The sequence below is a fragment of the Microcaecilia unicolor genome, chromosome 5 (assembly GCF_901765095.1).
Source record: "Microcaecilia unicolor chromosome 5, aMicUni1.1, whole genome shotgun sequence".
Lineage (NCBI taxonomy): Eukaryota > Metazoa > Chordata > Amphibia > Gymnophiona > Siphonopidae > Microcaecilia > Microcaecilia unicolor.
The window spans coordinates 55,236,652-55,439,874 of NC_044035.1; the positions used below are offsets into that span (position 1 = coordinate 55,236,652).

General features: G+C 44.0%; 1 protein-coding gene across 2 annotated transcripts; it reads right to left on the minus strand.

Moving 5' to 3' along the window:
- Nucleotides 1-34,512: 34,512 nt before the first annotated feature.
- On the minus strand, nucleotides 34,513-181,093 carry PYROXD2 (pyridine nucleotide-disulphide oxidoreductase domain 2). Of its 2 annotated transcripts, XM_030202911.1 has the most exons (16): nucleotides 180,850-181,093; nucleotides 159,688-159,707; nucleotides 151,502-151,595; nucleotides 147,286-147,359; nucleotides 142,061-142,216; nucleotides 135,519-135,672; nucleotides 135,206-135,267; nucleotides 114,201-114,298; nucleotides 111,754-111,895; nucleotides 105,989-106,123; nucleotides 103,050-103,122; nucleotides 75,132-75,288; nucleotides 73,773-73,927; nucleotides 62,316-62,422; nucleotides 60,595-60,715; nucleotides 34,513-35,103 (listed from the first exon to the last, which is right to left on the minus strand). In XM_030202911.1, the coding sequence occupies exons 1-16, from the start codon at nucleotides 180,977-180,979 to the stop codon at nucleotides 35,033-35,035; spliced, it is 1,749 nt and encodes a 582-aa protein (XP_030058771.1). In that variant the 5' UTR covers nucleotides 180,980-181,093; the 3' UTR covers nucleotides 34,513-35,032. The 2 variants fall into 2 exon arrangements, with proteins under 2 accessions (XP_030058771.1, XP_030058772.1); XM_030202912.1 differs by lacking the exon at nucleotides 142,061-142,216.
- Between the last annotated feature and the right edge of the window lie 22,130 nt (nucleotides 181,094-203,223).

The window sequence follows — 203,223 nt, forward strand, 5'->3', positions numbered from 1 at the left end:
AAAACCCGCCCAAACTCAAACCCCGCCCCTGACACCCCCACCCCCGCGTCATCACCCCCGCCGTCACCGGCCCCGCCTCCCCCGTCATCGACCCCGCCCAAAACGTCACTAACCCCGCCCCCAGCGGCCGAAAAAACCGCCCGAAAAACCGCGGAAAAGAAAAAAAAGAAGCCCAAAAAACCGCCCACCTGGCAACACTGCCGCCCAATGTCAAACCCCGCCCCTGACACCCCCACCCCCGCGTCATCACCCCCGCCCAAAATGTCACAAACCCCGCCCCCGCGGCCGAAAAAACCGCTTTTAAAACCGCCCAAAAGACCCAAAAGGAGCCCAAAAAAACGCAACCCACCGCGGGCAAAAATTTCCCACGGCGGGTCGCGGAAAACCGCCCAATTGCCCACCTGGCAACACTGTGTAGAAGTCTTGCCCAGAACTAGCCCCACCACCCAAACACCAGCCCCGCCTCCCAATCTCGGCTAAGCTTCTGAGGATCCATTCCTTCTGCACAGGATTCCTTTGTGTTTTCCCATGCATGCTTGAATTCCGTTACCGTTTTCATCTCCACCACCTCCCGCGGGAGGGCATTCAAAGTATCTACCACTCCGTGAAAAAATACTTCCTGACATTTTTCGTGAGTCTGCCCCACTTCACTCTCATATCATGTCCTCTCGTTCTACCGCCCTCCCATCTACGGAAAAGGTTAGTTTGCGGATTAATACCTTTCAAATATTTGAACGTCTTTATCATATCACCCCTGTTTCTCCTTTCCTCCAGGTTATACATGTTCAGGTCCGCAAGTCTCTCCTCATACGTCTTGTAACGCAAATCCCATACCATTCTCGTAGCTTTTCTTTGCACCGCTTTCATTTTTTTTACATCCTTACCAAGGTACAGCCTCCAGAACTGAACACAAGACTCCAGGTGGGGCCTCACCAACGACTTATACAGGGGAGCAAATTTTAATGGGGCAGTATTTTTTATGGGCTTTGTAGTGCATATAGCTGCAGATCTACCCTTCCCCCATCTTTACCAGAAAAAAAATAACCTTATAGTGGTACTATAAAGGATGAAAATAAATGATGCATAATAACTTTCCCCTACTTCTCTGATGCTTAGCCATAATTAAATAAGCAGTATACAAACTTCTGTGTTTCCAGTTTGAGTTCTGTCGTTTTATTTTTGCTTCTTCTTCGGTTTCATGCCTCCTGCACAGGCAGTGCAGGCTCCAGCTTTGGGCCTGATCATAATTCTTCTTGTAAACTCATTTCACAGATGTCAAGAAAAGATATTAAAGGTTGCGAGAAACAGTGCAAACAAATTTTTGATGCAAAGAAGGCTGGCCCCTTGACTTTGGCATTGGAGACGACATCAGTCTCTATGGCTCTGAGAGCTTTATCAGACACTGGTGATGGATTAACATCGAGAGGGCCTCCACTTTCCTCAACACTGATAGCAGCAGCCGGGATCAAGCATCCTCTTCCCAAGGCAAGGAAATATTTGTTACCCTGATCAACACTGAGGGACTCTAATACCATATGTCAGGCAGCGGCCAATAAGCATTGGAATCAATCCCCCTCTATGCATGGTGTAAGTACCAAGGCATCAACATCACCCATGTTCTCTAAGCCTCCCCCGACATGAGAGCCACTCATCATCCGGGGAACCAAATGGGGTGTGACATCCTCCACTGAGCGAAGACTAGGTCACCGATTTGGCCACAATGACTTCAAAGGACATAATCATGCTAGCTGTACCCCAACTTTCAGTATTACCAAAACCTCTTTTTGGACATCTTTCTCTGAAGTCCGTCAGAAGGACGTCCAAATCTCAAGGGGGCATGTTCAAGGCGGGACTTGGCATTTCTAAGACATGGACGTCTTTCAGCAATAATGGAAGAAAACAAAGAAGTCCAAGACTAAAATTTAGACGTTTTGAGCTAGACCTGTTTTTATAGTGAATAACTGCAGTGGGAATTAAACCCACTTCCCCAGGATGGAAGTCTGCTGCACTAACCACTAGACGACTACTCTACTCCACACAGGTGCCCCAGATGACCACTGGAGGGACTCGGGGATCACCTCCTCTTACTCCCCCAGTGGTCACTATCCCCCTCCCATCCCTAAAAAATGTGATTAAAAATATTACTTGTAAGTCTCAGATGTTATACTCAGGTCAATTAGAATAGCATGCAGGTCCCTGGAATAGTCTAGTAGTGGTGCAGTGCACTGCAGACAGCTGGACCCAGGCTTCTACCTCCCCCTACTTGTTACACTTGTGGAGGAAACTGTAAGCCCTCCAACACCCACCAGAAACCCACTGTACCTACATATTGGTGCTTCTTTCACCTGTAAGGGCTATGGTAGTGGTGTAAAGTTGGGGGTAGTGGGTTCTGGGGGGCTCAGCAGAAAAGATAAGGAAGCAATGGTGAGATGTGTACCTGGGAGCATTTTATAAAGTCCACTGCAGTGCCCCCAAGGAGGCCCTATTGCTTTCCTGGGCTGTCATTTTTCCACTATTCTCCCTGATGCCAAACTTTTCTATTTTTTTTTATAACATTTGAGCCTTGTGTCTATTGTTTATCATTAGATTTGGGCTTTGAATTCAGATCTATAGATGAAAAGAAGATCTAATTACATATATCTAAATAGCAGAGTGCTGTTTTTCCATACTTCGTAGCAAGAGTGTATGTTCCCTAATTACCTGTCCCAATGCAACTGAAGCTTTTACCTCCTCAGTGCATGTAAATGGTTTCATCCCTGTGTGGATTCTCTGATGCCATCTGAGGCTTTCTTTCCAACCAAAGCTTTTACCACACCCAGGACCTGTAAATGGTTTCACTCCTGTGTGTATTCTCTGGTGCATTATCAGGTTTACCTTCTGACCAAAAGCTTTTACCAGACTCTATACATGCAAATGGTTTCTGTCCCATGTGGACTTTCTGATGCACTTTGAGAGTTACATTACACCAAAGCTTTTACCACACTTAGAACATGTGTATGGTTTCACTTTGTTGTGTATTTTCTTGTGGATTTTGTACGTTTTGCATTTGGATGTATTTGTTTGAAAATGGACCAAAAAATAAAACATCCAAATCACAGAACATTTTTCCAAACAGCATTTTCAAAAGGAAAAGAGACCTTTTTTGTAGAAAATTACCTTTCCTGTTCTGATTTTGGACGTTTTACAAAAAACACTACCTCCTATACCACGACTCTCCAATTTCCGCAGTAGTTTTTCATGAGGTACTTTGTGAAATGCCTTCTGAAAATCCAGATATACAATATCAACCGGCTCAGCTTTATCCACATGTTTGTTCACCCTTCAAAAAACATAGTAGATTGGTGAGGCAGGATTTCCCTTCACTAAATCCACATGTTTGTTCACCCCTTCAAAGAAATGTAGTAGATTGGTGAGGCAAGATTTCCCTTTACTAAATCCATGTTGACCCTTTAAATCCATGCTTTTGAATATTCTCTGTAATTTTGTCCTTAAGGCACCGATGTCAGACTCACCGGTCTATAATTTCCCGGATCTCCTCTGGAACCTTTTTTAAAAATCAGCGTTACATTGGCCACCCTCCAATCTTCCGGTACCACTCTCAATTTTAAGGATAAATTACATATTACTAACAATAGCTCCGTGAGCTCATTTTTCAGTTCAATCTGTACTCTGGGATGAATACTATCCGGTCCAGGAGATTTGCTGCTCTTCAGTTTGTAGAACTGCCCCATTACATCCTGCAGGTTTACAGAGAATTCATTAAGTTTCTCCGACTTGTCAGCTTCGAATACCATTTCCGGCACCGGTATCCCACCCAAATCTTCCTCGGTGAAGACCGAAGCAAAGAATTCATTTAATCTCTCCGCTACGGCTTTGTCTTCCCTGATCGCCCCTTTTACTTCTTGGTCATCTAGCGGTCCAACCGATTCTTTTGTCGGGTTCCTGCTTTTAATATACCTAAAAAAAATTTTTACTATGTGTTTTTGCCTCCAACGCTATCTTTTTTTCCGAAGTCTCTCTTAGCTTTCCTTATCAGCGTTTTGCATTTGACTTGACATTCCTTATGCTGTTTCTTATTACCGTATTTTTCGGACTAGAAGATGTACTTTTTTCCCCCAAAATTTGGGAGGAAAATGTGGGTGCGTCTTATAGTCCGAATATAGCGTACCTGCTCACTGTGGGGGGGGGGGGGGGGGCGGCCAGGGCCGGTCTTAGGCCGAGGCGCATAGGGCCTCACGCTCAAAGCGATGAGGAGGCGAGCCTGCCTGCCTGCTGCTTTTACTTATTGCTGGTTCGCCGCAACTTCAGGTATGCAAATTAAAGATTTCAAGGCAGGGAGCACGGTTGCATGAATGGAAAGTCGGGGAGCTGAGGGCAGACAGGCAGGTGGGCGGGGGTTTGAACGAATCGCTGGACATGGGGAGAAGAATTACTGAACATGGAGGGGAGGGCAGGAGAGAAAGGAGAATCATTGGACATGGATGGCAGGGGAGGACAAATTCCACTGCCGAGCCACACAGGTAGTGCAAAACTACTGTCCCCATACAAGAGTATTGCACAACCTGTGGTCCCCCAACAGATCTCTGCCACACTTTTTGCTTCAAAAATTTTTTTCCTATTTTCCTCCTCTAAAACCTAGGTGCATCTTATGGTCCGGTGCGTGTTATAGTCCGAAAAATATGGTACTTTCAGTCAGTTCCTTCCATTTTCTGAAGGATTTTCTTTTAGCTCTAATAGCTTCCTTCACCTCACTATTTAACCACGCTGGCTGTCGTTTGGTCTTCCGTCCTCCTTTTTTAATACTCAGAATATATTTGGCCTGGGCTTCCAGGATGGTGTTTTTGAACAGCATCCACACCTGATGTAAATTTTTGACCCTTGCAGCCGTTCCTGTAAGTTTGTTTTTCACCGTTCTGCTCATTTTATCATAGTCTCCTTTTTTAAAGTTAAATGCTAACGTATTTGATTTCCTATGTATACGTACCTCCCGCACCAGATCATGCGCTCCACTAAGGACTAGGTCTAGAATTTTTCCTTCTCTTGTCAGCTCCTGTAGCAGCTGCTCCATAAAGCTATCCTTGATTTCATCAAGGAATTTTACCTCCCTAGTGTGCCCCGATGTTACATTTACCCAGTCAGTATCGGGGTAATTGAAATCACCCATTATTATTGTGTTGCTCAGTTTGTTTGCGTCCCTAATTTCTTTTAACATTTCTGCATCCATCTGTTCATCCTGGCCAGACGGACGGTAGTACACTCCTATCACTATCCTTTTCCCCTTTACAGATGGAATTTCAATCCACAGTGATTCCAAGAAGTGTTTTGTTTCCTTCAGAATTTTCAATTTATTTGTTTCAAGGCTCTCATTAATGTACAATGCTACCCCTCCATCAATTCGATCCACCCTATCAGTACGATATGATTTGTACCCCGGTATGATAGTGTCCCACTGGTTATCCTACTACTACTACTATTTAGCATTTCTATAGCGCTACAAAGCGTACGCAGCGCTGCACAAACATAGAAGAAAGACAGTCCCTGCTCAAAGAGCTTACAATCTAGTAGACAAAAAATAAAGCAAACAAATCAATTAATGTGTAGAAGAAAGAGGCGAGGAGGGTCGGTGGAGGCGAGTGGATACAAGTGGTTACGAGTCAAAAGCAATGTTAAAGAGGTGGGCTTTCAATCTAGATTTAAAGATGGTCAAGGATGGGGCAAGACATAGGGGCTCAGGAAGTCTATTCCAGGCATAGGGCGCAGCAAGTCAGAAGGAGCGAAGTCTGGAGTTGGCAGTAGTGGAGAAGGGAACAGATAAGAAGGATTTATCCAGGGAACGGAGTGCACAGGAAGGGGGGTAGGGAAGGACGAGTGTGGAGAGAGACTGGGGAGCAGCAGAGTGAGTACATTTATAGGTTAGTAGAAGAAGTTTGAACAGGATGCGAAAACGGATAGGGAGCCAGTGAAGCGACTTGAGGAGAGGGGTAGTATGAGTAAAGCGACCCTGGCGGAAGACGAGACGGGCAGCAGAGTTTTGAACCGACTGGAGAGGGGAGAGGTGACTAAGTTGGAGGCCAGCAAGAAGCAGATTGCAGTAGTCCAAACGAGAGGTGACAAGGGTGTGGATGAGGGTTTTGGTAGAGTGCTCAGAAAGAAAGGGGCGGATTTTACGGATGTTGTAAAGAAAGAAACGACAGGTCTTGGCGATCTGCTGGATATGAGCAGAGTAGGAGAGAGAAGAGTCAAAGATAACCCCAAGGTTTCGAGCTGAGGAGACAGGGAGAATGAGAGAGCCATCAACAGAAATAGAAAACGGGGGGAGCGGGGAGGTGGGTTTGGGGGGAAATGAGAAGCTCAGTTTTGGTCATATTTAATTTCAGGTGGTGTTGAGACATCCAGACAGCAATGTCAGACAAGCACGCTGAAACTTTGGTTTGGATGCAAGGTGAGATATCAGGGGTAGAAAGGTAGATTTGGGAGTCATCAGCATAGAGATAGTAGGAAAAGCCATGGGATGAGATTAATGAACCAAGGGAAGAAGTGTAGATAGAAAAGAGGAGGGGACCAAGAACAGAACCCTGAGGTACGCCAACAGGCAGAGGAATAGAAGTAGAAGAGGATCCACCAGAGTGAACACTAAAGGTGCGGAGGGAGAGGTAGGAAGAGAACCAGGAAAGGACAGAGCCCTGGAATCCAAGTGAGGACAGGATATCGAGAAGTATGCTGTGATCGACAGTGTCAAAAGCACCGGAAAGATCAAGAAGAATGAGAATGGAATATTGACCTCTGGATTTAGCCAGTAATAGGTCATTGGAGACTTTAGTAAGCGCAGTTTTGGTTGAGTGGAGAGGGCGAAAACCAGATTGTAGTGGGACAGGAATAGCATGTGAGGAGAGAAAATCAAGGCAGCAGTGGTGAACAGCAGGCTCAAGTAATTTGGAGAGAAAGGGAAGGAGGGAGATGGGTCGGTAATTAGAGGGACAAGTAGGGTCGAGTGAAGGCTTCTTAAGGAGAGGTGTGACCACAGCATGTTTAAAGGCAGTAGGGACAGTCGCAGTGGAAAGTGAGGGGTTGAATATTAAAGTCACCAAGGATGAGAGAGGGGGAGGAAGGATCATGGAAGAAGGCAAGCCAGGCATCAAAGTCACTGAGAAAGGATGAAAGGGACTTATTAGGGGGACAATAAATGACCGCTATTCGAAGAGGCAGAGAAGAGAAAAGGCGGATAGAGTGGACTTCAAAGGAGGAAAAACAGTGAGATTGAGGTGGAAGAAGGGGTTGAAATCTGGAGGAGGGAGAGAGAAGTAATCCAACACCGCCCCCACGGCCAGCAGGGCGAGGAGTATGTGAAAAAAGATAACCGCCATGGCAGAGGGCTGCGACTGAAGCAGAGTCATCAGTGCAGAGCCAGGTTTCTGTTATGGCGAGCAGATGGAGGTGACGCGAGATAAAGAGGTCATGAACATATGGGAGTTTGTTGCAGATAGAGCGGGCATTCCAAAGGGCGCAAGAGAAGGGCAGAGAAGAGGAGGGGAGTAGAGGAATGGTGATGAGGTTAGAGAGGTCACGGTGAGATCTGTAGAGTTGGGATAATAGTTGGTGAGGAGGGCCAGGATTGGGATTGATGTCACCGGCTGAGAGGAAGAGAAGGAGTAAAAGAGAGCAGAGGAGAGTAGGAGAGGTGTGGCCATGAAGTTGTCGAAGGCGAGAGGTATTTAGGTGGAATGGGGAAGGCAAAATGGAAGGAAGAAAGAGATGAAGATTAAAAGCTAAGAGGGAGGAAGAGGGTAGGAGAGAAGTTGAGGTGATGAAGTTGATGTATGGGCAGTGAGTTCCTGTAGTGGAGAGAAGTAGGGGGTGAGGGAAAAGATTAGGAAGGGACAGGGCAAGAAAGAGAATGTGTATAGGGGCCATAGCGTGATTCAGAATTAGATATAATTGGGTGAGGTCAGTAGTGACTGGGAGAAAATAGATGTAAAGAGAGTGGATCGGAGTGGACCTGGAAGTCACTCTGATCCACTCCTTCCACCAGGTTTCAGAGATGCCTAGTATATCTAATTTTTCATTTAGTGTAATATATTCTAACTCTCCCATCTTATTTCTTAGGCTACTGGCATTCACATATAGACATTTCAAACTATGTTTGTTGTTTCTATTTACATCATGCTTAGTACTTGACAGTATTAATTTGCAATCTTTTGTCTGATTTTTATTTAAGGACACCTGATCTACTACAGTCTCTTTTGCAACCTCACTATCAGGATACCCTATCTTCCCTGTTTTGGTGATATCTTTGAAAGATACCTTATCCCGAACCATGTGCTTCTGAGCGACTGTCAGCCTCAGGGCCGTGCCTAGGGTCTCTGGCGCCCCTCTGCAGACTATCAGTTGGCGCCCCTACCCCCCGTGAAAATGATCACGCCCCCCCCCCCCCCCCCCCCCCCCCCCCGGTGAAAATGATCGCTCACCACTTGCCACACTGACAGGAATTGTCAGCAATATTCTTAGAAACAAATTGCTATACATTGCAAAATAAGATAGCAGATGTAAATTCTCAAAGTAGACATATTCCAAACGCTATTTAGACAAAAATTAAACTGAACCCCCAAGATGCCAGACTCTGCATACAATGCAACACCACAGAAACAGAAAATGTCCCCTAGTACTGTGCAAAATATAAAGACTGCAGATGTAAATTTGAAAAACACTAACAAGAACCAATCACCACTTTACCAATTAACAAATAGAAATAAAACAAATATAGAAAATAAAATAATACCATTTTATTGGACTAATACATTTAGCTTTCAGAGGCCAAAACATCCTTCCTCAGGTCAATACAGTATAGTGCTGTTACAGTATCCTATCCTGACCTGAGGAAGGGGGTTTTGTTCTCCGAAAGTTAGTCAAAATGTATTAAAATTAGTCCAATAAAAAGATTACCTATTATAAACATTTATTAACACAGCTACAATAATACTATATCCTAAAGCAAAAAAATAAAAGTAAATATTTTATTTACAGTTTGTTGTCTCTGGTTTCTGCTTTCCTCATCTTTTCACTGTCTTCCTTCCTTCCATCCAGCATCTGTCTTTGTTCTCTCTCTGCCATCCAGTGTCTGCCCTCTCTGCTGTCCCCTTCATCCAATGTCTGCCCTCTCTCCCTGCGCCTTCCATCTACATCTACCCTCTATCTCTGTCCCTTCCATCCACCATCTGCCCCTGTCTGCCCTCTCTCTCTCCCCCTTCCATTCACTGTCTGCCCTTTCTATCGCTTCCATCCACTGTCTGCCCTTTCTCTCTGTCCGCTCAATCCACCATTTGCCCTCCCTCTCCCATCCATCTAGGGTCTGCCCTCCCTCTCACTCCCCCTTCCATCTAGGATCTGTCCCCTCTCTCTGCCCCTTTTTTTCAGCCCCCAGTTCCAGCCCCACTATCCCACCAGACCCCAGTTTCAGCCCTAGCCCTTTTCTCCCACCAGTCTTGAGCTTCGGCCCCCCAGCCACTTCTCCCTGTCCCCTTTTCAGCCCCCAGTTTCAAACCCAGCCCTTTTCTCTCACTAGTCCCGAGCTTCAGCCCCAGCCACTTCTCCCTGTCTTCTTTTCAGCCCCCAGTCCCCACAGTTTCAGCTCTTGTCCCTTTTCAGCCCCCAGTCCCAGTACTAGCCCCCTTATCCCACCTACCCTCCTTTTCAGCCCCCAGTTCCAGCTCCCTTCATCCACATGCCTTGCATTAGGGCCTCCCCTTTCAGCCCCAGACCTCATCTGGGCTCCCCTCCCCATCCCCTTCTGTCATCTGGGCACCCCACCCCATCCCCTTCTGTCATCTGGGCTCCCCACCCCACCCCATCCCCTTCTGCCATCTGGGCTCCCCTCCCCATCCCCTTCTGTCATCTGGGCTCCCATCCCCTTCTGTCATCTAGGCTCCCCTCCCCATCTGGGCACCCCATCCCATCCCCTTCCCTTCTGTCATCTGGGCTCCCCTCCCCATCCCCTTCTCCCATCTGGGCACCCCATCCCCTTCTCCCATCTGGGCTCCCCACCCCATCCCCTTCTGTCATCTGGGCACCCCACCCCATCCCATCCCCTTCTGCCATCTGGGCTCCCCATCCCCTTCTGCCATCTGGGCTCCCCTCCCCATCCCCTTCTGTCATCTGGGCACCCCTGATCCGACCCGACTACCAGCTCCGTCGAGATGACAGCGGGTGTGGGGGGGGGGGGTGCTCCGCTCCCTCTGCTCCCACCCTACCTTCTTTTAAAAAATAAATCAGTAAAGCGGCGTGGCAGGCAGCGCAGCTTCGCGTCTGCCCTGCTTGTAAAACAAGTAGATCTCCTCGTCGGGCCTTCTCTCACTGGGTCCCGCCCTCCTCTGAGGTAACTTCCTATTTCCTCGAGGGCGGGACCCAGTGAGCGAAGGCCCGAGGAGATCTACTTGTTTTACAAGCAGGGCAGACGCGAAGCTGCGCTGCCTGCCATGCCGCTTTACTGATTTCTTTTTTTTTAAGAAGGTAGGGTGGGAGCAGCGGGAGCGGAGCACCCCCCACCCGCTGATACCCAGAAGAAGGCGGGACACTGAGGGAACCAATGAGTGCAAGGGAAGGGAGATGTCGGCAGCGCTTTCACCGACGCTGCTGCGACCGAGATAAAAGATTTAAAGTCCTCGGCGGGGCGAGGGTAAGCACCGCGGTGGCGCCCTCCAGCGGTGGGCGCCCCCCTGCGGCGCTTACCGCATCGGCACGGCCCTGGTCAGCCTTCCCCCCGTTTCTAGTTTAAAAGCTGCTCTATTTCCTCTTTAAATGCCGATGCCAGCAGCTTGGTCCTACCCTGGTTAAGGTGGAGCCCATCCTTTCAGAATAGGTTCCCCCCCTTCCCCAGAATGTTGCCCAGTTCCTAACAAATCTAAAACCCTCCTCCCTGCATCATCGTCTCATCCACGCATTGAGACTCCAGAGCTCTGCCTGTCTCTTGGGCCCTGTGTGTGGAACGGGTAGCATTTCAGAAAATGCTGCCCTAGAGAATCTGGATTTGAGCTTTCTACCTAAGAGTCTAAATTTGGCTTCCAGAACCTCTCTCCCACATTTTCCTATGTCATTGGTACCCACATGTACCAAGACACCCTGCTCCTCCCCAGCACTATCTAAAATCCTGTCTAGGTGTTGCATGAGGTCCGCCACCTTCGCACCAGGCAGGCAAGTCACCAGGCGATCCTCACGTCCACCAGCCACCCTGCTATCTATATGCCTAATGATCGAATCACAAACTACAAAAGCTGTCCTAACCTTTCCCTCCTGGTCAGCACTTGGAGACATATCCTCGGTGCGAGAGGATAGTACATCCCCTGGTGGGCAGGTCCTGGCTACAGGATTACTTCTTACTTCACCAGGGTGATGCTCTCCTTCTAGGAGACCTCCCTCCTCCAAGGTAGCACAGGGGCTACCAGACTGGAGGTGGGATTTCTCAACAACATCCCTGTAGGTCTCTTCTATGTACCTCTCTGTCTCCCTCAGCTCCACCAAGTCTGCTACTCTAGCCTCAAGAGAACGGACACGTTCTCTGAGAGCTAGGAGCTGTTTGCATCAGGCACACACATATGACATCTCACCAACTGGGAGATAATCATACATGTGACACTCAATGCAAAAGACTGGATAGCACCCCTCTCGCTGCTGGACTGCTGACTCCATCTTAGTGTTTTTGAGTTTTTCAATAATGTAAAACTTGCTACAGTATTAAGGATATTAGCCTAATATAAAAATGTCTTTTAGTTTATATAGTATAGTGTATGATTTATTTAGCGTTTCCTTCTTAGATGGTAATGAAATGTATTTAAAACTCTGTAAGAGCATTCCTTGCTTGTTACCCTAATTACAATAACTGACTATAAATGAAGAGTTGTCCTAGGGGTGGGAAGACTGAACTAGATCCTGCAGTGCCTGCTAGATTCTATCTGTTAATGCTGTGGTACAAAAGTTTTTAAAACTAAGTGGAAAAGACTGTGGAGATTAGTTGATAAAATTTGCTTTTTATATTTTTATTTTGCCTATCACTAACCTACAATTCCTCCTTTAAACCCAAATCTTTAAGTTCCCAAAGCACAAAGCAAAATAGTGTTCACTTACCAGAGAAATGTCCTCTTCTCTCTGAACTTCTCAGAAAGAAAGGTCAGTGAGATCTTTCCTCTTTATATTGTTTTGAATCTAAGGGGCCTTTTTTAAACAGGCTCTTTGAAGCTGACTCAGCAACCTATGCAAGTATTAATTAACACTTAATTGAGGTCACTGGATGTGCTACCTCTCCAGCAGACAAGGAACAGAAAATAACTCCCTTTTAGAACAAGAGTTTTTGGCTGTTTAGTTTCTACTTCTAGAAAAGGTTTCAGTTTAAAACTATGGGAAAATGCCTATTTCTAGAGAAAATTTCAGTTTAAAACTATGGGAAAAGGGTTTGTACACTATCCTGCTTATTTTCGAAGGAGAAGGCCGGCCATCTTCCGACACAAATCGGGAGATGGCCGGCCATCTCCTAAACCCGGCCAAATCGGTATAATCGAAAGCCGATTTTGGCCAGCTTCAACTGCTTTCCGTCGCAGAGCCAAAGTTAAAGGGGGCGTGTTGGCAGGGTACCGAAGGCGGTACCGGGGTGTGGCAAAGAGATGGCCGGCTTCTGCCGATAATGGAAAAAAGAAGGCCAGCTCTGACGAGCACTTGGCCGGCTTTACTTGGTCCATTTATTTTTAGGACCAAGCCTCAAAAAAGTGCCGCAACTGAACAGATGCCCACCGGAGGGAATCGGGGATCACCTCCCCTTACTCCCCCAGTGGTCAACAACCCCCTCCCACCCCCCAAAAAAAGTTAAACATTTTTGTGCCAGCCTCTATGCCAGCCTCAAATGTCATACCAGCTCCATCACAGCACTATGCAGGTCCCTAGAGCAGTTTTAGTGGGTACTGCAGTGCACTTCAGGCAGGCGGACCCAGGCCCATCCCCTCCCTACCTGTTACACTTGTGGTGGTAAATGGGAGCCCTCCAAAACCCACCCGAAATCCACTGTACCACATGTAGGTGCCCCCCTTTACCCTTTAAGGGCGATGGTAGCATTGTACAGTTGTGGGGAGTGGGTTTTGGGGGGGGGATTGGGGGGCTCAGCACCCAAGGTAAGGGAGCTATGCACCTAGGAGCAATTTATGAAGTCCACTGCAGTGCCCCCTAGGGTGCCCAGTTGGTGTCCTGGCATGTGAGGGGGCCCAGTGCACTACAAATGCTGGCTCCTCCCACGACCAAATGCATTGGATTTGGCCGGGTTTGAGATGGCCGCCATTAGTTTCCATTATCAGCAAAAACCAATGGCGGCAATCTCAAAGGGCGACCCAAATGTTGAGATTTGGCCGGCCCCGACCGTATTATCGAAACTAAAGATGGCCGGCCATCTTGTTTCGATAATGTGGTCGGGTATGCCACTTTACAGGGCCAGCCATATAGATGGCCGGCCCCTTTCGATTATGCCCCTCCATGGCAACTAGTTAATGATGCTTGCTTTTCTCTCTCTCTTTTTATTCCCCCCTTAATACTAAACTAGGTCCTTCTTGCTTTTCCCCTCTCTCTCTCTCTCTCTTTTTATTCCCCCTTAATACTAAACTAGATCCTGCAATGCCTGCTAGATTCTATCTGTTAATGCTGTGGTACAAAGTTTTTAAAACTAAGTGGAAAAGACTATGGAGATTAGTTGATAAAATTTGCTTTTTATATTTTTACTAGTAAAACATGCCCATTTCTGCGTTGTGAAGCCACTCACCGCCATTGCTCCGCACCTCGTCAACGCACGCCACCTTCATCCACTGACGCCATTGCTCCGCCCTCAACATCATCACGTTTGACGCGAGGGCGGGGCTCAGACACAGTGATTTCGATGGCTTCACCACCACAAACCCTTCGAACCCGAAGGAAGTGCCCGCAGGAAGTGACACTGACATCAGTGTCCTCAGAACGTTGAGGGTGAGTTTTATTATATAGGATTTTGCCTATCACTAACCTACAATTCCTCCTTTAAACCCCAATCTTTAAGTTCCCAAAGCACAAAGCAAAATAGTGTTCACTTACCAGAGAAATGTCCTCTTCTCTTGGAACCTCTCAGAAAGAAAGGTCAGTGGGACCTTTCCTATTTATATAGTTTTGAATCTAAGGGGCCTTTTTTAAACAGGCTCTTTGAAGCTGACTCAGCAACCTATGTAAGTATTCTACTTCCCCACACCTTAATTAACACTTAATGAGGTCGCTGGATGTGTTACCTCTCCAGCAGCCAAAGAACAGCAAATAACTGCCTTTTAGAACAAGAGTTTTCGGCTGTTTAGTTTCTACCTCTAGAAAATAATTCAGTTTAAAACTATGGGAAAAATGCCTTTTTCTAGAGAAAAATTCAGTTTAAAACTATATCTATGTAACACTAGGGGGCGCTGTGCTTATGACAACACAAAAGCCACCAGACACAATATGCGGTATATCGCTTTTAGGTTTCAACAGTTTTTATTAATGAAGCTCAAAAATGGTGTTTACAGAATATAAATGTCTTTACAATCAAGCAACACACACCAAGTACTGAAATTGTACGATATTGCTCGTCTCCATTAATCTTTTAACTTTATCCCCCCCCCCTTGTACTGTTAACTAACATGTAATCAACAAGATCTATTAACCACAATTTCCCAACAACCCTTCCCCCCCATCTTTCCATTCAACCAATTGACACCATATGTTCAAATGCTTGCCCCCCAAAGATATAACCACCTTCAGGTATCAGCTGTACATTCACAAAGCCTTGAATTAAGATCAAACCATAATGTGTTAATTTACTCCTCTCCGTAAGAGAGCCAGGGGGCCTGTGGTCTGATGGCCCTCCTACCCCTCTCCGGAAGACGTCCATATCCTGCTGGGGAAGGGCTAATATAACTCCAAATAGGTTCCCCCCCTTTATTACCCCCCCTCCTAAGCCCCCCCTCCCCCCCCCCCCCCCCCCCCCCCCCCCCACCGTGGTCTGCTCTACTGTCTTTCCAATTCCTAAATGGTGGTAGAGAGAGGACTATAATCCCAATTAATTTCCATTAGTTGCCGAGGGAAGTTTGGACAATGCACCAAGTTTATTAATAATATGACTCCTCGCCCTATGGGACAAAGTGTTAATATATCCTTCCCAGGTAAGGAAAAAATTGCTTTGTGTCCGAGGGTTAAGCAGAGAGTCCTGGAGCTCCATCGTAAGTAAATCATGTAGGCGATTCCTCCATTGCCAAAAGGAGGGGTTCAGTTCTTGTGTCCAGTTAACAAGTATGCACTTCATACCCACCAAAAAAGCCTTATGGGCCATTATATTCTGGTATCTCGTACCCCCCTCCACTGGAGCATGGCAACCCAAAAGAATACTCGTAGGCTGCTGATTGACCGTTTTCCCTCCTATTCTTTCTAAATATCTAACTATCCTGGTCCAGAAGGCTGTTATAGCTGAGCACTTCCAAAAGGCATGGTAGAAATTATTGTCCGGTGCCCCACAGCGTCTACATTGGGCAGATTCTATGTATCCCATCTGATTCAGTCGAGACTGAGAGGTATATGCCCTGTATATCACTCTGACCTGGCATTCTCGGAGGTTTGCGTTTTGCGTCCATTTCAGAACTCCCCTCCAACCCTTTAACAAATCTCCCGGGGTGATCCCTCTTTGTGTGTCTGCTGACCATTTTGCTGCCACTCGTGTGAGGTCTCCCTGTGGTCTTGCCAGTAGCAGCCTTTTATGTAATATGGATATCGAAATAGGATCCTCTGATATCATCTCAAATAATTCCCCCATCTTAGTGGTCAGATCAACACCAAGTGCATCTCGGGGAAGTGAAGCTATATAATGTCTAAGCTGTTCGTATGCAAAACATACCCCCCAATCCGCTTCGTCTAGGTTTAATTCGGCCATTGTTTTAAGATTACCACTAGGCTCCAACCAATAATGTAGAAGTACTTTGTCTCCTTCCCCCCAGGATCTCACTATAGGATTTTCAGCCCCTGGGCGGAACGCCTCATTCCCTAGAAGGGGTAGTAATCTACTACATCTAGGATCAAAGGACCACAGCCTAGCCAAGTCCTTCCATATGGCCTTTAAGGGCCCCACTAATACACTAGTCCTCAACCTTGTGGGTAGGTCCTTCAATGTCCCATGTAAGACATACATCAGGTTTAAGGGGCTACACCTTGCTATTTCTATCCCCAATGGGGTATAATCCTCCCTCTGCAGATACCAGTCCCCTAGGTGGCGCAGTAAACATGCTACATTATAGCGTTTAATGTCCGGCATTCCCATCCCCCCGTTCCTCCAAGGCCTCACCAGTTGTGAAAATCGTATCTGGGGTCGTTTCCCAGCCCACAAAAATTTTGAAAGCAGTTTTTGTAAAGATCTCACTTCCTGGTGCTTGAGATATAATGGGATTGTCTGTAAAAAGTAAAGCCATTTAGGGAAAAGCACCATATTAAACAAGGAGATGCGGCCTATTAACGATATCGGTAGCCCTGCCCATCTTCCCAGTGTCCTCTTGGTGTCTTCTAGCAAGTATTCTACATTAGCACTATATAGCAGCTTGGGGTCCTTGGTGAGTTGGATCCCTAGGTATTTAAACGCCTCCCCCACTCTCTTAAGTGGACAACATAGACTTTCCCACTGCTCCTCCCTCATGTGAAGTGTCATAACCTCAGATTTGTCTAGATTGAGCCGAAAACCAGAGTAATCCCCAAATTCAGCAAAAATGTCCAATAGTGACGGTAAGGACACCTGGGGGTCCTGTATTATAGTCAAAAGGTCATCTGCGAAGGCCGAGATCTTAAAGGAAGTTTGCTGTATCTGTACCCCTCTCACCTCCCTCATATTCTGGATTTCTCTTATAAGAGGGTCAAGCACCAACACAAAAAGAAGGGGCGAGAGGGGACATCCCTGTCGGGTACCCCTGGCAATCCCGAACGTCGCAGATGCCTGCCCGTTTACCCATACCTCCGCAACAGGCCCCTGGTACAGCGTTTCTATGGCATGTAGGAAAAACCCCTCCATCCCAAATGCCTTCAGGGAGGCAAACATGAAGTCCCAGTTAACCCGATCAAATGCCTTTTCGGCATCAAAACTAATTATTAAGGCCGGGGTTGATGATTCATGTAGGCTTTCCAACGCTCCCAGAATCTGTCTCATATTTCGAGCTACTGATCTTTCTCGTACAAAGCCCACCTGAGACTCCTCCACTATCTCCGGCAGGATCCGTGCCAGTCTGTTTGCCAGAATCTTTGCCAGTAATTTTGTTTCAAAAGGAAGCAAAGAGATAGGTCTATATGAACTGGCTAAGAGTGGGTCACGGCCTGGTTTTAACAGGACTATGATTTGTGCCTTCCTTAAAGACTCTGGTAGACCCCCCAACTCTATACATTTATTGAAAACCTCTGTCAGGCAGGGTACAATATCCGAGCTAAGGAGTTTATAAAACTCAGAGGAGAGCCCATCCACTCCTGGAGACTTATGCAACGGGCTGGCACGTATACCCCAACTCACCTCGTCCTCTGTTATTAATCTATTAAGGCTACTTTGTTGTATCTCTGTGATCTGGGGCAGTGATTGTCCTGCTAAGTAACACTCGGCTTGAAGCCCCTGATCTTCAGGAGGGGAATATAAAGCTTCATAAAACTGCCGGAATACTTCATTCACTCCCTCCAGAGTATGCTGAGTACTCCCCTGTGCATCTCTGATTTGTGACACATATCTGGAACCACCCATTTGCTGTAACAGTCGTGTCATCAATTTCCCTTGCTTATTTGCGTGTTTATATAACTGATAACGATAATAAAAATTTGATTTTTTGGCTTTGGCATGTATTAACTGGTTCAAAGATGACTGGGCTTCTAATAGTCTTGATTTATTTAAGGGCGTTGGGTTAGCACCAAATCTCTGGCGTGCCTGTCCCACTACCTTCCCCATCCTGACTATCTCTGCCTCTCTAGATCTTTTCTTATAGGAATGATATGAAATTATGGCTCCTCTCAGCACGGCCTTGGCCGCTTCCCAAAATAGTATCGGGTCTAAGTGATAACTATTCTCATTAAACTCTGAATATTCTTTCCACTGGGATTGTATATAGGAGGCAAACTGTGGGTCGTAGAACAGTTCTGTGGGAAATCGCCACCTAGGCTTCTGAGTTCTATCCCCATCACACCCAATTGTGATCCACACAAAAGCGTGGTCTGAGACCTGTGTTGGCCCTATCTCAGCCTGTTGTAACCAAGGAATCCTATTTGCCGAAACCAGGATATAGTCAATTCTGGATAGTGTATCATGTGCCCTAGATAAATGGGTATAGTCCCTCTCTCCCGGATGGTACAGGCGCCATGCATCAACTAGATCTAACATCGAGCACAGCCGTGGGACTCCCTTTGTCAAGTTCACTGGCCCTACTCTAGAGGCTCCAGTACTATCCAGCAATGGATCATATACTGAGTTAAAATCTCCGCCCATAAGTATAGGCATCTGATCAAAAGAGTGCACATGTCTCACCAGGGTCTGATAGAACCTCCTGTCATATTGGTTTGGTGCATATATATTAATTAGTAAGAAAGGGTGGTTATTTACATGAGCTTCTAAGAAAACATATCTTCCTAGCGGGTCCACAATTACTCGTTTTTTTGTAATATGAAGCCCTTTGCGGAATAGGATAATGACTCCCGCCTTTCTATTTGGTGACGGGCTTTCCACGTAGTCTCCCACCCACCATTTACACAACTTCTTATGTTCTATTGCTGTTAGGTGTGTCTCCTGTAACATTGCTATATGTGCCTTTTGTCTATTTAAAGTCTGTAGAATCTTACTTCTTTTGATTGGGGAGGAAATACCCCCCACATTCCAAGATATTAGCTTAACCATAGCCTATCCTATTTGGCTCACGTATGTTATTAAACCTGTTATAAAGAGAAAGGTGTCCCAGCCTACACCTCCCTCTGCTGCCTTGTATACTCTCCTCACTTCCTAATTGACTTCTCCTACCCCATTTACATGCCATACTCACACAGACCTGCTCCCCACCCCTTCCCCTATTCCCCCCCTCCTCCCCTCCCCTCCCCCCCATGAATTCCCTCCCCCCCCCTCCAATCTGTAAACCCTTGAGTTCCAACAGGGAACTCATCACGTATAGTGTCCTTTCCCCCTCTTTTTTAAGTTACCATCTGCTCCCTGGGGAAAACCCCAACATGTATTATTTATGCCTGTCTCCATTTATTGAGACCGGGTGTTTACCTTATGTTTACCTTATACCCCTCTGTCCATTTATTCCCTTGAGACCAAAGATTAGGTATGGAGATATAGTCTCTATTCATACTTAACAGTCTTCTAGTCCATGTCTCAAAGTCTCTTTCAACTCACATGCTCCGTCAAAGACTTTCTTCTTTAAAACACCATTGTTCCACCATCAGGTTGCAGATTCCTGTACAATACTCTTGAGGAATTCTTTAGCTGCAGCCACCTCTGCAAAGAGTTTATCTCCTCCCTCGTACTGCACCTTCAGTTTAGCAGGATATATCAGCGCAAACCTGATTTTTCTCTCATGTAAAGCCGCACACACGGGCGCAAATTCCTTTCGCGCCGCTGCTACACGTGCTGAGTAATCTTGAAAGCAAAGTATCCGTTGGCCTTCACAGCGAAGCTCTCCTCCTGCCCTTACCGCCTGCAAAATCGCCTGTTTGTGGCCATAGTGGAGAATCTTCATTATCACCGCCCGCGGCCTCGCCGCGCCTTGGCGCTTCGGCCCCAGCCGATGTGCTCTCTCGATGCGCAGCGGGCCCGGCAGGTTATTCATTTTTAATGTGCTCTGAAGCCAGGTTTCTAGAAAGCTGCCCAACTCTGAGTCCTTTATGTGTTCCGGGAGCCCAATTAGTCGTAAATTATTACGACGAGACCTGTTCTCTAAATCGTCTAGTTTGTTTTCTAGCTCCACTATTTTCTTCTGTAGTACCTCCACAGGTTGTTCGGATGTCACTGCTCGGTCTTCCAGGTCACTTATCCGCTGTTGCATGTGGTCCAAATCGAGGTGGAACCCGTCAAGCCGTTCGTGGGCAGATTCTGCGCGGTCAAACAACGCTTGCAGTTTTTTATCGAGGGCCGCCTCTACCGCCGCTGTCACCTCCGTGGTAATTTCTGCTGTCCATACTGAGCAAACGCTCGAATTCGGCGAATGCTGTCCGGGCGCCATCTTGGATTCTGCGATCTTGCCTTTCTCTTTGTCTTTTTTAAGCGTTTTCGCCGCCATTCTTCTTCACAAAGTTACCAAACAACAACCACCCGGTCTCCAAGTGTAAGGCTGGCGAAATTAAAGTTTGTTTTTCCCCTTTGAGGCTGTTAATATCGTAAGATGATGGGGGAATCGCAGGAGCTCAGTTCCAACGTGACTTCACTCCTGCATCACACCACGTGATCCCGCGGTATATCGCTTTTATTGGTGATACATATTTGAACACATACACCAAGATACTTACAGCACCCACAATTCAGTCAGCATCTGGGAAGACCACCAGGGAAGCACTGGCTCTCCTCAGAGATTGCAGGGAAATACCCTTCACTGAACAAGGCGTCCCTATGTTCAGGCAAGCTTCTAAAGAAAGTCCCGTGCTCCCCCCTCTTTTATAGTGTGAAACAAAGGTGCCTTTCCCAGACTTGCACAAGCTGGCATCCCTTAAACAACCAGCCTGTTTCCCATAACAGAGAATAACTCCCCCAGCCTTGCACAGGTTGAAGGTGCCTTTCCCAGATGTGCTGGCATCCCTTAAACAACCACCATAACAGAGAATAACTCCCCCAGACCTGCAAAGGTTGAAGGTGCCTTTCCCAGAGGTGCTGGCATCCCTTAAACAACTAGCCTGTTTCCCATAACAGAGAATATCAACACATAATTACAGCCAAAACATTCCACTCATTCCATCCCCAGCTGACCTTCAATCCCATGTATTACAATCTATACTGAATCCTGTTTACATAAACTAATATTTACTTTTATTTTTCTTAGCAAAAGTCCTCATTTTCACGTCTACATCAGAGAAGAGGCGATGTTGGATCTTGTATTCACAAATGGGGAAAATGTGTCCAGGTAGGTGCTGCCCTGATCAGTAGTAATCATTACACTGTATGGTTCAATATAGGAGCTAAAGGGGAGTGCCGACATATAAAACTACAAAGTCCTGCATTTCAAACATGCTTACTTTAGTAAAATGAGAGCGTACCAGTGGATAGAGCTAGCAGGATGGGAGGATATGAGAAGTTGAACATCAGCGGACTAGGTTGAAAGGAGCAATAATAATGGCAACAGATCTTTATGTAATGAAAGTAAACAAAAGCAAGAGGAAAAGGAAACCTATATGATTCATCAAACAAGTTTCTGAAGGAATAAAGGCAAAACAGGTAGTATTTTGAAGCACAGAATAACGCAGAAAGAACACAGAAATGAATACTGTATAAAACAAAGAAATGAAGAGAGAAATACGGCTGGCAAAAACGCAGGTGGAAGAAAATATGGCTAGAGACATAAAGAGAGGTGACAATACATTTTCAGGTATATTGGGGAAAGGAGGAAGGCTAGAAATGGAATTGTGTGACTGAAAGCTGCTGAGAACCATATGTGGAGAGTGATGAGGAAAAGGTGGACATACTAAACAAATACTTCGGTGTTCATGGAACAAAATCCTGAAGGACCTCTGTTGGCTGACAAAGACATATATGGGAGTGGAGTAGACATCATACTGTTCACTCAAGAAAGTGTTTATGAACAGCTGGAAAAACTGAAAGTAGACAAAGCCATGGGGCAGGATGAGATACTTCCGAAGATATTGAAGGAGCTCAAAGAGGTTCTGGTGGGCCCTCTTAAAGATCTGTATAATAGATCCTTTGAGACAGGGGAGGTTCCATAGAATTGGAGAAGGGCAGATGTCCCTCTCCACAAAAATGGTGACAGAGAAGAAGTGGGAAACTACAGGCCAGTAAACCTCACTTCGGTGGTGTGGCCTGAAGTACCCACTAAAAACTGCTCCAGGTACCTGCATAGTGCTGTGATGGAGATGGGTATGACATTTGAGGCTGGCATAGAGGCTGGCACAAAAATATTTATATATTCTTTTTTTTGGTGGGAGGGGGTTGGTGACCACTGGGGGAGTAAGGGAGGTGATCCCCGATTCCCTCCGGTGGTCAACTGGTCAGTTGGGGCACATTTTTGAGGCTTGGTCCTAAAAATAAATGGACCAAGTAAAGCCGGCCAAGTGCTCGTCAGAGCTGGCCTTCTTTTTTCCATTATCAGCCGAAGCCAGCCATCTCTTAACCACACCCCCGTCCCGCCTTCAGTACCCTGCCGACACGCTCCCTTGAACTTTGGCCAGCCCTGCGACGGAAAGCAGTTGAAACCGGCCAAAATCAGCTTTCGATTATACCGATTTGACCGGGTTTAGGAGAAGGCCGGCCATCCCCCGATTTGTGTCGGAAGATGGCCGCCCTTCTCTTTCTAAAATAAGCAGGATGGTTTCACTAGAGACAGGTTTTGTCAGACAAACTTGACTAATTTCTTTGATTGGGTGACTAGAGAGTTGGATTGAGGGAAAACACCAGATATGATGTATTTAGATGTTAGAAAAGCATTTCAGACGGTTCCGTATAGATGACTAATAAATAAACTGAATGCCCGACTGGGTTAGGAACTGGTTGAGTGGAAGGTGACAGAGGGTAGTGATAAATGGAGCTCATTATGAGGAAAAGGATGTTACCAGTGGTGTGCCTCAGGGTTCAGTTCTTGGGCTGGTTCTTTTTAACATTTTTGTAAGGGATATTGCTGAAGGGCTGTCTGGTAAGGTTTGCTTCTTTGTGGATGATTCTAAAATCTGAAATAGAGTACACATCCCTGATGGTGTGGATAACATGAAGAAGGACCCAGTAAAGCTTGAAGAATGGTCCGGAATTTGGCAGCTAAGATTTAATGCAAAAAAAATGCAGTGCTGCAAAAACCTGACGGAATGGTACAGTTTAGGGGGTGAAGAACTTTAGTATATGAAAGAGGAGCGGAACTTAGGTGTGATCATATGTGATGACCTTAAGGTGTCACAAAACTAATAAATAGTGGAAATAGTTGGGACATACCACAAGCCAGTCTTCACCTTCTAATTTTGTTATTGCTGTTTAATAATGCAATTAAAACTTGAAAACTTAAAAATTGGAGGAAAAAGACACTAATGAGATGCAAATATAGGTGCGCTCATAACACTGAGCATTAGGGAGTTGTTTGGAAGTTAAGGGGAGAATGGTGCATAGTGCATGCGCTCAAGAGTTCTGCATTAAGCACAGCTCTTCAGCACTTGTCCAGAACACCAGGGGGAAGGAGGAGGAAGAGGTGCCAGTTGCCAGTTAGTGAAATACCTTCCAGATCATTATATTATCAAATGATATTCATTAGGCAAGCACAGTATGCACACACAGTAAAGGGAATACACTGATCGCAGGCTGTAGAATTTGCAAACACACTGAGCAGATCTGGAGCAAGCTGGACTGTGCACCCATGATTGAAACTCCTGTGATGAAAAGCAGTGGGTGACCTGAGAGTGATTCTGTCAAAGGAAATGCCACAAAGGATGAAGGTTTATTCCTAGAACAGCATCTCCATTACCCATTTTGGGTTGGGCAAGCAAAGGTGAGGTGTGGAGAAACATTTGTATTTCTGTTTCCAATTTGGCCCAGTGCCCAGACACCCTAATGCCAGCTCTGAGCTGGCATAGGGTTCACAGCTGAAAGACCACCCTTGTTTGGTGCACTGTTCTCTTGAGCATTGGAGAGGAATAGGGAATGACCTCATCAGCATGTATTGCATTCTCATATTTGGCTCACACACTCGTCATCTCTGAGCATTCTGCACAAGCAAATGCAGGTGCTAGTCCATAGCTAATGGCCTCTAGCACCTGCATTTGCTTCTGAGCATCAGGATCATTTGTCTCACTCCCTTTGGTACAAGGACCTGATTTAGCTCCTCGTCATTCTCCACTTCCCTTGCCAAGAAAGCTGAAGCTTCTTAACCAAGGGCCTGCTCTCATGGAAAATCCAGTTCCCTAAGGCTTATGGCCTGGCCCTTGAAAGGCAGCACCTGAGAGGGCGAGGGTTTTCTTTTACAGTCATTGCTATGTTGCTGAAGATGCATAGATCCTTTGTCAGGGTCTAAAGGGTGTCTGAGACTTTATGCTCTGGCTGGGAGGTGTCTCCCTGGTAGGTAGACATTCCACTCATCTTGTTATTCTTATAGAGCTGTCTGGATCTTGGCATGGTGCTTAATTCACTCAGGGTCCAAAGTTGGCGGGGCCTGTATTATAGCCCAGCCAAATGTGGTGTGTTTGTTTGCAGATGATTAAGTCAATTCTATCCCAATTTCAGTCAATGGTGCACCTATGGGATATCAACTTAGTGTTGTAGGCCCTTTGAACTTCTTCAGTGACCTTTGTGAAAGAACTTTCTTAAAGCAGGTTTCCTTGTGGCAGTCTATTCAGCTAGAAGACTTTTGGAGCTACAGGCACTTTCTTAAATGTATCCTTATTTGTTTACTTTTTCCAAAAATATAAGGACTAAGGGGCGCACACATTGAAGCTACTAGAATGGCAATGCTTATGTTCTTATATTGTTTCACTATATTTTGTTCTGTCTGCTGAAGTTGGTTTCTCCTTGTCATCTGAACCAGAAAGTTTATTTCCCTGCCTTTCAGAGGTCCGTAGTGACAGTTGTGATAGAATGAGTGAGGGTTGGGCATGGAGCCACAGACATAGCCAACAAAAGTAGAAATGTAAATCAACTCTTTTTTAATGTACTCAGGCAACAGTTACTGAAACCTGTTCCTTCACAGACATGGTAACTGAATAGTGAAAATAAAGCCTCATGCAAGTCAGTTACAATCTTCATAAGGAGACTGGCTTCTGCCAGGTTCCACAAAGTGTGCACTAGTTTAAATTCAGTATTAAACAAACCCAGGCTTGGCTCTAACCTGGCCACAAAGGATCAGGACTCTCCCAGTGTTTCAAAGAAAATCTTTTCCTGCCTTAGCCAATTTTCTAATACTTTACACATAGGTTGCGAAAATGTATGCTGGAAGGCTGCTCCTGTCTTCCCTGGGCCTCTCTGACTTGTCTCTACTCTAGGATTTTATTTTCCCTGACTAAACTATGCCTTTCTGCTGAGCACTCTAGAGCTAGGCCTCTTAATGTGGCCTTGTGAGGAAGTGTGCTTAAGGGGAACCTGCAGTTTCATGTACATTCCATCACATCAGGACTGTCACATTCACTCTATAAGCTGGTTGTTTGCAGAGTGTTGCTTTATTATGAGGTCACTAATTCTTTCAGATGTTGGATCTTTTTTGTCCTCTTTTATGATTCTTGCAACGGATACACAGCCTCAAAGTCTTCAAATGTTTCCTGGATTAGGTCAACTATTGTCAGCCTACATTTTAAAGGGAAAAAAAAAGTTCAGGACCTTAAGGCTCACTCTAAGTCACAGGCTGGCTCCTGGGCTGAATCAAGGGCTATTGCTCCGGAAGATAGAGGGCTGCAGCATGGCCCTCCCTCCATTATTTAGTCAAGAATTATAAGCTTGATACTTGGGCAAGGCAAGACAGTACCTTTGGTAGAGCAGCCCTGGAAGATTTTGGGTCTTTTTCCTGCCCTGTTAGAAACTCTTAACATATCTATAGCTCTGGACTGGTCTAGCAGAATGAGCAGGTGGATTTTTTTTCTTTCCTGTTAATTTATAAGAACATAAGAATAGCCATACTGGTCAGACCAATGGTCCATCTACCCGAGTATCCTGCTTCCAACAGCGGCCAAGCCAGATCACAACTACCTGGCAGAAACCCAAATTGTAGCAAATCACATTCCTTGCTACCAATCCCAGGGAATGCAGTGGCTTCTCCCATGTCCATCTCAATAGCAGATTTTGAACTTTTCCTCCAGGAACTGGTCCAAATCTTTTTTAAACAGAGATGCTAACTATTGTTACCGTTATCCAGTGGCAATGAGTTCCAGAGCTTAACTATTCATTGAGTGAAAAAATATTTCCTCCTATTATCTAGTATTTTGGGATCAATTAATGATCATTAGCATTTCTGCCTAGCTGCCCAAAGGTCATTTCTGTTGAAACAATTCTCTGGCAATACATAAGTATCATTAATAGTGTTGTATATACTCCAAATATAAAAAAAAGATATTTGCACCAGTAATGTCTGGACTTCTGCATGTGATAGGCAAGACATGAACTCAAGTCAGTGCTGAGTTCAATAAGGACATCGCTCACACTACATCAACTGCATCCACCATGCAACTAGGTCAAAGATAGGCAATTATGGTTTTTGAGAGCCACAAGCAAGTCAGGTTTTCAGGACATACACAATGAACATGCATTTACAAATAATAGAAGCAGTGCATGCAAATTCATTGTGGACATCCTGAAAGCCTGGCCAGCCCGTGGCATCTGAGGACCCAAGATGCCTCTGGCTTACAGCACCACCAAGGAGATACTACAGCTTTTAATACAAACTACCAGACAAAGGTGTTTAATCAGACCTCTTTTAGACCCCTTCTCGACCCCTCTACACGGAGGGGTAAAGAGCGTTAGCTCATCCAAAAGGGTTTGAATTGTTTCCCTAACCTCCAGGGTTACCCCGTCCCATGGGGGTCTGTTCTGGGGAGGCATCAGCTGCCGCAATTCAAACCTGATCCCCATGACCACTGCTTTCTGTCTATCTGGATCTAGGTGTATCCTGGGCCATTTATGTTCCCACATATATATTTCTAATCTACTCTTTCTGGTCCAGTCTATGTAGTTTATTTGTGTATAGCAGATAATAAGGAAAGAGTACATATAATACTATATGTAGGAATAAAGACAAGGATAGTTTTCTGGAATAAGATCTTATTTATTCTTACCAAGATAAAGTCTTCAGTTTAATACATACATCTGGGTTCAAATGCACAGAGCTCTGCCGTCGGTCAAGTGCTGCAGAAGCTTCTAACTTTTCTGTCTGAATGTTAACTCTTTTATAGGCACAGATCTCAATGGCAGTACCTATTTTTTTCATCTTATTGGCCAATATCTCTGTACCAATTTTTTTCCCTTTTCCGGCAGATGGTCATTTGTACTTTTTTGTAACATCTTGTACCAACTCTTTCCTGTTCTAGTTATTTTGAAACATCTCTTTTCCGGCCAGGTGTCCATCTATTTGTACCCAACTGTCTTTTCCGGTACACATCTCTTGCTTTTGCTATTTCAAAACTTCACATCTTTCCCGTCACCCTGAACATCTTGTTTTTATCTTATATAGAAACATCCAGTTTCACAATCTATTTTTATACAATCTTATGACCTGCGTGCCATGTTATAGAGATACAAGCTAGATTTTACAAACCATTTTTATCTATTATTCTATCATCATATATGCTATATTCAATTTGTAATTAGTTTCAGGTTTTATTAAGACTTCATCATATAGCCCTGCGTTTGCAGGTTCTCAACTGTCATGCCATTAGTGCGTTATCAGGCCTAGTCAAGGCTTCTCTGCTGACCAAAGTCCTGCAACCTGGCTTACCACCATTCCAGTGGATACTCAAGTTCCAATCCATATTAACAAAGGGTACATACAATTAAACACACATATACATACTCAAATTTAATCACTACCCCCCCTCCTCCTCCAATGGACTAGGCATGTGCTGGCAGTGAATACTATGTGTGAAGAAAATAGTTGGAAGTGTTTTACCTCTGATAGGAAATATTAGTGATACCCTGCCTGAAGGGGACTGTTACTATTATAAGCTAAAATGTATTTTAGTGATTTTTCAAATAGGAGTAGTTAACACAAATATTTTCAACTATTAAACTAGTAAATCAGGACATTTCTAGGGAATATTTGTATTAATTTGGGTTAAGACCCCTTCCCCCCTCCCCAGAAAATGTAGAAGTAGCAGCAAAACACCTTATTAGTTGGAGGGGGGCCAAACAAACCAACCTCTGCCCTTTTCTCCCTATGTTCCCTAGTTGGCAACTTTTTTTTTTTTAATTTTATTATTTATTCATATTATTAAATTTATTACAAGCAAAAATCTTGTGCAGGAAAGTATCCGTTTAACAGTAACATACTCAAACATAATAAAAAAAAAAAAAAAGAAAAAGTGAAAGAAAAAAAAGGAAATTCCTCACATTTTCAATAAAGGAGCAATACTCAAGTCCATAAATTCAGATCCAAGATTTCGGAAAACAAAGGGAGAAAAACATTACAAAGGAAAAAGAACTAGTTGGCAACTTTTTGAGGCAAAAGCCTCATTTCCCTGCCTATATACATTTCTCCAAAGACAATCAGGCATGATATTCTCACATCTGGGTAACATCATCTACAGAGCCTGGTGCAGACAGTGCCATAGTGCACTGTCACTTTAAAACCTTTGAGACAGTGTCCCAACCATGCATGTGTGGGTGCCTTCCCACCTTACGCTCTATCATTTTCTGCAGAGCAGTGAGACTGGATTTCAAATCTCTCCTCAATACATTAAACTTTACCTTTTGGGTGCCTTCACTTTTTTGGGATATTTTCTCTCTTAATTTTTCTTTTTTCTTTATTATTTTTGTTCAATTTATTGCTTTTTCAAAATTTTTTTTTTGGCTCGGTTCTCTGAGCCCTTCTTTTGACCAGGAAGCATTGACCATTTTGGGGTACAAAAGTACTTGAGCTCCCTGGTTATTGAGCCTTTTGACCTTCCGTCAGCCATTCTTGCCTGCATGTCAATGAGGGTGCCGAGTGGCTTTAAGAAGTGTACTCGATGCAATAGGACCATTTCAGGCACAGACCCCCATAACTGGTGTGTTCAGTTCTTGGGTCCGGAGCACTGGGGACATAGAGTGTGACCCTCTGCTTGCACATACAAGCAAGAATACTTAAGAGTCCAGCCTGAACAACTTTTTGTTTCAGCATCAAGCATGGCAGGAGATTCGGCACTCGAAGCAGAACCTGCATCAGTGTCGGCATCGACATCATCTGCACCAACACAGCATCAACAAAGGATGACACCGGACTCGGTACCATGACTGTGGAAAGACTACATCCTCTTCATTGATGCTGCATGCGTCAAGGGACCTGCAGCGTAAAAAAACCTAAGAAGCATCGCCATCATTCTCCTCCCTCCAGGCACTCTGCCAAAGTGTCCATGCTGCAGCGACCACTCTCCTTCTCACCAACTAATTACTCATCGAGAGCCTTCAAGGTCTTTGAGATCTCCCCTACATCTGCACCAGATGTAACTCGAGGAAATCTGGGCTGTGATCAAAGAGGAGCTCTCAGTGCTTCAACATACGCAGTCTATTCAGGCTGTGCAAGTCTCAGCCCAGTCCATAGATACATCGGAAAGACAGCCACGGAAGAGTTCCCGCACCACCCAATCAATGTATGCATTGACATCAACAGAGAAACTCCAGCCTTAGAGACTCATCTGTCTCAGTGCATTCCAATGCACAGTTGACACTCTCTTCCATGTACTTCCCAAGACCAGTACTTTGAAGAGTCAGACTTAGACCTATCCTGGGAGACAGACCAGGACCCACAGGACCTCTCAGCTGAGGAGTCCTGTGGCATTCCATCTGATCCTTCTCTGTCACCTGAGAGATGTAGGTCTCCTCAAGAAAGTATAAGCTCTCCTGGCTTTGCCTGTGAGATGGCTCAAACCATACATTTCAGATTGGAGACAGAGGAAGAACCTCATTCAGAACTCTGAGTTTTAGATTATGACTCTCCTCCTAGAGAAGGAATCACTGCTCCACTTCATACAACTATGAAAAATACTCTGATCAAAAACTAGGAGAATCCAGTGCTCCAAAGAAAATACTGTACAATGCAAAGGACCAAGTTGCTTCAAAAAAAATAGATACACAGGATACAGAAATACATTGGGTTTGATAAATCGCAGTTAACCATTATTCCTTAGTTGTGTAATCTGCTTTAAAACGTACTCGCAATGTGAGATCCCATGCTTCTGCTCCTCCAGGCACAGAAGCTAGAATTTTAGACTCTTTTGGCAGAAGAACATTTCAGGCCTCAATAATAGCCAATCGCATATTAGATTATCAACTTTATTCCACAATTTACTTGAAATCTCTAATGTACAGCACTCTCACCTTTGCAGACTTTCTTTCCTCTGAGAATGCTGATGAGTTCCATAAGCTTCACAGGAAATGTCTAGATTGTAAATATCTGGCAAGGCAAGCTTTTGATACCTTTGATGTCTCTTCAAGCATTTCTGTCTTAGGAGTAGCAATGTGGCATCTTTCCTGGCTCAGGTCTCCAACCTCAAATCTGCTGTCCAGGAGCATCTAGCAGATGTCTTGTTTAGTGGCAAAGTCAAGAAATTGGCCAACCTAATTAAAAAATATATAGATACTATAAAATCTCTATCCAGGCCACAGACTTCTACTATCTCTTCTTCTAAAAGATTTGCAGGAGGATTTTGACACTCCAATTACTATACGGTGCACTCCATTTAAGTGCACGTCGGATAAGCGCATGCTCTGTTTAACTGCATGCTGTACTTTGGTCCCGTTTTTGGCGCCATCAATTTCTATGGGGACAAACTTCGGTTTAGTGCACCACAGATAAGTGCAATATTCGCTTATATGCATGGTTTAAGACCGCTCCTCTGCAGGAAAGACTCCACATAAGTGCGTGCACGGAATATGGAAGCTGATTGGCGCGTGACAAAGGGGCGGTAAAATTGAAATCTTGTTGGTTAATTGCCACAGGCAGAATAAGCAAAAGAATGTTGTTAGAGTGTACACTGGAGTCATTCTCACACAACGGTTAGGATACACCCTCAATCTGGAATCCAAACCTCCAAATTGCCCACTGGGAGCTCATTTTGGCAGCTCCCAGCACAAGCAGGTACTTGCAGAGGAACTCTCCACCCTTCTAAAGGCCCATGCGGTCGAACCCGTTCCACCAGGGGAAGAAGGGCTGGGATTCTATTCTAGGTACTTCCTTGTGCAGAAGAAAAGAAAGGGGATGCGTCCCATCCTAGACCTAAGGGCCCTGAACAAATTCCTAGTCCAAGAAAAGTTCAGGATGGTTTCCCTAGGCACCCTTCTTCCCATGATTCGGGAAAGCGATTGGCTATGCTCTCTGGACTTGAAGGATGCTTACACACACGTCTCGATACTCCCAGTTTACAGGAAGTATCTTCGATTTCAGCTGGGAACGCAGCACTTTCAGAACCGTGTACTGCCCTTTGGCCTGGCGTCTGCGCCCAGAGTGTTTACAAAGTGTCTAGAGGTAGTTGCAACGTCACTACGCGGACTGGGAGTACATGTGTTTCCTTATCTCGAAGATTGGCTGGTAAAGAGCACCTTGAAGGAGGGTGCTCTGGAGTCCATGCGAATGACTATTCAGGTGCTAGAGCTACTGGGGTTCGTAATAAATTACTCCAAGTCCCATCTCATTCCTGTTCAAAAATTGGAGTTCATTGGAGCACTGCTGGACACGAAGACAGCTCGGGCTTATCTTCCCGAGACAAGGGCAGACAACTTCCTATCTCTTGTGTCCACAGTTCGAGCGTCTCAGCAGATCACTGCTCAGCAGATGTTGAGACTCTTGGGGCACATGGTCTCTATAGTACATGTAACACCCGTGGCACGTTTACATATGAGATCAGCTCAATGGACCCTAGCTTCCCTGTGGTTTCAAGCTACAGGGGATCTAGAGGATGTCATCCAACTGTCCACCAATTTTTGAAATTCTCTTCACTGGTGGACAGTCCGGTCCAAATTGACCATGGGACAGCTATTCAAAATTCCTCAGCCACAAACAGTGCTGACGAGGGATGCATCATACATAGTAGATGACGGCAGAAAAAGACCTGCACGGTCCATCCAGTCTGCCCAACAAGATAAACTCATATGTGTATACCTTACCTTGATTTGTACCTGCCTTTTTCAGGGCACAGACCATACAAGTCTGCCCAGCAGTATTTCCCGCCTCCCAACCACCAGTCCCGCCTCCCATCTCCGGCTCTGGCACAGACCGTATAAGTCTGCCCTCCACTATCCTCGCCTCCCAACTACCAACCTCTCTTCCCCCACCTGCTTCGCCACCCAATTTTGGCTAAGCTTCTGAGGATCCATTCCTACTGCACAGGATTCCTCCTGGGGTGGGGAGCTCATGTAGATGGACTTCACACTCAAGGAGCCTGGTTCTTCCAGGAAACAGGTCTTCAGATCAACCTCCTGGAACTACGAGCGATCTGGAACACTCTGAAGGTTTTCAGAGATTGGCTGTCCAACCAAATAATCTTGATTCAAACAGACAATTAAGGTAGCAATGTATTACACCAACAAGCAGGGGGACACTGGATCTCGCCCTCTGTGTCAGGAAGCTGTTCAGATGTGGCTTTGGGCACGCCGTCAGGGCATGTTTCTCCAAGCCACTATATAGGGCAGTGCAGTGATTTGGACACCATGACTATCATTCACAGCTGTCAAGGTTAAAGGCTGAAGCTGGAAGAAATGTAACATTTTTCTCTCACTGGGCAGTAACCCAGCAGTGCTTCACATTCTTGCAGGTGTAAACAACAGTCTGGCCGACAGGCTGAGCAAGGTAATGCAACCTCATTCACTGAGGTTCACTGAGTGGTCACTGAATATGAGCATAGCCCGCAGGCAACCTCATTCACTGAGGTCCACTGAGTGGTCACTGAATATGGGCATAGCCCGCAAGATCTTACGAGCGTGGGGCACCCCCTCGGGTGGATCTTATTGCCAGACAGATCAATCACAAGGTCCCTCAGTTTTGTTCCAGGGTCAGGTCCACGACAGATTAGCATCAAATGCCTTTCTCCTACATTGGGGAACAGGTCTTCTGTATGCGTATCCTCCCATACCTCTAATAGGAAAGAGTTTGCTGAAACTCAAGCAGGACTGCAGAACCATGACCCTGATTGCACCCTTCTGGCCGTGTCAGATATGGTTCCCTCTTCTTCTGGAGTTGTTCTCCGAGAAGCTGTGGAGATTGGAGTGGTTTCCTTCCCTCATCAGTCAGAACGAGGGGCCACTTCTACATCCCAACCTCCAGTCTCTGGCTCTCACGACCTGGATGTTGAGACCTTAGAATTCATCTCATTGGGTCTTTCAGAGGGTGTCTCCTAACTCTTGCTTGCTTCCAGGAAAGATTCCACTAAGAGGTGTTACTCTTTCAAATGGAGGAGGTTTGCCGTCTGGTGTGATAGCAAGGCCATAGATCCTCTCTTGTCCTACACAGACCCTGCTTGAATACCTTCTACATCTGTCAGAGTCTGGTCTCAAGACCAACACCATAAGGGTTCACCTCAGCGCAATTAGTGCTTATCATCAGCATGCAGAGGGTAAGCCTATCTCTGGACGGCCTTTGTTTGCTTCATGAGAGGTTTGCTTTTGTCACAGCCCCCTGTCAAACCTCCACCAGTGTCATGGGATCTCAACGTTGTTCTTACCCCCCTGTCAAACCTCCACCAGTGTCATGGGATCTCAACGTTGTTCTTACCCAGCTGATGAAAGCTCCTTTTGAGCCACTGAATTCCTGCCATCTGAAGTACTTGACCTGGAAGGTCAGATTCTTGGTGGCAGTTACTTTAGCTTGTAGGGTCAGTGAGCTTCAGGCCTTAGTAGTGGATGCAACCTGTACTAAGTTTCATCACAACAGAGTAGTCTTCCGCACGCACCCTAAGTTCCTGCCAAAGGTGGTGTCAGAGTTCCATCTGAATCAGTCGATTGTCTTGCCAACATTTTTTCCCCGTCCTCATGCCCACCTTGGCCAAAGCAGCTTGCACACCTTGGACTACAAGAGAGCATTGGCCTATTGCGTGGAGTGGACAAAGCCCTTCAGACAGTCCGCCCAGTTGTTTGTTTCTTTTGATCCCAATAGGAGGGGAGTCACCATCAGAAAATACACAATTTCCAATTGCCTGGCAGATTGCATTTTCTTCACTTATGCCCAAGCTGGGCTGACTCTGGAGGGTTATGTCACGGCTCATAATGTTACAGCCATGGCTGCGTTGGTGGCTCACTTAAAGTTGGCCTCCATTGAAGACATTTGTAAAGCTGCAACATGTTCTTCAGTCCACACATTCACATCTCACTACTGCCTTCAGCAGGCTACCCAACACAACAGTCGGTTTGGACAGTCAGTGCTGCAGAATCTGTTTGGGGTTTAGAATCCAACTCCACCCCCTAGGCCCGCGTTATTCAGTTCCAGGCTGCACTCTTAGCTAGCTATATGTAGTTTCAGGTTAACCTATGTTATGTCCTCGCCGTTGAGAGGCCCAATTGACTAATGTTTATTATTTTGAGTGAGCCTGGATGCTAGGGATACCCCACGTGTGAGAATAAGCAGCCTACTTGTCCTCGGAGAAAGAGAAGATACTTACCTGTAGCAGGTATTCTCCGAGGACAGCAGGTTGATTATTACCACAATCTCTCCCACCTCCCCTTTGGAGTTATTTGTTATGCTTTTTGATTTAACTGAGGTACACGCTCACGCATCGGGCAAGAAGTTAGTCCACGCATGCACGCTGCACCCGCACCAGAAGACTCTAGCAAAGCTTTTTATCTTTGCTATGGCAAAATGCCGGTTGTTGGGCCAACGCGGATGTCAACCCACGTGTGAGAATAATTAGCTTGCTGTCCTTGGAGAATACCTGCTACAGGTAAGTATCTTCGCTTTTGTTTGGTAAATGCAGAGAAAGAAATAGGCCCACAGTCCAATGGTTGTGCATTGAAAGAGATATTTCAGAAAACTGATTTAAGTCAGAAAGGGCTTCTTTTACAAAGCCACACTAGCGATCACCGTGCAGCAAATGAGCTCTCAATTGCCATACTGGGAATCAGTAGCGCGGCTTTGTAAAAGAGGCCCACAGTATCCAATAAGACTATGTCAGCTGATACTACTAAATTCTATGCAGTACACAGTTGTCAGACTTAATATTATAAGTGCTTGAAATCCTCAAGGGCCACAAGGGCTGCATTGCGTCCTGATGCTCCCATGACTCCTCCACCTGCAAAATAAACAGAGACAACTCTCCTGTGAATCATGGGCAAATACCTTTTTGTAACATTCCTGTTTAAAAAGAAAATGTAAGGTTACATGTATTTTTAGTGCCAGTCAGAAATTTAGTAAAGTTGATAAACAGAGAGATATAACAGAGACATTTCTTTGTGTATAGCAGGATCTAAGCCTCCAGATTGAGTGTTTATTTCATTTTTGTGCCAGAATTTAAACACAAAGCTTCTGGGCACTGGGTGATTTATATTACATTTTACAGAGGATAGATTTCAAGTGAATTGATACAGTCCTCTAGTCATTCGTAATAGAATTAAAATTCTTTGCTCCATCCTTAATTTACTATAGTGGCAGTAATTTGGAACAGTAATCAGATCTTGCAGTTTATAAAGGTTCATCTTTATTCAGTAGACTAGATCGTTTTCAACAAAGTGGTGGTGTAAGTAGCAAGTTAGCTATTTCCAATAGAATGTTACTTGCTTAGCATTCCTTCTATATAGGGCAGTGCAGTGATTTGGACACCATGACTACCATTCACAGCTGTCAAGGTTAAAGGCTGAAGCTGGAAGAAATGTAACATTTTTCTCTCACTGGGCAGTAACCCAGCAGTGCTTCACATTCTTGCTGTGAGCAGGAAGTTGAGGGTGAGGCAAGAAATGAATTGGTGGAGCTGCAAAATGGAGCTCCAACTAATTAATTTGTCAGTGGCTCACAGTCCTTTTCAGTTTCTTCTCCATCACTTATTAAGAGCCTGAGCCACCAGTTGGGTACCTCTTCAAACACGGGAGCTGAATCTGGAGTTCCTGTACTCTATTAAGAAAATTCTATAAGAGTGCCATATGTAGGTACCATGAAAATGTCTATTTATTCCTGATTCTATAAAGAAGAGTAGGCGCCTACTTTACTTTACAGAATGCTAGAGTAACTGGGTAAATACATGCATACATTTTCACAAGTGAGCACTTATGCCAACCACAGAGCTGTGTAAATGTTCGTGCCTAGATTGGATATAACAAAAGAGAGGGAACGAAGTACAAACTAAAGTCCAAACAAAAAAAACAGCACCACGGGCCTTTAAAAATGGAACACAGTTCTTTAATGAATGAGCCTTGACAAAAAGACCCGACACGAACCGTGTTTCGGTGACTAGCACCTGCGTCAGGGGTCACAGTGATGACGTGGAAAACTTGGGGAATAACTCGAATATATTCCTCTACAATATATTATTCCTTACCCCACGTCTCATGTAGTAAAAGCTACAAAGCACCAAGGCACTTTCACTTTCTGTATCCACTTCCTCTGTGTTTCAAGCCTCACTTTGGGTTCTGTGTATTTCCTGTCTCTGGGCCAGATGCACTAAACTTAATGAGCAAGTAGTAAACCCTGGCATGCACTAAAGGCCATTTTCCTATCACAGTAGCAGCTAACGAAAACAGAATGCAAATGATCCAAAAGAGCTGCACTACAGTTGCAAGGCTATTATAATGAGATGCACTAACGTTTACCAATTCCTCTTACCGTCGAAAACCTAACATTAGGTCTGTACCTCTCGTTAGGCTGGGGCTGCTGTGAACAGACCCATGGAGACCAGTGGGAAAGTGCCGAACACCCATCTAACAAAAAAAAAACAAAAAAAAAAAAAAAAGAACAAGCTGCGTGTCCCAAGTGCTCGTCAGGGACGTCCTTCTAAAGTGCCTAACATGGGCGTCCTTCAAGGATGTCCCTGACGTGCACTTGGCCTTTTTTCCTCCCCCTTCCTATGGACGTCCTTTATGGACGCCCTTCATTATATACATATAAAAAAAAGATAAGCTGTGCCTATGGACGTCCTTCGCCCCCCCCCCCCCCCCCGAGGTCTCTGCCACCGCTCCCCCTTCCCCCTGCATTGAAATGACAGCTTCTCGCAGCCCCGGCCTCCCCGCCATTCTCCGCACCCCCGAGGCCCTGCCCCTGCCACCCCCCCTGAGGTCGCCGCCGCCACCACTCCCCCCTCCACCCGCCCCCTTCTGTTTGCCACCAGGTCGGGCCCTCACAGTGCATCTCACCTCCGTGTGAAGGCGCTGCAGCAAGCAACAGCTGACCGCTTTTCTTCGGACTTCCCTCCCTGGCCCGCCCTCGTCTGACATAAGCCCAGTCAAGCCAAGCTTGTTCCAGTATCTGACTCTAGCCAAGCCCATCCTGAATCTTGCCTAGCCTTGCTTGGGGGGTTTGCCTCCTGCTGCCGCTTGCCGACAGTAGGCCAAGGGCTCACGTTGTTCCAGAGTTCACGCCTGGTTGTACAAAGCCTGCGAATGTGACACATTTACAACCCCTCCTGTCCATTACCCATCCTTTCTTGGTGGAACAATCTAAGGTTGTGCATGCAGCACTGGTGCACCAAGCAGTCTCCACTTTGGACCAGACCTCTTTGTCCACTCTCTTCCAAAGGAGTACCTCTCCGGGCTACTACCTTTTGCTCTGAACAGGCTCTTTCTTCTCCCTGCTCCCAGGCTGAGATCTCCTATTTCCCACCTGGAGCACTCATCCACTTCACGGTTACTGTGCTGGCTAGCAGAAACCTCTCCTTGGTTCAGCCTTAGTTTATTACTCCCAGGGCTCCTCCTCTCCTCCAGGGTCCCGGCGGGGGTACAGACAAACCAAAGACCACATGATCCCCCCCCAACAACCTTATTTATTAACTTCAAAGTCCTCCCCTGCTGTCATTCAACAACTAGGAACATTTCACTCAGTACTGTCCCATAAGCACTCCCCTTGGGATTGGGCTTCTCATATCTCCATTACTAATCAATTCCCCCCCCCCCCCCAGTAACTGTAGTAATCCCCATTATAATGGAGATTACATTCTCCCCAGTAATCCCCCCATCACAGGGAATCATCTTCCTTGTCCTCAAGGGACAACCTTTACCTCCCCCACTGTTCCCTCAGGGATCACTAAATACATCTTAATAACTAACATTTTATCCAAACATAATTATCATTAGCTCAATACCTTCTCTTGTTACTTGCAAACACTTTTCCAAATGCTTGTACCATACACTATGCTTTTACATCATTCAATCCATATTTCCACTCTCCATCTTTGTGTTCCTCCATCTTTACCCACTAAAATAGGTGCCAGTCAACTGAACTATTTAACCCTCTGGGTTCCAAAGTTTGAAGTCGGAAGATCCACTTTGCTTCCTTACGCTGTAAGAGTAATTTGTGATTACCTCCTCTTCTTGACGGTTCTACCCTGTCTATGGCACAGAATTTAAGTTCTTCAAACGTATGCTTGAATTGGATACAATGCTCAACTAGTGGTTCCTTCTTAGCTGATCTGCGAATATTGGACCTATGCTCCAAGATTCTTACTTTTAACGGTCTGGTTGTCATGCCAACATAGGTTTTTTTGACATGGACACATGATGGGTGTAGACCACATGGTCAGACAAGCAATTGGTAAAATGCTTGACAGTGTGTGTTGTATTGGTGGCAACATTATGAAAAATTTTATTTGATTCATAATTCGACAGATCTGGCACATGCCACACTTATAGTGGCCAATGGTAGATTTTTCCTCCTTGGATTTTCCTCACTGTTTTTTCTTTGTTACGGACCCTAGAGGTAGTCAGAGCTCCACAGTCTCAATGCGTGGTTGAGACGATGGATGAGGGAGTTAGATTTGTTAGGAACTGGACAACATTCTGGGGAAGTGGGGATCCTGTTCTGAAAGGATGGACTTCACCTTAACCAAGATGGAACCAGACTACTAGCACTTTTAAAAAGGATATAGAGCAGCTTTTAAACTAAAATGAAGGGGAAAGCCGACAGTCGCCGAAGAGCGCATGGTTCAGTATGGAGTATCCTAGGGGTCAGATGTTGAGAAGAGTTGGGTCTTCTTGAGAATGCAGCCATGTTTCAGTTATTAAGGCTAAGCCATATTGAGTATCTTCTCTCCAATCTTTACTGATATCTACTTTGTTGACAACTGATCTTGCATTAATGCACCTTATTGGCAGTGGCAAGTAGGAATCTGAGTTATAGCGAGAAGATGCAATGTTAATTAGTTGTCATTTCACTTGGGGTAATTTTGATTTAGGTGTGTATGCTGTTCTAGGAGAGGAGTTAACCTAGTGGATAAAGTTGCTCGTAGATGGGTTATTGAAGTTTAATTGTCCTCTGAATGGCAGGCAGTTGAATGGTTGTGTGGGAGTACATATTATTGGGATGTTATGTAGTAATTCATATCATGTGTTCGAAGGCTTAGAGTCCACAGAATTAAGGAAATGAAAGGTAATCAGTGGAGCAGTCTTAAAAAAGGTTGCATTGTAGTGGTTGTGTTCGATTTACCTTAAGGTAATAGAGGATGCTTGTAGTCCTGTAATGTAAACACTGGAGGACAGAGTAGAAGGGTCAATAGCCTGAAGATTCCTAAATGTATTGGATGAGATTCGACAGGACTGGGGGGGTAGGGTGTTTAAGTGTGAAAGTTATCAGATGATGATCAGAGAAATGAGCTGAGGTGCAGAAACTGGAGAGTGAGCAGTTGGAGAAGAAGGTAAGATAAAGACAGTGGCCATTCTGGTGAGTAGGGGTAGTGGAGCACAGTTGAAGATTGAAAGAAGATGTTAAAGCGAGAAACTGAGAAGCATAAGTGTTTACATTACACTAGTATAATATTTTCAATGATGTCTGTTTATATGCGCCATGGCTGGTATAGGGGTGTGGCTAATGTGGGTGTGGCTATAATAGCGATGAACTCATATGTGACCCCGCCCACAATGAGAGCGGGCATTCCATAGAGCATTTGAGAAAGGCAGTGAAAAAGAGGGGAGGACAGAAACAGAAATTAGATTGGAGACATCACGGTGTGACCTGCGCAAATAGAATAAGGATTGGGATTGATATCCCCAGCGGAGAGCAGGAGAAGGAGCAAGAGGGTACGGAGAAGAGTAGGAGAGGCATGATGACAGTGACGAAGGCAAGATGTACTCAGATAGAATGGAGATGGTTGAATGGAAGCAAGGAAATGTTGAAGGTTGAGAGCTGAGAAGAAGAGAGAAGACAAAAGAGATGGTGAGATGATGAAAGCATAAGGTGGGCAATGTGGTTTCAGATGGAGAAAGAGATTGGGAAGGGACAGTACCAATAAGAGAAAGTGTACTGGAGCAATAGGAAGTAACTGGGAGAAAATACAAAGTATATAGAGAAAATGCTTCATGCACCTGGAACAAAGGCCCTGGGAGGTTCGGGGTGGACCTGGGAGTCACCCCGGACAAGGCTGTGAGGATATGCAGATGGGCTACAAGCCCTCCACAGCACCTGGAAGGCAGCTGGTGGAAGCGCTGGGCACCTAGATGGAGCGAAGGCCCTGAGCGGATCAGAGTGGACCTGGGAGTCACCCCCAGAGAAGGTTGTGAAGATATGCAGATGGGCTGCAAGTCCTCCACAGCACTTGGAAGACAGCTGGTGGGAGCACTGGGCATCTCCACCACACACCTCCAAGCCAAGAAAAGGCTAACCAGGGGTTAGGCTGAAGCCAGCATTCAGCCCTAGGCACCTGGAGCAAAGGCCTTGGGAGGATCGGGTGGAAGGCTGTGAGGAGATGCAGATAGGCTGCAAGTCCTCCACAATACCTGGAAGGCAGCTGGTGGGAGTGCTGGGCACCTGGAGCGAAGGCCCTGAGCAGATAGAAGTGGACCTGGGAGTCACCCTGGAGAAGGCTGTGAGGATATGCAGATGGGCTGTAAGTCCTCCACAGCACCTAGAAAGCAGCTGATGGGAGCGCTGGGCACCTCCACCACATAAGTCCCAGCCAAGAAAAGGCTTACCAGGGTTTAGGCCAAAGCCAGCATTCCTCCTCCTGAGGGTCACCTGTCAATGAGGCTATCTCTTCCTATAATACTACTCTCACCTCTGCTCTGGATACTTTCGCTCTTCCCATTCCCTGTTCTGTAAGGCATACCAAACCCCAATCTTAGTTGACCTCTACAATCCACTACCTGCGTTCCTGTGCCTGCTCTGCCAAATGCCTTTGGCTGAAATCCTGTGCCCATGCTGGATAGTCAACATGAATATTAAGATCACCGAGAATTAGCAAGTTCAGATAAAGAACAGTAACCTCTGCCAAGGTCTGACAACATAAGTCTCACTGTGAGGCTAAGAGGTGGCAGGAAAATACCAGCTCGAAAAGTGGAGAAGGCGTAATAATCTTAAGAATTTGTATTTCTGGGTAACTAAAAGAAGATGACACTTCGGTTAACATAAGATCAGAAGAATGGATTACTTCTAAGCCATCATTTGCCTTAGAAGATCTTGAAATAGAAAAGGCATCATACGCAGAAGGCAGACAGTTGTAAACATGAGATTCTTCACCCTGCTTTAGCCATGTCTCAGTAGCGCTCTAGAAATGTTAAGTAGTAGTAGTAAAGCACATTAATTGAATTCCAGATGCCTCAATAAAGTCATGCATTAGGGATGATTTTGAACAAAGTGACTGGCAATTATCAACACAATATACAGGAGAGAACGGACATAAGGGGGAGACCTTTGATGAGATAGCTGCTCTAAGAAATGTCCCCAAACAACAGGGATAGGCCACAAACCGGTGAGAGAGACCAGTCAATACTCGCATAAAAGCCCCGAGAAAAGACCAAAGAAATAAAAGCAAGAGTAGCAACAATGTTGCGCTCCTGGAACCCACTATACTTACTTGCCAGAGAATACTCTATATTCCTCCTCTATGTAATTCTGCTCAGCACGTGCCGCCCCTGCACTGAAGCTGTGCAAAGGTTAGTAATTATAGTGAGGGAACAGTTCCAGGGCAGTGGCAGAGCTTACACTACTGTCATGTGACCGAGGGATGTCGAGCACGACTAATTCAGGGAGTTGATGAGTAAAGATCTCCCTCTCAGGCAGCAAACCCTGAAAAACATACAGCATACAGAAATTCAGTTGTTACCTGGGGTACCTAAATTGAGGTACCAATTTATAGAACAGCCCTTTTTGCCTTTATTTTTTAGCCAGTTGTGTGGAGAACCATATTGTTTTCCTTTTTCTCTTGCTTTTGTTTACTTTCCTTACATAAAGATCTATTGCCATTTTTATACATCCTTTCTACTTGGAATACTGTCTTTCCACTTCTCTTATCTCCTCCCTACCCATTAGCCTTTTCTTTCGGTACTCTCCTGTTTCTGTATTTTTTAAAATTATTTTTATTTTAATTAATTTTTACTAAAGTCAGCATGTTTGGAATCCTGGACTTTGAGTTTTGTGTGTCTGCACTCTGCTTTAGCTCTTATATCAAACCAGACACTGTCCACTTTCTCCATTTGTTGAGCATAAGATCCAGCATCAGGACGTCCCTCATGGGTTCATCCAACATTTATCCGAGCAGAGCAGTTTGAAAGGCATCCATGATTTTTCTTCTTGTTTCCAATTCTGTAGATGGGACATTCCAACCTGCATCTTGCAAGATGGATTCTCTCCCAGCAACAGCACCTCTCATTTCCCCCCCCAGCTTTTGGTATCTTTGATCAGCTTCTCTGGTTGTGTTGGAGGTCTGTAGACAACACCTGTGTGGATAGAGGTTCCATCTTCTCTTTCCAGGACAATCCATATTGCTTCCTCTTTTCTCCAGGCCTCCTGCAGTTCAGCTGCTTTAATATTCACATATAGCTCTACTCCACTGCCTTTTTGGTCATCTCTATCCTTCCTAAAAAGATTATTGCCTGGTTTGTGTCCCATTCATGGGTGTCATCGAACTATGTTGTGTTAGAAACATTATCAAAGTCTGCCGCTAACATAAGGACTTGCAGATCACAAACTTTGTTACTTAGATTGTGTGCGTTGGGAGACATCCAAGATTGCGTTTTGAAGTGTTCGCTTTAAAGCGGTTCTCCACCCGACTTGCCTTAAACAATGTTATTACCTGGATCAAATGCCGAAGCGGAGAGGAAAGCAGCGGGTGATCTCCTCCACCGCTGCAAATCTGTCAGGTCCGATGGACCACTTTATGGAACCCAAAGGGATTCGGGGGTGAATACCTCGCTCCTGGAAGGGGCGATAGAAGGAACCTCGCTTCCCCGGCCAGAGGCAGATACCACGCTTAGCTCCGAGGAACGGAGACCGACGATGCCGGCATGGGGGCGGCAGCAGGGGCGGGAAACACTCGGCGTCTTAGACCTGAGAGTGATTCCCACAGAGGAGACGTCTGCCACCCAGGAATCGCCGAGTTTTGCCGTCAGAAAAGAGACTATGGAAGGAACAAATGTTTTGGAAGGAGTACTTGCATCTCAGGAAGGAAAAGATCTTGAAGGAGTTTCACCTGGACAGTTACTGAATAGTAAGTCATTTTTGCCTCTTAAACCTGCAATAATAACCCTCAACTCGATATGGGAGGCTTTAGTAGGATTAGAAAATTCCTTTACACAGAGACTGTTAATGGTGTCCCAAGCTAACAAAGTACCATTGGAAAATATTACTAATTTAGAAACAAGGATGACTAATAATGAGAAAACTTTAACATCAAATATTGAAACAATAAAGTCATGTCAGCAGTTACAAGTTAATTTGATAAAGGAAAATATTTTACTACATCAAAAGGTTGAGAGCCTAGAAAATAAGAATTAAAAGACTCTTAGGCTAATTAATTTTCCTAGAATCTCATCGGTGGCTCCACTAAAAACATTTAAGAAATATATTTCAGAAATTTTAAAAATTCCTGAACAAGCTTATCCACCTGTTTCAAAAATTTATTATTTACCTCCATATAAAAAAGAAGAAAAAAAAGCAAGAATGGATCAGAATGAATGTGGAATAGAAACTTCTTTTGATGTATTGAATTTAACACAAATGATTCAAGAAGAAGAGAAGGGGACACCAGCTACGTTGATAGTCTCTTTTGTTCTGGAACCTGACTGTGATTGGGTACTTAATCAATTTTTCCGACATAGAGATGAACTCTTTATGAATAATAAAATCAGGATTTTTCCTGATACAGCGAGAACGACACAAAAGAGACGTCAAGCATTTCTAAAGCTTCATGCTAGAGTTTTACAGTTGGGAGGACTATACTGGTTACATTTTCCCTGTAAATGTGTTTTAAAAATTAATTCAGTCAAATATATTTTTATGATCCTTCTCACCTGAGTGCATTTCTAAATTCCAAGATGATTCTTACCCCTAAACAACATCTAACAGTCCCATCTACATCTACTCCGTAATAGGATATTAGGCCCATTAGCATATCTTCTTTTTCTAGATATGTTGGTAATATTTTCTTTAAAAAATTATATTTTATTTTATTTCCTTGGAAACAATGTTTAACTTGATTTCATGAAATTGTACCTTGTTTTTCTCTCAAATTGTGGACTGGAAATGGATATGATAAGAAACGTATTTCTTTACTTTTGATGTGAGTGATAATAATGTATAATCTGTTCCATTTTTTTTCATCACAAGAGATTTCTTGTAATTATTATTAATACTTATAAATAAATAATAATTAAAAAAAAGATTGCGTGCGTTTATGCACATTGCTTTCCAGCAACATTTTGCCAGTCTCATCTTCTGTATAGATTTTTGCCGTGTCCCTTTCTACTTTTTTGTTGATAGGTTAGTTGCTAAGATGGTTGTTTAAATTATTATCTTTCCCACTGCGGTTATACTTTGCTTTTGCTGATGTGACTTCCACTCCCATCTTTTAGTTTAAATGCCTAGAACCATATCCACTCTCAAGTGTGCATGCATGTAATTCCTGTTCTCAAGTCACTATAATGGCACTACTTGCATAAAGAGTTTAAGCGAAGGGCGACTAAAATGATAGCGGGGATGGGACGACTTCCCTATGAAGAAAGACTAAGGAGGCTAGGGCTTTTCAGCTTGGAGAAGAGATGGCTGAGGAGAGACATGATAGAGGTATATAAAATAATGAGTGGAGTGGAACAGGTGGATGTGAAGCGTGTGTTCACGCTTTCCAAAAATACTAGGACTAGGGGGCATGCGATGAAACTACAGTGTAGTAAATTTAAAACAATTCGGAGAAAATGATTCTTCACCCAACGTGTAATTAAACTCTGGAATTCGTTGCCGGAGAACATGGTGAAGGCGGTTAGCTTGGCAGAGTTTAAAAGAGGGTTAGACGATTTCCTAAAGGACAAGTCCATAAACCGCTACTAAATGGACTTGGGAAAAATCCACAATTCCGGGAATAACAAGTATAGAATGTTTGTACGTTTGGGAAGCTTGCCAGGTGCGCCCTTGGCCTGGATTGGCCGCTGTCGTGGACAGGATGCTGGGCTCGATGGACCCTTGGTCTTTTCCCAGTGTGGCATTACTTATGTACTTATTTACCTAAAAGTGCATTCTGCATCTTCTCATTGCCTCTTCTTGCTCTTCTTTCCCTACATCCCTCATCACTGGGCAAATCATTCTTTGTCTATGTGCTTCTCATCCACTAACAACTCGTGATTCTTTGCTTTCTGTCTTTGTGTGATGCACACTTCCCGAGTTGGTGCTTATGTTCTGTCCCTAGCTTCATTTTAATTCAGTCTAAAATCCCACTGTTTTGAGGCTGCTTTTACATATTAATCCCTGTTTCTCCTGAGCAAAGCCTTTTTAGTTTTAATCATTTTCTTAATAATTCAATTCTCAAAGTTTCTTTCATACTGTAGGTTTGTCTCGACTAGCTTGTAAGCTCTGTGGAGAAGAGACTGTTCCTCTATGTCTATGCCAGACCAGTCCAGACCAATGGAATTATACTTTAGTTTTCTTAGATTTGTTGTGTCACAGCACAAGGCCAGTCTCCGACAGTTAAAATGTTATTTACCTGGTGAAGCTTTACTGTCTTTATTTATTTATATGTTTGTGTCAATGTTAAACATTCATCAACCCAGTATATTTAACACTTCATTTGGGTAATACTGTGGCAGACTGGTTAAGACATAGTATAAGACTGTCACCATTGACACTGCCTCCTATATATGTAAGTTGCTATGTAACTTTGTAAGTCTAAGTGCTTTGAAAATATGCCTCCACATGTTCCTTTGAGGGAGACTTTGTTTGGATTTTTATCCTCTTGAGTTCGCTTTGAAGAATGAGTTGGTAATATCTGATATTTTACAGCATCTTTTATTTTATGTTATACTTGTTTTATTTTTATGTATTGTTTTTACTGTTCATATTTTTATACATATTTTTTGCACTTATGTTTGAGACCCCTGATGAAGGCTGGTGCTGAATCCTGGCTGAGTAGAGTCATTCTTCAGTACAAGTTTTCTTGCGAACCCTTGGTATTTCTCCTTTTCCTGGATCACAACCACTGTTCCTTTGTACCTTTGGCTGACTTTGTGGAGGTTTTCTCCTCTCTCTTTTATTCTGAAGGCATATAGAACCATAACTCCATTGGTGATGAAGGCCCATGAACTCCAATTTTGGATGCAAAGTTGGAAATCAAGACAAAAGCTGGGCTCCCCATATTTGTTGTGCATCATGTGCAGTTAATCTGAGAGCTTGGATCAAAGGTTCATAGCCAACAATGCCATTTGTTGTCCCAATGATATGGAGAGAACAGAAAGATCATGTTATAGATATATTTCTGTTTGACAAATGTTTTGGGCTTTTCTTCCAAAAACAAAAAGTCAATTTCATATATTAATCTGCCATCAGCTTTAAGATCAGTACCACATGATGACAGTCTTCCTGTGCCAAAGCCACTAGACAGGTATACTTTAGACATTGATGATGACAAAGCAGCAGACGAGACATTGGACTTCCTAATTTTCAGCCACAGCAATCAAACAAACTTCATCTAATAACTCAATTTAAGTTAAATGACCCTGGAAATGAAGTACGCATTTCAACCAAACCCTGTGTGACAGAAATATTGCAAGGTAATATTCTGATTCAGGGTTGTAAATTCTATTAGATCAACCTAAATTTGTTGAAGAAAAATATTTTCCTGAACTTTTGTTCTCCAGTGTAAATTTTATGGAATGTCCTCCAGGAACTTGTCTACTCCTCTTCAGAATCTCACGCGTTGGTCATCTTGATTACATCTTTTGAAAACAAATTCCACAGCCAAATTATGTGTTTTGTGAAAAAAAAAAACAATTTCAACAATTTGTTTTCAATCTGCTGGCCATTAGTTTCATGACGTGTCCTCTTATTTTTGTGTTGTTTGAAAGCCAAACACCTGTTCTCTATTTAACCATTCCACAAAAGTTATAATTTCATAAACTTCTACTATATCCCCTCGATTGTCTTTTCTCCAAGCTGAAACGCCCTAGCCTGTTCGGCCTCTCAATAGACATGGTCCATCTCCTTTATTATTTTTGTCACCCTTCTCGGAACCTTTATAGCTCCACTATACCCTTCTTCAAATGAGCTCACCAAGACTACACATACAACCCAAGGCACAGTCATACCATGGACCTATACAGAGACATAATGAGATTCTGTTCTCCATTCCTTTTCTTATAATACCCAGCATTCTATTTGCACCCCCCCTTTTTTTTTTTTTTTTTTTGCTTTTGGCAGCCACAGCACACTAGTCTAAAAATTTCAACATTACCACCTTTTTTTTTTGGGGGGGGGGGGATGGTGACTCCTAACTCAACCCAGCAATCTGTACTTGTAGTTGGGATTATTCCATCTATTATCAAATTCTAGACAGTTTACAATCAATACAGACATCTAAGTAACAGGAAACAGAGAGACTTAAATTTCATATCACACTACATGATTATAAAGTAAAAAATTCTCAATTAGTAGCCTAGTGGTTAGTGCAGTGGACTTTGATCCTGGGGAATTGAGTTTGATTCCCACTGCAGCTCCTTGTGACTCTGGGCAAGACACTTAACCCTCCATTGCCTCTGGTACAAAATAAATACCTGAATATATGTAAACCGCTTTGAATGTAGTTGCAAAAACCTCAGAAAGGCGGTATATCAAGTCCCATTTCCTTAGGCGGTCGGTGGCCCAACTGTTTGGGGAGGTTAAAAGGGGGCGGGGGTGGGGCCAGGGGTGGAGCTTAAATCCATAATTGTCTGATAACACACAGAAAAAAATAAAAATAAAAGTCACAATACCTTTTATTAAATTTAGATAGATATTAGTTATGTATCATATGTCAAAGAATAAAGTGGTTGCTCAAAGCATATACTAACCACAATCGCTCAACTGCAAAACACTATGCACAGCTTTGTGCAAAAACACACTCAGAACCTTACTGTACCATAAATATTACACTGGGCTGAACCTAATACACCAATATACTACCCATACGGAAAATGCAGACCGTCAACAATATGAAACAAGGGATCATAACATCATGATACATGTAGAGCCACAAAACACCCTAATTCATGTTTAATGTGGGATAAAATGCCATAAATAAGTAAATAAATATAAACTTTTAGTGTTGAGCACCTAATTCTCAAAGTGGACATATTCCAAACACTATAATGGAAATAAAATTATCTTTTCTACCTTTGTTGTCTGGTGACTTTGTTTTTCTGATCATGCTGGCCCAGTATCCGATTCTGCTGCTATCTGTCCTCTTAACTCCGTTTCCAGGGCTTCCTTTCCATTTATTTCTTTACTTTCTGCCTTTCTTCTTCATTTGTTGCCCTACATCTGTAAGTAAAAGTTGGGTCCTCCACAGACTTGACTGTCCAGTGGATCCAGCTTCTGCCTATTTTCTTCCTCCATGTGCAGTTTTTCTCTCTTTAAATCAAATATTACCACCATGACTGAATATCAGTTCTCCCCCGCAGGTTCAGCAAGCTCTCTTTCCCCCTCCTCTCCCCAGTTCACATCTATAACTTGTCTCCCCCTCCAGGGTCTTACATATTTTTTTCTTCCTCCTGCCTGCCTGCCCTCCTTTCCTACTCCACCCAGGACTATCAGAGAAGCACTTTCAGCTCTCTTTCTCTCCCAAAGGTTCAAGCTGAACCTTTGTGAGAGAGGTGAAGGCCTCATCTCTCTCTCCCCCAAAGATTCAGCAAGTAAGCTCTCTTCTGCTACCCCCCTCCAGTCTCTCCCACCCCCTCCAGTCTCTCCCTCTAAGTCCCACTATAATTTCTGTAGCCCTGCCTTTAAATGAGCCCACCCCCCTTTACTGACAGGCTCTCATTCCCCCCCCCCCCCCCGATGCACCGTTTATCCCTCGCACTCCCTCCCTGCAGTCCCTATAATTAGCGTCTCTCTCTATCCCTCTCACTCTCTCCAATGTGCTTTAGATCGCCCATTGCTGCCGGTAGCGGCACACCAACCTTATTACAGCTTGCTTCGAGTCTTCATCCTGACGCTGACGACATGACTTGCCCCGCCTCCTCTGACCAGCCTTCCTGCTTCCGCGAGGGCTGGACGCATCATAAGGAAGGCTCGTCAGAGGAGGCGAGGCACGTCATGCTGTCAGCGTCAGGACTAAGTCCAGAAGCAAGCAGTAATAAGGTTGGTGTGCCGCTACCGGCAGCGATGGGCGATCTAAAGCACATTGGAGGGAGTGAGAGGGATAGAGAGAGACGCTAATTATAGGGACTGCAGGGAGGGAGTGCAAGGGATAAACGGTGCATCGGGGGGGGGGGGGGGATGAGAGAGAGAGAGGCTTGTGGCTGGGGAGGCTTAGCCAAGGCTACTACTGTCAGTAAACGGGGGGTGGGCTCTTTTGAAAAATATCTTTTTGCATATCACAAAAGTATATGCTTGGGCTAATAGATTTGCCAGGCTATGATAATCTTAAAAATAAATTGAAGAATTTTAAATTTTATACAAGATCTGAGAGCCAATGTAAATTCTTTATCACATGGGTAATGTGATATGTTAATTTTGTTCCTATTATTAATAAGCTCTGGTATTTTGAATTACCTGAAGGTTGATAATTTATCTGTTAAACTTATAAACAGCAAATTACAGTAGTTCATAGAAGAGAGTAAAAATTGCTGTAAAATTGCAGGAAATCATCCAAAGCAATATATTGTCATATTCTATGTAAAAGACACATTCCTTACTAATGGGTCCTTTTACTAAGCTGCACTACAAAGTGGCTGGCACTGCGGCCACTTTTACTGTGGCAGTAAAATGACCGTGTTTGGGGTTTTTTTTTTTAATGACCACATGCTAATTTGCCCGTTAGTGTGTGGCCATTACTCCCAGCAGCCATTACCGCCACCTATTTTGGAGGTGGTAAGGGCTCTTGCTCTACTCCCATGCTAATCAAGTAGCATGCAGTAACATACCCATGCTACCCAATTAGCGTAGGCATGTCAACTCCGCCCCCCAGACGCCTCCTGCAGCAAAAAATCAAAAAAATATATTTTTTTTTACCAAGGGAATAGCGCACGCCGATGGCCAAACTACCGTGAGACGCCTCAGCATATCCCACAGTAGTGCTCTTTTACCACACAGTAGGCCCGCATTAGGCCTACCATGCCTTAGTAAAAGGACCCCCAATTGTCTTATGTGGGAATCTCATGATCTATAGAAAATGCATCTGCTAGAGGAAATGACGTCACGCACCAAAGTGGAGGTCTAACTGAGGAGCTCCGCCGGAGCTGCTAAGAAACGGCGCTTAAAAACTTACCATGACACCGAGTGAAAGATCGAGAGGGAGGGAGGGCGCCTCCCTGGGTTATGCCACCTAAAAAGACGCTGGAGCGTTTTCGCTTCACCCCGGAACGCCGCGAAAAAGCAGGAGAAGTGAAAGCGGGACCGGAGCTGCGAGGAGCCAAGATGGCGTCGGACCGCGCCTTGCCGGAGGCAGCGGTAAGGAGCGAGGAGGAGGCTGTAGCCAGCAGCATGCTGCAATCGGATGTAGCGGGGATATTACAGGACTTAAAAGCGGACTTCGCTGGGATTAGATTGGATGTCCAAAATGCTCTTAAAGAAATAAGAGCAGAGATTCATGAGTTGGGGTCCCGTGTGGGAGAGGTGGAGGAGGGGTTGGTGGCCCTGCAATCCGAGGTGGATACTATGAGGCGGAAAGGGACTGAAGACCAAGGGGAATTGAACCAACTCAGAGATCAAGTTGAAGATCTGGAGAACAGGTCTAGACGTAATAACCTCAGATTCAAAGGCATCCCTGAGCTGGATATTTTTACTAACTGTGAAGTGGTAATAAAGGAGCTCTGTCAACATATTCTGATGCCTGGCTCGGAGGCCCAATCCCCTGAAATACATTTGCAACGGGCGCATAGAGCATTGGGACCACGCAGAGACCATCAACCCCGAGATATTGTTGCATGTTTCCTTTATTTTCCTGTAAAGGAACGGATTTTGCGTCAGGCCCGAGAGAGCAAGGAAATCATTTGGAAAAACTATAAAATAGAAGTCTTTCAAGATTTGGCCCGCGCCACATTGCTGAAACGTGGAACCTTCAAAGATGTAACCAGGTTTATGCGTTCCAAGGAGATTCGTTATAGATGGCTGTTTCCCTTTGCGGTGTGGATTACAGTGGATGGGAAGTCACGGAAGGTCGTAACGCCTGAGGAAGCGTGGTCGGTTTTGAGGGCTTTGGGCTGCAAAGATGTCCCACCTCAGAATATAGACCTGCAGGCCCCGGCTGCCCCTAGACGGGATTCTGCCTGGCAGGTGGCGGTTGGGAGAGGAAAGAATAAGGATAAACAGGCGTCTTGAAATGTTTCATGTTGCGGACCCTATGATTGCCTGGGAATCCCGATTGGCAGCATGGAGCGGAGGAACCAGCTTGGTTCGCTAACATATGAGGAGTGGTAAACATGTGATGGAGATGGAGACTTCTCATCAGAATACTATTTGTGTTAACTGTTAAAAACTAGAATTGGACCCAATAGACAGAATGGTACTCGGAGAGGAGGTTGTTAGAGGCCTGGGGTATCAAGGCGTAATGCGTGGCCTGGTACAGAGACGGCCACCAAGTTGGGCCTGAGCCCCAGCTTGAGATAAAAGACTTTAAATAATGTTTAATGTTTAATGTTGTTGTAAGCAAGAGGGCAGGAGGTGGGAGGGTAGAAGGGTGCCTCTCTCTTAGTGAAAGAGGTAAGCTAAAATAAGGATTTGGGGACTTGGGAGGGTAAACGGGAGGGTATGTGACCCGGGAGGGGTGGGGAATGGGGGAGTTTTGGAAGGATTTTGAAGACCAAAGCTCTGGTTTAGTGCGTTTAATTTCCTACCATGGCTGGTCTTTCGAGTCAGGGATCAGCAAAGGGTGGGGGGGAAGGGAGGGTGGGTCGGGTGAGGGCAGGGTTAACAGTGGGGTCGTGGAATATAAATGGTCTCAACCATCAAGGGAAGCGATGTCGAGTATTTAAAGAGCTGAACAGGCTAAAATGGGATGTGATAATGTTGCAAGAGACGCATCTAAGGCCGAGAGATGTACACTTGCTGAGACATAGATCCTATAGGATCACTTTGACACACCAGGGACGGGAACCTAGAAGGGCTGGAGGGGTGGCTATTTTGGTGCGGCACACCTGTGGGTTGCGCATACAGGAGGAGTTTCGAGACTCAAGTGGTCGCTGTGTGGGTTTTAGGGGGTTCCTACAGGATAAGGAAATCACAGTTGTCAATATTTATGCCCCAAACGACGGTCAGAAGCAGTTTTTTGATTCGCTGAAGGGAGAAATCCAGGGCTTCCTTAAAGGTCAAGTAATAATAGGAGGGGACTTTAATATAGCCCCGGATGCGGACCTGGATCACTCCAAGGGGAGGGGTGGGGCAGGAAGATCGGGGCGCAAAGCATTACTATCTTTCTTGAAGGGGTGTGAAGTGGTAGATGGATGGAGATTGTTGCATGGAACTCAAAGAAATTATACACATTATTCGCATGCCGCCCAAACATATGCCCGATTAGATAGTATTTGGGTACATCGCAATAATTGGCATCTGTTAGAAAAGGCAGAGATAGAGCCATGCCAGGTCTCTGACCATGCGGCGGTCTGGATAAGGCTGAAGGGGCTGGAGGGTAGAAGGAGGGGAGGGCATTGGAAATTAAATGAAACACTATTGGGAGATGAAACAGTGAGAGAAGAGGTACGGGGAGCTATAAAGGAATTTTACAAGTTTAATGATAATGGGGAGGTAGCAGATGGGTGCCTCTGGGATGCTATGAAAGCTGTGGTGAGGGGAGTCTTTATCAAATGGGGGGCTTGGAAAAAAAGGGAGAGGGGGCGAAAATCCCTGGAATTACTTACACGCCTTGGGCAGCTGGAGAAGCAACATAAAAGACGACCCACCAATAAGTTGGGGGAGGAGCTCAAAAAGGTGCGGGGAGAACTGGCACAACTGCAAATGATAGATATGGAGTACATGCAAACTAAGTTAAAACAGAAAACTTTTGAATTTGCAAATAAATCAAGTGCGCTCCTGGCGCGCAGGTTACGGGCTAGGAGGGTCAAGGCTCTTATCCAAAAATTGAAAGATGGTAAAGGTGGGTGGTATTATGATGATAAAGATATAGCAGAAAGCTTTAGACTGTTTTATGAACAATTATACACGGCTGAGAGGGACATAGACAAGGGAGGAGTGGGGCTATTTCTGGACCAGATACAGTTGAGCCATCTAGATGCAGCTGAACAAGCGCGACTGGAGGAGCCGATCCGATGGGGGGAGGTGAAGGGGGTAATTAAGAATCTTCCTAATGGAAAGGCCCCGGGGCTGGACGGCTTCACTGCGCGATTCTTTAAATGTTATGTGGAAGAACTAGGGCCACAGTTGGTTCGCCTAGGGAATGGAGTTCTAGAGGGAAGGGAGTTGGCGACCTCAATGATGGAGGCAGGGATCTCTCTGATATTGAAACCAGGTAAGGATCCCACTAATTGTGGGTCCTATCGTCCTATCTCTCTGCTGAATGTGGACGCTAAGATAGTGGCCAAGGTGCTGGCAAACAGATTGGGGCGGGTTCTGCCGGGTCTCATAGGGGAGGACCAATCGGGGTTTATACCGGGCCGACAAGTGGGGGATAATGTACGACGTACCCTGCATTTACAGTGGGAAGCACAACAGCGGCACCCGGGAGCCCTGATGCTGGCGATAGACGCTGAAAAAGCGTTTGACAGGGTGGAGTGGGAATTCTTGAGGGAGGTGATGCGGCGTATGGGTATTGGAGAAAACTTCAGTAGGTGGATAACAGCTCTCTATAGAGCTCCAGTGGCCTGTGTGCAGATCAATGGCCGGTATACACCATTTTTCAAGATAGGAAGGGGAACCAGGCAGGGCTGCCCCCTGTCGCCATTACTGTTTGCCATATATGTAGAGCCTTTGGCCGAGATGATACGTACACATCCTGAGTTTAGGGGCATTAGAGCGGGAAAGAAGGAACATCGCTTGGCCTTATATGCAGATGATCTGTTACTTTATGTGACACATCCAGGAAGGACACTTGAGGTGGTGGAGGAGATCTTGAGGGAGTTTGGAAGGTATGCAGGTTTGCGAGTTAATATGGAAAAATGCGAAGTCTTGGGGATCTCGGTGTCACAGGAAGAGGAAAATAGTTTGCTAAGTAGGTTTGCTTTTAAATGGTCAAAAACTTACATTAGATACTTGGGGGTGCTTATTCCCAAAGATTTAAACCAACTTTTTGTTCTTAATTATGGGAAACTAATAGACCGCATTCAAATGGAATTATCTCATTGGAAGGGAATTTGGCTGTCCTGGTGGGGGAGGATGGCGGTCATTAAAATGAATACCCTACCAAAGCTATTGTTTTTGTTTCAGTGCCTGCCGGTGGCAGTGCCTAAGGGGATGCTGCGGAGGTTACAACGTCAGATTCTCCAATTCGTCTGGGAGGGTAAGCACCCCCGGCTAGCAGGGAAAGTACTATGGGGGGAAGTAGAAAGAGGGGGAAGAGCAGTACCGAAGCTAGAATGGTACTATCAGGCGGCGCAGGTTAAAATGATATTGGAGTGGGAACCGGGTCACTTAAAACCAGCGGCCCAGGTGGAGCAGGAGTACTTTCCAGGGCGGCGGTTAAACTCGTTACTATGGACTACAGAAGGAATGGGGGATAGGCTGACGGGGGTGGATAATCCATTCTTGAAGCATCTACTGCAGGTCTGGGAAGAGTTTAGGCGTCAATGGGGACAAGGAGAGGGGGTATCTACTAGAGCGGGTATTTGCTGGGAGCCGAGATTTGGAGCAGGGAGGGATAATAGAGTCTTTCGGAGGTGGGACCGCTTGGGTCTCTCGAATTTTCGGGACCTGATTCGGGGGAATCAGATAAAAAACTTTGAGGAATTGCAACAACAGTATGATCTCCCGGAGGGAGATTTTTTTTCCTATGCGCAGGTCAAGTTATTTATGGGTGCAATGGGTTGGAGGGGGAGTGGAACACAGGAGAAGGAGAGCTTGGAGAATTTATGGGGAATACTACAGAGGGTGCCCAGATCTATCTCAGTTCTTTATAGATTTATCAGAGGGAGTGATCCAACTCCATTTCGTTTTCAGGGGGCGTGGGAATCAGATTTAAATTGTAAATTCAATGATCAGGAATGGGAAAAGATATGTAGGGAGGTGCAGCAGGCCTCCACATGTGCTTTAGTGCAGGAAAATGCGTATAAGGTACTCTCACGGTGGTATTACACCCCTGAGAGGATTAAGAAAATGTACCCCACTGCTTCTGACCGGTGCTGGAGGTGTGGACAAGATAGGGGTACCTTTATACATATTTGGTGGTCCTGTGCACGACTGCTGCCTTTTTGGGTGGCGGTGATAACAGCGATGGTAAAAATGACCGGGGACTCCATGGTGTGTAGCCCGCAGGTGTGTTTGCTTGGATTGCATAATGACAGAGAATCTTGGGAACGGAGTAAACTAGTACGCTGGGGCCTGGCGGCGGCTAAGTGCTTGGTCGCACGGAAGTGGAGAGACATCAATCCCCCTTCCATGGGCGAGTGGAGGGGGAAACTTGAACAATTCATAATGATGGAGAGACTCACGGCATATCGCAGGGATGGTGAGCTGAGGCGCAGGAGGGGATGGGCTCAGCTAAAAATGTGGGTGGAGACAATACAACCATAATAGGAGGTGGGAGGTGGGTAGGGGGGGAAGGGGGAAGGGAGGGAGGGGGGAAGGGAAGGGAGGGAAGGGAGGAAAGGGAATTTGAGTTTGCTTGTATGGTTAGCTATTGTGATATTGTGGGAGCAATAGTGCGGAACAGATGGGTTGATTTTGTGTTAAATTCTAAACAGCAGTTGATGTTTTATATGCATTTTGGTGTATATGTTTTTTCAAGCTTACTTAATAAAAATGTTTAAAGTGGGAAAAAAAAAAGAAAATGCATCTGCTATAAATCCAAAATCCAATGCATGTAACACCAACATTTGGGATTTCCCATAATTTATACTTAAGCCTTTGAGCGCTTCTGTGGAAAAATTATATATATATATATATTTAAGTGCACATCGGATAAGTGCATGCTCTGTTTAACTGCATGCTGTACTTCGGTCCCATTTTTGGTGCCATCAGTTTCTATGGGAACAAACTTCGGTGTAGCACACCACTGATAAGTGCAAGATTCGCGTACATGCATGGTTTAAGACTGCTCCTCTGCAGGGAAGACTCCGCATAAGCGTGCGCATGGAATATGGAAGCCAATTGGCGCATGACAACCAACGAGGTTTCAAATTTACCACCCCTTTAGCTGCCACAGGCAGAATAAGAGAAAGAATGTTGTTAGAGTGTGGGGTCTTCGTCGTCGCAGCGGAACTGTAAGACTTTAACACTGGCTGAACGAATAGAAGTTCTTAAAAAATTAGAAAACAAATAAAGTCAAGCATCTATTGCTAAAGAATATGGTGTCAATCCCAGTAAAATTTCACGTATCTTGAAGCAGAAAGACCTGCTTCTGGAAGACTGGCAAAACAATACAAATCCACAAAGGAAACAAACGGGCGGGAAAAGCTGAGGACGTAGAAGATGCTCTTCTTTGGTGGTTTTCTCGAGTCAGGAGCAGACAGTTTCCTGTCAGTGGTCCACTGCTTATGGAAAAAGCTAACCAGCTAGCTGAAAGTCTTGTACTAACTGAATTCAAAGCCACTGTTGGATGGTTGGAGAGATGGAAGGAGACGAAAAACATAAAATTCAAGAAACAGCATGGTGAGAAACAAGACGCTGATGACTTTGGTGCTGAAAATTGGGTTGTTTCAGTTCTTCCTACCATCTTGAACGAGTTTGCACCTCGTGACATTTTCAATGCTGACGAAAACGGTCTCTACTGGTGAGCAATTCCTGATGGAACACTTGCATTCAAACATGCCGAAACTACAGGAAGTAAAACGTCGAAGGACCGACTGACGATCCTCCTTTGCTGCAATATGGATGGAAGTGAGAAGTTGGAACCCCTCGTCATTGGAAAGAGCAAACAGCCCCGTTGCTTCAAGAAAGTTAAGTGACTTCCTGTGTCATACGAGGCTAACGCAAATTCATGGATGACTGGGAAAATTTGGAAGCAGTGGCTAAAGAAGTTAGACACTAGAATGCGGGCACAAAAGCGTCAGATTTTGTTGCTTTGTGATAATTGTGCTGCACAATGATGTCAGGCTGTTTAACGTCAAGGTGGTCTTCCTGCCACCAAACACCACCTCTCTGATCCAACCTATGGATCAGGCATAATAGCCAATTTCAAACAACATTATCGGGCTCTTGTGCTACGTCGTCTGATGAGCGTTATGGATGACCAGACTGGCAAGGATAAACGTGCTGTTGAACTGGCTCGTAATCTATCACTGTTGGATTCCCTACATATGCAGAAAGAAGCCTCGAATCATGTTACATAGGCAACCATTGTGAACTGCTACAAGCGGGCAAGCTTTGTTAAGGATGTGGAGAGGGACGAAACAGATGCAGCTGTTGCAAACACGTCAGATGAACAGGTTATTGACATCCCAGCCGGTGTTACTGAAGAGGAGTTTCATCGCTACATAGCTGTTGATTACGATCTACAAACAGCTGATGACAGCACTGATGTGGAGATATGCGCCTACACGCAGGCAACAACGGCTGATGATGAAACAGAGGATGAAATGAGCAGAGAGGCACATGCTGACGAAATTCAACAACCTCCACCTGTCACTTTTGCAAGAGTGCTGGAGAGTCTCAACACCGTGCAGGCCTATCAGGAGGCCACTGGATGTCAGTGCTATGACAGTTTTTACCGTCTGGCAGACGTAGTCTATGGAACTCACAGACCCATTAGTGTACAGAGGACTATAACTGATTACTTCAAGTAAGCCTAATGGCAGTTAACGGAGACTGTATACTGTACGTATAATAATAAACAATACTGTACATATGTTTATCACAAGTCAAGCTTCTTTGGGTCACAACGGTTAAGCGCACGCTCTGGTTAACTGCATGCATTTCTTTGGTCCCAGACCCTTGCACTTAAGCGGATTGCACTGTGTGTATATATATATATATATATATATATATATATATATATATATAATGTTGAAATAAATAAATATGTCTTGTCTTGGCCATTGAATCTTATTGTCAGTATGCTAGCCATTTGTTTCACAGTATGACAGAAAAAGACTCTTTTGCTTATGTTCTCCATTCTTAAATAGTCTTAACTTTCTGTATTTTTTTCTTTTTCGCTGAACTATATAATGGTTTTAATCAAACTCAGCCACTTTATTTGAGCGCTGTATCCTAAAGAAACTTACCAGGTTTTTTTTTCTACAAGAACATACTATTAATATATGAAAGCATTGTTTCACTGCTTTTGATTTATGGTGTTGGTTTTAAATTTAAAATAGATGGAGGGCTCCTATGTAAACTGAGTAGTGTAGTAATATGTTTAAAAGGCTAATATACTCCAGGAGGCATCACGGATGTGCTAACTTTTGGCGCCATGCTGGTTAGGTAGTAACATTGGTTGAGATATGAAATTACAAGGAGGAAATGTGAAGTCCAAAATGGGATCATGTATCTGCGAGTTTTCCAAAGATATGAGCAACATTTCTGGAGACAAACACTCAGGCATAAAATGACTTCGTTCAAAATGGGAGGAAATATGCCAAGCTCAGAAAGGAACACTCTGAGCCTATTTTCAATAAAGTTTCTTCTATTGTGTGCCTTTGGCAAAAGTCTTTTAAAATAGGACTCTTTATGTTTTCTGTTACACAGGGTTGAACTCTTAGTAAAAGGTCAGCCTCTTTTCTCTCTCTTTTATAATTCATACATTCTGTGAAAGAAAGTCAGACAATGTCCACTACAGTCCTTTCACCAATAAGAGAGATTTGTTTGAACTGAACCACTTGCACTAGTTTTAACTTCTCGAGACTCAGCTATGTCTGGAATTTGTTCACTGAAGGATGGAAAAGCCAGTGCACAATGTTCCAATTAGTCTTAAAGGAGAACCATATGCTGGATTCAAAGTTTGCTCTTAGCTGAATTTTGGTTACTGGAGAACCTACTTTTGCAGTTCATCAGTCCTGCTTTGCTACAGATGCTTCAATTCTCAGTGAGTTCAAAAGACTGTGAAGAACAGTATGACCATAAATACAGTGTAGAGCTCTTCAGAAGGACCCTGCTGAACTAGTACAGCATTGCACTTCTTTGTTGACACTTGGTGTTTTGGATGCATACTGTCTAGTGATTAGGAGAATCTAAGTATGTCTGCAGAAATCTATGCATGCAGCATATATAGGATATATTTTAAAGCATGTCATGCATATGCTGTTCATTAGATTTCTGTAGCGGAAGACAGCAAACACTGTGGGGGCAATTCCATAATTGAGCAACTCCATTTAGGTTTCTCAATAACACGTGATAGGAGGCTGTTCTATAATGGCATCTGTGCACCCAGATTCTTTTATACAATATATGCGTAACATTCCATCAATGCATCTAATATTTATACACCAGTCTTAGACCTGGTGTAACTGTGGACATATCAATGCAGCAGAAATGTGTGTAGCCTATAGTATTTAGTAAGTTATGTATATAAATGGGAGTCCTTTCCACGTTCCACAAATGTGTATGCATTTATGTGCAATGCCACTTAACCACCCTGCTGTTACTTTCACGGGTAGGAGAAAATATTTCACTCAACATGTAATTAAACTCCGGAATTCATTGCCAGAGAATGTGGTAAAAGTAGTTAGCTTAGCAGGGTTTATAAAAGGTTTGGATAATTTTCTAAAAGTCCACAAGCCATTATTAAAATGGTCTTAGGGAAAATCCACTGCTTATTTCTAGGATAATCAACATAAAATCTGTTTTACTTCTTTGAGATCTTGTACATGGGGCATTAAATGCGGCCACCCAGTTATAGAATTGCCCTTTACACTTTTTTCCCTTGAGTCCAAGGTGAAGATTTTTGTGCACAGATTGCATGAAAGAAGGAAGAGAATGAAATCTGAACTTACTCCTTGCTCTTTTGTATTATCTGCCACTGTCTGGAATGGGCTATCAGCAGTTTGTTGCGTCTTCAATCTGAGTAGTTTTCTAGACCAAAGACGCCAAAAAATGTGACACACTAAAGCTTTTTATATTTCAAATGATAGTTGTTTTGATATTTACATACCTGGATGGGCTCCACTGCCACACAAGTAAAGGCCACTGACTGGTGACCTGTAGTTTGAATATCCAGGTACTGGTCGTGCAAAGTAAAGTTGATCTAGTGACATACTTCCATGAAATATATTCTGAAAATAAAATAATTTACTCATCCATCCAAAGTGTTGACTATGGCACTATATAAGTTTCATTATTTGTATTCATATTGGTTGTGGAGAGAAAGTGATTCTTTGCTACTTTTTACTTGACCAACACAAGAATTATCCAAAGATTTTGATATCGCATAGATCTCTTTTTCCTATGATTATTTTATGGTGAGCACATTTACAAATAATTAATATTTCTCATCACCATTTCCCTGATTTTTGTATTGACTTTATCAAAATACTAAAAGTGGGGGGGAACCATAGGTGAAGAATTCAGTCTAATGAAGAAAGCCTAGAGGCACAAACCTTAACTGGATCAGACTGTTCTAGTGTGTAAGATACTTCATCCCAGGATCCCCCCCCCCCCCCCCCCCCAACTTCTAAAACCTTCAAAAATAAGAGGATCCAAGTAAGGGACTTCTAGGCACTGTCCTTTTTTCATTACAAAATGGGATATTTATCATTGCACATTTTAAGTGTGAATACTTCTAATTTTTTTTTGAGGGGGGCTCCAATGCTTTCCTGCACCTTTGAGCTTCTAGCTCAGTCGGAGCGATATCTATTTGACACTGCTGCTGCCAGCCTTCATTGGCAACTACTTGAGGCTATCATAGTAGTTGGTGTATCTATGCTTTGTGTCTGGCCACTAGCTATCATTGAGTGACAGCTCAGACTCCCATATCCAGGGGCTGTGAATGTCACTTCACAGCATCTCCAGCCCCCACCATTCCAAGGTACATATAATCCAGAATCAGAAGTCAAACCCTGATCTCAGGCAAACACGTTGTAATTTATATCTCACTGAACACATTTAAATGAATTGTAGAGTAAGAAGTGTAGTAAATGAAATGAAATAGCAGCAACTACCACTCAGATAACAGGTTGGCCAATTCTCTCCATTTTTTGTCTACTCTGTTTCTGCACTTCCATCCTCTCTAGCTAAGTATTTGAGCAACATTCCTTATCTAGATACCACAGATCATAGATTATTCCAAACCTTGGTATTTATTTATTTGAATGAATTTATACCTGCTCATTGTTGCACTCCTAAGTGATTTACACACTAAAATGCACATAAAAGAAAATCAAACAAAACATAACAAATGAGAATAACATGTATACCCCTTGAGCTTAGAAAGGTACATGTTGCCTATTGCCTGGGACTCTTTCCCACAGGATATGAATGTTGCCTCCACAGTATCTCTATCTTTCTAAGGGGCAGTCAGCTCTAGCAGTCACACCAGGATCTCCAAAATGGCAGCTTGTAGTATTTTCATGGAATCAAGTGATGACAATCTATTGAGTTTTTTTTATTTCCAGAATTAAACAGAAGTGAATCCCTGATTCACTATCCATGCTGTGAGTATTCTTATTGTACCATGCACTACAGAGCTACACCTAACATGTTTCTGATATATCAGTGCTGATCTTATTAGCTTCATTCTTTTACCCTATTGTTTTATTCATCTACCATTCTGTTTGGTGCTCAAATCAAAAGCAGCCATAATTAATCTATCAATGCTGCTAGTTATGGTTGAAAAATCAAGTGATTAAGGGGTTCTAAACATCTTCCTCTACTTACCCCTCCAGAGAGTCCAAAAATCCTTTCCAAATCCGGTGGTGTAAGAATGTCTCTTCCTATCACAGAAGCCTTAAAACCAGGAGCATATTTTTCTATCCAGTCAAACACTAGAAGAGATTTCAAATCAATAATGTTGTCCTATTTGTTTTTATATATTTTTTTAAATATTTAACCATTACCCCTTCAGCAACAGCACATGTTTTACCAGATTTCGGGCCTGGTTTTGCTAGCATGTTAATGTGATAACACACATAAATGCAAGTTTTTCGCCTAGTAAATAGACTGTGGTGAAAATAATGGTGCTTGCATTAATGTGTATTAAATTGCTATAACACACGTTAATGTACATTGACAATCATTACCATGTTAATGCATTTTAGCATGTTTGGCCCTTAATCTTTTTAAGTCAATGTAGGCTACAACCTGACCAAACCTGGGCTCTTCTGTTTCTGCCAAAACTGAATCTGCGACCGAAAATAGGTATAAACGAATATGCCCCTCCCCACTCCATTCCCCCGACCATAAAAGCCCCTCTCCCAGCGGTGACCCTTCCCCCTACAATTGTTAGTATATAAGTACATAAGTATTGCCATACTGGGACAGACCGAAGGTCCATCAAGCCCAGCCTCCTTCTTCCAACAGTGGCCAATCCAGGTCATAAGTACCTGGCAAAATCCCCAAAAAGTGCAATACATTTTATGCTGCTTATCCTAGAAATAAGCAGTGGATTTTCCCCAAGTCCATTTTAATAATGTGCCTCCCTTCCCGCTTGACCACCTGTCTGTAGGCCCTCCCCGGGCCTACCTTACTGAAACCCCAGCAGTCTACTGGCCTCTTCAGGTTCAGGAATGGACCCCACTCATTCCTGTCCCATGCCCTACTCTAGTCCATATAGCTGCCGAGAGTTCCCACAGCAGTTTCAAGAGACTGCTGTGGGAAATCCTGGTAGCCATTTTGTAAATGGAACCAACACAGACAGGAGTGAGTCCTCTGCCCGTGCTGGTTCCAATCGCAAAATGGCAGCCAGGACCTCCTGTAGCAGTCTTGGCAGCCATCTGAATTGGAGCAGTTCGTGGCAGAAATTAGTGGGGTTCATTCCTGCCCCCAAATAGACCACTAGACTACCTGGGTTTCACTAAGGTAGGCCTAGGGAGGGCCTAGTTGGCCAGGAAGGGGGGTGCAGGAAAGAGGTTTGACTTCAGCACAGGTATTTTCAGCCGAACCCGGATTTTGGGTCGGTTTTGGTTCCAAATCCAAAATTGAAACTGAAATTCAGTTGGCTTCTAATGTGGGCTAAATTTATATTTGAAGATCCACAGTACTTGTGGGAAAATAAATGGAAAGGGGAATGGGACTTGATATACTACCCCATTTGCACCAGCCACAGATCTGGAGTAAGCGCTCATACCTAATTGTTATAGATATGAATGTTATAGTATTACAAGTTATCTACATAAGTGTGAGTCCCATCCATACTTGGCTGAGACTCCGCCTATGTGTATACCTACCTGTATAATACTCGCTATGTCAGATATGTCTGTATTTATAGAATAGTGCTTAGGTGGAACTTTGGCATTTATGCGTGTGTGTGTATATGTAAGGATTTGACAGTATATACCATAATTCTCATCGTTTACATTCATATATGGTATGCAAATGTTAGCACACAGTTTATAGACTTACCCCTTAAATGTTGACCTTTATTTCTAAGTAAACATTCAAAATACAAGACAGCCGCATTACTTTTCTCAAAACTGTGTGAGCTGACTGACTTGCAAGGGTTTTTTTTTTGCAATATTTAATAACCTACTTTTAGCTGATCTTTTAATTTTGCCCAAATGGGGTAATTTTGTAAAGTAGACACCAACATTTGTGCATGTAAATGTTTAGAACACTGGCACATAAATGCTGAAAATCTGCCTAAGCGCTAGTCTGTAAATATGTGCAATCTTATATAGAGTATTTGACAGATAAATATAACAAATGGGCGAAGTCTATAAGTTATGCATGTATCTCCTGCAGTTTGGTGCATGTACTTATACCAACTCTATGGCTGGCATAAGTGTTCATACCTAACCACGAACTTGCAAATATAACCGGTTATGCTTGTATTCTATAAAGGAAAGTAGATGCTCCTCTCTAGGCACCTATATGTAGACACATAGGTATAGAATTGCCCCTAAATTAACTACACCGACCATTGTCTTCCCATGGCAGTGGTACTGCACCAAGTTGAGAGTCATTGGTTATACAGTATTGGCAGTGGCGTTCCGCCCCGGGTGCACGCCGCTGGGGGGGGGGTGCCGTGCGCGCCTGTCCTCCGTTGGTCCATGCTTCTTCTCTGCCCCGGAACAGGTTACTTCCTGTTCCGGGGCAGAGAAGAAGCATGGACCAACGGAGGGCAGGCGCGCGCGCACCCCCCCCCCCCCCCCAGTGGCATGCACCCGGCGGCGGGGTTCCTTTGCAGGGGTGTCCACGCTGCATCGGGGGGGGCGCTGCACCCGGGGGGCGCGGCGCATCGGCGATCCGTCCCGGGTGCCAGCCCCCCCAGGAACGCCACTGAGTATTGGATAAAACAGGAAGCTTAGGGGCCCTTTTACTAAAGGGTTGCTGTGCAGCATTTCCGACGCTACCAGAAATTCCTGGAAATTATTACTGCAGGAGATACCTGACATTAATTGGACAGCACCATGCACTGCCCAGTTATCACCTGGTTAGTGCAGGAGCCCTTTGAGACCTCAATGGGTGGCAATAAGGACTCTCCCCAAAATGGTTGTGTGGCAAGTGCAAACTTAACATGCATCCATTTTATTCTCCCGCTGCGGTAAAAGGGGCCTCGGCGTATGGCAAATCTGGGCACTGCCACTACTGCAAAGCCTCTTTTGCCACAGCTTCATAAAAGGGCCCCTTAATGAGTATGAGGACTGGAGTGGGCAATTTTCAAATAGCTAGTGTTCTTCCAAACCCAGCTAAAAATATGCATATACTGGAAATTCGCAAATATTTCTGGTGGGCAATGGAGAAAATTTCTCCAGCAGGTTAATTTACCTAGACAAATGGCTTCAAAATTACTCTTGTATTAATTGTATTATTTCTGTATGAAAAATGGGCACTTTCAAGTTCACTAGTGGAACAGTGTGAAGACTGACTGACTGACTGAATGAATGAATGAATGAATGTAATGAAAAGACTGAATTATTCTTGCCTAAGGATCAGGTAGCCCAAACAAGGAAGGCCTGGACTCTTTTTATAAATATGTGTGAATCAGATGAATTGACTTTTTTGTCCCTTTAGGGAAGTTATTTTATAACTGCCTGCATTGATGAAAAGTAGGTGCATACTTTAACTCCACAGACTTCTTTTGCCAGATTTCCAAAGCAAAAGCACACACAATACTTTCATTTTCAAAAAATACCCCTGCAAAAATGCCCACGGAAATTTACACCTCCCAACTTGTGCAGATATATTTTCTGGGTTAAAATATATTCACATTTGAAAATTCAAAAGTATACTTGTATTCTTCATCATTAAGCAGGATATAATTAAGCACACCAGTAGGTGACACCATTGCACTGTGCAGAGACAAACAGCTCTCCCAGAACTCAGAACTAGTCTAAAGCTTTCAGCATATGTAGCCCTTCTAGTGTGCAGTGGCCTCCTCAGTACTCTTAGTTTTTGCTTTTTTTCTGCTCTGTTAAAAAGATGTAGTTACAATGCACTTTCATATTTTGAAGAGTTTCCTTCTTCTTTCAACATTTGTCATCTTTCGTTTTGATTCTCAAAAAAAAAAATGAAAATTTTTATTTTATTCTATTTTAATTTTGCATTATGCCTATGGAACATGGCACACACCAAGTTAGGTTTTCAACCTTGTCCTGAACGTAGTAGAAGAATTCAGAATTTTGACACCCATTCTGTTTGGGCTTGGAAACATAGCTACGTAGCCTGAATCAGATTCTTAATCATTATGAGGCAGAAGATCTTGTTCATGCAGAAGAGTGAAGAAAGGCTTTTGCAAAGGAATGGCTGACTGTACAGCCCAGCAGATCCTCTTCTACAGTTGTTACCCCTGCTGCTCTGCACAGTGACTTCAAAAGTCCACTTGTGAAAGGATAGCACCATGAATCTTTTGGCTAGGACCAATCTAGGTTGGGACGTCTTTGATGCAATTGCTCAAGTCTGAGCACAAGGCAACTCATAAGCCACACTAAAGTGGTAGGAAAACATTCTCACCACAGCACAGACAACATCCATGGCACTACATCTAAGCATATGAAGGTGCACATTTCTTCTTTGAGCGGAGGGTGGGTAAATAAGGGTTCTCTTGGGATTCTATGTATAAAATGAACATTTGAGTGTTGGATTTAAATAGATGTTCAATAAAATTGTTTCAACTAAGAAGGTCCATATTTCTTCTGTATAACCTATGCCAAGCAGTCTTAGCAAGAACACAGTGCTGATATACACTCATCACCATCAGCACAGAAGATTCCAGCATAGGCTCAGCTGCTTCTCTCACAATTGAGCCATTTGATTTCATGTTGACTATTTTCCCCTCAATGTCTCAGAAAATTCCCAGTGGTTTCATGCAGTTCTCTAGATGCAACAGAGTCATCTCTGGAAATGACCTTCATGGTGTCTGTCATGCCTAAGCCCTGACCATAAGGCCTCTAATTGTGTTCTCTGTTTAAAACAGCAGAAAAGAACTCAAAAAAAGCAGAGGGCCCCAGCGTGAGAGATTTTTTGGCACTTCTAAGACCGTCCATTGGCATCAGAGGCATTTGTCCCCATGGCTGGAGGAGCTGCATCAGATACTGGAGGTGCACCGGCATCGAGGAGGTCTCCCCTGTCTTGACACTGGCACTAGTAGGACCCCATCAGACCAGTCCTCATTGGACCAGTCACTGAAGATGTGCCTGGATTCAACATCATCCTTGTTGGCACCAAAGGATCCTGATGTGCATCGAGCGAAGCTGAAGCAGCAGCATCGGTCCCCATTGATGCACAGTGCTAGAAGCCCCGAGTCATCAGCATACCCAATACCCAAGCAGCGTTGGTGCCATGAGGGCTGCTCCCCTTCCGTGGAGCTGGTACCAATGCAACAATCCCCTGATCATTGGGACCAGCCTTCCGATTTGGCACCAGCATCCTCTGAAACTGTCCTCAAACCAACACTGGCTCCGCCTTAATGATACCTGCCTCCAAAGAATGGTTCCAGCCCATGCTCCAGATGCAACTGAAGCAGATCCTAGCTTGGTATGATGCCAAGGCTCCAAGGGTGTCAATGCTGACCATGGCTCCACCCCTGGAGGCCTATTCCTCCTCTGCCACACGTGCATTGATACCACTGCCTAGAAGGGGGGCAGCATTGGCCTCAGCAGAGGCAGTTCTCCTCTCTGTCCCATCCCATCAGGGGAGGAAGCTCCCTCAATATCCAGGTCAAGACCTGTCCCTCGGCTCTCATGCCCCCTGTCTAGACATCCATGTAGTCGCCTGAGGCGGACACAGACTTGGCTTTCTCCAGGAGAATTCTATGCTTAGTCTGACTCCAACCATTCTGGGTTTCCAACACAAAACCAGAGGGTGTATCGGAGGAGGCATCCTTTGGTCTGCCTTCAGAGCCATCCCAGCTGCAGTAAAGGAGAAAGATTCCACCAGAGGAGCTCTCCTTTGTTGAATTTTTGAGAGAAATGGCTAGGGCCATTTCGTTTATGAGTCGAGAATGAACCCAGGGCTACTATTTTGGATGTCCTTGATTATGAGGATCCCCCTAAGGAGGCTGTGACAGTGCCCATGCATGACATTTTGTAGCAGGCACACATGAAGAACTGGGAGGCCCCTCAATGTGTACAGCCAGTTCCCTAAGAAAGTGGACTCCATGTATAGCATCCAGAAGGCTCCTGGATTTGAGAAGGCCCAGCTTCCCCACCACTCTATGGTGGTTAAATCTGCTTTCAAGAGAGCTAAGAATTCTAGGACCCACACTTCAGCGCCCCTGAGATGAGATAGAGTCTTTTGGGAAGAAGGCTTGCCAAGCCTCTATGCTTATGTCCCGCATATAGGCCTGCCACCTCTACATGAGTATTTACTTGCAGGACTTGGTGCACAGTGTGTTGGAGTTTACAGACTCTCTGAAGAACTCTGAGCTAGTAGCCATGCAGAAGGAATGCCAAAAACACTGGGCCCGGGTAACCTATGAATCTTTCGATGTGGCGTCCAGACTTTCCGCATTAGGTAATGATATGTGCAGATGCCTGGCTGTATGTATCAGACCTAGAACCAGCTGTTCAGGGCAAGCTGGCCAACATCCCCTACCGAAATGAGAATTATTTTGGCGACAAGGTGGAGGAGGACCCTGACCTCATCAAGAATATAACCGACACCACCCTCTCTTGGCCCACTCCTTCTGCAGCCTCCTCTTCTTGAAGGTATACAGGTGGAAACCAAAGGAAACCATACTACTCTCCAAGGTTTAGGTACCCTCCTCTAGTCTGACCTTCCCAGCATTCCCAGGATGCCTAGAAGTCCCATCTGGCACCCCAGTCAAAGCATGGGTTGAGCTTTTGACTGGCTCCAGGAGAGCATAGCCATACTATAAGTGACATCCCAGACAGCCTACCAGTAGGAGGGAACTAAAATTTTCCATTTCAGATGGCACCTTATAATCTCAGACCCGTGGGCTCTCAAAATAGTCTCTCTCTGCATATCCTTTTGCATATATTATTTATTTTTGTAAAATTGCTATGTGTTTTTAAAATATGCTTAATATATTTTTTAGTTGTATGGGAATGGGACTTGATATACTGCCTTTCTGTTCTGTGGTTTTTGCAACTACATTCAAAGTATATACAGGTACTCATTTGTACATGGGGCAATGGAGGGTTAAGTAACTTGCCCAGAGGCACAAGGAGCTACAGTGGGAACTGAACCCAGTTCCCCATGATCAAAGTCTGCTGCACTAACCACTAGGCTACTCCTCCATACCACTCCTATTTGCATTATGTATATTTATTGTTTTAGACTCCTGAGGCAGGCACTTTGCTAAAACACAGTTCGTTATCGAGTCTTCAAAGTATTTGAGTGTATTGACCACCAATAAACATCACATTTAATAAGCTTTGTCCCTTGGTGTGTTTTTGAAGAGCCATCCCAACCTTCCTACTTCTCTTGGATGTTTGAGCCAGTCACATGGGGTCACATGGTCATATTTCCTTCCCTCAAAAATCAACTTGGCTGCATGCATTCTGAACTACCTGTAATCTATCGAGTTGCTTTCGAGGAAGGCCATAAAAATTACATTGCAATAATCTAGTGTAGTAAGAAATAGTGACTTGAATTATCAGTTGAAAGCGATTCACTTCTAAGTATCATTTTAGCCTTCGCAACGAGCATTTTTGTACTGTACTACTAATATGAGACTCCATGATTACCCTGGACAACCCAAAAGTGTAGCCAGGTTTTGATGTCAGGGGGAGCAGACTTTTCTAAAATATGCAACCCAAAAAGTTCTAAATTGCAGAATCATCCACATGAGATATCCCCTCCACAGTCTGGACTATAAATAGGCTCTTGCTTACTTAGAAGAACAGAATCCATCAGGAATTCTATGCAGCTGTTCATTTTCTTCAACCCCATCAGACATTGCATTCCAGTGGCAGATGGCAAGCTAATGTAAATGTATGCACCTTCATTAGAACTGCAATTTTGCAGGTTTCTTCATAGGCTACCAAACGTGTCTGCTTCATTTCCCAACCTAGATAACTTGTTACTCTCAATAGGGTAATTTTACAACAGGTTACCAAGGAGTGAATTCTATAAAAGGTGCCTAAAAAAATCAGCACCAAAAAACCCCCCATGTAAGCAGTATTCTATAAGCCGTGCCTAAAGTTCAGCGCGGTTTATAAACTAACGTTTAAGTGGAGAGGTTGAACATAAATTTAGGCACTGCCATTTGCATGAAAACATGGTGCAAATGCCGACACCTGAATGTGTGGAGCATGATATTCTATAATTACGTAACTCAAAACCACACCCCAATCCTCCCCAAAACACCCATGACCCTCCCATCTCGGCACCCCCCTTTTTAGGTAATGCATAAATTTTAGGTGCGGATCCAGTGCCTAAATTTATGCATATAAATTCTAATTAATGCCAATAATTTCTTGAGAAAAAAGCCAATTATTGGCACTAATTGGCTTGTTATTCAATTAAATTTGTGCATACAATTTTTGGTGACTTTTATAGAATCATGGGGCAAGTGTAGCCATCTGTTTTATTAAGATACATACATGTCTAGAAAATTGCCCCACAAAAGCAGCAGAAATTGCAGATAAAATTACATTTATATCTGCTTGGGAGAAGAAGTAAATGTTCTCATATAAAGTATATGCAAACATGTACTGTATGTCTTATAAAGTACATGTTTAAATTGCAAATCTGCCAAAGAACATAGTAACATGGAGGGGCATAATCGAAAGGGACCAGTGGCGTTCCTGGGGGGGGGGGGGGGTTGAGGGCGGTCCGCCCCGGGTGCACGCCACTGGGGGGGGGGGTGCCACGCGCGCCTGTCCTCCGTTCGTTCCATGCTTCTTCCTGTTCCGGGGCAGAAAAGAAGCATGGAATGAATGGAGGACAGGCGCGCGGCACCCCCCCCCCCCCCAGCGGCATGCACCCGGAGGGGGGTTTCCTTCGCGGGGGTGTCCTTTTGCCGGGGGGGGGGGGTCACGCTGCATCCGGGGAGGGAGCGCTGCACCCGGGGGGCGGGACGCATCGGCGATCCGCCCCGGGTGTCAGCCCCCCTAGGAACGCCACTGAAAGGGCGTCCAAGTTTTGTGGAGGATATCCTCGCAAAACGTCCCAATGGAGGGGTGGGGAAACCCATATTATCGAAACAAGATGGGACATCCATATCTTGAAATTTAGGTCGTCCCTAGACTTGGTCGTTTCTGATTTTCGGCGATAATGGAAACCAAGCACGTCCATCTCAGAAACGACCAAATGCAAGCCCTTTGGTCATGGGAGGAGCCAGCATTTGTATTGCACTGGTCCCCCTGACATGCCAGGACACCAACTGGGCACCCTAGGGGGCACTGCAGTGGACTTCAGAAATTGTTCCCAGGTACATAGCCCCCTTACCTTGTGTACTGAGCCCCCCAAAACCCACTACCCACAACTGTACACCACTACCATAGCCTTAGGGTGAAGGGGGGCACCTAGATGTGGGTACAGTTAGTTTGTGGTAGGTTTTGGAGGGCTCGCTGTTTCCTCCACAAACGTAACAGGTGGGTGGGATGGGTCTGCCTGTCTGAAGTGCACTGCAACCACTAAAACTGCTCCAGGGACCTGCATACTGCTGTCATGGACCTGAGTTTGACATCTGAGGCTGGCAAAAAATATTTTGAACGATATTTTTTGAGGGTGGGAGGGGGTTAGTGACCACTGGGGGAGTAACGGGAGGTCATCCCCTATTCTGTCCGGTGGCCATCTGGTCATTTCGGGCACCTTTTTGTGCCTTGGTCATAAGAAAACCATGACCAGGTAAAGTCGTCCAAGTGCTCATCAGGTACACCCTTTTTTTCCCGTTATGGGTCGAGGACGTCCATGTGTTAGGTACACCCAAGTCCCGCCTTCGCTACGCCTCCGATACACCCCCTTGAACTTTGGCTGTCCCTGCGACGGAAAGCAATTGGGGACGTCCAAAATTGGCTTTCGATTATACCAATTTGGACGACCCTGTGAGAAGGATGCCCATCTTCCGATTTGTGTTGAAAGATGGGCGTCCTTCTCTGTCGAAAATGAGCCCGATAGTAACATAGTAAATGATGGCAGATAAAGACCTGAACAGCCCATCCAGTCTGCCCAACAAGATAAACTCATTTTACATGGTATGTAATACTTTATATGTATATCTGAGTTTGATTTGTCCCTGCCTTTCTCAGGGCACAGACCGTAGAAGTCCGCCCTGCACCGGTTTTATTCTCCAAATACTGGTGTCGCCACCCAATGACCACTAAGATTCCATAGATCCATTCCTTCTAAACAGGATTCCTTGCTGTTATTATTATTATTATTTATTGCATTTGTACCCCACATTATCCCACCTTTTTGCAGGCTCAATGTGGCTTACAGAGTGTTGTTATGATGCAGTCATTACATGATCTTAGATACAGTCGATAATAAGCTAAGGTAGGTAATTTAGATGCAGGTGCTAGGTAGGTGTTGTGAGAGGTGTTTTAGATGCATCTGAGTAGTTTGGGGAACAGTTAGTGAGGATGTCCTTAGTAGGCTTTGTTGAAGAGATGTGTCTTCAAAGATTTGCGAAAGCTGGTTAGGTTGTCCATTTTTTTCCGGGCCATGGGTAGTGCGTTCCAGATCTGTGTGCTTTTCCACACTTTTGAATTCCATTACCGTTTTCATCTCCACCACCTCCCGCGGGAGGGCATTCCACGTATCCACTACCCTCTCTGTGAAAAAATACTTCCTGACATTACTCCTGAGTCTGCCCCCCTTCAACCTCAATTCATATCCTCTAGTTCTACCACCTTCCCGTCTCCAGAAAAGGTTTGTATGCGGATTAATACCTTTCAAATATTTGAACGTCTGTATCATGTCACCCCTGTTTCTCCTTTCCTCCAAGGTATACATGTTCAGGTCGGCAAGTCTCTCATACGGTTTGCAATGCAAATCCCATACTATTTTCGTAGCTTTTCTTTGCACCGCTTCCAGTCTTTTTATATCTTTAGCCAGATACGGCCTCCAAAACTGAAGATCAGAACAAATTCCAAAAGAGTAGCGGATGACACATGACTTCACAAGTGTAAGGAGAACAGGTAATCTTTATTCAAAGCATCAAACTTGTCCTGATACGGGTCTGTGTTTTGGTAGAAAACACCGCCTGCTTCAGGGGTCTTTGAATAACAAAACTCCTGTATGTAGATGTAATGGAAGAATAGTCTACTGTAATGAGGCAATGTGAATAATCACTATGTCACTCCTTCACCATGACAAAAAAACACGCAAAGCTCCTTGCTACTATCAGGCAAAAAAAGGCGCTTTGAATAAAGATTATCTGTTCTTCTTTACACTTGTGAAGTCATGTCATCCTCTACTCTTTTGGAACCTGAACTGCAAATCTGCCCATGCTCCAGCCAAAATTCACCCCAAATATGCCTACTTCATAAGAACATATAATATAAATACATAAGAGTAGCCATACTGGGTCAGACCAATGGTCCATCTAGCCCAATATCCTGTTTCCAACAATGGCCAAGCCAGGTCACAAGTTCCTTCAGAATAGTGTCATCGCACGTATTTGTACGCATGGCATAATTTTATTTGTGTATACTGTCATATACATGCCAAAATGCCTTTGAAGGCAGGGTTGGAGTTTACTAGTATACTTGAGTAAATGAAGTATAAGATGATGTCAACTAATGATAACTTGTAAGCTATGTTTACCTGTGTCAGCATAATTGTTCTTCTCTTGTTCATCCCATTCTCTGTCCTTGGCCAAGGTATATGGGGTGTACTGGACAAATATGGAAAGAACATGGCATCCTGGTGGAGCAAGTGTAGGGTCGAGAGAGGAAGGAATGCAGAGTTCTATCATTGGTCTATGAACAAAGACAAAAGCCTTGCTATTAGCATTATCCTTACTAGGGATACGTAAGCATTGTGTAACAAAAGGAGAAATGCTACAAAACAGGCTTGTTTCAAAGCAAACTGCACTCTACTTCCCCCTGAAATGCTGTTTCATTTTTAGCCCATATTATTTGCAAACAGCATGCACAAAAAAAAAATAGACAAAGAAATGAAATGAAAATTTGAGAAGCCTAACAATGAAATGAGAAAAAAAATGGTGTGCACATCTTTAATCCTTAGATAGAGGGAATGCGAACAGTATGCTGAGCAGGCTAAGCTGCAATAGGTATCAAGAAAAACTTTGAACTGAATCTAAAGATAATTTGATGAGAATGGGTGGTTTCAGAATAATCTTTACTTTTCATGAGAATTAATTATGGGAGTCATTATAAAAAAGTATATTACTAATTTATTACCACATAGATGTTTTAGTGATGACTATCAAACATCTTCTCTATATCTTATAAATTAAATTAGTTTGAACTTAGAGTAAAACTTATCGTCAACTATTAATAAATTTGTGAGGACCAGGTCAAAGGCAATCACAGATATCAAACAGAAAATGTTCTTATGGTTGTTTAAGGTATGTGCTTTTAAAATTTGTAAATCTTTGTTCTCAGGTCCAAGAAAGCTAAAATGATTAGGGAATAATACTTGTATTCTGAATATGTAAAGTATTTTGGAGAAAGGTGCTACAAATGACTCAAAACAGTATTTTACAATTTGTGTGGCTTTGCAATGTCACGTCTCTTCAGTTTGGCCTCATCATCTGTCCTTACTTCCTGCCCTCAGTCCCAACCAAGATTGCACTTTTTAAAAGGACCCCACTGTGATATAAATGATTTTTTTAAATTACCCTTCCTATTAAAACAAAACAGAAAATCATTAACTTTTCCCCTCCTTTTCTTAGTCTCCATGATGATAGTTTACAATTGGTTTCTAATGAGTCATCTCCAAACCATAACAGTTACATGAGTGCTGATAGATAAAATGCTTAAAGATCACAGAGCGGAGTCCATTTTCATTTCCACCTTGTTGTCACTCTTTATAATGCTCTTTAACCTTTCCTCTCCAGATGCTAACCAGTCCTTTATAAGAGAAAGCAAAAATAATTTTCACTTTGGTTATGAAATCTTCTATTAGTGACAGCTTTAAAAGTATATACACTAGACTTACCTATCAGATGGTCTTCCCTCATTGGCATCTTCAAAAGCTTTATGGAGAAGTTGCATGTTTTCACAGTTCAGGTGAACTGAACACTGGTGGTGGGGTAGTGGTTTGTTATTTGTTGTATTTGGTACAGCCAAAAAGTTTGGTAGACGATCAACAGCCACTAGGAATAGCATGAGAAGAGAGTTTGAAGGAAACATTCCTTCTAATTTAAAGCACTGCACTTTCATAGGCATAATTGGGACCCTCATGTATGCAAGCCATGTGTGTCCCACCCATGTGACACTAGCAGGCTTATTTTCGAAAGAGAAGGGTGCCCATCTTTCGACACAAATTGGGAGATGGGCGTCCTTCTCCCAGGGTCGCCCAAATTGGCATAATCGAAAGCTGATTTTTGGGTGTCCTCAACTGCTTTCCGTCACGGGAACGACCAAAGTTTACGGGGGGGGGGGGGGTCGGAAGCGTAGCGAAGGCGGGACTGGGGCGTGCCTAACACATGGGCGTCCTCGACCAATAATGGAAAAAAGAAGGGCGTCCCTGACGAGTACTTGGGCGACTTTACTTGGTCCATTTTTTGTTACCACCAAGCCTCAAAAATGTGCCCGAACTGACCAGATGACCACCGCAGGGAATCGGGGATGACCTTCCCTTACTCCCCCAGTGGTCACCAACCCCCTCCCACCCTAAAAATAAAAAAACTTTTAAAATATTTTTTGTCAGCCTCTGTGCCAGACTCAAATGTCATACCCAGCTCCATGACAGCAGTATGCAGGTCCCTGGAGCAGTTTTAGTGGGTGCAGTGCACATCATGCAGGTGGACCCAGGCCCACCCACCCCCCTACCTGTTATACTTGTGGTGGTAAATGTGAGCCCTTCAAAACCCACTGTACCCACATGTAGGTGCCCCCCTTCACCCCTTAGGGCTATGGTAGTGGTGTACAGTTGTGGGGAGTGGGTTTTGTACAATATCGGTGATGAAGTACTTCTCTGTGTGAAAAAAGAGTGGGACTTAGGGTGATCGTATATGATCTTAAGGTAGCCAAACAGGTAGAAAAGATGACAGCAAAAGCCAGTAGGATGCTTGGGTGTATAGGGAGAGAAATGGCCAGCAGAAAAAAATGCCACTGTATAAGTCTCTGGTGAGACCTCATTTAGAGTATTATGTACAATTCTAGAGCTTGCACTTTCAAAGAGATATAAACAGGTTGGAATTGGTCCAAAGGGTGACTATTAAATGTTCAGTGGTGTTCATAAATTTTATGGAAACAGATTGAAATATCTCATTATTTATCCTTTGGAAGGAAGGCAAGAGAGGTGAGTATGATAAAGACAATTATTGAAACAGACTTAAATATCTCAATATGTATCCTTTGAAGGAAGGCAGGAGAGGTGAGTATGAAAGACAATTAAATACCTCTAAGGAGCTGTGCCAGACATCTACGTGCCACTCGAGTTTCATTTTCCGATAGGGGCAAGTATAAAACTAAGCACGCACTCCATTGTATGCCTAGTTTTATATACATAGAAAAATGGGTATAGAAGGGATATTCCAGGAACAGGGCTCACCATGCACCCAGGGCCGTGCCGATGCGGTAAGCGAGGTAAGCGCCGCAGGGGGGCGCCCACCTCTGGAGGGCGCCGCCGCGGTGCTTACCCTCGCCCCGCGCCGCAAAGGCCTTTAAATATTTCACCTGGGTCGCAGCAGCGTCAGTGAAAGCGCTGCCGACCAGCAAGGGCGGGGCGGTGGGGGCGGTCCGCCCCGAGTGTCATAAAAAAGGGGGGTGCCGCCGCTCCCGCTGCTCTTCTTCCTGGCAGCCCCTCCCCCGCACCAGCCCTTTAAAAATAAATTGCCGACGCGAATAGTGAGCGCAGCACCTCGTGTACAAGTAAAAGAAGCGGATCCGATCATCTCATTGGGCCTTCCCTCACTGTCCCGCCCTCCTCTGACGCAACTTCCTATTTCCTCTAGGGCGGGACAGTGAAGGAAGGCCCAATGAGATGATCGGATCCGCTTCTTTTACTTGCACAAGAGGTGCTGCGCTCCCTATCGCGTCGGCAATTTATTTTTAAAGACCGGGTGGCAGGGAGAAGACGAGGCAGGGTGAGGGTGGGGGACAGATGGGGTGAAGGTGGGGGGGACTCGGATAGCAGAAGGGACTGGGTGGGAGACAGATGGGGTGAGGGGGACTCGGATGGGCAGAAGGGACTGGGTGGGAGACAGATGGGGTGAGGGTGGGGGGCACTTGGATAGCAGAAGGGACTGGGTGGGAGCCAGATGGGGTGAGGGGGACTCGGATGGGCAGAAGGGACTGGGTGGGAGCCAGATGGGGTGAGGGGGACTCGGATGGGCAGAAGGGACTGGGTGGGAGACAGATGGGGTGAGGGTGGGGGGCACTTGGATAGCAGAAGGGACTGGGTGGGAGACAGATGGGGTGAGGGTGGGGGGCACTTGGATAGCAGAAGGGACTGGGTGGGAGAAAGATGGGGTGAGGGGGACTCGGATGGGCAGAAGGGACTGGGTGGGAGACAGATGGGGTGAGGGTGGGGGGCACTTGGATAGCAGAAGGGACTGGGTGGGAGCCAGATGGGGTGAGGGGGACTCGGATGGGCAGAAGGGACTGGGTGGGAGCCAGATGGGGTGAGGGGGACTCGGATGGGCAGAAGGGACTGGGTGGGAGACAGATGATAGGGTGAGGGTGGGGGGCACTTGGATAGCAGAAGGGACTGGGTGGGACACAGATGGGGTGAGGGGGACTCGGATGGGCAGAAGGGACTGGGTGGGAGACAGATGGGGTGAGAGTGAGGGGCACTTGGATAGCAGAAGGGACTGGGTGGGAGCCAGATGGGGTGAGGGGGACTCGGATGGGCAGAAGGGACTGGGTGGGAGACAGATGGGGTGAGGGTGGGGGGCACTTGGATAGCAGAAGGGACTAGGTGGGAGACAGATGGGGTGAGGGGGACTCGGATGGGCAGAAGGGACTGGGTGGGAGACAGATGGGGTGAGGGTGGGGGGCACTTGGATAGCAGAAGGGACTGGGTGGGAGACAGATGAGGTGAGGGGGACTCGGATGGGCAGAAGGGACTGGGTGGGAGACAGGGTGAGGGTGGGGGGCACTTGGATAGCAGAAGGGACTGGGTGGGAGCCAGATGGGGTGAGGGGGACTCGGATGGGCAGAAGGGACTGGGTGGGAGACAGATGGGGTGAGGGTGGGGGTGGGGGTGAGGGTGGGGGGGCACATGGATAGCAGAAGGGACTGGGTGGGAGACAAATGGGGTGAGGGTGGGAGCACTTGGATAGCAGAAGGGACTGGGTGGGAGACAGATGGGGTGAGGGGGACTCAGATGGGCAGAAGGGACTGGGTGGGAGACAGATGGGGTGAGGGGGACTCGGATGGGCAGAAGGGACTGGGTGGGAGACAGATGGGGTGAGGGTGGGGGCACTTGGATAGCAGAAGGGACTGGGTGGGAGACAGATGGGGTGAGGGGGACTTGGATGGGCAGAAGGGACTGGGTGGGAGACAGATGCTTTAGGATATAGTATTTTAGCTGTGTTAATGTCACGTCTGTGGCCGTGACCACCCTCATACCCTGTTTCTGGGAGTCAGTGGCTGTGCTGGCTTCGGCTTGTCTCTGTGTCTGTCTCTGTCTTAGTTTCTCTCTGGCTCTGTGTGCTGATTGCCCTACTGAATCTCACCTGTGTGGGCTTTGCCTCTTCCAAGATGGCTGCCGCCTCTTCGTCTCTGCCAGTTTCCAAGATGGCTCCCGCTGTTACTTTCTATGGGATGCCTGCTCTGAGTGTCAAGCCTCTGTTTGGTTGCAAGGTGATTGCTGCACCTGTGGCTCTGGTGTTGAGGGGCTTTATTAGTGACTTGGAAACTACAGTCCTGGCCTTTGCATTGCCATTCCCTCCGCAGTGCCTTAGGTCCCGAGGTTAGTGTGCTGTTAGCACCGTTTTGCTTTCCTTGTTATTTGTTCTATGGGTCTCCTACCCTTCTGTGGGTTTTCAGCCCTTCTGTATGTATTTGTTCTATGGGTCTCCTACCCTTCTGTGGGTTTTCAGCCCTTCTGTATTTATTTGTTCTGTGGGTCTCCTACCCTTCTGTGGGGTTTCAGCCCTTCTGTGTTTATCGCTTGTGGGTTTCCAGCCCTTCTGTGTTTATCGCTTGTGGGTTTCCAGCCCTTCTGTGTTTATAGCTCTGTAGGGTTTCAGCCCTTCTGTGTTTATAGCTCTGTAGGGTTTTAGCCCTTCTGTGTTTATCGCTTGTGGGTTTCCAGCCCTTCTGTGTGTATAGCTCTGTAGGGTTTCAGCCCTTCTGTGTTTTTTGCTCTATGGGTTTCCTACCCTTCTGTGTCTAGCTCTGATAGCTCTCTGTGTTTGTTCCTAGTGTTAGATTAGCCAGCTTAGCTCCGTCTGGTTAGTAGCCTGTGCCTAGCTCTGCTAGTTCTCTGTGTTTGTTTCCAGTGTATGACTTGTTAGCTTGGGCACAGCTTTGTGGTTAGCTGGTGTATAGCTTTACTAAGTCTCCTGAGTTTGTTCTGTGTATGTTTCCAGTGCATGACTTGTTAGCTTGGGCACAGCTTGTTGTTAGCTGGTTTATAGCTGTTCTAGTCTCCTGAGTTTTGCTCTGTGTATGTACCTGTGTATGACTGGTTGCCTGGGTATAGCGTTCCTATTAGCCTGGGTACAGTCTACTAGTCATTGTGTTGATTCCTGCTGACTGCCAGAACCCGGACAGTTCCTGCTTGTCTGCCTTGCCTTCGCCTAGGTGCCAGGGGGCACCCCTGGACCTTCCTTCCTGTTGTTCCTGTAAGTCCTACCGGCTGCCAGAACCTGAGGGCTCAACCCGAGGGGGAGGCAGTCAAGTGTAGGTGAAGCTGAGGTCCAGGGTGTTCCAGTTCCGTTCCAGTGTGTTCCAGTCCAGCGGGTTTCACTCCTGTATGTTCTTGTCCAGTGGGGCCACTCCAGTGTGTCCAGTGGGGCCACTCCAGTGTGTCCAGTCCAGCGGGCCCCACTCCAGTGCGCACCTGTCCGGTGCGTTCCAGTTCCGAGTGTTCCGGTGTAGAAATCCAGTCCGGAGTTCCGGTCCAGTTTTGTCTCCTCTCTACCTGGAGGGTGATTTTGCCTTAAAGGACTCACAAACCCCGCGCTCCCGGGGAAGAAGCCTGAAGGTATGCAAAGGACCTCGAGAGCGCGTCCCGCATGGGCGGGCACGCGACAGAATGCAAAGGCCATGAGTCCGGCAAGATCAGCCGTCCAGGTTGGCTACCTGTCCACAGCTTCGTTCCCTGTGGACAATCCAGGGTCCAGCACCAGTGCAGTTCCTGATTATGGTGTGGATTTCTACAACCCAATTTTTTCTCTGAACCCTGTTTTGACGCTCCATGATTACCGGGAAATACTTTTGTCTGATCCTGCCCTGAAGGATACTCCTGAAGCAGCAGCTGAAAGAAAGCGTCTCTGGTGGCGTCTGGTCCGCCATAGCCCAGTTTCTGACATGAATCCTGCTATCTCGCTCTGGGATTACCGCCTCAGACTTCTGGAGGAGCCAGCTCTGCGGGATACTCCGGAGGCTGAGGCCGAAAGAAGACGCCGGGGAATTCCTCCGCTCAGGCCCCCTCAGCAGAGCAGCCTGCGGTACCATAGCGGGTTAGTTCCTATTCAGGATTACAGTCCACCAGCGCTGAGTCCAGTCCGAGGAGGGTTTCAAGCAGAGCCTTCGAATCCTGTTCGAGTGAAGCCGCCAGCTAAGCTTCTGAGTTCAGCCCGAGGGACGGTTCTATGCAGGTCCATGAGGTCCGGCCAAGTGAGACGGCGTACCAAGCCTCTGATTCCAGTCCAAGAAGGGCCGACACCTAGGTCCCTGAATCCAGTCCAGGGGGTGCTTCATACTGAGCCTCCGATTCCAGTTCAGGTAGCGCTCCCAGTCAAGCCTCTGAGTCCAGTCCGAGGGACGCTGCAAATTGAACCTCCGATTCCTGTTCGAGTGGCACAGCTGACCGAGCCTCCTGTCCTCCTTCAAGCGGCAAGCCCTTTGAAACCCCTGAGTCCAGTCCGAGGGATGCTTCTGACGGAGCCTCAGATTCCTATGCAAGTGGCGCTCCAGGTCGAGCCTCCAGTCCTCGTTCAAGTGGCACGCCCTTTGAAGTCTCCGAGTCCAGTCCGAGGGAAGCCTTCGATGGAGTCTCCAAGGCCTATGCAAGTGGCACTCCGGGTCAAGTCTCCAGTTCTTGTCCAAGTGACCCGTCCAGTCCAGCCACTGAGTCCAGTGCGAGGGGGGCTTCTAATCAAGCCTCCGGTGCCAGTCCACAGGGTGGTTCAGGTGGCACCTCCGCTTCCAGTCTGGAGGGTACCTCCAATCAAGCTCCGAAGGCCAGTTCGAGTGGCGCTTCCGCTCGAGCCTCCGATCCCTGTCCAAAGGGTGTGTTCTGTCAAGCCTCAGTTAAAGTCCAGTTCGCGGGGCGCTCCCAGCCAAGCTCCTGAGTCCAGTTTGAGGGGCCCTGCCAGTCAAGCTTCTGATACCAGTCCGGGTCCCGGTCCCGGTTCAGCTCCTGTTCAGTCCGAAGCAATAGCTGAGAGAAGATGTGTTCAACGGCTTGGGGCCCGGAGAAACCCATTTTCTGCATTTCAGCCTGCTAGCATGCTCTGGGGATCCCAGGGCCGTCTCCTCTTGAACCCTGCTCGGCAGACGCTGCCTGAAGCTAATGTTAGAGAGACGTCCCAGTCCGGCCAGAGGGGGGCATCCAGCCTTGCAGCTGAATCTCTTCCAAGTTCCAGCCAAGATGCTGCACCTGCTCCAAGTTCCAGTTCCAGCCAAGATGCTGAGCCTGCTCCGAGTTCCAGTTCCAGCCAAGATGCTGCACCTGCTCCAAGTTCCAGTTCCAGCCACGATGCTGACCCTGCTCCGAGCTCCAGTTCCAGCCAAGATGCTGAGTCCGTTCCAAGTTCCACTTCCAGCCAAGATGCTGACCCTGCTCCGAGCTCCAGTTCCAGCCAAGATGCTGAGTCCGTTCCTAGTTCCACTTCCAGCCAAGATGCTGAGCCTGCTCTGAGTTCCAGTTCCAGTCAAGCTCCTGACGCCCGCCTGGGTCCCAGTTCCGGTTTGCTTCTTGACTCTAGTCCGGGTCCCAGTCCCGGTTTGCTTCCTGAGTTCAGTCTGTGTTCCCTCAGAGAAGGGTCCCTTTTGAACATGGTTCCTCTTGATGCATCCAAGTTCCTGAGTTGGCCCAGCGGTGATTGGAAGGAGCCTCCTGTTGACACGTTCCGCCCCTGTTTGCCAGTTTTGAACTTCTTTGTGACTTCCAGTCCAGTGATCCATGTCTGGGGGTTGAAACCGATCAGAAGGTTTCACCACAGTTACCCCTGGACACCTGACCTCCTCAGGGAGACCGAGAGGGGGGTCTTGAGGAGGGGGTACTGTCACGTCTGTGGCCGTGACCACCCTCATACTTACCCTGTTTCTGGGAGTCAGTGGCTGTGCTGGCTTCGGCTTGTCTCTGTGTCTGTCTCTGTCTTAGTTTCTCTCTGGCTCTGTGTGCTGATTGCCCTACTGAATCTCACCTGTGTGGGCTTTGCCTCTTCCAAGATGGCTGCCGCCTCTTCGTCTCTGCCAGTTTCCAAGATGGCTCCCGCTGTTACTTTCTATGGGATGCCTGCTCTGAGTGTCAAGCCTCTGTTTGGTTGCAAGGTGATTGCTGCACCTGTGGCTCTGGTGTTGAGGGGCTTTATTAGTGACTTGGAAACTACAGTCCTGGCCTTTGCATTGCCATTCCCTCCGCAGTGCCTTAGGTCCCGAGGTTAGTGTGCTGTTAGCACCGTTTTGCTTTCCTTGTTATTTGTTCTATGGGTCTCCTACCCTTCTGTGGGTTTTCAGCCCTTCTGTATGTATTTGTTCTATGGGTCTCCTACCCTTCTGTGGGTTTTCAGCCCTTCTGTATTTATTTGTTCTGTGGGTCTCCTACCCTTCTGTGGGGTTTCAGCCCTTCTGTGTTTATCGCTTGTGGGTTTCCAGCCCTTCTGTGTTTATCGCTTGTGGGTTTCCAGCCCTTCTGTGTTTATAGCTCTGTAGGGTTTCAGCCCTTCTGTGTTTATAGCTCTGTAGGGTTTTAGCCCTTCTGTGTTTATCGCTTGTGGGTTTCCAGCCCTTCTGTGTGTATAGCTCTGTAGGGTTTCAGCCCTTCTGTGTTTTTTGCTCTATGGGTTTCCTACCCTTCTGTGTCTAGCTCTGATAGCTCTCTGTGTTTGTTCCTAGTGTTAGATTAGCCAGCTTAGCTCCGTCTGGTTAGTAGCCTGTGCCTAGCTCTGCTAGTTCTCTGTGTTTGTTTCCAGTGTATGACTTGTTAGCTTGGGCACAGCTTTGTGGTTAGCTGGTGTATAGCTTTACTAAGTCTCCTGAGTTTGTTCTGTGTATGTTTCCAGTGCATGACTTGTTAGCTTGGGCACAGCTTGTTGTTAGCTGGTTTATAGCTGTTCTAGTCTCCTGAGTTTTGCTCTGTGTATGTACCTGTGTATGACTGGTTGCCTGGGTATAGCGTTCCTATTAGCCTGGGTACAGTCTACTAGTCATTGTGTTGATTCCTGCTGACTGCCAGAACCCGGACAGTTCCTGCTTGTCTGCCTTGCCTTCGCCTAGGTGCCAGGGGGCACCCCTGGACCTTCCTTCCTGTTGTTCCTGTAAGTCCTACCGGCTGCCAGAACCTGAGGGCTCAACCCGAGGGGGAGGCAGTCAAGTGTAGGTGAAGCTGAGGTCCAGGGTGTTCCAGTTCCGTTCCAGTGTGTTCCAGTCCAGCGGGTTTCACTCCTGTATGTTCTTGTCCAGTGGGGCCACTCCAGTGTGTCCAGTGGGGCCACTCCAGTGTGTCCAGTCCAGCGGGCCCCACTCCAGTGCGCACCTGTCCGGTGCGTTCCAGTTCCGAGTGTTCCGGTGTAGAAATCCAGTCCGGAGTTCCGGTCCAGTTTTGTCTCCTCTCTACCTGGAGGGTGATTTTGCCTTAAAGGACTCACAAACCCCGCGCTCCCGGGGAAGAAGCCTGAAGGTATGCAAAGGACCTCGAGAGCGCGTCCCGCATGGGCGGGCACGCGACAGTTAATAAATGTTTATAAATAGAACATGTAAATAAGGTAATCTTTTTATTGGACTAATTTTAATACATTTTGACTTAACTTTCAGAGAACAAAACCCCCTTCCTCAGATCAGGATAGGATACTGTAACAGCACTATACTGTATTGACCTGAGGAAGGAGATTTTGGCCTCTGGAAGTTAAATGTATTAGTCCAATAAAATGGTATTATTTTATTTTCTGTATTTGTTTTATTTCTATTTGTTAATTTGTAAAGTGGTGATTGGTATTTGTTAGTTTTTTCAAATTTACATCTGCTGTCTTTATATTTTGCACAGTACTAGGAGACATTTTCTGTTTCTGTGGTGTTGCATTGTATGCAGTCTGGCATTGGGGGTTCAGTTTAATTTTTGTCTAAATAGAAAGTTTATGATTACTTATTCTATAGTGGATTAGGGTGTATCTGTGTTTGTGAAAAAGACATGGCTTTCAGTTGGCATTGACTGTGCAGGATCGACGATCTGTACTATTCTGTCAGGTTTCGTTTTACAATAGGTGAATTGATGTTCTAGTGCTCACTGTAGTGCTTAAGATGCTTTCCTTTTCCTTGTGTGACTCATAGAAACGACTGCTTATGGTATGGTAAAATTGCTCTATAGGTCGTGTTTTGTATTCTCGGTATGCCTAGTACTGGATTTGGGGGGGGGGGGGTGTTAAAAAAATGTCCGGCCCCGGGTGTCAACTACCCTAGCTACGCCACTGCTGCCGACGTCTCCCTTCCCTTGCACTCGTTGGTTCCCTCAGTGTCCCGCCTTCTTCTGACGTCAGAAGAAGGCGGACACTGAGGGAACCAAGAGCGCAAAGGGAAGGGAGATGTCGGCAGCGCTCCGCTTTCACTGACGCTGCTGCGACCAGAAGTAAAAGATTTAAAGGCCCCAGGGCGCGGAGGGAAGGGCAGAGAGGCATGGATGGGAGGGCAGAGAGGCATCGATGGGAGGGCAGGGCCCAGGGAGAGGACAAATTGCTGGAAGGGGAGGGGAGAGAGGATTGCTGGCTATGGATGGAGGAGGGAAGGGCAGAGAGGGACAAGGATGGACATGGGGGCCCAGGGAGAGGACAAATTGCTGGAAATGGAGGGGAGGGGAGAGAGGAGGATTGCTGGCTATGGATGGAGGAGGGAAGGGCAGAGAGGGACAAGAATGGACATGGATGGGAGGGCAGGACCCAGGGAGAGAGGAGAAATTGCTGGAAATGGATATAGAGCAAGAAATGAAGAAGAAAGGAGAAAAGTAAAGAAATAAATGGAAAGGAAGCCCTGGAAATGGAGTTAAGAGGACAGATAGCAGCAGAATCAGATACTGGACCAGCATGATTGAAAAAAGAAAGTCACCAGACAACAAAGGTAGAAAAAAAATCATTTTATTTTCATTTTAGCATTTGGAATATGTCCACTTTGAGAATTTACATCTGCTATCTTATTTTGCAATGTATACCAATTTGTTTCTAAGAATATTGCTGACAATTCCTTTCAGTGTGGCAAGTGGTGAGCGATCATTTTCATGGGGGGGGGGGGGGCGTGATCATTTTCACGGGGGGGGGGGGGGCGCCAATTGATAGTCTGCAGGGGGGCGCCAGAGACCCTAGGCACGGCCCTGCATGCACCTACTCTAGATACACAGGCACAGATATTGAGCACCTGTATGTCTAGAATATATGTTAGGAATGGATGCGCCAAAACCAGGCATAACCTTGAGTGTACGGTCCAAACATATATGTTAAACATATAGATGTCCGATAACTGTGCCTAAAAGCAGCAAGGCAAGTGGTCCATCAAATCCAACGTGGAAGATTTAAAAAAAAAAAAAAAAAAAAAAAGAGGCAGACCTTGTGAGAAAAAACACAGAGTCTTTATTTGTTAACTAAAAGCTCCCAGGAATTCAAACATCTATGCCTGACATGGCCATGTTTTGCCTGAGATCACTATTTGTACAAACGCATCCAGGAACAGGAGCATTGCTTGCTTCATTTTATCTGTTGGAATCTTGCCTCTGATGTAGGCGAAACATGGCCATGTCGGGCACAGATGTTTGAATTCCTGGGAGCTTTTAGTTAACAAGTAAAGAGTGTGTTTTTTCTCACAAGGTCTTCCTCTTTGTTTTATCTTTAATATCTGTGCCTACACATCTAGAATAGGCATGTATTTTCAGTGGTGCACACTATTTAGGCAATTCTATAACTGGGCAACTCCATTTAGGTGCCCTGAAAGCACACAGTAGAAGCCTGTTCCATAAAGGAACTGAAATACCTAGGTCCCATTATAGAATACTAACATAACCCAGTATATACATGCCTGATATTTAGGTACTTACGCCAGTCACAGAGTCAGTGTAGAGGACTCATGTAACTTACAGTATTCTATAAATTATGCATGCAAGTGGAAGCCCCACCTATGTCCCACTCAAGATCTGACCCTGTGTATGCCCTTCAAATATACACTATGTAAATTATGTTGGTATGTGCGTAAGCAGAATGCCAGAATATACGCCTGAATACGCTAGGATTCTAAACATTTATGTGTATGACGCATGCAGAAATGTTATCACCTAGTTTATAGAAATGCCTTGTATACATGCAGCACTGCTGAAAATGCACCTAAACTATATGTGTACTCTGGGTGAATTAGCGGACATCCCTTGACTTCCATTTGAAAACTGACCTGATATTAACAGCAGGGAGCATACTACCCTGAGCACTGGTTTCAGGTGTGTTTGAGTTTAAAAAGAAATGTACATGGCCTCACTTGAGCAGCTGCGAGCTAAGCCAGGGTAGCCAAGTGGAAGGTAAGCAGTCTTCAGAGTGCTGCCCTTAGAGTAAGTGTGACTGCTGGGGCCAGGGAAGACAAGGGTTGGTAGGGCGACAATGAGAGTAACTGCTGGGGGTTGAGAGAGGGAGAGTGACTGCTGGGCTGAAGGGGTGGGAGGTTTCGGGTTGAGGCCAAGACTAGGATCAGAGGGTTAAATGTTCAGAACAGAGGATGATGAGATTGGATAGGAGAAAAGTAATTTCACAGAGGCAAGTGGAATTTAAAAAATTGCTCTAGTGTATTTCACTGGATGTCAGCCAGTATGTGAATAATGCAATACTCACAATGTCCGCACAGTATAAACAGAAGCAATAATATACATTTTGGTAAACAAGCAGAGAGAAAGAATATGCAGACAGAAAAACAGACTATGGAAAATGATCTGTGATAATGCAGGCTCCATTTAGGAAGAATAAATTGGCATGTATAGTCAAGATAGGCTGCATGTGGGACCTCTTAGGGCATGTGGGTTAACTAGTCCTGAGGCATAAGGGTGCATGCAGCTACTGAAATCTTGGCAGATGACCCAAGCTTTCACTTGTTTCCTAAAGGTAGAGATAGTCTTGATTTAGGTATAGCCCTTTTAGGAGTAAGTCTTAGAGTGCGGTAGTTGCCCTTGAGAGGGCTCACTCTCAGGTGTCAGATCACTAGATTTCCTTTGGCAGAGGAATAATTAGGGATGTTCCTTGGAAAGATTTTAGAGAGCTTGAAGGGACAGGAAAAGATAGCCTATGTTTCAAGTAATCTGGCCCATTGCCACTAAGGACCTTGTTTTAAATTTGGCCCTGTAAGGTATTGAACCCTCAGTCTGTCATGCTGCGGTGCTCTGATGCATACCATTTGTGGCCATTTAATTGTACACTATATTATAGTAGTCCAGCTGTGATGTTATCATGGCATGAACCACTGTGATTAGATTCCACTTCTTGATGTATAGAAAGAACTTATGTAGTTGTCACAGTTGATAGAAGTAACTTTTTAAAGTTTCCAAAATTTGGGGAAGCAAAATTAGCATCAGGTCCAGCAAGATCCCAAGGTTCCTGACCTGTGATTTCTTTTTTTGGGGGGGAGGTGGGGGAGTTCATAACTCTCTAAGGGAATTTTGATGTCTGGAATTCTCATGAGTTCAAAATGCAAGCAGTAAATTCCTATTTGCTTAGGTTTAGACCATAGGCAATAGAATTGGGTAGGCTAGAAGGGCACTGGCTTTTCTAAATTTTAAGCTATATTCCTTCTTGCCGTGTTGCTGCCTCTTGCCAGCCTGTGACAGTGGCAGCACCTAAAAAAAAGGTTGTGCATATTGCTGAGCTTTTGAAAGCATGAACACTTGAAGTCCCTCCCACATATGGCTTCAACAAAAACACTAGGAGAAGGGTAAAGTGGTATCATCATTGGCATGAAGATTGCAAACCCTCTGGGCATAGGACAAAGAAGTATCAAGAGGGTTGGAATTTTGTGGGAAATGAACCCATGTAGAGGGGTATTAAGGAGAATCCAATTGTTTCCATGGACAGGTTTGCCTGAGAAAGCTTGATGCCAAAGGCCTGTTAGAAAGATCACATGAAAGGCCTAGGGCCTTTCTTTAAAAAGAAGATTGGAATACATCCTAAATGTTCAAGGTGTTTTTTAAGGTCTACCAAAATATCAGCTTCAGATATTACACATTATAACAGCAGTAAAATTAATTTCTCAGAGGACAAGCAGGACAGAGTATTCTCACAGTTGAGTGATGTCATCCAACGGAGCCACAGCATGGATGCTACCCATCATTCCAATAAAAACTTCTTGAAGCCTTTGGTAGACCCGCAATGCACATGTGCAAGTGCTTTCCCACTTGGCCAAGTCATGCGGGACCTGTAGTTTTCACCTTTCCATAGAGCTGTGAACATGTGTCTTCAGTTGCGGCAGCAAATGTCTTTTGTCTTAGAGTAATGTTTTTGCCTTCCTGTTCTTGTTCGCATGAGTAGCACGTAACTTTTTCCCTTCAATTTTTTCCTTCTCTAACTTTTTTCTTATTTTTAGGCCCTTTTTAATTTTCTTTTTCCGCACTTGTGGCTGTTTTAGCCCTGATCTCCTGGACAGTTTAAAATAAAAAAGTTAAATCCTTTATTTCTGTGACTGACCCACATGACTTGTGCTTAAAGTGTCTGGGCATTCACCATAAGTCCTCTAATTGTTCTCTTTGTGCACAAATGTAGAAAAGGATTGAAAGAACAAGAGAAACTGTGGGTGAGAGCATGTATAGGTTTGATTCCTTAACAATGGCATTGAAGGCACTGGTCCTAATAGTTTCTGAAGCACTGGAGACACATCGGCATCGAGGACTCCTCCCCTGGCCTTGGTGTCGAGCGCCGGTAGCCCCCATCCAGACTGAGCGTCCTTGGACCTGGCCCCGAGGATCTGTGTGGATTCCAAATTGTCCTCATCGGCACCAAAGGACTCCGATGTTGGGCACCGAGTGAAGGCAAAGAAGTATTGCATCGGTCCTCCTTGAAGCATGATGCCGGGAACTCTGAGGCACCAGTATCATCGGTACATGAGAAGCATTGGTGCCAAGACCTCTCCCCCTCTGTCAAAGCAGTGCTGATGCGCATGTCTTCCTGAAGTCAGGACCCCACCTCAAATTCAGCTTTGATATCTTTGGAGGCTATCTTCACACCAACACTGGCCTTGCCTTTATTGATTCCTGCCCTCAAGGAGTGGTTCCAGATCATGCTCCAAGAGGAGCTGGGGCGTATCCTGGCAGGGATCTTTCGGGAGGAAAGTTTATCAGGGCTTGATGCTCATTTCCTGCATCCAGTCCTATCAGCTCTACACAAGCATATACTTGAAGTCCTTGGTGGGCACTGTGCTTGAGATTGCGGATATGCTCCCACTGGAGCAGGCTGTATGCCTTCACCAGGAAACCACTAAGCAGTGCAGAAAGCACCTAGCTTGGGCCACTTTTGTTACCTTTGACGTGGCATCTTCTGCTTTTGGTATCGTCGTGCACAGACTAGCATGACTGTGTGTCTTGGACCTTGAGACAGCGGTTCAGGAGAAGTTGATGGACGTCCCGTTCCAAGGCGAAAACCATTTTGGGTACAAGGTGGAAGAAGTAGCAGATCTCAAGTCTCTTTCTCAGCCCACTCATTTTGCAGCCTCCACATCTTGGAGGTTTTCAGGTAGGAGTCAAAAGAGTGCCTACCAGTCTGAAAGGCATGGATTCACCCCTTCCTCCCATCCTCAGCAACAGGCTCAGCTTCAGCACTCCCACCCTCGGCAGCAGCTGGCTCAAAAGACCCAGCCAGCTCCCCAGTCTAAGCAAGGGACAAGCTTTTGACTGGCTCCATCAGAGCATAGCCGAAATAAAAGTGTCCATCCCAGACACCCTTCCAGTAGGAAGGAGACTTATTTTTTTTTCCAGAAAAGCTGGCCCCTTGTAACCTCAGACTAGTGTGTTCAATAGTCTGGATGGGTTACACCCTCAACTGGCATCAACTTCCCACCGAGAGAATTAAATTTTAGCTCTCAGCATCAGGAAGTGCTAGCAGAGGAACTCTCCTCCCTTCTAAAGGTCCACATGGTTGAATCCATTCCACCAAGGGAAGAAAGAAAGGGATTCTATTCCAAGTACTTCCTTGTCCCCCCCCCCCCCCCCCAAAAAAAATGGGGGGATTTTGTCCCATCCTAGACCTAAGGACCCTGAGCAAATACCTGGTCAAAGAAAAGTTGAGAATGATTTCCCTAAGCACACGTACTCCCATGATTCAGAAAAACAATTGGCTATGCTTTCTGGACTTATACCCACATTCAGATTCATCCAAATCACAGGAAGTATGATAGATTTTAAGTGTGTAAACACCAGTACCAGTATTGTGTCCTGCCATTTGGCCTTATGTCTGCTCCCAGAGTATTCACAAAATGCCTACCCATAGTCACAGCATTACTGCGCAGACTGGGAATTCATGTGCTTCCCTACCTGGACAATTGGAAGGTCAACAGCACATCAAAGGTGTCTCGGCTACAAGGGCCTTTGCAATCTGTCACGGATACAGGTAAGGTGAGCCCTTGGACCAAAGCCGGAGCTTAGGCAGACAAGTCACCTTGGCTAGCACAGGCAGGAAACAGAACAGACTGGACTAAAATAAACCAGGAGACTCGACAAGGCAGGACAGAGGTAAGCTCCTTTGAGCAGGGACTGTCCTTCTATGTTAAACTGTACAGCGCTGCGTAACCCTAGTAGCGCTTTAGAAATGTTAAGTAGTAGTAGATGTAACAAGGCACAATGGACAAGATAAGGACCGGATCCAGGCAAGGCAAGGAAAGCAAGGCAAAGGGGCAGAACTGGAACCCAGAAGGGACAGGCAGACTCAGAACTAGATTAAAACTGGGACTGGGACACAGGCAATACAAGGCAAAGCAGAATCAGGCAAGACACAGAACTAAGTTAAAACTGGGTCCAGAAAAAGGACAGACTAGGTCAAGGCAAGGACTGGATCCAGATAGGAATAGACTGAATAAGACAAGGCAAGGCTAGCCACAAAACACGGCAGACAAAACAGGGCCGGAGCTAGGCAACATGAACAAACAGAAGCAAAACTATAAACAAGGCAGGAACAGACTTGGCTTGGCAACTGGAACAGGTTTCAAGGACAGACTTGGCTTGGACAGACTTGGCTATAGCAGAAAGCAGGAACAGAGCTTGGTTTTAGCAGAAAGCAGAAACAGGGTTTAACTGTTAAGAGACAAGAGCAGGGCTAGACTGAAAGCAGTAGGGAAGGATAGAGTCAAACTGTTACAGACACCAAGAGCAGAGTGTAGCTCTAGAGAAAGGCTTTCTGGAACAAGGTTCAAAAGCAAGACTCATAGAAACACAGAACAGACCTTCGGGGGCAAGACTCACAGGAAGAAAGCCAGGCTGGAATTAAAGCATGCAGGAACAAAAGCCAAGCAGGGACTGGATCTACACAGGGAACACAAAGACAAGGTTAAGAGACCTCTTGCAAAGGCCAAGCATGAGAGTTCCAAGGTGCTTCATAAAGGACTTTGCTGATGATGTCACAACTTGGAATGAGGCTTGAATAGACTGGAATGAGGCTTAGATTGCAGGAACACCAAAGCGAAGCTTGGATTTCAGGAACACCAGGCAACAGATGCATCAATGCAGGGACAAGGAAATCCAGATAAGCCACAGAGCACTTGTATCTGTTCCGGGTCAGAGGGAGCAGGGAACCAGTGGAGCAGACAACCCCCCCCCCCAGCGGCGTGCACCCGGGGCGGACCGCCCCTCCCCCCCCTTCCTACGCCACTGCAGACACCATACAAAGGCCTTACTGTCACCCTAAATGGGTAGAATCACTTTCACACGTATGCACTCTTTGGCTTCCAGGGCCCATCTTAAGAACTGACATAGGTAATGTTACCATGGAATCCCCTGCTTGGCTGGGTCACCTGGTCAATTTGAACCAATCACACAGTCCTTAGATCTTAGGGGTTTTTTAACTTATCACTCATGGAACCCTGAATGAACATTCTGATCTCCATTTTGATTTTAAACATCTCCTTAGAAAATCTTATCTTCTCTTACCAACATTCAAACTATAAGAATTGTACCTGTTATCACGAAATGATTATGTCATAACCACACTCTGTAAGCCACTTTGAGCCTGCAAATAGGTGGGAAAAGGTGGGATACAAATGCAATAAATAAATAAAATAATGGAAAAATGACAATTTCTCAAAATTTTACACTTAAAACCAAACATGACCAAAATTTCTATGCCACTCATGCACATCTTTTCTCACAATCCTATGTTCTTAGTTTTCAAAAAACCCCTATAAGGACAATATCCAAATTTTCCTTAATAAAATTATTTTAAATTCCAGGAATCCCATTAAAACCATTTTAGAAAAATAATGTAAATTCCTTTAAACATCCCGCATCGATTTAAAAAAAAAAAAAACCCATTCTACACCCTAAAATTGTCAGGTTTTCTACACTTTAAATATTTTCTTAAAGAAAATCCAACCAACCAGTTCTACCTTAAGAGGTTCTCAGGAACCCATAACCTCAAACAAATCCCAAAATATATTAAACCCTTAAACACCAGTACATTCGTCCCAAAAAAACAGAATTTAAAAACAAAACTCTTTTTTGGGCCACCACACCCCTTACCTTACTCCCCTCGTGCTCCTCACCTGGCGACCACCTTTGGTTTGGGTCCCGATGCATTCCCAGCGGCCCTGGGAACCCACTGTGGAAAACCATAAATTCCACAGAACTCCAGCCAAGCAGCTCAAAAATCGAGCCCCCGGATTCAATTTGGGCCTAGTTGCTTTCCCAAAACACTACTGAGCCTGCGCAAGAATTGCTCATGCTCCGGGAACATGCCCAGGCCAAACAGGCTATTTTCCTGGCTGCCCCGGCCCTGGGAAACCTCATCTCTGGGCCAGATAGCATCGCAGATGGTCGCATTTCTCGTGACCTCCGCCCTGGAGTCCCCCAAATGCCACCAGAAGCTAAAGTTTTTGTTGGAAAGTTGGGTAGCATCCATGCTGGGGCTTCATCTGATGACATCACCCATCTATGAGAATACTTGTCCTGCTGTCCTTGGAGAACACCTGCTACAGGTGAGTAACCTTGCGTTATGGTGCCAAGAAGTACGATTGAGACACCCCACTTCTAATGAGTGAACATTGGCTCCCTAAATATTATTGTATATCCTCTAAGATCTTGTTTTTGGCACACCAGATATTTCATACTGGTCTGCTTTCCTTTATTTTTGGATCTTGTACCCCATATTTTCCATCAAAGGCTCTCCATTCATCACCGCCCTTCTCATCTGCAGATACATTCATATGCTGCTAGAAATTCCTGTTTCAGTGTTATTGCATTGACACTGTAGAATCTTCTTCTTTTGGAGCTTCATTCAAAACTATCTTTAAAAAGTTTAAGGCCATTCTTAAAACTCATTATTTAACTCAAGCTTCTCTTTCTATTAGTGAGTGTGAATCTCTATGGTGCTGCATTTTTTGAGTTATCCTAGTGTAGCAATTTAGTTTACTGTCCTGTATTTCTTTCTCACTTCCTCCCATCCTTACGACTTAGAGCACTCTGACCTCAGCTAGTCTTTCTTCTCCTAAATTTTAAAGTTATGATTTGAATTTTAGGCCTCCCACTGTGATTTCCCTTTTCTTAACCCCTATTTTTATCATTTTTATTGTAAACCACTTAGATATTTTTAATATTTATGGCATATTAAATAAAAGTGAAATGTGAAATGTAAACTGTTCAATAAATCCAGAAGTCGAGATTAGTTCTGCCACAGTAAGTCTATTACTGGTTATTTTAAACCAAAAAATTGTATGTGATAAAGAGTAGCATATGTTGCACAGTCAAAATAGAAGGTTATGGAAATTTCTATGGGGAGAGACCTACCGTTTAGTCCACAATACAAATTCAATCACTTGCCCAATTTTCATGTGCACACTGCATTTTTTTAATAAACAATAAACGTTGTCCATATTTATATCACTATGGGGCTCATTTTCAAAACAGAAAAATGTCCAAAAAGCCACACAAAGCAACAGATGAACAATTTTTTATGCCAAAATGTCCAAATTGCAATTTTTGAAACCCATTCTTAAGACAGTTTTCTGTGTTGTTTATATGCAATGTGTCCAAATCACAAGGGGGCGTGCTGGGGGCAGGATGTGAGTGTTCCCAAAAGTTTTTCTGCCATAATGGAACAAAACAAAAACATCTGGGGCTAAAAGTCAGATGGTTTGGTCTAGATCTGTTTCAATCACAACTAACAAAACAACAAATCAAGCGGAAGATATCCAGAAAGACCAGACTGAAGTCATAGATGTTAAAAGCCAAAATGATTTATTAGGACCCAACACGGTCCGTGTTTCGGCCAAAAAGGCCTTCCTCAGGGGTCTAAAACAAAAATATAACATATATAAAAAAAAACAAAAAATATATATAAATAAAAACATATAGAAATATAAATAAATAAAACATAAATATGTTTCTATATGTTTTTATTTATATATATGTTATATTTTTGTTTTAGACCCCTGAGGAAGGCCTTTTTGGCCGAAACACGGACCGTGTTGGGTCCTAATAAATCATTTTGGCTTTTAACATCTATGACTTCAGTCTGGTCTTTTTGGATATCTTCCGCTTGATTTGTTGTTTTCTTGTTGTTTTTTGTGGGAGATTTGGACTCTCCTTGTTGTTGTTTTTCAATCACAACTAAGTCACAAAAAGTGCCATAAATGACAAAATGACCACTCCCCTAGTGGTCACTGACCCCTTCCCACCCCCACAAATATGAAAGAAAGAGTATATACCAATCTCTACAACAGCTTCAGATGTTCTGGCCAGTCCTATTAGAGCAGCAAGCAGGACCCTGGAGTAACCTAGTGGTCAGTGCAGTGCACTGTAGAGAAGGGGACCCAGGACCGTATCTCTACACTGCTACACTTGTGGTGGAAAGTGTGAGCCCTTCAAAACCCACCAAAAATGTACTGTACCCACATATATGTGACACTTGCAGCCATAAAAGTTATTGTAGTGGTGTACAGTAGGTTTTTGGTGGGTTTTGGAGAGCTCACCATACAATATGTGAGGAGTGGAGGCGTGGCCTAGTGGTTAGAGCACCGGTCTTGCAATCCAGAGGTGGCTGGTTCAACTCCCACTGCTGCTCCTTGTGATCCCGGGCAAGTCACTTAACCCTCCATTGCCTCAGGTACAAACTTAGATTGTGAGCCCTCCTGGGACAGAGAAATATCCAGAGTACCTGAATGTAACTCACCTTGAGCTACTACTGAAAAAGGTGTGAGCAAAATCTAAATAAATAAAAATATAAGGGGTAATGATGAGATGTATACCTGGGACCTTTTATGTGAAGCTCACTGCAGTGCCCCCTGAGGTGCCGTACTGCTCTGCTGGGATGTCTATGTGGCTAGTCTACTCTAAGAATTCTGCACCCCCCCCCCCCCCCCCCCCCCAAATACATCTCAATGGCTTCTTTTTGTGCATTTTTTTTTAATGGTAAAAAAAAAAAAAGATAGACACACTGAGCACAAAAACATCTAGCAAATGGCCATATTCAAAACAAAAAGTTGGACGATTTTCTGGTTTGAAAATGTTTGTTGCTGGATTTTTGGACGTTGTCCGCAAAAAGTCCAAAATCGGACTTAAGACATCATATCGAAAATGCCATCTCTATATTTTTTATGAATCTTCTACAATATATAGGAACTGTGATAAATTAGTAGTCATCTGAAATAGTGCTGCCCAGAATCTTCATGCAGCCCAACACCAATACAATCAAGACTGCAACTTTTCAAAAAAATATGGATGTTTCGGTAGGAGCTGCATGCTTCTGGGGCCAAAAACAAACTCTCTCATATAACCATCATTAACACACAATACACTATGAGATTAGTTTTCTCTTGTTTTTATTTTTTTGCTTTAAATAAATATATACTGTTCCCCAGATTGTCAAAAAGAAGCAACTATTGACCAGTTCCAAACACAGCTTCTGCGACTGTAGAACTGTAACTTTGAAGTCACTAAATAAAGAAATAGTGGCAGGAAGAACTCAAGGCATCAGGAGAGGCCTAAAGCAGCATCAACATTGGTATAAAGAGCCCAAAGCAAGGGGAGGAAAATGACATTAACATTGGCTGGAAGACCCCAAGTCAACAATGACAAAACGTTTGTGAATTTGTGTTCAGTAGGTTGAGGATTATCTCCAAAGATTTTTCCACTGGAGTTCAATCAGCATTGATAATCAAGGTCTCTTGAGATCCATGGGAACATTAAATTTGTTAGACTAGGAGGAACTGTTATCTGATAGCACTTGGTAATTAGGGGCCAGGAGGTATGGCAATCACCTATGCCATGGAGAGAAGATGCTGAATAATCTCTCCCATAATGACAAAAAAAAAAAAACACATGTAGAAATAAGAAAGTGGAAGGGCCGGTGATCACGCCTGGCAGCAACAATTAAAATGTCACAGACAAGCCAAGGCACCATACCAAGTAGGACAGAGCATAGCAAACGGTGGCTTGAACAGAACAAGACACTAATGCTAAAAAAGGAAAATGTTTTTTCTTTTTAGGTGCCTTTTTTTTTCTTAGGGGGCAACACACCCCACTAAAATCAAGACTGTGGCAAGGCAATGATCACACCAGGCAGCAGCAGTTAATGTGGCACTTGCAACAATATAGCAGAGCAGTAGAACTGAAGCAGGCAGAATAAGCAGTGATACAGGCTACAGCATCATCAGACACAGAAAGGCAAAGAGAAAGAGAGGTTTCTCTCCTTTTCTTTACCACCATTTCAATTCTTACCCCTTCCTAGCATTGTGGGTTGATCAGACTAAATTGTAAACTGTATTGAGCAGGGAATATCTCCCTTATTGGTGTCTGCTTAGTGCTGAATATGATTGGTAGCACTTTAAAAATGATAAGCAGTAGTAGATGACAGGCAGAGGCATGCAATTTGTACTCTTTGGTTCCTTTTCCCTTAAGTTTTAGTATGCAGATTCTCTGGACTTACAAGTCAAAGGGAGTTTTAAAAGTCTGTTTTCTGTGACAATGATAGAAAAGTCCTGCTTAGGTCTCTTTGCCCTCTCCCGTTTGTTTTTATTTTTCGCACCTTCACTATTCTGTCTCTACCTCATAAGGAACACCCACATAGCTTAAGAGATTTCTAAAAGAAGAGTCACTTTTCTGCAGCACTGAAAGAAAATGAGTGGTGCTTCTCTCTCTCCCTCTCTCAGAGCTCTATCTGTGCACTTACGATATTTTATCTATATTTTTATAAGTTTTTTTACTTCAATAAAGCCATTTTTGAAAGTAGTATCTCTCTTTCTCTCTCTGATCCTCCCTGTCTGAATGCAGGACAGAAAATGGTGCTATACTCTGCTTTCTTGCATTTTTCCTAATCAGTTACTGATGATATCATCAGCCATGGGATTTGGGAGAACAGAAACAAAGATAAGTTTTTTTTACCTGCTTATCAAAAAGTTTCAGCATGATTGTTAATTGCTTCATGCTACTGCTTTTCCCTCTGCTAAAGTGGCCCTGGTTTGTAGGCATGGTTTGCAGTTGAAAATGAATGGAATGAGTTCATTTTGACTCATTGGTCATATGTTTTATTTAAAGTGTTGGTGAGATGTCATATGTGTGTGCCCAATGCAAACATCTCCTAGCTCTGAGAGAACGTGTCCGTTCTCTTGAGGCTAGAGTAGCAGACTTGGAGGAGCTGAGGGAGACAGAGATGTACATAGAGAAGACCTACAGGGATGTTGTAGAGAAGTCCCACTTCCAGTCTGGTAGCCCCTGTGCTACCATGGAGGAGGGAGGTCTCCTAGAAGGACAGCATCACCCTGGTGAAGTAGGAAGTACTCCTGTAGCCAGGACCTGCCCACCAGGGGATGTACTATCCTCTCGCACCGAGGATATGTCTCCAAGTGCTGCCCGGGAGGGAAGGGTTAGGACAACTGTTGTAGTTGGTGATTTGATCATTAGGCATATAGATAGCTGGGTGACTGGTGGACGTGAGGATCGCCTGGTGACTTGCCTGCCTGGTGTGAAGGTGGTGGACCTCACACGTCACCTAGATAGGATTTTAGATAGTGATGGGGAGGAGTCGGCTGTCTTGGTACATGTGGGTACCAATGACATAGAAAAATGTGGGAGAGAGGTTCTAGAAGCCAAATTTAGACTCTTAGGTAGAAAGCTCAAATCCAGATCCTCTAGGGTAGCATTTTCTGAAATGCTACCCGTTCCACGCGCAGGGCCCAAGAGACAGGCAGAGCTCCGGAGTCTCAATGCGTGGATGAGACGATGGTGCAGGGATGAGGGTTTTAGATTTGTTAGGAACTGGGCAACATTCTGGAGAAGGGGGAGCCTATTCCAAAAGGATGGGCTCCACCTTAACCAGGGTGGGACCAGGCTCCTGGCATCAGCATTTAAAAAGGAGATAGAGCAGCTTTTAAACTAGAAATGGGGGGAAGGCAGAGAGTCGCTCAAAAGCGTATGGTTTAGGATAAGGTATCTTTCAAAGATATCACCAAAACAGGAAAGATAGGGTATCCTGATAGTGAGGTTGCAAAAGAGACCGTAGTAGATCAGGAGTCCTTAAATAAAAATCAGACAAAAGAGTGCAAATTAATACTGTCAAGTACTAAGCATGATGTAAATAGGAACAAACATAGTTTTAAATGTCTATATGTGAATGCCAGGAGCCTAAGAAATAAGATGTGAGTTAGAATATATTGCACTAAATTAAAAATTAGATATAATAGACATCTCTGAGACCTGGTGGAAGGAGGATAACCAGTGTACCACTGTCATACCGGGGTACAAATTATATCATAGTGATAGGGTGGATCGAATTGGTGGAGGGGTAGCATTGTATATTAATGAGATCCTTGAATCAATTAGATTGAAAATTCTGCAGGAAACAAAACACTTCTTGGAATCACTGTGGATTGAAATTCCACGTGTAAAGGGGAAAAGGATAGTGATAGGAGTGTACTACCGTCCGCCTGGCCGGGATGAACAGACGGATGTAGAAATGTTAAAGGAAATTAGGGGCGCAAACAAATTGGGCAACACAATAAGAATGGGTGATTTCAATTACCCCGATATTGACTGGGTCAATGTAACATCGGGGCACGCTAGGGAGGTAAAATTCCTTGATGAAATAAAGGACAGCTTTATGGAGCAGCTGGTACAGGAGTTGACGGGAGAAGGAAAAATTCTAGGCCTAGTCCTTAGTGGAGCGCATGATCTGGTAAGGGAGGTAAGTATACATAGGAAATCAAATACGTTAGTGTTTAACTTTAAAAAAGGAGACTATGATAAAATGAGAAGAACGGTGAAAAAAAAAAAAAAAAAAAAACTTAGAGGAGCGGCTGCGAGGGTCAAAAATTTACATCGGGCATGGATGCTGTTCAAAAACACAATCCCGGAAGCCCGAGATTGGGTGGCAAAGCCGGTGATGGGAGGCAGGGCTGGTGGTTGGGAGGCAGGGATAGTGCAGGGCAGACATACGGTCTGTGCCAGAGCCGGTGGTGGGAGGCGGGGCTGGTGGGTGGGAGGCGGGGATAATGCTGGGCAGACTTATACGGTCTGTGCCAGAGCCAGTGGTGGGAGGCGGGGCTGGTGGTTGGGAGGCAGAGATAGTGCTGGGCAGACTTATACGGTCTGTGCCCTGAAGAGGACAGGTACAAATCAAGGTAGGGTATACACAAAAAGTAGCACATATGAGTTTATCTTGTTGGGCAGACTGGTTGGACCTTGCAGGTCTTTTTCTGCCGTCATCTACTATGTTACTATGTATTAAAAAAGGAGGACGGAAGACCAAACGACAGCCGGCATGGTTAAAAAGTGAGGTGAAGGAAGCTATTAGAGCTAAAAGAAAATCCTTCAGAAAATGGAAGAAGGAACCGACTGAAAATAATAAGAAACAGCATAAGGAATGTCAACTGCAAAGCGCTGATAAGGAAGGCTAAGAGGGACTTCGAAAAAAAGATTGCGTTGGAGGCAAAAATACATAGTAAAATTTTTTTTAGGTATATTAAAAGCAGGAAGCCGGCAAAAGAATCGGTTGGACCGCTTAGATGACCGAGGAGTAAAAGGGACGATCAGGGAAGACAAAGCCGTAGCGGAGAGATTAAATGAATTCTGTGCTTCGGTCTGCACCAAGGAAGATTTGGGTGGGATACCGGTGCCGGAAATGGTATTCGAAGCTGACAAGTCGGAGAAACTTAATGAATTCTCTGTAAACCTGGAGGATGTAATGGGGCAGTTCTACAAACTGAAGAGTAGCTAATCTCCTGGACTGGATGGTATTCATCCCAGAGTACTGATAGAACTGAAAAAATGAGCTTGTGGAGCTATTGTTAGTAATATGTAATTTATCCTTAAAATCGAGCGTGGTACCGGAAGATTGGAGGGTGGCCAATATAACGCCAATTTTTAAAAAAGGTTCCAGAGGTGATCCAGGAAATTATAGATCGGTGAGTCTGACCTCGGTGCCAGGCAAAATGGTAGAGACTATTATTAAAAATAAAATTGCAGAGCATATTCAAAAGCATGGATTAATGAGACAAAGTCAACATGGATTTAGTGAAGGGAAATCTTGCCTCACCAATCTACTATGTGTTTTGAAGGGTGAACAAACATGTGGATAAAGGTGAGCCGGCTGATATTGTGTATCTGGATTTTCAGAAGGCATTTGACAAAGTACCTCATGAAAGACTCCAGAGGAAATTGGAGAGTCATGGGATAGGAGGCAGTGTTCGTTTGTGGATTAAAAACTGGTTAAAAGATAGAAAACAGAAAATAGGGGTAAATGGTCAGTATTCTCAATGGAGAAGGGTAGTTAGTGTGGTTCCCCAGGGGTCTGTGCTGGGACCGCTGATTTTTAACATATTTATAAATGACCTAGAGATGGGAGTAACTAGTGAGGTAATTAAATTTGCTGATGACACAAAGTTATTCAAAGTCGTTAAATCGCGAGAGGATTGTGAAAAATTACAAGAGGACCTTACGAGACTGGGCGTCAAAATGGCAGATGACGTTTAATGTGAGCAAGTGCAAAGTGATGCATGTGGGAAAGAGGAACCCGAATTATAGCTACATCATGCAAGGTTCCACGTTAAGAGTCACAGACCAAGAAAAGGATCTATGTGTCATCGTTGATGATACGTTGAAACCTTCTGCTCAGTGTGCTGCTGCAGCTAAGAAAGCAAATAGAATGTTAGGTATCATTAGGAAAGGAATGGAAAACAAAAATGAGGATGTTATAATGCCTTTGTATCGCTCCATGGTGCGACCACACCTCGAATATTGTGTTCAATTCTGGTCGCCGCATCTTTAAAAAGATAGTGGAATTAGAAAAGGTGCAGAGAAAGGCAACAAAAATGATAAAGGGGGTGGGACGACTTCCCTATGAGGAAAGGCTAAAGCAGCTAGGGCTCTTCAGCTTGGAGAAAAGGCGGCTGAGGGGAGATATAATAGAGGTCTATAAAATAATGAGTGGAGTGGAACGGGTAGATATGAAGCGTCTGTTTACGCTTTCCAAAAATACTAGGACTAGGGGGCATGCAATGAAGCTACAATGTAGTAAATTTAAAACAAATTAGAGAAAATGTTTCTTCACTCAATGTGTAATAAAATTACACATTCGTTGCCAGGGAATGTGGTAAAGGTGGTTAGCTTAGCGGAGTTTAAAAAAGGTTTGGACTATATTATTCAAAGGGATTTTTTTTAAGATCTCTATCTGCAAACTCTCCATAATGTCATCTTGGGATCCCAGATGAGGACTTATGAGAATTAAGAATAATTAATATTTTCTTTTTACATGTTCTTTATTTAATTTCTTGTATTAATTTCTCTTTTCTGTGCAAGTATTATTGCTTGTAAAGTTATTGAAAGAAATGAATAAATAAATAATAATAAAAAAAAAAAGGTTTGGACGGCTTCCTAAAGGAAAGTCCAAAGACCATTATTAAATGGACTTGGTGAAAATCCATTATTTCTGGGATAAGCAGTATAAAATGTTTTGTACTTTTTTGGGATCTTGCCAGGTATTTGTGACCTGGATTGGCCACTGTTGGAAACAGGATGCTGGGCTTGATGGACCTTTGGTCTTTCCCAGTATGGCAATACTTATGTACTTATGACATATTACCATTCATCTGAAAATGAACGCACCCCAATGTGATAGTAGGAGTGCACTTAGGTTTAGTCCTATAATATATTCATTTTGTAAACTGGACCATCTATAAAGCAGGTGTAGTAAGGTTGTAGGGCAAGGTCTTGTACATTTGTTTCCTATTGCTCTCAGGGAACATAGTTATGATATAATCCCTTACTTTCTGCTTTCAATTCCTAATATTGTCCCAACTTCAAAGCCCTGTTTGTATTTACCACTCAGCTCTTTATTAAGGTCTCACAGAACCTCATGAAATATCTTGTGATACCTACCATTAATCTTGGTTACAGGAGATTTAATGTTAAACTGTGAGATCCTTTTGATAAAGTCTTCTGGCAGCTGTTCCTAAAAGATGAAAAAGATCTTATTTTGTGTAGTAGGACAGCAAGATTTCCCTCAGTAAGGGCTTCTTTTACAAAGCCATGCTAGTGATTCCCGTGCGGCAAATAAGAGCAAGTCCATAGGAATTAAATGGGCTTCCTCTCAATTATCGCACAGGAATCGCTAGCGCGGCTTTGTAAAAGAGACCCTAAATGAGATCATTTTTCAAAGATGATCCATGACAGCTCTTGAAGAAAATGAAAAAAATGTATATGTATGGATTACAATGGAAACATAGTTATTATATCTATTTATTTATTTATTTATTTGCTGGGATTTAATAACTGCCTTTATAAATAGTCACCCAAGGCAGTGTATAGCAGGTCCAATTTAATATAAAACTTCAATTTTGTTAATAACAACAGTAAAATGTCCAAATATAAACATAAATACAATAAATGAGATAAGCTTGACAATATAATGTCAGTACAATACAAACAATATTTTAATAAACAGATATAATACAATGTCAGCATAATACCAATGAAACACCTAATTATCTATCTATCTGTCTATCTATATATCTATAGCCAGTGCGTTTTTTTTCTAGCAAAAAAGGTGCCGGTACTCAAATGCTAGGCCACCCTTCAGGGGTGGGATGATCACTGAGAGACCCACTCCACAACAGCCAGGCCCCCTGCAACCAGTCACAGAATCCATGAGAAGACAGAATTGATGTGTAGAGCCTGAGCTCTTTCATTAAAACTTGGGGTCCATGGGTCAATTTTAGCAGACAATGGAAAAGGTGCCGGTACTAGGTACCCCCTCAAAAAAGCCCTGTCTATAGCTATATCTATATCTATCTATTTCTCTCTCTATATATATAGATACAGATAGATTCATTGTTATAATTTATGCCTTTAAATACCATGCTTGCTTAAACCCAGTTTTAGGTTGTTTGGGTTATAATGATCATCAATATATACTTTTCCATCTCTGTGGTAGTTGTTAGCTTGGCAATCTGTATGCTTTAATGCTGTCATTTTGATGTTGTTCCCTGCAGCGTTCATTCAGTTTAATGAAAAATGTTTTTAAGAACCCCAATTTTAGGATGGTATCTAAGTTTAAGTCTGGGAAAAAAGTCATGATTTTTTTTTTTTTGCTAGTTAATTCCAGAATTCAGTTATTTCAGAGATTCTAAACATGTCTCTCTCAGAGCACAGAGGAATAGGAGAAACAATTACACAACAAACGCAGAGCAATCTGGAACAACATAATCCAAAACAAAGTCAAGAATTTGGAAGAGGTAGGGAGTACAGGGACAATTCAGTAAAGGGTGTCGAGCAAGGTGCCACAAAATTAGTGCCAAAAATCATGGTGCCAAGCAGGATTCTAGAAGGGCACTTACATGGGTAAGTGCATTTATAGAATAAGGGAATAAGGTATTACTTACACGCAAACATGTAGAAGCGATCACTTATACCATACCAAAAGCTGGCATAAGTGTTCATAGCTATATGGCAAACAACCACAAAAGTGGAGAAACTGGATCCGCTACGAGGGGAATACAGGGACAAAGGAGTAGCATGATCAACAGGACACTTCCAAGTATGACCCAGGAGACGAGAGATGGAGGGAATATCCTTTAATAGTGAATAAAATACAGTGGATAAGACTTGACACGGCACTGTGTTTCGGCGAACAACGCCTACCTCAGGAGTCTGTATCTGGAGATCACTTGTAGATGTAGTAAAGGTAAGCAAACCAAATAAAGCCTTTAGAAAGGCTTATGGATGGTAAGCATACACGTTGTGTGGCTAAAGGTACAAGCAAAGCTTGAAGTAGAATGAAGTCTGATGTCGAACCAATATGAAAATCGCTGTGTCATCGGACTTCATGTATGCTTACCATCCATCAGCCTTTCTAAAGGCTTTATTTGGTTTTCTCACCTTTACTACATCTACAAGTGATCTCCAGATACAGACTCCTGAGGCAGGTGTTGTTCGCCAAAACACGGTACTGTGTCGAGTCTTATCTACTGTATTTTATTCACTATTAAAGGATATTCCCTCTATCTCTAGTCTCCTGGGTCATACTTGGAAGTGCCCTGTTGATCACTCTACTCCTTTGACCCCATAGCTATGTGGCACCGTGTTTGCGTGTAACTTACAGTATTCTGTTACACGTTTATCCAGCAGAGCTGCTCATTACCTGTCCATGCTCTACCCATGTGAATGCCCCCCTTTCACATACACGCTAAAGTGAATATGCACATATTTTATGACATCATGGCTAGGATATACTTAGGTTACCTAACTGCTAGTATTTTGTAACATACATGGATAGTTGACACTTACCTATAGGTGCGAATTTATAGAACTGCCTTTCATATATGTAATGGAGTGCATATTGACCAACCTTTCTGCATGCTACGTGCAAATACCTCCATGATAAGGGGAAAGGAGAAAGGGATGGAATTTGATATACTGTCTTTCTGTGGTTACAATCAAAGCAGTTTACATATTATATCAGGTACCTATTTTGTATCTAGGACAATGGAGGATTAAGTGACTTGCCCAGAGTCACAAGGAGCTACAGTGGAACTTCAAGCCTGTTCCACAGGTTCTCAGACCACTGCACTAACCATTAGGCTACTCTTCCACTACAGTTAACAAGGAAAAAGATAATCAGTTAATCTACCTATGTGAACATCCCTTTCTTTCTCTGGAAGCAGGATACTCAGTTAGATGGACTATAGGTTTGACTCAATATGGCTATTCTTATGTTCTTAACTTGTGCAGTAACTCTTCCCAAATCCTGTGGTCCCCCCTCCCCCAACAGCTTGTCTTCTAGATATTGCCAGCTTGGCCGTGAATCTTTGATTTCTTACCTTTGGAGTGAGTTTCATAAATGTTGTATGAGGTGAGGCATTGGAGAGAACCAGCTTGCTTTTCACTTCTGTGCCATCTTGCAGTACAACTCCCTGTACCTTCATATTGTTGTCCAGAAGAACATGATTCACAGGCTAAAATGGGACAAACGAGCAAAAAGTAGACAATTTTCCATCTGTGCAACTGAAAGAATTTACACATGTTGTAAATAATGGTCAAACATCTTAAGTATTAGAGAAAGAGTAAAGAATACATGTAATATATTATTGTTTGATACTTTCTCCACTAAAAACTTCTTCCCTAACTTCTTGAAAACTAAGGAGCATAGTTATCAACATTGGCTGCCATTAAGACATGTAATTTTACCACTAACTCATGCTATGTTAGCACAGGTCCCATTTTATGTGACGAGACCTAATTACTAATACTGTAACTGGGGTGTGAGGGAGTCTATCAGAAACTGCCACTTCCACTTAAGGACACACCCTCACAGTGTCAGAGCCACCTTAAACGCCATAGTCCTGAATGGGAGGGGTGGAGCCAGGAGGGCATGGTCCAGGAAGTAGAAAAGCCCGGGGGGGCCCAGCTAGGTTAAAGGGGCCCAGAAAGAAGCACGTGTGAATTGCAACTGCTACAGTCAGGTACCCCAAGTTCAGCTTGGAACCCTGCACCATTGGATGTTTCACCCAAGTAACTGCTAAGACACTATATTGATAACTCTGGGGAATAAGTACATAAGTAAACATAGTAGATGACGGCAGAAAAAGACCTGCACGGTCCATCCAGTCTGCCCAAGAAGATAAATTCATATGTGCTACTTTTTTATTTGTACTGTCCTCTTCAGTGCACAGACCGTATAAGTCTGGCCAGCCCTATCCCCGCCTCCCAACCACCAACCCCGCCTCCCAACCACCAGCTCTGGCACAGACCGTATAAGTCTGCCCAGCACTATCCCTGCCTCCCACCACCGGCTCTGGCACAGACCGTATAAGTCTGCCCAGCACTATCCCCGCCATCTGCCCAGCACTATCCCCAGTACATAAGCACTGCCACGCTGGGAAAAGATCAAAGGTCCATCAAGCCCAGCACTCTGTCTCCGACAGCGGCCAATCCAGGCCCCAAGAACCTGGCAAAAACCCAGAATTTAATAACAATCAATGGACTTTTCCTTCAGGAATCTGTCCAGACCCCCTTTAAACTCAGCAAGGCCAGCTGCTGTCACTACCTTCTCTGGCAATGAGTTCCAGAGTCTAACCACAAGCTGAGTAAAGAAAAACTTTCTCCAATTTGTTTTAAACCTACCACATTCTAATTTCATCTTGTGTCCCCTAGTTCTATTATTGTTAGAAAGCGTAAACAAACGCTTCACATCTGTCCGCTCTACCCCACTCAATATTTTGTAGACCTCTATCATATCACCCCTCAGCCGCCTTTTCTCCAGGCTAAAGAGTCCTAGCCGTCTTAACCTCTCCTCATAAGGTAGTCGTCCCATCCCTTTTATCATTTTCGTCGCCCTTCTCTGCACCTTCTCCAATTCCTTTATATCTTTTTTGAGATGAGGCGACCAGAACTGAACACAATACTCCAGGTGCGGTCGCACCATGGAGCGATATAACGGCATTATAACATCCTCATGCTTGTTTTCCATCCCTTTTCTAATAATACTCAACATTCTGTTCGCCTTCTTAGCCGCCGCAGCACATTGAGCGGAAGATTTCAACGTTCTATCCACGATGACTCCCAGATCCCTTTCTCGGTCCGTAACTCCTAAAGCGGAACCTTGCATGACATAGCCGTAATTCGGGTTCCTCCTTCCCACGTGCATCACTTTGCACTTGTCAACGTTGAACTTCATCTGCCATTTGGACACTCAGTCCCCCAGTCTCACGAGGTCCTCTTGTAATCTTTCACACTCCTCCCGCGACGAGACGACCCTGGATAACTTTGTGTCATCTGCGAATTTAATTACCTCATTAGTTACTCCCATCTCAAGGTCATTTATAAATATGTTAAAAAGCAGCGGTCCCAGCACAGACCCCTGAGGGACCCCACTAACTACCCTTCTCCATCGAGAATACTGACCAATCAACCCTACTCTCTGCTTCCTGTCTTTTAACCAGCTCTTAATCCATAATAATACACTGCCTCCGATCCCATGACTCGCCAGTTTCCTTTGGAGTCTTTCATGAGGCACTTTGTCAAACGCCTTCTGAAAATCTAGATATACAATATTCACCGGCTCCCCTTTGTCCACATGCTTGTTCACCCCCTCGAAAAAATGCAGTAGATTTGTGAGGCAAGACTTCCCTTCACTAAATCCGTGCTGACTTTGTCTCAGCAGCCCATGCTTTTGTACGTGCTCCATAATTTTATTCTTAATAATAGCCTCCACCATTTTTCCCGGCACCGACGTCAGACTCATCGGTCTATAATTTCCCGGATCTCCTCTGGAACCCTTTTTAAAAATCGGCGTTACATTGGCCACCCTCCAATCTTCCGGTACCACACCTGATTTTAGGGATAAATTGTATATTACTAACAGCAGCTCCACAAGTTCATTTTTCAGCTCTATTAATACTCTGGGATGAATACCATCCGGACCCGGCGATTTACTACTTTTTAGTTTGCAGAACTGCCCCATTACATCCTCCAAGTTTACAGAGAAATCATTTAGTCTTTCCGACTCATACGCTTCAAATACCTTTTCCGGCACCGGTATCCCTGCCAAATCCTCCTCGGTGAAGACCGAAGCAAAGAATTCATTTAATTTCTCCGCTATAGCTTTGTCTTCCCTGATCGCCTCTTTAACACCACCGTCGTCCAGCGGCCCTACCGATTCTTTAGCCGGCTTTCTGCTTTTAATATACCTAAAAAAAACGTTTGCTATGTGTTTTCGCTTCTATCGCTAACTTTTTTTCAAAGTCCTCTTTAGCCCTCCTTATCGCATTTGGCTTGACATTCCTTATGCTTTATCTTATTGTCTTCTGTCGGTTCCCTTCTCCATTTTCTGAAGGATTGTTTTTTGGCTCTAATAGCTTCCTTTACCTTACCGTAGGGACAAGTAAAGTGTGCTGCTGGACTGACAGAGAGTAAGGTATGCTGTGGCCCTGCAGGAGCAGGCCACCCAAGAACATTACTATGGTTGAAGACTAGTTTTGTATTTAACTTTTCCTCTGCCTGTGAACGGAGCAGGACCCCTACCCGATACTTATAATAAACTGTTTTCTTTTGTCTGCACCCGCTGTGTGGTTCCAGTTTGTCCTAGATGCAGGCCTGCCCTTGCTCATGTTACCACATGGGGTTAACAGTAAAATAAAAATGTAACAATAGCCCATTTTAATGTTTAACTGTTAATCCAGCAGGGCTGCCGAGAGACTGGGCCGGGCCCGGGGCAAGGCCACCCCTGGGGCCCCTGCCGCCACCCCCTCCACCCACCGTCCATCACCTGGCCAGGCCCCATGAATTAAAATCACAGTGCCTCACCTCGCTCCGTGTGAAAGCGCAGCAGCGGCAGTCTGCAGATCGCCTCCCTTCGGGCCTTCCCTCCCTGTGTCCCGCCCTCGCAGAAGTTAAGTTAGACAAGGGTGGGACACAGGGAGGGAAGGCTCAAAGGGAAGCGATCTGCAGACTGCCACTGCTGTGCTTTCACACGGAGTGAGGTGGTGAGGCGCTCCGATTTGAATGGAGGGGGCCCGGTGACGGACGGTCGACGGAGCTGAGGGCAGGCGGGTGGGACTGCGGCGTTGGGCCCCCCTTGGAGTCCCGGCCCTGGGGAATTTTGTCCCCCCTGCCCCCCCTCTCAGCGGCCCTGTAACCCAGTTATTAGTAACTAGGTCTCACTGCATAAAATGGGACCTGTGCTAAAATATCGTGAGTTAGTGTTAGAATTGCATGTCTTTATTGTAACCCATGTTGATAATTACACCTCTGAATGGACAAGCTGAACTTTTTATGCAAAGATGATATAAAACAGTTATTAAAGCATTGGAAACGTTAAATTTTCTTTATGTCTATCACTTTCAACTGTTGAGACTGGTGCACTTAGAAGTGAGAATATCTGGTTTTCGTGGAAGACAAATTTGAGCCTGATAATTTTATGATGATCTTTCTGCTTCTAATCATAGTATAGTCTGGGTATTTAGATGATCTGTTTATATCTTTTCAACTGACACAGTGATTTAGGTCAAGTACCCAAGTAACAATGGGTACTGCATACATTAAACACATAAGGCCTCTAACAGGGGCAGATTCTGGCAAAGGATTGAGGTTGAATATATGAGAAGTTGTTCTCCATCCACCTAAGTGTCTCAGTCTTCCTCCCCACCTTCCTTTCAGTCTTAGTCTCCCTTTCTCTTAGCTTAAAGCAGGACCTCTTGCTCCTTGCTTGGAAACTGCACCTCATCTACAGCCACAGTGACTGCCAGTACTCCTGCTGAGCTCCTCCTGGCTTGTGACCAGTTCTGATCTATTTATTTATTAGGATTTGGCTCCTGTCTTTTTCAGTTGTAGCTCAAGGCAAGTTACAGTCAGGTACAGCAGGTAGCTTACACCAACTGCAAAGTTTCTTGGCTTGGCCAAGCAATGGCATGCTTTGCTGGGGTCCTCTGGCAATTCCGGTGCTGCTGGCCTATGAACTTTCATGCCCTTAAGAAGCAGACTAACAGGACGCAACACACTGTCTACACTGCCATGCCTCTTTTTCAACCTCTATTGCTATTGCCTGGCTGAGCACTCAATAGGGAATGCCCAATCCTCTATTTCATAGACTACTTCTAACTTCAGGAAGCAGGTGAAAACCTGGCTCTTCTTCCAAGCCTTTAATACATATATATGGTGACTGACTATACACTCATTCTGCATGTGGAGTACATTGCTATGCACACTGTAATGTAGACCAATTCCTTATATCATATTTAAGAACTTGCATTGAGTTTAGCCACCCATCCATTTATCCCAACTGACTCTGTCCATCTTGTCTCCACCTATGCATCAGCACTTGGTCCCCCCAACAGGTCCAGTGTCTTTCCCCTTCCCACAGGTCAGCCACTATTCTCTCACCTCTCTCACTCCCCCACAGTCTCGTAAAGTTTATGTTGGTCACCAGATACAGTAGCAATAGCTTGATAGGCTGCCTTTGACCAGTCCCTTTGACCTCTGCCTCATCCCACACACAAGAAATCGCATCAGGGAGGCAGGATGCAGTAGAGGAAAGACCCAGGGGCTGGTCAAGAGGGAGCTTAACATGTAGACTAGATGAGGTCAGAGGCTGGTTATTTTGGCACCCTTAATCACTGGCATTCTGGGCCACAACCTCACCTGGTCCAATGGTTAAGCTGGCCCTGTCTCTAATCATCAGACATCTTGTATGCTAATATGTGATTATTGTAATAGGTTTTCCTGTACTAGTGCTACTATATGCATTTTTAGGGAGAAACAAACATAGTGAGCAATACAAGTTTAGTCAGCAGTGATGCCTCTCTCATAGAAAGGGCCTTTCCAACACACATATTCTAATTACAAATTATCTATGAATTTAACATCTATATGTTCTCTGTTTCAAAAAAGTGACATGGGGAAAAGTTCTTCCATGGCCTACAGTAAAGCAATGTAATTGCCATTTCACTAAGTGGCAATACTAATGAGATTAGAGGGTGGTGTGTGACAGATTGTCTGAATGTCCCTGGTACTTTACAGCAAAAACAAAATACATGGGTGGACAATCAGGTAGGTAGTTCATTGGGCTGGAGAAGACGTGATGTCTTACTTTCTCTGTGAAGATTTCAGCTCCATATGATGCGGCAGCACTTGCGATAGCATGAGATACTCCACCCATCCCCCCTTCCACATAACCCCAGGCTCCCTTCTTCCCTTCCAGTTCCCCCATGACATGGTGCAGCAGCACATATCTGAAAGAAGGAGAGAGATAAAATGCGTCTCTTAAACCATAAGGCAAGGACTGCCTAAATCACCAGTGGGTCCCAAACTTGTCCTAGGAGACCCTTAGCCAGCTGGGTTTTAGGTTATACACAAGGAGACCAATACTAAGACCACAGAAGGTAGCCTGGCTAACTCACGTGGTTGGTGGTGATGCTGGATTTTCAATGCTGGGCCATTTCTGGTGACCGGCATTGAATATCCAAATTATTTTTGGCTGCTAAAAACACAACATATTGTGTTGGCTGGCCAAGTTTATAGCAACCAAAGGTAGACCTGCTATTGACATGACCAGATTTGGCCACCAAACGTAGCTGGCAATGCACTGAAAATCAGTGGATAACCAGTTAAGCACTAACTGGGGATATTCAGCAGGAGACAGCTGGGTATCTCCCGCTGAATACTGGCAGATAAGTCAGCTAAGTACTATTTAACCGGCCAGGTGCCGTTCCTGACTGGTTAAATGGTTTTGAATATCGGCCAGTATGAATATGCATGAGAAAAAATCTGTATGCAATGGAGGCAGTATATGCAAATCTATCTCATAAATATTCATTATGAATATCCTGAAAAAGTAACTGGCTGGGACTCTCCCAGGACAGGTTTGGGTACTAAGGCTCTAAATAGTACAAAAGACAATGGCCAAGGACTGATAATGGACTGCTTTTATAGAATGAACGAGCTTGTATTTACCTTTTTTCTTTAACAAGTACATAGAGCTTTATTATTTTGCTCTTTTACTGTGAATATGTGTGTCTTTATGCCAATAGAAGGAAACCAAAAATTATCACATCCTTTATGAAAGCAAATAGTTTCTGTGAAATCTAATCTTATGGATATAAGCTCATGCAAAACATCTGTATCAAAATAGAGGCCACTGGGCCAGTAATGCACGATCACATGATCAGTGGACTTATCCTAAATCTGTGAAAATAACCGTAGACCAGTCTGAATATCGACCAGTATATGGTTAGATTCCGGGTGGCCACTGTGACCTGGATTTTCAAAGTCGGTGCCCAGATATGACCCAGTATTGAATATCTGGGCTCAGTTCAGCCTGCGGCAGTCAACGGCTTAAAAGTCACTGACCACCAGAGGCTGAATATCACCCCCTTAGGGTTCTATGTTTGGCTGAAAATAGGGTGCAAATTTATTTAACACATTTATATCCGACATTTTCCCACTTAGATGCAGGCTCAATGTGGCTTACACAATACCAGAGAGGCAGGCTCCGGTTTGATAAAATACAAATACAAAATATAGTAATCAACTTGAAAGAAACATAAGTATAGAGCAACAAAGAAATAAAGAGGGGGTGGTGCTAGAAGTCCAATACAGTCCATAGTTTTTCTATGTCACAGGAAGTAGAAAGTTAATTTGGGTCAGGGGGATAGGCCTTCTTAAACAAGTTGGTTTTCAGTAATTTCCTGAAGTTGAGATGGTTATGAATAGATCTCAAGGTTTTGGGCAGAGCATTCCACAGTTGTGTACTTATGTAGGAAAAGCTGGATGCATACGTTGATTTGTATCTAAGATCATTGCAGTCTGGATAATGCAAATTTAAGTAAGTACGGGATAGGCTGGTACTGTTTCTGGGTGGTTGATTTATGAGGTTTAACATATATCCAGGAACATCACCGTAAATAATCCTGTAGACCAGAGTGCAAACCTTGAAGGCAATATGTTCCTTGGTGGGAAGCCAGTGCAATTTTTCATGAAGGGGTTTGGCACTTTCAAATTTTGATTTTCCAAATATCAGTCTTTCTGTATTTAGCTGCATAAATTTAGGATCTCAGCTTTTTTTTCGAATACTGGGCCCATGGGGGTGATTTCTATATATGGTGCCGAAAAAAGCACCAACTTAAACGTGGTGCAAATGTGCACACCTAAATTAGAAGCATATCCCCATTATTCTATAACAATGCATGTAAATGTTAGGACCACCACCATTCTGCCCATGACTCATTTCCGCATCCCCTTTTTTTTATTTGCACATAAATTTATGCGCGTAAGTTCCAATTAAATCTAATTAGTGTCAATTGCTTGTTAAAAAAACAATTGGCATTAATTGGTTCATTATTCAATTAAATTGCACATGTAACTTTTGGTGACTTTTATAGAATTAGGTGGATAATCTGTAGTATACCCAGCACTAATGTGAATGTTGCTGCCACAGAAAGACTATACAATATAATCCCCCAGGTGTGTTCCTGTAATCTGCCCTTTCTGAAGCCATCTAGAAGTACTTGATAGTGTGACTAGCCCGTGTCACCTTACCCACTTCCAGGTGTACGAGGGCTTAACATTGCACCAATCACAGCATCAGTTGCCAACGTTGACTTCAGAGGCTCAGACTCAAACCAATGTTCCAGAATCTGGAAAAGAAGCACATTTAAGGTGGCGTGCATAAAGAAATAAAAATGAATACTGCATATCATAAAATAAAACATATAAGCATTATGGGGTCCTTTTACTAAGTTGTGGTAAGCACTACCGGGTGCTTCCCACATGCCAAAATGGGAGCGCTCGGGTTCCCTGCAGTAGTTCAGACATCTGCTCAAGCTTCTCCATGTATTTTTTAGCACTGGGGGCGTGTTTGGGGGTGGAGAGTAGGCATGCCCAGCGCCAATTGGTTAGTGCAGCTACATTGCCACACGCCAACCAATTAACACACGGTTAGTGCATGACCCCTTTCCGTCTACTAAATAGGCATCAGTAAGGACTCACACGCTACTGGCCTCATGCTAATTTGGAAATTAGCACCTGACCATTAGTGTAAAAAATGTGGCTATTTTACAGCCACACTAAAAGCGGCTTCAGCGCATGGGTTTCCCAGCCCTGAACTTGCTGTATGTGGGAAAGCGCGGGGTACAAATGTAATAAATAAATACATAGCTAATCATAGCACATGGCCCCTTTTAGTGCTGCTTAGTAAAAGGGCCCTTGTGTTTCTTAAAAATAGTCTTTGACTTATGTATACTCCCCTCCAGCTTTTTTTTTTTTTAATTTAATCACTTTTACAATTTTACACGATAATCATGAAAATCATGAAAATTTAGAACACATAATTATAAGAAAAAGTAAATACAAACAATTTCAAAAATCCAGTTTCCCATTTCCTTAGACCACAATCAAAAATTGAGAGAGGCGTGTTTGAGATAAGGAGATCAAAAAGAGGAATGAAAAAAAATTATATAGGTAAATGGCCTGGTCTGAGTTACCCTCTTATATTTAATAATCAGTTGTTTACTTTACTCTTTTTGGCAAGTTGGATAGTTTTTTCATTTCAAGAAAACTTTTTAATTGCCGTGGTTCATAAAAAATATACTTATTACCCATGAATTTAACTAAGCATTTGCAAGGATAAGCTAATAAAAAGGTCACCCCCAATGCCCTATAGGCATATTTTCAAAGCACTTAGCCTTCCAAAGTTCCATAGAAACCTATGGAACTTTGGAAGGCTAAGTGCTTTGAAAATATGCCTGAAGTCTCCTCTCTTAATGTCAAAAATTTCTTCCTTCTATCTTGTGTTGTCTTGGTGACATCTGGAAATATCCATATTCTTTGTCCACAATATCATTTCAAGGAATTTTTAAAATACAGTTTTATTATAGAATTCAAATCTTGTTCGAAGACTAATGATACAATTAAGGTCCAACGCTGGGCCACTTCTGAGATTGATTCTTCCAAAAACGCTGAAATGTCCTCTAGTCCTTGAATGTTTTGTTGTGGTATTGGTAATTTCCTTGAGAATATGAATTCTTTATTTTGAACAGCAGCAGCATTTGATTGTTTAGGTAACGGTAAATAATAAATCTTATTATATGGAGGAATAGCTGCAGCTGGATAAAGAAGTATATCCTGTAAGTATTTTTTAAAGAGGTCTGATGGACTCATCCATTCCACAAAAGGAAAATTCAACATTCTCAAGTTCAAACATCTATTATAATTTTCAATTTGTTCTATTTTAGTATGTATCAACACTTTATCTGTTATTAACGCTTCAGTAGTGGCTTTTCAATCTTTCAACTCTTGCTGCGTTTGCTGTTTGTAGCTAGAAGCTTCTTGCTGAATTTTTTCCACTAAGGTAGCCAAATTATCAACTTTACTCACGATTTGTGAAGTGTCCTGGGCAGTTTTTGCAACTACTTTTGTTAAATCCTGTAAGACTTTCCAAATTGCCTCCAGAGTAACCTCCGTGGGAGAAATTAACTCCAAGTTCAAATCACCAGTCAACAGGGTATATGCGACGCCGTCTGAGGTCCAGCCGATACCGACTTCCGATTCTGCCGTGGCCTCCGCTCTCCACCCTTGCGATGCTGGGCACGGAGGGGGATTACCCTCCAGAGGAGACAACGATGTTTCAAGTCCCGCAAGTGCCGTCGCTCCTTCTTCGGCTCTCAGCGCGGGCTCCATTTGTCTGGTAAGTGGGGTTCCGATTGCATATCTTTCAATCGTTTGCTGGATTGAGGACGATGTTCTGGACATCGGTGTTTGTATCTTCACTATCCCCTTTCTTTTGGTATGCGGCATTTTAAGATTAGGAAACTTAGGAATAAACGCCAAACGAATTCGACTGAACAGCAAACGTATTCAGACCGCCATCTTGACATGCCCCCGTATACTCCCCTCCAGCTCTACCAATTTTAAATATAAGCTACTTAAGGCTTCTTTTACAAAGCGGCGCTACCAATTAGCATGTGCTGAGTGCAAAGAAGCCCATGGGACTTGAATGGGCTTCTTCGCATTCAGCACATGCTAATTGGTAGCACCGCTTTATTATGCTACTGCATTCAGGACCATACCAAGTTAGAGTGGAGGTGTATACTATTTAGTTAAAGCATCCTCCTTCCTGGGATAGCTGCAATAGTACTGCCTGCCCTTATGTAAGTCAGAGACCCCTAGAGAGTGTGTGATGTGAGTGGTTGATGATTTTGTTAAGGGCAGTTCTATAACAGAGTGCCTACAATTAGGCATCTGGAGGGCACTTGGTAGTAGCCCATTTTATAAAGGGGTATATACATACAGTGTGGTGGGAAACTTTTAACAGGGTCTCTCTCCGGATGTAGCCAGCCCTTTGTATATAATAGGGGCTGCGGAAGCCATAGGGCCGTAGTATTAACGGTTTGGGCAGGGGAAGCAATAGGATTTCTTCTACCCTGAATAGAATTTATTTATTTATTTAATTTATTGCATTTTTATCCCACATTTTCCCACCTATTTGCGGGCTCAGTGTGGCTTACAATACATTGTGAATGATGGAAATACAATTTGTTACAGTACGATTATGGGTTACATTGTGAAGAGTTATGGGAAGACAAAGTCAAAGTCAAAACATCATTTGGGAATAGAAACGATGGAATGTAATAATGGGGAAATGATAGGGCGCTAGAACAATATCAAGAGAACATTAGGGTATGACAATTTTATCTGTGGGTAGAGTTTTAAGTGTGGTGAAAATACGGGGGAAGAGAATTCAGAAGAGAGTGTATTGATGCATTTCTATTCATGTGTATGGACTTCATGTGTTTTGTTCCTTGCAATAAATTTTCTCGAAGAGATGAGTCTTCAATAGTTTGCGGAAGTTGGTTAATTCGTAGATTGTTTTCAGGTTGCGTGGTAGTGTATTCCAGAATTGCTTGCTCATATAAGAGAAGGTTGATGCATGCAGTACTTTGTATTTTATGCCTTTGCACTTAGGGAAGTGGAGATTGAAAAAAGTTCGGGATGATCTTTTAGCGTTTCTGGGTGGCAGGTCTATTAAATCAGACATGTATGCAGGGGCTTCACCGTGAATGATTTTGTGAACTAAGGTGCATACTTTAAAGGTGATACGTTCCTTGAGTGGGAGCCAGTGTAGTTTGCATGTAGTTGGCATGTTCCCTTTAGATGATTAATTATTCTGACCTAGTATTTGTTCAGACTGTTTTACACCGTCTGTGCACTAATAAGCTCCATAATCAGAAAGACACCCGGTAGTCAGCAGATATAATAATATGGTTTATTAGCATCAGTATCTTACCCAAAGGCAGTACAGGCAAGTAGGCATTCATATCTGGAACATGGTGGAACTGCGCTTCACGACACACAGCAGGTGCAGTGTGTCCTCTCTCTTCAGCCTTCTGCCCTGATACCCTTCAGACTGCCCTTTTTATACCCTTCTGGCTCTATTCATTCCTATGGACCCTAACTTTCTCACCAGAACTCTTTGGCCACTATCAGTTGATAACGATGAGTTCATATGTTTCCAAACTCTGAGGATCAACAAAAGATGTGCATGACAACATCTGTGAATTAATGACTTCACATGTCATTTTGTCCTCTTCGGCTCCCCACTCTACTTGCACCTGACCCACTGCTATCTTTCATTAGCCAAAACATCCATGCTTGTGACTTTCTTGCTAGTGCTAGTCTCGCTATTGTTTATAGAGCAGATTCCACCCCCCTGTCAGCTCTCTGAGAACTTACTTCAGCTCTTGCTGCAGTGAAATGTATCTGTGTCAGAAGTGATCTATGATTTTTAGAGGCCTAGCTCTTAGCCTGAGCCCTTGGCCTGTATTTCACTGAGAGCAAGTGACAGCATATTTCTACACCTTCAATTCGGGGAGGGGGGGGGGGGCACGCTAGGCATATCTTTACTGGTAGGGATGCTGAGCCCAATCAGCCAAATAAATGGACTACTACCACGCCCCACTGCTTGTTTCTGGCTTTGAGCAGCATGCCAGGAATTTTCGCACATACTTGTATAAGTCCTGGCATGCTGCTCAGAGCTAGAAACAAGCAGCAGAGAGCAATGGCAGTCCATTTATTTGGCTGGTGGGGCTCGGTACCCCTACCAGCAAAGATAAAGGAGCTCAGAGATGCCAAGGGTAGCCAAAGCTGGAGATTTACCACCACTATGCTGGAGATTGAAAGCCAATTAGTGATGTTTTTCTCGTGAGCACCAGCCATGTCTAAAACCAGTTCTGGCAAATGCACATTCCAAAACCTGACATTCTAATTAATAAATAGAAAATAAAATGCTTTTTTCTACCTTTGTTGTCTGGTCATTTTATTTTTCTTATTGTGTTGGTCCTACTCTGGTTTATGCTTTCCTCTTTCTTCTCTTAACTGTTTTGGCAAAGTCTCCTTGTACATTTGGCAGTTCCTCTCTCTTAATGTCCACCATACATCTTTTCTCCCAAGTCCAGCACCTCTGTCCCTCCTTGCCTCTACCCCTGAAGCAGGACCTCTGTCCCTCTTTGCCCTCTGATGCAGTACCTGTCTCCGTTGAGTTGTTACCCACTCCCCCAATGGAGCACCTCTCTCCTTCCTTGACCCCCATGCAGCACCTCTATCCCTCCTTGCCCCCCCCCCCATGCAGCACCTCACTCCCTCCTTGCCAAACCATGCAGCACCTCTTTCCCTCAATCCTTCCTCTTCTCCCTCCCCTCATGCAGTACCTGACTGGCTATCTATGGTCCCTTGTTCCCCCACCACCACAATGCAGTATCTGACTGCCTTATTGCCCCACCCGAACCAGCATCTCTCTGTGCTCTCCCACTTTGTCCTCCACCCCCTCCCGCATATCCTTGCCTCTTCTGCTGCAATTTATTTTTTTAAGCAGTGCTGGCATAGGTCAGAAAGAGCAGGCTGCTTCAGCCAATCCCAGAGGCCTTCTTTCAGCATGTCCCACCCCCGAGGGCTGAAGGGAGGTCTCCAGGATTAGTTGAAGCAGCCTGTTCCTGCTGACCTGTGCCAGCACTGCTTAAACAAAATTAATCACTGCAGAAGGGACAAGGAGGTACAGGCGGGACGGAGGACAGAGAGAGAGATCAGAGAGGTTCTGCATGGGTGGCGGTGGCAGAAGATACCTGAGCCACAGGGGACGACGACACTGCTGCCATGACTAGAAGGGGACCCAAATCATCTGAGCCCAAATTTTGGGAGCCAGCTGTTGAAGCAGCTTACTTTAACAACCAGCTTCCAAAATTCATTAAAAATTAACAAACAGCTCTTGCAAGCCAGTGCAAGCCGGCTCCAGCATACCACGGTATACTTAGGAGCCAACTTTTCAAAATTATTGGGGGTGCTAAGCCCAATGAAAATAACCCCTCCCTGAACACATACAAGGAATTTTCTCAATATTGGGGGTGCTCAAGCACCCACAGAGTCGGCTCCAATGACGGTATACATACCTAACAGGCATGAGCACTTATGCCAGCCATGGAACTAATGTAACTATTTTTGCTGTAAGTTATGCATAAAAATTTGAGCCCTGCCTAAGCTTCATCCATCTGTACCCCCCCCCCCCTTGCAAATACGCACTACAAAAGTAAAGTGGTCATTTACAGAATAGCACTTATGTAGAATTTTTGCATTTTTAGCAGCATATCTGGGTTTAAAAAAGGTTTGGACATGTTCCTGAAGAAAAAGTCCATAGTCTGCTACTGAGATAGACATGGGGAAGCCACTGCTTACCCTGGGACCGCTAGCATGGAATGTTGCTACTATTTGGGTTTCTGCCAGGTGCTTGTGACCTGGATTGGCTACTGCTGGAAGCAGGATACTGGCCTGTATAAACCATTGGTCTGACCCAGTATGGCTGTTCTTATGTATACAACTATACACATATGCGCATAAATGCCATAATTCTAAATATTTTCATGTGTAATGGGTGTGTTAGCAGTTATGTTATGGAATTGCCTCTTATGTGTCTAAGGCTCAGCCTTTTGTCTTGTGTAAAGCCTTCCTTCACTTTTGAATTTGTGTCCAGTATAAATTGAATGTGACAGAAGTTTTACCCACACCATTGCCTTCTATATAATAAAGAAGTGGAGCAGCAGCTTGACCCTCAAGCAAAATAGATAAGGAGAGAAGGCCCGCTCAGGAGCAGGGCTACTGGAAGTGGTAGTGAGGGGCATTTTCAATATGACGTCTAAGTCCAACTTTGGACGTTTTGCTCAAAACATCCAGAATCTGAACAACAAATATAGACATTTTTGAAACAGCAAAACGTCTTTTTTTCCCCCTGAAATGGCTACATGCTAGATGTTTTTGTGCTTTTATCTTTTTGGTCCATTTTCTGAAAAAAAAAAAAAGTCCAAGTGCAAAACACACAAAATCAAGCCATTGGTATGTAGGAGGAACAAGCATTCTTAGTAGACTGACCACACAGACATCCCAGGAGAGCAATGGGGCACCCAAGGGGGCTCTGCTGTGGACTTCACATAAAAGCTCCCAGGTACACATCTCACCTTTGCTCCTTTATCTTGTTTGCTGAACCCTCCAAAACTCACCACCCCCAACTGTACACCACTACAATAGCCCTTATGGTTGAAGGTCACCTGTATGTGGTTACAGTAGGTTTTTGGTGAGTTTTGGAGGGCTGACACATTCCATCACAAGTCTAACAGTTAGAGTGGGATATGGGTTTGGATCCCCTTCTCCACAGTACACTGCACCTACCACTAGGCTACTCCTGGGACCTAACAGGACTGGTTTTAACATCTGATGCTGTCATAGAGGTTGGTATGTGCTATTTCTTTTACATCTTTGGGGGGTGGGAGGGGGTCAGTGAACACTGGGGTAGTAAGGGGAGGTCATTCCTTTATTCCTCCAGTGGTCATCTGGTCATTTAGGGCACTTTTTGTGGCTCAGTCATTATTGAAACAGGTCTAGCTCAACACATCTTAGTTTTAGTCCTAAATATTTTTGTTTTGTTCCGTTATGGCTGAAAAACATCCAGGTTTTAGGAACACCGAAACCCCACCCTTAACACCCCCCCCCCCCCCCTTGTGATTTGGATGCACTACAAACAGCACAGAAAAATGTCTGGCAAATGGGTTTCAAAAATACTGATTTAGATGTTTTGGAGAGAAAAACATCCAAATGCAGCTTTATGCCACTTTTTAGACGTTTTTCTCTTTCGAAAATGAGCTGATGTGTATTAGATTATCCCTCTTTGGAAGAATCTGTGTGGAAATGAATCCCAGAGAGAAAAGCGACTGTGTTTTTTTATTCAGAAGGGAAACCCTTTACCCCCAAAAGACTGATTATTACTGAAAGGAGTCACAGACAAAGAGAAAGGAGACGTATAGAGAATTACAGTATTTACTCAATGCTGTATAACCTCAGGACAGAAAGACTACCTCAAAGCAGTAATTGTTTTACATGTATATTCAGTAAAGAGAGCTTGAGCATCTCATATCTGTGTGATTGTTTGAAGGGACCTCTACACCAGTGCCTTGAAGGAAAATCCCTTCCCTCCAGAGAGAACCTGCTTCTTTGCATAAGAGTGTGTACACTGTGAACAAAAAAGGAAGAGAACTAGGAGAAATAAATGTTCTGTGAGGATTCTGAAGTGTTAATCTGGCCATTCCATATCCACGGCTACTCCCCCACACCTCTTACAGATGATGCCCAGCATGGGGTTTCATGGTGTTGAACTCAAAGTTGGGGTGAAGAGAGATGCTGGTATGCCTTATTTTTGCAAGTCTGTATACTACTTCCTTATAGTTAAGGAGAAAACCTCTGTGGGCCTTGTACAATGAAGTCCCAAGAGAACTTTGTGTATACTGGCTGTCACTTGTTCTTCCATAGTAGAAGAAGCCGGACAGAGACCTGCACCCTCTGCAATAGTCATGGGCAAGTCTAAGGATGTGCAAAATCCCTGCCAAGAATCTCAGTATGTGGCATGTTCTCCCGCTAGCCTTGCATTGGATGCTACTGTACTTTTCTCGTAATCTGATGATGAAGACTACCTTTAAGAGACAGCTAATTGATGCTACAGTGCATTCTCGCTATCCTTGCGTTTGGTATCCACAGATTTGCTTATTCACGGAAAATACAGTGTAACTCATTTTTGTTATTTACGATAATGCACAATCAGTACACATTCTTTTGAGCATATGATAAGGTAAGTATCCACTGGATGAGGAATACACATTAACATGTCTCTAAGGGGCCCTTTTACTAAAAAGCTCAGTGTGTGCTAAGTGCCACGTAGCCCATAGGTATTCAAAAGGACGTGCAGCATTTAGCACGCCATAAGCTTTGGTGAAAGGGCCCCTAAATTCCTTCTCTTAGACAATGACTTTTTTCTGCTGAACCGTTTGCCCTGAGATAATCATGACGCATTGATAGCAACACTCATACTAGTGTAGTGAAGTGTAGTGCAAGTGCAAATGAAAGTGTGTTCCCATGAGGAAGAAGATATTCACAGAACTGTGCGTGAGTACTGTTATACCAAAAACCTGTATATACTGTACTTTTAAAACAGTGTATAAAATACACTTAGAAAATGCACAATATAAAAAGTTTTTTACAAGAAGGCTATATGAAATGATGAGTTTATAATGTTCACTGTACACTTTTGCTATCTAACAGGGTTGCACTGGAACCTAACCCCCTTTTCCCATAGGATCAATGGAATCTTATTTGTGTTTTTTGGTATTCATGGGGTTTTCTAGGAACTTAACTCCAGCAAATAACAAGAACTGTACTTTCATATTGTACTGTACTGTAGTAACTGATGAACAGTACGAACTGTACTGTTCATCATCAGCATGAACACTAGTAAAGAAAAGTTCTTATGTTTCAAGAAAAGAGTTTGGATTTTCAGCAATGTCTTTTGTTTGTGTGTTTTCTGTTTATGCTCTTTCGCAGGTTTCCATCCATAAGAATGATTCAGAGAAAGTATTGTTCAGGACTCTAGTTGATTTTTCAAGCTACAATCAGCAAGATGACCAGGCCAGTTCTGAAGCCTAGAAGAACAGAGGATGCTCAGAAATACAGATCAAAGATTTCTGATTAATGTTACATGTTTCTACTAAACGTTTTCGTTATTCGATGTAAAATAAAACATTGAAAAATACAAAAAAATGTTGCTTTAACTAATTGGTTTATGTTGTAACTTCTTTCATAAAATATTCCGATTTGCAGGTTGCTGCTAGACATCTTGTCAAGGATAGCACCTCTGCCTGTAAATTGTTTATTTCTTTTGCAGTAATGTGAAGTGTCTGTGATTCCCCTAGAAGGATCCCTTCTAATGTTTTGGCTTTCACAGGTCATGTGATCTGCCAGAGAGTGTACTGTTCCTAGCCTAAGACATATTCCAGGAGTGTGCTGTGAGGAGGAAAATTATTGATGTGCTGTAGGAGTGTATTAAGTCTGCATGCCTTTTGAAGTGCATTCAGCTGGCGTGTGGATGTCTAATAGTATGAGTGTTGCTATCAATGCATCATGATTATCTCAGGGCAAAAGTTCAGTAGAAAAAAGTCATTGTCTAAGAGAAGGAATTTAGGGGCCCTTTCACCAAAGCTTATGGTGTGCTAAATGCTGCACATACTTTTGTATATCTATGGGCCACGTGGCACTTAGCACATGCTAAGCTTTTTAGTAAAAGGGCCCCTTAGAGACACGTTAAAATGTGTAGTCCTCATCCAGTGGACACTTACATAGTAACATAGTAAATGACGGCAGATAAAGACCTGTACAGTTCATCCAGTCTGCCCAACAAGATAAACTCATTTTACATGGTATGTGACAAGCATGTACAATCTGAACAGGAGAGGACAGGATAGTAGATGCCATGGATGGACAGACATGATAGGTCATATGGTTTATCTGCCATCATTTTCTCTGTCTCAAAAGATCTATATTTCAAGGCAGGGGAAAAGGCCTCTGTCAAATATCACCCATGTGTGAGGATTTCTATTAGGGTGGAGCCTACCCCCCCCCCCCCCCTCCTTTTGAGGTTATGCCAATGATTGTGTTCAGTACAAAATTAAGTGCATTTCTGTTTTCATTCCTCCAGTGTTGCAGTTTAACTTCTTGAGGTTACCAGTTTAGTTCTGGTGTTCATATTTCTATTCCATATGCCTGGAATAGACTTCCTGAGCCAGTATGTCAACCTCCATCTCTGGCCGTCTTCAAATCTAATCTAAAAGCCTACCTTTTTGATGCTGCTTTAACTCCTAACCCTTATTCACTTGTTCAGAACCCTTATTTTATCATCCTCACTTTAATATTCCCTTATCTTGTTTGTCCTGTTTGTCTGACCTAATTAGATTGTAAGCTCTGTCGAGCAGGGACTGTCTCTTCATGTTTAAGTGTACAGCGCTGCATACGTCTAGTAGCGCTTTAGAAATGATAAGTAGTAGTACTAATTGCTTGTCCTCAAAGAAACATGTTTACTGCCAAAATCTTTTCCCCCATCCCTTATGTTTGAGTAGCAGGAATATACATCACAACAGCCCCAGTCCTTAAAGGGAGACTAAGTAAATCTACCTTCAACTCCTGCAGCTGATCTGGTTCATACAGTTGGCCAGAAACTGCCTGAGCCAGGAAAACATCTAGCTCATGTCAGAGTAGGATCCTGCCACCCGACCACTGCATCTTATGTTATCATATGCTCAAAAGAATGTGTAATCAGTTATGTTGCAGTTTCCTGTTAGTGGCTGAACAGTGAAATCTGTGTATGTGTAGTGAACACAGCCTGTTTATTTTTAAAAAATTTTTTTTAACTATTTAAATGAATCATATCAAGATAAACAGATTCTACATCAAATTTCCAATATGTCACTACAAACAAGTTATTGAAACACTCCTCTTCAGAGCTTCTACCTAAATCTTCCATAGCTGACTAAGTATATTCAAATTCTAGTTCATTGCAGGTTACCAGCTATGATTTTCTAATGTAAATCTAACAAGCTATCATTCACATTAAAAACTGAACAGACCCAATCAACACACCCAATAGATCATTCTGAGAATGCCCCACCATTCCCCTCCTGAACCCACCTCCTGCCTCTACCTGCTCTTAATCTTGCTCCAAGAACAATCTCCCACATTTCCTTATGTATGTAATGTCTTCATCAAATGTATTAGTTATATTTTATTGCAAATTAAAGGAAAATAATTAAGATAACCTTTATCCCTACAGAAAAAAAAAAAAGATGTGAATGAATTATGAACAGTTAGAAGGTTCTTCAGCATGCAGCAGTGACAGTGCTATGCCATAACCAATGTTTGTCAGAGTATATCACTATTCATTTATGTTTATTTGGTATGATAAAATCACCCTTATTACAAGGTAAATCAGAGCGATGAACAATCAAAAATATTAGAAGCAGGAAAACAATTCCATAAAAGACAGGACAGGGCATCAGTTAAACGACACACACAGTCAAAGGCAGAGACGGAGAGCAAAGAGAAAATCATAAATAATTACTTCATTAAAAACACATCAGCTAGAAACATATCAGCTAACTGCAAATCCCCTGTAAGTTAACATGATCAGTCCAATGCTAAAGAGAAAAGATGGGTCTTTAGTATTAAAATTAGTAAAAGACAGTTCAGATGTAAGTGAAAGCTGTTACTAAAGGCCAGAAAAAAGGCGCTTTTCCTTGTTGATTCTAAACGCGCTTGTGATCATTTACCGATAGCCAGGGGAGAGAATACGGAATTGTCACTCTAGCAAAATAATCTGGCAATTAGTGTGAAGATCCTTAAAGGCCAGAGTTAAGATTTTAGGTGAAGGAGGAGCTACATTTTGGAGTCAGCAGTGGTGTGCCCATGTGAAACAGGGACCACGTGGGAGATATCAATATGGTACTGGAAGTAAGACCAGGGGAAGGTCATGCCAGCATATATCCTCCACTATGTAGAGTCCTTCATATTACTGGTTGTCTGCATGTTAAGGGGGCGATTTCCAAAAGTTGAGCACCAAGATGCAATGGGCTGTTACAGAATACTAGCACAGGCTGGCATTTACACACCAACGTTCAGGCTAGTACATGAACGCACCTATATGTAGCACTTTAGAGCATAACTTATTGTATTCTGTAAGTTACAAATGTAAATATGGGACCCACCTATGCATCTTCCCCTGTGCACACTCCTTACATTTACCAGCTAAGCAAGTTGTGTGCTAAAGTCATAGGGGCTGATGTTCAGACCATGGGAGATAGCCGGGATGCCTCCCGCAGTCGATGCTGAGTCTGGATATTCAATGCCGGGCCATTTCCAGTGATCAGAATTGAATATTCGGGTGCTTTTTCTCTGGTTTAAATTTAACCGGCTAAGCCGATATTCAGCACTGGCTGGTTAAGTTTAACCCAGCCAAAGATATTCCAGGTATTTTGGCGGCCTAATTGGGCTGCCAAACTTAACCAGTGATGCACTGTATATCGGTAGATAGCCGGTTATATCACACAATATAACAGGCTATCCACGAAGCGCTAACTGGCAATATTCAGTGGGAGAAAACTGGCAATTTCCTGCAGAATATGGCCAGATAGCCAGTTAAGTAAATTGCCAGATAGCTGGTTGAGTGCCATTTAACTGGCCAAGAGCTGGAGCTGTTCCTGGCCGGTTAGATGGTTTTAAATATTGGGCGAATAGAATACCACTTAGGTGCACTTAGGCTTAGGCACATAACATTCTTATGTGTGTCAATGCTAGTGTTCCATACCTTAGATGAATGGAGGGATAATTTATTTACAAGTAGGGAAGGAAAAATGGGTCTTGATATACCACCTTTCTGTGGTTTTTGCAACTACATTCAAAGCAGTTTACAAAGAGGGGCATAATCAAAAGGGACGCCCAAGTTTTGCTGAGGACGTCCTCGCAAAACATCCCGATGGAGGGACGAGGAAACCCGTATTATCAAAACAAGATGGACGTCCTTCATTTTGATAATACAGTCGGGGACACCCAAATCCTGAAATTTAGGTCGTCCTTAAACTTGGTCATTTCTGATTTTCGTTGATAATGGAAACCAAGGATGCCCATCTCAGATATGACCAAATGCAAGCCCTTTGGTCATGGGAGGAGCCAGCATTCATAGTGCACTGGTCCCCCTGACATGCCAGGACACCAACTGGGCACTGCAGTGGACTTCATAACTTGCTCCCAGGTGCATAGCTCCCTTTACTTTGTGTGATGAGCCCCCCAAAACCCACTACCCACAACTGTACACAACTACCATAGCCCTTACGGGTGAAGGGGGGCACCTAGATGTGGGTACAGTGGGTTTGTGGTGGATTTTGGAGGGCTCACATTTACCACCGCAAGTGTAACAGGTAGGGGTGGGGGGTGGGCCTGGGTCCGCCTGCCTGAAGTGCACTGCACCCACTAAAACTGCTCCAGGGACCGGCATACTGCTGTGATGGACCCGAGTATGACATTAGAGGCTGGCACAAAATATTTTTAAAGATTTTTTTTAAGGGTGGGAGGTGGTTAGTGACCACTGGGGGAGTAAGGGGAGGTCATCCCCAATTCTCTCCGGTGGTCATCTGGTCAGTTCGGGCACCTTTTTGTGCCTTGATTGTAAGAAAAACACGACATGGTAAACTCGTCCAAGTGCTCGTCAGGGACGCCCTTTTCACCATTCAACCACTGCGTTAGCCCAGAGTAACACACAATGCAACAAACATGAGGTACCCAGCTTTTATCTGGATCTCCAATTTGACAGTCAAAGTCATACTTGTAAGCAAGGCGCACTCGCTTTGTCAGATTCTTGCGCTGATCATAAGTAGTCTATTTGCCACATATGCAGCAGAAATTGTCTGGATTGTTAACACATTTGCGTCTATCCATCTTGCCTTATATACTGTGATAAAGTCACATCTAGGATAGTTGGGTTAAGGCAGTTTCAGTCTGAAATACAAGTCCCAGGATAGTTGGGTTAAGGCAGTTTCACTCTGAAATACAAGTTCCAGAAGGCATTGCAGGCAAGGAGCCAGGGGGTGAGATGAGGAACCCGGACTGGACTCCTAGCTGCAATAGGGGAAGACATGGGTGTAGGCTGGCAGGACGGGTAGATGGGCTGCCACTAGGGGGAAAGAGAGTTAGGAAACCCTGTGTGCAGGAGCTCATCATTAGTCTAATGCTCAACTCAGCTGGTATGGGTGTGGGGGAAGCTAATGGAAGGAGAATGATTGGTTGTGAGAGCAGAAGCCAGGGATTGATTAGGCAGGTGGGAAGGAGTCCCAGAGGAGAGAAGCAGAGAGAGAGAGAAGCAGTTGCAGGCTGAAAACCTTGGGGTAAGAGAGGTCCCTAAAGTACTGAAGCAGGCTGAAATCCCTTGGGTGTGAGGAAGTCCCAAAAATATTTGCAGGCTGAAAATCCTTGGGTAAGGGAGGTCCCTAAAGTATTGAATTTACCGTGAAGCTGATGCAGGGTTAAATCCCTTGGGTATGAGGAGTCCCTAAAGTATTGAACTCTTCTGAAGGTAAAGAGAGTAGAAGGTAGAAACTGCTGCTTTGTGATTTAACTGTGATGAAGAACTGAAAGAACTGCTTCTATTTGGAATTGAACTACTGCTTATTGTGCACTGGATAAAGAGCCCAGACTGGAGATGACTGTGAGCCTGTACTGAATCCTGGTATGTGCTGATAGCCTACTGCTTAAAGGGGACTATTTGCCACACACTTTCAGGTGAATGCTGCTGTTGGAACTGTGTATCAGGTCTACTAGAAACCTGCATGGAATAAAGTCCTTAAGATTGAACTTGCTGGTGGACATTTATTTCTTAACTGTACCAGGAGCCTGTGGCTGGAGGAGATTGTTCTATCCTTGGCTGCACCTAGAGGTACCTGGTTACAATACTTACTGCTGACATCAGCCAATAGACCTGTCTGAGCGCGTCCGGACAGGTCTGGGCATGTCCATTGGAATATTTCCAATATATAATACATTAATATTATAAGTGAATAGGTTTGCATGTATAACTTAAAATCTAGACATGTCAGGCAAATTCAGAGTTCATATTTGGAATCGGCGGGTTCAATTTAGTATAAATCACGTTTTTCTCTCAGTAGCAAAATCATTGTTGCGTTGTAATCCAGACAAATGTACTGCCATATGGATCACAGACCTTTCTTTTACACCATTGTTAGCACCCAGAATCAATGATACTTTTTTGAGACTTCAGTCTTCCTTGATAATTTTAGGGTGAATTCAGACTCTCATCTATCCTTTAATCAGAAAACATCAGCAGTAGTGAAGGCTCGTTTCTATGTATTCCAATAGAATCACCATGTCCTTTTTTGGATTGTGATATCCTTTCTGTGTTGATTCATTCTGTGGTTATATCTAGACTTAACTATTGTAACTCTCTTTATAATAGGATTTGTCTCTGTGAAAACTGTAACTTGTTCAAAACATACTTTTTTGCAAAACAATTATAAATTATTGATCATATTATCCCATTTCTAAAGGAGAATCACTGGCTTCTGGTGGCATATAAGTCAAAGTTCTAGTGCTAGCCTTTAATGTTCTAGTTCTGGTCAGCCAGATGTGCTGTTTAATGATTTGATGCCTCATGTACCTTCAACATCTCTTCGCTGTCAGAATGACAACATGCTTTTTATATCCCCCATCACAAGAATGGTTAGAGACCACTTGGAATTTGGCCTTTTATATTCTGGCTTCTTTGCTTTTGAATTTATTTCCAATATATTTGAACTGAACCCTCTTTAACTAATTTTAAGGTGGTGCTGAAAGACTCATTTGTTACACAAGCCTTTAGGGTCTGATTTCATGTGATCAGCCATAGTTTTCCTGGTTTGATCTTAAAGGCTTCACCCAACGCGTAATTAAACTCTGGAATTCGTTGCCGGAGAACGTGGTGAAGGCGGTTAGCTTGGCAGAGTTTAAAAGGGGGTTAGACGGTTTCCTAAAGGACAAGTCCATAAACCGCTACTAAATGGACTTGGGAAAAATCCACAATTCCGGGAATAACATGTATAGAATGTTTGTACGTTTGGGAAGCTTGCCAGGTGCCATTGGCCTGGATTGGACGCTGCCGTGGACAGGATGCTGGGCTCGATGGACCCTTGGTCTTTTCCCAGTATGGCATTACTTATGTACTTTTATTTCCTCTTTTTTCCCTTGCAGTTTTTTTCTGTTTTGTATTGTTTGTTAACTACCCTGATGTTTTTATGAAGACTGGTGTATCAAGATTTGGAATAAACATAAATAAAGACCACAAGACATCATTGGAAGGACAGGGTATCAGGAACAGTGGCATATATTGCAACATTGCTTGATTGGAAAGAAGCAAACTTAGTACCAATTGCCTCACAATCTGTTGGGGTGAACTATGTCTGTTCAGTGTGAGCCAGATGAAGGTCTGGAAAAAGTCTATAGTGATACTGTTAAGTTTTAGATTTAACTACTCACCTATGAAATGAGTTGTAGGGGCTCAGGCTTGAAATATCTGCCTCGCTGGTGTGACACAGAGGTCGAGGCTCACAGATTTGTCCTTAAGAATCCTTCTCTGGGTCAGACTCAGAGCATTCCTGAGGTTTTGATTATGAACCAACAGAGTTCTTTGAAGAGGAGGGTTCCACTGGTTTCCCCTCAGACCCCCTGAGTGGTCTGTAACCTTTGTTTCTTTTTCCCTGTCTGAACCTTTGGACCCTCACATTTCCTGCTTTGTCACATTTCCTACCTTGACTCCTCTGTGTCTCACCTCCTCGAGTCCTTGCCCACACCTGCCAGCCCCCCCAGGCACACCCATCCCTTGCTCTGTATCCAGGGCCACCAAGAGGAAGGGGTGGGGTGGGGGCAAAATTCCTCGGGCCCGGTGCCAGGCCTTCAGAAGATGCCGACAATCACTGCAGATATAGGAACAGAACGTTTTACTGCCCAGCAGGAACGGTAAAAAGTTTTGTTCCCACAGTAAAAAAATCTCTTCCTCCCCGCAGGTCTCACCTAAAGGTTTTTTATTTTTGTTGTTGTTGTTACATTTGTACCCCGCGCTTTCCCACTCATGGCAGGCTCAATGCGGCTTACGTGGGGCAATGGAGGATTAAGTGACTTGCCCAGAGTCATAAGGAGCTGCCTGTGCCTGAAGTGGGAATTGAACTCAGTTCCTCAGTTCCCCAGGACCAAAGTCCACCACCCTAACCACTAGGCCACTCCTCCACTCCTGCAGCCGACAGCGATTTACAGTCAGAAGCTGGCTCTGTGGCTTTCCTTCTGCCATGTCCCAAACTCTCTACTGCAACTTCCTGTTTAGCGTCAGAACAGGACGTTGCAGTAGAGAGAGGGCTCAATGGGATGCGGCAGAAGGAAGGCCATGGAGACAGCCTCTGACTGTAAATCGCTGCTGGCTGCAGGAAGCTGTAGGTGAGACCAGCGGGAGGTGGAAGGGATGGGAGAAAAGCGGCAGTGTCTGTAGGGGGCGTGGGGGGCCCTGAAGATTTCTTGCCCCAGGTCCAGCTTTGTCGCTTGGCAGCCCTATTGGTATCTCGCCCCCTTTCCCCACCAAACCACCACACCTTCCATTCAAACCCCCTACCTTTTTGTTTTCTGTCTCTCATTGTTCCTGTTTGTCCACTCCCAGTTTGTCACTGTGCTATGTGTTCCTGCCATTTGTGTGAGGACTGTTTGTTGGTGCTCGGAGAATGAGTGCAGTAGGTGGAGGAGTGCACAGTGGTGTTACTGGGCTTAACGGGTAGCACCTGTGGTGGTGGGAACCTGCACGTCAATCATGGATGCACTGAACATGGTTGTGGCTTATGCTTTGCTGGATGTGGATGAGAGTTTGGAGGGAAGGCCCAGAAGAAGGCATGCTTGTACCTTAATAGTTCTAAGCGGGTTACAATAAAAATAACCAGACAAAATCTGGGAGCTACATTTAAATCAACAAAAGAATTATACAGCAGAATAACATTCAAAATGATTTAAAAACATATTTACGAAATAATTAAGTTTTTTATCCGCTTTCTGAAATCTAAGTAATTAAAAGAAACTCGGACAATATCAGTTATTTCCCTTCCATACTTAGCAGCTTGATATGAAAATAGAGAATCAACTAATTTTAGTCTCCTTTTACCCTTCACAGAAGGAAATTTTTAAAAGTTAAAAGCTTTGAATCTATAAATTCTACCAGTATTTGACAAGTGGAGCTAAGCCATATAGAATTTTGAAAAGGAAGCAGAAATTTTTAAGATATACTCTGGCTTCAATAGGAAGCCAATGCAAAGTAATCAGAAGTGCTGCCAAATTATTTGAGTGAAAAAAAAAATCAAACTGTCACGTTCTGGATCGTCTGCAACATCTTCAACACATACTTAGGTGCAGCTGTATAAACAATGTTGCAGTAATCCAATATCGAAAGGATTAGAGCCTAAGTTAGTAATCTAAACTGATCTGGATAAAAAACATCGATGCACCCTACAAGGTTTCCACACAAGATTAAAAGACTTTTTAGTTACATAATTAAGCTCAGCATCAAACAATGACGTTCGATCAATAAAAACTCCTAAGATCTTTGCAGTAGACGAGAGGCAATAGTTATGTTGCCCTATTGAATGTGTTGTACAGTTAGGATTAGGGCTGTTGTCAATGAGGAGAAACTTAGGGACCCTTTTTACAAAGGCACGGTAGGGCAACCGTGCAGGTAGCACCTGCCAATTCGGCCCTACTGCCAGGGTAGCACAGAAGCCCAGTGGTAGTTCCGAAGTTTGCGCGTTGTTTCCCACGGTAGAAAATAATTCTCTATTTTCTACCATAGGGGGTGCTCCCGGTGGTAACTGGCAGTGTGGCCACATTGTCATGCTCTGCCTGATTACTGCGGGTTAGCACGTGAGCTCTTCCCACCAAGTAAACGGGAGGTGGTAAGGGCTCATGCGGTAAATGGCAAGGTGCTAATTTTGGACTTAGCGCCTGGCCATTATTGGTGTAAATCGAAATTTGGCTTTTTGGCAGACACGCTACGAGATGGCTACTTTTTAGCTTGCCTTTATAAAAGGGACTCTTAGTTTTCTTAATATTTAACTTTATGTTGCATCATCCAGGCTTCAATCATGAAATACATCTATGGATAACTGATAACACTTCTTATGATAAAGAACAAAAAGGAATTAAAACTGTAAAGTCATCTGCATAACTATAATTTTTGTAGCCAGCCTCTTCTAATTCAAATAGCAATGAATGTAAGAAAACATTAAATAAAATAGAGGAAGTGAAGATCCCTTTGGAACCCCAATTCCACAGTATTTAGGCCCAGGACCTGCTTCATGGACCCCGTTGACCAGCAATGCCTTACTAGGGCTTTGCTAGGGCTGCCATACGTACCTCTGTGACAAAGTATAACCCCTCCTCCATGCCAGGAAATGCAGGAATAATCTAGTGCCAGTCCACCTTATGGTCACTGCCTCTTTGCCTTTCTTGCCACCGGCGCTTTTCAGTCAGTGCTAGCACTCAATGTAGGCCTCACCCAGTCCACCATCTCCAACTACCTTGCTCAGTTCCTCAAAGCCTTCCTCACCCACACCTCAGATTATATTACCTTCTCCCCTACCCCCTAGGCCCTCCAGAACGTGGTTTAGTTCTATGCCATAGTCCACTTACCCTCAGTCAATGGTGTCATCAACTGCCCCACACATCTTTAAAATGGGTTTTGAAAATAGTGATTTGGACGTTTTGGCAAAAAAAAAAAAGGTCCATCTGCCACTCTGTGCCACTTTTTGGACGTTTTTCTTTTTCAAAAATGAGTCCCTAAGTTGGCTAGATTTTATCTTGTTTTCAAGGATAGATTTTATCTTGATTTCAAGGATATATTTTATTGTTATGTTGCAAACCTACCTAGAACATCTGGTTAACGGGCTATAAATGCTATTAGCTTAGATTAGAAACAGCATGCACAAAAAATTTCCTTTATAATTTCTATATTCTGGACTTATTACTTAGAATTGTAGATGATCAATATTAGAATTTTCCTCTCATTCTTTCCAACATACATTTTTTTTCTGTTTTCCTCAGTTACATTCTAAGATGTGATGGCATAATTTGAAATATTAAAAATAAAAAGTTATTAAAAAAAAGTGGCAAGCACAAATTTGCGTTCTGGTCAGAACTTTGAGAAGCAAATTTCTAGAATCAAGGGACTAATGGTTAACTATATTATCACACTTGGTTTAATTTTACTATTCTTTCTAAACCAATGGAATGTTTGGGTATTGCTCCATTCTTACTACTCCTTCCTTTCCTCTTCCTTAGGGACACAAGCAAAGACAATGCAGATATACACACACAGAAATATAAGGACATAAAGAATTTCATGAGCTATGCTCTGCGTGCTTTCCCCACTTCTTTCAAAGTGGGTCTTATGGTTCAATAAGATAAATACAATATTTGCATTGAGTTCCTCTAAACACAACAGCTGAAAACAGTTGCTAGATTATTACTACTTTTACCACTTGTGTACTATCCAAGGAAAGTTCCTTTGTGGCTAGCTGGTAAAAATTACAGTATGCAATGCAGTAGATTAATATTAGGTCACTTACTTTGGATACTGGAGCTGTAAGAACTTCATAATATTGAGGAAGCCGTGTGCCCAATTTAAGGCCTATTGAAAGAGAACAAGGAAAAATGAAAAAATAATAGCGCAAACACAAATAAAATAAAAAAAAATTAAACATTTTTTACAACAAACTGAGTTTCCCTTTCTCTTATTCAGCCAAAAACAGGCTAACATGCCTTTTTAGTCTATATGTTCCTGCTCCTTGATTGAGCAGAAACAGAGAAATCCTGACATATCCTTAAGTTCTATTTTCCCTCTCCCCTCAGTTCGCAAAGTAGCCTTTTCCAAATACTTACCTGCTTGTAGCAAAGGTTGGAGAGTCATAATTGATCGCAGCCTTTGGATAAGTGACCCCCGTTTCATTGCACCTATGTCAACAGGTGATGTATCCAGCAGAGGGTCAATGGCTGAAACTAAACAGTTCATAAATTCCTCATATTCTGGATAAACCTGAAAGGTACACAAGTATGATTTCTGGGGGAATCCTGGAAATAGTTTATAGCAGTGGTATAGCTAGATGGATAATTTAAGGACGGCCTGAAATGTCATCTTTGTCCAGTCTGCTCCTTCCAACTCAAAATAGAAATACCCAAACCCCACCAGCCAAAGCAGTGTCCCCAAGCCACCCCTGAAAACTTAGGCCCCGATATTCAGACCGCGGGAAATAGCCGGGCTGTCTCCTGCAGTCAGTGCTAAACCAGATATTCAATGCTGATCTGTTTCTGGTGACCGGCATTGAATATCTGTTTTAACTTTGGCCGGTCTGATTTTAACCAGCCACACTGATATCCAGAAGGGCCGCTTAAAGTGAGACCAGCCAAAGTTATTCCACCTATTGTGGTGGCCAAATATGGCCGCTCTCACTTTAAAAATCGACAGATAGACGGTTATATCACACAATATAACTGGCTATCTTTAAGCCGCTAACCACTGAATTCTATACAGCGCGCCTAGTTATAGGCATATTTTATAACTAAGCGCGTAGAATAATTGTTTTAACAAGCTGTTAAGCATTAACACTCTTAACAAGCAATAACGAGCACCAATTGGCAAAAATTAGAATTTACGCACGTACATTGCTAAGCATATTCTGTAATGTACTGCGCCTAAATTCTAACGCCTACAGGAAAAAAGGGGCATGGTCAGGGGGGCATGGAAATGGGCACATTGTGGACGTTCCAAAATCTACACATGTTGTTATAAAATATGGGCCTGTGTGTGTAAATCTATGTGCAGGGATTTATACCTTTTTTTTGCTGGCATAAATGGACGCACGTAGATTCAGTCGCATTAACTACACCTAAGCATATTCTAAATACTGTGTGTAGATTTATGCGTGGTATGTAGAGTATGCATAGGTGTAATTGCTTAGCACGTATTAATTTTAGGCACCATATACAGAATTTGGCCCTAAGTGGCATATTCACTGAATATCACGGGAGAGCAGCTTAAGTGCCTTTTTAGCAGCCATTTTAGTTTGAATTTGACAGATATTTAATAATTATAAAATAATTTATAATGATTATAATTATAAAATTATCCTTAGTGTGGAAAGCTATAAAATTACTCCCGAGCTCACATCCGAGTTGCTACCTCTGTGCGTACTTGGGTGCTTTCATTATCAGATCTATTTCCCCTCTCTTCTTAGCTATCATGGGTCCAGGAAATTGAAGAGGTGATCACAGTCTATATGATTTTAAGAAGCTAGCATCTATCATTTTTATTTCTACATTGGAGTAAAACTAATGATTATTTAAGTGTCCATCCTGATAAATAAAACCAGCTGATCATTCTACATGGTGGTATCACTGTTTCTGTTGGCAGTTTGGCAGGACTGGAGCACTCAGTGTCTTTAGAGTGTAATTAATAAACAAGGTCAGACCATGCCTTTCTGGAATTTTATTGTATAATAAGGCAGAAAACTAAATATCTTTAATGGTTAGTTTTGCAAAGTATAATTACAAAATTATGTTTGCTCTTTGCAAAGTATTTTAAAATATTTTTCATTAATTTATAATTGTTTTATAAACATTTCCATCTTTATCCCGGGATCAGATCCAGATCTGTATAGTGGCATAAGCAGGGAAAAGTAACTGCAACCTGTCATTCAAAAATGTGTGTGCTGCAAAAAATATGGCATTTTCATTTTTTTAAATTTAGTATAGCCGTTTTGTACCATCATGCCACACAGAGTACGGAGTTTGACACTGAACTGTTGCTATTGCTCAGACCCACTTTAACGCAATCTTGCATGGGATTTTTCACATGTGCTAAAGTCATTTTTACCGCAGCAGTAAAATGGCTGATTTTTCCATTTTCTAAATTAAGGCCATGTGCTAATGTTAAACTACAATATAATTTGAGGAAGAGAATCCCGTATACCAATAAGCAAACAGAAAGAAAAAGATTCTCAAATGATCAATGTTGTAAGCAATGGACGAATTTTTAATAATGAGGAGGAAAAAGCCTCAAGAATCTCCCAGCTATTGGCTGGAAGAGCGGGACTTTATCGTTGGCAAAAAAAAAATCTCTCAATGGCTAAAGCATTAGACATGGATTTATTCAAAATGCCAGCATAAAATACTTAGCTGCTGAGTCTTCCTTTTCTAATTTAAACAGAGCCGACTGTTTAAACTAGAAAAGGAAGACTCAGCAGCTAAGTATTTTAAGCTGGCATTTTGAATAAATCCATGTCTAATGCTTTAGCCATTGAGATTAAGGAGGTTTTTTTGCCGATGATGAAGAAGTCCCGCTCTTCCAGCCGATAGCTGGGAGATTCTTGAGGCTTTTTCCTCCTTATTATTAAAAATTCCTCTATTGCTTACAACACTGAGCATGTACTAATGTTGCCATTAGCATGCATCCATTTAAAAAAATTACTGCGTGAGCACTCACCTGTGTTGTCGTTGGTATGAGCTCACACAGTAATCCTGTGCTAACTGATTAGTGCAGGAATGCCACTCTCTGCCTCCTAACACACCCTTCCAAACACAAAATTTTAACATATTTTTTAGTGCACAGTTAGCTCATGCCAATTTGGAACGGTAGGCCATTTTAAGCTATGGTGAACGTGGCCATGGTTCAGGGGTGGTGGCTAGCTATTCTCTTCCCTTATGTGCATGTTCTTTTGATTCACTTCAAGTTTAATGAAGGCAGTGGTATGTACACAAAAGCATCAAAAAGTCGACCCCACTGTAAGGATCACTCAGAGAGCAGAAAAGCAGACAGCTCAAACACAATGTTTCAGGTTCCCTCCTATCGATCATCAGCTTAAAAAAAACCCTTCTTTTTTCACTTATATTTAAACACACGCAGCAAAAAATGTTTATTTTAAACTTTTCAAAATATCATAAGGGAATGCACTTATCTTGTGGGCAGTTAAGATGCTGCTTCTGTGAGCTATGGACTTGCTTGTAATTGTGTTGGTCTGGTCCATTCTTTCCTTTGCTATCTTTATTTAGTATATTTTGCCAGTGCACAGCAGAATGCTTCCATTAGATTTTATTCTTGTTTCTTGTATAAACCTATTTTAGTTTGGTCAGGATATGTGACCATTGAAGTACAAGACAAAAACAGCTTTCTGGCATTGTTGTGTTCTGAATGCCGGTTTCTGTCAAAGCCATGAGAATAACCCTTATGATATTTTGAAAAGTTTAAAATAAGAAGAAAATTTTTTTTGCTATGTTTAAATATTAAAGTAATAAAAGAAAAAGAAGAAAGGAAGATTTTTTTTTTTTAAAGATGGTTGATGGGAGGGAAACTGAAACATTGTGTTTGAGCTGCCTGGTTTTTTTCTGAGGCTTTTTCCTACCGTTTTTTCTGTTATCTGATGAGTGATTCTTACAGTGAGGTTGAACTTTTAATGGTTTCATGTTCTTTTGATAACATCATTTTTCCGTTGATTTTGAGAGCCACTTCTATTCGTTCTTCAGCTGATATTCAGCCGCAGTGATTGGTGTGTGTGTTTGTGGGGGAGGGGGGTGTTACACCAACTACTACAGGCAAAATATTGGATAGTGGACAGCACTGAATACAGAATAGAGCTGTGACAGCATCACTATCTGGATAGTGGCAATATTCAGCTTGCAATCAGGATATCAAACTGGATAAAATTAAGATGGCCTTTTTTCCATCCTGATTTTTTTTTTCAGATAGTGGGCTGAATTATAGCTTCTCTCTGGATAACTTTTAGCAATGTCCTCACTCTGCCCCCAGATCGCTCAGTAGTCTGTAATGATATTCAGTGGCACAATTCAGAGAGTGTTATTGAATATCCATAGGCAGTCCTGGCCAGTGCAAATATCCAGATAACTTCCAAAGTTATCTGGATAGTTGCATTTGAATACTGACCTGTCCATTTCCATCCCTCAGTAGGAAAAGCATCCCTTTGACTCAGCTCATGAGCATCCCTGTTCACTTCCTGAGATGGAAGCTTTAGGACACAGCACTTCTCAGCTTTGCTTCTACAGCTCAGCCTCTTGATTTACCTTTTTTTTTTTTGTTGTTACATTTGTACCCCGCACTTTCCCACTCATGGCAGGCTCAATGCGGCTTACATGGGGCAATGGAGGATTAAGTGACTTGCCCAGAGTCACAAGGAGCTGCCTGTGCGGGAATCGAACTCAGTTCCCCAAGTCCAAAGTCCACCACCCTAACCACTAGGCCACTCCTCCACTTTCCTTTCTTGTGTAAGGACCTATTTGCTACTTTCTTTTAATCTATATCTGAAGGGCTGTTAGGTGAAAGGGAAGACGTTTTCTTAACCTTCATGCTCCTATAGAATGAGCAGGAGAGGATTAACAAAAGAAAAAAGTACAATAGGGCCTTCAAGACTGGAACAATCAAACTGGTTTGGGGGGTTCTCTACATCCAACAGTGTCCATTGCGGAAGTTTTAGTTATAGCGCTTTCAGGGGTCCTTTTACTAAGGTGCACCAAAAAATGGTGTAGACGCATGTATTGGACACGCGCAGGTCCATTTTTCAGCACGCCTGCAAAAAATGCCTTTTCTGTTTTGGCCAAAAATGGATGTGCGGCAAAATTAAAACTAGAGCGCACCCATTTTGGGTCTGAGACCATACCACTACCCATTGACCTAGTGGTAAAGTCTCAGGCGTTAACTGGGCAGTAATGGTCTACATGCGTACAATGCCGACTACCGCCCGGTTAGCACCGCGTGCCAGAAAATTTCCAGCGCACTTAGTGGACGTGCGTAAAAAAAATGACATTACCACCCGGGCCACACGGTAGCCAAGCGGTAGTTCAAAATTGACATGCGTAGGACGCACGTGCGCACCCACATGGCTTATTAAAAGGGCCCATCAGTGTTTTCATTGAACTCATCATCTTTGAAGACTTGGTTCTGAACATATGAGCAGTTTTAAAACGTGTGTTCGAAATGCTAAGGGAAGTTTTGTTCTTTCTGCTATTTTTCTCGAGAGCAGCAGGATTATAGGACCCCTGAGGCAGGCGTAGTCTGCGCCGAAATACGACCTGTGTCGGGTCTTTATGACTAAAGGACTCTCAAAATTGTTCTAGTCTTGAAAGCCCTATTGTACTTTTTTCTTTTGTTGTTTGTGTACTTTTAGACCCTCTCTTCTGTTACCAGGGGAGGATTATGTCAACTCCAGGGCCGTGCATTCTCTGTGAACTCTCTCACTTGTTGCACAATGTCAATCTTCACTCACCTCATTAAAGAAATATTCAGTTCTTATTGTTGCTAAATAAAACAAAGTCTTTCCTAGCTGAAAATTAAAATAGACCACAGCTAGTCCCTTCACATAAAAAAGTCAGTTGAAACCCAGACTCTTAAAATCTCTCTCTCTCTCATGTTTCCAATGCTAAGTCTTCTCTGCTCTTTATTGAATCAGGGTACTCATACTTCCATAAACTGATCCAGGAATATTACTGATCAGACATATAGGGCTCTTCTTCTTCTTCTTACTTGTCTCACAAGGATACTGCTCCAACTTCTGGCTTTATAGAACATCACAAAAATCCTAAAATATTCTTAACTCCTTCCTGTTCCTCACTTTCTCCAAGCTCCTTGATCTCCTCTTTTATTTTTCGCTCGCTGAGTCACTAGAGGCAGTGGGACAAATATCCAAAAAGGTCTCAAAATACCAGGTCAGATTTTATCATTTATTATTATTGTAGCAGTTTACATTTCATAAAACAATAAAATAAAGCAATGAAAGGAACTCCATTAAAAATAGAAAGATTTAGCACAATCAACCAGTCCCTTAGTCACCCTTGACTGGCAGTCCCCATCCTGGTAATTCAGTCACTCAGTCCCTGAATGCTAACCCTACTCAAAAGGTTTCATGAAATAGAAGAAACTCTTCTCCCAACGCCCTAGGTGTCTTTTATGAACCACTAGATTTCTAACCACTGGACAGCACTTCAGAGAGTCTGGCAACTCCAACACTGAGTTCCAACCCTCACTTGGACAGGAAAAAAAGACCACTATTCCACTCTCTTTGCCCCTAGATCCCTTTGCTTGGACCCAGCTCCTCAAGATTCAGGCACTCATCCTTCTTGAGCCCTAACTATTCTTAACACATGGCAGAAAAAAAAAATCAAAAGATAAAAAAAAAAACCCCACCTCATTTACTAGGACTTTTTGTACTAGTATTTGACATCATCAAATCTCCATATCAACTCCCATAGATATACAAATGTGTGCACATTATCTAAATTCTGGACTTTACTCATAATATATACACTCCATTTAAGGAACTGGGCCTCACTCCTAACTATATTTTGCATAGTACCAGTTGAGGTACTTTTCATGAGAATGAAGTCTGACCTTATTTTCACCTCTGTTACCAGGTTCATACCTTTGCATCCTTCTGGGAGAATTGAGCAATCTGTCTCTGAGTTTCTGTCATGTCTCCTCCAAGGAGGAGGGACCTGGGGGGGTTTCCGCCTATCCCTTCCTCAAGCACTGGTGTGAAAGAATAAGGGTCTCGAAAATATATCTTCAATCCATGTTTCTAGAGAAAACAAAACCAAGAGCAATGACAAGTTTACTCCACAAAGAAAGAGCGAACTCCAATTTAACAAATGAAGGAACAATTAAAAATTTGTTTTGTTACTTGTCTTGATTGAGCTATACAGCTGCGGATTGAATAATGAGTCCTTCACAGTTGAGTGGTCAGTGTTGAATTCCAGCAGTATGGCATTCAATAAAGTATGTGCTAATATTTACATGCCAAAATAAACATGCAAATGATTAGAACAGGGGTGGTGAACCCAGTCCTTGGGACACATGAAGCCAGTTCAGTTTTCAAGATATCCATAATGAATATATACGAGAGAGATTTGCATATAATGCAGGCAGTGTATGCAAATTTCTCTCACATATATCCATTGTGGGTATTTTGAATATTGGTTGAATGGTAGGAGACAGAGGGTGGTGGTAAATGGAGCTTGCTCTGAGGAAAAGGAGGTAGTCAGTGGAGTACCGCAGGGATTGGTCCTAGGGCCAGCTCTTTTTAATGCCTTTGTGAGCGATATTGCAGAAGGGCTGTCTGGTAAGGTTTGTCTCTTTGCGGATGATATTAAACTCTGCACCAGGATGGACACCCTGGAGGGTGTGAATGACATGAGGAAGGACCTAGCGAAGCTAGAGAAATGGACCGATATTTGGCAACTAAGGTTTAATCCCAAAAAATGCAGGGTCATGCATTTGAGTCGCAAAAATCAGAGGGAACGGTACAGTATAGGGGGAACAGGTAGAAAAAGCGACGGCCAAAGCCAGAAGGATGCTTGGGTGCATAGAAAGAGGCATGACCAGCAGGGTAAAGGAGGTGATAGTGCCATTGTATAAGTCACTGGTGAGGCCTCATTTGGAGTACTGCGTGCAGTTCTGGAGACCACACCTACAGAAAGATATAAACAGGATGGAGTCGGTCCAGAGGGCGGCTACGAAGTTAGTAAGCGGTCTTGAATGCAAAAATTATAGGGACAGGCTTATGAACCTCAACATGTATATGCTGGAAGAGAGGAGGGAGAGAGGAGACATGATAGAAACATTTAAATATCTCAAGGGCATTTATGTACAGGAAGAGAGCCTTTTTCAAATGAAGGAGAGCTCTGGAATGAGGGGGCATACGACAAAGTTAAGAGGGAATAGGCTTAGAAGTAACCTAAGGAAGTATTATTGCACAGAAAGGGTGGTGGAGGCGTGGAATAGCCTCCCAGTGGAGGTGGTGGAGTCGAGGACTGTTCCAGAATTTAAAAAGGCATGGGATAAGCATGTGGGATCGCTTAGGAACAGGAAGAATTAGGGGTTACAGAGGATGGGCAGACTGGATGGGTCATATGGCCTTTATCTGCCGTCATGTTTCTATGTTTCTAATATCCAGTTATACGCGCAGACCCAAAACTTAACCAGGCACCAGTGGCATATCAAGGATGGAGTATTGGGGGTGGTCCACTCTGGGTGCAGGAAGTAAGGGCTGCATTCAATGTGCCTTCTAAGCACACAACCCCGTACATTCTCCACCTCCCTCTCACTGCTACCCTGGCCACTACTGCTATAGGTCTGGAGAAGCGGTGGCAGCGACAAAACAAGTTAAGGTCACTGCAGGGCCACACTCTTATGTACCAGCAGCTGTCAGGAACATGATGTTGGAAAGGATGGGACCAGCAGCCACGTGTACACAGAGTGCAGCCCCATGATGATGAACTTGTTTTGCTGCTGCTGGTCCAGAGAAGCAGCTGCAGCAGGAGAAGGGGAAGAGAAAGGGGGTAGAGGCAAGATGGGAGAGGGGTTAGACGCTGGATGGAAGGGGGAGAGAATGGACTTACGCAAATGGGAGAGAACAGGCAGATGCTGGATGGAAGTGGAAGAGAGCAGATTCTGGAAGCAAGGGAGCAGAGAGGGAGAGAGGACAGAGAGAGAGAGGGGGGTGGACACTGGATGGAAGGGGGAAGAAACATGGCAGGTACTAGATGGAAGGGGGAATAAAGAGGGAAGATGCTAGATGAGGGGAAGGAAGAAAAAGAACAGAGTTAGTGAGAGACTGGGGAATAAGAGGACGTGTGAAGCAAAGAGATGGAAAGGTATAGGTAGATACAATAAAAAGCAGGAAATTGAAAACTGGATAGGAAGAAAGAATTAGAGCGGAGAGGCAGAAAAATAAATGAAAGAAGTCTGAAAGGGAAAGAAGGAAAGAGAAAAATGACAAATGAACAAATCATGGCAAGAGAATTAAGAGAAGAGGAGGAAAGCAGAAACCAGAGACTGAGACAACACTATTAGAAAAAGTTAATGGCCAGACAACAAAGGTAGAAAAATAATTTTATTTAAGTTAGAATAAAGTAGTGTGGTAGCTGTGTTAATAAATGTTAATAAATATAAACAGAAAATGTAAATAAGGTGATATCTTTTTATTGGACTAATTTTAATACGCTTTTGACTAACTTTCAGAGACCAAAACGTCCTGGCTCATATTAGGACAGGATACCATCACTATAAATAGACACTTCATTAAAATCGTGTTCAGTATCCTCCACCAGAAATAATTATTAATATCTATCAGAAAGAAAAAAACCTCCGAAATGTACAGGTTATTAACTTGCAAAAGTTTGCTTTCATCAAATCATTGACTCAAAAAAACCTTCCATTTTTATACAAATATGTCCAAAATTGTTTTTCTTTTTCTTCTTATTACATAGTAGCATGGTATACTACTTGCAATGACAACACAATACGTAATAGAACATTATAATTGGTAGTGAAAGGTAAGGCAAAGTTGTAATGTATAGATGAGTAAGAAAGTAGGAACAATTTGAAAGTAAGGTGACTGATTTGAAGAAAGTTGCACATGAGGTCAGAGAGATGGTTAAATATTATCTCAGTTAGACTAGGAATGGAAAAACATGTCCCGCTGCAGTATGTGCAGCCCGAGTCAATCCTTGTGTGTGTGAGTGTTAATATTTCTCTTCATATTTCACTTTAATTATGGTTACTTAGTCTTATTCTATATACAGTGAGGATCTGTCTGAGTTCTGCTTGTATGAAAGACTTGATTTTTTTTTATTAGAATTAACTGTGCAGGGTTGATCTGTACTAGTTTGGCTTGTTTAGTTTACCAAAGGGGTTATTAATATTCTAATGCCCACTGCAGTGTTTATGGCTCTGCCTTTTCATAACTATATCCTTGTTGTACAACTTGTGGAAATTACTGCTATTAAAGTATGGTAGAATTGCTCTGTATTATCTGTACTTAATGTTTGGCAACTGAACAGTAAACTAAAGGCTAGCAACCATTTGGCAACCTACCAAAATCATTGATGGGGATGATACAAAAAAAATGATCCACCCTGGGTGTCATGCTAGATACTCCACTGTTGGGCACCGGCCAATATTTCGACCAGTGCCTGGTTAACTCAGCACATAAAGTTAGGACAGCTGTCCTAATTTAACCACATACCTTATCTGTTTATAAGTTAGACTGCAAATTCAGCAACTTCAGAGGATAAGCTGGCTGAAAATCCACTTAAATATAAATTATCAAGTTAGCTTTAACAGAGAGCAGGCCACTGAATGTTGACCTTTATAGTAACTACTTCTAACTTGTATTCAGCACATTATTATTTCCAGCTTATGTCCTCACATATCTTTAACTCTTCTTATCTTTTATTAGCAATGCACTTACTTGCAGGATTAACAGATTCAGTAAATACTATATAGCAAGTATTTTTTTCCACATACATAACCATATACAAAATGTCTTTCCCTTATCTAAACAACACAGGTTCTTTACAAGTCGTGATACCTTTTGCTGAATTAACATGCACATTATTCAGAAATGTTTTTATGTGAGCTTCCGAGAGCATATAATTCTCATGTCACATATCTAAGGGACCCTTTTACTAAACTGTGGTAGGTTTAGCACTTACCGTATGGTAACAGCAAAGATTAACATGCAGTAAATGCAAATCCTGTGTGCTAAGTGCAGGGACTGTGTCCTGCATCTGTCGTGCTTTTACTGCCCGAGCCAATGGGGGCAGTGGCATTATCAGAGGGGTGGGAGATGTAATTGGGGGCTTTGGATGGGGAATATCTTTGAGGGGTTGAAGTTGGGATTGAAGGACTCGTCTGCCCGCCACACCTCCAGTGATAGAGTGCTGTGCTACTGGAGTGCAGATAGCAGAGCTGAATTTACCACCTCCTCTTTAGCTGATGATATGTTCAACTATGCTTTTGGCACACCTGTATGCTAGATGTCACAACCAGCCACTCCTTTACCTGCCTATGTCATGCTCAGCTCCTGCCCACTCCCACTCAAGGCAGCTCACGCAGCATTGTTACTGCACACTGCTGTTTTAACATGGTACATGTTAGCCCAGGTCTGTGGTAAAAGTCACATTAGCTACTTAATGCAACTTAGTTAAAAAACAAAACAAAACTAAATTACAGCAAATACATAGAAATGGACATCCTACTTTTTCTGCGCGTCCCAAATCAAAAAAACAAAAATCAGGCAGTAAACAAAATGACTCATATTTATCTAGTAAATGTAGGGGAGGGGGAGTCTTTGGTGTCTGGAATTTGTAAATCCCTCCCCTGTGTAGTAAAAACAAACTGAGAAAGGCTGCTTAAGAGCTAAACATTACAAATTAAAATGAAGTTATCAGACTTGATTTATTAGTGATCTGCTCTAAATTTTTAAGTCTGCACTGATGACTAATAGTCTTGCTGTGTGCTCTTGACAGCTCATGTTCTGCACCATCTTTGAATAATTGTTATTTTGGTCCAGTAAAAGGTGTCAGAACCTAAAAAGAATCCAGCTTTTTCAGGGTCAATGTGGCTAATGGAGTGCTTCCACAACAGGAACCAGCAGCATGTGTAAAACCAAAGACCTGACTCATTAAAGGTTTTTGTCCTAGGCCAAAAATTTGAGAAGGTCCTTAGTATATGAGGCCTCCAAAAGGATATGTCTACAGAAGTTGAACAATTCAGGATATCATATACAGGGAATACACTACTATTTGCATTACAAGAAATCGGCATTCAGCTTTTCTTTTACTCACGAAGAATGAAAACTATTACCTTCAGCTCCAGATCTTTGTAAATTTGAGGCCGCAGTAGACTCAGGAGGTATGAAGCTCTAGAGAATTTAAATCCTGAAAATATTTAAACAAAAGCAGTTTAGGGCTTAATAAGAAGGCTTGGCTAAAGCACCATTTCTGCCTGTGTACGAGAGAATGAAGGGGTGGGTAATAAGAGACTGCACATGAGTGTGAGTTTGGGATATACAATAGAAAAAAAAAAACCTCAAAAGACATCAGGTCCATCATTAATAACTCACATTCGGATATGCTGATTGCATAAGCTTCCTGGCTGTGGGTGAACAGGACTTCTGACTATTGGGGCCTTGTTTACTAAGGTGCACTAGCGTTTTTATCACACGCTATAATTAGCGCGCGCTAAATGTTAGAGACACCCATATATTCCTATAGGCACCTGCTAGCGCACCTCTAGCGCGGCTTAGTAAACTGGGCCCTTGGCTTGCTGGGAAAAAGTGAAGCCTCCAAACCTGGCCACCCATAGCTAGGGGTTTGCTGAGAAGGAGTTTGAGAACTACAGCATGCAAGGTAGGACAGGCCTTTACTAGAACCCTTTTTCGTGTCTGACTGCAGACCTGTTAGCGACTAGGCCTTTGTGGCTTTGTAGTGGATACCTCGAAGGATCGCTTACGTTAAATTGACTTGGCTGTGCTAATGTTATGCAGTTAATTCAAGTGCATGAATAAAAGTATAATAAAAACTTTTCTTCTGGTTTAAATTGTCTGCAGCCTGTGCATGTGAGGGGTCTATCACTGCTGCTGCACCCATGATATCGCACCACATTTCCACTGATTTAAGGCGCTAATCCTTAAAGTACTTTGAGCAGCTGTATCTTCTGCATGAAACCTCTCTGTATCATGCAGCCATAAAAATGCATGCAGACATCTTGATAACCACGTGTTTCCATTCACACTTGTTTTCTGCATAGGCTCTTTGGTTCAAACTGATGCATCTTTGAAAGATACTAAGAAGACAGGGAAGGTGAGAGGTTACAATAGAGGCAAAAGTACTTAGATACACACCCTCCTCATTCTGGTCTTTTCTAGTCTTATTCCCTTTCTCTTCTCCTTCTTCAGGCTCAACTTCTCAGACTCCTCCTCTCATTCAGAAAGGCTTTTTCCATTCTCTCACACCTGCTTACCACTGCTAGATACATTCATGCCCTCAGTTCCCTGTCCCCCCCCCCCCCAGATGCATTCCCTGCGTTATCCCCTCCAAAGCTGACACTAATGCTCTCTCTCTTCCCCCCCCCCCCCTCCGGTGTCCCCTGCCATGCAGCATATTCTCCCTCTCTCTCTTTCTCTCTGAGTGCCCCCAGCCATGCAGTACCTCTTCTGTCTCCCCATCCAGCATTGCATCATCTCTCTCTCCCTTCCTCCATCCTCAGCATTGTCCCCTTTCTCACACTGTTACTGTCTTTCTCTGTTATCGTTGGCAGTAGCAGCGGTAATTTTTTAAAAATTTTTGCTACATTTGTACCCCACGCTTTCCCACTCATGGCAGGCTCAATGTGGCTTACATGGGGCAATGGAGGGTTAAGTGACTTGCCCAGAGTCACAAGGAGCTGCCTGTGCCTGAAGTGGGAATTGAACTCAGTTCCTCAGTTCCCCAGGACCAAAGTCCACCACCCTAACCACTAGGCCACTCCTCCACACGGGTTGCACGTAATGCTGATAGTTCTTCCGGTTCAACCCCTCTGACACAGGAAGTTTACATTAGGGGTGAGGAACTGGCATAACTATCAGCATCACATGCAGGGAGACCTGTGTCTTGCTGTTACCTTTACCACTACTGCTGATGATGATGATGGAGGAAGGCAGAGAGCTCGGCAATGGTGGTAGTGGGAAAGAGAAGGGTTGTGGTTTGGCCCTGCTGTGCTGACAGCTTGTGACCCAAAACAAGTTTTTTGGGGACTCAAATTAGGGTCGTGACCCACAGTTTTTGAACCACTGAGTTACAAAAGTAAAACTTTTAAAATAAATGGGAAAAAATATTTTTCAAGCAAAACATAGTTAAGATTTGGGACTTGTTACTGGAGGATGTGGTAAAAGCAATTAGCACAGCAGTTTTTAAAAAATGTCAAACTCCTAGAGGTAAAGTCCATAAACAGTTAAAGTAGACCTGGAGAAAGGCACTGCTTATTCCTGGAGGTAAGTACCATGGAATCATGCTACTTTTAGAAATTCTGCCAGATATGTGTGTCCTGGCTTGGCCACCATTAGGAACAGGATAGTGGGCTACTTTGGTCTGACCCAGTGTGGCAGTTTTTATGTTTATGCATTATTTAATTAGTTAGTGGACTGCATCCCTTTGATTGGGTCTAAGCTGAGAGGGTCATGTCAAGGTTCACAACGAATGAACCAGGGTACATTCTGGAGCCCTCTTAAGATCAGTCTCTGTGAAGAATATTTGCAGAACAGTAACACGGTCTTCAGTCTTTACACTCACATCTCATTACTTGGAAAGGGATTCCAAACAAAATAATAGGTTCAAGTCAATCTGTTCTGCAGAATCTCTTTGAGGTTTGTAACCTAATTCCATTTCCTTTTTTTTTTTTTTTTAATTTCCAGGTTACCTTCATTTAAAAAGACAGTAAAAACAGAAAACAGCCCGTTAATAAAATCCTGCCCATTGGCAGCCTCCCACCTTCTTCTGGAGCTATAGTTTATATTAAGACACAACAACAATGGAGGTGGCTCCATACAAGGATGCAGTGTTGGAACTATCACACCTGCGCAGCCTAGCTCAAACTTCTTACGGTAGTAGGTCTAGTAGAGAGCTTTCCTGCATAGTGGTTAGAGCACCAGTCTTGACATCCAGAGGTGCCCAGTTAACATCCCACTGGTGCTCCTTGTGATCTTGGGCAAGTCACTCAATCCTCCATTGCCTCAGGTACAAACTTAGATTGTGAGCCCCTCCAGGGAGAGAGAGAAATACCCAGTGTATCTGAATGTAACTCACCTTGAGCTACTACTGAAAAAGGTGTAAGCAAAATCCAAATAAAAGTAAATATGGGCTTTGTTGGATGATGTGACTCATTTGTGAGGTCTTCTATCCAGCTGTCCATGGAGATCACCTATTACTGATAACTAACAAAGCTACACAGGCCACTATTGTAAGAACCAAAACTGCAAGCGATATTTCGCATGTGGGTAAACTAGTACCCTTATGAATATATGTACAGTCTCGTCTTGTTCCTGGACAGAAAAACTTCTTTTGATGTGTTCTAGAATCATGGGGGTCATGGTTTTGATATACTGCCTTTCTGTGGTAAAAGCAAAGCAGTTTGCATATTCTATACAGGTACTTTTCTCTGTCCCTGCTGGGCTCAAAATCTGTTTTTGTATCTGGAGCAATGGAGGGTTAAGTGACTTGCCCAGGGTCACAAGGGGCTGCAGTGCGAATCAAATCCAGTTCCCCAGGTTCTCAGCCCGCTGCGCTACTCCTCCACTTCAATTCCACAGTAGGACTTAAAGTTTGAAAAAGATAGAAATTCATGTCAAATTTCCCAGAAGTTTATGAAATGCTCTGTTTAGGATTTCTGTAGGATGACTAATGGATCCTTACATGCTGTATCACCAATTACTTACATACATGCTTGTGACCCTGGTCAAGTTACTTTAGGCTCCAATGCCTCAGGCACCGATCTAGACTGTAAGCTCTTTTGGGCAGGGACACCGTACACCTGAATACTTATCACTGTACAATACTGCATACTTCCATTATTACAATAAAAATATGTATTATTATTATCATCATCAAAGTGCCCCTTGCTATTTCATTGCCACTTACTAGCACCAGGAGAGGGTAAGGAAAGGGTCATGCATTTGATATACCGCCTTTCTGTGGTACAACCAAACCAGTTTACATATTATATACAGGTGCTTTCTTTGTCCCTAGTGGTATCACAATCTACCACTGAATTCTATTCGCTTTCTTCAAAAATTCCTTTATTGATTTTTATGCTTAAAGTTGTTCATATTTGCCACTATAACCTTCCGCCAAGAATGACTGATTATTCATTAGTTTAGTGTGCAATTGGTCCAAGGGGCCCTTTTTTCCAGGTGCATTACAATACACCTCATTCGCCACTTACTCAACCCCTAAATACTTAAAAGTACTTAAAAAACGTAGGAAGTATGCTTATACAATTTAGAAATGTTGAATTTCTAAAAACATAAAATAATTTGGGTCCTTGCCTGGAATAATTTCCTCAGTTACTGCAGCTCCTCCAATCACATGCCGCCTCTCCAGCACCACTGTGTTCACTCCAGATTTCTGTAGGTAAGCTGCCTGTAATATAAGTGCACAATGGTTACTAGAAGTGACAAAAACAAATGTTCTTAACCTATTCCATATTCAACTCCCACATCACATTCTCCAGCTCCCACTGTCTCAAATAACAAGCAAAATGGTCAAGGAAATCAAAAATATGGGGCATTTTTTTTGGGGGGGGGGGGGAGGATGGGATTTAGACAGTCACTTTTGGCATTTATCCAGTGTTAATCTCCTTTCTCAGTTATCCGTGGCAATGTCATCCTTCTTCTGAAGATATTTTATTTTATTATTTATTTTATTTATTATTTGTTACATTTTTATCCTACATTTTCCCACCTATTTGCAGGCTCAATGTGGCTTACATAGTACCGTAAGGCATACAACAATTCCGGTAAATAACAAAGTGATGTTATGATAGAATAAGGTTCATGTGTTAAAGACACAATAGGAAATCGCAGAGAGGAAGAGTTTTGTTGTATCCTTTATGAGCTTTGGTTTCCTTGTGTAGCAGGGTTCAGACATTTAAGTTGGGTCCTTAGCGTATACCTTTTTGAATAGGGTGGTTTTTAGTGGTCAGGGTAAGCCCTGCCACTAGCTGGACTAGACATCTACCTAGGGCAATAACATTTAGGGCAGGCAGTGGTGCAACAAGAAAGCATCCTCTCACCTCGCCTTCCTGTAGACAGCACCCTCTCTCCCTTCCCCCTGCTCCCACTGTTGCACCACCTCTTCCTGATCCACTCCAAAGGTATTCAGGATCGGCATGGGGATTTCTTACTGAATCCACCCTCCCAACAGGAAATGTGTCAAGAGGAGAGCAGGACCAGGCTGCAGTTGAGCATGGGTCTCTACTGGAAAGACCTGCTCCAGTGCCGAGTACCTTTGTAGTGGTCTGGGAATAGGTTGGGCTAGAGTGGTGACAGCAGGAACAGGGAGATGGAGAGAGACTGGACATAGGACCAGAGAAGTGAAGGGCAGGAGAGTCTCAACACCGTGCGGGCCTATCTGGAGGCCACTGGATGTCAGTGCTATGACAGTTTTTACCGTCTGGCAGACGTGGTCTATGGAACTCACAGGCCCAATAGTGTACAGAGGACTATAACTGATTACTTCAAGTAAGCCTAACGTCAGTTAACGGAGACTGTATACTGTACGTATAATAATAAACAGTACTGTACATATGTTTATCAGATGTGAAGCTTCTTTGGGACACAACAGTTAAGTGCATGCTCTGGTTAACTGCATGCATTTCTTCGGTCCCAGACCCTTGCGCATAAGCGGATTGCACTGTGTGTGTGTGTGTGTGTGTATATATATATATATATATATACATACATACATACATACACACACACACACACAATATGCTGCCTAAATACTATTCTGTAACTTTGCAAATATCTGTGATAGCGCGTTGTTTGCAAGTTGGAGTACACGTGGCCAACATCTGGGTGGATTGTGGGCAGGTGTCACAGACACAAGTTGGTAAGCCCTTGGACCGCAGCCGGAGCTGTGGCAGACAAGTCCCCTAGGCTGGCAACAAGGCAGGAGTCAAGGCAAGGTGATTCAAGGCAAGAACCTTGGCAGGAACTGAAGCCAGACAGAACCTTGGACTGGAACGCAGGCTAGGCAGGAACTGAAGCAGGGCTGGAACTGTGACAGGGATAAGGCAGGCCAGACAGACAGAACTAGACAGGAAAAAGCAGGCGGGACAAGGCAGACATGACTAAGAAGGAAAACAGGACAACAGTGGCGTTCCTAGCCTGCATGACACCCGGGGCGGATCGCCGATGCGCCCCCCCCCCCCCCCCGACGAAATGACACCTCCCCCCCCCGACGAAATGACACCTCCCCCCCCCCGGCAAAATGACACCCCCCCCGGGTGCACGCCGCTGAGGGGGGGTGCCGCGGAGTGCGCCTGTCGGCTGAGTCCGAGTTCGCTAACTTCGTTCGTTCGTTCGCTGCAGCTCCCTCTGCCCCGGGAGCTGCAGCGAACGAACAAAGTTAGCAAACTCTGAGTCAGCCGACAGGCGCGCGCCGCGGCTCTCCAGCAGCGTGCACCCAGGGCGGACCGCCTCCACCTTGGTACACCACTGCTGGACAAGGCAAGGAAAGACAGGAACCAGATCCAGATGAGGCAAGGAAGGCAAGGCAACAGGGCTAGAACTGAATACGGTCAGGACAAAACAAGACAAGGAAACAAGGCAAGAACTGGGTCCAGACAAGGCAAGGCAATGCAGGGCAAGAACTGGATCTAGGCAAGACCCAAGGCAACGCAGGGCAAGATCTACACATGACAAAGCACTATACAAGACAAGGTAAGGCTAAGACCAGTCAAGGCAAGGCAAAACAGACACAACAGGACTGGAGCTTGGCAGGAACTCAGAGACAAGGCAAGAAATCGGAGGCCAGGCAGGGCTGGAGCTTGGCAAGGAGGAGACAAAGCAGGGCTGGAGCTTGGCAAGGATTTGGAGACCAGGCAAGGCAGGAACTTGGAGACAAGGCAGGATTGGAGCTTGGCAAGGACTCAGAGACCAGGCTGGAGCTTGGCAAGGCAGGAACCCGGAGAGACAAGGCAGGAACCCGGAGAGACAAGGCAGGAGCTTGGCAAGTACTCAGAGACAAGGCAGGGCTGGAGCTTAGCAGGAACTCGGAGACAAGGCAAGGCTGGAGCTTGAATCATTTAAGCCTATTAAAAGAGCAAGCAATTCTGCATGCTAATGGTGGGTTCCCATCCATTTAATCCCATTTGCTTAAAATGTACTTGCAAACATCTGCCACAGTGGCAAAAACACTTCAAAGTATCAAGAGTGCCACAAAGACCTCATGATCAAAAATGGGACCAAGTGCTCTAACAGTGGCATGAAGACCCCAGGCCAACACAAAGCCCTATGGCTGGTGTTTAAGTGTTTGTGCCGAAATATAAACACATACCTAACTTGATTCACCAATATTCTATAAGGAAAACTAGGCATCTACCTTGCTTTATAAAATAGGCTCCAATTAAGTGCCCCTTTATAGAATTGTCCTCTAGGTACATATATATTAGGAACCACCAATTTTGGTCTTTGAATCATAAGGTACAGAATGCCTAATGATTAGTGCAGCGGCCCGAGAACCTGGGGAACTAGGTTCAATTCCCACTGCAGCTCCTTGTGACTCTTGGTAAGTCACTTAACCCTCCATTGCCACAGGTACAAAATAAGTACCTGTATACAAAATGTAAACTGCTTTGATTTAAAAAAAAATGCAGTATATCAAATCCCATCCCTTTCCCCTTACCATCCACAGGATCTTGAATATTTTATGGATTATGAAGGCTACCCCTTGACTAATCAGAGCAGTCACACCTGCTTTATATTTACCCAAAGATATACAAAAACTTCGCTAAGCCAGCACTCTTTAATAACTTACTATGCTCAAGGCTGTGAAGAGGTGTTTCTTGCAAGCACAACACAAACTTTATGTTTCTTCAGGGTCTGTAAAATTTTATACCTTTTCACTAGAGAGCTAATACCAGAGACCAGCATTCCCTCTAAGCTGTGCAGGAGTCCTCTGCTCATGTTCCCACTAGTAAGGGTGGTGGTGCTCTAAATCGCGTTTGCAATCATGAGGGAGAGGCATTATGGCAGAACCTGCCTACCCATCATGATTGAAAATGTGATACTGGAGGGCCACCTCTACCAGCAGGAACACAGCTTACAGAGAACGCTGCCAGAGATATTCTATGAAAAAAAACCTCACACCATTCCATATTAAATACACTGCCACATAACTCAAGACTTTACACATTAACACAGTAGACCTGGATGCCCAGCCTATATCCAAGACAGTATATGAAGCACAGGAAACTATACATAAACAAAATATTAGAAAATTCCAGATCCCCCTGGATGCTTCTATCCCTCCCACACTCACATCATCCCCGGTTTCATTCCCTATAACCACAGCAAGCAAAAAATAACCCCATCTTGGGTTGCTCTCCCATGGCCATCACACAATACACCCCGAAACCTGAACACAGGTGCTGTTCACATGGTAGGACTCCTTCCCATTCATTCAGCACATCAGGATCACAAACTTCTCCACAATTAAATACCTGGTAAGCACTGACCTCTGCTCCCAGTAGATTCTACGTTATGTCTCTCAGAGAGAAGCATCAATAACTTTCAGGTAATATTCACCCACCGCATCCACAAGCATTCACTGCCCCACATCCATACCCTCACAGCAAACACAGTCTCACACACACACACAACACAGTAACAAGAGGAGATTTGGAATGTAAAACCTGAGAGGTGCTTTTACTAAGTCGCACCAACAGATTTAGTGCATGCTAAATAAGATGCCCATTATTCCTATGGGCATCTTATCATTTAGCACATGCTAAATACATCCTGGCTCCACTGTCACAGTCAACATAAGTCAAAATCAGCTGCAGTCACACTATCCACATTAGCAATTATATCCATATTGAAGAAACAGACTATCGTACCCCCCCCCCCCCCCCCCAAATAGAGGAGCTCATTAGAGAAAAAGTATTCTGGGGTAGTACAGTTGGGAACTTCGTTTTTCTTGAAGCTCCCATGTAAACGTGTTGTGAAATTTTGTTTTGTTAAATGTTTTTAACTGGTCCATTTATCCTATTTTTTTTTTTTGCCTCCAAGAGATTGTCTGGTATGCAGGGTGCAACTCCTGACCTGAAATTTAACAGCCGAACAGCCCTTATAACGAATTAGTTTGTGCCTTGAGCAGAATTTTTATCTTCCCCCCCCCCCCCCCCCCCCCCCCCATTAATTCTTACATTTGTTTCCTAAAATTTAAGGACTTGGTTCTCCCCTAGGATTTTGGATTTGAGTTAACCAAATGAGGATGTGTATCTTATTCCTCAATTGTTTTCTTATTCCCCTTGGTTTGTCTTGGATTAACTTTTCTGTACAAAGTTGTTTTACTTGATTTGTAATGAATATCTAGAAATAATTAATACAAAAACATATCACTTTGGAAACTCCACTGCAGGCATCATCTGGGTGGTCAATGTATTAGCCTCTGCTGGAATCACCATGATGTGTGTTGTGCTTGCCAGAACTGCTGAGAACTGAAAGATAAACCATATTTTCTTCTCTGCAAGTTTCTGGGCAACCTTGACCTGATTATCTTGAAGTAGTAGTAAAATTCTCCTTTGCTATGATGAGCCTGAAAGCAAAACTGAGAAATATGGCTGTCACCACCCATGGCCTATTAGGGTGCATAACTTTTCTGCCCTCTCAGTTCCAAGATTCTTAACTAGGAGCAGTTCATTCTGCAGCCCATGTTCAAAGCTACTTAAACCAGGGTCTCAGGAATTCTCGCGAAATGAAGATTATTGTTCCTGTACCAATTTTCAAGAGCTTGCTTTTTTCTTTCTATTTTATTAGGCGAGACTTCAGCACTGTTAATTGTTGCATTCAGGCCTCTTTAACCACTTCCACTACCTCTTCCTCTACCCCTTTCTGCTCCACCGCCAGCATACAATTCACAAATTCATGCTCAGAAATCGTGGCAAACCTCCTATCCAAGGTGCTCACCACCAATTTGGTAAGTTGTAATATCTGCAATTCAGCTAGCAGAAACACTTTGACGAAAGCATCCACTATTTGGAATTCCCAAGTCAGTGTTTATCTTATTTTTACCTTCTTTTGCTATCATATCTGAAATATGTTTCATCAAATATTTGTTCATAAACCACTCTGCTTAACATACAGCAAGTTGTGGAGGTAGGCTAGTGACAAACAATTACAGCAAGGAAAACATGCAGCTCCCCCTATTTAATACATCATATACCTATTTATTATATTAGTACCAAAAAGAACACATGCAGGCGTATTTTCAAAGCACTTAGCCTCCCAAAGTTCCATAGAAACCTATGGAACTTAGCCTCCCAAAGTGCTTTGAAAATATGCCTAATAGTAACATAGTAGATGACGGCAGAAAAAGACCTGCACGGTTCATCCAGTCTGCCCAACAAGATAAATTCATATGTGCTACTTTTTATTTGTACCTGTCCTCTTCAGGGCACAGACTGTATAAGTCTGGCCAGCACTATCCCCACCTCCCAACCACCAGCCTTGCCTCCCACCACCAGCTCTGGCACAGACCATATAAGTCTGCCCAGCACTATCCCCGCCTCCCAACCACTAGCCCCGCCTCCCACCACACGCTCTGCCACCTAAACTTGGCTATGCTCCCAAGGATACATTCCTTCTGAACAGGATTCCTTTATGTTTATCCCACGCATGTTTGAATTCTGTTACTGTTTTCATCTCCACATATTCCTATTGCTCATAAAAATGTTTAGGGTTGCAGCTGCCATTCCATGCAGGTTACCCCTAATATTTCATGTTCATCCTCTTGCTATCAGAGTTTATCCCATGCACATTTGAATTCCATTGTCAGTTTTGTCTCCACTATTTCCCCAGGAGAGCATTCCAGCCATCCACCAGCCTGTCTGTGAGAAAGTTCCCTGTAATGTGATTACCTACAATTTGTGTGAGCACAAAGTATATAACATATTATCTGTGTATCTTATTGAAATTTGCTCCCAAAGTGACTCAAGCACAACAGTGGTACATACTCATCCACATAGGACTTACATTTGTTAACAGTAGGGAGTAAATACATATCCCTTTGAGCTAGAAAGTGAACCATAATAGCACACACACGCACGCACGTACAAAGATACTCCTACATCAGACCAGTTGTAACTTTGTGTGGGAGCTTTTTTTTTTTTTAGGCATTTCAGTTCATATGTTGCCTTTGTAAAATAGGTACAACATATGGATCTATGTGTCTTTCCTGTCTATGCACCCTCTTATAAAAATGCCCTCCTCGAGCGTAATTTTCAAATTGATTTATATGAGCAAAAAGTATTTTACCAAAGCATATCTACCATCTAAAAATTGCCCTCCCTCAATGAAGCTAAAAGTCTGCACATTTTTCCATAACGTGCATGCTTTCAGCTGCATTGAGAGATGGTATTTCCAGGGCCATGCTTAGGTTAGGGTGAGGGCTTGCCCAAGAGTATCTGATACGTTAGGTGAACCTTCAGCAGTGCACCTTCCTTATGTCCAGCATCTCCCCTTCCCTTGCTTACCCACCCCCATGACCAGCATCTCCCCATAGTACAGGATCTCCCCTTCCACTGTTTATCCCTCCATCTTCATGTTCATGTGTAGCATATCCCTTTCTCTAACACCCTCCATAGTCCAGCATCTCCCATTCTCTATCTCCCTCATGGGCCAGCATCTTTCATTTCCTATCCCCTGTAGTTTAGCATCTCCCTTTCCCTCCTTTCATGTTTCATATCTCTGTTTCTCTCTGTCCTGCAAGTGGCCCATCCCATCCCTACCCCTCAGGTACTGACAGATGGAGACAGCAGAGAAGTCTGCATGCTCCCACCATTGTACCACATCTGCTCTTCTGTGGTTCCTGTGAACCTCTCCTGTTTCCAGTGCTAACAAACATCTATCCTACCTTTCCCTACCACCCTTTTTTATCATGTCCAGGATCTCCCTTTCTTTTCTTGCCCCTATTGCTGCTGTAAGTACCCTACCCTCCATCCTCTACCCAAGCAGGAAATTCAACACAGTGACAGGTCTTTGAGTTCCAGCACACGCATCACTCATGGCCCATCAAGTCCTATCCCCTGCAAAGCAAACTTCCTGTTGGAGAAGGCAGGACGTCTCAGGCGTTGTGCATACGCAGGTCCTCAAATGCCCACTACTGCACTGACAGTGGTTTAAATGGTGCTGGTTATTCCAGCACCACACACTCTCCCTCTCCCCCCCCCCCCCAATTTCTGCTACCATAGGAGTATGCCCAGTGGAAGGACCACCATTGATTGGGGGGAGGAAAATAATGCATATAAATTACACTTTCTACTCTAAGCATATTAGTACCCATGAAAAAATATCTACAGAAAAGCAGACACAAATGTTTATAGACACGTACCCAAGAACAGTTTCAAAGTGAAGTACGTACACACTTTTGCTCTGATAATGTGTAGAAATATCATGGAAAAAAAATTGCCTCAATAATTTTTATAAAATATTATAAGCTAAATACATACCGCTACTAATCCATTGTGTCCTGCAGAAGAGAGGAAAAAAAATAGAATTTTATCAGTTACAATCACTGAGGTTTAAAGGAGCAATGTACCTTAAATGAGATAGAAAGCGTGCCTCAGTACAACTGATCACATACAGTGGTACACATACACAGAATGAAAAAGTTACATTTTAACTGTGGTTTCAGTCTGGTCTTTCTGGATTTCTTCCGCTTGTTTTGTTGTCTTTTTGCGGGAGATTTGGACTCTTTTTGTTGTTCAGTACAATTGATCACATATAGTGGTGCACATACACAGAATGAAAAAGTTAAATTTTAACTAACCAATTAATTTCCCTTTCCCTTACTCCTACCAGACCAGTCCAAGCAAGTGATTTATGTCCCCCTGCCAACAGATGGAGACAGAGAACGAAAGCAAAGCTGATTTCTCCCCTTAGAGGAGTCTAGTGCAGTCTTCTGCTCCTCATGATTCTATATCAAAGCCAAAGACAACAGAAGGCAAATGCTATATTTTAGGCTTTCTATCCATCACCACAGCTAAAAGTGATGCAGTCACAAACTTCACTACATATTGTAGTTACTAACCCAGGAATGAGACATACCCTATACCAAGAGTACAACTAGGCCAATTCCCTAGAGTGAGTAAAAAAAAAAACATTTTTGCTATTAGCTTTCAAGGCTTATCAGACTGTGAATCCTTAATCTCCACAACTTCCCTCAATGGATTGGTTTGGTCTGACAGGTTATTAAAGGAAATGACCAAAAGTTTAAAATTTCCCCATCCTGAGAAACAATGATCATATGATCAAATTTGAGCTGATATCTGGAGTGAAGTCACTAAGGAAATCTACTGTAGCAGCATTTAATTTTTGAAAAGCAACTACAACAAAATGAGGAAAACGGTTAAAAAGAAGCTAAAAAGCATCAACTGCAAAGGTTAGGATTTTAAATCAAGCATGAATGTTGTTTAAAAATACCATCGTGGAAGCCTAGACCAGATGTATTCCACGTATTAACAAAGGTGTTAATAACAGCAAATGACAGCCAGCATGGTTAAAATGTGAAGTGAAAGGAGAAATTAGATCTTACCTGCTAATTTACTTTCCTTCAGTCCCTCCAGACCAGCCAGGAAATGACTGATTGGTTGTGCTCATTTACCAGCAGGTGGAGACTGAGAATTCTGACTCTGGTGAGAGCCAATAAAAGCTCTGCCCTGCCTGAGGAAGAACCAGTATTGTCTTAAAGGAATATCTGTGCAACCAGCGAACTTGAACAGCCACTTATGACATGTAGTCTTCATGACTGGATTGTGGATCCAAAAGTTCATGTATTGTAAAAGTTCTTTACTTGGTGTTTTTTTGTTTGTTTGGGTTTGTTTTTTTTACTGAAAAAAAAAAAGAGTAAACAGGAATGAATCAAGCAGTTTTCCAAGAAACAGAACCAACTATAAACCAAACAAAAGAGCATTGTATAGAGAAAGAAACTAAGCAGAGGGAGGGGTCTGGGCCAGTCTGGAGGGACTAAAGGAAAGCAAATTAGCAGGTAAGATCTGATTTCTCCTTCCTTAGCATCCCTCCGGACCAGCCCAGGAAATGACTGATGGGAAGTAACAGAGCAGTGCATTCAAGGGAGGGACCCTAATAGCCCCACTGTAAGCCCTCATTTACCAAAAAGAGCATCCTGACCTGACTGCACATCAAACAATGCAATGTCAGGAAAAGAAATGCAACAAAGATCACGTTGCTGTTATATAAAATTCTAATTGAGAAACGAAAGAACTCTTAGCCCACGAAGATGCTTGAGTGTCTTCACTCCTTCTGCAATGGGCTTACACAAAAAAGAAAATAAGCAGAAGCAAACATTTTCTGAATCCACTATGCAATGATGGCCTAAGAAGCTGCCAGTCCTTGCAGGAAGCACGTAGAAGCACAAAGAGACAATCTGAGTGCCTTAACTCTTACGTTTGCTGCAAATACTGTTCGAGAACTCTCCTGATGTTCAGTTTTCACAATCCAACACGGGTAAAACTATTGATTAGTTGAAGAGAAACACCAACAAACCAGAGAAAGGAAGGAAGGAACTGGACAAAGAAATTTCAGGAAGAAAGACCTGCACAAAAGAGCCTGCAAGACTGGCACCTGACTTGCTGAGGTTATGGCTAATAAAAACACAGCTTTGAGAGTCAGAGCTAGAATGGAATCAGTAGATAGAGGTTGAAAAGGGCAGTCAAGAAAGGGGTGGAAGAACGAAATTGAGATCCCAAGAGGGAAGCATGGCTCAACACAGAGGATGAAAAAGACTAACTCCACAAAGAAAAACAAACCACATCCAGATAACTAGATAAGGTTTTTCCGTTGAACCAGACTCAAAAATAAATCACAGCTGCAAACTGCACATTAAGAGAAGCGAGAATTACACCACTGCAAATCATCCTTTAAAAAAATCCAGGACCTGCGCCATTGAAGTTCAAGAGGGAGCCACACCACAATATGTGCACCAGGCCTCAAAAAATTCTCCAAGGCCCAGTATGAACCGGAGAAGTAGGATATCGCTAAGAATAAAGTATAGCAACAAACACTTCAGCTGAGAACGCTCTGTTTCTCAATCAAGCCCTTTCAAGAACTAATCGGTAAAACAAGTCAAACTGGGAGAGCTAGAGGATTGTGAAACAGAAGTCCGAGTGCCTCCGGAAGTGCCATATCTGAGTCTACCACTAGATGCATGAGATCAGCATACCACAGCCAGTCTGGAGCTGCCAAGCTTCCAAGAGTATCAATGCCCTGTACCAGATGGCCCAGGAGAGGCCACAGAGAAAACAAATGAAAGAAGTTCCAACAGCTAAGGCCAAATGAGAGTACCGAGTCTCTGCATCGCAATATTTTCTTGACTTGAGGAATCATGCCAGCTTGGAATTGAAACCGGATGCTCTAAGAGCCATGTCCCATACCCCCCAGTGACTCACAATGCTGTCGAAAGCTGACAAATCGAGTACTCATTCACCTGGGACAAAGGATTGCCGACCAAGGAAGTCTGCCTGAACATTCAATGCCCCCACCACCAGAAACACTGAAAGTATGGAGAGGGGAAACTCTGCCCAAAGGACAAGAAGAGACGTCCCCTGTTCCAACTGATGACTCCTTGTTCCTCCTTGACGACTGATGGAGGACACTACCATTGCATTGTCTGACAGGACTGGTACTGGCTTGCCTTCGATTCAATTCAAAAACGTTGCCAGTGGTAAATGAAATGCTCTTGTGTCTAACAGACTTATGAAACTGCACGGCTCCTCCTGGAACCAAAGGGCCAGCACAAAATGTCCCAGACAGTGAGCTCCCCAGCCCCTGTGACTGGAAACGATGGTAACTATCGTCCACTGGGGAGAATAGAAGGGAACACCTGTAGACAAACTGGACCACTGGAGCCACCAGCAGAGACTCCTGCACCCCATCACTCTGAGTGGAAACCTAACCATCAAAGAGTTCAACCAAGACCACTGGGACAACAGAGACCGTTGAAGAAGCCTCATATGTGCCCTGGCCCAAGAAACTAGTGCCATGGATCTCAGGACCAGAAGATACTCTCTTGCACATGGAATCAACGTTGCAGTTATGAATGCTGGCCTGTGAAAGAAATACTTATCCTAGAAGAATGTCAAAAGACACCTCTAGATAGTCGACAGCCTGAGACGATAGAAAACGACACTTGAAAGGGATTAGCATCCAACCTAGGGAGTCCAGAAAGTGGACTACTCTGGTTATGCCTTGAGAACTTTCCCGATATGAATTTGTCTTGATCAACCTGTCGGCTTGACAGAGATAGACTAAGATTCCTCCCTTACGTAAAACCGCTGCCACTACGACCAGAATGTAAGTGAAAGAGCAAGGAACTGTTGCTAACCCAAAATGAAGCACACAAAACTGAGAATGCCTGCACAAAACTGTGAAGCAAAGAAATCTTTGGAGCATGGAATGGATCAGGAAGAGAAGGAAGACCCCCGTCAAGTTCAAAGCTGATAAGAATTGTCTAGAAAGCTCTACAACAACGGAGTGAAGAGGTGTCATGCAAAACTAGAGTCTTGGAGGGCTCTATTCCCCTTGAGAAGTAGAAGAGGCCAAAAGAACCCTCCTTTGTTCAGTATGACAAAAAGGTACAGCGGCCTGCTCCGATCTCCAAGGAAGGCACTGGACAGATTGCCCACAAATTGAGAAACCTGTTTGGAATCACTGACAGCTCTTGCCTTGAACCAAGAATGACAAGAAGACTCTAGGAAGGCATCTGGAAAAGCCTGTGCAAACTCTAAGGTGTACACTTTTGAATAGCTTCAAAGAACCCACCGATCGAAGATAATCTGTACCCACCTCTGACAAAACTGTGTTAATTGAGAACCCCCAGGAATCAGAGATTGGACCTGAACATCAACAGTGGGAATGACAACCTTTGGACAGAGAGAAGGTACCAGCATCTCTGCATCTGGCTCCACAAAAGGATTAGAACCTCCGGAAGAAACGTGAAAACTGCACACTAGCCACACTATCTGTTCTAAAATGCCGAAATCCATGTCCACGGCTTCAATTAGAAAGAAGTTCCAAAAGGGAAACTTACTAAGCTGGGATTAAAAGGCTGCATCTGCCAACCATCTGTGAATCCCTAGAGAACAGCGTACGGCCAAATTAAACGCCACATACTGAAGAAGTCCAAAGCAAATCTTACAGAATGGCTGCCCAGAACATAGAATTCACCTTAAAAACTTAGCGATTTCCCTATTTAACAAAGGTAAGTCATCAGTAGATCTATCCAAAAACATGCTCTGGCCACTAAAGAACCAAAACATCGACTGTTTTTTTTTTTTTGTAAAAAGAGAGAGTCTCATACAGCAGTCGTGAGGATATCTAAGATCTGAGCCTTCAACCACCAGTACTGTAGAAATCTTGGCAGATATAATTGTTTTCTGCTAGGATCTGTGCGCAGAATAGGGGTGAGAATTCGTTTGTAACAACATGGGAAATGTGAACAACATATCCCATACCACTGCATATCATTACCAAATGGCCTTAAATTCACACAGAAGAATGAGCTGCCCCTTCTAAGTCCCTTCAGACCAGACATTTAAGTTCTTCTGGCTTAAGTCTAGTGCATACATCTCTGCATTGGGACTGAATACCTAATAGCCTTATTACCAGTCATTTTGATATGCTACTTGGTACTTGTGAATGCCTACGCCACATCTCTCAGTGGCTGCCGATTTCCCCTCAAAATTCAAAGCATTATAAAACACACTTACTATTCAGGGGTCCTCACCAGAAGGCAGCTTACCCTCAAGCTGGCAACCACATACATCACCCTGAAGAATATCAGAATCTTCATTTCTTCCTCACCATCTTGTAAATCAGGGTCTGCAGCCAATAAATATTCCTCTTCTTAAAGATCCCGTGAAACCCTAGACCTCTTGATAGTAAAATAAATCCTCCCAGAGGTACCCAAACAGTGCTCTGAGGACAGAGAAGAGAATTTAAAAAGAAATGCTTGATGCATGTCCAGCATATAATCTGGAGGAAATCCCTTTCTGGGGAACCCTCCTTGCCCAAACAGCTGCAGCATAGAAGACTCAGACTGCTACGGGAATGGAAAGGCCGCTCAGACACTATCAAGAGAACCAAAATGGTGGCAGTGCCCACCAAAACGGGAACCGCCGAGTGAGAAACCAAAAATGACCCCAAAATTGAAGGCACAAGAAACCAATACTGTAAAAGCATCCTTTGGGTCAGTCAAAAAAGAAGAGGTTGGGTTTCCCACAGCAGTACAAATCTCACACACCCCTGCTGCCGTCAGAGCACGGCGCTAACACACGGGGCCTTTCTGCATGTCTTTAAACACTCTTGCTGTAGTAAGGAAAGACAGCCACCAACTGCACAGAGAACATATAACCCCAGTACAGAAGAAAAACAGGAAATTAATACTGTTTTGTTCGTTCACTTGTCTATTTTTGTTTTTTTACAGGAATGTAGAGACGCGTGTAGAATGGCTGTCTCTCCCAAGCGTTCCACACAACCTTCCCTCGAAGGGGTCGAAGCTGCTCCAGCTCGGTAGAGACAGATCTCTAGTGACCTGCTCACAATAATGGGCAACGGGAGGTGTGGGGAGAGAGACTTAAAAGGGACTCATTTTCAAAGCTCTTAGCCTTCCAAAGTTCCTTAGAAACCTATGGAACTTTGGAAGGCTAAGTGCTTTGAAAATATACCTAATAGTCGCCTGAAATGTGGAGCCCTCGAGGCTAACAGAGAACCCCCATGGGTCTCAGCCTGTCAGTAACACAAAGATGTCAACGCACAGATACGTTATGAAAACCTACACTATCACAAGAATACTAAAAAAAAAAAAAAAAGAACTGCTTCCTTTTTAAGGAAAGAAAAGAACTGAGACTGAAGGGCTCACAGCCTACTGGAGATAGAATACTGGTTCTTTCTCACGTGGGACAGGGCTGTTATTGGCTCTCACAAGAGTCAGAATTCTCAGTCTCTACCTGCTGGTAGGCGAGCACAACCCATCAGTCATTTCCTGGGCCGGTCCAGAGGCACACTAAGGAAGAAGCTATTAGAACCAAAAGAATATCCTTCAAAGAATGAAAAAAGATCTGATTGAGGAAAATAAGAAGCAACATAAGCACTGTCATTGGACCCTACCTGTCCTTCCAACTATCACCCCATCTACCTCCTCCCTTTCCTATCCAAGATACTTGAACATGCTGTTCACCGCCGTTGCCTTGACTTTCTTTCATCTCAAGCTATTCTTGATCCACTTCAATCTGGTGTTCGCCCCCTTCATTCAACTGAAACAGCACTTGCTAAAGTTTCCAATGATCTGTTCCTGGCCAGATCCAAAGGTCTCTATTCTATCCTCATCCTTCTCGATCTATGTGCTGCTTTTGACACTGTTGATCACAGCCTACTCCTTGATACGCTGTCCCCACTTGGATTTCAGGGCTCTGTTCTTTCCTGGTTTTCTTCTTATCTCTCCCAGCGTACCTTTAGTGTATACTCTAGTGGATCTTCCTCTACTTCTATCCCACTGTCAGTTGGTGTACCGCAGGGATCTGTCCTGGAACCTTTTCTTTTCTCCATCTATACTTCTTCCCTTGGTACTCTGATCTCATCCCATGGTTTTCAGTATCATCTTTACGCTGATGACTCCCAGATCTACCTCTCCACACCAGAAATCTCAGCCGAAATCCAGGCCAAAGTATCACCCTGCCTGTCTGACATTGCTGCCTGGATGTCTCAGCAACATCTGAAACTAAACAAGACTGAGCTTCTTATCTTTCCCCCTAAACCAACTTCTCCTCCTCCCCATTCTCTATTTCTGTGAATAACACTCTCATCCTGTCTTATCAGCTCATAACCTTGGGGTCATCTTCAACGCCTCCCTCTCCTTCTCTGCACATATTCAGCAGACTGCTAAAACCTGTTGTTTCTTTCTCTATAATATCACCAAAATTCGCCCTTTCCTTTCTCAGCACACTACCAGAACCCTCAACCACACTCTTACCACCTCTAGCTTAGACTATTGCAACTTGCTTCTCACAGGTCTCCCACTTAGCCATCTCTCTCCTCTTCAATCTGTTCAAAATTCTGCTGCACGACTAATATTCCGCTAGTGTCGTTATGCTCATATTAGCCCTCTCCTCAAGTCACTACACTGGCTTCCTATCCGTTTCCGCATATAGTTCAAACTCCTCTTATTTACCTGTAAGTTCATTCACTCTTTAGCTCCTCAGTACCTCTCATCTCTCCCTACATTCCTCCCCGGGAACTCTGTTCACTGGGTAAATCTCTCTTATCTGCACCCTTCTCCTCCACTGCTAACTCCAGACTCCGTTCCTTTTATCTTGCTGCACCATATGCCTGAAATAGACTTCCTGAGCCGGTACGTCAAGCTCCATCTCTGGCCGTCTTCAAATCTAAGCTAAAAATCCCACCTTTTTGATGCTGCTTTTAACTCCTAACCCTTAGTCACTTGTTCAGAACCCTTATTTTATCTTCCTCACTTTAATATTCCCTTATCTCGTTTGTCTGTCCTAATTAGATTGTAAGCTCTGTCGAGCAGGGACTGTCTCTTCATGTTCAAGTGTACAGTGCTGCGTACGTCTAATAGCGCTAGATAAGTAGTAGTAAAGCACTGATAAAGGCAGCTAAAAAAAGAATATAAGAAAATCTTGCTGCAGAGACAAAAACTCATAGTAGCACCTTTTTCAGGTACATCAGAAGCAGAAAGCCTGTGAGAGAATCCATGGAACATTAGATCATGAAGAAGCAAAAGGGGCATTCTGGGACGACAAGGCCTTAACAGAGAGATTGAATGAATTCTTTGCTTCAACCTTTATGGAAGAAGATGTAAAAGATCTACCTGTACCAGAAATGATTTTTAAGGGTGATGATGCGGAGGAACTGAAAGAAATCTCGGTGAACCTGGAAGATGTACTGAGCCAAATTGACAAGTTAAAGAGTGATAAATCACCAGTACCAGATGGTATACAACTCAGAATACTGAAAGAACTCAAAAATGAAATTGTGGATCTATTAGTGCTCTGTAACCCAAAAATCATCCAAAATACCTAAGGCTTGGAAGGTGGAAATGTAATGCCAATTTTTAAAAAGGATTCCAGGGGTGATCTGGAAAATTTCAGATCAGTTTTATCTGTCTGTATGCCAGACAAAATGATAGAAACTGTTATAAAGAATAAAATTACCAAACACAGACAAAAACATGGTTTAATGGGATGGAATCAACATGGAATTTAAACAAGGAAAACCTTGCCTCACCAGTTCAAAAAAGTTTTTAAAGTCAAGAACAAACATGTGCATAGAGGTGAGCTGTTTGATGTAGTGCACCTACATTTTCAGAAATCTTTTGACAAAATCTTTCACAAAAGACTCTTGAGAAAATTAAAGACCACAGGATAGAAGGCAATATCCTTTTTATTTTGTTTATTATGAATTATTTACCGCCTTTTTGAAAGAATTCACTCAAGGTGGTGTACAATAAGAGTAAGTCAAACATGAACAATAGACAATTATAGCAGTAAAAATATTCAAATAACAATTCAAAGTATTACAATGTCAACACAACGTGTAATGGAACATTTTAATAGACAGTGTAGAGTATATGCAAAGATGGAACATCTGTCTGTCTGTCTGTCTGCCTTCCATTAAAAGCCTGGCTGAAGAGCCAAGCTTTTACCTGCTTCCTGAAACAGAGATATTCTTATGATTCCAGAGTATTAGGGCTACTCCAGAGAAGGCTTGCAATGCGGGTATCACATCATGTAATGTCTTTTGGAGAGGGTGTGGTTAGGGATACCCCTCCTTGGAGGTATTTAGAGGGTCATCCTGTTCTTCAAGTACTCAGGGCCATTTCCTTTAAGGGCCTTGAAGATCAGACAGAGTTTTAATTTTGCCCTGTATTGTACTAGTAGCCAATGAAGTTTTTGCAAAAATGGTGTAATGTGGTTACATCACTTGCAACCTTCTATGAGTCTTGCTGCAGCATTCTGAATCAATTGGAGCTGGTGCAGACCCTTTGTAGTCAGACCACTGTAGAAGTGCATTACAGTAATCCAGTCTTGATGTAATCATGGCATGCACAACTGGGATAAGATTTTCCTCCTCAATGTAAGGAGAGAGGCATCATAGTTGTTGTAAATAGTAAAAGCTCTTGAAGGTTGCTTGGATTTGGGGAATCAGAGTGAGTGTTGAATCTAACTGTATTCCAAGGTTCCTGACTTATGATTTGAGGGGGAGTTCGTACTTCCCAAAAGAGATTTTGATGTCAGGTAGGTGTTCACTTGTTTTAGGGACCCAGAGAAGCTCTGTTTAACTTGGGTTTTTGTTGTGCTTAGCCCATTCTTGAATTGATGTTAGACAGGTAATCAGTTTATTCAAGGCTGTAGGTAAGTCAGGTTCAATGGGTATGAGTAGCTGCACATCATCCGCGTACATGTAGAACTGAGTGTCCATTGACCTAATCAGCTTGAGGTTGATATTGAACAGAATAGGTGACAGTATCGATCCTTGTGATGCCCCACAGGTCAGTGCCCAAGGTGTCGATGAGTTGCTGCCAAACATTATGGATTGTTGCCTGTCTGATAAATAGGATCTGAACCACATAAGTACTGTTCCATTGATACCTGTTTCTGCCAGTCGTGCAAGGGTTAGGGTTAAATTGCTGTTTCTCTCAATGGAGGAGGGTGAACAGTAGAGTGCCACAGGGATCTATGCTGGGACTGGTGCTATTTAACATAGTTATAAGGGATCTGCAAATCGGAATAACAAGCGAGGTGAATAAATCTGCAGATGACACAAAACTATTCAAAGTTGTCAAAACATATGCTGATTGTGAAAATTGCAGGAAGACCTTAGGAAACTGGAAGACTGGGCATCCAAATGGCAGATGAAATTTAATGTAGACAAATGCAAAGTGATGCACATTGGGAAGAATAATCTGAATCATAGTTACCTGATGATAGAGTCCACCTTAGGAGTGAGCACTCAAGAAAAAGATCTAAGTGTCATTGAAGACAATACACTGAAATTTTCTGCCCAGTGTGTGGTGGCAGCCAAAAGGGCAAACAGGAATTATTAGGAAAGGGATGCAAAATAAGACCAATAATATTATAATGCCTCTGTATCACTTCATGCTGTGACCTCACCTTGGGCACTACGTTCAATTCTGGTCACCATATCACAAAAAAAAATATAGCAGCACCAAAAAAGGTTCAAAGAAGAGTGACCAAAATGATAAAGGGGACACTCTATGAAATTATATGGAAATACTTTTAAAACAAACAGGAGGAAATATGTTTTCACTCAAAGAATAGTTAAGCTCTGGAACTCATTGCCGGGGGATGTGGTAACAGCTGTTAGCATATCTGGGTTTAAAAAAGGTTTGGAAAATTTCTTGAAGGAAAGGGGGGGAAGCCACTGCTTGCCCCGGGATTGGTAGCATGGGATGGTGCTACTAATTGGGTTTCTGCCAGGTCCTTGTAACCTGGACTCACCACGGTTGGATGCAGGATACTAGGCTAGATGGACCATTGGTTTGACCCAGTATGGCTATTCTCATGTTATGTTCTTATCATCCATACCAGATGAACCTGAACAGATGGGATATATCCAAGCCCTACTGAGATCAGGCAAAAGAAAGGTAGGCCTCCTACATCTAAGGCATAGTCTCTCCCCAAATGCATACCCATTCTGAGGTGCTTAGAGGAGGGATACAATGGAGGCAAGGATGTTGCCCTGCAATTATCCTTGGAAAATTAGATTCTGACTGCCTACAAGGACTCATCAATTGGGTTTGCTGACTCTCTGAGACTTGGAAACTCCTGCTGATATGGCCCAACACAATCATCTTCTTGACTTCTACTGAAATCAATGCCTTAGAGACTGCTTGCCTTATTGGGATATATAACTAGATAAAAGACCTATTTGAAATTCAGAAGGAAATAGGCATTTACTAAGATCTCAAAGGTGACTTGCAACTAAATTAAGAAGGGCCATCCCCAGCTTCGACACGAAGTAAGAAAGCCTGATTCCAGCAGAAGTGAAACACTACATTCAGAAGGGGGTAGAAGAGATACCCTTTCTTTTACCATTACCGTTGGCAACAAGACTTAAACAGATGCTACCCTTTGAGAAAGGGAAGGCAGAGTTTAGGTTACAAATAGAAAGGATCTCCCACAGTGAAGGTCTTGCATGCTTGATTTCTTGGAGGAAAGTATTGAATCCAGAAAAGTAGCTGGGGAACTTCCATGATGATATCCCTTGTAGCAAGCCAAAGCCAGTCTATACCCTCTCTGAGAGTTGTGGTTACTCCTCTGGAAAAGGAGAAGATTGAAGGAATGAAGATCTAAAAGCAAATAGTGTCTCCTCCATAAACTGAAATTGCAGAGGCTCTAAACTTTTAACATAGTTTGCTACATTGTACTTTCTTTTGTATTACTGAAGGTTGTAACCACTGACATTAAGTATCTTCACTATGTTGCCCGATTCTCTCAACAGATAAGGTTGTAAAAGAGAATGGACAGAATGTTTCAGAGAGGAATCCTCTGACTTGGGGGAAGGGGGAAAGTGAAGGACAACTCCTGATTGCTGCTTTCAGAGATCAGTTCAGGGAATATCCAGGCTGCTAGCAGGAACATGTGCAGGAGATTAGATGCCAGTCATGATTGTACCAGGATATCTAGACCCTGGCTCCTGTTTTCCTTTATCAGCTGGAAAAACTTGCAGTTAAGTTTGGGATTAGCATGCACAATCCATGTGCAAAAGAGTTGGTTTTTTTTTTAAATTTCCATGGAGAGGGCATGCTGGGTGTGGGGAGTGGGCATTTATGTGCTAATAAATTAGTGCATCTGCATTATTGTGTGCTGATTAGCACAGAATCAGTGTATGGGCCCTTACTGCATACAAAATGGGTGCTAGTTTTTGTTAATTGATGTGTGCTAATGGCAACATTAGTGCATGGCCATTAATTAAAAAAAATAGAAATTAGCCATTTTCCAACTGTGGGAAAAATGGCCTTAGCGTGCGGGGAAAAAAACCTGTGTAACGGCATGCTAAAGCCAACTTTTCCTGCAGCTTTGTAAAAGGGTCCCTTGGTATAGTAAAGGCCACATCTACCTAAAGGTCAGGCAGCTTCTAGCTCTCAAGGCCCCAAAACAAGAGGTATCCCAGACTCTGGATTACTTCTTTAAAAGAACACCTCTGTAACAGAAATCCTGTGATTATGTTACTAAGTAAAATATTTATATCAATCTATATTTAGATACAGACAGTCTATCTTTAATTTGGTTTTCCTAATTCTTTTCAACAGTTGATGGGGTGTTATCTCAAAACTTCACCTGTGTGACACCATGTTGGTCATATGAGTTACTATTAGGTTCTGAAGGGCAACTCTGAATCATTTACCAGGATAATTGAGGGCTAATTTACCTTATTATGTTCATACCCTCTAATAGTATTGCATTGTCCATTACTAGCTAGACTTCTTTCTCCTGAGCTAGAATCCAGAACTGCTGGACCACTGACTCTGGCCCTGAAAAAAAATTACAGAAAATCAGCAGTAAAAAATTAAATGCTGTGTGTTTTATCAATAAAAACAATTAATCAAATCAATTAAAATTGTTTTTATTGATGTTTACTAATACTCTAAGTTGACTCCTTTTATCCTACTCCTCCTTTTTAGTTGATTTTAAGGTCAAGCGTGCTTTGTTTTCCAATTTTTATTTGAAATGCATTGATGAGTCACTGAAACACAGGGGCATTCCAGTATGGAACACACCACATTTTACTTTTTTACAGCTGATTTTCTGTAATTGTTATCAGCAAGTTTGATTAAAATATGTTGGAAAAGGAAGCCATATGTTAAATACATTGCTTGTTTTAACAATTTGCAATATTTATTTGTTTTTAAATGCCGGTTGCTGTAGCTATTATGCATCCAGTGGCATCACGTCATTGGAACGCAATGATGCGCTGATGGAAGGCATGTGCATTCCAGTGTGTTACGTACTTTTTCATTTTTTTTTTCCATCAGAGTCTTTTCATTTGTGCCTTTTTATTAGTGCTCTACTTTTTATTAACGTATTTTGTATTAATAGTTTTTTTTTTTAGTGTTTTTATTTTTGGCGAGTTGGATAAAAAAAACTAAATGGCAAATTAGACTCAGTGAATTTATTGCTCTTTGAACCGGTAAGACAAAGGGCTTAAAAGTCTTAGGGCCCTGTTTACTAAGCCATGCTACAGGCACATTTTTAGAGCGTGCTGTGTAGGCGCCCACAATATTCCTATGGGCGCATATTAATTTTGTGCATGTGCTAAAAACGCTAGCACACCTTAGTAAGTCAGGCCCTTAGTTAATGGCTGTGCTCTACAAGTTGCCTGCTACATGTCTATGCTGCCATTTGTGTGGAGCTCTGATGTACTGCTTGGCAAGTTAACTCTTTCACTCTTTGGAATATTGTAAGCTGTACTGTTGGCTGTCTGTGATTATGATTTGTTGTTTTATTTATACTATTTTAATATGTGTTTTATATGTTCTGATGTCCTATTTAGAGCGCGGAGAGGTAATCCAAAAGCGTACAAGTGGAAGCGAGTAGCCGAATAAGCACAAGGAACCTTCAAGAGTGGGGGCATCACTATACTTTATTAATCAGACCTGACACGTTCTTTGTTTTGGCGAAAAACGTCTGCATCAGGGGTCTGATTCAGGAAGACGCTTGAGTCCTGTAGCCTAAGTCTTAGGCATGGCATGCTGAAGAACTCGAGCAGCTCCCTGAACCACACCCTCAACACAGGCTTGATGTTCTATTTAGAACACCTTTTGTGTGTTAGTGGTGCAATCACTGAGTACATTTGATTTTATTGTCATTATGATAGGTTTTTTATACATATGTGATGATGTATTTTTATTTATTCATTTATTATTTGTAGCAGCCCCTGACACAGCCAACTGATAGGGCAAAACATGACTCACGTCGGGCTCGTGTAAGAATATTATTTTTGAATTTAAGCAATTTAACACCAGACGTGCATTCTGCTTCTTTGGACTGCCTTGTGCTACATGCAGACTACGGTTTTCTTTGTGTATTCCACTGGCCCTGTCAAAGTTGCGAGTACTCGGGCCAGGTTCTGCTTGGCGGCTGGACAACCCCGGGTTTCACCTGCGCTGACCACCGTTCCCCCAGAGGTTGAGCCCCTAGGTACGGGCAGCCTGCAGGACTTACGGGACGGAGCTGGAAGCGGGGTGATGAATGTATCAGCCAGGCAGGCAGCAGGTCAAGAGAGTAATCCAAGTACAAGCGGCAGTCAGTAGGCAGGCTGCAGGCAACAGAGTAATCCAGGTACAAGCGGCAGTCAGTAGGCAGGCGGCAGGCAAGAGAGTAATCCAGATGCAGGCGAAAATCAGTAGGCAGGCAAGAGAGTAATCCAGATGCAGGCGAAAGTCAGTAGGCAGGCGGCAGGCAAGAGAGTAATCCAGATGCAGGCAAAAGTCAATAGGCAGGCAAAAGAGTAATCCAGATGCAGGCAAAAGTCAGTAGGCAGGCGGCAGGCAGAGGAGTAATCCAGGTACAGGCAAAGTCAGCAACGAGAGACCAGTAGATAAGAAGCAGACTACAGAGTTAGAAACACCTACCAAAGCAGAAGCCAAAGCATGGAGTCCAGGGAGAGCTCAGCTGATAAAGTGCTGACCTCTGACATCAGCAGGGAGGAGGAGCACAGCCATAGGACAAGAGCAGGGGAAGGAGAAACCAGAAGACCAAAAGGAGAGAAGCAAGGGAAGCCAGGCAGAGGAACAGCAGACCCAGGTGGGTGGAAGCAAAGCAATCAGCCTGGAAGCCAGGCAGAGAGAGTGAGAGAGAGAGAGAGAGCAGAAACAGGTGCATGGAAGCAAAGCAATTAAGGAGCCTGCAACCACCGCTCTCTGAACAAACCCAGAAAGGACTACACACACACGGCTCAGGCAGTGCCAGTCAAGTGTGCGTATCGACGGGATCCCGCACAGCACGAGGACGCCGCTTGTGTTGAGGTAGGGGACATGACAGGCCCACAGCCTCCACCTTGGAACTGGTTCTCCTTATGTCAGCCTACAAATTCCAAACCTGCAGAACCCTCTCTGTGACCAACCAGGTCTTGTGCCCTGACTGAGCCCTCAATAGATAGATGTCTGAATAAAATAGAAAAAATATTTCTCCTTATATAGAGAAGCCTTTAGTACTGCTTGACCAACGAGTATCCAAGGCCATGATCAGAACTAGGGAAGAGCCTGATGCTGTCAATGAAATATTCAGAATAATGAAAGTATGGGGTGCCTAGATGAATACCTAGACACAGCCTGGAAGGTAGAAGAAGGGGCACATAAGTTATTTATTTTGTGGGACCAGGGCTGGGTCAACCATAAGACTGGAGGGCCGAGCAAGCCAGGCATCAGACTGTTCATCCATATAAAAATCCAGACCACACCATGAAGTAACTTAAAACTGGAACTTTACTGCACTGTCAATTGATGAAGTATAGGAACAGTGAAAAGTCATTTTAAACGCCAACTTTTATACACTTGGATAACCGTTCCTCCTGCCCACAATTCTTACAATACAAGGCTACACAGGGTAAGCTGATGATATTCAGTCAGCTGGTAATTAAAGTTCAGCGAGGTGTTACACTTATGTAAGTTGATGGTCATACAATTAAAATACTTTAGCTGCTGTAGCCTGGTACAATTAAAGATGTTTCTTTTTTTCTTTAATTGTTTTCCTTCACTCTGCCATGGATGTAGAGTCCCATAGAAGTGGTGTATGGGCTGCCTGGGTGGTATGGTTAAGCATCCTGAGACTCTCCTCTCTCCTTCCCCTTGAGAATAAAACAGGGTGAGAAGTGTCCTCACACCTCCTCACCACAGCAAGCCAGCAACCTCTTTGAATTTGTCACTTGCCCCAGTCTCTGAATCCTTGCTCTTTGCAAGTGCCACAAGTGTCTAACCAGTTGAGTACAGAGTGGCTGATTCTCTCTCTCAGAAGCCAGCTGCAGGCATTGGCAGAAATGGGGTTCTCCCTTGACAGGTATGGTCAGCAGCGGAAGATTCCAAAGACAGATTTTGGTGGCAAACTCAGAATTTAAATCTTGTTCAAGGGAGTATACTACTGCCACTAGCTGCCCTGCTTCCAGGTTCCCTTCTAGAAACTACAAGAAACTGTTCTAATCTTCTGGCAGAATCTGATGCGGGAAGGTCTGAGTATCTTGTGCTCTAGAACAGGTGCAGGAAGCACACAGGGGGGAAAAAACAAACAAACAGCAGGTCAGAAGTGCAACCTAGTGACCCTAAGGTTTGCAGATGGCAAAAAAACAAACCAAACAAAAAACAAAGCAAAATACAAAGCCACCAACAACTCATTCTTATTGGCTGACAAAAAAAAAAAAAAAAAAGAAGGTGCCAGTCACCAGCTAGATACAGACACTGATGCTCTGTTAGGAACAGCAAGAGGAAAAATTCATACAGCCATATACTGTATATTTTCCCTTACTGTTACATTAATCTGAGAAATATCTGGTGGTAACCACTAGAGGGGACAACTGAGAGATTGTCATGTATATCCATATGGAGAAACACCTGAGAAAAGATCTACTTGGGAACCCCAACAACAAGTAGCTGATAGCTTTTTCTGGAAGATCTAAAATAGTACTGAGGACCTGACCTCTTTTCAAGGGAGAAATGGAGCCCCAAATCCTGTGGTTGACTAAACTGGCCCAATAACATAACCTCCAAGGCGTACTCTGAGGGAGGCAGACGACCAAGAAAGACAGCATTAGGTGTTGCCATGAAGGAACAAGCGCAAAACACTGCAGCCAGCTACAAGCACAGGTCTGCTCTAAGCCAAAGCAACTGCCCTGGACCATGTTTCCAAGGATGGGAGGGAGTTCCCTGAGAAGTATTGCTTGTAGCTACGTCTAACTGTGAAGGAATCAGTGGGACCGTTAGATCATTGAGGAGTAAAAGGGGCACTCAGGGAGGACAATGTCACAGCAGAGAGACTAAGGGGCCCTTTTATCAAAGGGCGGTAGGGGTTGCACCGGGTTGGCGCACAGTGATTCAGTCCGGCGGTAGTTCCGACTTTCCCCGACAGCCATTTCCGGCACTAGAAAATACACTTTCATTTTCTAGCGCTAGGGGGTGTGACTGGCGATAATCGCCGGAGCCCTCACTGCCTCCTCAAATGGTATTGAGAATAATTGGGGAGCCTGTGATAGTGATCGGGGCTGCGAGGGTTTGGGAGCCAGTATGTGAAATAAGTAAGGCTTTAGTTTTTCTGGACTGAGTTGCGTTTATCAGTGGAAATCCAATTTGCTATGGAGAATAATTTGTTGTTGGATGTAGCTATTTCAAGATGGTCATCAGGATTAATTCCTGCAATTATTTGTGTGTCATCAATGTATATGAAGGCAGTAAGTTCTAATGATTGGATAAGCGTGGGCAATGGTGCCACAAAAAATATTGAATAGGGTTGGTGCAAGTAAAGAGCCTTGTGGTACACCACAATCTAGTGAAAAAGATGGGGAAACCTTATTGCATTTAGAGGATCTGGTAAGTTTGATGAGAAAGGTATGAACAGATCCAATCTAATGTGACATCTCATATGCCTAAATCATTGAAGTAGGCTGTGTGCAGCCCCCCCCCCCCCCCCCCTTGCAAATGCTCATTATGTAAGTTATGCAGATATTTACAGAATAATGCTTAGGGAGAATAAACATTTACATGCATATGTGTGCACATAGGTGCATATGTCAGAATTCTGTATATTTAAACATGTGATGTGTGTGTAAATGTAACTGCCCAGTTTATAGAACTGTCCTTAGAATTCTAAGGGCCCGTTTTACCAAGCTGCAGCAAAAAGGGGCCAGCACTGGCATCGGAATATGTTTTACACGCACGCTAAGGCCCCTTTTTACCGCAGCTGGTAAAAGGGAAGGCCTCGCTTTCCTGCAGGAAATGGCTGGGTGGCAAGTAAAGCACTTGCCGCGCAGCCATGTCGGGGGGGGGGGAGCCCTTTACTGCCACCCATTGAGGTGGCGGTAAGGGCTCCCGCGCTAACCCAGCGGTAACCGAGCAGCATGTGGCACTGCTCGATTACTGCCGGGTACAGTCCGACGCTCCAAAATTAAATACATTTTGTAGCGCCAGAAATGACAGCACGGTAGGGGTGGGAAGTACCGCCGGGCTGCTGCGGTAGCCTGGTGGTACTTCTTATAGCGAGCGGAAAGCCCCTATTGGGCTTACCGCCACTTAGTAAAATAAGCCCTAAGAAGAAAGGTGTGGTAATAATGATAACATATATTTAAGGAGTTTTGCAACCTCCTCTGGGAGGAATGGACTCCGGCAAAGAATAAAATGAATCAGAGAGGTTAAGTGAACAAGCTTACTTCCTTGACTTATGATTAAGTGATAAGTGGAAAGCAGAATGGGTGGGTTGGGGAAGAGGATTCTTTTTCTTTCTGTTCTTTTCCTTTTTTTTTTTCTATGTACTCACATGTACTTCTTTTATTCTTTAGATCTTTAGGGACTGTGGGGGTCTGATATGCTAAATATCAGAAGCTCACTATCCTTTATTTAGTTGGAAATCAAAGCATTTTCAGTATTGTGGAGAAAGCATAATACAGGGTCTGGAAATCCTAACAGTGTAAAGATCAAAGAAGGGGGGGTTATATGAATAGAAGGGGGTGGGACCCCACATTGTAACTGACCCAGCTCAGATAAAACTTCATCCCACAGTACCTACTGTACTCTACCATCCAAGAAAGAAAACCACTTCCAAACACTGCCTCCAATTTCTAAATGTAACAGTCACCTTTTCAACAAATCATACTGCACTGTATCAAATGCAGCTGTTAAATCCAACAAGACAATAACCAAACAGGCCCGCTGATCCCATATTCTGTACACTTTGTCCAACAATGAAACCAATAAGGTTTCTGTGTTGTGATGCCTCTGAAAATCAGATTGGAAATGACTAAGCATAGAGAGCCTCTCCAAAAACTCAATTGACAATAAACCATCTTCCCAATAATCTTACCCAGAAACAGTAAATTAAAAATAGGCCTATAATTCTTAACCATAGTAGGGTCCAAAAAAGACCTGTTCAACCCTGACCTAACACAGGCTTTTTGGGCAATGAAAGAACAATGCCCTTCTCCAAAAAAAGCACTGACAATTCTCAATAATCTATTAACCAATTCTTCAAGTACCGCCTTCACCACAACCAAGGGGCAGGAGTCCAAACAACAAGATGTAAGACATATTGCAAAAAATATCCACCAGCTGTTGCTCATTAACCCTTGAAAATTATGTCTAAGTGAAGTGACTTGAGAATCCCAGGCTATCATCCTCTAATGAATCCCTTACAGCCTTGGTCTTCACCTCTAGTTATCTAGTGCAACTTGGGGACATGGCTGAGTTTGCTAGCAATGATTTATAGATGCTAATCAGATTTTGACTGACACCATCCCTATGCACTACAGTATCAGTGCCACATAGCTCCTCACCCCATGAACCTTCAAGCCCTTCCCTCTTTCTCATTGTTCCTCCACATCCTCAGGACTTCCCAACATTGGTAGCATAATAGTAATCTTGAGGACCAACCCTGCTCCCCACATGGAAACCTAGAAGGAAAAAGGCCTCCGTTCACAGGCTTAGTCTCCACTCACTGCACTCTGAAGGTCACACTGCTGAGTAGAGAGAGGCAAGAGTAGGAGGTGAAGTTTTGGAGTTCAGGGGCAGGCCTACTGGTCTGTGGGGCAGTGGGCAGAAGGGGAGGGGGAGCATTTGCACTATAGTCATAGACCTAAGCCTGTACTTATAAATCCAGACATGGCACTAGCTAGCTAAGTTTTAGTTGGCAACAGGTAGGAAACTTAAGAGCCACAACTTAGCTATTTAGGTTGCAGCTGTAAATATGCCAATGGTTAAACCTTAGCCAATTAAGTTACCTCTCAATGACATTTGAAAATTTGCCACTATGTTTCATCCTGACTTTGAAATTCTTCTTGAGGAAATTTAACCCTTGCATTTGTTTATATCTGAGGGCAAGGAACAGAAGATGAGAAAGGCATGAGTCAGGGCACAAGCTCTCAGCTAAAATACTTAAGAGTCAGTATAACAATTTATAGGTTTTGTTTTTATTAGTAGTAGTAATGTTTTGACTGAATTCTGCACTCCCCCACTCCCTCTCGTTAAAAAAAAAAAAAAGGCACTATGCATCATGCATGTCATGTGACATTCATCAAACGTTGTCATATTCTGGAATCTTATATTCTGTCGAATTCTGTTGCAAGTCAAGTTAAAAGATCAGGCCTGAATTCTAAAAGGCCCCACCCACAAAACGCTGCAAAACCTTTCATAAATGGTGACTGAGTGTCTGAATACTGAAAGTCTGGAATTTTACTTTTATGCCTTTTGCTTTCTTACACCAAACACGCAGCTCTTCGCCTTTTCTTCAGCCCACTGCCTTCTCTTACCATTACATTTCTGTGCCTTAGCTATGCTGTGTCTGTCTCCCTGCTCGCCTACATAAACTCATTCTGCTGCTCCTCTTATTGCCACAGATTTTCTGTTGCTGCAGCTTTACCTCCTCCCACAACGACGGCGTCATACTTCAGTTGCAGTGGCCTCACTGCTCCCCAGTGAGCCCTCATGCTGCCTTTAGGGACCCAAGTGGTACAAACTCTTCCTAAACACAAGCCACCTCCTGCAGGCATTCTCAGGGACACACCAGAGCAGGCTGTGATGCAAAGCTAGCTGGTGGTCTAGCAAAGGCTGAATGGACTTTGATTTGCTGAGTCGAGTCGACTTTTCTTAGGTTACAGGCCTGTCCGCGCGCGCCTGTCTTTCAAGAAAGGCAGGATTTGAAGGGGGAGGAGTAACAAATGTCGAGGTTCTCACGTTTCAAGCGACGGTCTTCTAGGAAGAAGGGGGCGGGGTGGGACGGAGGGAACCTGAAGACAAATTCAAAAGAGGGAGGAGACTAAATATATGCTTTCAAGTTCCTAATATTGGTCTAACAAACAAAAGTGAAGACATGAGCTAATTCAAATAAATAAATAAATACCCCAACAGGTACAATAAAAGTAGCAGTATGGAACTCTCTGGATTTTATTCTAATAATCCAGGAAAGCAATTTAGAGCAGTGTTTGAAAAGATTTCTCCCAGTTACCTGTGTAAACTAAGGGGCTGAATATTTCCTTCCTCTTCTGCTGCTACTATCTACTTCTTATCATTTCTATAGGGCTACTAGACGTACACACGCTGTGCATTTAGCATGGCTATTTTATCTCATGTATCAAAGAGGTGGTACAGAGGCAGAACGACCAGACAGTGCATGGGGGGGTTTCATTTTTATGTCCCTGCGTCTGTTTATGCTGCAGGCTTTGCTGTAAAGCAGGTGCAAAATCTGTACTGAAATCTGTACCTGTGGTATTGATTTCCCATAGGGACTCTTGATTTGAAAATTCAGTACCCTGTGCCCATCATAGCTTTATGAACAAATGCATGACAAATATAATCCTAAATCAAATAATCATAGAAAGCCAAACTGAAATGTGCTTCAGCCAATTAACCTGTATCAAGGGTTCATTTCAAATGTAGCTTATTTCATACTGTGAACTGCAGAAAGCTTGTTAGACCTTGAGGCATATTTTCAAAGCACTTTGGGAGGCTAAAGTTCCATAGGTTTCTATGGAACTTTGGGAGGCTAAGTGCTTTGAAAATGAGCCTCCTTGTATAGCGCCTACCAGATTGTGTCCCTCATCATTCTGTGTGGGGAAACTAGGGGTACATACTTTAGAGAGAGATAGCAGGGTTATGTACCCTCTGAGATTTGGGGTCCTAGGTCAGTACCAGCTAAGCTGGGAGGTTGTTGGCTCCTTGGATCACATGCTCTGACCACTCTCTTCCAATTAAAGGGTTGTTCTGAATCAAAAGAAAGTCTACCGAATACCTTTTATTTTTGCATTTCTTTTTTTTTTTTAGGATTTATTTAATGCTTTTATGAAAAGATTCATTCAAGGTGATGTACAACAGGTATAGCCTCATATAAATAACTCACATTTTGTTAACAACATAATAATAGTAAAATGACACAGATTAAACGAGGTAAATTCGGAGATAAGTAAATGAAATCCTAGTCAGAAATATGCACATTGAAAGAGCACCATAGAACATTCATATCACAGAATATAAAATGATGCATGATAACAGGCAAAAATAGATATGATGACTAATGAAGTCAACATAATAGAATGCACCATCTAAATAGAGAGAAAAGACAAAGGGATTGGGATAAATAAGTGGGTGACTAGATTGAAGGCAAATCAGGTACAGGGTGTATAGCAACCTACTGTAGTCCAGATGTGGAGTGAGGTACTAGTCAGTCATCACAGCTGTTAAAGGCTCAGGAGAAAGACCAGGCTTTCACCTGCTTTCTGAAGTTTAGTTTTGAGTTAGGCAAATGCCCTTTAGGGGTGAGTTCCAGAGTGTGAGGTCTACTCCTGAGAAGGGCTTGCTGCTGGATGTCACGCCATATGATTTATTTTGACGAGGGTACTGTTAAGGATGATCCTGGAGAGGATGTTAGAGGCCTTAAAGGTATGCAGAAGGCTAACCTATTCTGTAGTCTGTGTGGTCTGAAGGCCTTGAAAGTCAGACATAGTATTAAATTTGGCCCTGTAGGGTACTAGTAGCAGTGCAGTTTTGCAGGAAGGAAGCTAGTGCAAATTCTTTATCATCTGCCCAGTATATAGGGCATTGCAGTAGTTTGGCAGTGATATTATTACAACATAGGCCACTGTGATCAGACTTGTCTTCTCAATATATGGCGAGAGATTTCTTAGTTTCCATAGGTGATAGAAGCAGTTTTTAAAGGTTGCCTGAATTTGTGGAATCAAAGTAAGTGATGAGACTAGCAGTATTCCATACTTCCGAAATGGAATTTTGAAGTCAGGCATCTGTCCGCTTGTGTTAGAAACCCACAGAATCTCTGTTTTACTTAGGTTCAGGCAAAGTTTGTTGTTTTTTTTGCCCATTCCTGAATTGTTGTTCGATAGGCAGTCAATTTACTAGAAGCTATGAGTCGATCTAATTCATTGGGTATGAGCAACTGTAGATCTTCTGCATGGAATTGTGTGTCAGTGAAACAAAGCAGCTCAATTAAAGGCTTGAGGTAAGTACTAAATAATGGGCCACAGTGTAGATCTCTGTGGAACCCCATGGTTCAGTGCCTAAAGTGACGATATACTGTTGCTAAACAGAACTAATTCTGTCAGCTGTGCAAACATGATATTATGCAGACATACCAAATCACATGCATTCTAGCTCACATGCCAAAGCTCCCTCCTCTCATGCATTGGAATCCCCGGATCTACCTGAATGATGCCCTGGTGGTCTGGGGTAGGTCAGGCAGCAGCGATCCTGCAATCGCTGCTTCCCGTGCCTGCTCCACAGTTCTAAATGGTGGTCACAAACTCTTTTGAGACTACCACGAGAGGTTGCAGCCACTGTTTTGAGCCTCAGAGCCAGCAGCAGCAGCAATTGGGGATCGCTGCTGCCTGACCTACTCTAGACCACCATAGTATCGAGATTGTAGGAGGGCAAGGAGTTGCTAGCTGTATTGAGGGAGGCAGGGAGAGAGAGAGAGAGAGAGGTGCTAGCTGCGTCGGGGGGGGGGGGGAGAGGGAGAGAGGTGCTAGCTGTGTTGGGGGGGGGGAGGAGAGGGAGAGAGGTGCTAGCTGCATTAAGGGCAAGGACAGAGAGAGATGCTGCATTGGAAGGGAAAGGAGGGAGAGAGGTACTGCATCAGAGTGGACAAGGAGGGAAAGAAGTGCTGGTCAGGTAGGGAAGAGAGAGATCCAATGAGGGGGGGTGAGGAAGAAAGAAGGCATAGAGAGGGAAAGTGGTGCTGGACTTGGAGGGGGGAGGACCTGCGGGGAGTGAAGGAAAGAGAGGTGCTGGTCCTGTAAAGGGGAGACAGAACAGGAGTGAGGGAACAGAGAGGAACACTTGCTTTACTGGGGGGGGGGGGGGGAAAGGACAGAGGGAGGGAAGAGAGAGACAGAGATGCTGGCCAGGAGAGAGAGACAGAGAATGAAGAGAGAGAGATCCTGGCATGTGGGGGGTGGGGGAGAATAGGGACACAGAGATGGGAGATGCAGAACATGGCGGGAAAACAGGGGTGATGCTGGGTCAGATAGGGATGCAGACAGAAGATGGATGGTGGACAAGGAGAAAAAAGAAGTGCCAAATGGACAAGGAGACTGGCGAGACACTACTACTACTACTACTACTACTACTACTACTTAACATTTCTAAAGCGCTACTAGGGTTACGCAGCGCTGTACAAGTTAACAATAAGGACGGTCCCTGCTCGGAAGAGCTTACAATCTAAAGGACGAAATGTCAAGTTGGGGTAAATAAGTTTTCTGAGAAGAGGTGTAGTAATTAGGTGCCGAAGGCGACATTGAAGAGGTGGGCTTTGAGCATTGATTTGAAGATGGGTAGGGAGGGGGCACGGCGTATGGGCTCAGGGAGTTTGTTCCAGGCATGGGGTGAGGCGAGATAGAAGGGACGGAGCCTGGAGTTGGAGGTGGTGGAGAAGGGTACTGAAAGGAGGGATTTGTCTTGAGAGCGGAGGTTACGGGTAGGGACGTAAGGGGAGATGAGGGTAGAGAGGTACGGAGGGGCCGCAGATCGAGTGCATTTGTAGGTGAGTAGGAGAAGCTTGAACTGTATGCGGTATCTGATTGGGAGCCAGTGAAGTGACTTGAGGAGAGGGGTGATATGAGTATATCGGTTCAGGCGGAAGATAAGACGTGCGGCAGAGTTCTGGATGGACTGAAGGGGGAGTAGATGGCTACGTGGGAGGCCGGTCAGGAGTAGGTTGCAGTAGTCAAGGCGAGAGGTAATGAGAGAGTGGATGAGAGTTCGGGTGGTGTGCTCAGAGAGGAAGGGGCGAATTTTGCTGATGTTATAGAGGAAGAAGTGACAGGTCTTGGCTATATGCTGGATGTGCGTAGAAAAGGAGAGGGAGGAGTCGAAGATAACACCGAGGTTGCGGGCAGATGAGACGGGGACGATGAGGGTGTTCTCAACTGAGATAGAGAGTGAAGGGAGAGGGGAAGTGGGTTTGGGTGGGAAGACAATAAGTTCAGTCTTAGACATATTCAGTTTCAGGTGGCGGTTGGACATCGAGGCAGCAATGTCGGATAAGCAGGCTGAGACTTTGGCCTGGGTATCCGCAGTGATTTCTGGTGTGGAGAGATACAGCTGGGTGTCGTCGGCATAAAGATGATAGTGGAAACCATGAGAAGAAATCAGGGAGCATAAGGAAGAGGTGTAGATTGAAAAAAGAAGGGGCCCAAGGACAGATCCCCGAGGAACTCCAACAGAGAGCGGGATAGGGGAGGAGGACGAACCACGAGAGTGTACTCTGAAGGTACGATGGGAGAGATAAGATGAGAACCAGGAGAGGACAGAGCCCCGGAACCCAAGGGAGGACAGTGTGTCAAGAAGTAGGTTGTGATTGACAGTGTCAAAAGCGGCGGAGAGGTCGAGGAGGATGAGGATGGAGTAGTGACCTTTGGATTTGGCGAGGAATAGGTCATTGCAGACTTTAGATAGTGCCGTTTCTGTTGAGTGTAGGGGGCGAAAGCCGGATTGGAGCGGATCGAGGATGGCATGAGAGGAGAGAAAATCAATACAGCGGCTGTGAACGGCGCGTTCAAGTATCTTGGAGAGGAAGGGTAGGAGGGAAATGGGGCGGTAGTTGGAGGGACAGGTAGGGTCAAGTGATGGTTTTTTGAGGAGTGGAGTGACCACAGCATGCTTGAAGGTGTCCGGGACAGATACAGTGGAGAGAGAGAGGTTAAGTATATGACAGATGGTGGGGGTGATGGTAGGTGTGATGGTGTTAAGTAGGTTGGTGGGGATGGGGTCAGAGGAACAGGTGGTGGCTTTCGAGGAGGAGAGGAGATGGGCGATTTCCTCTTCGGTGATAGCAGGAAAGGAGGAGAAGGAGGGCTGGGTAGGTTGGATGAGAGAGTGAGATATAGGCTGAAGAGGAGGAGAGGGAGTAGTGGTGAATTCGAAGTTGATCTTCTGGACCTTGTCACGGAAGTAGTGGGCCAGAGATTGAGGAGAGAGTGAAGGGGGGGTGGGAGCAGAGGGCACTTTGAGGAGGGAGTTGAGGGTGGCGAATAGATGACGAGGGTTAGAGCTAAGGGAATTGGTCAATTGGATATAATAGTCCTGCTTAGCGAGGAATAGGGAGGATTGGAAGGAGGATAGCATGAATTTGAAGTGAATGAAGTCAGTAAGGGTGCGAGATTTCCTCCAGAGGCGTTCAGCCGAACGGGCACAGGAGCGAAGGTATCGGGTGCAAGGGGTCAGCCAGGGCTGGGGATTGGTACGTCTTGTGGGCCGGGAGGTGGACGGTGCAAGGGTGTCTAGAGCAGAGGAAAGAGTGGCATTGTAAGTGGAGACAGCTTTGTCAACGGATGTGGAGGACAAGATGGAAGGGAGGAGATCAAAGATAGTAGAGGATAAGGTGGAGGGGTCAACAGCCTGGAGATTTCTGGACGTAGTAGTTAGTGTTGGGCGAGAGTGAGGGGGAGGGTGCTGAAGTGTGAATGTGATAAGGTGGTGGTCGGAGAGAGGAAGAGGTGAAACGCAGAAAGTGGAGGGTGAGCAAGAAGAAGAGAGGACGAGATTAAGACAGTGGCCAGATTTGTGAGTAGGGGTGGTGGGGCTCAGTTGGAGGTTGAAGGAGGAGGTAAGAGTGAGGAACTGAGCAACATATGAATCGGAAGGGTTATCAGTGTGGATGTTGAAGTCACCGAGAATGAGGGATGGGGATGAGGGCTCAAGAAAGACGGAGAGCCAGGCATCGAAGTCGATAAGGAAGGATGGGAGGGATTTATCAGGGGGGCGGTAAATGACTGCAACTCTGAGTGGCAGTGGGTGGAATAGACGGATGGAGTGAACTTCAAAGGATGAGAAGCTGTGAGACTGAGGTAGGTGGAGAGGTTGGAAGCTGCAGGCGGGCGAAAGTAGTAGTCCGACGCCGCCACCGCGGCCGACTGGGCGGGGCGAATGGGAGAAAAGATAACCTCCGTGGCATAGGGCTGCGATTGAGGCAGAGTTGTCCGGGGTGAGCCAGGTTTCAGTTAGGGCGAGCAGATGAAGGGAATGGGAGATGAAGAGATCGTGGGTGAAGGGAAGTTTGTTGCAGATTGAGTGGGCGTTCCACAGGGTACACGAGAAGGGGAGGGAGGAGGGGGGAGGAGGAGGAGGGGAATAGGGATGAGATTGGAGATATCGCGGGATCGTTTGCATAGATGAGATGAGGACGAGGACAGGTGTGGGGGACCTGGGTTGGGATTGATGTCACCCGCGGATAGCAGGAGAAGGAGCAAGAGAGTGCGGAGAAGGGTGGGTGAGGAAGGGCGACAAAGGCGACAAAGACGGGATGCGCTTAGGAGGAAAGGGGAAGGGTTCATGGCAGGAAGGAGGTGTTGAAGGTTGAGAGCTAGGAAGGAGGAGGAAGACAGTAGGATGGAGAGGTGGTGGGGGACAGGGGTAGGTAGGGGAGGGCGGAAGAGGACAGGGATAGGTAGTGAGATCGTGTGGAAGACAGCGGTGAGAGGGAGAAAAGATTAGGGAGGGACAGGGCAAGGAATAGGATGTGAATGGGGGCCATGGGTAGTGACTGAGGTGTTCAAAGGGAAGGTAGGTGGGCTGGGAGACAGGCAGGTGAGGGTAAGCAGTCGGGCAGGAGAGTGATGAGCTGGTAGGAGGATAGGCTGGGAGGCAGGCGGGTTTCAGGGTGGGTGGTAGACAGTCAGGTGATTGGTGGTAAGTCAATGATTGGCTAGTGGTCAGGTTGAGTGGCAGGCTGGAGTGGTTTGAAGCAGGAGCTGGCGGACTAGGACAAGCTGATGCAGACAGACTGGAACAGGCTGGGACAAGCTGAAGCAGACGGACTGGAACAGGCTGTATCAGGCAGACTGGAGTAAGCTGGCTGGAGGAGAGGGCCTGGAGTAAGGGAGTAGCTGGAGCAGGCAGGCTGTAACACGCTGGATCAAGTAGACTGGAACAGATTGAGGCAGATGGACTGGAGCAGGCAGGGAGAGCAGGATCGGGCGGACTGGAACAGCTGGATCAGGCAGATGGACTGGAGCAAGCAGGGAGAGCAGGATCGGGCGGACTGGAGCAGCTGGATCAGGTGAACTGGAACGAGCAAGCAGGAAGCTGGATCAGGCAGACTGGAGCAGACAGGAGGAAGCTGGATCAGGCGAACTGGAGTAGGCAGTCAGGAAGCTGGAGCAGGCGGACTGGAGCTGGCAGTCAGGAAGCTGGAGCAGGCGGACTGGAGCTGGCAGGAAGAAGCTGTGCCAGGCGGACTGGAGCAGACAGGAAGAAGCTGGATCAGGCGAACTGGAGTAGGCAGTCAGGAAGCTGGAGCAGGCAGACTGGAGCTGGCAGGAAGAAGCTGTACCAGGCGGACTGGAGCGGGCAGGAAGAAGCTGGTTCAGGCGGACTGAGCAGGCAGGAAGAAGCTGGATCAGGCGGACTGGAGCATGCAGGAAGAATCTGCGTCACGCAGGGAGAAGCCGGATCAGGCGGACTGGAAGATGCATGGTGAAGCCGGATCAGGCGGACTGGGGCGCTGCAGTCCGCATACACCTCGCTCTGGTGCACCTTCCGGGACATCCTCAGGGGAGAGGAGGGCAGCACTTTCTGGGCCAGGATGGCTCGTCTGGCTGCACCCAAGCCGGAAACTGCTGCGGCTCTTTCCTCTGGGGAGCCGATCGTGCTCCTCCGAGCTCCCTGCCCTGCGTCTCTGCGATCCTGCACCTCTCTCAGCCGCTTCCCGGAGCCTCAGCCCAGCCTTTCCAGTTATGAAAGCATAAGCATTACCATACTGGGACAGACTGCAGGTCCATCAAGCTCAGTATCTGTTCCTAACTAGCCAATCCAGGTCACAAGTACCTGTCAAGATCTGAAAACAGTAAAACAGATTTTATGCTGCTTATTGTAGAAATAAGCAATGCATTTTCCCAAGTCCATCTTTTTTTTTGTTACATTTGTACCCCGTACTTTCCCACTCATGGCAGGCTCAATGTGGCTTACATATTGTATACAGGTAATTATTTGGAGCAATCTTAATAATGGCTTATGGACTTTTTCTTTTAGGAACTTATCCAAGACTTTTTAAAACCCCGCTAAGCTACTGCTTTTACCACAGTATCTGGCAATGAATTCCAGAGTTTAATTACACATTGAGTGAAGAAATATTTTCTCCAGTTTATTTTAAATGTACTATTTAGTAGTGTCATTGAGTGCCCCCTAGTCCTAGTATTTTTGGAAAGAATAAACAAGCGATTCATGTCTACCCATTCCACTCCACTCAGTATTTTATAGACCTCTATCATATCTTCCCTCAGCCATCTGTTCTCCAAGCTAAAGAGCCCTAGCTGCTTTAGCCTTTCCTCATAGGGCAGTCATCCCATCCCCATCCCCATTATCATTTTCATTTCCCTTCTCTGTACCTTTTCTAATTCCGCTATCTCGTTTTTGAGATGCAGTGACCAGAATTGCGCACGCACAGTATTCAAGGTGTGGTCGCATCATGGAGCAATACAAAGGCATTATAACATTCTCATTTTTGTTTTCCATTCCTTTCAGTTTTGGGATGTTACTATTGTAATTAAGAATTGGGTTACCAGTTTGGGAGTAATCCTAGACTCGCTGCTGAACTTTAATGTACAAATGCTAGAGTTGTTCAGGAATAGCCTTCAATCTCCAGCACTGGGATGGGCCACCCTTGGCATCTCTGTATTATGGTCTACAGTGTTGAAGGCCTGCTGAAAAATCCAGCAGCCCTAGTATCAAGCTTCATAATAATCCATCATGAGTTCTACTTCCTAGTATCATCCATTAACCTTTCCTTTAATGTTTGTAGTCTCCTGCATTACACATTGGTCTCTAATGTTTCTCATACCTCACACTAACACTATCTGCTTTTGTCTCACCTAGAATGTAAACCGCACTGAACCCTGAAAAGGGGATATTAGCGATATACAAGAATTGAATTGAATCACCTGTCATAGTTTCTGGGGACATTGTCAAGCAAGGATACACAAACTGTTTCTGTTCCATACCCAGATTGACATGGGCCTAGTAGTTTCTGGGTTGTAGCCAATCACCGAATTGAATGCAGACTTTTCATTCTATAACTTTTCCCAGAAAAGGTATGTTAGATGTTGGCTAGTAGTTCTCCAGTTTCTCCTAGTCAAAGGTGCTCTTTGTCGTTAGGGAGTGCACCTCAGGCTTTTTTTTCTTTGTTAGTACTGTTGGCAGTTGCCCTTCCACAAGAGAAAAGTTGATAGTTTTAATGGCTCCTTCAATGAGGCCTCTACTTGCCAGCTGCACTATCTTTGCTGGGCAAGGGTCGAAGGGGCAGGATGTTGGCCGTAGGCCTCTCAAGATTTTTGAGAGTCTCCTCTGTTACCTGTTGAATGAATTCCAGATGGCTGTACATATGGGGCCCTGGGCAAACCTTTGTGGATGGGTTTCCTTTTAATTTTGTTCAGATTTCTCCTCCCCCAAATCATGAATCCAGTAAATATTTAATCACCTCCCAGGGCACAGTCATCTTTAAACATTTTGCTTAGTCATATGAAACATTTGTAGGTACAAAATACCCAAGCTAAAGATGATAAACAGCAGAGTCAAATATACAAACAAGCATTATTTATTTTCAAGACTTATAAGCTGCACAATCTAACATCCTTGGCAGTTTACAATAAAAACATACAAAATATAAATTCAGAAACAATAACATGACAAAGACAGACATTAAACATTTTATATACCCCTATGCAGGAATGAAGTCCGGTCTCTATTGGGGTGCAATCTCAAATATAAACCATTTCTATAAGCACATGCTGCATTCACAGAATCTCCTTCAATAGTGGGTACAGACTAGAGAGCAGACTCTGCAGAAGTTACTATGACAAAAAAATATTCAAATTCTAATGTCACCTTAATAAGAGCAAAAGTTACCCAGTTCCAGGAGGGAGACTTTTTGGCCAATCCTGGTTTTGAACTTACATCCTAAATCAGTGTGGAATTTATAGTCCCTGATTCTATCCATTGAAATTCATGCGGCAATTCCCAAATGCTGCATAATACAGGACTGATCTAAAATCTCCCTCTTGGAATTGGGTAACTTGACAGCTCTGCAGCAACATAAACTTTTTCCACTACCTAACACACTGTGAAGTAATACAAAACTCTACTGTAACCAAGTGGTTACTTTTTCTTTTTTTTTTTTCTTGTATTTTGTTTTAAAGAGTGTACCTGGAGGTCCCAGTAGGGCTGTGCTGGTCACAGGAGTCTATGGAAGTGATGACTGCTGGGGTAGTGCATTAGCAAGGTGTTGAGCGCTGCAGTTGCTGGGATAATGTTTTGGTGCTGGGCAGGAGGAAGCAGGAAAGGCCGTGATTGAAGTTGGGCCAGGAGGATCTGCGAATGATCAAGGTTTCTTGCATGCATAGCAACGTTCCCTACCTCAGTTAGGCCCAAACCATGGAGTGCCAGGATGTCAGGATGAGTCAGGCCAGATACAGGTAAACGTGCACCTGCAGAAGCATGCACATGGTGAACCAGACCCAGGGAATGAGAGTCAGAGCTAGAATTTGGACCCAGGTTAGTGGGTTGAGTAAAGACCAGATCTAGGAATGTGTGTCAGCATGCACGGGGGTGTTCACAGGCTGGAGTGAGAACAGCAGACGCTTGCCACGAGACCTGATCAATTAAAGGGGACCCTAGTAAGGTACTTTTGGGACTTGTGGGATGAGTTTAAGATCCAGGGATGATGGAGTGAGTTTGGGAGGAGACAAGTGTATGAGATGGATACTAGGTGATGAAGGAGACCTGTCAAAGGAGACCTGCTAAGAATAGTAAGTATGGCATAATAAAGGGGTACTCTCAAGGTTTGCCCTGGAAAGAGAAAGAGGTGTGAGTATATATGTAAAGAAATTAGTATTTAGAAAAATGTTTTAACATATAAAGTGTGAAAAATGTTCTGCTGCACAGGAAGAGGAGCATGCATGCAAAGAAAACCTATAAATGAATGCATGCTTTTGATTGGCTACAGAGATGAGGCAGGAGAACTTTGGCTGGAGCTACTGTTCTATGTTTTTTTTCTTACCCTAGAGGAGAACCATTGGAGAGAGAGAGACACGGGGGTTAGGACTTGGAAAAGAGACCTGCTTCGGTGTGTGTGGTGAAGACAAGTGCACAATTTGAGTGCACCTTAACACAATACCATTTGTAATGCCGCTACCCGGAAATGGCAACCGCCATTATGGCAAATGTAAGCCACATTGAGCCTGCAAATTGGTGGGGAAATGTGGGATACAAATGCTACAAATAAAAAATAATAATATAAGTGAGTGAGAGTGAAGGGTAAAGGCTTTGGAAGCATTTATGGAGGTATTTAGAGTTAAATTGTGGAGCTGAAAGAAACAACTTTGGGTGAAAGAGAGGGAAAGGCTGTAAGATTTGTGACTTGATATGACATTAATTTGTAAACAGTGCATTTAGTCAGTAAGCTTAGTAGTGAGACTAAGAAGAAAAATTGACTTATTTTTCTGACTTTTCAAATGAGGTGTTTGGAGTGATCAGTAAAAGATCTAGGGGTCCTTTTACTAAGCCGTGGTAAAAAGTGGCCTGCAGTAGCATGTGTTTTGGGCATGCGCTAGGCCATATTTTACCGTGTCTGGGGAAAGGGCATTTTTTTTAATGGGCCAGGAAATGGATGTGTGTTGAAATTAAAACTAGTGCACGCTTATTTACAGCCTGAGCCCTTACCGCCACCCATTGACTTAGTGGTAAGGGCTCACGCGCTACCTGCACGGTAAAGATGCAGCTTGCACCAACTGCAGATTACTGCCAGGAACGTCCCACCATGGTTGAAAATTATTTTCTACTGTGGGATTTGGCCCGCGCCACTCAGAATTACCACCGGTTGCACGCACTAGCCAGGCAGTAGTGTCAATTTGGCACTCTCTACCCACACGTTAGCCCACCCATGCCTTAGTAAAAGGGCCTCTATTATCAAACCATGCTAGCGGTCCCTGGTGCGGCAATGCCGATACAGTCCATTCACTTGAATGGGCTTAGTTGGCATTGCTGCGTGGCTTGATAAAAGAGGCCCTCAGTATGTGAAGTGTTGCTGTCTGCTGAAAAAAAAAAACCTGATTGGTCCAAGTTTAACTAGAGAGGGAGAGAGAATGTGTATTTTACTGAGAAATAGAATTTAATATACTTCAAAATAAATTTATTTCTCAGTGAGCTGAAGGCTTCAGTAAGCAGGTCGCTCTGTCTGAGTCATTTGATCCTTCATTGTGATCAAACTGTCTTATTATAGTTGGCATAGAGAAATATTTCTCCTTATATTCTGCTATATCCTATTATTTTAAAGGTGTGGATAAGGATAATTAAAGGAGAGACATTTTCTTCTTCAGAGCACAAATTTAATAGAAGACTCTAGAAGTGCTGCTCTATATCACCTTTGCCTATAAACGATTCTGAAGAACTGCAGTCTAAATATTATTATTGAACATAATTTGTACCTGCTTTAAAGAAAATAATATTTAATATTACAGAGAGAGAGAGAGAGAGACTGCCACTAGGGGTGGTGGCAGCCATTTTGAGGCCAGGGCTACAAGGGGCAGGAGCGAGTGGGCATCACTCTTGCCTGTTTGATCCCTAGATCACCAGGGATCTTAAAGGTATGCCCATGGAGCCTACAAGGGGTGGGGGTGCTTGTTGGGGCACCTAGTTCCAGAAGGGGAAAGGGGGGATTGAAATCGGGGGTGGGGGTGGGGAGGGGGGAGGAAGGGATCTACTGATTTTCAGGATGGGGGTTGGGAGTGGTCTTCTTGATCCTTGGTGGAGGGGGGATTGGAGGGAGAGCATTCAACAGGGGCCCGCCTAAGTGTCCTATATGAGCTACAGCTGAATATTGGGCTGATTAGTGCAGACCTGCTCCCAGAGCTAAAAGTAAATTTGATTTTTCAGTGCTTTGTTAGCACGCGTCGATCCCAAAATTACCACAGGATACCTCAGCGAACCCCATGGTATGGCATTTTTTTGCTGCTTAGCGCAGCTTGGTAAAAAGGCCTCTTAGACAATATAAAATTAAAATTAAAAAATCTTAGGATTCCTTTTACTAAGCCGTGAAAAAAAGTGGCCTGCGGTAATGTGGGCTCATGTTTTTGGCGTGCAGCGGGCCAGTTTTTACCACATCTCGGAAAAGGGACTTTTTTTCAATGGACCGGGAAAAGGGCCTACAGTAAAACTGAAACCAGCACGCATCTATTTATGACCTGAGCCCTTAATGCCACCCATTGATCTAGCGGTAAGGGCTCATATGCTACACGCACTTTAACCGCTGATTAATGCTGGAAACGCCACATGTGGTAGGAAATAAAAAAAAAAAATTTGTCCCGGCAGTATGGGCATGCACCAAATCCGAAATTAGCGCCAGGGGGCGTGTTAGCCTGGCAGTAGTCCCATTTTGGCACGCACTGCACACGCATAGAGCCTACTACACTGTTCTACAAGGACTCCTTATTTACTTAAATAGTGTTTGTCTTTGAAGAACAAATTTTGAATGAAGTTCTTGTTAATTTGGTAAAAGAAAAATAGATATGTACACTGGATCCAACTTTTTTTTAGTTCTTTAGGATTTTCTTTTTCATTTTTAATTTTATTGCAGATATTAACCAGAAGAAATCCACCTGTGTGGAGAACTGAAAGATCCCACAGAGTAGCAAAAGGAAACAAGTGGGAAATGGACCACGGACTCCAGAAAGAAGAAAAAAAAAATAAAATGGTGGTATCACTAATGGTAGGGAAAGTGTGCGTTGTCTGAATATCAAACTTTCTCTACCATTAGTGATACCACAAGACATTGAAGATTCTGTTATTTATTCAAAAGACTCCTGAAGCAGGCCATAGGCCAAAACACAGGTCCTGTGTCGAGTCCATAATCATTAAATCTTCTTGAAGTATTGAGTTTGTTTTCCTTGTTTCTGGAGTTTCTGGTCCATTTCCCACTTCGTTTACTATTGCAGATATTAAAAAATAATCACAAAGACAACATTCTTTGCACAGAAATGATCCTTTGCCCAATGTAGTATGGAGGGGCATAATCAAAAGGGACGCCCAAGTTTTGCTGAGGACGTCCTCGCAAAATGTCCAGATGGAGGGGCAGGGAAACCCATATTATCGAAACAAGATGGACGTCCATCTTTCGTTTCGATAATATGGTCTGGGACGCCCAAATCTTGAAATTTAGCTCGTCCTTAGAGATGGTCGTTTCTGATTTTCAGCGATAATGGAAACCGAGGACGCCCATCTCAGAAACGACCAAATGCAAGCCCTTTTGTCATGGGAGGAGCCGACATTCTTAGTGCACTGGTCCCCCTGACATGCCAGGACACCAACCGGGCACTGCAGTGGACTTCATATATTGCTCCCAGGTACATAGCTCCCTTACCTTGTGTGCTGAGCCCCCCAAAACCTACTACTCACAACTGTACACCCAGGGCCGGTCAAACCCGGTAAGCAGGGTAAGCACTGCAGGAGGGCGTCTGCCTTCAAGGGCATCACTTTGCAAGCAATCAAGCTCTGCTGAGTATCTAATCTCTGCTGCTCACCTCAGTCTGGCTCCAAAGCTATCAGCTCTCTGTCCCATCCCCTCCCCCTCCCAAGCAGAGAAATATCCTCCTTGTGTTTGTCAGAGGATGTCACTGCTCCAACTGAATCTGGCTCTGAAATAACTTGTGGGAGCTCAGCTACAACAACAACAATCATTTCTAAAGCGCTACTAGGGTTACGCAGCGCTGTACAATTCAAACATAGAAGGACAGTCCCTGCTCAAAGAGCTTACAATCTAACCTCTGTCCTCTGTCCAGAGAGGGCACAGACAGAGACAGCACAGCAGAACCTGAACCCTTGTTTTGTCAGAGACTGCTGTTTAGTGCTGCACCTGACCCACCCTTTTACAACCCCCCCCCCCCCACACACACACACACACACACAGCAACTCACAGGACAGGAGGGCTAGATGTCTGCTTTCAATTCCTAACCATCACCTATCTCTCATTCCCACTTCAGTAACTCCTGTTAGTCTGTCAAACTCAGATTGTAGAATATGGTGGTTTATGCTGATTAAGTCTGTCCTAGCTAGATCCTAAGCTGTGCTCGATGGGAAGGCTATTGTGCTGCATGCAGAGTCTAACTTCTTAGGATTTCAGGTTAATTTTTGAAGACTTTGAAGAGGGGCTATCTCTGTTCTACATGTGTGACTGCAAGGCCAAGTGTCTGAATAGGGATCTGTTTGTTAGATTCTGAAATTTTGATAACACATTGTTTTTCAGAGTTGGCAAGACTGTCTGTTCTCCTAATTCCTGGTCTGTGTGCTAAGTTATTTTTCTTCTAAACTGGTGTAATATTTTCAATGATGCCATGGCTGGTAAAAGGGGTGTGTCTACTGTGGGGGTGGAGCCATAGTAATCCCACCTCTGGATGGGTAGGGGCACTGACTAATAGACTGCAGGAGAAACCCTAGGGCCGGCCCTGTGTACACCACTACCATAGCCCTTACGGGTTAAGGGGGGCACATAGATGTGGGTACAGTGGATTTCTGGTGGGTTTTGGAGGGCTCACATTTACCACCACAAGTGTAACAGGTAGGGGGGGATGGGGATGGGCCTGGGTCCGCCTGCCTGAAGTGCACTGCACCCACTTAAACTGCTCCAGGGACCTGCATACTGCTGTGATGGACCTGAGTATGACAGTTGAGGCTGGCACAAAATATTTTTAAAGATTTTTTTTAGGGTGGCAGGGGCTTGGTGACTACTGGGGGAGTTAGGGGAGGTCATCCCTGATTCCCTCCAGTTCGGGCACCTTTTTGTGGCTTGGTCATAAGAAAAACAGGACCAGTGAAGTTGTCCAAGTGCTCGTCAGGGACGCTCTTTTTTTTCCATTATGGGTCAAGGACGTCCATGTGTTAGGCACAACCAAGTCCCGCCTTCGCTATGCCTCCAACACGCCCCCGGGAACTTTGGCCGTCCCTGCGATGAAAAGCAGTTGGGGACTCCAAAATCGGCTTTCGATTATACCGATTTGGATGACCCTGTGAGAAGGACGCCCAATTCCCGATTTGTGTCGAAAGATGGGCGTCCTTCTCTTTCGAAAATTAGCTTGATAGTATCCCAAGAGAATATGGGGTCCTTTTACTAAGCTGTGGTAAGCACAAACGTGTGCTTACGCAGGTTAAAGTGCAAGTACCATGGAACATGCTTAGGTGTCCTGCAGTAGTTTTTGCATGTGCTACCCACACACTAAAAAATAAAATGTATTTTTTAGGACTGGGGGCATGGCTATGCTAATTGGTTAGCGTGTAGGCATTGCTGCACACTAATTGATTAATGTAGGATTAATATTCTTTTTTACTGATTTTGATTTAGGACAGGATGTACTTAGGAGGGTTTTGTATCTTTTTCTCATGATGTTTTCTGATAATGATCCTGTAATGCCTTTTTGTGCACCACATTGAACCTATTTTTAGGGGGATTAGCAGTTTTTAAAACTTGTTTTGGTACTGATTAGTGCAGGAGTTCCTACCGCCTACAAAATAGGTAGCGGTAAGTGCTCACATGCTAATGGCCCAGTGCTAATGGGAAAATTAGCACACGGCCATTATTGAAGACATAGGAAAATCGTCAGTTTCCCAGCAGCACTAAAAGTGGCCTTAGCACATGCGAAGGACCCTAAATATTAGAATGTTCTTACTACAAAATCAGGCTAAGGTGATTAGTCCACAAAAACAAAGGATCCAAGTACACCATCCAGAAGGGTTCTTTTATGAAAGCTTAGCATGCGCTGACAGACATTAGCACATGCTAAATGCTGGGCATCTTACTTTATATCTGTGGGGCACATGGCACTTAGCACACGCTAATGTCCCTCAGCGCATGCTAAGTTTTAGTAAAAGGGCCGTAGAGGAAGTTGGAATACTAAGGAAATGTGTAAATTAGAAAAAAACAGTTGAGCTACACACCCAGACAAAAAAATACCCTTAATACTCAACCTGAATTACCCTGAATTACCAGAGAGCCTTGAGAATTTAAGAAACTACTTAATTGAATTACATCAAACAAATGCTATGTTTTATCCTGAAAGTAAATGACACATTTACAAGGAAAACGTAATTGAAAACGGGCACCTAATGCCATAACGTCTTGAGGCATTGCTAGAAACTTTTTTCTTCTCTCATGAGTCCACCAGGAAACATCTGGGAAGATTTGTATCTTCCCACCCAAAAAGTTTACATTACAGAGTCTGAAGTATAATCATAACAAGGCTTCTTGGTCTTGCAAAAAATACAAATGATACAAGCAATGTTAACCTAGAAGTTATTTCTAATAATGATATAAGCAATGTTAATTTAGATATTATCTCTAATAATATCCAAGCTATCTATAAACCCTCTGCTGTTTCACATTGTTCCAAACCTTTTGCTGATTTTAAATGGAGTCTATTACAGAAACAGTATATTCATTTTTAACATTGTTTAGTGTATGAAATCACAACAGAGTGTCCATCCAAATTACTTTATAGAGGGCATGGAGAGGAATGAAATATCAGAAAGCAGCATCAGTGTCAGCAGGAAGGAAAGAGTTCTGCATTTTGTCCTGTTTAGGCTGTAGCCTGCAATGGCTGATAAGAGGGTTGGTTGGTCACTGCCAGATTCAGATTCTCCCTCCTCTCCTATACACAGAAAATTAATGCATGGCCATTATTTCCTGGCAGCACTAAAAGTGGCCTTAGCGCCCTTTTACTAAGCTGTGGTGAAAAGTGGCCTGTGCTAGTGTGGGAGCATGAAATTGGTACACACTGGGCCATTTTTTTTTACCATAACAGGTAAAAAGACCTTTATTAATTGGGGCTGTAAATGGCCATGCACTAATATTAAAAATAATGTGCATCTACTGCCTATTTACTTGGCAGTAAATGTTCACATTCTACTCATGCGGTAATCAGGCAGTGAGCAGCAATGTGGTTGCACTGCTGATTACTGCTGGGAATGCAGTTAGGCATTCAATTTTGGGTGCCAATCACAGATTTGGAGTGGAGGAGTGGTCTAGTGGTTAGGGTGGTGGACTTTGGTCCTGGGGAACTGAGTTCAATTCCCACTTCAGGCACAGGCAGCTCCTTGTGACTCTGGGCAAGTCACTTAACCCTCCATTGCCCCATGTAAGCTGCATTGAGCCTGCCATGAGTGGGAAAGCGCAGGGTACAAATGTAACAAAAAAAAAAAGTAATTGGCTAAATTGGTGCTAACAATGAATTGGTTTTAACAAGCCCTTAATTGGCAGTAATTAGGAGTTATGCGTGGATCTGCCCTACACTTTATTCTATTAAGATGAATTCCTAAATTTAATAGTGCGCAAGGCCAAAGGGGGTGTGGTCAAAGGAGGGTCATGGGTGGGTCAGAGGCATTCCCAAAATTTAGAAGTGATGTTACAGAATACCTGCATTTCTGGGCCCAACTGTTATTAGTTAGGCACGAGTATTTACACCAGCCTTTGGCAGGCATAAATGCTTGTGCCCAAAGTTAGGCATGGCGGGCCAGATTATATATATGGCACCTAGAAAATCCATGCAGAAAACATTTTCACCTAAGCGTATTCTAATGGTCACCTATATTTAGGCACGGTATATAGAATACGCTTAGTTGATATCCTAGTGCCTACAACTATGCACCTCTATCTAATCCTGGTGCGTAGATTTAGGTGCAGAGGGCCATATTCTATATCTACACATGTAAATTTCAGAAACGCCCATTTCCCCACCCATAACCGTGCTCCTTTTTGCCTGCGCGCATTAGAATTCAGGCACAGTGTGTTACAGAATATGCTTAGCAAGCTAGGCGAATTGAATTCTAATTATTGCCAATTAGTGCTCATTGCTTTTTAAGTGCAGTTAACAACGCCAATTAGCTTGTTAAGCCAATTAAGTTATGCACATTGTTACAGAATACGCTTGGATTTCAGCATGGACCACTAGTAACGCTATATAGAATTTTGAGGAAATGCGTGCTAAAGTAGTGTTCTATAAAGGCTATTCCATACAGAGCACCCTTTACAGAATGCTAGTTTAACGCGGATTATCCTTGCGCCTAACATTGGGTGCCATTTAATGAATCCACCATTATGTGCAAATAGTGGGTGCTCTAAAAAAATTCTGCATACTGCAACTGCATCCCAGGAGTGGTAGATATTGGAGGTTTCTTTATATTAACATTTTCTTGCAAATGAATGATTATCTATCAACAAAAAATCTTATATTTTCTTTGAGCCTTCTCAATTAATAATGTTTTTTTGAGTGATAAGATTGTTGAAATAGGCACCGGAGCACAGTTTTGAGCTAGGGATATGGTATGAAAAGCTTATTTGATATATTTCTCCATGTAGGATTCATTTTCTTATTTAGTTTAAATTTACAATTCCTTAAGACTATTTTGAGCTCTTGGAATCTCAGTCTGTATAGGACTAAGAATTTTTGAAGAGGTATACTGACTCATTGTAATTAAATTCTTTATTTTGTAATGCTACCTCTCAAAATGTTTTCTGTAAGGAATAATTTCCTGCATTACTGTTAAAATGTAATAAAAATAAAATAAAAAGAACAAAGGAAATTGTGCTCAGTTATCAGTGAACAACATTCGTTTAAAATGACTGTCTATCTCTATTAATAAGTAACTGATAATCTTCTTTGAAACATACTTCTGCACATAAAGCATTTTATCTAGGACGTCCTCAACACCAATCACATTTGTTAATTCCCTGAAGTCCATTAAGGTCTCTACATTCCTTAAATTAGAACCAGTTAGTGATTCCTTCTGTAGCAAGAGCTCATTTAGATTCAAAAGGAGAATCAGCATTTTTAAAGTTAGCACTAGCTTTAAGAAATTCTATTCTTCAATACCTAAGGTCCGAAGCATAACTTTTCAAAGCTATTGGGGGTGCTAAACCCAAAGGAAATGACCCTTTCCTAGACACAGTCAAAGAGTTTGCTCCATATTGGGATGCTCAAGCACCCACAGACATGGCTCATGTCCGAAGCGCGCCTTGACCACTTCAAAAAAGTTTTGAAAATCCAGGTTTTTTTCGATGGTATTTTTGGATCCAAATTTGCAGCAAAGAAAACTGAGTTAACTCTGAGCAGCTCTTAACTGATAAATGTGAACTATGCAAACAGTCCATGGCAGAGCTTTGGCACTCTACAGAGACAACTTCCTGAAAGGCTTGACTTCTAAAGGGGGATAGTGATCACTCAGGCCTGCAGACAGACTGTTCACCACCAAAGGAATAAACTGTAGTGTACCTTCTACCTATGGGGTAGGGGATCTCATCTCCTTGCAAGAGTAGTTTTCCCCCTAAGCTGAAGATAGACTACTTTTCCTCTTCTGTTACCTCCTCCTTGAAGGGCAACTTCAGGCACAGGCTGGAGGTGTTTCTCCCTTCAAACTTGGGCCCTCCTAGATACTCCTACAGTCAGACTCCTTGTATATCTGACAATAGGATGCAGATGTAGCTGCAGGCGCTTCTTCCTTCAACAATGGCTCTTGGCTCAGCAGCTCCTAAGGTTATCTGCAGTGCTGCTGCCTTCTCTTCCAGGATCAGAAGGTTCCTCTTGGCCCTTTTGTCTCCATATTGTACTCTGAAGCAGAAGGCACCTATATAAAGCCTTTTCTGTAATGGAAACTAGGTGCCATAGAGCAGGTGTGAATGCTCACATCTAGATAGGGGAGAATAGATGCACATGTAATTTAAATTATGCATATAAGTGTGAGCCCCATCTAGACTCTGCCCAGGTGAACTGTTGAGTAGTTACAGAATAACATGTAGCCAGATTATTAGCATTTGCTTGTGTATATGTGCACAATCATGTATATGCCAGTGTATTCTGCTCATTTACACATATGCAGCACCTAAATGTTGGTGCCCGCTTCACAGAATTACCCCTAAGCGCATATGTTTATACACACATGGGGTGGGGTAGTTTATACAAACCCATTTTGGAGCAGCAGAAGTAAAATGCTACCAGATCTCCCAAGAACAGAACATGCAAGCAGAATGTTTCCCTGATACTGATGGGTACCCCCCCCCCCCCCCCCATTCTGCTGACATCAATTAGTAGAACAAAGGCTTTACTATTGCTGATGCTAAGGCAAAGATGAAACTTTCAGACTGGTATGTATTGAAACAATTTCTAGAGACCCAGCTCTGTACATAGGGGACTACAAGATACCAGGGGCGTAACTACAGGTGGGCCTGCATGGGTCCAGGCCCACTCAATCTAGGCTCAGGCCCACCCATTGATGGATCCTTCAATACTGCACAGCCTTTCAGAAACTTCAGCCACTACTCAGTCATGTACATGTAAAGGCAGCTGGCAGAAAACACAGCGGATCTCCCTAATTTTTGGTGTAGTGCAGTGCTCGGGTCTGGGAAGTCGCAAGTCAAGACTCTGCTGTGGGAGGATCTGTTCCAAGGTAGTTAACATGCCAGTATAACGTAGGCAATTTACCTCATCGCCACAGCTGCTCCAGTGCCGCTGCTACCAGAGTGCTCTGCAGTCTCACTCTCACCATCTCATGTGGCGGTGCCTGCCTTGCCCCCAGTTCCCCTACAACGTGCACAACGGAAATGTTTGTTGCGGTTGGTTCTTCTCCTCTGTACCACTTCAGCCCCAGGCCTCAGCACTTCCAGGTGGCCACAGACAGGCACAGAAGACAGTACACTGAGCACAGTCTAGTGCTCTGCACCTGCCACCACATGCACACTGACTGCATAGTGTGCATTCC

What these genes read in the sequence shown, in the direction of transcription:
- PYROXD2 (XM_030202911.1), bottom strand. Translation starts at nt 180,979, where the DNA reads ATGCCTGCAGGAGGTGGCTTGTGTTTAGGAAGAGTTTGTACCACTTGG. An exon ending in GACACAATGGATTAGTAGCG is followed by an intron (nt 151,596 to 159,687) that starts GTATGTATTTAG and finishes CTTATATTACAG; the next exon opens with GCAGCTTACCTACAGAAATC. An exon ending in CCAACCTTTGCTACAAGCAG is followed by an intron (nt 135,268 to 135,518) that starts GTAAGTATTTGG and finishes CTCTTTCAATAG; the next exon opens with GCCTTAAATTGGGCACACGG.